At 44.4% G+C, this 288,358-nt stretch overlaps 3 protein-coding genes and 1 long non-coding RNA gene across 23 annotated transcripts; 1 reads left to right on the top strand and 3 right to left on the bottom strand.

The window, feature by feature from the left end:
- Window positions 1–54,464: 54,464 nt before the first annotated feature.
- Window positions 54,465–231,723, top strand: Znf618 (zinc finger protein 618). Of its 17 annotated transcripts, none has more exons than XM_087183333.1 (16): window positions 54,471–54,596; window positions 146,403–146,446; window positions 166,159–166,418; window positions 175,481–175,576; window positions 178,626–178,703; window positions 179,149–179,187; window positions 184,097–184,186; window positions 185,041–185,076; window positions 185,171–185,248; window positions 193,444–193,533; window positions 204,425–204,664; window positions 208,045–208,125; window positions 210,145–210,189; window positions 211,125–211,202; window positions 223,539–223,640; window positions 224,249–231,723. In XM_087183333.1, the coding sequence occupies exons 1-16, from the start codon at window positions 54,564–54,566 to the stop codon at window positions 225,763–225,765; spliced, it is 2,907 nt and encodes a 968-aa protein (XP_087039459.1). In that variant the 5' UTR covers window positions 54,471–54,563; the 3' UTR covers window positions 225,766–231,723. The 17 variants fall into 17 exon arrangements, with proteins under 17 accessions (XP_087039460.1, XP_087039459.1, XP_087039458.1 ...); XM_087183332.1 differs by having other exon boundaries at window positions 208,042–208,125; XM_087183334.1 differs by lacking the exon at window positions 210,145–210,189 and having other exon boundaries at window positions 54,465–54,596.
- LOC101696619 (uncharacterized) lies at window positions 147,606–151,327 on the bottom strand. Its single transcript, XR_002396638.2, has 3 exons — window positions 150,996–151,327; window positions 148,358–148,507; window positions 147,606–147,965 (listed from the first exon to the last, which is right to left on the bottom strand). It is a non-coding gene; the product is annotated as an uncharacterized LOC101696619 (long non-coding RNA).
- A 2,799-nt stretch (window positions 231,724–234,522) lies between the features above and the next one.
- Window positions 234,523–251,690, bottom strand: Ambp (alpha-1-microglobulin/bikunin precursor). Its single transcript, XM_004849512.4, has 10 exons — window positions 251,477–251,690; window positions 250,021–250,163; window positions 249,579–249,655; window positions 249,037–249,153; window positions 248,632–248,733; window positions 247,856–247,902; window positions 236,923–237,004; window positions 235,688–235,855; window positions 235,228–235,401; window positions 234,523–234,635 (listed from the first exon to the last, which is right to left on the bottom strand). Exons 1-10 carry the CDS (start codon window positions 251,591–251,593, stop codon window positions 234,604–234,606), a joined length of 1,059 nt encoding a protein of 352 aa, XP_004849569.2. The 5' UTR covers window positions 251,594–251,690; the 3' UTR covers window positions 234,523–234,603.
- Window positions 251,691–261,710: 10,020 nt separating this feature from the next.
- Window positions 261,711–268,475, bottom strand: Kif12 (kinesin family member 12). 4 transcript variants are annotated; one of them, XM_013073674.3, is made up of 19 exons: window positions 268,290–268,475; window positions 267,922–267,987; window positions 267,753–267,831; window positions 267,474–267,601; window positions 267,320–267,395; window positions 266,885–267,019; window positions 266,604–266,739; window positions 265,803–265,894; window positions 265,536–265,698; window positions 264,786–264,904; window positions 264,595–264,699; window positions 263,947–264,049; window positions 263,771–263,861; window positions 263,489–263,575; window positions 263,070–263,154; window positions 262,893–262,997; window positions 262,497–262,597; window positions 262,291–262,409; window positions 261,711–262,110 (listed from the first exon to the last, which is right to left on the bottom strand). In XM_013073674.3, exons 3-19 carry the CDS (start codon window positions 267,819–267,821, stop codon window positions 261,968–261,970), a joined length of 1,857 nt encoding a protein of 618 aa, XP_012929128.1. In that variant the 5' UTR covers window positions 267,822–267,831; window positions 267,922–267,987; window positions 268,290–268,475; the 3' UTR covers window positions 261,711–261,967. The 4 variants fall into 4 exon arrangements, with proteins under 4 accessions (XP_012929128.1, XP_012929125.3, XP_012929126.3 ...); XM_013073671.3 differs by lacking the exon at window positions 268,290–268,475 and adding an exon at window positions 268,095–268,248; XM_013073672.3 differs by lacking the exons at window positions 262,291–262,409; window positions 268,290–268,475 and adding an exon at window positions 268,095–268,249.
- Window positions 268,476–288,358: the final 19,883 nt, after the last annotated feature.

Below are 288,358 nucleotides of genomic sequence, written 5' to 3'. Positions count from 1 at the left end.
AAGACAGAGAGAGAGAGATATAGAGAAAAATGGTAAATTAATATTTTTGAGTGGTCAAAGCAAAGACTTCCAAAAATTCACTTTTTCATAAAAGCAATGAGAAAATCAAAAGAAGTTATCATAATCAACTTTTTCAGAACTCTGAAGATAAACCAAAGGCTTGCAGTAATGTAGTGTTTATTTAGTTAGAACAGTTGAATCTTGACAAAAGCAGCAGGCTTTGTGGTGTTTGGATTGCTTCAATCCAACCCTCCATTCTTGGGCACTGAAGTAACCTTGAAAACCAACTACCTGCATTACGATGAAAACCGGCAGCAGTCTGATAGCTACCAGAGGGAGCAGAGCAGGGATGGAGCACCTTCAAAGCATTGTTCTGGGTGAGCTTTCATTATTTGACCTATCTGGTGGTCTCTGGAATATCCCATGATCAAGGCCATCTTTATCTGCCTAGCGTCAGTGTTTGCCCAATAGACAAAACTCCTTTCCCAGAGCTGTTTGTCAAAAACAATTGCAGGCAATTGCTTAACTTCCTGGCTTTCTGAGATGGTAGATTACAATTGGACAAAACAATAAACAAAGCAAATAAGCTTACACAAGTGAAACAATGTAATTTTTTTTTTTTGTACCTGGGATCGAACTTGGGACCTTGTGCTTGCTTGCGAGGCAGGTGAAGGAACCACTGAGCTAAATCCCTGGCAACAATGTGATATTTAAACTTGTGCATCTGACTTATTTCACTTAAAATTATGGTCTCAAAATGCATCCATTTACCTAAAAAATGGCTCAATCTTATCCTTACTTGGGGCAGAGTAGTACTTCATTATATATAAATACCATTTTCTTTGTCCGTTAATCTGTTGATGAGCATATGGTCTGTTTCCAAAATTTAGCTATTATGAATTTTGCTGCTATAAACATGGGTATGCATATATCACTGATATGATACTTTTAACTCTTGGAAAGATACCTAGAAGGAGAATAACTGGGTCAAATTGAACCACTAGTTTTAGTTTTTTAAGGAATCTCGGTGCTGATTTCCATAGCGTTGTACTAATGGAGAAAATTTTTTTCCCCCCTACAACCTCTCTAGTATTTGTTGTTGGTTGATTTCTTGATGATAGCCATTCTTTCTGGAGTGAGATGGGATCTCAGTGTTGTTTTAATTTGCAGTGATGTTGATGTTGAACATTTTAAAATATATTTATTTGTTGTTTGTAGTTCATCATCTGAGAAGTGTCTATGCATTTCAAATGCCTATTTTGGGGTCGCATTATTTCTCTTATGTGAGAAACCCAGAGAGTAAAAAAGAAGCAAAATGGAGGATAGAGACTGGGAAGTTGAAGAACATGTTCAAATAGGAAGGGAAACAGGGCATAGGGAGGAGAAAGAGAAGGAAGAGAATGGAAGGAGAAAATGAAAACAAAGCTTTTGTCAATGGGCAAGGCAAGACGGTTCAAAGGGTTGGGAAGGGAATGGGAAAAAAAGAATGAAGATATATTATGTACAGGTACGAACTCCCTATGATAAATGTGATCTTTCTGTATGGCAAACATGTGCTAATAAAAATAAATAAATAAAAACAGGTTTAATAGGAGAAACTGGAGAATAAAATGCACATAGAATTCAACTCTAAAATTCCACCTGCTGCTTTTTCTTCTTCAGAAATTGAAAAGCTGATCTTAAAATTTACACAGGAATATAAGGGACTAAGAATATTAAAAACAACTTTGAAAAAGAAACACAAAGTTGGAGGACTTATATTTCCTACTTTTAAAGCTTAGACTGCAAAGCTAAAGTAATCAAGACAGTGTGGTAATGGCATAAGACATATTGATCAATGGCATAGAATTGAGAGTCCAGAAAGAAATCCATACAAGTATGGTCAACCAATTGCCAAGAAGAGTGCAAAATGTCTTCACCAAATGGTGCAAGAATAACTGACTATCCACATGCAAAAGAACAAAGTTGGATCCCTACCTAATACCATATACAAACAGTAACTCAGAATGGATCAAAGACAAGACATGAAGTCTAAGCCTATAAAACACATAGAAAAAAGTATAAACCTTTATGATTTTCAATTAGGAAGTAGTTTCTTAGATATAATACCTAACATTCAAGCAAGCAAAGAAAAAAAATACATAAGTTAAACATCATCAAAATTTTAAACTTTTGTACTTCAAAAGATAACATCAAGTAGTTGAAAAGACAACCCACAGAATAAAACATTTACAAATGATATATTTACATGATAATCATATATAAGTAATATGTATCCAGAATATATGAAGAACTTTTAAAACTCAGCAATAAAAAGACAAATAACCCAATTTAAAATAACCGAAGAGACCAGGTATATGAATAGCCATTCTCCAGAAAAGATATACATATTGTGAATAAGCACATGAAAAGACATTCAACATTTTTAGTCTTTAGAGAAATGCAAGTAAAATCAACAATTTTATACCATTACTTTCCTGTTATAGGATGATCATAATTAAAAAGACAGATGATAAAGAATATCAAGAAGGAAATTACAACCTTTGTACTTTGCTGAAAGGAATGTCATAATGGTGCAGCCACTTTGTAAAAGTTTGGCAATTTCTCAAAAGATTAAATGTAGAGGTAAAATGTGACCCAGCAGTATCATCCATAGATATATACCAAAGAGCATTGAAAACTTGTTCACACAACTAACTTGGACTTTAATGTTAAGTATTATTTACAATAGCCAAAAACTAAATATTCCAAATGTCCATCTAAGGTAAATACATAGGGAAAAAATGTTACATCCATACACACGGGATTATTTAATCATCAAAAGGAATAACACACTGATGATACTGCTACAGCATGCATGAATCTTGAAAACATGCTAAGTAAAAGAAGCCAGACACAAAATGCCACATATTGTATGATTCCATTTGTCCAGAATGGGCAAGCTCATAGAGACAAAAGTAGATTAGTGGTTATCAGGAGCTGGGAGAAGGGAGGACAGGAAGTGACAAATTAATAAGTAACAAGTTCCTTTTAGGGATGATGAAAACATTCTGGAATTATACAGTGGTGATGATTGTAAAACTTGCAAATATAGCAAAACAACAATGAATTATAAACTTTAAATTTTAATGATAAATGAATTATATCTCAATTTTTAAAATTGCACTCTTCAGAATGAGACAGTTTTAACTGACAATCTAGAGGAAAAATGTTATTTATAGGTGTATATTACACAGAAATTACAAAAATACTATGCACAAAAATTGGAAATTTTAATGAACTAGTTTTTTTTCTTTTTTTTTTTGCCCATACCAGGGATTGAACTCAGGACCTTGCTCTTGCCAGGCAGGCGCGGTGCCATTGAGCTATATCTCCGGCCCTGAACTACATTATTTTGTAAGAACATGGGCTCAAAAAGAAATAGAAGCTGGAAAAAATAGAGACATATGAACTAAAAATCAACAATAAATACATCAATGAGTGGGAGGAAATAGAAAACTGGCTTAAATTAAAAACCACAGTTGAATTTGAGGTGATCACCAAATACCAAAAAGGTATTGAATCCATACTGCTGGTTAGTGGATCATTCCAACCCAAGCTAGATAACGTTTATAGAAATAAATAGAAAACTAATATCGTTATACTTTGGACATGGGTATAAAATTTCTTTCTAAGGAAGAGCAATTGATTCCAGCTGTACATTAAGAACATAACATACCACCATTAAATAAGACTCATGATGAGAGTAGGTCAGTTCAATATTAAAAATCCATTATTACAAACTAACCACATTAATATATCAAAAATAGAAAACCATATTAAACTCCTATATCCCAGAGATAATACTTAGGCAATTTGATTTTTTAAATGCGTCAAATCTGGGCTGGGGACTTGGCTTAGTGGTTTCACCACCTACCTCGCAAGCGCAAGGACCCAAGTTTGATCCCAGGTACCAAAAAAACCCCCAAATACATGAAATCTAATGTTAGTATTTTGTTTGATGGCAGAGTACTAAAAACATTATAATTAAATTCAGGAAAAAAGACAAGGCCCCTAACCATTAGTGTTACTTAATTTCATCATATTACTGCCTACCAATACAATTAAATGATGAACTTTAATGAAAGCATGTACAATATTCAAAATATTTAACAAGGAGTTTGGTAATATAAACTAATACATCATTAAAATATCAAAATTTAGTCCTTTTTACTTTCTAAGGAAGCAAATCTCTATATATCACAAAGTTTCTTGCAATTAATAGAGGTTATAGTTAAAATTGTTCATCAAATTATTTTTGTAACTACCAAACCATTTGTTGACTTTTAGAATGTGTCATTTCAATTTTTTAAATACAGTCATCACTAATTAAATGCTATTTCTCTCTGAGGTATAATTTATCATACACACCACACCCTATTCTTCCAAAACCTTATTAATTGGCTGTCAGTGGGTGACTGGTAAAATGTATGTTTTAAAATCCACAGTATTATCTGGGCATGGTGGTGCACTCCTGTAATTCTAGCACTCAGGAGGCTGAGGCAGGAGGATTGCTGTGAATTCAGAGCCAAACCTGGCTACACAGCAAGACTCTGTCTGGAAAACAAACAAACAAACAGACAGACAAAAATCCACAATATCATTCATATTGCTCATTTATCTCTCAGTTTCTGGTGAATTCACAGCAATTAATCCAAGATTATTCTAAGGTTTAAAATTCTCAGGTTTTTATGTTTTAAAAATCCCTTTTATCAAATAATCAACAAATTGTTTACTATAATGTTGCACAGTCATGTACCACATGACACCATTTCTTTCGAGGACAGACCCCATATGAGATGGCCATTCTATGAGATTACATTGCCTAGCTGGTCTAAGTGTACTCTGTGATGTTTGCACAACAAAATTGCCTGAAGGACACATTACTCAGAATGTATCTCCATAGCTAAGTGATGCATGGCTGTATTTAATTACAAAAATCACTTATCAAACTTAATTTACTTTCAATCCATTTGGAAGGCCAAGCAATGGCCAAAACAATAGTGATTATAAATTAAAGAACACAATTTAGTAAGGAAAAATCAAAAGGAAAATGTTCATTACGGTTTTACTTTTGCAGTTAAGTACATTTCTTATTATTTATCATCGAATATATTTTCCCTTTAAATTGTTGCTTTCTCTTTTTAAGGGTTATGTTATATTTCTTTCTATTAATTCGTCATTGTCATTTAGTTTCATGGATTCAAACATTTTTAATGTTTTCTGCATTAATGTGTCTCCTATAATTTGCAAAACTTTTTATTAAGCTAAAGATATTGATAACGTTACTTTCAAATTAGCTTAAAGGGAAGTCTTTTTTTAAAGGTTAATTTTCTAAATCTGTGCTCCTGTTACACTATTTTTGTTAAATTGATAAATGATATAACTTTCAAGCTACTTTTGCAATTATTGCACCGCATGCTGCTGGACATGGCATAAGTATTCTCAGTTCCATTGTTTCAATTCCCAAATCTTCAGATATATTGCACAATTTTTCTTGATGCTATATGATGCATGAAAATAAATTGAAAGTTCATTGAGAACACATTTGAATGATTTAATTGCTTTATACATTTCATTGCATTCTCAGGGATAATTGACTTCATTGACATGGACAGTGCCTAATTAAAACATTCCAAAAATTTCCCTAAAATTTTGGCTGAAACTGCAGACTTTTTCCTTAGCTTTTCACAGGCACTGTTTGTACAAAATCTAATAAGGTTTTCAGGGAACTATTTCTCATTGAAACCATTTTTCTCATGTGTCAACAATAAATTTTGATTAATTATTTCAGATGTCATTCCTTCCTGCTTCATGAGATCAACAGAAACCATTAAATTATCTTCAAAGTCTTGAATTTCACATTTTAAGTAAATTATTAAAACTATTTTATATGAAACAGTTGAGGCTTCATCAATAATGATTGAAATTTTACTCCCTTGATTTGTACATTTTCCAAAAAGTTGTGTTTTCATATCAGCCGATAAATATTTTTGCAACAAGCAAGTCCATAAATTCAGATTGCTATGGTAAACCCATATTGATATTATTCCTTTTTTGAAGTTTATTAAATATTTTATGTCTGAGAATGCTCAACCATTTTTAAACATACAGATGCTATTTTCTAGGTGTTTTAAATTTGTTTTACCAATATTCTGATACATCTTTTAGAATTTTTGATTATTGCTAATGCTTTTTATATGAAACAGATATATATTTTTATAATTTTTCTCATTGAAATTTTTTACACCATAATTTTAACAAGATATAATTTCTATTCTTGTGAAATATGCAATTTAGCATTTTTCAACTTTTAACTATACAAATTTTGAGCATTCTGATGATCTGATCACCATTTACATGTTAGTGATTCAAAGTCACTCATATTGTTTTTATTGAAATAATCAAGTTGTTTTTCATTCCATTTATACAAATTATTTTTTTACTCTGAACCACTTCTTCAAAAGGTTCTGGTTTCTGCACAATATCAGAAGCTAGTCCCTGCACGGCTCATTGTTAAAATCATTTCTTCTTTGTTCTCTGACAGCAAGAAGATTCATGTTTATAATATTTAAAAAGAACATTAAGAAACGTGTCCAAACTCTTCTGTACCTTCAATGTGGGTTTCATTTTAAATATTTTATTATAATGTGTTGAATTTATAAACATCAAAACACTGCACAATTACTATTTACACAAAGAATTATAGCTTCCTAACAATGAAAGCAAAGTAAAAACTGAACTATTTAGAAGTGGGAGCAATTACATAATTTGGTCATAATACTGAATTGTGGGTTGTCCTAAAGCTGTCTTTCCCAAACTTTTTGGTCTCAGAATACTTTTACAGTGGTAAGAATTACTTAGAACCCCTACAGAGCTTTTGTTTACATGTCTTCTATCTATCACCACTTACCGTATATGACAGTAAGAACTTTGTTTTTTATTTATTTGGTTAAAAATAACAATAATAAACTTATTGAATGTTAGCATAAATAATTTTTAATTTTATGAAAATAGCTATATTTTCCGAAACAAAAACAAAAAAATAGTAAGAAAAATGTCATTGTACCCTTGTAGATCTTTTTAATGTCTGACTTAATAGAAGTCAGCTGGATTCTCTGATCTGTTCTGCATTCAATCTGCTACGATATCACACATCAAGGAGGCTCTGGAAAACTCCACGTACACTCAAGAAAGAATGAGTGTGAAAGAGGTAAACGAGTCTTGGTATTGTTGTTGTTGTTGTAAAAATAGTTTTGTCCCTACAAATCCCTCAAGACCCCAGGGGTCACTGGCCCACATGTGGAGAACCACTGCCCTAAACATATAGGTAGGCACTACATATGTACTGCTTGCTCTGAAGTGGGTCAAACGGGCAGAAGAAATTTCTCAGATGTCACTATTTTGGGAGGTCCATTTTTCAGCAGATGTTATCACAAGCTATAGGCATGAGCTTGAACTAATTTATATTAGAGTTTGTGTCATCAAGCCAGGTATAGTGGAAAATGCCTGTAGTTCCAGATAGGTGGGAGGGTGAAGCAGGAGGATCACAAGTTAAAGGCCAGCCCTGGCAACTTAGTGAAACTTGCCAGAAGATAAAAGGCTAGGTTCAATCCCCAGTATCACCACTACCACAAACAAAAACAAAAGCATCATTAACTGATTTTGCTTTACTTTTCTGTAACTGGAACATTATTTATCAGCTGAGGTAAAAGTATTATGGAATGTAAAGCCTGGTAAGGCATACTGGACAATAGCATGGAATATCAGTTCTGCTGAAAGTTACAAATATTTTTAAAGGAGAGTTACAGCTATCATCCTTGAAAGTGATTCACTGACATATGAAAGTCAAGAACAACAAATGAAAAAAGTATTTAAAATACTTAGGTATTCTTTTGGTCACTATTGGGATTAAACCAAGGGTCTTCACACTGAGCTATATCTCCAGCCCTTCTCTCTTTTTTAAATTTTTTATTTTGAGACAGGTTCTTGCTAAGTTGCAAAGTTTTCCAGGTTGGGCTCAAACTTGCTGCAATCCTCCCACTTTAGGCTCCTGAAGTGATAGGATGACAGACATGCGTCACCTGCCTGGCTACTTAGGTACATGTAGGAATAAAATTATTGCTAGAGTAATCTGTTGCTGAAAAATATGTGTGTGTATTAACATCTATATTTACATTTATGTCTACATCTAGCTTTTCTATATAGCAAGGGCAATTTAAACTTAATAAAATATGCATGACATATATGAAGCGCAGAACTTGATTGAAGAACAAGAAGGCATATTATTATCCTAAATGACAAGGTTCAGTACTGTAACTTTCTCCAAGTTAAACTATATTTTAACACTATTTCTATCAAAATAATGATGTTTTTATACCTGATAAAATTATTTTAAAAGTCTTTATGTAGGTATTAAATTTGATTAAAAGTGCATATGCAAGTGTAGTAGTCAGCTTTCCCATTGCTTGAACCAAATACTTGACATTCACAACTCAAAGGAGGAAATGGTTTATCTGGCTCACTGTTTCAGATTTCAGTCCATAGTCAGCTGGCTTCAAGGCAGGAACATGATGGTGGAAGGGTGTGGTAGAACAAATCATCTTCATTTATGGTATCCAGGAAATAAAGCAGGGGAACAGCATAAGAGAAGAAGGGCAAGGGACCAAGTATGGACTCCAAGGTCATACCTGCATGATGCATCTAGGGCCACCCACAAGTGTGCATTACTAATTCCCTAGGTGGCTCCCAAGACAATCAAGTTGACAATTAAGCTTAACTGTCACATTATAGAAAAAAAAATCGGACTGGAAAAGAACTAGGCAGAAAGTATTGGGTCTGCTTATTAAATGTTAACTGTATTAAACCTTTACAGTATGAAAATAGTGTAGTTCAAACAGTGGGATAGTCATATTAATAAAACAGAATAGGCCCCCAAAGACCCTAAGTGATAGTCATTTATTGCATTATAAGAGCAGCATTTCAAATTTGAAAGGGGAAAAGGATTAATAAATAATGGTAAACCTGGCTATCATGGGGGGAGGATGACCAGCTCACAACATACACCAAAATAAATTCCAGTGACATTGAAGATTTAAATATCAATGAGATCGTTAAAACAATTGCACAAAAATATAGAAGAATATTTATATAACCTTGGAATAGATAAGGTTCTCCTAAGCATTAAGAACTGAGGATTTGAGTACATAAGAAAATAATTGCATGAAGATAATGCATCAAGTAAAAAGAAAAAGAAAAAAATCAGTAACAAAAGTTGAACATTCCAATAGAAAAGTGGACACCAACATAGCAATAAATCAACACAGGCAGCAAGCCACGTGTACCTGCTGATGAAGAGTTGGGCCATTTAAAAAAGAATTTTAAATTCCAAGAAGGAGACTCCCCTCATCCTGTTGTTTTGACTTGAGCTTCCCTGGTCCTTACTAATTCCATCTCTGCCCCGCTGCACACTTCTACCCCCTAAATCCACCCACTAAGAAGAACTGGTGGAGTGGTTTCCCTTCTCCTCATGAAAAAGATGCCTCTTAGCTGGAAGTCTGCCATCAGCCTCTGTAGCTGATGTACCCAGAGCAAGGAGCACTCAGGTATTTAAATGGCGGCAGTGGCTGTTCCCAAAAAAACCACACCACCAGCTGCTAAGGATAGCCACATTTCCCAACCTCTGGGGTTGACAACCAGCACTTCCCTATTCTGTGGAACGGTGGCTCCACAAAAGGCTCTAGAATAGAGGGTGCCATGGTCAGCAATATTTAGGAAGTGGTATGAACCACATTTTCCTTCTAGAGATCCTCTCTGCAAATGGGTATAATGAAACCCCAGAAAAGTATGCAAGGAAGGACTTGCCCTCTCATATTTTTCATTTATTTGATCACAGGATACACTTTTTAAAATGTAAAAGTAACTATTAACATGACTGGTTCTCCTACTTCTTTCTGATCTCTAACACATTATCTTCTCCTCACAGAAGACCTACCCCGTCCTGGGGCTTGGACAGCATCTCTTATCTCTTTGTATCTTCATCCTGCTTTACATTTCCTCACAGAATTTAACATGTAACATGATGGGTTTTTAAAGTATCAATTTCTCTGTTTATCACTTATCTTTCTCTCTAGAAATGTAAACTCCATGGTGAAACATTTTGTCTTTTTCACTATTTTATCATTCATGGAATCACTTAGTTGGGTTTTCTGTTGCTAGTAGGAAATAGAATTTGTTTTTGTGTTCAGCTTGTATCCTCTGACACTTCTAAATTTGTTTCTTAGTTTTAGAAATTCTTTTGTGGCTTCTTTAAGGAATTTGGTTCATAAAGATTCATGTCATCTCTTGAGGTAATTTACCTAATTTGAATCTGTATTTTTTTTGTTGTTGTTATTTGCTTTATTTCACTGGAGGAAGCTGCTGCTCTATGTTAAGTGCAAGTGATGAAAGCAAGTATTTTCCCCTTGTTTCTGATCTTAGTAGTAAAACATTCAGTCTTTCACCTTTACATATGATGATAACCACAGCTATTTTGTACATTCCTCTCTCTTCCTAGTTTGTTGGGGTTTTATCAACAATCTTAGTTGTTAGTCTTTGACTGATGCTTTTTCCGAGTCTACCAAGATGATTGTGTGGGGTTTTTTTGTCTTTATCCTATTAATAACTGTACTACTTTGATTGATTTTCATATGCTAAGCTAATCCTTCATTCCTGGGATAGAATTCTCTTGGTCATGGTGTATAATTATTTTAATATGCTGGATTCATTTTGCTAGTATTTTGTTGAGTATTTTTACATCTAGATTCATGTAGGATAGAAGTCTGTAGCTTTATTTTCTTATATGTTTTGGTCTAGTTTTGGTTTCAGGATTAATATTGGCTTTATAAAATAAGTTAGAAAATGTTCTCTCCTCTTTTTTTTGTTGTAAGAGTGTGGGAAGTATTGGTATTATTTCTTCTTTAAATATATGATAAAATTCAACAGCAAAGCTATCAGGACCTGAGCTATTCTTTGTGTGAAGAATTTAATTGGCAATTAGATGTCTTTGCCATATGTGTGTATATATATGTATATTATATTCTGATTTATATATTATATTTATATGCTGTATATTCTGATTGCATATATTAATATATATTCCATATATTTTATTTCTTCTTAAGTCAGTTTTGATCATCTGTGTTTGATGATCAAGTCGCCTAACGTGCCTAATATGTTGATAGAAAGTGTTCATAATTGTCTTAGTCACCTTCTCCCTGCTGAGACACAATACCCAACACCCAATTTAAAGGAGGAGAGGATTGTTTTGGCTCACGTTTAAGAAATCTCAGGCATTGCATGGTTGGCTGCCTCGAAGGCAGGACAACATGGCACAGGGGTGTGGCAGAAGAATAGCTCCTCACATCATGGAGAAAGGATGCAGAGTGTCAAGGGAGGAGCTGAGACGGGAAGTGTATCCTTGCAGGTCACACCCATAGTGCCCTACCTCTACCACCCAGACTCCACCTCTTAAGAGCAAGTCATCTACACTACCCCCACTCCCCAGTCATGCTCCACACAAATGAGGCTTTGAGGGCCACTTTATACCTAAACCATAACAATCATTTTCCTCCATATTTTTATTTATCTAAAGTCTGTAGTGATAGTCCCTCCTTCATTCTTGATTTTGGTCATTTGGGTTTTTCCTGTTTGTTCTTGGTTGCCTTGCTAAAAGTTTTCAATTTTGTAGATCATTTCAAACACATTTTGGCTTCCTCACATTTTTATATTTTCTCTTTCATTGATTTGTGCTGTAATCTTGGTTATTTTTTCCCTTTCCTGATTGGTTTTGTTTCTTTTGTTTTTTTAGTTTCTTAAGGTCAGAATTTAGGTTATTGATATGACTATAATACAAGGCCTTATAAATGCACTCTTTATCCCCTTCAAATTTCAGCTCTGGCATAAATATTTAAGCTATAAATTTCCCTTTAAACATTTCTTTAGCTGAATCTCGTACATCTTGGTGTATTATATTTTCATTTTCAGTAAAATAAAAAAACATTTTCTAACTTCTTTTGTGGTCTCTTTTTAAACCAATTTGTTACTTAGAAACATTTAATTTCCTAATATTTGTTATATTTCTCAAATTTTCTTCTATTGTTGGATTCTAACTTAATTACATTGTGTTTGAAAAATATATTTCATATTATTTTAATCTTTTGGGCTTGTTGAGAATTGTTTTATAGCCTAACATATGGTTTATCCTGGAAAACGTTCCAAGGGTAATAAAGAAAAGGATGTGTATTATGCTGTTGTTGGGTGGAATATTCCATAGATGTTAGTTAAAAGTAGATTGATAGTACTCTGTAAATCCTGTTATTGTGGCATCTTCAGAATGTATTATACCATATATATATAATTGCTATAATTTTCTGATGTATTTACCCTTATATTATTATTAAATATTTCTCTTTATCTCTAGTAAGATTTCTTGTCTTAGCCTATTTTAAAGATACCATTATAGTCACTCCGGCTCTCTTTTGGTTACTCTTGTATGGAATAACTTTTTCCATTCTCTCTGTTTTGAGGCATCTATGTCTTTGAATCTCAGATGTGTCTTTTATAGATAGCATGTGTCGGGAGCAATGCTACATAATTTTAGGGAAAAATCATTTGGTTAGCCTAGTTCTCCTGTCTACAACCCAGCTATGGAATTCAGGGTCATAATTGCATTTTGGCCTCCAGTCACAACTGAGACCTCAATGATCCGGTGATGCTGTCTGTGATTCTCCAGGACAAGAAACATCCTGGGAGCTGAAAACATCCTGGGAGGAACAAACATCTACTCAGTTCCTCCTTGTTCTTGGATTGTTACATCTTATTTACCCAGGATGTACTGGACTCTCTGCAAGTCATTTGTTAAACTTTGTTTCTCCCGATGTACTGAGTAAAAGGTGCCGTAAACTGGGGCCTTTCTTTTTTGCTGCCCAGAACAGCACTGATGAGACCCAAAGCTCAGCTTCTTCTCAGTCTCATTTTTCTACCTTTCCTGTAATTCGCCTTGTGCTGCTGTGGCTCACAGGAGACTAGGACTTACTGCAGAAGTTCTAGTAACGTCCCCTTTCCCTGTCCCCTACAAGCATGTAGTTGATTATGCTTTTCAATCGACTCTCTTCCTTCTGAATTGGGTAATTAGACCATTAACTTTCATTGTAATTCTTGATAGGTTAAACTTACATTTGCCATTATGAATTTTTTTCCATATATCTATTTTTTGTTCTTTTGTTTCTCATTTACTAACTTATTTTTTAGTAAATAAATAGATTTATGTGCCATTTTAGTCCTTACATATTTCTTAGTTGTTTTCTTATTGTTTGCTCTAAGATTATAATAAACATGTTAATTTACCACTGTGTATTTCAAATTAGTATGAATTTAATTCTGGTAAAATATGGAAAATTTGCTCCTATAGTGTTCCATTTTCTTCCTCCCTATATGTTATCAATCTACCACTATTACAGAATATTAATTTTTTATGTAATCTTAGATCTTTTTTTTTTTTTTTTGAGACAGAATCTCACTATGCAATCCAGGCCTGCCTTGAACTCTCTGTGTAACCTAGTGTTTTAGTCACTTTTTCATTGCTGGAACAAAATATCTGACCAAAGACCTACAACTTAAAGGAAGAGAGGCCTATATTGGCCAGAGAGGGTCATGACGGAGGAAAGTTCCTCATGGCATGGTGGACAGGAAACAGAAAGAGTGAAGGGAGAAGCTAGGGAGGAGATAAACCCTTCCAGGCCACATCCCCAATGACAGCTTCATCTGACCAGACCTTCCTTCGTAACAATAAGTCAGCTATACTGCACTCGTAATCCAGTCACCTTCCAAAGGTCCAACCTATGAGTGCATGAGGCTCTTGGGGGACATGTAGATGTAAACCATAACATTTAGACTGACCTTGAATCCTCCTGCCTCAGCTTCCCAAATGCTGGGCTTAGAGGCGTGAACTATTGCATCCAGTTTATGTCTTTTTCAAAAGTGAAAAAAATAAAATGACGGAGAGTGAGAGAGAGAGAGAGAGAGAGAAAGATGGCCTCATACTACCCTTCATATTTACCATTTCTGGTGGCTTTCATTTGTTCCTGTAGATTCAAATTACCATCTAGTATTAATTCCTTTTGGCCTAAAGGACTTTTTATAGTATCTTGTAAGACAGGTCTTCTTCTCATGAAATCTGTCAGCTCCTTTATTTATTTATTTAAATCTGGAAATTTATTTAGCTTTCAATACCGAATTTGTTGATAGGCTTATTACCTTTTTTTTTTTAAACCAATGCTGTTATGTTCTTCTGGCCTCTCCACTATTGTAGATAAAAAGTCAAGGATTAAAGTTATTGTATTTCCTGTATGTGGTAAACAATTTTTCTCTTCTTCCTTCTAAGATTTTGTTCTTTGTCTTTGATTTTCAGCAGTTTGATGTGTCTAGGTGTGGATCTTTTTGTTTGTATCCTACTCAGGATTTGTTGAGTCACGAAATTATCTAAATTAATGTTTATTTCTTCAAATATTTTTTGCTCTTTTCTTTTCCTTCTCTCATTCTACAGCTACCATTTTATGTAATCTGGCATGCTTGATATCCCACAGGTCCCTGATGTTCTATTCACTTTCCTTCAATTTTTTTCTCTCTGTCCTTTAAAATGGATCATTTATAGTATTCTACTTTTAACTCCACTGATTGTTTTGCCATCTTGAATCTTCTGTAAAAGTCTTAGCGCTCAATTAATTTCAATTATACTTTCAACTCCAAAATTTCCATTTGTTTTCCTCCATAAGTCCTATCTCTGTGTTGAGATTCTTTAGCCCCATACTTTCTTTTAATTTTTAAACACCATCTCTTTCAGTTCTTTGAACATATTTAATGAGGTGCTTTGAAGTCTTTGTCTACTAGACCAAATACCTCAGAGCACTCAGGAAGTTTCTATTGTTTCTTCTTTTACCTGAGTATTACCACAATCCCTTTCCTTGTATGTCTTTTGTTGCTGTGGTTGAAAATTCTCCAGATAATAGATTTTCTGTGCTTTGGATGTGCCCCCAAGTGTTCACATATTAAAAGCTTGGTTCTCATTGTGGTAATGTTGAGAGAGGGTACTGGGCCGGGGATGTAGCGCAGTGGCACTGTGCCTGCATGGCAAGCACAAGGTCCTGAGTTTGATTCTCTGGTACGGGGGTCAGGGTGGGTTGATGGGGATGGAATGAAGGGGATGAATGGTGGGGCCTTTAAGAGGTGGAGTCTAAGGGAAAGTGATTGAGTCATGGGGGCAGCACTGCTTTGTAAGAAATTATAATTTTTGTTGGACTCTGGTTAGTTGTTGAGAGAAGGCTATCATAAAAGAGCAAGCCTGGCCCATTCCCAGTTGCTCAGTCTTCCTGTCACCACCATATGATCTCCTCATACATTACTGCCAGGATGCCATCCTCCATAAGGTCATCACCATAGCCAAGCTGATGCCTGCACCATGCCCTGGAACCTCCAGAAGTTTTTTTAGTATATGTGCCGCCGAAGCAAGCACAATTTTTTTTAAATAAAGCACTCAGGCTCTTGCACTTCATTTTAGTAACAGGAAATGGCTTAAAATTGAATAAGTCCCCTCTGATTTCAGCAGTGCACCTGCCTGGCCTCATGGCCTGCCCCATTTTGGCAGAATCTATAACTTCCATTGTTCTTACCCAAAGTCTAACAGTTTTTCAAACACAAATTCTTCTCAAATCATTGAATGCCTGTACTGTAATTGATTTCCAGAGGTCTGAAAGTGTCGTTTGTTGATTTTGTCTGGCTTTATAGTTGCTCTTTGAGAAGAATATTTGCTAATCTTCTTATTTGGTTATAGCCAGAAGTATTAAATTTCAGGCTATAATTTTAAACCTAGGTCAGCTGTTCCTGAGCATGTGTTCTTTCTGCTATACCCTGTGGCCTCCCTTATCTTGGCTTGGCACTTGAAATTTACAAAAATTTTCCACAAGTGTTACTGTATTTGGGGGTTGGGGGAGCAGAGTCTCACCGTATAGTTTAGGCTGGCCTTGAACTCACTATGTAGCTCAGGCTGGCCTCGAACTCAGCAAGCATGTATTACTCTATTTAGCACCCAGGATAATGCACATTTTTATTTTTGTTTTTCTTGTTTTAGAATTGAGGCAATTGAGGCATGAAAGATATTGGAGCTGAACACTGGCAAATGAGGAGAGAGAAGTTCCCAAGAATGCATTCAGAGACAGTGCTGGAGCTGGAACCTGCGTCTTCTCCCCAGCAGAGGCTCTTTGTGCAGCATCCCCTTGACTTCTTTTGGGGGAGAACTGAGGATAAGAGTACCCTTCCTCTCTCTTCCACCCCACTCCCATCATGGCTATACTGGTGTGAAGAAAAAGCACAGGTCTAAGGGCAATAGAGTGGACCCTTGACTTACAAACTCAATTCATTTGTGAGGGCTGGTTGTAACTCAAGTTGGTCAATTGAAGGCTCAGGCTCCTCTACACAGCCTTCAAAGTCTTTCTCCCGTAAACAGGCAGATCTCAGTATCCTTAGAGAGACATTGGCCCAAGATTTCTCAACCCCATACAGAAAAGGATCTTGAAATGTTCCTTCTGGAACTATTTAAGGGTTAAATTTGTATCTAGACCATCTAGAAGCACAAGTGGCTGGTGTTTGAATCATGACTCAAGACTTTGTTCATTAATTAAAACTAAACTTCTGGTCATAACCCAAGTTGTGTCAGACCAGTTGTAACTCAAGGGACCATTGTAGGTCCCTCAGGCTCCCTAGCTCTAGAGGGCACTAATCTTTTCATAACCTGAGCACAGACTGCTGAGAAAGGTGATTTCCAAAGGAAAGCATTTTGAACTATGGCAATTGCATACTTTCTTTCAGTTTAGCAGAGTTAATCTATCTTTAATGGAAAGTTATTAATTATTTATATTATTATCTTTAACAATATATTTCTGTTTAATATGTCCATTTGCATTGCATTTCTCCATGACTTTCCTTCAATTCTGGAGTTTAGTTGGAGTTTGGAGAGATTATTAAGACATCCATGTCTTAATCAGGCAGTTTTTAGAGACGATGAATTTCCAAAAAAAGAATAGTATTAAATTAAGTAGATATCTGTGCATCTTAGTTACAAAATGAAAAATACCAATCCTAAATAAACTATTCTAAAATTCCTCCTGCCTCGGGAACATGGGCCTTCTGGTTCTTCTGGAGGAAGATCTTTCCATCTTGCTGTTGCTTACCTATCTGGGAAGTTTCATCTTTTTGTTTAAACACAAATATCAAAATGGAAATTGTAGTGGACACTGTCTGGTTACTCCTCTGGATTCTCTACCCTTCTTGATCTTATTCTCTGCTCAAGGAGACTGCCATCTAAGGAGTCTCTTAATTAGTCTTCCATTCCCACCCTCTCATTGGTTTGACCAATGTGAGGTACAGCAGGAAAGCAGTGCAGGAGCAGAAATGAGTGGGTTGATTCCTCCACTCTCTCTTATCTAGTTGTGCTTTGGAAATGATCATGTTCCTCTACTTAAGACACAGCTCTTGCTGGTGGCCTTTGCTGTATTCTCACAGGGCCCGAGTAAGCCTCCTTTGCTTTGCTCCTTAAAGTATAGGGCTGAAAATAGCTTTGCCTTTTTGCTTTCTCTTAACCTTCACCTTACCTTTGTAAACAGACTTGAAGTTTCATTCTTTTCATGTATTTTGAATGCTGGGCCCTACTGGGACTGTGGTACAGAAAGCCAGCGTGCTGAGGAAAAAGGCCAATCGGCAGGTCTTGAGATCTTGGCTGTCATCTCAGGTCTGGTGCTACTTTGCCATGTGACCTTGAGAAAACCCTTTCTGTTCTTTAAATTTTGAATGCCTCATCTATAGAAAGAGCAGTTGGACAGAATCAGTGGCCTTTGTGCAGTTTTTCATTTAGACACATTTGTATCTGTCAACTTTCCCATCATGGGGACAAAATGCTTAAAATCCACAACTTAAAAGAGGAGAAGTTTCATTTAGCTCATGGTTTTAGGGTTTCAGTCCATGGTTGGCTGGCTCCAAGGTAGAAAAGCCATGGGGAAGGGGATGGAGTAGGACAGCTGTTCACCTCATGCAGCCAGGAAGTAAAGAGAGAAGGGACGAGGATATACGTGAATACACTCTTCCAGGTCACATGCCCAGTGATCAATCTCTTCTAATTAAGCCCTACTTCCAAACACATGAGACTTTTGGGAGACGTCTTAGATCTAAGTCATAACATTCTGCCACTGGCCCCCATGTCCATCTCATTATGCAAAATGTATTTAATTCATTTTTAAGAGTCACCAAGGTCTTAACAGTTCCAGCATTGCTGAAATGACCAAGTCAAGAAAAAAGCTGTAAACCCCTGTAAAAATAAAAAAGAAAGTTAAATATTTCCAACGTACATTGGCACAAAATAAACATTCCCATTCCAAAGTGGGGGGTGGGGGTGGGCAGGGGAGTATGGGAATAGAAAGAAATCTGAGCACAGTAAGAACCCAGCAGAACAAATATTAAATCCTCTAGTCCATGTACAGCACCCAGGGAAGGTTGTGGTGAAATATGAAATGTAAGTTTACAAAGGGCTTGTGCAACCCCACCCCTGTGGCCTTGCTGGTTGCAGCCCACATGGTCTTTCTTTTAGGAAGACTGTGCTCACTGTCTGTGGCTTTCCTTGGCAGATGTTCTGTGTTCCTGGAATCTCCAACTTCCTGGAATTTCCACTGTACCTTTAGTTTCATTCTCATAACTTTATGCAACACCTTATGCATCACCAGGGTCACATTGCCTAGCCTCCCAGGACTTCCTCCAAAATTTGGGTGAAACCTTCCATAACCCCAAACTCTTGTATCCTGTATGCCTGAAAAACTAACAACACGTGAATGACACCAATGTTTTCTGCCATCTTCAACTATGGCCTGCCCCCCTTGGATCATGGCTGCAGACACCTCTGAGGGCCAGGATAGCTGACCTCAGGGGCACAGTTCCCTGGACAGCCCTGAATAAGCAAGGAGTCCTGGGTCTCTCTTCTCAAAGCAAAGTCTTTCAAAGGAGTCTCTTCTTTTACATCCTTGAGCTTTCAGTGGTTGGGATCTGGCCATTTCCTGAGATAGCCTAAGCCCATCTTTTCTATTTTCCTGATGTAAAACACTTGGCCTCTTTTTTTTTGGTACCGGGGATCGAACTCGGGTCCTTGCGCTTGTGCAGCAGGCGGCAAAACCACTGAGCTAAATCCCCGGCCCTGACTTGGCCTCTTTTTAATGTTACTCTTTTCAACAACCACATTCTCCTTGGCCCAAGCTTTGCAGGCACTTGTTTTCTGGTGAAACTGCAAACTTCTCAAACCATTAAGCTCTGTTTTTACTCCTGATTCTCTCTGTAGATCTGGCTAAAAGCAGCCAGCAGTACTCATGCCACAGTCTGAACATTAAGCTGCTTTGAAATCTCCTCCATCAGATTAATTTGTCTTTAATTTAGCCTCATAAAAAGTCTTAGGACATGGGTAAAATGTAGACAAGTTCTTTGTGAGAATATAACATATATGGCCTCTAGTCTAGTTTCCAATGTAGTCCTTATTGCCAACTAAAACCTCATGAACATGACCTTTACAATCTGCATTCTCATCAGCACTCTGGTCTTCTAAGCTCCAATCAGAATCTTTAATCAATCTCTGCTTATAGAATTCAAAGGTTTCTCTAGCCAGCATCTCCAGACCTTCCTAAGAACTTCCCCCAAATCAGTTCAAAAGCCTTCTAAACCATATGCTCAGGTACAGTCACAATGAAGACCCCACTCTCAGTACCAATTTTCTGTATGAGTCAGCTTTCCTGTCACTAGGATGAAATGTCCAACACTTCCACTAAATTAGAAGCAGCTTCATTTAGCTCACAGTTTTGAAGTTTTAGTCCATAGTTGGCTTGTTCTAAGGTAAAAAATGGGTGATGGAGGAAAGCTGTTTGTGTGGCAGCCAAGAAGAGAGGGGAGGAACCAGGGACAAGACTATACCCTTCCAGGTCATGATCCTAGTTGAAACTCATCTCTTCTGACCAGACCCTGCCTCTACACACATGAGACTTTTGAGGGACATTTTAGGTCAAACCCATAACAATATCCAAAAGAATCTTGAAAAATAACATATTTAAAATTTTCTTATTGTGTTTTTTTCATATATTTTATTTCTATGTTTTTAATTTTTGTTCTTATTAGTATATGTTTGCAGTACATAAAGATTACCTTCATTCTGGGAGTTGGTACATAGACATAACACATCTTAGTTCTTTTTGTATCCCCTTCTCCTCCCTAATCCCCCTTCCTACCATCACTTGGTCCCTTTTTCATTTGTGAAAGATCTATCTCCTTGTTTCCTATTATCTGTTTTTTATATTTTCTTTTGATTTATTTCTATTTTAGATAAGAGAAACCATGCAATATTTAAGCTTGTCTGATTTATTTCACTTAACATTATGGTCTCAAAGTGCACCCATTTTCCTACAAATGACAATTCAAGTTTATTCTCCTTTATAGCAGAGCAGTATTCCAATATATATGTATATATATATAAATACCACATTTTCTTTATCCATTCACCTATTGATGGACATGTAAAGTGCTTCCAAAATGTAGCTATAGTGAATTGTACTACTATAAACATGGGTACGCATGTCTTAGTTACTTTTCTTGTTGCTGAGACAAAATATTGGACACCCAAAGTTAAAGGAGGAAAAGTTTATTTGACTTACAGTTCATAGAGGTTTCAGTCCATAATCAGCTGACTCCAAGGCAGGGTGGCTTGGCTGAGGAGAAAGTTTATGGAAACCAGAAGGTAACAAAGCAACAAGGGACCTTAAAAGGGTGTTTCTGCCTCTTTTATCTTATCCAGACTACTGGGATGAAGGCAATGCCAAGCCAATCAGTGGACTGGTTTAGTAATCACAGGCACTTAATCCCAGCATCACACACTCTAGATTCAGCTACCTCTGAAAAAAGTCCCACCTATGACTGCATGAGGCTTTGGGAGAAACAACTAGACCCAAACCATAACACACTGTAATATGATGATTTTGACTCTTTCAGGAAGACACATAGAAGGAGAATAATTGGGTCCAATGGGATCTTTATTTTTAGTTTTTGGAGAAATCTCCATACGGCTTTCCATAGAGGTTGTACTAGTCTACATTCCTGCCAACAATGTAGAAGGGTTCCTTTTTCCCTGCAGCCTCATCAGCATTTGTTCATATTTGATTGATGATAGCCATTCTTTCTTGAGTAAGATGCAATCTCATTGTTGTTTTAATTTGTATTTTTCAATTTGACCAGTGATGTTGAACCTTTTTTCATGTGTTTATTAGTAATTTGTAGTTTTTCTGAGAAGTGTCTATTCATTTCAGCTGTGCATTGTTTGATTGGGTCTTTTATTTTGTAAAGTCTAATTTTTTTTAAATTCTTTATATATTCCAGATATTAGTCCTCTTGCTGAAGTGTAGGTGGCAAAATTTTTTCTCATTTGGTAAGTTGCCTCTTCACTTGGTTGTTTTCTTTGCTGTGTAGAAGTTTTAAATTTTGATATAATCCCATTTGATGGGATTTCTTGATGTTATTTCTTGTGTAATTGGGATTTTGTTCAGGAAGTCCTTGCCTATGCTTATGTCTTCAAGAGTTTTACCTGTTTTATTTCCCAGCTGGTTCAGTATTTCTGCTTTAATATTTAGATCTTTGATTGATTTTGATTTTTGTTTAGTATATAGTGAAAGTTAGAGGTGTAGCTTGAATCTTCTACATGTGTATAGCCAATCTTTCTATCACCATTTGCCAACAAGGCTCTTTCCTCCAGCATATGTTTTTGGCCACTTTGTCAAAGATCAGATTGCTGAATATGTTGTTTCTGTGTTCTCTGTTCTGCTCCACTGATCCATATGTCTGTTTTTGTGCTAATACCATGCTGTTTTTATCACTGCAGTTTTGTAGCTTTGTAATATATCCTGAAATTCAGGATTGCAATCCCTCCTGCTCTGCTCCTGTTGCCCAGGATTGCTTTTGCTATTCTGGGTGTCTTCTAATTCGATATGAATTTTAAGTTTTTCTAGTTCTATGAGGAGTCTTATTGTTACTTTGATTGGGATTGCATTTAAATTGATATATCAGCTTTGGAAGTATGGCCATTTTGATGATATTAGTTCTACCTATCTAGACACAGGTATAGCTTTCCATTTTCTGATTACCTCTTTGCCTTCTTCAGAGTACTGTAGTTTTTAATGCAAATGTCTTTCACTTCTTTGGTTAGGGTAATTCCTAAGTATTTAATTTTTCTTGATGCTAATGTGAATGGTATTGTTTTCCCTATTTCTTTCTTGGTAGGTACATTATGGGTGTACAGGAACACTATTGATTTGTGTGTGTGTGTGTTGGTTTTGTGTCCTGCTATTACATTGCTGAATTAAGTTATTAATTCTAGGAGTTACTCGGTAAAATTTTTTGGATCTTCTATGTAAAGGATCATATCATCTGCAAATAATAATATTTTGACTTCTTTCTTTTCTATATATATATCCCTTTTATTTCTTTCTCTTGCCTGATTGCTTTGGCTAATGTTTCAAATACTATTTTGAACAGATATTTTGGGCATCCTTGTCTTATTCCTAATTTTAAAGGAAAAGCCTTTCCTTTTCCCCATTTAACATGATGTTGGCAGTAGGTTTGTCACAAATGGCTTTTATCAAATTGAAACATGGTCCTTTTATACTATTTTCTTCAGAGTTGCTTTTTTTTGTACCAGGGATTGAACTTGGGACCTTGCACTCACAAAGCAGGCGGTGGAACCACTGAGCTAAATCCCTGGCCCCCTTCAGAGTTTTTATCCTGAATGAATGTTGGATTTTTGTGAAAAGCTTTTTCTGTATCTATTGATATGATCATGTGATTTTTGTCCTTGCTTCTGTTTATGTGGTATATTACATTTATTGATTTGCATATGTTGAATCATTCTTGCATTCCTAGAATGAAGCCTACTTGGTCATAATGTATGATCCTTTTGTTGATTTGTTACATCCTATTTGCCAGTATCTAGTTAAGGAAATGGCCTGTAATTTGGCCTGTAGTTGTAGATTGGGCTATAGTTTTCTTTATTATCTGGGTCCTTATCTGGTTTGGGAATCAAGGTAATGATAGCTTTGAGCCATGAGTTTGGAAGTACTCCTTTCCTTTCAATTTGATTATATCTACCCTGAAGGTCATATAGAATTCAGTGGTGAATCCATTAGGTCCAGGGCTTTCTTAGTTTGTAGGTTTTTTTACTATCTCAATTTAATTGCCTATTATTGGGCTGTTCATAGTTGTTATGTCTTCTTGGTTCAGTTTTGGTAATTCATATGTATTTAGGAATCTTTCCATTTCTTTAAGATTCTCTAATTTGTTGGAACATAATTTTTTATAATAATTACTAATGATCTTCGCATTTTGGCAGTATCTGTTGTGATTTCACTTTTTTTGTTTCTAATTGCATGGATGTGGGTCTTTTCTTTCTCTTGGTAAATTTGGCTAAGGGTTTGTCTTTTATTAATTCTTTCAGAGAACTAGTTCTTTGATTCATCAATTCTTTGTAGTTTTTTAGTCTCAATTTCTTTAATTTTTGCTCTTCAATTCATTGATTCTTTGTATTGTATTTTTAGTCTCAATTTTATTAATTTCCACTCTGATATTTATGATTTCCCTCCTTGTGTGGGGTACTACTTCTGATCAGACTCAAAGCCTCAGAAATGTAGGGACACTTGAGGACACATGAGGACACTTAAGGACACAACTCTACTATCAAGGGCATATGAACAATGGGCCACAGTTATCTAAGAGTGACTTAACATACTTAAGCATGCATGAGCAGGATAGACAAGGTCATGCAGCAGGTGTTTATTCTAACCATGTCCCAGTAAACTGATAATGAACAACTATAACTGCTGTGAACTGGAGAACACTGTAACCTTTTAGTGGCTGTGTTTGCTATGTAGCTGTCTTTACAATTTTGCTGAAGAAATAAAGAGATAAGCAATCCTTGAGCATTGGAGCTCTGGCTCTCCTGCTCTGATGCTGCCCTTACTCTGATGTCTCTGCATCTTGTTCTTTATTTGGGGAATTAATTAACTCATTCACGAAAAACTATATGGACTAAACATATAGTTTAGTCTTCAGGTGCCACTGGGGAGGTTTGGTCTTGACACTTTGTAGGTGTGGACTGTTCTTGTTTTTGTTTTTTTATCTTGAGATGCATCATTAGATTATCTGTTTGAACTCATTCTATTTCTAATGTGAGCATTCATAGCAAATTTCCCTCTTAAGGTTTTTTTCATTGTGTTTCATATGTTTTGTTATTTTGTACTGGTGTTACTGTTTACTTTTATGAATTGTTTAATTTTTTTCTTTGATTTCTTCTCTGACCCAAAGAGTGCTCAGTAGTGTGTTGTTGAATGTCCATGTGTTTGTAAAATTTCTGTGGTTTCTTTTGTGATTGATTTCTAGTATCAGTGTAGTATAATCTGATAATATTAACAGGATGGTTTTGGGTATTTTGCATTTATTTCAGCAGGATTTATGGATTAGTATGTGGTCTATTTAGAAGAAAGATCCATATGCTGCTGAGAAGAATGTGTATTCCATTGTAGTAGGTTAGAACATTCTATAGATGTCTATTAAGTCCAGTTCATCAAAGGTGTGGTTCAAATTTGATATTTCTTTGTTAGTTTTTTGTTTAGTTAATCTGTGTAGCCATGAAAATGGGATATTGTGTTCACCCATTATGATTTTATTGCTTTTTATTTGATCCTTTATGTCCCGTAGCATTTGTTTTATGATGTTAGGTGCATAAGTATTTGGTGCATATATTTATAATGGTTACCTCTTCCTGCTGAATTGTTTTCTTAACTAATATATAATGACCTTATTTGCCTCTTCTGACCAGTTTTAGCTTGAAGTTTACTTTGAGAGTAAAATTGCTACCCCTGCTTGCTTTTAGGGTCCTGGTGCATGGAATATTTTTTTATCCTTTGATTTTTTTAATCTATGAACTCCTTTTTATATCATATAGGACTCTTAAATGCAAATTGCATTTTGTTTTTAGATATAGTCTATCAATCTTTTAATTGGGGAGTTGAAGCCATTTACATTGGTACCGTAGTTATCACTGAAAGGGATAGACTTATTCTTGTCATTGCATTCTTTTTCTGTTGTTGACTCTTGTTTTCCCCTTTTTGGCTACTCACCTTACTTGATGTATTCATTCCATCCAAATTTGTGGCTTTTTGGCTTCTTTCTCTCTGTCTAGGATATTCTTGGGTATTTTTTGGAATGCTAGTTTGATGTTCATAAATTTCTTTAGGTGTACGTTTGTCGTAGAATGTCCTTATTTTTCCATCAATTTTGAAAGATAGTTTTGCATGATATGTTAGTATTGGTTGGAAGCTAGTGTTTTTGGTGGAGGAGGCTTAAAACACTTCACTCCAAGTTCACCTCAACTTTTATGTTTGTGTTGAAAAGTCTGCTATAATCCTAATGGGTTTAACCTTTATAAGTAATTTTTTTTGGCTTTTCTTTAATAGCTTTTAAGATTCTGTCAAGAGGCCCACCAACATTCCATCAGTAAGTGGTTGCAAATCCCAGCAAGAAGCCCTCATGGACCAGAGCTGAGCCAGGTCACACAGATCCCAGCCAGGGCCCCACCCTGAAAAGAGCTGCACAGGCACACAAGTAACAGCCAGAGACCTGCCAAGTTTCCATTGGTAAATGCATGCAGATCCCAGTAAGAAGCTGATGTGGACCAGAGCTGAGTGGGTATGTGAAGGTCCTAGGCAGGGCCCTGCCCGGATACCAGCAGCTTGGGCCCACAGGCCCCAGCCAAAGACCCAGCTGGAAAAGAGTTCCACAGGCACACAAGCAACAGCTAGAGGTCTGCCCAGATACCATTGGTAAGTGTATGCATACCACAGCCAGAAGCCTGCTCAAACACCAGTGACCCGGGTGCATGGTCCCCAGCCAAAAGCTCTTCCAGACAATAGCTATGCAGGAAGCAGGCCCCAGCTAGAGGTATGCCCAGATACCATCCCACTTGTGCACAGGCCTCAGCCAGACCCTCTCCACCAGGGATCTAGAAGGCCACCATTCTGAACCCAGGAATTTGCTCAGTGGTGAGCAGTGTAGAAAAGGCCTCTCAGTGGTTTGCTGAGAATTGGACTAATGGGTGAGCAAAAAGCCATCTCAACAAAGGCACAGCAGGCTGCATCTGTTAAAATGAGAAGACATGTAAACAAGTCTCAAAACCACACTTCCAGATCACCTAAAGCAGCCCCAAAGGGCAACAAGATGGAACAATCTGATACTCTATCACATGGAATACCTGAACTGGCAACAAAAGAGGACCTGGAAAAAATGAAATCAGAAATAATTTCTCAGATAATAACAGAGATTGTGCCCATAGTGCAAGATATGATTAATAAGTCTAGAGCAGACACAGATAAAAAAATAGAAGAGCTGAGGAACATGATGAAATCCCAATATAGGAAACAAATGGAATCCATAAAGCAGATGCAAACAGATTTCCAGGAGATTAAAAACTTCATTGATAGTTTACCCAGCAGAATGAGCCAATGTGAGGACAGATATTAACTATAGAAGATAGGATTGTAATTAGTGACCAGGAAAAGAAAAATTTCTTAACAATAATAAGGGACCAAAAGAAATCAATCCAGCAGCTGCTAGACAATGCAAAGAAGAATAACATAAGACTGACCAGAGTTGATGAAGAAACACAAGAGAGTGCAAACAACATTAAAAAAAATATACACAGAAGTGATGGCAGGAAACATTGCAAGCAGGGGAAAAGAACTTGACATACAGATAAGTGAGGTATATAGGATTCCAACTAGCCATGATTAAAAGAAAAAAATCTACACCTAGGCATATAATAGTTAGGATTCCAGAAACCCAAGAGAAGAATAAAATTCTACAAGCAGTTAGAGAAAACAAACAAATCACATACAAAGGAAAGCCCATCAAAATTACAGCAGACTTCTCAACACAAACCCACAAGGCAAGAAGAGCCTGGAGTGAAGTATTTCAAGCCCTAAAAGAAAACAACCTGCAGCCCAGATTGATGTACCCTGCAAAACAAAATTGATGGAGAAATAAGATACTTTCATGACAAAGAGCACTTGAGGAACTTCATGAATACCAAACTAGTACTTCAAAAATTTTTATAAATATCCCAGGAAAAGACAATGAGGATCACAACCCCAGGAAGCCCAGCAGAATAAATCCATCAGGCCCGACAAGAAATTAAATGCAAAAGGGGAGAATCCAACAAAAAGAAAAGGTCATGACAAGAATAAGTCAATATATATTATTTATAACTATCAATGTTAATAGTCTCAATTAACCAATGGAAAGAAGTAGACTGGCAGAATGGGTCAAGAAGCAAGATCCAACATTATGCTGCATACAAGAAACACACAATTCAAACAGAAACTCATAGACTGAAAGTTAAAGGGTTGAAAACAATACTCCATGTGACGGGACCCCTCAAAAAATCAGGAGTAGTATTGTATTTGCATATCAAATGGATTTCAAACCAACATTAATTAAGAGAAACAAAGAAGGAGAGCATATCCTTGTAAAGTGAAAAATCCAAGAGGAAGAGATGAGAATCATAAATACATATGCACCAAACACTAGTGCACCCAACTATATGAAACAAATGCTAATGGACATGAAAAATTAAATAAGCACTTTACAGTATTAGTGGGGAACCTCAATACCCCACTGTCACAAATAGATAGATCAACTAGACAAAAAATAAACAATGAAATATTAGAACTCAATCAAACTCTTGAACAAATGGACTTAACAGATGTTTACAGAGTGTTTCACTCCACAAAATCAAAATACACATTCTTTTCTGCTGCACACATGTTGTTCGCCAAAATAGACCACATACTCACTCATAGAACATGTTTACATAAGTGCAAAGGAATTGAAGTTATCCCCTGTATATTATCAGACCATAGTGTGATGAAATTAGAGATCAATAGCAATAGAAACCACAAGAATTTCATAAACACATCGAAGTTGAACAACACACTTCTGAATAACCAATGAGTCACAGAGGAAATTAAAGAAGAAATCAGACAGTTCCTACAATTAAATGACAATGTCAATACAATATATTGGAATCTATGGGACACAATGAAAGGAGTCTTACAAGGGAAATTCATGCCATGAATACTCATATTAGGAAAGCAGAGCGAGCTCAAATAACCAAACTGATGTTGAACCTCAAGAAAAAGAAGAGCAGGACAAACCCAAAGCCCATACAAGGCAGGAAATTATAAAGATCAGAGCAGAAATCAATGCAATGGAGACTAAGAGAACATACAAAAAAAATCAAAGAAGCAAAGAGTTGGTTCTTCGAAAGAATAAATAAAACTGACAAACCCTTAGCCAATCTTATCCACAAAAAGGGAAAGAAAAGACGCAAATCCATGCAATTAGTAATGAAAAAGGTGAAATTACAACAGACCCAGCAAAAATCCAGTGGATCACCAATACCTACTTTGAGAATCTATATGTCAGTCAGTAAGATGGAAAACACAGAAGAAATGGACAGATTCCTAGATAAGTATGAATTACCAAAGTTGAATGAAGAAGACCTAAAAATTCTGAGCAACCCAATATCAATCAACAAAATTGAAAATGTAATGAAAAACTTACTGATGAAGAAAAGCCCAGGTCCTGATGGCTTCACTGCTGAATTCTATAAGACATTTTGAGAAGAACTATTGCCACTACTGTTTAAACTCTTCAGTGAAATTGAAAGGGAAGCATTAATCCCCAATTCATTCCTGGAAGCAAGCATCACCTTGATCCCCAAAGCAGAGAAAGACTCAACTGAAGAAGAGAACTATAGGCCAATCTTACTAATGAACATAGATGCAAAAGTCCTCAATAAGATACTGGTAAACATAATCCAGAAGATCATCAAGAAGATCATACACCCTGACCAAATGGGATTCATCCCAGGGATGCAGGGATGGTTATGCAAATGGGATGACATATGCAAATCAATAAATGTAATACACTATATTAACAGAGTCAAGGACAAAAACTCTATGATCATCTCAATAGATCCAGAAAAAGCATCTGACAAAATCCAACACACATTCATGATAAAAACCCTACAGAAAATTGGAATAGATGGTCTCTATCTCAACCTGATAAAAGCCATCTATGAAAAACCAACAGCCAATATCATACTAAATGATCAAAATCTGAAATCCTTCACACTAAAATCAGAAACAAGACAAGAATGTCCACTGTCACCACTCCCGTTCAACATACTTTTGGAAGCATTAGCCACAGCAATTAGACAAGAGAAACAAATAAAAGGAATAAAGATAGGGAATGAAGTTAAATTGTCATTATTTGCAGATGACACGATATTCTATATAGATGACCCTAAGAACTCCACCAAAAGTCTTCTAGACTTAACTAAATTCAGTAGTATGGCTGAATACAAGGTCAACACACAAAAATCAGTATCTTTCCTGTACACTAACAACAGCTCACTGAAAGAGGAACTGGAAAAACAACTCCCTTCACAGTAGCATCCAAAAAAAAAGAAATACCTAGGAATCGACCTAATGAAAGAAATCAAAAACCTCTACTCTGAAAACTATAGTGCTCTGAAAAAAGAGATCCAAGAGGATATCAGAAAATGGAAAGACATCCCTTGCTCCTGGATAGGGAATGAATATAGTGAAAATGGCCATACTTCCAAAACTGCTATATAGATTCAATGCAATCCCAGTTGAAATTCAACAGCATACTTCAGAGACCTTGAGAAAACGATCCAAAAATTCATTTGGCATAAGAAGAGACCTAGAATAGCAAAAGCAATTCTAGGCAACAAAGACAAGGTAGGGAGAATCACAATCCCCAACTTGAAACTATACTACAAAGCCACTGTGATTAAAAAAAAAATCAGAGTACTGGCAAAGAAACAGACTCAAGAACCAGTGGAATGGATTAGAAGAGGCAGAAACAACTCCAGACACACTCAGCCACCTCATCTTCAACAAAGGAGTCAAACACAGTCACTGGAGGAAAGATAGTCTCTTTAATAAATGGTGCTGGACAGTTCATAATAGCTAAAGCTTGGAAATAGCCCAAGTGCCCATCAACTGGAAACTGGATAAAGAAGGTGTGGTTTCTTTTGTAAAATGAAGTACTACTCAGCCATGAAAAACAAGAAACTAGAGACATTTATAGCTAAATTGATGCATATTGAGGCCATACTCTTAAGTGAAATAAATAGGACACACATGTGTAAATACCGAATAGTTTCTCTAGTGTAAGAAACTAAAAGTGTAAATAAGGATTAAAATAATTAAAATGAATAACTGATAACTTGAAATAGGAAGAAAAAGTCCGAAGGGGTAGGGGAAGTGCGAGGGGAAGGGAAAAGGAAAGAAGGGAAAGGAAAAATTATGAGAAAAGAAAAAAGTGGAAACAAAGTCTATGTAAATAGGGAAGAGTGGAGGGGATGAAGGGCACACAGGTAATGGGGAAAAAATAAGAACTAAGATACATCATTACAGGTACAAGCACCCAATGATAAATGTAAACTTATTGTATACCTAAAATGTACCAATAAAAGAATTTAAGCAAAAAAATAAAAAAATAAATGGTACTGGAAAAATTGGGTTTCAACTTGCCAAAGATTAACTAGACCTATGTATCTCAACAGAAACACTAAACCAACTGGAACAGAGTTTAGGTAAAACTCTTGAAGACATTGGTATAGGAAAAGATTTCATGAACAATACCTCAGTTGCACGTGAACTAGGACAAAGAATCAACAAGTGGGATGTCTTCTTATTAAAAAGCTTCCCCACCACAATAGAAACCACCAAAGGCGTGAAGAGACAACCCACAATGTGGGAAAATATTTTTAGCAGCTGTATATCTAGAATATATAAAGATCTTTAAAAAATCAGATCTCCCAAATTTAAAGACCCAATCCAAAAATGGGCATCTGAAATGATGAGATGTTTCTCAAAGAAGTAGAAATAGCAAGTAAACATATGAAAAAATGTTCAACCTCAGTGGTCATTTGAGAGATGCAAATGAAAACAATGCTGAGATTCCATCTCACCCCAGAAAGAATGGCTGCTATCATGAAATCAACCAATAACAAATGCTGGTGGGGCTATGGGAAAAAAAAAACCCTGCTCCACTGCTGGTGGGAGTGTAGACTGGTGAAACCACTGTGGAAATCAGTATGCAGATACCTCAAAGAACTAGGACAGGAAGTCCCATTTGACCCAGCTATTCCCCTGCTGGGTATCTTCCCAAAAGAATTAAAAGAATCATACCACAGTGATATATGTGTACTCATGTACATAGCAGCAGTTTGTAATAGGTAAAACTTGGAAGCAGCCCAATTACCTATCAACTGGAGACTGAACAAAGAAAATGTGGGGGTTTTTTTTAGTAAAATGGAGTACTACTCAGCCATAAAGAATGAGAAATTAGAGACATTTATAGTTAAATAGATGCATATTGATGCCATACTCAAGTGAAATAAATAGGACAAACGTGTAAATACTGAATAGTTTCTCTGGTGTGAGAAACTAAAAGTGTAAATAAGGATCTAAATGTGTAACAGATAATGTGAAATAGGAAGAAAAGGTGAAAAGGGGAAGGGGAAGTGGGAGGGGTAGGGGAAAGAAAGAAGGGAATGGAATTAATATGAGAAAAATAAATGGAGACAAAATCTTTGTAGGTAGGGAAGGGTGGAGGGGTTGAAGGTAGGGCAGGGTAATGAGGAAGAAATAAGAACCAAGAAAGATTATGTAAAGGCACGAATTTCCAATGATGAATGTCATTATATTTTATACCTAAAATGTACCAATAAAATTAATTTTTTAAAAAGATTCTGTCATTTGTTAGGTTTCTGGGAGTTTGACTATGATGTGTCATGGAGATCTTTTTCATCATAGTTATTTGCATTCTGTAAGCCTTACCTGTATGTTGAGTTTTTTCCCCATACTTGGAAAGTTTACTGTTATTGTTTCTGTAAACAGATTTTTTATTCTATATGCACTGTCTTCTAATTTCAGTTAGCCTTTGGTTAGTCTTCTTAGAATCATTTAGTAGTTATATGATGAATTTTTCTTGCTCTTTTATCATTTTTAAGGTTTCTCAGAGCATAACATCATGTAATTCCATTTTATAATCAATTTCTGAAACCTTATCTTCACATTGGTCATTTCTGCTGTTTATCAATTTAACAGAATGTTTTAGCTCTAGGATTTTTGATTAGCACCTTTTCATGGAGTTTATTTCTTTGGTAAATTTGTAATTCATGTTTTGAACTATTTTGGTCAGCTCTTTTAATTTTTCACTTGTTTCTCTCATAACCACATTGATCAATTCGTTTGCCCTTTTAATATTTTTTGGGTTATGTTATATTTGAGCTCATTGAGATTCTTTGCTTCCTTGTGAATCATTTTGTGCAGCTCAGTTATCAAGTATTTCATTTCCTTTCTACAGGTGCCCTTTGTATCTGCTTTGGGAGAGTTGGTAGTCTTTGGAGGCATTTTGTTGCATTGTTTTTTTCATGTTCCTGTGTGTGTGTGTGTGTGTGTGTGTGTGTGTGTGTGTGTGTGTTGAGGATTGAGGTCAAATAATGAAGAGAATTTGTTGTTGGTATGAAGATCTCTTTGTTAGGTTCTGTTTTCCAGTGATGTCTTCTTGGTTTTATTTGTCAAGAGGTATTACCACCTAAACCTATTCAATTTAATTGGGTTGGACCCTGTCACTGTCTTATAAGGAGAGAATTTCCATTGGTTATAACCACACACCAATTATATCAATCATAAACATTAAAACTTATCTTGATAATTTCACCCTTTCATCAATACCCCTTACAGGCTATCTTATACTGTTTATTGTGCTTCATCTGGGATGTGGAGGTTGGAAGCAATGACAGAGGAAGGGGAAAAGGAGGGGCGTATGTCAGTTGGAAGAGAGAGATGGGTAAGAGGAACATCCATAGGTAAAGAATAGATGAGAGGTTGCACATTGTAGGAAGTGTTTGTATAGCTAGAGTAAAGGTCAAGTGTTGAGGGGGTTTAAGAAAATATTTATGCAGACAAAAGGAGGTATGTGGATGAGTCGAAGTGTATTTAGAGACTGAGGAAGGTTGTAATATTGTCAGAACCTGTTAATATATTTGTATGTAGTTTTGTTTGGATTTTCTAAGCCCAATTTTTTAAAGGATTACTCGGATATGCTCTTTAATGGTACTGTTTAAGTTATAGCACAGGTTACTTCTTATTTTCCACTGAACTTATACAGGCTTCTATTATATTTATGCCATTAGACAGGTAGAGAGGAAGAGGGGGAAGGCAAGGAAGTGAGATAATGAGGAAGAGAGGAGAAAAAAGAATAGGGAGGAAAGAGGTCCAAAAAATAAAGAGAAGGAGCACTAAAAGAGGGAGCAGGTCCAAGGGGAAAACCTTAAAGAATGAAATGTAATAACAAAACAATACCAATAAGGAAGCAAAAACCAAAGGGAAAAAAATGAAAGCAGAAAAAGAAAACAATTAAGAAGACCCAAATCAAACAAAGAAGCTAGGAAAAATAACTACAATAAGCACAATAAAAATAGAAAGAAAAAGAAAAAGCTTCACATAGTTGTTATAGCATTAACCCAGAGCATCCACACAGCTCTCTACACTGGAGTCACAGTTTGATTGCAAGCAGTAAAGCAGCTTCCCTCTGCGGACCAGTCTACTGTCTCCCCAGAGCCTGAGGGCTGTGGCTCCCTCTGAATCTGTGTCCGGGTTGGAAGCTGTGCTCTGGACGCGACCCACTGCAGGCCTCTGTGAATCCAAATGCTGTAATCAATTTACAGAGTTAATATCATGAATGTCTTCATGTCTTCCCTTCACAGACTTTACTTGCCTAGCATATGGCCAGCAGGCCACCAGCCCAGGTGCCCTTTACATCTCTCTGTCTGCCAACATCTGTCTGTCTCAGCCCCAGCTTTAGAATTTAAAGAAACCCCAGGCTAGTGCAGATCCCCCTTTTCCAGAACAAGGTGAAGGGTAGGGCATAACGCCTTCTCAGGCCTTTCTGTTGTTTGAGGAAACAATGAGAGGGTAACTGCTCTATTCTGGCTTTGCCAAGGGTTGCCTTCTGATTTGGGTGTCAGTCTCCATCTCTCCTCTCACAGATCTTCCCCGCTCCACTCTCTGCCTTCTTCTCACAGTCCCAGGTCTCCCTGCCTCCTGCTGTCCCCCAGCTAGGAGGTGGGATGATATGCTGAATGTCTGTCCTACAAGCACAGCGCTCCAGTTGTATGTGGGGGAATTGGACAAGCATTCTCTGCCCTGATAGTTCCACCACTCATAGGTGCTGGAGGACTATTATTTACAGGTCATGGGTGCATGGCAAGAGTGTGTTCCACCCTATTCTCCTGCTTTCAGCTTCCCTGAGTAGCATATGTCTCACTTGCCATGCCTGGTGGGAAGGTTAGAGTAATTGTGAGTCTATTCCATCACCCACATTGTCACAGAAGAGCCAGCTCCCTCCTTCAGTTCCATCCTCTTGTAAGATGACGTATACAGTGGGGCTGGGGTGGGGGTGGGGATGGGGTTCTGTGATCTAGGAGTGGTCTCATTTCCCCTCAAAACCCTCTAGACACTAGATTTTAGTCTAGTTATATTTTGTTTTTATTTATCCTCCCTTATCAGACTTTATATTTCCCCACTGCTTCAGGGTATCTGCTTTTCTCCAGTATGGATTTGGTCACCTTTGATGTTGACTTCTAGGATGCCATCTTCTTCTAGCTCCTCATCATGATTTTAAACAGTTGTAGAGGAGATTATGGTATGCTCTGCATGTTGTAAATATTAACATTTAAAAATCAAATCATTACATCACTTCCTTAAATACATGCAATGAAATTTCAATATCATAATGACTTTATATCAACCACCATCCATTTAAAAAATACATGAACAAACTCTTCTTTTTAATAGTTAGAACTTTCACAATGTTCCTCTTTCTCCTCTAAATAATTTTTTCCATTCCATTTCTCCCACAGAATTTTATAGGAATGCATTATATTTTTCTGCTGCTAAGTCTCATATGGATCATCTTGGCACAGTATTTAAATCAAAAATATGTTTACAGTTGGAAACTTAAAAGTTTTTATATTTTCAGGGATCATAAGGCTCTAATGGTTAAACATTTTTCTGAATTGAGATATCAACACAATTAATTGCTAGATGCAATGCATCAAACTTTTGATCATTGTTAACCAGAAAAAATATAGCTAATGAAAATTCATCTCTCAGTGAGAAGAATGGAGGAAGTGTTGTGGTATCTTAATTTGAGGAACCTCTGCTCCTTAATTCTTGGAACCAGTCTTCTGCCCCATCCCCAGCTCAGGATTGGGATGGACAAAGGATACACCTTGATTGTGTCAAATGGAAAAAGACAGCTAAGAAAGAGAAGGTAAGAATGGGAATTGGGTTGATGTCTTCCCTTTGAAGTCCTTGGAAAGCAGTGTTTTAGGCTTTTATACACAAAAGTTGGGAATCTAGAAAGGCATTCGTTTAAATTATCTGAGCTGGTTACTCCTTGAAAATTGTACTCTCAATAGATGTGCTCCCTAGTTTGAGGGCCACTGGGCTCAGTGATATCTGAAGGGTACCCTCAATGGGAAATTCTACAGGATCACATCTCAGAAGGCTAGAGTTAGTTCCATGTGCTATAAAACTTGGACAATTTCTATCCCTGAAGTTTTATGCCTCATTTCTCCCTCTGTAAATGGAGATCTATACACACCATCTCATGGGGATTCTCTAATAATTAATTGAAGCATAGCATGGTGGTGCATGCCTGTAATCCCAGCACTGAGAGTCTGAGGCAGGAGGATCGTAAGTTCAAGCTCAGCCTTAGTGATATATCAAGACATCACCTCAAAATTTAAAAAGTGTGAAGATTTAACTCAGTGTGAAGGCCCTGGGTTCAATTCCCAATACTGTTTTTTAAAGAATTAGGTGGGAGGGCCAGGGATTTAGCTCAGTGATTCTGGTGCCTGCCTCACAAGCTCAAGGACCTGAGTTCGATCCCCGGCACCCCCCCCAAATTAATTGGGAAATGTGTATAAAGCACCAGGTATATGACACATGTTCAAAAAGAATTCAAAAGATTCTAAAGTTTTTTCCCAAATTCAGATACACTCTGGGAAGGGATCAAAAATCCCCACACCTCCCACTAAACCCCCAGTAACCTGTTTTATTCCATTGGTTCCCCACACTGAGACAATGAGCTGCCATTGTAACCATCTTGATATCCCCATAATGAAAAGCAGAGCACTCCAGGCTCTTTGGCTCAGATTTGTGTGTTAAATCTTTGTTTTTGCTGTTTTACTAAGCACTGAGGCTTTTTTGATTTTTTTAAAGCATCAGTCAATATTTGTCCACTGGTCTCGACCTTTACCACCAGTGTCTCCCGTGGCAAGACCAATGGGCCATGGATTTGGTTTGGAGACCAATTTGGCTCCTTTCCTAGGACTCCCCCTTTTCTCAGAGAGAGAATTATAATCAGGCTATGTGCAGGGTATGTGAGCCCAGAAAGTGACAGCTCCTGCTTTCCAGGAATGGGAGTGAAATATATATTCACTTGTCCCCTCCTGGAAATACTACAGTTGCCTGGGGGCCAATTTTGAATCAGGCAATCCAATATTTGAGCTTTCTCCTGGAGAAACAAAATGAGACATTGATATGCTAAGAAGTTGCTAACTGAGTCAGTTTTGCCGTCAGCCTGCTCTGATGTGACTTCTGTGCTAACATTATTGCTCAGACATCAGGACTGCACAATGACTACCCTGCTGACTGTCACTTTGCCACCAGAATGTGGGCCTCTCTGGCACATTAGCGGTCTGAGTTCTGAATTCTCAGTTTATTTCCTACTGACACAGAGGAGTGCTGCTATTTTCTTTTGATAAAGAAACCACTTGTGCATATTGCCCCTTTCTTTGGTTTCCTTCTTTGCCATCTCTCAAAGCACAACTTTAAATGATGGAATCTTGGGAAACTTTATCTAAATGATTTCTTTATTTTGAAATTTACTTTTGCTCTGATGATTTTTTGAGAAGGATGAAAATTGGTGATAAGTCTGGTAGACTGAGATTATTCATGACCCCAATTCTTTATCCCTCTGTGATGGTTTAGATCTAAAATGTTCCCCTAAAGTCTCATGTATTCAGAGGTGGGGCTTTTGGAAGGTGATTGGGTTCTAGGGGCTCTGTACTCATCAGTGAACTAATCTATCAATGAGTTCATAGCTGAATGTACTATTAGGAGGCGGGGCCTGTTTGGAGGGACACTGAAGGGCGTGACCTGGAAGAGTGTATTTTTGTCCCTGGCTCCTCCTTTCCCTCTCAGCTTCCTGGCTGCCATGGGTGGCAACCTTTCTTCCACCATGCCCCTCTGCCATGTTGTGTCTGCCTTGGAGCTAACCAACTGTGGACTCAATATTCTGAATATTATGAGTCAATAAACCTCTCCTCATTTAAGTTGTGACTGTTGGGTATTTTGTCCAAGTGATGGGAAAGTGACTAATACCCCCTCCCTGTATCCATGCTTTGTACCATATAACCATGTGGTATCCTGCCAGTCTGACTCTGGGTCCAGCGATATGACTTTCTTTGGCCAATAGGATACTAGTAAATGTGATTTAAACAGAAGTTTGCAGAGTGCTTGCATAACTGGACCCTTCCACTTTTGTTCTTCTGCCTTTGGCAAGTGAATATGCCTGGGGTATACTACTGGAGAATGAGAGACAAGTGACCCACAACCAAATAGCCCTACTTGTCTCAGCCAAGAACTGGTGATCGTACAGATTACCTAAGAGTCAGCCAGCTCCAGACATGTGACCAAGCCCAGCCAGGAACTGGAGAAACTTTCAACTGGCCTGAAGACTCAGGAATAAAACTCATGCTTATTATTTGAAGCCATTGAATTTTGGACATGTTTGTTATACAGCATGGCTTTGGTATTAGTCAGTGGATAGCACACAAATAGTGGCAGCCCTGTACCCCCAGGAGCAGAATCTAAGGCAGTGGTGGCAAATCTATGGCACATGTGCCGCAGCAGGCACGAAGAGTCCTCTCTGTTGGTATGCCAACCAAGTCACCCCAGCAGCCAAGCATCAGGTAACAGTTGTTTTTGTTGAACTAAAACCTCAGTATTCAGGTTTAACTGCAATATTGGCACTTTGTGATAAATAAGTGGGTTTGGGGTTGCAGTTTGGGCACTCAGTCTCTGAAAGATTTGCCATCACTAATGAAGCACTGAGCCCACATAGAACACCTCCCCAGGACTCTGATAATACTGATAATCAGGAAAAGAGGGAACCTTAAAAGGGAGACTCCACTACTTCCACCATGAGACGGGGAATCTGCATTTTATCAGTGAGATTCGGCATAGCTGAGTAAATACAAGCACAAACTCTAGAGTCGGACTCCTGACTTCAAAACTCAGATTCTTTAATGAGCTCTGCATTCTTGGGCAGTTCTTCTATCTCTTTGTGCCTCAGTTTTCTCACTTGTAAAACAGAGAAGATAATAAACCACATCTACCTCATAAAGTTGTTATGAGGATTAATACTTTTAAAAATAGGCATTAACACTTTAAATTGACAAATAAAAATTGTGTCTATTTATGGTGTATAACACAATCTTCTGAAATGTGACTACATTTGATGGCTAAATCAAGGTAATTAGCATGCATTTCCTCACAAGCTCATTGCCCCAACCCAGAAGAACACTTAAAATCACTATACAGAGCATTGTTATTAACTGTAGTCATCATGTAAAATAGGTCTTATTTCTACTGACTGAAATTTTGTATCCTTTGACTAACATCTCCCTAGTTCCCCACTCCCAGCCCCTAGTATCCACCTCTCTACCTTGTTTCTATGGGTTCCTCTTTTGGTAGATTCTACATGTAAATCAGGTCATACAATATTTATTTTTCTGTACATGGCTTATTTCTCTTAGCTTGATGTCCTCCACATTGTCACAAATGACAGCATGACCTTTGTAAGGGCCAAATCATGTTCCTTTTTGGATATGCATCTCATTTTCTTTAGCCATCATCTATTGATAGACACTTGGGTTGAACCTACATCTTGGATATTATGAATAAAGCTGCATTGAGCATGGAAATGCAGATATCTCTTTGACACACTTGTTTTCTTTGGATTTATACCCAGTAGTGAGATTGCTGTATTATATGGTGGTTCTATCTTTAATTTTTAAGGACTCTCCACACTGATTTCCATAAAACCCAGACCAATTTACACTCCTACTAACAGTGTGCAAGAGCTCCCTTTGCTCCATTCTTTTTGGTGGTAATGGGGATTGAACCCAGATCCTCTGGCCTGAGCTATATCTCCAGTCTTTTTTATTTTTTTATTTTGATACAAGGTCTTGTTAATTGACTGAATTGCCTTGGTTGGGCTTGAACTTAAGGTTTTCCTGCCTCAGTCTTCCAGGGTGCTGGAATAATAGATGTGCATTGCCACTCCCAGATCTCTTTTCTACATTATTGTCACCACTTGATATCCTTTGAGTTTTGATAATAGCCATTCAAAGAGGTGTGAAGTGATCTATCTTTATGGTTTTGATTTTTATTTCCCTGGTAATTGATTATATCGAACACCTTATCCTATACCTGTTGACTGTATGTTTTCTCTAGAGTAATGTATATTCAGACTCTATCTCTTTTTTCAAGTGAATTGTTTTCTTGCTATCAAGATGTGTGAGTTCCTTATACATTTGAAGTATTAATCTCTTATCAGAGTATAGTTTGTAGTATTTCCTACCATCCTACAGACTGTCTCTTCACTCTGCTAGTTGTTTTCTTTGCTGTGCGGAACTTTTTAGTTTGATGCAATCCCATTTGTCTATTTTTGCTTTTGTTGTCTGTGTTTTGGAATCTTATCCAAAAAAATCATTACTAGATAAATCTCATGGAGCTTTTTCCCTATTTTCTTCTAGTAGTTTCACAGTTTTCTTTCTATATTTAAGAGTTTGATCAGTTTTGAATTGATTTTTATACATGGTGAGAGATTGGGGGTCTCATTTCTTTCTCCTGCATGTGGATATCTAGTTTTCCCAATACCATTTATTGAAGAGACAGTCCTTTCTCCACTGTGTCCTTGGTATCTTTGTCAAAAATCAAGTGATCTTAATGCAGTTAGCATAGCTCATTGCAAGCCCTTGATAAGTATTTGTTAAATAAATAAATAAATAAATAAATAAGGTACGACCTCATTGAGTGTCAGGGGGGTGTTAGAGCCTGAGGGGCCTGTGGATTACATGTGTCTTTTTGTAGGAAAGATTATATTTGCCTCATGGAAGGGCTGTTTTTCATTTCATAGGGTCAGACCATTGGCTTCTAAAGAACTGATGAACCAGTATACTCCGCTCTCAAAAACCAGCTCTTAAAAATCTGGAGAAAAATATGTTTTCCTTTTGAAAATTCACTCTATGGAATGAATGTTAATGCATCTTAATAGATTTAGAGGCAGGGCTCGATGTGAAATTTCAGGAAGGGCAGGAGGAATTATGTCACCTGTTGTTTTAGAAATATTTCCTATCCAAATTACTAAAATACGAGTTTTGGTGCTTAGAGAGGAAATTCTCAACTACTTGCAAAACTCCACTGAGAGTGTTTCTTTCTCTGAAGACTTTTTAAAGCCATACTTTCACATTATTATTATTACTATTATTATTATTATTATTATTACTACTGTTTACAGTACTTGAACCCAGGGCCTCACATATTTTTGGCAAGTACTCTCTACCACTGATCGGTATTCCCAGCCCTTTTTTAAAAATTTAATTTTGAGACAGGACCTTGCCAAGATGCCCACAGCTTGGCTGCCCAGGAGCTTGTAATCTTCCTGTCTCAGCTATCCAAATAGGTGAGATTACAGGCATGACCACTACCCCTGGCTACTCTACTATGTTTAAGTAAAGCATACAGGTCAATACTTGTGGTCCTGCTATGGTAGGGAAGGCAAAGGAGGGAGTAGGGTGTGTGTGTATGTACATGTGTGTTTACACTTGCATGTGTGTGCACAGGGATCTATTGTCCTGAATAAGAGTCTGTCGAGAAAAATGAAAAGGCACTGTGGTTTGGGGGAGAGCCTCACCTCTTCCTCTTGCTGAGTCCTCCAATCATCCTTTTCCTTCCCCACTCCTCCTCTCCTTCTCCATAGTGTGTGTAGGTCCTTAATCAGAGCCTTTCAGGAGCACATAGATTGGTGTAAACTGCTTGGAGCGAGCAACTCTTAAAGAACAAGAAGGATCTGAGGACCCAGCAGTGACATTAGCAACTGGGGTTTAGTTTCTATCAGGGACCTCGGGAAAGCCATATTTGATGTCTAGTTTTACAATAAGACCTTCTGTTCCATTCTTTATGGCTGTGTTAAAAACTACCCACACACAGAGGCTTTGAAGAACCACCATTTGATTACAGTCTGGATTCTGTGGTCAGGAATTGGGGTCTTGGAGGAGACAGTCATCTTTGCCCCACACTGCCTGGGACCAGCAGGGCTGGAGGTGAGTCTGAAGCTAGGGACTGGAATCATTTAAGGCTCTTCATTCTTCAAGCACAGGGAGGATTCAAAGGCTAGGACTACGAATTAGTCATCTACTGCTGTGTAATAAATTATGACAAACTTAACAGCGAAGAGTAGCACACATGTATGATCTTGCAATTTCTGAGGGTCAGGAATCTGCTCATGAATTCCAATCAAGGGCTAGTGTTTTGTTGAAGACTCAGCTGGTGCAGGCTCTGCCCCTAAGCTCCCTTGCAAGGTTGTCTACCCTCCCATTGTGTTGTTGGACTGAGGTTAAGTTCCCTGGTTGGCTGTTGGCTACAGGCTGTTCTCAGACCCCTGCCATGTAGGACTCCCATACATGTCAACGTGCTTCATCAAAGTTGGCAAGGCAGAGAGAGAGTCCACTACATAAACAGGCATTGTAATCATATGGTATATCATCACAGGTGTACATCCCACCATTATCGCAGTATTCTACTACTGAGGAGCAAGTTATGTTCTCACCCTCACTCAAAAGGAGGGGACTGTGGGAGGGTGTGACACCCAGGGGCCATCTTAGCATTTGTTTCCCCTGACTGTCTATCAGAGCAGCTACATTCAGTCTGTCAGTACAGTTTACCTCCCTCATGACACAGCTGCCTCAGGAAAGTCAGGTTTCTTACAGGATGGGCCAGCATTCCAAGCACGAACATTCTGGTGTACAAAGGGAAAACTCGATTGTCTTTCACGCCTTAGTCCAGGAAGCCACTGCACACCACTTCCACAGTGGTCTGTCGGTGGAAAGAGTCACAAACCCACCCAGGCTTGATGGGAGGAGAGTTAGACTCCAGCTCTTGAGAAGAAGGACAAGGCCACACTGCAGAAGAGAACACAGGATGGAAGATGTCACTTTGGCCATCTGTGAGCTCCACCTACCTGTGCTGTCAGATGTCCCAGACTCTGCAACCTAGGACCACTCCTCAGTTTTATGTGGGAAGGGTGGAGAGTAAAGTGATGTGACAGTAAAGAAAGCATGGCCTGCTAAGGTGATCATATAATTCATTATCCATAGTGAAAGGGAGCACTATTCCCAATCACCCTAGGACAACAGGCATCAACCAGAACTATCCAGGGCAAACTAGGTTATCTGGATGCTCCAGACCTGCCACAGTCCCCCTGCTCCGGGCACCTTCATGGAGAAAGTGTCACACTGTCATGTGGGCTTTGCTTGGGAGTTCCAGGGGTGTCTTTCAGTGTAAAGCACAGTGGTTCTTCACAACAGCAGGGCTAAGGCACTCTGAAAGAGCCTATTATGATAAGGAATATGTAGTCAGGAAGGGGACCCAGTAGGACACAAGCCAAATCTCGTGTTCAGTTCTAAGGGACAAAATCCTTTCCCAATTGCATTAACAAAACAAACCAAACAAAATAATATTTATTGACTCACATAACTAAGAATTCAAGAGAAATACAGCTTCAGGCCTGGCTGGATCTTTTAATCTTGTTATCAGGACTGTTTCTTCCCATTTTACCTCTGTGTTAGCTATATTCTGGCAAGCTTTTTTTCACATGCTACCTTTTGGCTCATCTAGACTTTATATCTTCTCGGTAATCTCAAAGGAAAACTTTTCTTTCAAACTCGAATCTGAACCTCATTGGCTTGGCCTGTCACATAACCCTTGAATCAGTTTGGGGTCAACGGGACAGAATGTACTGATTGACCAGGGCTGGGTGATTGTTGATGGCTTAGGGGTAGAACAACTCCATCCAGAATACATAGAGTGAACATGGCAGAGAGTCTGTTCTTTAAGAAAAATTGAGGTGCAAGTCAGATTGTGATTGTACATGCCTATTATCCAAGCATTTTGTGAGGCTGAAGCAGGAGGATTTCAAGCTCAAGCCCAGCCAGGGCAATTGGTGACTTAGCAAGACTCTGTCTCAAAATGTAAAGAAAAAACAAATAAAATTTTAAAAGAGCAGGGAATGTAGCTCAGTGAGAAGACCCAGGTTCAATCCCTGGTACCGGAAAAAGTAAAAAAGATATTCTGTAACTAAAGTGAGGGGAAATGGAGAACAGATACCTCTTCCAGCCCTTGTTCTCAATAAACTAAAGGAGTGTAGCTTTGGGGCAGAAGAGAGAAATAGGCCTTGAGATTATAACTGCCAATGCTAGAGCTGTCCAACTCTCTCATTTCTCATGACAGCTCTATGAAGTCAGACAAACTGATTGACTCCTTACGCTTTGACAGATGCAGAAACTTCAGCAGATTGAGAGAGAAAGAAGAGTACGTATCAGTTACCTGTTGCCACAGTAATACTGTGTTAACAACCGCCCCCCCAAGAACTAGATCCCCCAAAATGAGTGTTTAGCTCACAACTCTGCATGCTGGAAATTGAATCTGGATGATCGTTCCTGTCTCCTCCAAGTGCTCTCACCCTCTGAGGGCGACTGGCTGTTGGCTGGCTGCTCACACATCTGGAGGGAAGCTGGGGTAACTGATCAATTTAATCTTTTCCCTCTATTTTTCCAGACAACCACCTTGGGAATATTCTCATGGCAAAGTCATGAGTGCAGGAGAATTGCACATTTACGTGCATAAGCACTTTTCAAAGCTCTGTTGGTATGAAATTTGCTGAACCCCTGGCCAAAGCAAGTCTTATGGTTAAGCGCCGACTGCAGGAATAGGGAAACAGACTTCACCATTTTAGTAAGACGAACTATGAAGTCATGTGGCAGAGAGGGAGAGATTTGAGGAAGTATGCAGGATTAGGGCCTTTAATGCTATCAATTTCCCATGGGACAAGTGGAGAGGGTAACTTCTCTTGATCCTCTAAATTTGCTAAATATAGATGTATGGATTTTGTTTCTCAATAGACTCTGGATAAAATTCAGATAAGATTAATCACCATTCTACCTTTATTAAAGCAGCTTTTAAATTTTTTTCCTTCTTTAGCTGGTATATAAAATACTATAGTATGGTGGGTCACCAAAGAAATTAAAGACAGATTTACCACATGGTCTGTAAGGTGGAAAATCCCAAGCATCCATTATTGGATGAATGGAGAAACAACACATGGTATGTCCATACAATAGAATATCGTTCAGTCTTAAGAATGAACGCAATTTTTATGCAGTATGAATGAATCTTGAAGACAATATGCTAGTGAAGTAAGTCAGACACATACACAAAAAAACCATTGTATGATTCCATTTATATGGGTAGTCTGGAATGGTCAAATGTGTAGAAACAGAAAATATAATAGTGCTTATCAGGAGGGGCTGTGTCTTAGTAATTTTCCTGTTGCTGGGGCAAATACCCGACACCTGCAACTTAATAAAGGTTTATTTCACTCACATTTGCAGTCCATGGTTGGCCAGCTCCAAGATAGAAAATGGCACAGCTGAGGGCATAGTGGAGGAAAAGCTGCTCTCATCATGGCAGCCAGGAAGCAGAGAGCTGAGGGCGGAAGCAGGGAGGAAAATGTCAGTGCCTCTCCACTTCCGACCAGGCCCCACTTTCCATCAGCAAGTCAGCTCTAGGTGATAATAATCCAATCACTTTCCAGAAGCCCTGCCTCTGTGCCCAGGAGGTTTTGGGGGGACATTCTTGTCCTATACCATAACAGCTGGTAGGAGGGAATGAGGACTCAGTATTGAATGGGTATCAAGTTTCAGTTTGAGATGATAAAAAAAATTCTAGTGCTGAATAGTGCTGATGGTTACATAATGTGAATGCATTCAGTGTCACTGATCTGTATGTGTAAAATGCTTAAAATGGCAAATTTTATGTTATGTCTATTATATCACAATTTAACAAATGAAATTCCTTCTTTTGATGCTGATATTCAAGGTTTGGGCTGAGCCACTGATTAATCAGCTAATATATTTCCCCTGCTAACTTAATTTATGTAATGGGCTATGCTGGCCATATAGAAATCATTAGTTTGGTCCCTTACCTCAGCGACCTCAATATTAAGCAGGGGAAATAGACTGTTAAAATAGTGAGGATAGCAAGTCCTGAAGGGTTTAAGAAAATCAATAATACAAGACAAGATGGTAACCACCCCAAGTGATGTGCCAGTGTCTGCTGCAGCACTTGGGAGTTGGGGGTTGTTAAAAATGCAGATATCAAAGTTCCACCTGATTCTGACTTGGGAATGGGCAAAGTCAGGGAAACTTGTACTTTCTAAAGCTCTCAGGTCTCAGGGACAAAGATACATGCCTGTAATACTAGTGATGCAGGAGTCTGAGGCAGTAGAATCACAAGTTTGAGACAAGCCTGGGCTACTTAGGAGTCCCTGTCTCAAAATAAAAAATAAAACGGACTGGGAATATGGCTCAGTGGTGGAGCGCCTCTTGGTTCAATCCCCAGTTCCAGGAGACAACAACAAAAAAAGCTCCTAGGTGACTGACATGGCCAACCAGGGCTAGAGAATCTCTCTCAACTACATATGCAAAATTAATTTTAGAGGGCTTAAAAAAAACTGTATGAAGAATTGCATGTTACTGGTAACATTAACAATTGCAAAACTTAAAAAAAATTGTACTTGGTAGAAATAAACAACTTACAAAGACTAACAGTGCACACAGTAAATATTGTTATTGACTAAAAATTGATAGAAAATCCTAAATCTGTGGGATAAAATTGAGATCATCAAATTTACCTAGGAGAAATTGGAGCTGGTAGAAATAATGGCCACAAAAAAAACTCTTGCTGTTAGAAAAAAATAATCAGCAAATTTTGATATGAACAAACCACTAATCAATGAATGAAAAACATTTTTTATTGTTTCCAGGCATAGTGGCACTTGTTTGTAATCTCAGCACTGTGGGAGGCTGAGGCAGGAGGATGGCAAGTTCATGTCCAGCCTGGGCAACTTAGAGACTTGGAGAGATCTTGTCTCAAAATTTTTAAAAACAAAAAAATTTTCAGGGCCAGGAATGTAGCTCAGAATAAAGGCCTTGGATTCAATTCCCAATACCACAGGAAAGAAAAAGAAAAAGAAAAAAGGGAAAAATTTCCCCACACATGCATTAAAGAGTTCATTGGGATGAAAATAGTTTCAATGTGGGATTCTAGCTTTTTCAAACATTTCAGATATTTTATTTGTCTTAACCTTTTATTTTGAAATAATTTCAAAGTTATAGAAGAGTTGCAAGAATAGTACAAAGAATTCTTGTGTAATCTTTATTTAAATTAACTAATTGCTAATATGCAGTTACACATTATTGTTTTATCATTCATATATATGAAGGAAGGAGAGATGTATTTATAGGCATATACACACATAAATACATTTGTATATAGATACGTGCACATACAGTAATTCCTCTGTTTACAAATGTTTCTCTCTGCAAACAATTCAGTTTCTAACTAAAAATGTTTGGCCAAATTTTGCTTCCATTCACAAACTCCACATCAGGTGACAAACACGACCACAGCCATCTTCCCCATACAAACACAAATGCAGCCATCTCCCTCAAAATTGTAAAAGAAATTAAGTTTGTAAACTGAGGTACCATTGTACATATGTGTGCATATAAATTTTGTCTTTTTCCCTAAGCCATGTGCAAATTTCACTGGAAAGTTTGTACTTTCTAGGAGCAAGAACATCATCTTACGCAATGTGAAAACAATGATCAATTTAAAATTTTAACACAGCTATATCTTTTGCAAAAGAGAAAGGGACCAAGATATGGAAAGAGGGGGTGTGTGGGGAGAGGAAGGGGTTGAAAAAAGAATTAAGATGTGTTATGTGCATGTACCAGCTCCCCATGATGAATGTAATCATTATGTGCTACCAACATGTACTAATAAAAATTTAACTTAAATGCATACTATGACTCAGTATCCTACCATCTATACTCAAATTTCACCAATTGTCCTCCAAATGTCTTTTATATCACTTTTCCCACTCTGATACAGGGGCCAAACACAACAACAACAAAAGTGATGCCGATTCACTTTAGCATCCAGAATCATTTAATTGTCTCATGTATTTATTTAGTCCACTTCAATGGGAAACAGAGCTTCAGACTTTCATAACATAGGATATTTTTGAAGACTACAGACCAGTTGTTTTGCAGCTTGTCCCTCCATCTAGGCTTACCTGATATTTGTTATGATTAGGTTTGGGTTACGCATTTCTGGCAGGACTTCTCCGAGTGCTGTCCGTTCTGGGTACATCCCATCAAGGGGCAGATGCTGTTGGTCTGACCAGTCACTGGAAAAAGAACCATACTGTCTTCCCTTTCTGTGCCCACTCTCATCTGCTAACAGACAGAACTGAGGAGCCTAACTGGATGGGGTCACGAATGAGGTATCATTTCTGAGATGCTCCACCCACTGGATAGTTCTGGGGATAAATCCTCTGAGATCATTGTTATTCTTTTTTTTTTTTTTTGGTACCAGGGATCGAACTTGGGTCCTTGCGCTTGCTCAGCAGGTGGCAAAACCACTGAGCTAAATCCCCGGCCTGAGATCATTGTTATTAGTATCATCATTGCTAATGTCTAGGATCCCCACTATGTACTGGCATTCATTGTTTTTTCTAACCCTCATAAAAGTATGCATGTATGTTATTATCCCCATTTAAGAGGTATGAAAAATAGGGCTTGGAGACAATGATGTCATAGGCTTAGGCTCAAACAGCTGGAAAGGGGCAGAGCAGGGGTTTGAGCCCAGTTGAGTCTCTGAGCCCTATACCAAACCACCCTGTCATCTGATTCCAACCACAAGTGCATCTCAGAGCAGAAGCAGTGGACTGAGGCCTTCTTTGGGGCCTCCAGATGGCCCAAGAGAAAACAAAATGGACCAGCTCCTGCCATCTTCATTGCTCTTTCTTCCCTCTCTTGGCCTGGTCCCATCTGCACTATGAGATCCAGCAAAACTAAAGTGGAGATTTTGCCTTAGTGGTAGGGCACTGCTTGCTAGACTTGGGGCAGCTGCCTTCAAAGCTCACCTTCCTCCCTTCTTAGCTGGGAACCCTGCTCAGCCCACAGAAACCTGAATTTCCTAACACAGGTGAAAGTAGAGATGAGCTGGGAATGGTAATCATAACTACCATGAATGCAAAACATGAGTGAAGCCTTAGAGTAACCTTATGTTTTGGGCACCTTAGTTTGCCCATTTTATAGGTGAGAAGACAGGCATTCACAGCGGCAAATGTCACAATCTAGTCAATGTAGGGGGATGGATATTCCTACACAGCTCCAACTGCAGAGACTAGGTGAGATCGTCACTTAGAGACTTTCTCCTGGCTTGCTGGGATGGCAGACTGTAGGGAACAGGTTCCTGAAACACACCATACATTGTAGGCACATGATATATATTTGCTGTTGAATCGAGGGGCAGACTACTCAGAATACTCCTTTCTGATTCCTGGCCTGGGCATCAGCTTGATCTCTTCCTTTCTGCTTGCAAGTCTCCTGTCCTGGGTCTTGGTTCTGACTTTCCCCCTGGACCCTCCCTGTGGACTACCAAGCCCTCATGTACCTGATGCTCTGGAGACTTTGCCATGATTGGCAGGGGTCCCTCTTGAGGACGTAAAGTGCTGTTGGTTGATCCCAGCCCCTTCTCAACACCTCCTTTGTGAGATGAGAGGGAGGATAATGAAAACAAGGAAAAGCAAGATGATGTAAAGAGTCTGCTGATTTCGATTCTGGCCACTGGGAAGTTGCAAGGAGGCAGCCAGGACACCTGGGAAGAGCACTGTGTGGGAGTCAGCTGACTGTCACTTGCTGGTTCTGCCAAGAGACTTCTCCTCGAATTCCTCATCCTTAAAATGCAGGTGATCGTACCTCCTCTGCTCACCTCAGGAAGTAGTTGATCAAATGAAAAAAATGGTGCCTATTTGTTTGACAACTTAGGTTTTTATAAGACTGGATTGTGAGCTTCGCTGCCATGGAGTGAGGCTTGTGAGCCCAGGTCCACCTGGCTGAGCACCTCCTTTACTTTTTAGGCTTAAAAAACGCACTCAGCTCACAGGAGACACTGCTTTTGCAAAGTCCTTGCCTTCCTTCTGTTCCACACTTCACAATCTTCTGTTTTATTTTAAAGGTATCTTCTACCAAGATCCTTTCACTACATTTGAGCCAAGTTCCCAGGCAGTTTGGGATTCAAAGACCTCTTCTGGGACAGCTCCATCTCCCAACCCCTTCTGCTTGTGACACAAGCTTGACATCCATCCCTCCCGCCCCTCAGCATTCTCAACCCAGGTTTCCCGAATGTCACCAGCTGCCAGGAGAAGAGGCAGCTTCAGAGTGCGTCCCCATGTCAGGCCCCAGGCACCTTCAAGTCCCTGTCCTCAGGGAGTCTGCACATCCTCTCCCCTTCCCTCAGGTGTGGCTCCAAGGCTCTGTGTTATGTGACCCTGCCCCCCTTGAGCTCAGATGATCTGCTCTGGTGGCACCAGACTGGCCAATCACGTTCTCTCTCCTGAGAGTTTGGATTGGTGCCCAGAGACGCCATTCAGCACCTGTTGGCACTGGGAGGACTGTGGGCGATCATTTTGACTCTGTGCCCAGAGAGGCGGAGACTACATGTATGGAGAAGGTATGATGAGAAAAAACAAAAGAATTCAGGACCAGATGTCAAGAGACCTGTGGCCCAGAGTGATGGGAAGAACAAGCCCAGCTTCCGAAACTTTTCTGGTTCCTGATTCGAACTTCTTGAGGGCTTCATTTCCTGCCCTTGAGTACCATGATCCATGCCCTAATTTAATGAAATAACACCTTCTTTTTTTAAAAGTATGACTCGTTTCTACTGATAACAACTAAAAGAGGCCTGATAAAACTGGAACACTTTTCAGAGATGAAACTAAAGCTCAGAGATTAAGCCAGGAGTCCATCCCACAGCTAGAGGAAGGCAGAGGTAGGACTCCGCTGGCTGACCATGGAGTGCTCTTTCTACGCTAGGTGCTTTCTAGAAACTTCATGAGTGTCTCTCACTTGTCCGCAGAGCACCTGTGAGGCAGGTAACGCTGGCAGCACCATCTTACAGGTGAGGAAATGGGAGTAAGGAGAAGCTGTCTACTTGAGACCATGCAGGTGAGATCTAGAGCCAGGCTTGAGTGGGGATGACACTATGGGCTGGGCTCTTAATAGTGATGTTGGCCAGTGTTTGAGGGCAGTGGGCTGGGCATGGAAGGGGCAGAAGTTTCTGGAATTTGATCATTCAGGTATATCAGGTTGAATCGTGGGCCCTCAGAAGATGGGAGAGCCTTTGGAGGTCCCTACTGGACTACATGTCCACCAATGTTTAGTGTTGGTCTTTTGTTGGTCATTTGGCCATGCTAAGTACTGGAGGCTGTTTTATCTTTGAGCAGGTCTGGCCCCCTGAGCTCCTACAGAACATGCTGGTTGCTTGCACACCTTCTCCTGCCCCATCCAGAGCTCTTCTGGTGTTTGTCAGAGACTTCCTCTAGAAGTCCTTCTTGTGACATGGATTTGGGTGTCCTCATTATGCTGGTCTTGGCATCATTGCCCTTTGCAAGTGAAGGGCTAAGATTAGGTCACAGTTCATCTGATGGGACCACAGCCATCTTGCACAATAGTCACTTTCTTGGGCAGGTCTTTGGAACATTCTGAATGTTTCATATGACCTCTGCTTGTTGAGAATCTACCCTTAGTTAATCCCTAAATAGGGATGGATCAGCTGTGAGTGATTGCATAGCTTTTGCTGTGGTTTGGGCAATGTGTTTGTTTGTTTATTTGTTTTGAGATAGGGTCTTGCTATGTTGTGCAGGCTGGCCATGAACTCAAGGTAATCCCCTTGCCTCAGTCTTCCAAGTGCTGGGAGTACGGGTATGTGCCACCATGCCCAGATTAGTGGCTTCATTTATAAATTGGATTTTGTCAGAAAGACATCAAGCTGAGCTGCTATCCCCTTAGCATAACTTCCCTGGCCCACCTGGGATAGAGTGAAGAAGCGATGCATTCTTCAGAGCTGGGTCTCTGGGGGAAATGCCTCCTGTGGTGGCGCTGAAAACTCTCAGGATCTCTGTCCAGTTGTTGGCAGAAGGCCCAGTGCCATGGGTGGTGAGGATTTAGAAAGGACTTGCAATGATTCTAAGAAGAGAAGGTTGAGAAGGACTGTGAGACATTACAGGCCAGAGGTCTCTGGAGGTAGGCTGGGGTCACTGAACCCTTTTCGGAAATTGGTGCAAATCAAAGATTTCCTCTTCCAGAATGCACATGTAGATATTAGTTTGCTTAAGGGGCAGTTAATGGATCCACAAACTTATCCAAGGACCTAACCAAGAACCCTAACTAAGAATCCCTGCTGTAGAAAGACTCTGCCATCTGATTAGGGCCCTGGGGGAGAGGATGCTTTGAGCTACCCTCAAGTAGGGCATCATTCCTGTTGGAATCTTCATGTCGCCTGCCATGTGGGGTTAGTTGGTCCTCTTCCTTCTGCTCACCATGCATGTTGCTCTTGACACCGTATTATAATGGCTTTACAAAGGTAGTCCTTAGACCAATAGCATCAGTAGCTCTGGGGAGCTTGCTAGAAACACACACTCGTGGTCCCTAACCCAGACCAAATAAATTGGAAACTCCAGGGTGGGGGCTGGCAGTGTGTGAACAGGCCCTCCTGGTGATTCAAGGCCCACTCAAGTTTGAGACTGGCTGCTGGAAGCCACAGTCTGCCCTCCTAGACACACATTGCCATCTTTATATTTCCATATAGCAAGTGCTCAGTGAATATGTACTCCATCAAATTTTCCTGACTCCTGGGCAGGATTTTTCCTTGGTACCTTCAGCTCTGGGCCACAATGACTAAGACACCATATGGGGACTAGTTCCTTTTTACAGGGCGTGGGGAACTCGAGCTTGGCCTAGGCAGAAGAGGGGACCTGGCCTTGAGACAGATGCTGGGAAACCGTCATTCAGGGATGGAGCCAGAGAGGCAGTGAACCTGGAACATCTCTCCAGGCACCAAGGGCCCCAGCCGCCTGGTGGATGACAGGCTGGCAGGCAGGGGGCTACCTGGCAGCACATATGCCCAGGGCTCCCAGGAGCTCAACTCTGCCAGACTCTGCAGGCTGCTGGCTCCCTCGGTGCCTGATCCATACCAGCCTTGGCAGGGGCTGCCAGACCTCTGCCAGGGACATACTTGCCAGGCTGGTGGGAAGAGAAATGGCCACTTTTATTTTTAATTAATCTCCAACTTTTGGGGGTTTGGAGGAAGTAGTTAGAGGATTCCTTTTAACTTCTTTTGTGTGTGTGTCTGTGCCCATGTTTGTTAGGGAAGGTGAGGCCTATGTTAATTCCATTCCTCCCATGCAGGGCCAAATTCCCACACATTAATTCTTCAGGGAAAGTGGGTACATATTTAAAAAATAATAACTGGGGAGGTTGTAGCGGAAAAATTCCGTAAGCCTTCTTGTCTCACATTGATCCAAGTCTTTAAATATTAAATTTTTATTTTTATTTTTTTTAAGGTGGGGGCAGAGCAAAGACATTTGTCTATTCTTAATTTCCAATGCTTTTATTTTTAAAAGTACCTTTATTGTTTTCTCTTGAGAAGGAGTAAAGAAAGATTTTGGTTCACCTGTCATCTTATAGATGAGCAATTCTTCAACTTTTTTCCCCCAAAAAAGTTTGATTGAGATACAGGAAGGATCCAGTAATCTTCCTTGCCTCTATGCAGGGCAGGGTATTCACACTTTTAATTTTTTTTTAGATCTACTTTTGGGGGACACTGAGGAGACCAGAAAAAAATTCTTTTTATAATTATCCTCTCTAAATCATAAGGAGGCAGTTCAGTTCCTCAAATTTTTTTTAAAATGTGGTTTTTGTTTTAGGATGTTGGAAAGAAATGTCCTCCTTCACCTTTTAATTCTCATAGAAACGTTTCTCAAATTTTTCTTTTTCTGTATCACAGGATTGGGGGCTATGGGAGGAGAAGCTGACCCTTCTTCACCTTTAATCTCTCTTCTACAATAGGACCAGTTTTTCAATTTTTAAAAATTTGGCAGGAGTAGGTAGAAATAGCGCTTCACCGGCATTACACATACGGGCACCGCCGCACATATTTAAAAATCTGTAGCGGGTGGGGCCCTAGAAAGGATCAGCTTAACACTTCTTGTCTGATATGGGGCCAGTTCTTCAAACTTTTATTTCCTAGGAATTTGGTAGGGGTGGCAGGGGCAATGGGAATATTCCCAGTAAGCCTTCCGATGCCTCCATAAGGCCCGCTTTGCAAAACTTTTATGTTAAAAGCCAATTTAATTTTGGGGGGGGGGTGGCGAGGGGGTAAGGAGTTCCCATTAACCCCTTGTGTTCTGCCAAGTGCGGGCTCCCCAAACTTTTTTCTCAACCAGAAAATGCCATTTCTGAGGGGCCAGAGGACCAGGGAGGGCAGCAGGGAGCCTGTGGGGCGGGCGTGGGGGTGCGGGCACGGCACGGGAAAGTTTGGGGGGGCGGGCGGCGGGCGCGCCGGGGCGGCCCGCTTTGTGTGCTGCGCAGAGGCCGAGGCCGAGGCCCGGGGACCGCGGGCCGCGCAGCGAGGCCGGCCGGGGGCGGCGGGGCGCGGGGAGAGGGGGTGGCCCCGCGAGGGCGGCCGGCGGCGGGGGCGGGGGCGGGGGCGGGGGCGGGGGGCGGCGGCGCGGCGGCCGGGCGGGCCGGGGGTGGGGGGCGAGGGCCGGCGCCCCCCCACCCCGCGCGCCCTGCGCCCCCGCCCCCGCCCCCCCCCCCGGGCCGGAGCGGGGCGGGCGGAGGAGGGAGCGGCGGCGGCGGCGGCGGCGGCACTGGCATTGTGCGCGCACCAGCAGCCCGGCCCGGGAGGAGCAGGACGCGCCGGGGCCGCCTCCTCCCGCACGGACCCATGAACCAGCCGGGCGGCGCGGCGGCTCCGCAGGTACGACGGGGGCCGGGGGCAGCACCGCGCGGGGGACCCCGGGGGCCGGCCCGGGGCTGCGCCACTTCAGCGCCGGCTTTGCAGGATGCAAAGTGCCCGGGCGCGTTTGCGGGCTTTTTGTGGGCGCAGACCGGAGGGTTGGGGTCCGGAGAGCACCCCCCCGGGCGCTGCGGGGTGTAGGGAGGGCGGGGGCGGCGAGGGGTGCCTTTCCGAGGTCCCCCCCCCTGCGCCCCCTCCAGCCCCGGGCTCGGACCGGAGCCCAGAAAACAAAGCGGCGAGAGAACAGAGCAGCCATTTCAGTTTGGACAATTCACATTTTGCAAAAATGCAACCCCTTCCAGCTCTCCCCCCTCCCCCCTAAATTTGCAATTTCCCCCTGACCCTCTCTACGCTCCGGCTCTCCGGTGACCCTCCCTCGGGAGATCTTTCCCTCCAGGCCCCCCATCTTTGCAACAATCTTTTTTTTTTTTTAGGCCATATTTCCCTTTCTCAATTTTTTTTTCTAATTTTTCTTCAAACGGTAGTTTTTTCCCATTAAAACGACGCCACCTAGAGGATACTATTTTGTAAATAAAAAAGAAATTAAAATTGAAAAGAAATATTTTTATTTCTTATTTTTTCAAAAGTTTGCTCTACAAGGCAATGGAAGGGAAAAGGATTATTTTTTTTTCTTTCTGGAGGTGAAATTTTTCACTTTAATCTTTGCAGGAGCATGGAGAAAATTTTTATTTCTGAAGCCAAATCCAGATAATATGTAAATGAAAATTAAGATGGAATTTGAATGAATTCAGTTCTTGAAGGAGAGAAACCACTAAACCTCCTAAAAGCAAAGTCAGTGTAGCCACTCAACTCATTTTAGTTTGAGAAAAAAACTAATTGGAATGAGGAAAGGACGGAAATTGTTGAGTTTGGGGAAAACTGGGAGAATTGGCTTTATGAAGCAATTAGAAATTGCACTTCATTGTAATTTGGAACTTGTTTAGCTCAGCGGGCAAAAATGGCAAATTTTACCATTTTGCAATATTTAAAGTTATTCTGTTTCCAAGAAAGAAGGATTTAAAGAGAAAATAGACCTAAAATGTTGGCTTTGGACACACCCAAAAATTGTAGTTTAAAAAAAAAAATTTTGCATTTACATTTTACTGCATTTAAATCCTAACATTCTAAAGAAAAAACAGAAGCTGGAAAAGTTAGAGTGAAATCCTGTCTTTTTTTTTTCTGGATTTGTTGGGGTTCGTGTGTGTGTTTTTTTTGTTTTGATGGAATAATTAAGACTGTTTTCTCATTTTGTTTCCTGAAAGATCTAGGCATTTCTTTTCTGTTGTTGTTTTATCTAGAAAATGTCAGGAACCTTTTTTGAGCAATATTCAGTGGGAAAAATGTAAATTCATATATTATACAAATTGAGTAGCTCACAGATTTGTATGAGAGACCGCCATTAAAATAAAATATGCATAATTAACATTATTATGAAAAAACTAACAGTGGATTCACAGAAGCCCATTTTTTATGACATGCAACTGAATCAATTGATGAAGACAAGGATTGAGGAATCCTTGGTAAGGGAAAAAACAATTCTCTTCTCTATCTTGTTCATTCTTCCAATTTGAAAAATTTATTATTAAAAAATACCCAGATTGGTTTCAGGCCTCTTTGATTATGATGTAGGTTGGTAGTTTATTAACATTTGGTATTTTTCAAAAATTTGATTACTTTCAAAGGGAGAAGAAATCCATTAGCCTCGATCATTTTGGGGAATTTGTGACCAAAAAAAAAAAAAACCCAAACATAAATTTTATCGATTTAAGAAAAAAAGAAAGGGAAGGGGAGAGAGATGAAATTTCTGATTCTTATCCACCTTACTTGGTAGAACACTTTGTTAGAGAAATGGGGTAAACCACCAACTCAGCTGATTCTAGCAGCAAAATTTATTTTTTTAAAGGGAAAAAAAAAAATCAATACAAACAAAAAGCCAAACCCAAAGGTACTTGCCTTTGGAATATGAAAGCATCTGTACAAACAGTGTCTCATGTGGCTCTTTTGGCCTTAAAAATGAATCAAATGAAGGTGAAATAAAAAAAAAATTTTTTTAGGAAGACAAATATTGACTGAATTGAACTTTGACAGATGGAAAAAGGATCCCTATCCAAAGAGGAAGGTTAATTTATGGTACATTAAAATCTAGATTGAACTTGCTGGGGATTTTGAATCAAAAAAATGTTTTTTAGAAAGTTCTGATTTTCCTGTCCAAAAGGAGTATATGGGTAGCCTTGGCAGAGCAAGATTATGTAGGACTTTTAGTAGGGAGCTCATGGTGGGTTGCAGGGCAAGGAAAGGGAATTCTGGACTCCCATGACCAGCTACTAGCTGATTTTGAAAGAATTTGTGGCCCCAGTCCATAGCTTCCCACCCTGTTTTGTGGAAATTGGATTTCTAAGGAGATACTAATTCTGTAAAATATATTTGACAGTGGCACAGGTTTGACATTCCCCATCATCACCATTGCATTTGGGAGGGTTTTTTTTTTTTTTTTTTTGTAATGAAATCCTTCAGGGCTGACTGGCCACATTCTGACATACTTGGAATGAGCTTTTTTTTTTTTTTCTAAGTAGCATAATTAAAATTTTTTTCCTTTGAATTATTTAGGCCGATGCCTGGGACGGTCAAGGAATTTATAATTTCCAAGGGGCTCTGGAGGCCTCATGAGATAGTAGGCCCAATTTAGCTGTGATAGAAGAGGAGTGGGCTGGGGCTGGTGGGATTGGGGTAAGGGCATTGAGAAAAAGTGAGAATTATAAATAACAGATTACTTCTGGTACAAGGAATAGAAATGTTGTAACTCATGCCTTTATGTGGCCTGGAATCTCTTGACATACAATTCAGATTTCTTCATTTTATTCTGCTGAAATTTTGTTCTGTTTTCTATGGCTTAAAAGGAACTGATGGCTTGAAATTGAAAATCATTTCTGTTTGTGTAGACCTGTTTTTTTTTTTTTTTTCCTTCCACAGAATTGGTCATTCTGATCATGTTTGTTGTAAAGGAAATAGAAGTGCATGATGGTCCTGTTGGGGGCGGGGCTAGTTTTCTTTTGTTTCTATTGGTGTCTCTGGATTGAGATCTGACCTGGGCTGTGTGTCTCTCGCCTCTTTTTAGATGGAATTATGACCAGAAATGGATATAAGAGCCAATTTTTATGAGCCTGTGTCTGTTCATCACAGTCTCTCCTATTATGGGGCAAAAGATCTGGTAAATTGGAGTTGAGGAGTGGTAATTTGATGATGTTATCTTATTTTGGTGAAAGATCATTTATGCTCAGTTTCACAGTGGAGACTCATTACTTAATGTTTTGCTTTTTTGCCTAAGGATTTTTTTTTTTCTTTAATAAGGTTGCAGTTTCAAGGGCCTGCTTTATAGCTTGACTTTGGATCAAGCTGGGAAAAAAGATTGGCATATACTTCAAGTCCTACACAGAGATGAACTTGAACAGGGGTTCTTGCTTTTGCAGAAGGAGCGCAACAAGGTGGCCAGTCAGTGTAATGCTCACCTCTCGCTGGTCCTAGAAGATAAACAGCCAATGGCTGTTTCATTTGAGAAAAAATTTAAAACTCCTCTAATATCAGACATAGTTTCTTGCTCACCTTTGGCTCAGCTCTTGGCATACTGTTTCCGCTGACCCCAGAATCCTTAAATCATCTCCTTGGTGGGTGACAAGAACTTCAGGATGCGTATAAAGCTGACTTCTCATGGTTGTATGGAAATTTCAGTCGTTTTATGTTCATGTGATGCTTCCTGTTGGCCGTGTCTCCGCTGTGGTGATTTGAAGTGTCGTTGTGGGCCCTCAGGGGCCCTGGCTCTCAAAAGATCTTGCTGTGTGACCTTGGACAGATCAGTTTTTCCTGAAGAGCTGCAGGAAACATTTCTTGTGTTTGTAAAATGATTACTTAGGGTTACATCAAGAATAGTGATAAATAGGTTTCATCTCTGATTCTCATCTCCAGGGATTGGTTGTAGCTGCCTGGATCACTATGTTGAGGAGGTTCTGAGCCCATGTCTGGACTCTTCCCCTGTTCTGGAGAAAGAGGCACAGTGGTCTAATAGCAGTGAAAATCTAAGTGAACCTCTTAATTACCATACCAGGGCTAGACCTCAGAGCACCATCCGTTGATGGGTTGTGGAGTCAACTTGATGAATCACAATCAGCTTTGATAAAAGAGACCAGAATAGAATACAGGGGAACAAACAAACAAAAAAACAGAGACATAACACGGGGTAGAGGTAAGTATTGTCTCATGAAAGGTATTTTCTGATGCATGTGTATAATGTGAAATACATTTAGTTTTGTGGATCAAATTCGGTTTGAAAGTTATTGTACTAGATGAACCACTGTGATATGCTACAGATATGCTGCACTTTATTGCTTATACTTTCATTATCTTCTGATTCATTACTGAGTTGACTTTCAGTGGCCTGTGTGGATAGGTTCTTGTGCCAGCCTTGGTTGAGGCCACTTCAAGGGCCACCTGTGGAGTCCTGCTGCATGTGTGGTCGGGCGTAAACTGGCCTGGCAGAGTACCGGAGTGGCAGGTGCAGGATGTGAGGTACCAACTTTGCTTGGTCTTCTCACAGGAGAGGTGATGGAAAGTAGTGTGGAGTCCCTATCTTGGTAAGGACAGCTGTCAGAGTTGCTTTTGTTCCTCACTTTTACTTCAGATTGCCAAAGAGTTTTTTTCCTGGAGTTAGTCCATAATGGTGCTGTATTTTTAGTTTTGATCGGCCTCTGTGTGAGTCTTTATTTTTGTGTGAATAAACTTCTTCCAACAGGATACTATCTTAAAGTTCCACATCTTTAAACATGTCAGACCAATGTGGTCCAATGGAAATATAATTCAAACCACAGATTCGAGCCATGCATATAATTTAAAATTTTCTAGTAGTGTATTAAAAGAGTAAAAAGAAACAGGTGATGTTGATTATAGTAAAATAGTTGGTTTAATCCAATATTTGCACAGTATTGTTTCAACATGTCATCAATATAAAAATTATTAATGTGACATTTTACAGTCTTTTTTGGGTAGAGTAATTAAGTCTCTGAGATCCAGTGTGCATTTTACTTTTTTGCCATAGCTCAATTCTGATCAGCCACATTTCCTGTGCTCCGTAGCCACATGAAGCTCATGGCTATCATATTGGCCAGTGCAGGGCCAGACTCATGTTCTATCTAGTAGCAGTTGTGGTTGGCCTCAGAAGTTTACTAACACCTTTCTTCCCTTTTCGTTTTTTGGTGGGACTTCCCATTTGAGTCCCATTTGAGGGTTTATTAGCATTAGTGGCAACGAGGCACATCCTTTTAGCCCCTTCTGGTTAAAGTGGTCCACACCTCCATTTCATTCGTCTCAAAGTGGTCTTCCTCTAGGGTTAGGCCAGAATTATGTAGTTGAAAATGACAAATGGTGGCTAGAAACTGCAGGACTGTGACACAGCATGTGTACTGCTGAAGTTGAGAAGTGCCAGATAGGGGCAGTCATTGGATGTGTTGCCTGAAAGAGGGATAAAGATACAAAAAGATAGCAGGTGGCCAGGACCAAGGTCAGAGTCCCAGGAAAGGGAGAAACTTAGGGGGAAAAGATGACCTGTCGAAACAATCCATTTCCTCACCAAGAACGTGGTACCACCAGGAAATTCCTCCAAGATGGACCTAGGTCATAGACATTGACATTCACTCCATTTGGCAAAATGGAAAGGTGTATTTGAGGTCAGCCAGACCAGGGTTTGAAATCCACCCTCATGGTGTGGTTAGCTTTGTGTTACTTTGAGAAAGTCACTTCTGGCTTTAGAACCACAGCTTCTGCATCTGGAAAGTGGGGCTGACCTTGAAGGTGATTTACGATCAAAGGAAGCAGTGTGTGTGTGTGTGTGTGTGTGTGTGTGTGTGTGTCAAAATTCCCAGCCAGGCTGAGCTCCTTAGGAGGTGGTCAACACTTGTTAATTGATTTTTGGCCCAGTGGCTTGGGGTTCCCCATCTGGGGTGATTGAGTCCCACCAACACTACTTTGGGTAGTTCTGGAAACTTGGTGGCTTCTATTCAGTGGGCAGAGTTAGGCAGCAACAGAATATGTGCACTTTTTTTTTTCTTTCAAAAAGATTGAGAGGAGACTTTTGTGTCAAAGTTATTCTTAGTGCTCACATTCTAAGGATGTTCTAGCTCAGTGGTGGTGAACCTACGGCATGTGTGCCAGGGTGGGCTGTTTGTATCCTTGAAAGCTCTAAAGGGTTCGCCATCGCTGTTCTAGCTCCTGCAAATATTTTTGGATTTGTTTTCAAGCCTGTGGCCCAGTCTTTAAAAGAGGTAAATCTTAATTATGTTGGGCTTCTGCCTAGAATGCCCTTTCCCTCCTTCATCTCTGCCCCATGGGAAATGAGACCCCCCTGGAAGAGTCAACCTCCTTCCCCCTTCCCAAACCCGTGGAGATGAGATCTGGTTGTTTGCATTTTTGTTTCTCCAGCCATCTGGTGACTTCCTTGAGGGTAGAGATCATGGCTTATTCATTTTTTTTTCGTGGCTTATTCATTTTAAGGTCTGGCTCAGAGCAGTAGCTCAGTAAATATTTGATGACTTAATTTGATTTTTGGAAATAGCTCAGTCAGATTTGAGTCCAGTGAAGAGTGGATGGCCAATTTGGATTTGGCCATTTGGTCAAAACTAGTGTCTTAGGGAGCCATAAACAACATTTTCTTTACAGCAGAATCTGAAGCTCATAGTTTCCTTGAAATAGTAAGTCCAGCTGATTTCCTCAGAGAACATTCTCCTTTGACTTTACATGTCTTGGGGGGAATTTTAAAAAAGTTTTTCTGGCCACTTTTACCTTTGTCCTCCTCACTTGTTTTATATATAAAGTTTAAAACTAATAGAAAATTCAGCTGAGGTCACCATCCAGATGGCTCATTCTAGAAAGATGGGAGTGCTTGGCCATGCCCCACGGTTGTGTGAAGAGATGCTCTCCTTAGCCATGTGTCTAGAACTGTATGACAGGGGCTATTTATAGAATACAGGGGCCCCTTAAGCTTGAAGTAGCTAAATGTGTGATTTGATGTTTAACCAGACTCCATCTTTGGGTGGATTCTGGTTTGCAGATGCCAAAGATTCAAGGTGACTTTATAGAAAAACACAGAAAACAGTTTTACTGTGTTTGCTTAATTTTTTTCATGCACATTTCATATGAAACACCATTATTTTTAACACTTTCTGGCCCATTTCAGCATGAGCATGGAATTCCGGTTAAATGTAGACTAAGAGTCCTTAATGTTCACTTTCTCACATTTCATACTGCTGCTAGTGAGAAGGCCCCTTTACGGTAGATGCATACCTTCAGCAGTTTCTCCCTCTTAGTTTTTTCTTTAAAAGCTGTTATAAAGTCCATAATGCATCTCACGGTCTAAGACATCTTGGAGTTGAGGAAGTGGGGTGCACTGTGACTTCAGAGAGTTCCAAACTCTGCTCTTTTTACCTCATTATATCTGGGCTTGGCTTCTCCACCTGTTCAGTGAGGGTCAGAGTTCACTGTGAGAGGAGCAGCAGCAGGAGCCCTGACTCTGCACCCTTTCCTGCCTTCTGTTTGGGTGGGTTTCATCATTTTGCTGTGGCTCTTCCCCTCTAAGAAGTGTAAATGGTCAGTGGAAGAGGGGAAGCCCTGAAAACGAGTAGTCCCTTCTGCACACCTGGATGAGCTGTCCTGCTGGCCGAATATCAGTTTCACATTTCTAAGGCCAGAATGAACAAGAGTGAAGTTGGTGGGACAAGAATTGGCTCTCTTCTTCCTCTGCTACTTAATTGTTAGTGATCTTTGCCGAAGAACTTAATTTCCCTGTACCCTGTTTTCCTTATCTGTAATGTGGCGATGATAATACTGTTACTGATGATGCTGATGATGCTGATGATGGTGATGGTGATGATGCTGTACAGGGTTGTGAGATACACAAGAAAAAAAGCTCTGTAACTGGCAAAGTGCTTTCCATTTGCAGTGTGTTGTCTTTCATCTAGTCCAGGGACAGTAAATAGGTAACATACATGGTGCCATTTCCTGCTTTCAAGCCTATGGCAGACATCACTAATTGATCATGGCATTCTTTTACATTGAGTCTAGCCAGTGGCCTCAGAGCACTTCTTGGTATGATGCTACCAGTCAGTTAAGTTTAGCATGAGACAAGAAGCCAATTTGTTCTCCTGATCTAATGGTTCCTGTTACCACCCCTTCCCCATATACACTGAACTGAGGCCTTCAAAGGAAGGTGGAGTGATTTATTCAGAACCTCAGCAAAGAGGTGGAATTGGGATTAAAAGTCCCAGATTTCCTGACTTGTCAGACAGTGCCTTTCCTGCTATATGCACATACACTGTGTCAAAAGGAATTAAAGTTAATTTGGTCTTGAGAAGTAGGGAGAGAATCCTGGCTCCTCCCTTCCTTGTTATAATTAGATACCCTTGGGGCTGTCATCAAAGGGGGGCTGGCTGACCTGCTTCTCTGGCTGAGGGAGGAGTGATCAGGTTTCAAAGCGGAGATGAAGGAGCCGGGACAGAGGTGGCTGTGGCTGGAGGGGATGTACCACCCTTGCTGTACAGTGTAGATGGTCCAGGAGAGGCAAAGCAGACCCTGGGGTTCCTGAGATGATGACCTGGGGTCGTGGCATGTCTGCTGTTCATACATTCTGCAATTTGCATTTTAGTTTCTGTATCTGGGAAATAAATGGGCTGGAGTGAAACCAGATACATGTCTGAAAAGGTTCTGAAACCCTGTAGGTTGTGTCAGGTTATTATATGTTATAGTTTTTATAATCAGTAGTGATCACTGATAATTAGTGCCCCTTTGGGTAAATTTTGGGTAAATTGTATAAACTGACAGTCACAGACTTGTACTCACAAGATTAATTGGTCTTTTCTTGTATTTTATTTATCTTTTTGCTAGCCTGTGGCTCAAAAGTTTGGAATTCTGGGGTCTTTCCACAGGGTCTGTGTTGTCCTGTTGCCTGGCCTCCAGCCCTTCATGTCATGAGCATGTTCAGTCATGAGCATAGGTGGCCCCACTCTTGGAGGCACTGGGCGTTGAGACCTCTTACACACCTCTGTCTGTCTGTCTATCTGTCTGAGTGGTCCATTCTAACCCCTGCCAGGCTTCCTGCAAGCATCCCTTGAGTCATTGGACTCGAAAGCACTTCATAAACAGCAAAGAACTGGAGAAACATGTTGGCAACAACTCCTTTTCTTAAAAAGGCAAGGAGGGAGGCAGAGGTGAGGGTGGTATTGAGTCGACAGAAAAATGATGTAAATATTTTGGCTGACAAAGCAGAATGGAGCTTCATATAAGCTAAAGAGAATAAATGGAGTCAGATGATGCTCAAGTCTGCTTGAGAAAACACAGGGAGGGAAAACCATTTTCTAGTGAAGCAAGCCTCAGGTCAGGGGTCCAGCTTTTGAGTCTCTGGGGCTAGTCCTGGGCCTGGGTGGGGCCTAGAGAGGAAAGAATCCCACTATCTCCCCCAGGGGTGGAAATGACCCCTGCACTGTGGAGGAGCCCTCTGTGGCTCTCAGTAAGTCCCCAGCTTGTAGTTCGCTGGTAACATTCAAAGTCAGAAGCTGTTTTGGCAGGTGTGCTGGATGTACTGTCCAAGACAGCATGCCTGAGGAGCTAGCCCTGCTGCCCTGGCTTGGAGACCCACAGTACAAATTCTCATCTGCACCAACATTTGCTTTTGGAAAATTGGAGGAGTGAGGGTGGGAATTTTTGGTCAGATGAAATTTTGGGAAGAGAATTAACGTTTTGATTTATTTGGGGCTAAGAGTTTTGTGTGCCAAGTGGATATAATCAGGACACTTGGAATGCCCAGGGAGAGTAAATGAAGATGTTTCATGGATGTCTGGGAATTAAAAATAATTCATCAAATGGGAAAAATAACTATAACTATAAAATAACTGTGTGTGGGTATTTCCTATAATGTAGGCTGGAAAAACAGAAAGTGAAACTGATCTGAAATAAAACTGAAACTGGCCTGAACTGAGGCGGAAGGGAAGGGAAACTTCCCCTGGGTGCTACTAGCCTTAGGTGGAATTTGTTCTGAGGCTGGCCTTCTTTTTATCTGACAAGTCTAGAGCTAAAAAGGCTCATGGAGATTATCTGAGCCTCTGCATCCAATATGTTCTGGGAATCAGTAGCCGCATGTGGCTGTTGAGAAGCTGAAATGTGGCTAGTCAGTCCACATCAGATTTTTAAGGACTTAGGAAAAGACTGCAACAGTTATCAGCTATAATTTTTAAGTATTGGTATTGAAATGATAATATATATGGGGTTAAATAAGATACATTGTTAAAAGGAACTTTAACTAGTTTCTTTGTACTTAAAAAAAAATGTATCCCCTAGGTATCTTGAGATTAACCATGTGGCTCATACTGTATTTCTGTTGAACATTGCTGATCTAAGCCAACCTGTTCCCTCTATAGTTAAGGAAGTGGAACCCCAGAGCGGGAGTGGCTGGCTTCAGCAGGTTCCTGAACAGAGGGCAGGACTCAGAACCTGCCATAAGGCAGAATAATAATGATGATGTAATGATGTAGGCATCAGCATATCTAGGTGGTGAAAGTAGAAGGGGTAATGGAGATTTATGAGCATACACACACACACACACACACACACACACACACACACGGTGGAAGAAAGGTATGGCTTAGTAATTCATGGGAAAAAATTAGTTTCCCACTTTGCTTATCCATTCTCTCAAACATTAGTTAAATACTTGCAAAGAAAGTTAAGTCCAACAAGATGGGCAGAAACAAATCTAAAAGATAACTCCTGACAGTTTCTCTGCTGCCAAAAACTTCCAAAGCCTATTTAGTCCTGGGATTTAAACTGAGGTCTTTTAATCAGAGTGGACATAGAGACCCATGTCAGGTTACATGAGGGGTATGGGCTTCAGGTCCTGGGGGAGTGGGATGGAAGCCATTCTTTTGCTGAGTCTTGTTTGCCCCCCTATAATGATTTGAGGAGAGAGGCTTTTAGAAGATCCCCAGGACACAAACTGTGTGAGTGGCCAGAACTGGGAGCCTGTCTAGCTTCCTGTCTTCCACCTGGTTCAGAGACCTGGAGGGGAGGGACTTGCCCCAGGGGACAACAAATCTCCAACTTTCTAGCCCTGTACTCCTTTGAGTGCTCTGAAAGGAGTGTGAGCTACTTGTTGGAAATTCAGCCTTATACATTTTTGTTCCTTAAATCAGAAACTGCATCAAAAGTCTGAAGTTTAGCATTTGTATCTATCTTACTTTATTTTTACAAAACAGAATTTTTCTGCCTTGAAGTATAATCACTACCCATTTGCCAGATGCTTACTTAGTATATGTCAAGCACTGGGCTAAGTGTGTAACATCGATTATGATTATTTAGTGCAATCACCCTTCCTTCTTTTCCGGGATTTAAAAAAAATACGTGGAAGTGAAGATTCAGAGGTGAAAGAAATTACCCAGGTTATGTAGCTATTTAAGTGACATTTGGATTCAGATTCAGGTGGATGTCACAGTCTAGTCTCAGAATGGCTCTCAGGTGTGGCATCTTGTCGCAGAGAAGGTGCAGTAATATTGAAAGGATGTGAAATTGATGACTGGAGTGGAACTTGACCTGAGGTCCTCAGACATTGAGGCCCATGCCCCTCACTTTGGCTTTGTGGGTCGCTCTGAACCAGCATGTCTGGGGAAGCTGCTCTTCCTGTGTCATGCAAATTTGGCCCAGAACTCCTAGCTCTTATTCCCAGCTCCCTGTGTGCCCCAGCACACCAGTAGGTTATGTGTTCCATGTTCACAAAGCCTTTAATACCACGTTTGAAAACAGTTGCAGAAGGTTTGCTGTAATTAATTACATTTGACATACTTGGAATGGGGGCCTCCTGGATTCAGAATGCAAATTTATGCCCAGACAGATGTAAGGTACACTTGCAGCCAAGAGCTCCGGCATGTCCCAGCCAGGGCTGGCATCGTCGCTTGCTGCCCTAATGGGACTGTGACAGGAAGTGAGAAGTGGAGTCAGGACTCAACCCGGGGGATACCTGGATTCCACAAGCTGCTGAGGGAAAATAGCTCTGGGCTTTCAGGCAGGAACCCTGGTCTCCAGTCTTAAGTAGGTTTTCTCCCTCTTTGGGCCTCAGTTTCTCTTACTGTGCAATAAAGGCTTAGACCTGGTGGTCCCTAAAAGCATATTCTGTTAGTTCCAAGGAAGGAGGGCAGTTAATCAGAGAATTAGAACTTGAAAGGCTGGTATTTGGAAGTGTGAACAACTGAGATGAGAGAGAATTGCAATAGCTAGGTAAGACAAAGAAACGTACGGGACTAGGCTGGCTATCCAGTGCAGAGTGGTGCTGATTTCCTTGGTTCCACCTGCAGATCTCATCTAGTCTAGTCTGTCAGTCCATCCTCCCATCTGCATACATAATACTCACCTCCTCATCTCTATTATTTATTGCTCTATAACAAATGACCCCAAAACTTAGTGACTTAAGACACTAATAATCACTAAGAGTCTTTCATGATTTCTGTGAGTTAGGAACTGGGGAGTAGCTTCATTGGTGGGGGTTCTGTCTCAGGACCTCTGTGGTTGTGGTCATATTATGGCTGGCAGTGGGGTCATCTTAAAGGTTTCTCCACTCTCATTGTTGGCAGGAGTTTGAAGACTCAGTCAGTTGAGGCTCCTTGCTCACCCCTGCCCCATATGGTGATCTCAGGCATGGAGGGCTCATACATAGCATTTTGAGACTGTGAAAGTGTAGGTAGTAAGAGAGAGAGCTAGGCAGGTGTAGCTTCACCTCTTATGACTTAGCCTCCAAAGTCTTTTGGTGTGCTCCTGGCAGTTACAGAGGTGTGGCCAGTTCAATTCCACCTGTCTAAGGGAAGTATTAGGGTTACATTGAGCATGTAGGATGGGATGTATATTGATGTGGCCATCTTGGGGAAACACAAGCTGCTATACCTCCTGTCCATCCGTCAATTGGTCTAGTTATTCACCTCTTCATCCATTTACCTCCCAATCCACCCATCAACCTATTCTGTCCTTCATCCTTCTGAGATCTATCCTTCCATACAACTCTCTGTTTATCCATCTATGTATCCATTTATAGTCACTCCGCACACTTTGAGCACCTAGTATGTGTCAGAGATAGATAAGTGCTTTCAGTAGTGAGCTTGGATGGAGAACAAGACTAGTATTAATTGAGAACTTACTCAATATTAGTCTCTTTAACCTCAAAACAATTCCATGACATAGAATTACAGTGTTATCATCTCTATTTTTCAGGGAGGAAACCAAGGCACAAAGCAACTAAATAGCTTGCCTAAGGATCATTCAGCTACTTAGTGTCAAGAGCAGGAACTCAGGGCTTCTGGACCACACCCTCCTGGGGTGCCTTCACAGAGGAGACAGGCTCTAGTCTGGTTTCTGAGTGTGGAATATCTCTCCTAGAGTTGCTTTCCCATTCCTGTTTTTTCCCAAGTGAAAATAGGTTTTTTCCCCCCCCTCTGGCTATACAAATAACATGTTCATTAGAAAAACATCCAAGCAGTCCTGAAAAATAGGAAGGTTATTTTTTTAAAAAGCTGAATCCTGAGATAACAACTGTTCACATTTGGATGACCATTATTCCAGTCATTTTTACATATTTAAGTATATATAATTATAGTTTTACACAAATAGGATTATATTCTACATGCTGTTCTGTAGCTTGCTTGCTTTTTAAACTCAGAGATATCTTTCATCATTAATGAATACAGATCTTTCTAATTATTTTTCTGATTACAGTGTATTTCCACTATATGTATGCTCCCAAATTCAACGTTCTATTGGATTTTGGTTATTTCTGATTTTTCATTATTATAATCCACCCTACAAGAAACATCTTTTTTCACTCATGTTTCTTACGTGATAATCTCATTAATATCACTCTGCAAAGCTCATTGGTGGACTACAGAGCATTTACATTATACATGTGGACAGAATTTGCCAGATGCCTGCCTAGGAAGGAAGTATAAGACTATATTTCTACTAGAAGATTGTGAGCATTTGTTTTATACACATCACCTTGTATTGCTAATATTTTAAGTCTTTGGCTAGGTAGGCAAAATAAATGAGATTGAATATCTCTTTATTAGCCACTTGACATTTTTTCTTTTGTGAATTGCCTGTTGAATCATTTTGCTTATTTCTCTCTTACAGGTGTTTATCTTTTCTTTATTTTTTAAATCTTTAGCTTTTAGTTATATTGACTTTTTGTTATTTAGGTTGGTTCCAGTTATTTTTTCTCCAGACTTTTTTTTTTTTAAAACCTAGTTATTTAGTAATGGTGGTGGTTAAATAAAATGCTTACCTTTTAAAAATATTTACATTTTTGTATTTTATATTCTTTTTTCCCCTCATACTTTGAAAGACTGCCACATTGAGAATTTATGTGAAAAGGCAACTTACAGAATGGCAGAAAATGTTTGGGAATTGTATATGACTGATAAGGGATTAGTATCTAGACCATATAAAGAACTCCTACAAAATAACAAAAAACATAACTTGACTGAAAAATGGCAAAGGCAGAGCCCTTCTTGAATAGACATTTGTCCAAAAAGGTGCACATATGGCCAACAAATATCTGATTGGTGTTCACCATCACTAATCATTAGAAGAAAAATGCAGTTCCAAACCAAAAGGACAGAGCATTTTTCATCCATTAGTATGGCTACTGTTTTTCAAAAAAGAGAAAATAACAGGTTGGTAATAATATGGAGTACCTGAAACCCAACTGTTGATGCAGCTACTATGGAAAATAGTACAGTGGTTCCTCAAAAAAAAAAAATTAAACACAGAATTGCCAATTGATCTAGCAGTCCCATTTCTAGGTATATATGCAAAAGAATTCAAAGCAATATCTTAAAGAGCTGTTTGTACACCCACATTCACAGCAGTGTTATTTATAATAACCAGAAGGTGGAAGAAGCTGAAGTGCACATTGAGGAAGAATAGATAAAATGTGGCAAAACCATGCCATGGAATATCATTCAGTCTTAAAAAGAAGGAAATCTTATCATGCTCTGAGAGTGATGAACCTTGGAGGACATCAGAAAAAGACACTGTGATTCATTGTCTGCTTACATGAGGTTTCTAAGTCAAATTTAGAAATGCATTCTAGCATGGTTCTTTCCAGAGCCTGGAAGAAGCTGAATGGGAGGTTGGTTAGTAGCTACTGAGTTTCCATTTTGCAAGATGAAAAACTTCTAGAAATTAGTTGCACAACAATATGAATATACTTAACAGTGCTGGGGTGTATTCTTAAAATGGTTAAGATAGTAAAAAACAAAGTTAAACAAATTTACACAACTTAATAAGTTAACACTTTTATTTTCTAGAAACATGCACACAAGAAATACATACATCTGTAGACTTTGCAGTGTGTGTGTTAAGTGTTCATAGTAGGCTTGTTTGTAATAGGAAATACTCGGAAGCATTGTCAAATACTTGACAACAGTTATAAAAATACTCATCTTTGTTTCTACTATTATCTTTTATAGATTTCCTTATATTTAAATCTTATATTTAAATGATTTATTCATCTAGAATATATTTGGTTTAAAGGAGGGACACAGGATCAGGCTCTGGTTTTTCCTAAATGGTGAGCTATGTGCTGTAACACCAATAATTGAATGATTGATCTTTTGTGCCTTGATTTGGAATGCCATCTTTATTTTATATTGAATTTCCATTTACTTAGGTCTATTTCTGAACTCTCTTGCGTTTTCTTGATGTACAGGTGTCACCCTGTTTTAATTTGATGACTTTAACATAAACATCAACACTAGAATCATATCTTAAGAGCAGACTTAGGAGGTAGCATATAAATCACTACCTCTCGTGCTAAGTTGGAGCGCCTTTTCGCTGGGTGACTTGTCTTGTTACCTGGCCTGGAATCAGTGACTTGCCATAGGAAGTGCAGGGTAGAGATGGGAGCCTGGGTGTGTCCAACCCCAAAGCCTCTGGAGTTCCTTTCTCAGCATGCTGTGTCTTCTGGATGCATAGATATCTTTCTCTAAGTATCACATAGCATCCAGAGTGCAGTTATAGGTGCTTATTGAGTTGTATGGGAAACAATAGTTGTGGCTTACCCAAGATATTTCCCTAACTGCAGTTATATGTGCGCTAATATTTGTTTTAATAAGTTAATTTTAAAATAGCTAATATATTGATTTGCAGATAAATCAGAAAATAAGGAAATAAAATGACTGTTTTAAATAAATTTTAGTTCCCTTCATTCACTCTTAAATTTTTGGTGCATTTTCTTCTAGTTATTTTATAAGCATATTTTTGTTATTTAAATAATATATTACCTGCCTTGCAAGTGCAAAGTCCTGAGTTCGATCGCCCAATACCAAAAAAAAAAAAGATAATATATTAGAGTTTTGCTTCTGCATTTTCTTTGCCCTATCTTTTCTCTTTAGCTGCTTTGTCTTCCCTAGTAGCCACTTTTTTTTTTTTTTTGATACTGGGGATCGGACTCGGGACCTTGCCCTTGTGAGGCAGGCGGCAGCCTAATAGCTATTTTTTGAGACTATGTAATACTCATAGAAGAGAATAAACAGTTTAACCCATACATACTTCATTGTTGGACACTTAGGTTCTGATTTTTCATTTCTATAAAATTACATTGTAATGGACATCTATATATAAAATATTTTGATATTTTAAAATTAATCTCCTTTACTTTAACACATTACCTTATACAGTAATGCTTCTTCTTTTCTGACATTTATTGGTACTAGGCTTTGGGAATCTCTGTTGACTTGGAAAAGAAATAAAGTAAGTTTTTAAAAAATGATTTTATTGACTATTATGAAAGGGGTTTGTGTTCAATGAGAAACACTTAGAAAATATATGCAAAAAAGGAGAGACTTGATAATTCTATACCTTTCCAAGATAGTCTCCATTAATTTCATGCTTGTTCTTGAATTAGCTATTTATACAAGTACTGATTTTTCAGCAGATTCTTTTTTTGTGGTAATGGAGATGAACCCAGGGCCCCCCACATGCTAGGTAAGCACTGTGCCACCAAACTGTATGCCTAGTAAATTATTTTCAGTCTCATATTCTAGCCAGAATTCTCTGATAACTGGTGTTTCTGCATTTATGCTGGAAATTCACTTTTGGATGATGATCGTGATTTTGTGCCATCTATGGATGATGACTCTTGATGGGACTCAAGGTGCTGAATCAGTTTGAATTCTGTTCCCAGGCATCTGTAATACATTGCAGGGAGATCAGTGCTGTAAGACTGGTTGCCAAGGGAGGTGGAGGGAAAGATGAATCCTGGTAAAGAGAATCCAAGGCAGCTTCTTGGAGGAAGAAGCATTTGAGCTTGGCTTTGTAATTGTGATTATAATTGTATTAAATTTATCTGCGAGAGGGAGGAAGAAAAGGAGGGAGGAAGGAGGGGAGGACATTCTTAAACATTATATAGGTATTACTGCCCAGTGACAAGTTCTGCCTCTTTACTCATTATTCATTACTCCCTTTTATGAGTCAGTAACATTCTGTAGTTTTGCACCTAAGTTTTAAATATTTATTTTTAAGTGTAGTCTAAGATATTTGATATTTTTGCTTTAATTTTGAATGGTATCCTTCCTTCATTATGTCTTTATAGACGTAGGTGCATTGGAAAGCTATTGTTTTTTTTTTTTCAGTAGATAACATATTATCTTCTTAGTTCCAAGTGGTTTCTTGTGGTTTACAGAATAATAGGTAGGCAATAATATATGCAAATAATGTTGATTTTCCTTATTTTCCCCTTTATATTATGAGTCAACTAGATCTTCAAGAACAATTTGAATAAGTATTCTTGTATTGTCTTATTTCTTATTTTAGTGGGAAGGATTCTAGTGTTTTGTGATCATGTATGATGTTTTACTTTGGTTTCAGAAATATATTCTTTATCACTAAACATCCTTCTGAGTTGCTAGAAGTTATTTTTAAAACTTTATCACGGTTGGGCCGGGGATTTAGCTCAGTGGTTCCAGTGCCTGCCTCGCAAGCGCAAGGTCCTGAGTTCGATCCCCGGTACCAAAAAAAACAAGAAAAAAACCAAAACCTTTATCAAGGTGGTAGCGAGTGGTAAGATATAGGAGTTTTATTTTTATGTATTTGAATTTTTTTCTTTTGCAAGGGAGTGTGAATCATTCCCCTCCCCACTCTAAAGCTATTTAGTAATAAGGGGGGGATGATGATGAATTTTTAACAAATGCCTTTTCATTATGTACCCGGATGGCCATATGGTTTTCTTCCTTTGATCTGCTGATGTGGTGAATTATATTAATAGATTTCATAATATTAAACTCTCCTGAAAGGAACCCATTTTGCTCATGGTGTTTCATTCTTTTAATACATCCTGGGTCCATTTTGCAGTGTTTTGTGTCTATATTCATTAGTGAGATTGCCCTGCAGTTTTATTTTTAGTGCGCCGTTTTTGTCATTTTTTAAAATAGAGGTTATGTTAGCATAGTGAGTTATAAATTGGAAAGTTTTCCATTATTTTCAATGATCTGGAACATGGAGAGTAAAAATGTTTCAGATTGTGTACTTATTAGTAGTGGCTGCAGAGATGGCCATGTTGAGAAGGACTCTGAGGCCTTGTCATGTGTAAACAATTTATTGTCTTTTAAGAGTATAGGAAATGAGAGTTTAAGTGTACATGCCAGATGCTTATTTGTAGTTTCTACCTAGAATGATTTATATTGGAAGGAATTATCTGTCTTTTGAAAGTTTAAAATAACTTGCCATTAAAACTATCGCATTAGGGTTTGGAGGATATTTTCTACTGTCACCCAGTCTTCAGTAACTTTTTTGACTTTGCTCTTCTTGAGACAATTTTAGATTTCTTAGAAACTCACTCATTACATCAGGATTTGAACTATTTTTGTACAGAACAGAATATAATGTTATTTTTAGAATGTCTTCTCTATGGTTATATTTCCTAATCTTATTTTTTGTTTGGCCAAATTTTTTTTCTTTCTTTCTTGGTTGAATGACTAGCATGTGGAACTATTTTATTGTTTTCGTATCCTCTGACTAAATTTTTAAAGTTGTCAATTTTGACTGCTTAAAATATTTCCAATTTGTTATACTTGTATATTAAGTAAATTTACCTATCTGTCTTCAAATTTTTAAAATTCTTGAATGCTTCGCCCTTAATTTTTTCTGTTTAGTAATAAAAATGCTCAATCAATGAATTTTCCTCTGAGTACATGTTTGGTCTCATCTATAAGCCTTATTATGAGATATTATTTTCTTCCCTAAATATACTATAATTTTAATTTTGATGTTTTTCTAGCTTAAAGATTTTTTAAAAATATAATTTAAATTTTTGTGTAATTTCTCTTTTATATGTTTATTTTTAAGTTATTCTATTGTGAGAAAATGTTGCAAGTGGTAGTTTTGCTTTTTGTAACTTAGAGATTTTTGGATTCCTTTTTAAATGTTAATTTATGTAAATATTTAATTGCCTTGCAGAAGAAGTGATTTCTACTATAAGGGTTTATTGTTTGCTATATAGACATATACCTCCTATCATTGGCTTTATTAGTTATATTTTTCAGATTCTCTGTATGGCTCTAATTATATTATTAAATCTTTCCATTTATTATTTAAAAAAAATGAGAGTCTATTAATGTCTTCCAATATTATTTCTTCTGATTGTTACCTTTTCCTTTTATATGTTTTCCTTTATATATTTTATTGCTGGGTTATTTAACAGAAATATACCTGCTTGCAACACTTTATTGTAGATTATACCTTTAATCTGTTAATATAGGCCTTCCTTGACCCATTTTTTACTTTCTCTTTTCAGTTCTAGGTTTTGTAAATTTAGAATTCATTTCCTGTTTTGCCTTTAGTGGTTTTTTTTTTGAGTAGACAAGTTTTATTTTGTTTTAATTGACACATAGTAATTGTGCACTTTTATGGGTTAGCATTAGCCTTTAATTCTAGTGATTTTTTTTTTTCTGCTTAAATTCTTTTATTGGTACATTTTAGGTATACAATATGTTTACATTTATCATTGGGTGCTTGTACCTGTACATGATGTATCTTGGTTCTTATTTTTTCCCCATTCCCTGTGTGCCCTTCACCCCTCCTCCCTTCCCTATTTATATAGACTTCGTTTCCATTTTTTTTTTTCTTTTCTCATAATTTTTCCTTTCCCCATCTCCTCCCACCACCTCTACCCCTTTGGACCTTTTCCTAGTGATTTTTTAATAAAGTACTTCCTGCTTTCTCTTGATAGGATTTACCTAATGTAGTTTTACATACTTATTTTACCTTTCTTCCTACTATGCCCGTTAAACAATAGCTATATTTATTTTGGATAACTTTTTTTATATTTAAAAATTTAGAGTCTGAGAATCTGTTAGTATGGACCTTTTATTATATTTAGTATAATAACTAGTGTGCTTTGCTACTTCTTTCATCTACGTTTTTTTCTAAGTTCTTCTATGAAGAAGATATTTTTGATTCCTTCTCACGTGAGTGGCAATGTGGGTGAATATAACTACTGTGTATTTTATTCCTCAGCACTCTATAGATGTTCTTCTGTATCTTATGTTGTTAAATATTTCTAGAAGATAACTCAGAAGCCACATGATGTTTTGCTTTTGTACTCCCCCCTTCTTGAATGCCTGTGTCATTCATTTTCTTTGAAAATGCTTGGTTATTCCAAGCTATTTGTTTGGTTATCCTTTAGTTTGCTTGGTGCAAACTAATCAGATGTAGCTGTTAATAACAGGAAGATTTTTGTTCCATCTATTCCATTGGTGTCCTCTCTTTGGGATGGCATGTGTCCATGTATGCATGCTGTTTGCTTTCCATAAGGATATTTCTTTTATTTTAATCACTTATTTTTTCCTCCTTTGGGTTTTATAGGTGCTTCTCAAGCTTATCTTTTGCATCACAGAAAACTGCCAGTTTTCTGCACTGGCAGTTTTGCTATTTACTACCTCTGAGGCTGGCTTTAATTCTGGAATGACATTATTTGATTCCTTGAACTGGTCATTTCTTGAGCTTCCTCTTCTACTTCACTTTGTTCTCGTGTTTAATTTTTATTGTGGAAGGGAGAGTGTGTCTAAAATGTAATTCTGCTTCTTGCAGGAAAACTATGCTTTCTCTGATTCTTTCTCCCTCTCTCCTGCCTAACTAGTATTTGGGATTAAACCTAAAGAGCAATGAGCTTCATCTTAAGTTCTTTTTTTAAATTTTGCTTTGAGACAGGTTCCCTAAGTTTCCCAGTCTGGCTTTGAACTTGCAGTCTTCCTGCCTCAGCCTCATGAGTAGGCGGGATTAGAGTCATGTAGTATCGCACCCGTGTTTTTAATCTTGAATGGAATGCATAGTTTCTTTTTTTTTGCTACCCCATTTTATTTCCTTTGCTCTCTCCTATTTTATTTAGTCATTCAAAGTAAGGAAAGTTATATTTAAGCTGTTATATACACTAAAATGACATCAAGCGCTTCTCCTCAGATCTGGAGTTAAAAGAGGAGGGCTAGGTGATCTATATAGACGGATCGTAAACCCAGCAGCCTGGGGTTGAAGAGGTCCTTGGGACTGCAGTTGTCCCAGGGTGGGCTCGTTGCCCAGGTTACACCGCCTGGGCTCATAGGTAAGTTAGAAGTGGCTCAGCTGCCCCTGGGGTTTCTCCAGAGCTGCCCCGTGGGATCCTGTAGGTCCTGGCATCTCCCCTCGCCCTGCTTTGGGTTTTCACCTTACCAACTGTGTCACTGTCTTAGAAGGTGGCTGTGAGGCCCTTGCTCTGTCCCCACCTCTCTGATGGCTAGTGGAAATTCCTTGGTAGGTGGCTTGTGTGAGACTTGTTGGTTTCAGGACTGCCTTTTTTCTCTAGTTTTTAATTTTTAATTGTGATAAAAAACACCCATAAAGTTTACCATCTTAACAGTTTGTAAGTGTGCAGTGCTGTAGTGGTAGGTACCTTCACATGGCTGGTCTGCCAGTCTTTCCATCTTGCAAAACTGAGACTACAGCCATTCAACAACTCCTTGCTCCCCTCCTCCCAGGCCCTGGCACCGACCATTCTGGTTTTCTTTTCTTCCTTTTCTTTCTTTTTGGCAGTGCTGGGTCTTGAACCCAGGTCCTTGTGCTTGCTAGACAGGCACTCTACCACTGAGCTACCACTTGTCATCCCCCCTGCCATTCTACTTTTGTCTCTGTGACATTGGCTTCTCCCAGGTCATGTAAGTGAAATCTAACAGTATGTGTCTTTTTGAGACAGGTTTATTTTCCCTATCATAATGTTCTCAGGATGCATCTGCATTGTCACATAGGACAAGATTTCCTTCCTTTTCAAAGGCCGAATAATATTCCATTGTACAGATGAACCACATATGCTTATTTTCAACACTTTACACAGTAGTTCATTACCTTGAGTGGGCTGTACTGGGATTCTTTCTTCCATTTCACAGAGGAGTAAACTGAGGCACAGAGAGGACGGTTGACTTCTATGAGGTGAGGCAGTGCGAGTCGTAGCGCTGAGGCTGGAAGCCTAGTACCATCCTGTCCCCTCAGAGGAATCCTTCCTTTGCTTCCTCTCAGCCCTCGCCATCAAGCTTCTGGTCTTCCTCTCATTCCCACTCTGTGATCCTCCTATCAGCTCCAGGCTCTCTTGCCCCTTGGGGACTCAGTTTCTTCCTCTTTAAAATGGGCCTTTCCTGTCCCTGCTCCTCCCTAGGTAGCTGTCGCTCTAGCCCAGCTCTCGCAGCTGGCCGCCAGTGCGTCCCCTCACACACACACAGGGAACTGCTAGCATCTGCTTCCCCATCTGGGCCCCGGTTTTTCTTAATTACCCACTCACTGAATTGGCTCTAACAAAATGCTGACAACTTGAATGAGACATTAGCTGATACATCAGTGCCCGTGCCAGGCCCACACAGGCATTTCCAGCACAAGACAAACCAGGACCCACACTAGGCATGGTGGTGCATGCCTGTAGTCTTAGCGCTCTGGGAGGCTGAGCCAGGAGGATGGCGAGTCTGAGCCTAGCCTGGGCTACTTAGTGAGACCCTGTCTCAAAATGAAAATTTAAAAAGGCAGGGATTGTGGCTCAGCACGAAGGCCCCGGGTTCAATCTCTAGCATTTCCCAAACCAAAAAACCAAAAACCAAAACCCAGCAAAAACCTCACAAAACACCAGGGCCCAGGAAAAGCCTTTGTTCCCTGGCCAGAGTCCCGTTCTGCCTGAATGCCGCAGGGAGAGAACACCAGGCTCAGCCTTCCTGGCCATGCATTGCCCCCTGGGTGCCTTTTGGGGATGATTTTTACATTTGCATGAAGGGGTTCTGTGAGGTGTGATACAGCTCTCACTCTGCTGCCTGCGGTTCTGAGAAGAAAGGCCAAGGGTTCTGTGTTCTCATTGTGAGTAGGGTGCGGAGAGCCAGAAGCTCACGAGGTGCAGGTGAAGAGCACAGTCAAGCCTGGGCTCTGCTACTTCCTCCCTGTGTGACCCTAGGGAAGTTGCTGAACCTCTCTTAGTTTCCTCTGTGTAGAGTGCAGAGTGGGGAGTGGTCAGAGAAACCCCGAAGAGAATTATTATGAAGATTGAATGAGCTGTAAAGTGCCAGCGCAGTAAGAACTCAAGTGTTACCTCTTTTCTTTCCCTTTCTAAGCTCCAGTGCAGCAGGGTGGTTACACTCAGCACAGGGCACAGGGAGGCAGCGACTCATCTACAGGCCTCTCTTGCTTTAGTTTTTGTCCCCATGTTCTCCACCTGCTCGGCTCCTCACCTAGCTCTGACATTGATTCTAATGTATTTAAACATCCATCCCTTTGTTTAAATGTGTTCTTAGAAGGGTGTATACTTAAAAAGCCGATATCAGTGGTACATAGTGTTTAAAATTCACTCTGTCTCTTACTTAACTCAAAAGTTTTTGAGATCCATCCACATGACTTCCAGCTTCTGGGTGACCCACCCCATTTTACCCCTCCACCTCTCTCACGTGTGACTTGTGAGCATTTTTTGTCAGCGCCCACTGTTCCACTGAAAGGTTTTCCTGGTTGAACATCTCTAATCCGAAAGCCCATCATCCAAACTGTGCTAAAATCTGAAACTTGGGTGTCGATGGTTTTGAATTTTGGAATGTTTCGGATGTTGGGTTTTTAAATTAGGGATGTTCAATCAGTTGAAGTCTATGGAGGAATTCTAAAATCTGAAAACTCAGAAATCTGACACACTCTGGCCCGAACATTACAGATAAGGGACCTCAGCCTGCGTCACAGTGAGTGTAGCCAGCCCCCTCCTGATGGATATTTCAGTTTTCTGACTATTTTATTTAGGGGCCCAGTGCTTCTTATGGTGTTGGTTTGTTGGTGATGAATCCTTTCAACTTTTGCACTTCTTACTCTTATTTGCCTCAACTTCCTGTCACCTCCGAGAAAACTGCAATGAACAGCTGACCTTGTACAGGTTCCCCCGTGGACAGCTTCGAGACCTTTTATATGATATGTAGCTGGGGTGGAATTTAGGATTAGAAGGAAATACAGAATATTTGAAGAAAGCGAAAGGAGGAATGGATATTTTCTTGCCTTGACTTGAGTACATTATTAGTGGCATTTGGCTAGTCACTCTTGGGTTTGCCTTGAATTCCAGTTAAGGAACTTCTTTGCTTTAAAAAAACTTTTTAAACATGAAACCAGTTCAGATGACAGATAAAGATAGAATAAAAAATAAAAGTGGAAATTGGTCTACCACCTTGCTGCTTTTCCTCCTGAGCCTCATTTCTAGTGGGTGAGCCTGTGGCAGGGGTGTGTGTCACTCTAGGTTTTTCCTTAAACATTTACAAGCACAGATGTGAGCCCTTCATGTTGTTTTACAGCTTAGCTTTTCTCACTTACTGGGATGTCACAAGGTCATTTCCACGTTAGCCCCAATAAATCTGCCTCCAGGGCTTTTTTCCATCAGTGCTCAATATTCCATTGTAAGAATCTACCAAAGTTTGTGCAGCCAGTCCCCTTCTGATGGGTGTTCCTGGCTTTCTGGCTGTTGTCACCGGAGAACTGGTGCTTCAAGTGGTATTGGTTTGCTGGTGATGAATCCCTTTTGTGCTTCATTTTACTTTTTTGTTTTTGAAAGATAATTTTGCTAGTTATAGAATTCTAGGTTGACAGGTTTTTTTTCTTTCAGTACTTTAAAGATGTTGGGTCACTGTCTTCTGGCTTATTTCTTTTTTTCTTTTTTTTGTCTGTTTGTGTTTTTTTTTTTTTTTTTTTGAGACAGAGTCTCACTATGTAGTTCAGTCTAGCCTTGAACTCACTGTGTAGCCCAGGCTGGCCTCAACATGCTGAGATCCTCCTGCATCAGCCTCCTGAGTGCTGAGATTACAGGCATATGCCACCACACCTGACTGGCTTAATTATTTCTAATAAGTTGGCTATACTTTTTATCTTTGTTTCTTGGTGTATAATGTCTTTAAATTTTTTTCTGATGAATTTTAACATTTTGACTTATTTTAAGCCATTTGGTTATGATGTTCCTGAGAGTAGTTTTGTTTTTCTTCTACTTGGGATTCATTGAGCTTCTGAGATTTCTGTGTTTATATTTTGCACCAAGTTGGAAAGATTTGGGCCACTGTTTTTTCAAGTATTTTTTCTGTCCTTACCACCCACCTCTCCCCTTTTTTCAGTGACTCTAATTGCATGTATATTGGGCCTTTGGAATCTGTCCCATAGCTCAGCCATGCCCTCTTTTTCCCATCTTTTTTTTCTATGTTTTATTATTTGTTAATACTTTAGTTTGTATCACTGTCTTTAAGTTTATCAGTCTTTTCTTCTTTTCTCTCTCATCTGTTAGTCACATTGTCCAGTGTTTTATTTTTATCCCAGTGTATTTTTCATCTCTGGAAGTGTGATGTGAGTCTCTTATCTCTTATGTTTCTCTGTAATATTCTTGTTTTCTTCACCTTTTTGAATATTCTTGAAGTATACTTATGATAGCTGTTTAATGTACTTTAAATCTATCATTTATGCCATCCTTGTGTCTCTTCCTATTTTTTAAAGTTCTTTCAGGCCTAATAATTTTTAATTAAGAGATAATGTAAATTTTACATTGTTTGGTGCTGGATGTTTTGGCGGTTCTTTAAATATTTTTGTGTGTGCTTTGTTGTTGGTGTTGCGTTGATTGTATTAATTTCTTATGACCATGTTAACAAATTACCTCAAACTTAGTTACATAAAATACCACAAATTTATTATCTTGCAGAGTCACACACCACTTAATGATGGAAACACTGCTGGGAAATTTGTCTTAAGGTGATTTTGTTGTTGTACAAACATAGAGTGTACTTATACAAGCATAGGCTGAATAGTATAGCCCAGTGATGGCGAACCTTTTAGAACTTTCAGTGACAACAAACAGCCCACTGTGGCACACGTGCCATGGGTTTGCCACCCCGGTAAAGCCTGTCACTTGTAGGCTACACACCGGTAGTGTATTACTGTGTTGAATATTGTAGGCAGTTGTGACACACTGGTACGGATTTGTGTAGTAAATGTGTCTACACATAGAGAAAGTACAGCCAAAGTACAGTATAGAAAAGAGAAAAGTAATGCACCTGTGTGGGGTGCTTACCATGAGTAGAGCTTTCAAGACCGGAAGTTGCTCTGGGTGCGTCCAGTGGGTGAGTGGTAAAGGAGTGTGAGGGTTGAAGATGTTACTGTGCCCCACTGTGGACTATAAATACTGCACACGCAGGCTGTAGTACATTGAGAAAAAATATTTTATTCAGTAGTAAATTAACCTTAGTTTACTGCAACTTTTTTTCTTTACAGACTCTTAAATTTTTTTTAAACTTTTTGACTCTTTGGTGATAATATTTAGCTTAAAACACAAGTACATTGTATAGTTTTATAAAAATATTTTCTTTAAGATCCTCATTCTGTAAGCTTTTTTCTACTGTTTAAAATTTAAAATTTTTATTTTAGCATTAAACTGTTTTGTTAAAAATGAATACACAGACACACACATTAGACAAGGCCTGTACAAGGTCAGGATCATCAGTGTAGCTGTCTTTCATCTCCATATCTTGTCCCACTGGAAGGTTTTCAGGGACATTAACAAGTATGGCGCTGTCACCTCCTGTGACAACAATGCTTTCTTCTGGAAGGACCTGCCTGAGGCCATTTTACTGTTAACTTTTTTTTAATAAGTTGAAGAAACACACTTTAAATTTATGATAAAAGTATAGTATAGTAAATGCATAATCTAATATCAGTCATTTATTAAATGTGTCTGTTGTACAGAGACTAGCAGTGCAGCAGAGCTGTTTACACCTGCACCACAAGCACATGAGTAATATTTTATACTAGATGCTACAGGGGCTGCGAAGTCACTAGGCGATAGGGACTCTTCAGCTCCATGATAACCCTAAGGGGCCATGTCATACACATGGTGGCCTGTCATTAACCAGAGCCTTCCACAGCACATTCCTGTACTTCTGCAGATTGGAAATTGGGAATGGGTCTCACTGGCCTAAGACCAAGGTGCCTGTGCCACTGGCTTGTGTGAGTTCTTAGCCCCACATAAGTTAGAAACCAAGTGTGGGCTGGTTCTTGAGCCTGCTGAGTGTCAACCTTACCTGTCCCCTTCTTCAGAGCCCTCTGAAGAGGATGGTCTTTGTACAGGCTTCCAAGATGTTAGCAGTCAGCTGAAGATTCTTGCTAAATCTGTATAGAAATTACAGGTTGGCAAGGTGTCTCTTTCTTGTGTTAACAGCTCCGGGCTTTTAATGTCAGCAGCTATCAGCTCTTTTAGCATTACCCTTCCTTGCCACTTGGAGCCAACAGCTATTGGTAGGTCTCAGGAAATCATCCACCCACCAGAGATGGTAGCTCTTGGCTATTTTTCTTTGCTTTCTGTCATTCTCTGTTGTTAGCCCCCTTCAGTGTTACCACCCCTGGCTGCTGGCGGTTTTTGAAACCAGCTCCTAGTGTACCAGCTTGGTAAACTCTACTTGGAGTAGAAGTCACAAATAGGCAAAAATATGCCATTTGGAAGGGGCTTTATTAGGACTTAAGCTACAGCATAAGGGAGAATAGTGCACAGGCTGAACCTGCTAAGGGATGGGCTTGTATATGTGTGGTGTCAGACTTTGTTTTTCATTGGTAGGAAAGGGGTCCCTAGCAGACCTGAGTGAGGAGGGCTACAGAGAGGTGGAGTTATCCAGAGAGGTTTCTGGTTGGAGTCATCTGGGATAAGTCTGGATCCAAAGCCTGCTGGAGCCAGGGTAAATTATCTCCCAGAGCAGCTCCAGAGGGACTAATACAGCTGGGCTGGCTGCAAGGCATTTGGGGTAGCCACAGAATAAAAGTATCTTTTGGGGTGTCAGGCCCTTCTCTCCTTCTCACTTGCAGAACTTCCAGAAGCCACAGGAGAGAAGCATTTTCCTTGTGCACCTTGTAGAAGCTGCATGCATTCCTTGGCCTGTGGCCGCATTCCTTCATCTTCACAGCCAGTAATATTGTACAAAGTCCTTCTCAAGCTGCCTGTGCCTTTGGTTCTCTTTCCTGCCTTCCTCATCTATGTAGTGTAGAAGGGCCTTTTCGATGGGCCCACCCAGACAATCCAGGCTAATCTCCCAAATCCCAAGGCCATCTGATTAACAAGCTTAATTCCATAGGCACATGTCCTAACATATTGACAATCCTGGGGATTAGGATGTAGACATCTTTGAAGGACTTTGTTCTGACTATCACAGCAGTCCAGTTACTTGCAAACAGTTTGATCTTTTAGAGGCTTGCTCTTAAGCCTTGTTAGGCATGGCCAGAGCAGCCTTTAGAATCGAGTGCATTTGGCAAACTAGAGCCCTTAGAGCAAAGCTGGCTTGCCATCTGCTTTTGGAAATAAAATTTTATTAGAACACAGCTTGCTCATTTGTGTGTGTACTGTCTGTGGCTGTTGTTATTCTAAATGACCCACAAGGCATAAAACATTTACTTTGTAACCCTTTACAGAGAGAGCGGTCCCACCTGTGGCCCAGGGCTTATTTTTTTCCTCACTGATGAGGTCACACCTTTCTGAGTACATGGCCTGACATCTTGCGTATCATTTAATTTCACCATTTTGCATGTTGGGGATGTGAACATTTCCTAGTCCCGGGTGAGCTCTGAGAATTACTATACCTGGTCCTTTCTGATGGTTCTTTCTCTGGCCCCTTACACCCATGTGCTGAACAGCACTTACCTGACGCCTCTGCAGAGCAGGAGCTCATTCTCTGTGCAGCTCTCTTCTCTGATCCTTTACTCTGCACATTCTCCCTTCCTCCTCGTCCTCCTCAAATTCTTCACTCTGTCTGTTCAATGCAGGAGTCCTCTGGGTGCTGCTTGCTTCCCCTTCCAGCACTGCAGCTTGGATGTCTCCAGGAATACTTGCACATCCCACCTTGTTTGCTTTTACTCTCCTAGAGGATACCGTCGTGTGCTGCCTGTTAGCCAGCCCCTCAGAATCATTGTTTCTTATATTTTGTCGAGTTTCTTAGTTGTTTAAGGTGGCTGATAAGTCCAAACCCTCTACCCTATCATGAGTAAAAGCCACTGGTGGTTCTTATATTGTTTTACATTTTTGAGGACAGTTTTGGAAGATAGCACACTGGAGGAGCCAATACGGGATCACCGACTATATTCTAATGACATTACTAAATTGGCCCATGGAAAGGCTGTGTCATTTTATGCCTTTGAGAATCTCATTTCTAATTGTAGGGGCTGTGGGGCCAGATGATGGATATGACACTGCTTGGAGCTCTGCGAAGTATTGGAAACATGCCAAGGCTATGTGTTCCTGGCTGTTTTTCTTTGACTTGGGGCCTCTCATGATGGCCTTTTGGTCTTCCAAGCAGTTGTTAGGTTGTGTAGTCACTGTAGTCACTTTAGTCATTGTAGGACTGTTATTGCCTTAGCAGATGAAGGCAACATCTGGACTGCTCTTTTCTTCCTGTCTGCTGAGCACCTAAAAATGCCAAATACTGTCCTGGTGCTTCAGGTACTGGTTGTGTTGTAGTTTAATTCCCTGGCACAACATGGGGAACTTGGGATAAAAGGGAAACCAAAAAGTGGCGTGGCTTGCCCAAAGTCACATTGCTAATTTCCAGCAAAATGAGGATTTTTTTCTGCCTTTAAAACTTATCAACTAATCTGTGAGTTCATGTAATAGACTATCCTAGTTGCAGACGACAGAAACTCATGTCAGACTTGCATAAAGCAGCAGGCACATGTATTGGTGTGCACACTGAAAAGTGCAGAGTTAGCTGGGAATGACTGGTCCACCTCTTCAGGTGACATCAGAAAAATGTGGCTCTTGTGTCGACTTCTTCAATCACTGCCTTGAAGCAGTGATTGACATCAGGCAGCAGGCTGGGGACACCTGGTCTGGGACCCCCTGCATTAGAGCCCCAAGGGCAGCTTGCTCCAAATCAGCTTCCCTGTTCTCAGGCTAGTGTTTCTGAATCTCTAGGAGGTGCAGCTCACAATCTTGAGTGCCCCAGACTCCCTGAGCCATGCTTTCCCATGCTGAAGGCTGGGAGCTGCAGTGAGATGATGTCCTCAGTTTAGCTGGGTGTTCCTTAAAAGATCATCCTTTTTTCTGATGGGAGTGTTGGACTAGTTCATCCATTTCCAAGGAGTCCCCTCCTCCTCTCTGTTGCAGCTCTTTCTGGAATAGTCGAGGCGTCAGATTACTATTTTGTATCCAACACTTTCTGTGTTTCAAAACATAATTGACAACATGAAAAGAAAAGACAGGACACCTATGTTACATTAATGACATAGACATCTAAAGCTATTGACACATGGGGATTGGCCATGCGAACCAGGAGGCCCTGGCAGTCCAAGAAATCTTGTTTTGACTCTGTGGCTTGGAAGAGCTCAGTGACCAAAGTAATAACCACACCTAAATTATTTGTAAGTTAACACCCTAACACTTTGTGGAGAAAACTTTTTACACACTACAAGATTTCAAGAACCTTTTAAGCCAAAGATCCTGTGCATAAATGTAGTATTATGTAGGAGCTCATGATGTTAAAGAGATGAAAGCATGTTTTGTAAACTGGGGAAGGGCAGCTATATTAGAACTTATGTGGACCCTAAGCACTTTTGCTTTCATGGGGTCCTTCATAAAATAAAATTTAAAATTATACTTTATGACTGCATTGGTAAAAGATGAAGATACTACATATAAATATTTTCTTTGACTTGAAAGTGCAATTTCTTTATTGTGATTTTAAAAGAAATGAAAGCATTTTTGTGGGCCCCTAAAAGTGTAGGCCCTGTGACTGCTGTGCCTGATCAGGACATTGGCTCTGGGGGAGACCCTCCCCTCCCCATGTTTTACCCTCTGGGTGGCCCTGAGGCCGGCTGGAGGAGTGGATCCCAGTTTGCAGCCCACTGCATAACTCTCCTGTTGTTCTTTATCAGGTGCTGCTTCTGTTTCACCAGGGAGTGTTTGAAGATCACAGAGTCATAAATCACAGTAAAGATGAACTGTCAAAGTCATTCACGCCTTGTTTTGAATATGGTTTTCCAGTCTCCAAAACTCATGTTGAAATTCAGTTGCTGTTGTAGCATTGGGAGGCGGGGCCTTTAAGAGGTGATTCACTTTTAAGAGAGATTGATGTCTTTCTCTCAGGACTGGCTTCATCCTCACTGATAGTGGGTTGTTAGGAAGCCCCTGTTGCTTCCACTCTGCTGTGTGCAGTCAGTTGTCCTTCTGCTCTTCTGCAATGTTATGTCACAGCACAAGGCCCTGGGCAGATGCTGGCAACTTCTCAGACTTACTGGCCTCTGGAACTATGGATGAAAATAAACCTCTGCTCTTTTTTTTTTTTTTTTTGGGTAGTGGTGATGGGGATCGAATCTGGGGCCTGCACATGCTAGGCAGGTACTGTACCACTGAGCAACACTACCAGCCCTTAAGCTTCTATTCCTTATGAAGTCCCCAGTCTCGGGTATTTTATAGCCACCAAAGATGGACTAAGACTGTACTTATCCCACACCCCATCTCCCAGAAATAAAACCTTAGGTCTTACCCTTCAGTTTCTAAAGGATCCTTTCTGCTCAACAGTCATCTTTCCGGTGATTGTTCCAGGATCTTGCTTGAACCCCTTCTAGAAACAGGGCTTGATATTCTGTTGCTGTCCTCCTTTCTGGTCCATTCTGGATGATTTCCTTGTACTCATCAAGTCCCTGGGTCATCACCATTTATTTATGCCTCCAAGTCAGTGAACCTGCAGCGCCCAGGCCACTGCCGAGGCTCCTGGGTTGGTTTGAGGTGCAGCTCCGCCTCTTCATTGCTGGGAGAGCTGAGCACAAATGCTTTCTCCCTCTCCGAACTCAAGGTGCCTCCTGTGGGAAAGGAGTGGGTTGGAAGTGATGTTCTTTTCACCCGTCACAGTTGTGTGATGCTAAGGGGAGACCAAGGCAGGTGCTCCTGGGCCAGGTTATTCTAGGACGTAGCTTGCTGGAGGTCTGGGGCCCAAAGCCCTGTGTGTCCCTGTCCTCCTGAGTCCTGGTGGAGCACTGTGACTAGGAAAGATGTGGGGATCAGGAAAGATGGGGAGGGGGGAGGGCTCTCTGCTCCACTCCTTGTCCCTGGCAGTTTTCCTGAGGTCTTCTTAGGAAACTTGGTCAAAGGAGGGCCCAGTGGGCAGCTATCGGGTGTTCTCACAGTGTTCCTGTGCTTGTGAGTCATGTTGGGGCAGGGGAAGTGAGCGTGGTGACCAGCTTTCCTCCCTGGGGCTTGCTGGCCCAGGTGGCAGGTGTCACTGGCTTGAGGCCTGAGGTTGCTTAGGGGTGGCAGTATCTTGGCAGAGAGGACATATTCACTGCTTCCCATCCTGTCCCATCCTGTTGGAGGCCCTGGAGCTTTGATGAGGGATGCTCTCATCCTGTTCCTGCATGTCCTAGCCTTCATGTTGTCCCTTGTCCCCATCGTGCTAAATGACTCTCTTGCATGTCCCCATGATTCTCACCTCCACGCTTTGCTCATGCCACCTCTGCTGGCTTGGCCGTTGGCATTGTAGCTTCCCAGATCACAGACAGTGGGGTGCAGGGCAACCCCCATCCTGGCCTCCCAGTGGGGGTGCCTCTTGACCAGCCATCTTCTGATCACAGGTCTGGTGTTTGTTCACCTGGCTCCTGCTCCTCCACTTTGTAATTACTGATTCCTGCCAGGGCCACTTAGCATGAACAGATGGGCTGGACCTGCCTCGCCTGCCCAGCTTCTGGGGCTTAGAAGTTCCTGGAAACAGTGACTTATTACTGGCCTACTAATGAGGGGGCCTCTGCCAGCCAGGTGTGTTCAGGTGTGCAAGGCTGCTGTAAAGGATGTGCTCATAGGCACGGGGTGGATTTTCCTTTTACTTGGTCTGGCTCCTTGGAATTATTTTTCCCCCCTCAAATAATCATCTACTTATATACCCAGGGAAAAGTCAGTTCCTTAGAATGTTTCATCAGAGAGCACTTCCCCTCACCCATCTGTCTCTTCCTGCCTCCCTCCTTTCACATCCAAGCAGAGACTAGGGATAGGGGCTGCTGAGCCTGAGAACTGAGGAGCCCAAATGCAGTCCAGGCGAGTGCAGAACTTTCTGCTTTCTAAGCAGTGTCTTCTTGCAGGATCTTTTGGTTTTGTTTAAACCGTAAGGGGCTGCAGACCTAGCTCTGTGATAGAGCACTTGCTCAGCAAGTGTGAGGCCCTAGGTTCAATACCCAGGACTGCAGGCAACAAGAGCAACAATCAAAAAACAAGAAAACCAAGTTTGTTTTTCTTCATTACAAGAAGTAGCCGGTGCTCCTTGTAGAAAAGTTGGAAAACACAGGCAAGTATGAGGAAGAAAGAATACCACCTAGACATCCTTTCCCAGATGCCAACATTTTGGCATTTTGACCTTTTTCTTCTGAATACTGGTTTTTACCAGTAGATGGAATGAATACCAGTTTTCTCCTGATTAAAAAAAATCCCCAATATTGTAAGATTTGAGTTTCCCAATGTTTCTGTAAACCTGTGATATTTTTATTGTTTTTATATGTAATGGTATTTTTAAAAAATTAATTTTGTTGGTATACTTTTGTTATACATAAAATGATCACATTCATCATAGGAAATTTGTACCTGTACCTAATATACCTTGATCCTTTTTCCCCCATTCCCCTCCCCTCCCTTCAACCGTTCTTCCCTTTGTTACAAAAGCTTTGTTTTCATTTTTTTCTTTCTATTCTTTTTTCTTTCCTTTTCCCTTCCTCCCCTCCCCCTCCCCTTTTCCCCTTCCCATTTGAACATTTTCTTCTTACTTCCCAATATCTGTCATCCATTTTGGGCCTTATTTACACTTGCATATTTCCCACACAAGAGAAAGAATGTGACATTTAAACGTATTATGTCCAATTTATTTCACTTAAAAGTATGATCTCAAGGTACATTCATTTACCTAAAAATGTCTCAAGTTTATTCTTCTTTATGGCAGCGTCGGTACTCCACTGTATATAGAAACCACATTTTCTTTATCCATTCATCTGTTGATGGACATCTAGGCTTTTTCTAAGATTTAGCTATTACAAACTGTGTTGCTATAAACATGTGTGCATATATTGCTATGATATGCTTTTTAACTCTTTTGGAAAGATACCAAGGAGAATAGCTGGGTCAAATGGAACTTCTACTTTGAGTTGTTTGAGGAATCTCCACATTGATTTCCACAGTAGTTGCATCTGTCTACACTTCCACCAGCAGTGGAGAAGGGTTCCTTTTTCCCCACAGCCCTACCAGCATTTGTTATTGGTTGATTTCTTGATGATAGCCATTCTTTCAGTGTTGATTTAATTTGCATTTCTTGAATGACCAGTAATGTTGAATATTTTTATTTGCTGTTTGTACTTTTTCATCTGAGAAGTGTCCTCATTTCAGATGTCCATTTTTGGATTGGGTCTTTAAATTTGGGGAGTCTGATTTTTTTTGAGTTCTTTTTATGTTCTAGATATTAGTGCTTTTTCTGAGGAGTAGTTAGTAAAACTTTTCGCATTCTGTGGGTTATCTCTTCATTCTCTTGGTGGTTTATTTTGTTGTGCAAAAGCTTATTAATGTGATGAGATCCCAGTTGTTGTTTCTTTGTAATATTTCCTGTGTGATCAGGTTTTGTTCCTACACCTGTGTCTTTAAGAGTTTTACTTGTTTTATCTTCCAACAGATTAAATGTTTCTGTTTTAATGTTTAGATCTTTGATTCATTTCGAGTTTACTTTAGTGTATGGTGAGAGATAGGGGTCTAGATTTAATCTTCAGCATGTGGAAATCCAGTTTTCCCAGGCCCATTTATTTTAAAAGGCTATCTTTGTTCCAGTGAAGGTGTTTGGCCCCTTTGTGAAAGATAAGGTGGCTGACTGTGTTTGGAGTTGTTTCTGCTTCTTTTGTTCTGTTCCATTGATCTTCAGGTCTGCTTTTTGCCAATACCATGCTGTTTTTATCATGGTAACTTTGTTATATGACTTCAAATTGTGGATTGTGATGCCCCCTGCCTTGCCTTTGTTGCCCAGAAATACTTTTGCTATTTTAGGTCTCTTCTGGTTCCATATGAATTTTAAAATTGTTTTCTCTATTTCTATGAGGTATGCTGTTGGTATTTCAATTGGGATTGCATTAAATCTATGTAACAGTTTTGGAAGTATGGCCATTTTCACCATATTGGTTCTGCCTAACCAAGAACAGGGGATATCTATTTTCTGATATCCTCCTCGAACTCCTTTTTCAGAGTACTGTAGTTTTCAGTGTATAGGTCTTTCACGTCCTCTGTTAGATTGATTTCTAAGTATTTAATTTTTCTTGATGCTTTTGTGAAAGGTGTGGTTTCTCTAATTTCTCTCTCAGTGAGTTGTTTTTCATGTACAGGAATGCTATTGATTTTTAATGTTGAGTTTGTATCCTGCTATGCTGCTAAATTTGGTTATTCTAGGAGTCTTGGTGGAGTTTTTGGGGATCTTATATGTAGAGGATCATGTCATCAGCAAATAATGATAATTTAACTTCTTCCTCTCCTATCTAATATTCCTTTTATTTCTTTCTCTTGTCTAATTGCTCTGGCTAATGTTTCCAGAACTGTATTGAACAGGAGTGGTGATGGTGGGCATTCTTATCTTGTTCCTGATTTTAGAGTGAAAGCTTTCACTTTCTGACCATTTAGTGTGATTTTGGCTGTTTGTCTTAGGTGGCTTTTATCAGATTGAGATAAAGACCTTCTAGTCCAATTTTCTTCACAGTTTTTTTTTTTTTATCATGAATGGGTGTTGAACTTTGTCAGACACTATTTCTGGATCTATTGAGATGATCATATGGTTTTTGTCCTTGCCTCTATTGATACAGTGTATTACATTTATTGATTTGCGTATGTTGAACCATCCCTGCATCCCTGGGATGAATCCTACTTGGTCATGTTGTATGATCTTCTCGATGACTTGCTGCATTGTTTGCCAGGATTTTTGATTATTGAAGATTTTTGCATCTATGTTTATTAGAGAGATTGGCCTGTAGTTCTCTTTTTTGGTTGGATCCTTTTCTGGTTTTGGTATCAGGATAATGCTTGCTTTCAGGAATGAGTTTGGGAGTATTGCTTCCCTTTCAGTTTCATTAAAGAGTTTGAGGAGTAGTGGCATTTGCAGGTATCCCTTGAGGTGGCTGTACCTTGGTTTACTTAACTGTGCCCTGTTGCGGGCATATTCTCTTTTCAGTTTTTCCCTATTAGAAATAATGCTGTGAAGAATATCCAGGGAGTGTGTTACTTTTTGTGATTTGGATTGTTTTTCCAGTCTTTTTAATATAGAAGGAATCTCAGTGAGCACCCAGACCACTTCTCGAACTTTAGCTTGTTCTGGAATCCTCTGCAAGGCTTAATAAGATATAGCTTGCTAGGCCCTACCCCAGAGGTTCTGGTTGAGTAGCTGAGTTTGCATTTGTACCAAGCTCCCAGCTGGTGCTGTTGTTACCGTGGACCACACTTTGAGTGGCATGCACCAGCTTCTCCTTAGAAGGAAGTTGAGGCTAAGGAGATCGGAGAGTTGGGATTCTGTGGGGATCATCTAAGCCAGACCCATGAGTGGCTCCTCTGTTCGGGCCCTACTGCCCCGTCTCCTGGGAAACCCCTGGGAGAAAGCAGCATTCATTCACAAAGGGGAGCCCCTCTCTCCAAGTTTTATTAGGATGGGATTTCAGCAGCTCCAGCCTGGCAGAAGCTGAGTGCAGACAGGAATTTACCCTGGGATCGAGGTAGGGCAGGGTAAGAGCTAGAAGACTGGTGAATTGTCTTATATGAGAGTGAGTGACAGTCTTACTAGGATGCGAGGGGTTAACCAGGCAGCTGGCACAGCCTCCCTGGAGCCAAAGGGGGAACTCAGGAGTAAGTCGTGACTGCCTAATTAATTCAATTAAACTACTTTATAAGCTCCGCTGGTGTCAGTAAATTGTTAAAGTCTATTAAAAAATCAGTGGAACGTGATGAGGGTTTGGGGACGCCTTGCCTTCCAACCCCTAGTGGGATATGCCAACGGAGGGATGGATGGCATTGGAGAGACTCAGTCTGCTGTCGCCACTGACCTGCTGCGTGCACTAAGACTGATCCTGTCCCCTCGGGGCCTCAGTTTCCCCATCTGTTCGGTTTGCACTGGATGGGCATTTGAACTCACCTTCAGCAGTAGTGATTAGGATGAGTAACGTGGTATTAAGTCCCTAAATTAGGTTTTCCTAAAGTCAGTGTTTGTTCTGGGATCCAGAGGCCTGCTGATTCCAGGAGCCTCCCTCCTGTTGGGCAGCCAGGCCCACAGGTCCTGGACAATCTACCCCTGAGGCTCCCCACTGCCCATTTCTTGCAGAATTTTCAGGGAGAGGAACGTGCTCCCCACTGGGCACAGGAGGCAGAGGAGCCCATGGGTGGGGCTCGGGAGTCACCTCCATGTGCACTCCAGAGCCCCAGCCATTCAGAGCTGCCTGCTCAGAATCTGTGACCCACACTTGGCCTTTTCAGAAGATTTGCTAAGAAACGTGCTCGTGTCAACAAGACCTTCAGGGAAAGAGTGCTAAGGTCTGTGAGAAGTCAGTCTATTTTTAAGCTGTTGGAAAACTCCCTGGGAATATAAACACTATGCTAATTATGAAAACACCTTTTCTGTTCAAAACTGGTGTAAACAAGGGAGGGGAGGAGAGCTAAATGGAGGTTAAGTCAGAGGTGAGACACCAGCAGGCCACAGTAGATGATCTAGTTGCCATTTTTTAAAAAAATCCAATTTCCTGCCAGGTACAATGGTGGACATCCTGTAATCCAGCTACTGTACTCAGGAGGCTGGGGCAGAAGTACTGCAAGTTCAAGGCCAGTCTGGGCAACTTAATGAGACTCTGTATCAAAATAAAAATTTTGAAAAAGGGCTGGGATTATAGCTCACTGACCTCTAGGCTCAAACTCTAGTTGCACGAGGGTAGTTAGTTTTCCCCTGGTCTTGACATTCTGGCCACCATGGTGGTGGTGGTGGTGAACTTGCTCATCTGTTGTCCCACTGGCACCGGCAGATGTGAGTGGTGTAGCCTCGTCATCTTCCAGCCCTGGCCCCTGCACAGTGCCTCAGCCATTGAAATCTGCACCCGTGCCTTTCTAAGAACAGTTTTCTGCAGTATTTTCAGAGCAAAGTTAGCATAAAATTGCTCATTTGCTTTCCATTTGACCTTAGAGGAAATCCTTACTTAGCAAAACTTTCAGAGATGAGCAGTTTCACCAACCAGCAACTACTGTCTTTGGAGCACCTACTGTGTATCAGGCTGTGTGCAGGGCACTGGGGATTGAGTAAAACCATCTCCTGGCCTCCATGGAGCAGGCTGCCTGGCACTGTGGGCATCACTGAGAGAGCTTGTGGATGCTTTTCAGTACCAGCCATGTGTCACCAGAGCTTCTGTGTTGGACCTCCGCAGCCATATACTGTGATTCTGAAACAGTGGAAGTAGTCTTTGCTCTGGGAATCTGCTGTTGTCAGAGATGCAGTGAAGAGGGGAGGTGAGGCCTGGAAGTTCAGGCTCTCTGGGGACTTTAGGAATTTGAGGCAGAGAGGATGGATGGGTGGGAAGAGTGCTGAGGGCTGGAGAAGAGTCAGGAACACCTGCAGGAGGAGGTGGGCAACCTCGTGGAGGGTTAATACTGAGTTAGGCACAGGGGAAAGTAGAGACCATCCTGGGCTGTAAGGGAGAAAGTATAATTAGCTGAGGCTTTGTATGCAAATGGCATTTCTGAAGGCTTAAAAATGTCTTCTCAGGGGGGCTGAAAATAGCAGGTGGTCAATTTGAGCAGGGTATTTGGGGAGTGGTGGGATACAAGAGATGTGTATGGGGAACAAGGGCAGGGGGCAGGAAGAGAGGGGTGGATAGAGAGGTAAATAGGTGTTTGGACAGATGCTGGGTGTCCTTGAGGAGGACCCTGAAAATCAGGTGCAGGCGTTTGCTAACCAAGGTAATGAATGTGACCAGGCCCTAAGCCCCATGAGGGCGCAGTGTGTGTTTTATTCATCACTGTGCCCTCAGTTCCCAGACATAGTAGATGCTTATTAAATATTTGTTGAGTAAATGAGTGAAAGTACTTAGCATATTTATTTTTATGACATCCCCATTGAGATATTATCTTTTTGTACTAGTGAAGATGAAGCTGGGCTATTCTTTGTGGAGAGTGTGTATGTGATATTGGAGAGAAACACGAGGATACTAGAAAGCTTTTTTTTGCAACAGCACCATGAAATATTGATCAATTTGATTCCATTGTATGACCCAGAGACAATTTTACTAGCAGAAAATATGACCGTGTTATATGGCTGCAATAAAAAATCACAGCCATGAGCCTAGACCCAGAAAATGAACCAGGCTCCTGAGTAGGCTGGGCTAGCAGATTCCATATCTTTCTGATAGTGTTAGTTTGCTGTTTCTTCCTTCAAGGAAATCATGATGAGCTCAGTTGTGGATAGGAGTGAACAAGTCCCAACAGAAAATTTGTAGAAGAAGAGCCTGAAACAATTTAGCTTGACTTCTAATCAGTTACTTGTGCATTTAGGAACTGTCTGCTCTTGGTGAGCTGCAGATGGAAAGTGCATGGAACTAGCTTGGAAACTGGCCCATGAAGGTGAAGGGCCTTGCAGGTTTTGAAGCAGAGGCCTGACAAGCAAGCATCACACTGCCTTAGCAGATGTGCCACTTCGGAGAGTATGCGTGCTGCAGGTGGCAGATGCCCTGGGGTGACCAGGACCAGGAGCCCAGCACTGTTGTGCTTTTGGTCTCCCAGAGAGAGAGAGAGAGAGAGCATCTTGCCCAGCTTCTATCATTTTTGTGTTAGAAGACGTGTGACTTCCCTGCAGCATGATCCCTCAGTGCAAGCCACATCTTCATCTGATGCTCAGCTAGGAAAGCTTGGCTCTGTTTCAGTTCTGGCTGTTGTACTTTTAGAAAATTAGACTATAGTAATATTATCATCTGAGGGCTAGCTCAATTGATATACTGACTCTAGGACTTCATCCCAAGATGCAACTCTGCCTTGCTTTTGGGTAGCTGATCTTGCAGCTTATTTAGGAGGAATTGGGGCACAAATAGGGTGGAATGGGGTGGCCAGCTCCCTCAGTGGCAAAGTGGAATAGGGAGATTGTCCTGGCTCAATCTGACCATTTTTTCCCCTGTTACGCCAGGCACTGCACCTCAGGATCTTTGTACTTGCTGTTTTGGGTGCCCACATGCTCTGCTCCAGCTGTTTTCTTGGCTCACCTCTCACCTGGTTATGTGTTCTTCTTGACAAGCCTGTTCTTAAGCGCTATTTAAAATTTTACTGGGCCAGGGATTTAGCTTAGTGGTTCTGCCACCTGTCTCGCAAGTGCAAGGTCCTGAGTACAATCCCTGGTACCACAAAAAAAAAAAAAATTTTTTTTTCCCTCTTCCCATGCTTTTTTTGGCTTCATTTTTCTCCATAGTACTATATCTGATAGTATATACAGAATCCACCCAAAAAATTATATACACTTCAGGAAAAGAAAAATTTGTATAAATATTTTAATACTAAGTTTATCGAGACATAAGATTGATGCAAATTACCTTTGGCCTTTACCATTAATTACCAGAGGTGCTCAAAATGATAGCCATTAGTTTCCAGACATTTATTAGTACGGCAAGCTGGTACTTGGGTAACCTTGGTCATTGAGATTGCTGCTCATGCATTTTCAATTTCTTCTCTAAGGGCCGGCAGTGTAGTGGGTTTTCTGTGATACATGGCATCCTCTAGGGTCCCCCATATGAGGGTAATACCATATGTTGAACAAACATCATACTATTTTTCTTTTCCTTAAGTATATATACATTTTTTGGTAGCCTCTGTATTTTTACCTTTAAAAAAAAGGAATTTAGAATATAAGTTTTGTGAAGGTAGGGCTTAAAATTTTAACTTTTTATTTTGAAAGAATTTTAGACTTATAAAATCTTGCAAAAAATAATAGCAAGAGTTTTTTGTTTTTTTTTTTTTTGGTACCGGGGATCGAACTTGGGTCCTTGCACTTGCGCAGCAGGCGGCGAAACCACTGAGCTAAATCCCCGGCCCAATAGCAGCAGTTTTCATACATTTTCATCCAATTTCCTCAATATTAACAACGTATAATGCTTAAATTGCATGTTGAAATTAATATTAATACAGAAAACAACAGATTGAGTATCCCTTATCTGAAATACTTGAGACCAGAAATATTTCAGATTTTATAGGGTTTTTTTGCAATATTTGCATAGACTTTACTGATTGAGCATTTCTAATCCAAAAATCAGAAATCCAAAATGTCCTAAAATCTAGAACTTAACTGATTATGACAGGACATATCCTTAAAAGTTTTGGATTTCACATCATTTTGGATTTTTAATTTTCATATTAGGGATGCCCAATCTGTAATATAGTACTAATAATCGACAGACAGACTTTATTCAGATTTCACCAGTGGCCCTTGTCCGGCCTGAGATCCAATCCAGAAACTCACATTGCACTTAGCACCCCTGTCTCCTTGGTCCCCACTAGTCTGGAGCAGATCTTGGCCTTTCTTTGAGTTCTGTGTACTTGACCCCTATAAGGCGCCCCCGCCAGGTGTTTTGCGGAACATACTTTCAGGTATGTCTGCTGGCAGGGGCTGTGCATGTCTGGCAGGAACCCCAGTTGTGCTGCAGTTAGGAACTGCCCTTCTCAGTGCGTCACATCAGAGGTTCAAATCCTGCTGACTTGTTTATATAGTGTTAACTTGGAACATTTGGTAAAGGTGGTGCCTTCCAGGTTTCGCCTCTTTGAGTAAAGCTAGTCCTTCACCATTTGCAGTAATAAGTGTGTTGTGGGGAGCTATTTTGAGACAATGCCAATATCTTGTTACTTTTGTCCACTAATTTTAGCATCTATTGTTGATTCTTGCCTGCAACAATGATGCCTGTGATGTTTGCCAAATAGTGATTTCCTATTTCCATCATTCCCTCTACATTTACTAAACGGAATTCTACCATAGAAAGAGCTCTCCCTTCTCCCCATTTATTTTTCCTGCACATCAGTTTAGACTCCTAGGTGTTTATTTTATGGGTTAATGGGGTTTGATGGGTTTATAATCCATCACTATCATCATTTTTTCAGTGGCTTAAAGTATTCCAGATTTGGCTAAAGGCAGCCTCTTCATGAGGCTCCTCTGCCTTTTGGACAAGTCCCCATCTCTCATTGGACACTCCCTGCCTTTCTGGGTCTCCTGGATGTTTCAGGCTCATCTTGTACCCCAGCCCTGGAATCAGTCCTTATTTCATGAAGCAAGGCAATGGTGTTTTATCTGCAATGCTTGTTGTTGTACTCCTGGTAACCATGGTGCCAGGTACATAGTAGGCTCATGGAAAATAATCCTGGATGAATGGATGAATGAATGAATCTGGAAAGGAAGATTCCATGGCCAGCTTCCAGGGGCTGTGATTCACACTCTTGCCAGCCTCTATGCACGGCCCGAATGAGCCATTTACAAAGGCAGGGGCCTTTCCCCTATTTCCTCAAGTTTTGTTCTCTGTATTCTCAGCGTCACATGGTCTGAAAGGAGCCTGGACGTCCCTGATCTTGTACAGTAGGAAGAGCCAAGAGCACGGAGAGCAGCCAGGGGACAAGTCTGACAGGAGGGGCTGGTAGGAGCCCCTGCAAATGACTTGAACAGTGGCTGTGGTGGGCACGCTCTCTGGTGGTTGATGGCAGAGGTCCTGGGGCGCCCCCATCACTGTCTGTAACTGGGGGTTGCCTAGAGCCATTCTCAGTCTCCTGAGACATGCAGGCCTTGCTTGAATATTTTATAAGTTTTTCTCTATAAAAGATTAAAACTCAGTCACATTGGGTTTGGAAAAGCCTGTGATAATCAGATTTTTATTTATAAGTTGAACGATGTGCGTGTGTGCGTGTGTGTGTGCATGTGTGTGTGTGTGTGTGTGTGTGTGTGTGTGTGTGTGTGTATGTGTGTCCTGAAGAGGAAAACTGGCTGGGAGGCTTTCTGGCCATCCCCCTTGGCAGACTTGATGCCAGGAGCAAACTTGGCGAGTTGTGGCTGTTCCATAGTGAAGAGAGGCCTGGCTGGCTTCTGGGCCAGCTGCTGCCAGAGTTCCCGGAGCCCCTTTGCAAAGTGGAACCTTCTCTGTGTGGAGAGGACCACACCAGTGCTGCCTTGACTTGCAGCTTGGGTCTGTAGGCCAAGCCTGTGTGTTCTTATTGATTCTCCACAGGGGTCCTGAGAAGCAGGCCAGACAAGGATGGTTGGTCCTATGTTTGGAGAAACTGGGGCCCAGAAAAAGGGAACTGACCAGCTCTTCATAGTGATAAGAGGAGCAGAAATCCTGAGAGTGTAAAAATGTCTGTCAGTCTATAGCAGAACTGGGCCTGCAGCTGTGCATCACCCCAGCCCCCTCTGGTCGTGATCCTTGGGGTGAGGATGCTGCAGGCCATCTGGTCTGGCCTGGCCAACACTGTGCAAGGGGCCCAGTGCCTGGTTGGAGTTGGGGAAAAAGGAGAGCCCTGGGCTGGGCATGAGGGCCTTGGCAGCTGCTGAGTACAGAATGGGCATTTGCTGTTGTAAAAGGTGCCGGGCGCCCCTGAATTCATCCTCCCTCATGTCTCTCTCACCCTCAGCCAGCTGCCATGGCGGTGCAGAAGTCACCTCTGTGGTCTCTGAGACTTTGCAAGAATTTCTCAAGAGCAGCTCTCAGTGTGGAGCCCCTGAGAGGTGAGGGCCCCTTACATGTGATTTAGGGTGGGGAGGGGCCTGCAGCCTGTGTAGGGGACCTGTGCTGGGGAGAAGGCACTGGAAGAGAGCAGTACATCTTCATTTTTCACTCATTCCCAGAGTCTCAAATTACCTGCCTGTGAAGTGGGCATAAACAAGCGTACATGATAGGGTGATGGTGAGGATGTGAATGAGTAGATGTGAAGACCCAAACACAGTGCCTGGCACTTGGGAAGAGCACTGCCAGTGACTGTGATAGTATTCATGGAACTCAGAGTTGGAGAGTTCTGCCATTTGTCATGTTGCTCATTGTAGTTTTGTTTCCCTCCCCAGGTGAGGGTGGAAATACTACTTGTGAAGCCCCTTTCACAGGGGAAGTCAGTTGTGTGGGTAATAGGCATTGTATGATGTGTTTCTCTGCTAGCGTCACATTCTACCAGGGCAGGGACAGTGGCTCTCCCATTGGTGATTTGGGCCTAGCATTTCTGAGAACCTGGCACAGATAAACACTTGATACCTTTGCCAGTTTTGAGTGGCGTGAGCATATGTATGTATTTATTTTGAAGCTTTGGCATTCATCAGATCAAGGATGGAACCTTAATAAGTGGGTGACTGAAGTCCTCCCCTCTCTGGTCTGTTTCCTCATCTGTGCATCTGGGTCAGTGTTACCCCGATTCTCCTCTCAGCCTCAGAATGAGTTCGGAGCACACAGGCAAGCTGATCCCAGGCAGCTTTTGTTGGTGGGGAGGTGCTGTTCTGATCCTGTTGGAGTTTGTGGCTTGAAGGGCTGCATGAAGTCTAAGATTCAGTTCCTCCAGCATTCCACCTTTGAGGCTGGGGCTTCTCCCTCCCTCCAATCGGCTGAGGATTCATTCCTTCCTGGTCATGGCTCTGCAGAGCCCAGTTTGGTTTTCCAGGGTCACAGAACACCCCCGCCTGAAGGAGACAACCCATAGCTGATAAGGTCAGGAGATCTTGGAACCAACCAGCTGGGATCCCCTTTAGGAGAAGAGGAAGAAGGAACATGTTCCCTTCCCCTCAGAAGTGAGCTGTCTGAACTTCACCCCATCCTGAAAAGCTTCCTGAAAAGCAAATCCTTTTTTGATTACTGTCTGCATAGAAAATTTTTATGGTAAGGCTTTTTACAAAACAAAAGATGCCTCCTATAAAGTAAATCATTCTTGGTGTTTCTTTTGTATAAACTTGGCCTTTCTTACATTGTTTTCTCTCTCCCTTCCTTCCTTCCTTCTTTCCTTCCTCTCTCTTTCTTTCTTTCTTTTTGTTGCTGTTGTTACTGTTTTCAAAGCAATGTATGCTCACTGTTGAACAGTTAGAAAGTCCAGATGAGCAAAAAGGAATAAAAACCAAAGATCACAGCTGGATGTGGAGGTGTATACCTGTAATCTCAGCACTCTGGGAAGCTGAGGCAGGAGAATTGTGTGAGCCCACCTGGGCAATTTAGAGACTTAGTGAGATCCTGTCTCAAAAAAAAAAAAAAAATGAAAGAAGGCTGGGGATGTAGCTGAGTGTGAAGGCCCTGGGTATATGTTTGCAATATATAGTGATTACATCCTGCTTGAGGGATGATACATATATATACTAAATCTTGATCATTTTTACCTCCCCTGGATCCCCTTCCCCATATCCCTTTGTTCATTTTTTTGCTAGCACTACACTATCTTATTATTGCATTTCTATAATAAATCTTGAGGTTGGGGAGTATCAATCAGTCCCCTTTATTGTTCTATATTGTTGTCTATTCTGGATCTTTTATCTTCCATATATACTTTAGAATTTTGTTGATAGTCACAGAATAGCTGGGCTTTTTGTGTTGAGTCTGTATAAAGTTAGAAAGAATTGATATCTTAATAATAAGGAGTCTGCCCCTCATGAAGATGGAATATCTCAATGTTTATTTAGATTTTTGATTTCTTTCTTCAGAGTTTTACAGTTTTATTTATATATTCTATATATATTTTTAGTCATTTATGTATGTGTGTGTGTACATTTGTTGTTGTTGTCAAAGTAAGTGATATTGTACTTTTGGTTTCAAGTTTCAGTTCTTCATTTCTGGTATATATAAAAGCAGTTGACTTGTATATATATATATATATATTTTTTTTTTTTGTGGTACCAGGGATCGAACTTGGGTCTTTGCGCCTGCGCAGCAGGCAGCAAAACCACTCAACTAAATCCCCAGCCCAAGTTGACTTGTATATTAACCTTGTATCCTGCAGCTTTCCTATGATTCCTTGTTAGTTCCAATGTTTGTTTGTTTGTTTGTTTGTTTTGATTCTTTGGGATTTTCTGCATAGAGAGTCATTTGTAAATGAGAGTCTGCATAGAGAGTCATTTGTTTTTCCTTCCTTCCCAATATGTATACCTTTTATTTTCCTTTCTGTCTTAACATGTTCCCACTGGCTTCCTGCTGGTATATGCATGACTGTCCCGTTGAGTGGCTTATATCACTGGAGGTACAAATGGAGCTAATCACTTTTATCGGTCTTTTTACTAATAAAATTAATAAAAAGCCACCCATGCATTGGTTCAAGCCGGCTAGCAAGAAGACGTGAATTATGGCCCCTTTGTGAACATGTTAATACACTTATTAGGACTTACAGTTGCAGGGAGTGGTGATGGAAGACATCCTTTCCTTGACCCTGGTCTTGGGGGAATGAAAGACATTTAGTTCTCACCAAGTTAAGTGGGATATTAGCTGTCGGTATTTTGTAGGTAGGGAATTGGTATCATTTTGTCTTCAGTTTGGTAGAATTTACCAGTAGACCTGGTGCTTTCTCTTTTTTTTGGAAGATTTATAATTATAATTTAATTTATTTTATAAATATAGATACATTTAGATGATCTGTTTCTCTCTGAGTTTTGGTGAATTGTGTCTATCAAGGAATTGGTCCATTTAATCTAAATTATCAAATTTGTGGGCAAGGAGTTGTTCATAAAATCCCTTTATTATCCATTTAAGTTCATGGGTTTGCTTTTCCATTTCTGATGTCTTTTTTTTCTGTTTTCATCTTGGCTAGCCTGGGTAGAGGATAATGCTTTTTTGTGATATTTTCAAATAATCAGCTTTTGGTTTCATTAATTTTCTCTATTCATTCAGTTACATATATTTCTCCTCTAATTTTTATGATTTTTTTCTGCCTGCTTTAGATTTACAATACTGTTCTTTCTTTAATTTCCTAAGGTGGAAGATTAGATGATTGATTTCAGATATTTCTTCTTTTCTCATACATGCATTCAGTGCTGTAGAATAACCCACAATTGTTGTTTCCTACAAATTTTAATAATTATATTTTCACTTCACTTAGTTTAAAATAATTTTTATTTTTCAAAATTTCTGCCTTGACCCATTGTGTTATTTAGAATTGTGTTGTTTAATCTCCAAATATTTTAGAATTTTCCAACTATCTTTCTGTTTCTGATTTCTAGTTTTATTTCATTATGGTCTGAGCATATTTTGTATGGTTTCTATTCTCCTAGGCTTGTTAAGGTATATTTTATAACCTAGACTGTGACCTGTCTTGGTGTGTGTTCTATGTGAACTTGAGAAGAATATATATTGTGCTGTTGTTAGATGAAGTACTCTATAAATGTCAATTACATCCAGTTGATTGATGGTGCTGTTCACTTTAACTGTATCTGTACTGATTTTCTGCTTGCAGGATCTGTCAATTATTGATAGAGAATATTAATGATAGGTTTGCCTGTCTTTCGAGTTCTGTCCATTTTTGTCTCATATTTTGTTTGTGTATTGCTAAATGCATACACATTAAAGACTGTTATGTCTTCCTGAAGTGTTTATTCCCTTATCATGTAATGCCCTTCTGATCTGAATTCTGCTTTGTCTGAAGTTAATATAGTTACTCTAGATTTCTTATGATTGGAGTTGACATCATATATCTTTCCCTATACCTTTACTTTTAAGGTAGATATATCTGTATCTTTATATTTAAAGTGAGTTTCTTATAGACAGCATATAGTTGGATCTTGTTTTTTTAAGAAATAAAAGTAATCTGTTCTGATAGTGTCTTTTGTGTATTTAGATTACTCACATTTAAAAATCTCATGGTATAGTTAACATCTGCCATATTTGTAATTGTTTTCTATTTGTTGCCTATGTTCTTTGTTTCTTTTTTGTCTTCCAGTCATTTTCTTCTTCCTCTGGTTGTTTTTTTGTTGTTGCTGTTTTTTGGATACCGGGGATCGAACTTGGGACCCTGGGCTTGCCAGGCAGGCGCTGGAACCACTGAGCTAAATCCCCAGCCCTTTCCTCTGGTTTTAATTGACCATTTGCTCCCTTCTTTTTACATATCTATTTTTAAATGAATCCAGTTGTCCAAGAGTATGCAATATACATTTACAGTTAATCTAAGTCTACTTTCAAATAACACCATGTTATTTCCTGGATAGTGCCAGTTATCTTATAACAAGAGTATAGATGCTTCTCAATTTCTGATAAGGATTATGTTACTATAAATGTATTGTAAGGCAAAAATACTATTAAGATGAAAATATATTTAATATCCCTAAAATCTATTGGAAAATCTAAAAATTACAAGTTAAACCATCGTAAGTCAAGAGAAATATCTCTTGTCCCAATTCTTGTCGCTTGTCCTTTATATGTCGTTCACTTCACTTATCCATAAGCTACCCAGCTACATGCCAATCTATTGTTGATATTATCATCATTATTATTATTAGTAGTAGTACTATTATATTTTGGTTTTTTGAGACAGAGTCTTGCTGTGTAGTTCAGGCTGTCCTTAAACTTACTGTGTAGCCCAAGGTGGCCTCAAACTCACAGCAGTCTTCCTATCTCAGCCTCCTGAGTGCTGGGATTACAGGCATGCACCACCATGCCTAGCTAATATTATTTTTTTAAACCAACTGTTATCTGTTAGCACAATTTAGAATAAATTTTAAAAAATAAAACCTTTTATCTATTCCTTAGCACATTCCCTTTTTTTATGTATATCTGTTTCTGATCTGTATTGTTCCTACTCTCTGAAGTAGTTCTTTTACTATTTCTGTCAACAAATTCCCTTATATTTTTCTTTATTTCCCCTTCACTCTTTCTTTTTTTTGGCACTGAGGATTGACCCAGGGCACATGTTCTACTACTGAGCTCCCCTTACCATCCATCATCAGCACCCCAACCCTCTCCTTTACTTTTAAATATAATTTCTTAGATCATATTTCCAGATTGGTAATTGTTTTCCTTTTAACAATTTAAATACATCACTTAACTATCTTTTTCTTGTATAGTTTCTGGAAAGCAGTCCAATGTAAATTTTATCCACAGTCCTCTTATAGGAAAGGTGGGTTTTTTCACTAATCTGATTTTTTTCAAATTTTCTTTGTCTTTGGTTTTCCACAATTTGAATATAATGTGCAGAAGTGTGATTTGTTTTGGTTTTTATTCTTCTTTATACTCTCTGACTTTCTTGGATCTGTGGCTTTATGTCTGTCATTGATTTTCAAAATTTTTAGCCCTGATTACTTAAAATATTTCTTCTGCTTTCTTTTCTCCTTTATTTCCTTCTGTTATGCCCATTACATATCTATGATACCTTCTGTAATTGTCCTACAGTTCTTGGATATTCAGTTTTGTTTTAAAATTCTTTGTTCTCCTTTTTCAATTTGTGACGTAGGTAAGTCACTTTTCTGTCACTGGGACAAAATATGTGATGCCCACAACTTAAAGGAGGACAGGTTTATTTTTGGCTCATGTTTTAGTGGGTTCATTCCATGATCATTTGGCTTCAAGGCAGAAATGGCATGGTGGAGGGGCACGGCAGAGGAGAGCTGCTTACTCCATACCATCCAGGAAGCACTGAAAGAAGGCAAAAGTCAGGGACAAAAATACATCCTTCTAGGTCACATCCCCAGTGACTTGCTACCATCCAGGTCCAATTCTTCTAATGTCACTTTCAGCCATTGATGAACTCATCAGTAGATTAATCTGCTGATAAGTATAGCGCCCCCATGATCCAGTCATCTTCCAAAAGCCCCCTCTCTGAATACATAAAATTTTGGGGGCACATTTTAAATCTAAACTATAACAGGAACCGTTTATCTTTAGCATTTTCTTTTGACCCTTAGTGTTTGCATTTCTCTGCTTATATTACCATGTGTTCTTGCATGGTGTCCACCTTTCCCCTTAGGACCCCTTAGCATGTTAATCTTAGTTAAACCTAAATCCGGTTTTGATACTTTGGTCTCTTTAGACTTTTTTTTTTGTCTTTTAGAATGCCTTGCAAGTTTTGGTTGCAAGTTGGACACAGTGTATTAGTAATAGGTATATGATATATCTAGGAACAGGTGGTGACATAACCTGCACTTTGGTGTGAGATTGAAAGCTACACATGTTAACCAGGTTAAAGGAACTAAGTATAAGTAAACAGGCCTATACTGTAGTGTGTGGTTTAGTGTTTATCTGTCTAGGAGTTGGAATGTGTTTACAACTGGCTGTATCTGTAAGCTGTCAGGATGAAATTTCCTGTAGTGTCCTTGTTTTTGTGTCCCCTGCTGTCTTTGGGTTTCTCTGGAGACACTTTAAAAGTCTGAAACTCTTGAAGCTCTTTCCACCATGATCCTCTGTTATGCAGGGCCCAGTTGAGTAGTGAAGTCTAGGGAGAGAAGGTACTCTAGAATCTTCTGGTTAGTTCTCAGTTCTTTAGAGGGCCTGTACCAGGGGCTCTGGCCTTCACAAGTGCTTCTCAGGTTCCCCCTCAGGTGAGAGAAGAAGGCTGGAGGAGTCTGGAGCCCATATTCCCTTCCTTCATGGTGAAGGATGTTTCACCATGGTGTCCAGGCCGTAGGGAAGGCCACTTGGGTAGTCTGGTAAATAGTTTCCCTTGATGGTGGACCTTTGTTGAGTAGAGCAGAATGTTCTGAGGTACAGCGGACCCTCGAGTTAGGACTGTCCTGACATATGAACAACTGGGGTCACGATTGCAATTTTAGTTTTAACTGATGACCAAAGTCTTAAGTTATAACCTTATTGCCAGCTGCTTATGCTTCAGTTACAGATTTAACCCTTAAAGAGTTCTGGAAAAACATTACAACATCCTTTCCTGTGTAGAGTTAATTGAGAAATCTCTCTAAGGACACTGAGATCTGCCTGTATACAGGAGAGAGACCCGTGTAGAGAAGCCTGAACCTTCAGCTGACCAACTTGTTACGACCAGCCCTCACGAAATTCAGTTCATAAGTCAAGGGTCCACTGTATTTCAGAGTTGTTACTTGGTATCTGCCCGACTGGAACAGCACCAAGAAGAACTGAGTTTTCTTCTGTCTCAATAGCTGGTGAGGTTCCTGGACTGAGCTCTCCCCCTCCTCTCTTCCTCCTCCTCCTCCCTTCCTCTTTCTCCTTCCCCCTCTTCCCTAGTCTCTTCATTCTTGCGTTTGGGTGGTTTTTATTGAACTGTCTTCCAGCTCTGATTGTTTTCCTCAGCTGTGTTCAGTCTAGTGCAGGGCCCACCATAAAAGGCATTCCTCATTCTTTTTGCAGTATATAACTTCTTGCATTTTCTTAGAATTCTTAGAGTTTCCATGTCTTTGCTTATGCTAACCATCTGTTTTGTATGTTGTATAATTTTTCCATAGCACTCCTTAGATTAAACTATTAAGATTCTAAAATCTGTGTCATGTTTGAGCCTGGATCTGATGCTGCTCTGTCTCTTAGACTGTGTCTTTTCTCTTTTTTTTGTCCCTTGCCTTTTAGAATGCCATATGACTTTTTGTTGAAAGCCAGACTTGATATATCTTGTAATAGGAACTGAGGTCATGAGGATTTCAGTGTGAAGTTTCATGTTACATGGATTGGGACTGAGTTATATTTAATGTTTGCTATAATTGTGGGTTCCAGAAACCTCAATTTCCTTTTTTTTTTAAACTTAGAAGTACTGAAGATTGAACCCAGGGAATGCTGAGGTACATCTCCAGCCCTTTTTATATTTATTCTTTGGGGACAGTGTCTCACTAAGTTGCCCAGGCTGGCCTTGAACTTGGGAATCCTTCTGCTTCAGCCCTCTGAGTAGCTGGTATTGCAGATGTGCACTACTACACCAGGTTACAGTTTCCTTTGTTTGTTGTTTTTCTTTCCTTTTCCTTATTGTCTTTGAGTTTCCCTAAAAGGTCCTTCTTAAATAGAATCTTTATTGCAGCTCTAATTTGTAATCTGCTGTTACTTTGCTAGAGTCCTTTTGATATGGTGGTAAGGTAATAGGGACAGGAAGTGGTGTCTATGCTCATTTAATCTGCTATTATTATTATTGTTGTTATTATTATTGTTATTAGTTTTTTGGTGGTTCTGAGTCCTCGGGCTTCAGAAACTTTTTTTTTAGCTTTTTCTTTTTTCTTTAGGTGAGACTGGAAGACTCAGTAGAGAGGTGAAGTTATCCAGTTGCTCTTCCCCCAGGTCAGATAAGTCTATGGTGAAGTAGTTTCATTAGAAGACAGGCCTTTGTTCTTGCAAACAGAGGGCCCTACCCTGTGCTCTTGCAGAATGGTTACTTTTTCCTTGATGTTTACAAAATGTTTAGTCTCCACTACTACCTCATTAAAGCAGGTCAGGTTTTATTTAATCTCCATCAAGAAAATCTACTGAGGCTCCTGGATTTAAATGCTGTAAAAGTATATGGCTCTTCAGGGATTGGCCATCCATGACCTTTGCACCAAGCTACATCCCCAGCCCTTTTATTTTGAGATAGGGTCTTACTAAGTTGCCCAAGCTGGACTTGAACTTGTAATTCCTCTTGCCTCAGCCTCAGTGTGCTGGGATTGACAGGTATGTGCCACCATGTGTGGTTAACCCCCAGGAGTTTTAACTCTCATCTAGTCCACACTTAGCTTCTGGCATTTAGTTAGTTACTGTTTAAGTTTTCCAGCCTCTGACTTCTGATAAGCTCTTCTATTAGCTTTCCCTTGCTGTGACAAAATACCAGAGATCATCTTAAAAGGAGGAAGGATTTATTGTAACTCATAGTTTCAGAGGTTCATGATCAGTTGGCTCTCTTGTTTTTGGGTTGTGGTGAGACACAAAATCATGGCAGGGAGTGTATAATGAAACAAAGGCCCCATCTCATGGTGGCTGGGAAGCAAAAAACATAGAGAGGAAAGGATAAAGGTCCTAATATCCCATTCAAGGGCACGGCCCAAGTGACTTAACTTCCTTCCGTAAGGCTCTACTCCGAAAAGTTCCACCAGCTCTAAGTAGCACTGCAGATCCAAACCATAACAGCCGTGTTCCTCTGCATTTGCTTGTCTCTGCAGTTTTCACAGTGATAGCTTGTTCTGTGACTCTGCTTCTCCAATGGATCTAAGAAAAGTTGTTGATTTTCACTTTTTCCATCTTTTTTCTTGTTGTGAGGACATGAGTGACTTTGAAGCCCTTTACATGTCAGAGCACAAATTAGAATTCCCATCTGGTGGGTGGGTATAGCTATCTCCTGATTTAATTGTGCTACAGGAGTTGGTGCCCTTAAACTATGAGAGAGACAGGGACTCAGCCAAGGCCTGGGCATGTAATAGTGCCTGTTCCTTCCTGTTCCCTTTTAGCCCTGCCTGGCCTAGCCAGACAGCTCCTGGCTCTGTGATTTGGGTAGCTTTTCTTGACTCTTGTGGGGGACAAATGGTGGATGGACCAGGCTGGTCTGAGAGTCCTGTGTTCCCAGCTCTCAATTGAGACAGAGTTTAAGCCCTTCTAGGCCCCTGTGCTATTAGTTGATGCCTCCTCAAAGATAAGGAAGTGATTTGGTGATGAGTTTATGGTTTATGGAAGTATCTCCAGATGCTACCTTTTTCCTTGCTGTTGCTTTTAAGTAATAACATGGCCTCTTAATAGATACAGTGGAAGCACCAGTCACATGACATTGTAGGAATAACCAGTAAGTCAGAACATGTTTATCTTGGACTTTTCTTCCCATGATGAGTGTGTTTTCAAAAGCATTTCCACTGATAGTAGTACTGGGAGATGATCTGGGTGTGATACACAATGGCCTTTGTTCATTTATCCTTGTTAGAAAGGACACCTAGTGTTAAATATTCTCTGCAGCCAATTTGGGGAAATTGTCTTCCTTCTGGAAAACTGAAATTTGGGATGAAGGTGGCTAAAATGTATGACCAGGTTATCTTTTGCTTATTTTCTTACATATGATGTCACTTAAGTCATTTTAGAGGCAAGAAAAACTTTGCATGTTTTGTTTGGTTATAAAGGTATCACGTTAGATTCATGCATTTTAAACTACAGTTGATTCCAATTCTGCAACTTGAAATTGAGTGTTTAAAATGACATGCACTGAACTTCATCATGGTGAACTTCATAGGTTCAGGGGTCTCCTATTTTTGAAATTTGTCCAAAAGAAGCAGGGGTGTGTGTGTGTGTGTGTGTGTGTGTGTGTATTTGAGATAGGGCCTGGCTTTGTAGTTCAGGCTGCTCTTGAACTCACTGTGTAGCCCAGGCTGGCCTTGAACTTGGGGCAGTCCTCCTGCCTCACGCTCCCAAGTGCTGGGATTATAGGCATGTGCTGCCTGGCAGCAGCAGGTTGATCTTTGAATGATGAGATATTATTGCCATTTTAAGAAGACACAATCAGGTATAATTTCTACCCTTTGAGGTTGTGTCCCAGCATATGACATGGTGCCCTGTAAAGAGGGGGAGTTCATGAAGATTTGTTGAATGAATTAGTGGGTGAAGGAACATGTCCCCATTTCCAACCATCAGAGTGTTGAGATGGTGCCCACAGGCTCAGGGGGCTCTGATCCCTTGCCTCTCTCTCCCTTGTAGCTAATCTTTCTCTTATAATAATGTCTATGTCCCTGCCAGGCAATCAGTGCCTCTGGTGTTGGTATTGAACTCTGCTTCTCTGGGCTCCGGGTTGTGATTATCTAACAAGACCAATTTTTCCATGAAATTATTTCTCTTCCCTGGATTATTTTAGCCTTGTTTTGGATAAGAAAGGGAACCAAATAAGCACATGCAAATATTTTACATTAAATTACATGTTTATTATCCCCCCATTAGACTCCGAGGGAAATAAAGAATTTATATGGAATTTCTCTTTCCTTGAATTCAAGAATGGTTGGGCTTAGAAGGAGAGAGCAGGTTTCAGAGGCAGTGTGTCCTGGCTGTGTTCTGTAGATGGTGCAGTGAGTCAGTGGGTGGAGAGTTACCTCAGTGATCCTGGAGCACTGGCTGTATGCACTCTGAAGAGGAGTGGGGCCCCTCCCTCCAGGAGCACATGCATGCTGCCAAAGAGCTGGGTGTCTGGGGACACGGGAGGCAGAAGGGACAGCAGCCTGGGCCAGGCAGGGCTCAGTGGCAGGAGTAGATGGTCTGGTTTGAAGGTGTGTTTGGTGCAAAGGGCTTGTGGAGGGACAGGGCTCGAGGCCCGTGGGTGACAGGCCATATGCCTGGCTGAGGAGTTAGAGCTTTATCCCGGCAGCCATGAGGTGTCAGGAAAAGGTTCAGGTGAGCGAGTGACATGTTCAGGTTCCTATTTCAAGTCTGGGCAGATAACAGCAGCCACTAGCCACATGGAATCCCTGAGATTAAGTCCAAATTGAGATATGCTAGAAGTGTAAAGTATATGCCAAATTCCAAAGGTTTAGTGCCAAACAGTATAAAATAGTCTCATTAATAATTCTTTCATTCGACATCATGTTGAAATATCATTTTGGATATATTGGGTTAAATAAAGATATGTTACTAAAATTAATTTTACCGTTTCTTTTTAAAATTTTTTTAAAATGTGGCTATTAGAAGATTTAAAATTTCATTGTGGCTCACTTTCTGTTTCTGTCCGGACTGTGCTATTCTTCATTCCCTGGCCTGACAGGAGGCTATTTAGTATGCTGATTGATTCATTCATTTGTGAGTTCATTTATCCAACACGTATTTATGGATCCCCCACTGTGGGCCAAGGACTGCTGTGGGCATTGAGAGCCCAGCAGTGAATAAGACGAGATCCCTAGCCTCACAGAGATGAAACAACTAAATAAGTAATAGAATTCAGATAATGTTAAGTGCCGTGAGGACAAATGAAATGGGGCTGGGATACAGAGGGACTTGGGTGAAAGGCCACTCTCATAGAAGTTGAATGAAATGAGAAAGTAAACCTTATGATTGGTGGGGAAAGCACTGTAAGTGGAGGAACAGCAATGCAAAGGTCCTGAGGTTGGAATGAGATAATGCTGGAGGAACAGCAAGAAGTCCCCTGCGGTGAGGGTAAGACAGGGCAGCTGGGTGGGTGGGGTAACCATAAGGCAGACAGCATTACAGCCACTGAGAAGAGGCTGGGAGGTTTGTAAGGTTAGGGGCTGAGATGTTAGAAGCTCATTTACATTGTGAAAGAATCACTTGGCCACCGTGAGAGGAAGTGGTGGGAATGAGAATGCTGTGAGAGGTGGTGCTGGTTAGCAGAGGGCTGTGGAGAGCTGATGGAGGATTAGGTGTGGGATGAATGTTGGCATTAGGGGCACAGACTTTCTGGCAGGTTGCTTGGGGATGGTGACAGAAAGAGGAATTCATGACTGTCCACCCTAGGTTTGGCCTAAACATGGGAGGACTGGTGGTGCCATCGCTAGATGGGGTGAGACTCAGAGGAGCGGGGACTGGTGGGATGGGGTGGGATATAGGGCCCTTTACATAGGCAGCATTGAGGGTGCCTCTGAGATGCCGAGCATCGAGGGCAAGAAGGCAGCTGGAGATGAGTCCAGAGCCCCCCTTAGAAAACTGGCCAATCAACAGCATGTAGGTGGCATTTGACCGTGGACTTGATGAGCTTCCTAATGGGCTGCAAGTTGTGGAGCCTCTCTTGTGGGAGAGGAGGAACCAGTCCCTGAGGGAGGATGCCAGGAGGGGAGGGGTCCTCAGAGCCAAGAAGACAGTGTAGGGGAGGGAAGGTGAGCGGCCATAGGTTTGGCAGTACTGACCACGGGCGACCTTGGGGAGAATGATCTCAGCGGGTGTGGCAGGGGTGGCTGATCCGGAGTGAATTAAAGCATGGGAGTTGAGGAGAGAGCCAGACCATGGGCTCATTGAGAGGGATTTTGCTCTGCAGGGGTGCAGAGTTAGATGGAGGGACAAGGACAGGGTGCTGGTGTGGCAGCCTCTTTCCTGTGCTGTGAGAGGGACTGGTGGACAAGGAAAGTATGCTATTCGGGGAGGGGAGAGGAAGTTTCTGGTGGGGCCACCTTGGGTTGACAAAAGGGCACAGACCTTCCGTCTCCCGCTGGGAAGGTACAGTTAGTGGCTTCGACAAGCCGGAGGGATTCTGAGCAGATAGATGGAGCGGGTATCAGAGGTGGTGGTGGAACGATGAGTCCTTCTCTTCTGATTGCTTTCGTTTTCCCAGGGAAAGTAGCTGATGGCAGTAGAGAGTGGGTTGGTTGAGGTTTGAGGAGAAAGGTGAGAGGCTCAGATGCTCAACGAGGACCGTGAATGGTGGAGGGAAATCGTTGGCTGTGTTAAGAGTCCACTGGAGGATTGCGGTCACCGTTTAAAGTGGGTCCGGCCCACGTGGCTGTCTGTGTTCTTCCAGTGTGGCGAAGGCAGGAGTTGACTTGAGGTTTTGCCAGGGAGCAAAAGGGTAGAGAGAGGTGAGGCTTGAACAGTTGTGCCTCTATGTGTGCATGCATGTGTGTGTGTGCATGCATGCGTGTGTGTGTGTGTGCGCATGTGCGTGTGTGTGTGTGTGTTGATGGTGGAGTGTTATGAGGCCAGGCCTTGCGTTAACCAAGATGGACATCAGGGAGGGGATGAGAGGTGGGAGGTGGTTGGGGGTGGTTTGCAGGTTTCACTGGGGCCAAGACTAGTGGGAGGCTCTGGGAGTCTGTGCACAGGATTCTTAAAATTGAGATTGTCATGAAGTTGTCCCTGGTGAGCCCAGGGTCGGGAGTGAGTGGTTGAGCAGACGAGAGGAAAGGAAGGCCCCTGGAGGAACGGGATTTGAGAACTGATGGCTAAAGGGTTGTATGAGCAGTTGACATTGCTAAAATTGAGGACAAAAGTCACAGTGGTGGGAAAGAGTGAGCCAGGGGCTAAGCTCATGGGCATGTGGTACCTGTGGGTGACTCCCACAGAGAGCTAGTGGGAGGTTGGAGGACCCTGTGCTTCAGTGTGGTGGCCACCTGTGGCTGACACTGGCCAGATGCTGCTTCCTTTATAAAAGTAGAGATGATAGTTATACCAACCCCTGTCGTCGGTGGTGAGGACAAAGTGAACAAAATGTTTGAGCTGTGCCTGAGCCCAGTGCTTGGTTGTTGGAAAGCATGGCAGGCTGGTCACTCTTGTCACTGAAGCAGAACATCCTTAAATGAAAGTAATTTGTTTTCAGAGACCAATTGCAAATATATTCTCTCACTGGGATCCTTGGAAGGGAACACGGTCTCCAAGGGGACCTTGAAAGGGATGGATCCCCCTTGGTATGCACCTTCTGGGTGGTGGGTTAATAAGCAGGGTCTTCGGGCACTTGATGCAGATGTGGGTAGTGATACATGCTGGATTAAGTGAATTCCTGGGCTGTTGTGATTCGCAGCAGATGGGAGGGGTCTGGGAAGACCTGGTCCTGGTCTGAGCATGGAGGGCCGGGGGGGCTGCCAGGGTATCCTGTTTGTACAGTGCTTTATGCTATGTAAGCTCATTTGCTTTGGCAGCTCCAGGAAGGCACTGTGCAGGATGGAGAGGGGAGTGTGCTCAGAATGGTGGAGTGGAGCTCAGGATCTGGTACAAGCCAGCCCTCCCCCAGTGCAAGCGCAGACCAGGGCCTGATTTAATGAAAAGCCACAAGATCCTTGGCTTGTCAAGGATGAGGGGGACTTCAGGGGATAGTTGGAGCCCCTGTGGCTGGTTGGGGCTGTGACCAGGATCCCCTTGCCCAGCAGGAAGATGCTTTATGGCCCAGAGCCCAGGGTGGTGAGGCACTCACCCTTGGCCACTCGAAGGCTCGGCTCCTGCTGATCTCTGTGGCTAGTGCCTCCCAGATGACATCGTGGTCAACTGTGCCGAGTTCAGCAAGGGGAGCACTGGCCAAGGTGAGCATGTCATTTCAGGAGCTAAAGTGGGAGATGCCAGCCAGGGCCAGGACCAGGAGAGAGCACAGCTGATGCCCTTGGCACTGCCCACAATGCCATTTGGGATGAGTGCTGTTCCCAGGGACAGAAGCACCACCAGCCCTCAACCGGGCTCTGGAACTCTCCAGTACTATGTCCAGAGTATGGGTGTCATGGCCGAGGACACAGCATGGGATGTGGGCTGGAAATGTTGAATTTGAGTCTTGCACTTCTTGTGGATAACTGTACCGGGGATCGAACTTGGGTCCTTGTGCTTTCGAGGCAGGTGGCAGAACCACTGAGCTAAATCCCTGGCCCCTCTTGTGGATAACCTTTGAAGAAACACCTCTCTGGGCCACTGTGCTGCTCCTGGGAAAACGGGTGGCATGGCGAGCCCCCTTACCTCCTCCCTGCCTCCCCAGCCCGTGTCAGTCTTAATTGGTTGACTAAATATTTAACCCTTGGACTACACACTGTTTGATGATGGTGCAAAGCTTTTCTAGCTCCTGGCTGTGTCCCCAGGATTGGCATATCGTAGCTGCTTAACAAGTGTTTGTTGAATGAATCATGTTCGTGCTTCCTTGTCCCTTGAGACTCAGCTAGCTAGTTTAGTGGCTGTCCAAGAAGCAGATTGGGCTTGTTCTTCTCAGTATCTTTGGATTGATGCATTTATCCCAGGGAAGGAGGCAGTTGGCCCAAGGCCACTGGCTGTTGTTGTTTCCTTCTCCAGGGAATTGGAAGGCTGAGATTGGTGGGCCAGGGACCAGGCTCCAGAGGCAAACAGATTTGGCTCCCAATCCCAGTGCTGCCTGACTAACCCTGTTGCCTTTGGCAACTCACTGCCAGCATCGGATCCCCAGTCACCCCAGCTCAAAAAAGAGAACAGCGAAAGCTATCTCATGATGGTAGCGTGAAGTTTAAGTAAAATAAATGAAGTGTCTGCTATGGTGCCAAGAAAAAGAGAGAACTCAAAGAGTAGTAACTATTTGTTGAAAGACTGGGGATCTCCTACAGTCTGCCAGCTCCTGGATTATTTTGCAAAGTTTACTATGTAGCAGTTGGGAAGGACAGGGGAGCTCCTACTGTGAGCAGTGCAGAAGTGTGGAAACGGGTGCAGATTGGGAGCCTGGAAGGTCTCTTGGGCCCCAGAAGGTCTCTGCTCACCTACATCATCCAGATATTAAAAGGATCAGTTGAGAGAGTGTTATTTATTTAGCATTTTTCAGGGGTTTTTTGTTTAGCTATTTAATCTGTCTGAAATTTATTATCATGTATTTTTCCAGGTGTCTCACTCTTATCTGCTCATTTACTCGCCTTATTTGTCTTTACCATGTCTAATTTTAGTTAATAAAACTTTATGGCAAGAGCTGAAGCCTCCTTCTCAGCCTCATTCCCTTCACTCTCCAAAGATAACAACAATCAAGAATTTGGTGTTTGTAACACCCGGAGCTGGTTTATAATAATGGTATTTAAGGATGAAATAATATCAATCCTAAGGGGTCTTGCAACTTTTAATTTCCTTTTAAAATTTTATTTTGATGTAATTTCAGGGTTGCAGAAAAGTCGTTAGCGGAGTACAGAGAATTCCCGTCTCCTCTTCACTCATATTCCCCAAATGGTAACACTTCCCATGTTGACTCCATCGTTGTCCCTCTTTACCTCTTCCCCTCTTCCCTTCTCTCTTTCTCCTGTAAAATTCTAAGGCATTTGAGACTGTATTGCAGGAAGAATGCCCTTTTACCCATTAGTACTTCAGGATGTACAGTATTCATAAAAACAGGGACGTTCACTTATATCACAGCAGTGAGTGATTAAATTAGGAAATTAACACAGAATATTAGCTAATCTACAGATTTTATTCATTTTCCACCATCTATTCCAGCACCCTTTTCAGAATGAGAGAACTCGGGATTACAAGTGGGATTCTGTTTTCCTGTTCTTTAGTGTCTTTCAACCTAGAGGAGATCTTCAGTCTTTGCCTTTCATGACCTTGACATTTCCAAGGCTCTCCATCCAGTTATTTTGTAAAACGTCCCTCAATTTTGATTCTATCTATTTTTTCCTGAGAATTAGATTCAAGTTAAACTTTTTTTTTTTTTGGCAAGAATAGCAGAAGTGATGTTTGGTGTTCTCAGAGCATCACTGGGGGGTAATTTCTGATTAAATAATTGGTCCTTTCCCCATTGATTTGAAATGACACATTCACAGTTTTCTAAATTCTCATATATACATGGGTCTGGATCTGGACTTTTTAATCTTTTAAATTGACCGGTTTACCTAATTCTGCACTATTTTCAACTGTTTTAATTACTGTACCTTCTTAATGTGAGATTATGTGTTATTCTTTTAAGAAGCATACAGCATAGTACAGATTCTTAAAAAATTGTTTTGCACAAGCTTTGTATCATCTCCATAAGATCTCCCAGAAATCCCCTTGGGATTTTGACTGGAGTCACATGGAATTTATAGATTCATTTTTAGAGAAGTGACAAATTTATATTAAATCTTCTCACGCAGAAATGGCTGTCTTCATCATTCAGGTCTTTGATGTTTTTCAGAAAAATTTCACAGTCATCTTGGGGATCACACATATTTCTTAATAGGTTTGCTTCTCAGAGTTTTAAAGCTTGTGTTACTCATAGGAATGGCATTCCGTAGCCCATTATATTTTCTAGTTGATTATTGTTGGTATGTAGGAAACTCACTGACTGTGAATATTTATTCTGTATCTGGTTACTTTACCAAATTATTTTTGTTCTGAAAATAGTTTTTCAGTTGATTCTGTTAGATTTTTGAGATTGTATTGGAAAATAATGGCAAGCTTATCTATTCCTTTGTAATATTTAGCTTGTTTCTCTTTTTTCAGCTTTTTCACATGGGCTGGGATCTCCATAATAATTTTTAATAATACGGTAGAGATATATAGTGTATTTATTCTTGGTTATTTTTGACTTTGATTGGAATAGCTCTGGTATTATACTATTAAGTATTTGCCGGATGCTTTTGAGAAGTACTCTTTAGAAAGATTTTTTAAAAATTCCTAGTGAATTGTATTGATCAGTTTTTTGTTTTGTTTTGTTTTGTTTTCAGATTTCAAACTATCCCAGACCACCTAGGATGGTATTTTTCTGGAGTTGTATTACTTTTGTAATTTAGTGCCATGTTTTATTTGCTAACATGTATATAGGGATTTTGGATCTGTAATGTGTGCTTATCTCACGTGCAGGAGGCACTGGGTTCAATCCCTAGCACTGCCAAAAAAAAAAAAAAAAGTCCCTGGCCCAGTTTTAGTATGAGAATTATGCTGGGTTTGTAGGAAGGATTGGAATACTTCCTTTCATCCCTGCCCAGCAGTTTAGAAAACATTGATATGTTTATTGAGGATTCAATAAAATTTGCCCGTAAAATTATTTGGATATTCCCAGTAATTTTATAATTCACATTTTCCTCTAATTATTGATCTGTTCAAGTTTTCTGTTTCTTCTTGAGTCAGTTTTGGGTAGTGTTTATTTAGAAAATGGTCTATTTCATTTACATTTTAAAATATATTAGTATAAAACCCTCCTGCTCTCCTTCTCTCCATCTCTCCCTGTGATTCAGTAGTTACAGCTATTTTATTTAATATTTTAAAGTTATTTTTTATTTTGTTGGCCAGACACATGGGGAGAGACAGAGATAGGTATTTTACTGGTAATTTCAAGAACCCAACTTCGCTTTTATTATCAAGGCTTTTGTTGTCTATTTCTTTAACTTCTTATTTTTATTCATTTCTACATTCTTTTGGTTTATTTTTATTTTTTCTTCTTAGTTCATTTCTTTTCTTGAGTGACTATTTTGGAAATATCCCATGGGTTTTAGTATATAATGCTGTCATTGTTCATTTTTAAATAATCTGTACTTGAATTTCTTTTTAAAAAAATACTCCTCTAAATAACCTTTGGGTTATATTTCTAAGCGGTTAAAGTTTTAGTGGCTCTCCTTTTGTTTAATTTTTAGTTTTATTGCTTTGTAACCAGAGAATATGGCCTGTGTAATTTCTAATTTAAAAAAAAAATTATTGAGGCTTTCTTTGGGGCCTATCACATGATCAGTTTGTAAATTTTCAGTGGATTTTTTAAAAGATGTGTATTGTTTTATAAGGACATGTAAAAATATATCAAACTGGCTAATTGTGTTTTTCAGGTCCTTGATTGCCTCATTTGGTTTTCTTTTTGTTTTTTGATTTTTGAATCCCGTGTTCTGTCCATTTCTGAGAAGTATGCTGCAGTATCCTATTAGAACAGACCTTTCTTCCCATTTCTTCTTGTATTTTACCAATTTTTGATCTGTGTTTCTTATGGATATATAGGGCTGGGGATTTAGCTCAGTGATTCCATCACCTGCCTCACAAGCAAAAGGACCCAAGTTCAATCCCCGGTACCAAAAAAAAAAAGAGGTTTAAACTTATGGATATATAAAAGGTCATTATTGTATATCCTTTGGTAAATTTGTAAATCTCTTTGTCCTTTGTAGTTATATCCCCTTAGAGCCTGTTAACTATTTCTGCCTTTTATTGACCTAGCTCTTTTCTAACTTTAATTCCTTAATTTTTTAAACAAGTCTTTGTCTTAAAATAAGACTCACAAGGAGCTGCAAATATAATAGAGTGTTCCCTTGCTCTTCTCCTAGCTTTAATCATCAGTGGCATCTTACATCACAATATCTTCTATTTTATTTATCCTTTCTCAGTCTCCTTTAACTCCTGGCCTGCCTACTGCAGTCCCAATTTTTGGTATCCTGTGTTTTTGACAGGGCAATTTATATACTGTCTATATTTATTGTGCTTACTTGTTTAAATTCAACTTCTTACTGCCTCTTTAGTTTGGATGGATTTAGCTTTTCATGATTTTCTCTTTTCTGATTATCATCAAATTGCTAAAATTCTCTTTATTCCATTTTGGGGGGGGGGGGTACTGGGGATCGAACTCGGGACCTTGCGCTTGTAAGGCAGGCGCCAGAACCACTGAGCTAAATCCCCGGCCCCTTATTCCATTTTTTGTTGTTTCCCTTTGGGTTGGAAGGTCATAGTTCAATGTCTCATTTCTGACATATACATGAAATTTTAGCAAACATACTGAATCTTGGGCAAAAATAAATTAGTATCCCTAATTCCCCTTAAAGACTGCTCCCCCACCCCTGCCCCAAAAGTGCATTGACCTTTAAGTTATCCTTCCTCTGTGGTCTGTTCTGGGTTAATGGGATATGGAATTTTATTTCCAGCTTTTAAAGAAAAATGCTCCATTATGTTTTTGGGAATTCTATATGAGTTGCCTTGTGCCTCCTAGCTATGTTTTCCATCACTGTTGAGACAATTCTGTTTTGTTGGGTTTGTTCTCTCTTCTAAAATTCTATGTAGTGCCCTCTTTCTCTCATTCATTTTCCTTGTTCTTTTCAGAAAAAGTGTTGGGGTGGCATCTGAGACTTCGCATGTTTTAAGAGGTCATTATTTTTCCTCAGGCTTGAACTCTGGGTTGTTTGGCTGTTGAGGACTGTGTTGAATGACTTTTTCTCAGAACCTTGTAACCACTATCTAGCCCGTGATCTTGACTTAGACTGTCTTCTTTAAGTTGTTTTTTCCTTTAAGGAAGCATTTAGGATTTTCTCTTTGTTCTCAGCATTGGATAATCTTATCAGGCTGTGTCTAGGTGTCTTGTTTCATTCCTCTTCCTCAATTCTTGGTCCTCCAATCTGAAAACTCATACTTTTTTCCTGTTCTTTTTCTGCTGTAAAGATCCGAGTGAATAGTTAGGTCTTTGAAGTAGAACCACAGTGAGGCCCTGGCAGTGGATTGCCAAGATGAACGTCTCTGAGATGCATTCTCCTCATGTGGAAAAGGCCAGAACAGCTGCTGCCAGAGTGTTGTAAGGAGAGGAAATAGGATATAGCTAGCAGACCTTTAGGACTGTGTCTGGTGTGCAGTGAGCAGTCAGTGATGACACCTGTCCTTTCTGTCCTTCCTGCAGGTCTGAGAGATGGAGGACAGTTGTGGGCTTCTGAGTTGGAATTAGAGGGATAGACAAGCTGAGATCTCTGAGCCTCACAGTCCCTCATAGAAATGGTGGAATTGACAGGTTTTTACTTTATAGTTCTTCTTTTATTATTATTTTTAAAATTTTTACATAGAAGAAAGGCTTCATAAGAGATAATTTTATACTTCTGAATCTTAAGTCTTTCCACCCCTCATCTTCTCTTTTTTTTTTTCCCCTACTGTGTTTGGTCTTTCTGATTAATGGGATTTTGTTGAAGGCAGAATCCAGGGGTTCAAAGGGCTTCAGCTTTACCATAGGGAAAGGACTGTAGATGTGTAGAAAGGGTGTGTAGACACAACCCAGAGCCTGTTTGATATAATAGTTAGATGATTTTGTGCATGATCTGTCACCAGCAGCCCTCCGACCTTCTCCTCTGTGTGTGTGGTCGCTTCCTGGACTATAAGCTCATCTGTGTGTCCCTACATCCTGCATGCAGTAGGTGCTTAGGGAATGCTTATGGAGCAGAAGGGAGATGACTACTTCATTTTTCCTCTGTGGAGAAATGATTGCTTCTCACCTCAGTGGCCAGGTCTCAGTTGCATTTGCTGTTTCATAAAAGATTTTATTTGTAGTTGAATGACAGTCAGTTCTTTCAGAAAAACAAGAAGAACTGGTTCAGAGCCATTGTGAAACTCTGTTTTAATAGCACCAAGATGGAGCTCTGGCAACTTCAAAAAGAGCAATCAAGAAATTCTTGTTTGTTCAACAGAAAGGGCTATTTAGGCGGTTACTGAGCTTCAAAGTCACCCCTAATGCCATATAATTTTTGAGTTCTAATGATTTTTTTAGCCTTGAAGGTAATTGGTGAAAAGTGTACTTTATTTAGAGAGATGCCCTAGGTTGGTTTCACCAAGTGGACAATGTTCTAGGTGATTCTGGAAACACCAGGAAGAGATTCAGCTGGCCATTTGGCTGGGTAGGGTGTGATTTCCAACATTCTTCTCTCCCCTGTGGTTCACCCCACAGACGTTTTTGAGCCTTTATGCTCTGTTTGGCACTGGTGAGTTGGGCAGGGTGCTGTCTTTGCCCTCAGATGCCCCGAGAAGGTGTGGGAATGAATCCTTGCAGTAGAGTGTGCTAAGCGCTAACTCTGCCCCCAGAGTGATGGGGTCAGGGAGGACAGCAGTGGCCAAGGAGGAGCTGTCTGTGTACTGGAGAGGGAAGAGTGTTTTCAGCAGTGCATCCAGAGGCTCGGCAGCACGTGCAGCACACTTGGCAGTCACACGTCCTGGGTTCCGGCAATGTGTCTGGGCAGAGCATGCGCCCATGTGCCATGTTCAGTAGGGATAGGGGCTCCCATGTTCCATCTCAGGAGCGCAGTTGCCACTACCCAGCTGATTATTGCCATGGCAGGACACAGGGCCTGTGTGGCCAGATCTTCTGAGTTCCTGTTTTTCTTCTAAAGAGAAGCTTGGAATCTGGACATTTAGGTACAACTTCTGAAATTTCAAGTCATGACCACTGACTGAAAAAAAATGTAACAGCTGGGTGTGGTGGTGTATGGGTGTGTGTGCTGCTGGGAGGCTGAGGCAGGAGGATCAAAAGTTTGAGCCCAAGTTGGGCAATTTAGTGACTTAATGAGATCTTTTCTGCAAAAAGGGACAGGAGTTTGGGATGGAAGTCCTGGATTCAATCCCCAGGGCAGTAAAAAACAAAGGAAAAAGGTAAGTAAATAATGTAAATAAAAATAACATAACATGCAAAATACACACTCTAGGTCACTAGTTTGTGAAATCTGTTTAGGGGCTGGAGAGAAGTAAGGATGTAGGGGAACCCTGGGCCTGACCTGGCCTTGAGTTTGGCCCAGCCTGCCCTTGGCTGGTGTTAGGAAGGAGGGGACACACAGTCTTCTACTTCAAAAGGGAGCACAGGGATTCCAGAAATCGATGATCTGCTAACCTTACTTTATTAGGAGTTGGGACATAAGAATCAACAGAGTTGTTTTTTGTTTTTTGTCTGTCTCTCTCTCTCTCCCTTCCCTTCCCTTCCCCTTTGCCTTTCCCTTTTCTCTTTTCCCATTTTTTCCTTTTCCCTTTTCCCTTCCCTTCCCATCCCGGGGACATTGACTTTGCACTGACCTATGTCCCCAGCCCTTTTTATTTTTATCTTGAGACAGGATCTCAGGTCGTTAACTTGCCCAGCCTGGGAATGAACCTGAAATCCTCCTGCTTCAGGCTCCTAGAATGCTGGGGTTGTAGCTGTGCACTACCATGGCTAGTGAGTTTTCTTCTTTTACCATCTTTTGCTAAGCCTGACTTGGGAGTCTAATGGGTGATAGTTGAGGCTTGACTGCCTTTTAGAGACTCCAGCCTCCCTTTGGCACCTATTTGGCTTGGAATTTCTCCTGACCTCTTGTGAAATTTCTCCTCTTCTTCATTGATGACGGAGGAGAGGGCTGGGTGAATATATGCTTGGCCAAACTAGCCCTTGGGACGGACTTTCCTGCCCCTGCCCAGTGCATATTCTCCTTCTCCTGGAGCAGATGAAATCTTTTAGAGCTCTTTGTTCTTAACTACGCATCACAGAGCTATCCAGTAGAAACACAATGCAAGTCACATGTGTCACTTCACATTTTCTAGTAGCTACATTAAAAAAGGAAAAAAGATGCAAGTCAAATGAATTTGGGTAACATTTTATATAACCCAGTATCTCCACAGTGTTATCAATTCAACATGTAATCATAGTAAAAGTTCTTATTAAGGTAGTATCCACTTTTTATTTTGTGCAGTGCTTCCTCAGTCAGTATGTATTTTCTACCTGACAGCTGTCTCAGTTTGAATTAGCTCCATTGCAAGAGCTCAATAGACACAAGGGGCTTGTGGCAACTGTATCGGACAGTGTGGCTATAACAGATGCACATAAAAAAGTGATGTTTCCCCAGATGAAAGAGTGTACAAGCCACCAGTTACCCAGTTATTTGAAAGGACATGTTTGATCCTGTGGCTTGCCTGCTTGGGTTTTGGTCAGCTCCCCAGTCTCCTCAAGATGAAGTCTTTCCAGTTCACACCCCTTTCAGGCACCATCTTGCTTCTTCCCTCTTTCTGCACTGGCCCTCTTGATTTAGACATGCCCAGCACCTTCCAGCCTCAGAGCCCTCACACATCCTGCTCCCATGTCTGGATGGTGCCCCACTCCCACCCCACCCTGTGCTTGGCTTCTGCCAAACCATCTTTTATATTAAATGTCTAATTTTCAGGGAAGGCCTGTCTTTATCTCCCTATTGCCAACTCCAGACTAGATTATTATTTCCCTTTTTCTTTTTTTTACAGTCTTGGGAATTGAACCTAGGGCCTTTTACCCTGAGCTACACCCCCAGCCCTTTAAAAAAAGTTTGTTTTAAAACAGAATTTCACTAAATGGCCCAGGCTGGCCTCAAAGTTTCGGTCCTCCTGTCTCAGCCTCCCAGTGGGCTGAGATTACAGGCATGCGCCACCACACTCAGCTGGTTCCTTCTTTGATGCTGTCCTGGAGAAGAGTCTTCCTGTCAGCACCTGCTACGTGATGGTTATCTTCCAGTTGGTGAGATGGTTGCTTAATGTTTCTCTACCCGATTAGATTGTGCACTTCAGGAATGTAAGGGCCCTGGCCCCTTTGCTTGATTTATCCACAGTAGCTAGTGTAGCGGCTGCAGAAAATAGATGATCAATAAATATGAAATGAGTGGTGGAGGACTGAAAGTCATTCTTGTAGATTAATGTTGGTCCCAGGGGACCCCGAGGACCTGGGCCTCTAAGAGGGAGGCCAGGAGCTCAGCCCCTGCAGCCAGTGCTGCCCTTCTGTTTTGTCGTTGGCAGAATCATCCTCTCTGGGTCCCTCTCTTGACTGGCTTTCAGCTGCCTGTAAATTATATTTTTGGTGGCTGTTAATAAAAATATAGGGCTGGGGAAAAAAAAAAAAAAGACTTCTCCTAATAGAATTTTATTAAATGGCACTAGTTTAAAAATGTCTCGTAAAAAGTTAATTAATTTGGGATTTGGGGATGAAAGGCGTGATATAAATGTCAGTTATTATTATTACAATTTCAGCCGCACGCTTATGCTCTGGATCCAGCCCCTGATCTGGAGTCTCTCCTACTCCCACAGACTGGCAGCTCCGCTGACATGCCGGAGGCAGATTGGAGCTTTGGGGTCCATCGGGGACAGAGGACCTGGCCAGGTTAGGCAGTCCTGTCTGTTCATCCAGGATGAGCTGAGGCCTTGAGAACGGGTGGCACCGGCAGGCCAAGAGCCGTTCAGAACAAGGTGGCCTGGACACTCTGGGGAGTTCTCAGCTGCAGCAGTCCAGAATAGCAAGGTCAAGGGCTTTGCCCATCATGGAATCCTGGGATGTTCAAGCTGTCGGGGCTGTAAGATATTGTAGCCTCACTCTCATTTTACAGAGAGGGAAACTGAGTTTGAAGGAGGGCGGTGGCAGGCCTAACCCAAAGTCACATAGCAAGTTAATTAAATTTATGGAGCAAAAGGCAGTGGATGCAATTAGTGAAATGGGGAGAAGCCTTTAAAATAAGAGATTCAGACAATTTATTGGTGACAAGTTCAGAAAGAGTTTTCCGAGGAAACGGGAGTCTTGGGACTTCCTTTGAGTTCACAGAGACAGACAACCCTTTGCTCTTTCAAGATGCCCCACCTTCATTCCCCTAATGGCAGACAGAGTACCTAGAAGGCCGAGCTCAGCCCTGGCCCTATGTGTAATTACCAGTGCGAGGTGGGGGCCACGCTGTGGTATTAATCAACATCCAAGGTGGGAGACCTGTGTGCCTCAATTTCTCCATCTTGAAAGGGGTTGTGAGGATAGATACACCTTGTGGAGCTGTGGTGGGGGATGGTGCACTGGCAGTGGATCTCAGGGTCTTGTAGGCCCTCAGAGCCCAGCAGTGGCAGCCATGGCTGGTTGTCCTGCCACCCTTACTGGATGCCCGTTCACTGTGCAGAATGCCTGGCAGTGTGTGCCTGCTACCAGCAGTGCTCACCACCCCCCTCTTCCCTGCAGCCTGTTCTGACTTGGACGGTTCCAGACTGGCCTGGTTCCTGCTGACTTTTTCTGGTTCTGAAATCCTTGTTCGGTTTTGAGGATGACATGGACAGCGTGTCCCCTTTCCCCTTCTGAGTGACCCCATCGTTCACCAGAGTCACACTCAGACAGCCCAGTTCAGAGGAGGTGCTCAGGGGTGGGATCAGGGAAGCAAGCTCATGTCTTTTTGGTCTCTTGACTAAGAATCTGGCCTGGAGCTTTTCAGGGACTCCTTCTCTACTGGCTAGTTAGGGCTGTCCGGGGACATTGTGGATTCAGAGACAGCCAGATTCTAACTTGGGCTGCTCCATATGAGTGAGCTATTATACTTAATCTCAGTAACCCCATTTCTTCTCCTGGACAGCGGGGATACAGATTGCCTACACCGTAGCTTATTAGATGCAATAAAGGCGATGCTGCCTCCGAAGACCTTAGTTCACAGCACGCAGTACCACAATAAGCACTCGGGTGATGTCAGTAAATAGAGTGCCTTTGTGACCCATGACACCGTGGTGGCCCTCCTGCATGGCAAGTTCTTTGTTATCACCTAAAGGGGTTGGCACACACATCCCTACTAGAACCTTCCATTTCTACAGTCATGTGCCTCCAGTGATCATTGAACTGAACTGAATTGAGAGTTCTGGCTGTGCTTTATCTGGGCCTTGGACCATCTGAGCCTTGGGCCAGGAGAGGCGTGAGGCCAGGCCTGTCCTTGTGTCCCCAGCCTGAACAGCCTGGATGTGAGGCACGTGACCTCCCAGCCTTTTAGAATGTGAAATCAGCAACCTGTTGTGTCAGCTAGAGAAAGGAGGGCCGCACCTCTATTGTTATGCTTTGTTGTAAATAAAATGTTTACTCTTTTCCTCCACCTTCCCCTCCGAGGAAGCCACAGCTGCTTCAGACTTTTAAGTTCTTTAAATGGAAGGCCTAGAAGGATGGCAAAGAGAAGGGAGGGAAGGTCCAGGATGGATGTCCCTGTGGTCATCACCTTGTAACTCTTGACAGACAGCAGCAGCATGGCAGCTTGTTTTTCCCTCAGTGGGTGGCAGAGGCAGGCAGACTGTGTGGCGAGAGATGCTGTGGACCTCTCAGCAACAGAGCAGCTTCCACCCCTCGTCCTTATTGGATTTCAATGAGTCTTTCTGCTCTGGGTCTTACACACAGCGTAGCCTCATCAGTGGAGCAGCAGAATGTTGCTGCCTTGGTACTGAGGGTCTTTGGCTCCCTCCCTGGCCATGGTCACCCAGAATGGGAAAGTGCAGGAAGCACAGTGCGTCTGACTTCTCACAGGAAGCACAGGGCTTTGGAATCCGACAGATCTGTTTATAGGCACAAGCCAGTTGGAAGATGGTGACTGCCTTTCCTGCCACTTGTGTGGCAGGCTTTGCCTGCAAATCTTGAGTCCTTACACCTTCTCTTGAGTATGTCAGGGCCTTAAAGAGAGTTACCTGCTCCTCACAGCCTTGGAGCTGTCAGATCAGAAGAGGCAGACCTATGACTGGGAATGGGAAGGGTCAAGACGGCTCCTGGAAGACCTCTCTTTTGATCCACTTTAGACTTTTAAGATCAAAACTTAGTGCATTAAAAGGTCACGTTATTTCACCAGACCTACCTGGTAGTTCCCAGTGAAAGGCCCATTCTGTACCATTCATCCATTACATACTTGGGTGCCACTGTGCCACCCATGGCGCTAGGAGCCCCTTGTGCTGGGTAAGCTTATGGGAGACTGGTAATATGGGGGAAACTGTGCCTTCTTAAGGGTACAGGGTATGCCCAGGTTCTGATCCACTGATTTAGTTGTCTCTGTACTCTCTGGCATGGTAGGGCAGCTTCTGCTTTTTAAATTTTGGAGGCTGCTGTAAGATCGCTGATCCTCCCCTTGTTCCCCAGGAAGGGAAACTCAGTGGCAGAGAAAAAACTGGAACACAGGCTTCCTGGTCTCCAGTCTGGATGTTGTGACTGGATTAAACCAGGTGATGAGGGAGAAGGCAGTGGAGGAAAGCAGGGCCAGCATGGTGGTGGCCAGCACTGCCCATGAGATTGCTTGGCTTTTGACTTCTGTGTTGGAACGTCACTTCTTCCACACAGAGGCAGCTGCTGGTTATTACAGATTGCTACATGTGTTTGGATGAAAACAGTTAGAGAAGGAGTATTGTTAGTCATTGCAGCTCCCACTGAGGGTTGAGTGTCACTACCCAAGTCCTAAAACTCAAGGGATGGGACAGGGCGGGACTCAAGTGCAGGGATGGTCCTCAGTGGGAAGCGAACCATTTTCTCTCCCAGCATCCCTCCATTGACAGTCATTTTTACAGACCCTCAAAGACATTTGGCTCATCCTTATAGCAGATTCCTTTGCATCCCCATAGCAGGATCATCCAACTCGAATGCCTCTGTTGTCAGGGTGCTCACTACCTATCAGTCAGACTTTTTCCGTGGAGGAGAATTTTCCTCTTCTTCCCAGTCTCAGAACTGCTTCTCTCTGACTTCTGTCCCTCAGAAACCTGTGCCCTCCTCTCTCCTCTCACAGTGAAAGGGCTCCACACAGCCCAGCCCTGTCAGGCTCTATCACCTTGACTCCATCTGGGAAAATACTATACTCCAATGTCTAAGTGTGTCACTGCCAATAATAGTGTGAGGGCTCCAAATCCAAGGGCCTTTCTAGGATCGTTTCCTGATTAATTAGGTCAGCATCTCCAAAATCAATTTCCAGTGAAGTTGCTTTGCCTGGTAGCACCACTCCCGCCCAGTCGGGCCTGGTAGTTGGCACTGGAAGCAATTCCCTGGCCTCTGGCCTGGTTCAGGCCCTGTCTCTACCTGGGAAGAAAGTCACAGAGAGTTGCACATCTCTTCTGTGATTACCCCGACTTTTATTTTATCTGCCCCCCTTCAAATTTTCCATTAAACCCCTGTAGATCCTGCTTCAAACAGGCAATTAGACTAACAACGTAATTATATCCCTCCATGCTAATTGTAACTGGTTTAGGGGAAAAACAAAGAGAAAGAGGCTTCAAAATCTCTGGAAACTAAAAGCTGTGGTTATAATTTCCAGGTATTTCATGTGCCTGATTGCAGCAGTCTGGTGTCTGCCTCAGGACGTAGCTTACCTCTGGCCTAGCCTGTCTCTTCCCTCCCAGGCCTTCTCCCTGCCCCATCTTTCCAGTTTTCTGTTTCTGATGCCCTGGCCCTGCTGGCCCTGGCTTCCATTCTGTGACTCTCTTAACCATGTTCACTCAGATCCTTGGAGAAAAAGAGTGTGGGCGCTGAGGTTGGAGGTGGAGGAAATGGCATTTCATCATGCTTTGTACCGTCATCTCCAGTAGCTTTGGGTTGATGACCATGTGATTTTCCCAGGGAGGTTGGTAGAGGCTCAGGAAGAATGGGCAGAGTTGGATCCGGAACCTGGATTTGAGCGCAGGGTGTGTGACGAGGAAGCTGTCAGGAGACATGTGCCACCCCACCATTCTCCACATTTGCAGAGCCTCTTCTCTGGTGACTGAGTCTCAGTGCCTGCTCTGGGCTGCTCTAGGCCTGGGGAGGGAGGCAGGCAGGTGATGGAGCAGGGGGACCATCAGGAGGAGTAACATGGGACGTAGAGTCATCAGAGAGGGCCAGGACAGGATGACTGAGAGGTTTCCTGGTGTAAGAGCTGTCTAGGGTTAGGCATGGACAATGGGAGGAGAGGTTGGTGGGCAGTGAGCCTGAGAACAGGCCCAGGAGCCCTGACGTGGCCAAGCGGTAGGAGCATGCATAGCTGGGGAAGAAGCCGCGCTGGAGAAGAGCAAGCCTGTGTCCCAGAGGAGGAGGAAGAGTGTAGAGGGAGTGTGTTGATGAAGTAAAGGTTTAAACCAAGGGAATTTATAAGGACAGACTTGTGCATTAGAAAGATGAAACAAGCTGCAGATGGAGGTTGTTGTGTGGGAAGGGTCTTGAATGGAGGTAGGAAAGCCTGCTACAGGAAAAGGGCCCAGATAATTTTCTATGAATAACTATTTGCTGGGATGGAGCTGGCCTAGCTGTGTGACTTTGAGGTGGCCATTTAATGTCTCCGAGCCCCTCTTTCCTCAGGAAATTACAGGTATTCATATTAACCTTTCCTTGTCATGGAGGCCTGTGAAAGATAAGGTCTGTAGAGAGAAGTTTCAGCTCAGACTCACATGGAGTAGGCCTCAAAGTGAGCTTGTACCAGCACGGCCAGGGAAACCTTCCCTGGTGTGCATCCTCTCTCCCATCAGCTCTGACATTTGCAGAGGGGAACTCAGGAAATTATGTGACTTGAGTTCTTGGATACAGAGTGGTTTCTCAGTCATTGTGCCTTTTGCTCTCTTGGCTTCAGACCCTGGAGAACCAGTGTGGAGAACCAGTCTGGTTCGGTGCCATTTTCCTTTTCTCAAAAACAGGGTTTCCCAGTATGATGACTGAATGTGGTTAGTGTTTCCCTTCAACACGTCACTCCTGTTGCCATTCTGAAACTAGGTTGGAGACTGTCATCTAGCAGCGGTAGGGCCACTTGGAACCCCACCTTCCTCAGCTTTTTGATTTGGGCCACTTGGTTGTCAGGTATCTTGGCCCTGGGTTTGCCATCAGTTTTCGGATGGGGCGTTTCATTAAAATTTCCATTAACTATTTTTTTCTTTTTTTAAACCAGTGAGCAGTTTATAAATTCATTAACTTTTTACTACACTTGTGAAACCAGAAAGGGGAATAAAGGAAATGAAATATTTGGTCCATAGCATTTCATTCGGAGATGGTGACCCTTCAATAAGGAGTACAAAAAGCTGTCTGAGATGCATTATTAGGAAGGTCTGCCTTCCAGAAGGATCCAGAACTGAAATATCCACCCTTTTCTCACACTTGGTAGCTAATCCATCCTTTCTTTCAAACCTACTGATTAATTTTTCACCAAGTGGATGTTAGCCCCGCAGGAGCTCCCGCTCTGGGCAAACTCTGTGACTCTGAATGTACTTCCTTATATTGAGGTGCAGTCTGACTCCTAGTCACTCTCGTATTTCGTTGGGGGCATGCGGTTAGTGATGCCAAGAAGGTTGAGTGCGCGGGCTTTCACACAAGCTTGGGTCCAGACTTGCTTTCAAGCTTGCTAGCTGTGTGATTTGAAACAAGGGATTTCTCCAACCCGAGCCTTACTTTCTTTGTAAAAGAGCATTAGTGTCTCTAATGCCGTACCAGAAAAGTGACACTAATAATCTCTACCCCACAGTTAAGTGGTAAGGATAAAATGAAATGGTTGCTAAAGATGACTGAGCCACAGCCGCATTTCAGCCTGAGCCATGTGGCTGGACTGGCCATCCATGACATTGTTATTTGAATCCAGTTTCTTCAGACAGCAGGTCATATCACCTCAGTTTCCCCACTTGTAAAGTAGGTGAATAATCCCTAGTTAATGAGGATGCTGGATAAGATCAGACACATTTAATGAACCTTTTAGAGTCAGTAGCACATAATAGTGTCTTAATCCACACTAGCACGCATCCAGCAGTTGTGGTCACCACTACTTAACAATATAAAAACTTCCCTTCCTGCATCTAATGTGTTAAAAAGGCAGAGGGTTTAAAGATGGTGTCCTCCAAGAGCCCCTCAGAAAGAAGATCTCTCAGCACTTGGCAGTCCTGTAGGGATCACCTTGCCTGGCTCTGGGTGGAGCTTGAGTACTCTGCCTGTGGAACTGCCCATTGGGTGGCCATGTCCCTGGGTCCATCCTCAGGATGGATAGACGCAGGTTTTTGCAGTCACAGGTTTTCAGTCTGGAATAGGGTGGGCCATAGGTAGTATTCTTATCCCAAGTACCTGCCCTTCTAGATATGCATCCTGAGTGTTGTAAAGCACGACAAGCTTTTCCTCAAAAGTAGTAATAATAGAAATCCAAGCAGGAAGGAGGAAAGAAATTGTTCATGTTTTTACCATCCAGGGCCAGTGCCTTTGTGGATATTGTCTCTCTGTGTGTGGAGGGTTTATTTATGTTAACTTTATGTAAAGTTAGGTATACAGTTTGGATTCTGTTCTTGTGACTTAGTATATTTCTTGTAGCTTTCCACCATTGCTGAACACCCGTTTCAACAGCTTTGTAAGCAGGACTTTGCTTACACTGTTGTACTTAGTGGTTGTCCCCAAATTTGCATTATAAATAATGTAGTGAGCATCTTCGTGCATGGCTTTTTCCTGCTTTTGTACAGTATTCATAACTTCATTTCCCAAAGTGAAATTGTGGAGTCAAAGGAGAGGGGAGTTGGTAAGACTGTTGTGACAGTTCCAAGTAAAAACTTGAAAAAAGCAGCAGTGGGTGTGACAGCTGAGACACACAGCTGCTCTGGAGATCTTTTAGAAGGACGTTTGTGGGAAAGTTGGTGTGACAGTCTGGCCACAGTGCTGCCTTCTCGTCCCCTATCCTAGCTTGTGTTGCTGGCTGCTGGCTCATATTGTTTGTTCAAATACTTTGGACCAAACCATGAGCTGGTGGCTGCAGTGTTGATTTCTGTGTGTGACTTTGTGCATTATTACTTCTGTATCCAGGCCTTTTTTTTTCATGCACAGAGCAGGCCCTCTGGCCTAAAGGACCATGTATCAATGACTGTACAGTATTTTGTACAGTAAGTCCCCAACTTACAAACAAGTTCCATTCCGGGAGAATCCTTCATAATTCAGACACCTTCATAAGCCAACAAAGAATGTTCACAACTCAAATGGTTGTTAAGTTGGGGACTTACTGTACACAGAAGGCATTCACTAGTGAAGATGATAGGAAGAAATTGCCAGCCTAGGTTTGAAAGATGTGGTGGTGGATACCCGGTACGGGGAAAGGAAGCTGGTGGTCAGTACTTTGGGTAGATCACCAGTGTCTCCACATGTCTTCAGATGTCTCCTCTGAATTGTGGAGTCATAAAATTTTCTATGATTTCCTGGTTTGAATTGGATGCAAACATTTTCCATAGTCTACTGCTCTGTCTGTGAGGTTTGCTAACAAATGATGTTGTGATAGATAGAATGAGTTCAGTAGTGAGGAAACATAATAAGGATGGTGACAGTGAAGACAATCATAGACAGCACTAGTCTGTGCCAGCTGCCGTTCGAAAATCCTACATTTGTGAACTCTTTTCATTTAATGATTTCATTAAATCAACTCATTTCATGAAAGAGAAGCAAGACATAGGATCTTGGAAAGGGAAGGATGTTGGTATTTGTCTTGGAAGAAGATGTGGATTTGAATCTCAGCCCTGCTAGTAATCATGTGACTTTGGGCAGAGTGACTTAACCTCTGCTCCTTCCTGTCTGAAATGGAAATCATGACTCCTGCCTTGTGAAAAATTAAGTGAAGTAATGGATGGAGAAATCCCCCCCCCCCGATCACTAAGCAAATACATGTGCAGCACTGATAGATTATGTTGTTCCTACCTACCTCACCCAGACTCTGGCTTCCGAGAACCTGAGTCATCTTCCCCTTTAAGGGGAAGCTCTCTGTGTGCTGGGCTGTCTGGTGGGCATCAGGGAATCCAGAGGAATAGTCCCTGCCCGGGGTGGATGGATGGTCCAGCTGGGAAGACAGGTCATAAAAAGATGACTGAGTATACCAGCTGCTTGATCAATACCATTTGAATGGCCCAGGCAATAAGTGCTTTAAGAAAACAGGGGAGGGAGATGGCCTCTGTGGCCCAGGGGAGGTGGGAATAGAGCCTGAAAGGAAAAGGAAAGGCCCTTTCTTTCTTTGCAGAATGTAGCTAAATCAAGCCTTCCGTCCCAGCCATGACATAGAAGTTCACAGGATTGAATCTCTGCCCATGTGGGTTTGGGATGCTTCGGCTTTTTATGGTACTGTTCAAAAAACAATAGAAAATTCTGGTGTGGAGCTGGGATGGCTTTGAAGGTGAAATGCTCTGGGCCCTAGGAGTGGTTTTGCCTCAGTGCAGCTGGCGTCAGAGCCTCTGCCCAGATCCCTGTAAGGGTATTGTTCTAGGTCTGGTCAGAGGATGCTTCCAGAGCACTGGGAGCTGGAGTCTGCTGGGAGATTGACAGCTAGCCTTCCATGTGAGCTTTCTGTCCATAGTCGTTTCTCAGCAAAGGCTGGAAGTGAAAATATGCTAAGGGCCTGTTGGGGCCTGGGACTGCAGGGCCACATTTCCATTTTTCAGACTCAGATTCCTGTAAACCCAGAGCTGTGATTCTGTTGGGTACACAGGAAGAGGTAGCTCAAGATGAGGCAGCCTTGTCTGTGTAGGAGTTAGACCCTGGATTGGGAAGCTGGACCTGGGTACACCCTTGGATAAGCTTGCAAGACAGTGCTCTGTATTGCAAGGGACTATATTTCCTAGGAGCCCTGGCTTTCTGGTTTCAAATAGTTCAGCCCTAGGATGTTCAGCAGGAATATTGGCACGTGAGAGGAAGGAAGAAGCCAGGGGCTCTTTCCCCTCACTCCTTCTGTGCTTCTTTGATGTCTCTGTGTAGCTCCAGCCTGCCTTTTGTGGTCCATTCCCATTGGGCAGCCCTTGCTGTAGTTTTGCCGCTTGCTGGACAGCTCCAACTTTTGGCAACATCATTTCTTCCCTTTATCTCCCCAGGTCTAGGGATGGTAGCAGCTCCCTCATGTACTAATCCCCTGGTCACCATTCAGCCCCGTTTGGCTTCTCAGTTCACTCATCAGAGGCACACTAAAGTCCCTATGTTAAATTGCCTCTATTTAAAAGACCTAGAGTAACCTAGCTGTTTTCCTAGCCCAGAACCTGAAGGACAGTCCCATGTCAGACCCCGTAGAGAGTCTGATTAGCTATTCTACTTTGCATAATCCCATGGAAGGCATTGTGAAATCATGGCTGCCCTTATGAATTCAGAGCACTAATTTTTTTTTTTCTTTTACCTCTGCAAACAAAACAAAATTGTAGAATAATTTCAGAATAACCCTGGCTGCCGAGATTTCTCAGCAGGCACCTATTGGGATGTGTAGAATTACAATCTTTCTTTTCTTCATGGACCTCTCATTTTGTAGGAAAATGAGTGGCTCTTTCCTTTCCAACTGTGAGAGGAACTATTTTGATTTTGAAAAAAATTCATACAGTTGTTCCCCCTCCCTCTGTTTGCCTGGACTGTTGATCTTGTGATATATTTATAAAGATTGTGGTTGGCTGGCCAGAAGTTATTTTGCAATAGGAATTCATAAGATTTCTACTTTGAGCATGTGTTCCAGACTTTCTTTTTTAAAAAAAAACACAACTCAGGAACATCTCTTTTGCCCTTTGGTAATTATTTCTCTTTCACACAAAAAAAGTAAGCCCTTCACTTTACTTATTTTTTTTTCTGTGAGTATTTGTCTCTGGTCTTCTGTCTTTTTTGATGTCACTTTTTACTCTGAATGTGAAGGCGCTACAGCTTCTTTGTATAAAAATGTTTTTGCAGGGCCGGGGATTTAGCTCAGTGGTTCCGCCACCTGCCTCGCAAGTGCAAGGACCCGAGTTCGATCATCGGTACCAAAAAAAAAAAAAATGTTTTTGCAAATGAGAGTGTGGTAACCTGAAATAAGGTGATTTGGGGTTCACTAAACTTCAGTTTCTATCTATAGAAGGAAGGTGTTGGCCTGGATTTGGGGCACAAGCATGTTACCATCCCCATCTTTAGTGTGCTCACTGCAGACATCACTAGGTGATCACAGCAGTCTTTCTAGGTGAGCTCCAGTGTGGCTTCAGACCTTTCTAAGCACAGGCCACGACTAATCGATTAGAATTGGCACTGAAAAGAAAGCCTATACTTCCATTCTTGGACGAGATAATTCCCTAGATCGGTAGTAGTGAACCTTTTAGAGCTTTCAGTGATATAAACAGCCTGCTGTGGCACCGGGGCCCCAGGTTCGCCACTTCTGCCCTAGACCCACTTACTGCCACAGTTCTGTAAATATTGGCAGTACTATTCTTTTACGTTTTAAACCAGTTGACTGATCTTTATGAAGCTCCATCTATGTGCAGCATAGCCCTAGCCTTACGTGCTGGGGAGCCACAGGGAATCTCAACAAAGTTAGCTCTGGGAACCTACAGAGTGGCTGGGAGTAGGGCTGCACAGAGTGGTGGTGTTCGGCATGTCCTTAGCACTCTAGGATCAAGGTGTCCTGTGGTCAGGGATGGCTTCCTGGAAGAGGCTGGAGTGGACTCTAATCCAGGCAGTGAGACCACAGAAGCAAACACAGAAACAGCAGAATCAGCAAGCTTTAGAATAGGAGAATCCTTGGAGACCATCTCATCAAAATTTTCTACTTTATAGTGATGGAAACAGGCTCACAGGGAAAAACGTGACTTTCTGGAACTTTAACAATCATTTTACAGCTAAAAATGGTTGAGAAATAATCGTAATAAAAAGTAATAATAATATTGGTAATATTTTTATCATACTTCATTTACGTTAGGCATATTTAAAGGTTTATATCTCTTAGACTTAGCCCTCGGTACCCTTGTGGGTTAAGTACTGTTACTATCCCCATTGAGGAAACTGAGTCACAGAGGTTATGTGATTTACTCAGTGTCACCAGCTTATGATCTCTGGAGCTTGAACCCAGCCCGTGTGCCTCCAGATTCTGTTCTGGGAGCTACTGTGCCAAATCTTGGCTGTAGTGACCAGAATATTAAAAAAATGTATTAATGTTATTTCCCACTATTCATGTAATCAAAATGCTATCATCTAGGTGTGAGGCTCATTTAGTACTGTTAGTACTGGCTGAGAATATTACAGACTTTGTCATTTCATCCACCCACCAGCCATGCCATTAGGCAATTTTCATGTCTGTTTCACATTAGTGAAAATGGAGGCTCAAAGATGTGGGGACTGGAACAAGGTCATGATGCTACTTAGTGGCCTGGTCAGAATGCAGACCTAGGTCTCCCTGGCTCCAGTGTCAGTTGGGAGGTTTTTGAGAAGCCATCAGTCCAGCACCCCCATTGGGCAGGCAGTGCCTTCCCCAGCAGGTGAGGAGAGGGCCTTTCTGGCATTTGTGGCTCTTGCTCCTGGCTGGTGAGGTTGTCTAGGCACCAGCACTACTGCAGCCGTGTACAGTGGGCTCAAGCCTTGGGTTCCCTTGAAGAGATTGGAAGACATCCTCTTCCCCTCCTGCCTCATTTACAGGTAGATACCTAAGGGGGTGATTTGCAACCTTGTCCCCCAATTCTGGCTTCCTCTAATTTGGAGTTTGCAATTCTTTGTATTTATAATAGGATCCCCCCCTCCCCCGCCGGAAGCAAGAAAGTTTTCTTTTTTAACTCCCCTCCCCCACTTCCTGCTGATGTGAAGTGAATATTTATCACATATTTAATGAGTAATCTGAGACTTGGCTTGGTGAGGCTGTACCAGGACATGGTTTATGGCTGATCTGGTTTTAACTTGCTCCAGGCGGTTTTCCCTGGAGTTTTCTGTAAAATCATAAACCTGGAGAGAGAATTTTTGTGGAATCCAGTCACATGACTTGGTCTTTTATAAATTGAGAGATTAGCTATGTGACTGTAAAGAACTAAGATGCATTCTTGTTTTTCTTTCTTTCTTTCTTTCTTTCTTTTTTTCTTTCTTTTTTTTTTTAAGAAAACAAACAGCAGCATTTATGCACCCAGGAGCATGTCCACTCCGAAACATGGGGAAAGTCACTCTCCAAGGGCATCTACTAGCTCTGAAGGTAGCTTGGGGTTTGAAAAGGTAGACTTGGCCTGGGGTCCTAGGTGGGTCCCTGTACTCCACCTGCTTCTGAGGCCTTACCTGGACACCAGGGCTGGTGACATTCCTGTCTTTCAGAGTAACTGAGGACATTACCTGAAAGGGGATGTTCTGTGCCCAAGCCAGACATCACATGGGAGGTGCTCAGTAGGTGACGGCTGCTCCTGGACAGCAGGCATCATCGTGGTAGAAGCCCTGTGTGCTGAGCTGGTGGTAATGCTGACACTCTCTAGATGTGAAAGTCTATTCCAAGTACATGACTGACCCAATTATTTCATTTGCCCAGCAGCCCTAAGATGTGGGCACAGGTCCCCCCATTCTACAGAGGAGGGACCTTAGGCACTCTGAGTCCTGACTTGGCCAAGGTCTCACTAGTAAGGGGTGGGACCTTGCACCCACCTGACTCCCAGGGACACCACCCCAGCCTAGGCCTCTGGCTTCCCTCTTCCAGTGCAGTCTCAGAGCCTGAGGACTTTGTGCCCTCAGGCCTTCTTAGCCCAGTCCCTGGAGTCACCGGTGAAGATGGAATTCTGGCCACGTTTCTCCGCTAGCAGGGGCCCTCATGTTGGGGAAGGAGCGAGGGAAGCTCCTGTACTAACTCTGAAACTCTTTCGTAAATGCAAAATTCTTTCACTATAAAATGTTTAAAAACCACAGCACCTTCTTCGGCCTGGCCCAGAAGAAGCCCTACTCTATGAAGCAACTTGTAGAATGCTTCGTGATCGACCTAGCCAGGGGAACAGATTGAACATGCGTAACACAGCTGGGAGCCATCATGGAGCCCTTCTGATGTGGACTTGGGGTTCTAACCCTGGTGGCAGCTGGTCCGTTGGGGACCAGCCTTGCACACTGGGTGGTGGGTCTCATGTGGCAGTACCAGGGAGGCTTCTGTCCCCTTCTTTCTAGAGCCAAGGTTTCTCCTCCTTTAAAGACTATAACCCAGGCCTCTGGATTGGGGTGACCTGTTCTACTTCCCTCCCTGTCAGGGGCCCAGGTTTGTGTATGGAGATGTCCTCTGCACACAGCATGAGATTGGCAGTGTTTTTCAACAGTTAATCTTTTAAAATGACAACAACAATCCCCTGCCATTCACTGAGCCACTGTGCATGCCAGCTTTGTGCTAGGTGTTTTCCTCATGTCTTCTCAGTTAGTCCTTACCACTCCCGGAAGCTCCCAGTCCTGGAGCTTTCTCTTCTCCACCACCTTGCAAACCATCATCATCTGTTCTGCACAGGGGCTGGGGGTAAAACTGGCCTCTGTGGTGAGCCCCCTGCTTCCCACTTCCATAATGTGGCCAGCAGATACTTTTGGGGGTACACATGACTTCCAGAGCTGCCCATGAGCCTCAGTCTCCTTAGCTTGACTTCAGGTGCTTGCTAATGACTGTCTGTTGATGAAGAAGAAGGTGATGATGGTGACAGGATCTGGATGCACTCTGTGTGGCTACCCACAGAGAGAAGAACCCACCTATACCTGGAAACTCACAGGAAATAGGCCCGTGCTGCTTCCATTCCCAGAAAACTTGATTTAGTTCTTGACACTTCACACCAGAGACTTAGGGCTTGGGGAAGGGCAAGAGAGCATTGTAACTGGGAGAAATAAAGGAATTGGTCATTTTCTGGGGATTTCCCCTGTAGTTGGAAACTTGGCTAACCCGTCACACTGTCACTGGGGCTTCTGTCAGAGAATCTGCCTGAACTTCACTGAGAGTCTGCACATTTCTATTCTGTGAACCATTGTGACCACTCTGTGGCAAAAGGAAAAAACCAAGGTTCTTTCTGCCAAGTCCAGATGGAGGCCTGGACTCTGTCCTGGAATTCAGTCACAACCTCCTGGTATTAGCCTGTGCATGTTGGGTGGACTTGTTTCCTCCCCAAGAAGTGGAGGCCTGCGTTGCTTGGTGACCCAGGCTTCCTAGCCAGACAAGATGGCGCCCTCTCACTGCCCTGCCCATGGAGGGTGTTGCTCCCCTTACCCCGCCTGTGTGAGCTTTGTCCACGTAGAGATCTCACACTCCTCCACCTTGAGTGTGAGCTCTGCTGCCTCTATACACACCCCCCCTCGGGATGCCCTTGACCCTGCCATCTTGTCAGGTCCTGTTGTTAGAGATGCTCATGGAACCCTGCCCTTTCTCTTCAGAGCGCATGCCTCAGTTGGTAATTATAAGTTGATAGCCCAAAGTCATTAAGTCATCACTGCCTGTCTCCTGAGTATGTTCTATGTCCCCAGGAACTACATAGCACTTAGTAGGAACTTATCATAGTAATGCACAGAAATACTGGTGAATTAATAAGGAACCATGTTGGATTCATCTTGATATCGCTTCTCCTGCCAAGGCCTTGGTCAGAATCACACATCTAATAGGAGCCCTATAAATATTTACTGGAAAACAGCAGGCTTTCAGAATTTCACTTTCTACCCAGAATCATCTTTCCAGCCTCTTCCCACCCCACAGGCTTGGAACCCAAGGCATTCAGTGGCTCTGAACAATCAGGTACAGTTGGGAAAGGAAATACGAAATTAAAAACCAAGTACCACGTGTTAGAAGTGTGTTGCTAAATAGAATCTAAGAGGCCTGGCTTAATTGGAGAACTTAGTTGGGGGGGATGACACAATCTTTCTTATAACTTGCAAAGCCGTTGTTCAGCATTGCATAGTCATCCTTCCTAGGTGTTTTTTTAGGAACACATGATGAATGCAGGTGAGGGCTCTCTGTGCCCAACGTAGGCCTCGAGGTTAGATCATCAGGATTGTTCAGGGTTAGTTTTATTCAGTTGTTCTAGAGATGAAGGGCCAAGTATGTAGCAGACATAGCCTTGGATATGGAGTGAGAAGACCTGGGTGAGCCCCTGCCAAGTCACAGATCACCTGGGTGACCTTGGGCCCAACGGGGTGCTGGGTTAATCCAAAATTAAAGGGGATAGTTAAACTGCAATGTCTCTTCTGCAGGGTCATTGGGAGATCCTGCATGGTCTAGGTCTATACAGTGCTGTACCCATGGTCAATATTCTCATGGACCAGAAAGACCAAATTCCCTTTTGTGGAGCTACTGCCCAAGACTTGGAGTTTTTCCTGACTCCTTCTCATACCCGACATCCAGTTCATCAGGTCCACTGCCTTCCACTGTGCTCAGAGGAAGCCAACCCTTCTAACTCCCTTCACTATGGCCACCCCAGCTCCAGTCACCATCGCTTACAGTCTGCTTTCAACACACCAGCCACACTGATTTTCTACACACAAAATTCAACCACGTACCAAGGCCAAAGCCTTCTAGTGGCTCCCTAGAGTGAAAGCCAAAGCCCTTCAGTGGCCTGCAAGACCTGCATGAGCTGACCTCCATCACCTCTGGTCCACACTCACTTCCCCCCAGGTACACCAGCATCCTTGCTGTTTACCGGCACACCAGCCCCCATTCTGGCCTGTGGCTGGTAGTGGCTGTTCTCTCTTGCCCAGAACCTGTATGGCTGGTCTTTCCCTCCTTTCAGTGTCTGCCCTCCTTCCAGGAGACTGCCCTGACCACTATAATTAAAATTTAGGTGAGAAGACAGAAACTTACATGTTCAATTTTGGGTATCCACTGGCTGTTGGAAAGGAAAGAGATGCATAAACGAGACTTGAGTTGTTTCAGATCCATTGTCCTTTGTAAATATAGGGGATTATAGAATCATCCTCTGGACAGATATAATGCCTCCACAGGTTCTGGGCCAAGTGCATTTTGTTGTAGCCACCTCTGAGGCGCCACATCTTCTGCAGGGTTAGGTATACCTGTTGGTCATTTAGTACCATGCATGTGAAACATATGCATGTTGTAGCATAGCATGCAGTTGGTTCTTCTGATTATAACTTTCACACCAATCATTGAGAATCGATTGGGTACAAGATTTTAAAGGTGTTAGAGCATGCAGAGAGATTCCCTTTCCTCTCCGGGCCCCTGTGCACAGTTATCTTCCCTAAGAGTGTAGATGTCTGATAATTCCTGACCACTGGGGATTTGGAATTGTATCCCAGTGGTTTTCAAGCTGTACATCCAAAGCCCAGCATAGTGGTTGACACGTAGTAGGTTTTCAACAAATACCTGCTGAGTGATTAGAGGAGTGATTGATTATTAAAGATCAATTGATGTGTTTCATCCACATAGAATGGCCAGTGCAGTTCATCATTCATCTAGGCAACCTCATTATCAGTGTTTCCTGAGAATCCCAGTGAACGGATTCAACAATATTTGCTGAATATTTGCTCCATTCTGGGCCATAACCATGTGTCAGATGGGATCTTTGCCCAAGAGAAGTGGCACACAGACTTGGTGGTGGTGGTGGCTGGTGGGGGCCGTTGGTGGGGGCTCTAGGAACTGTGGCCTCAGTCCCATTGGATTGGTGGAAGATGCTGATAGCGATGTGTTACAGTGTTGGGAGAACAATGAACAGGGACAAATTAAATCTCGTCGGGGGAGGGGAATCAGTCAATTCTCCCGAGAGGAAGTGATTTTCAGGTTGCAGTGGGGGAGGGAAAAGGCAAGATCCTAATTATTCTGCTATGGATATATGCTGGGGTGGGTCCGTAGTGGGCTTGGCTGGCTGAGGTGCCATCTTGGACGTGCCTACTCCAAGATGGTGGCCCCAGTGTCCTCATAGAGCTGGGGGCACCACAAGCCCCCATGTTTGTGGTGACACTTCAGCCTCCCTGAGTCTCTGGCTCAGCTCCCTTATCACAGAAAGGCATTTTATTCTTAGAGATCAGGCAGCCAGGACCCAAGGAGCTGTTTTTCCTCCATTGTGCAAGCATGACAAATCATTAATTTTTGATTGATTTGCTTAGAATTATGGGCGCCCCAGCATTCTTTCCGCCGCTGAACAGCTGTATAACAAATGAATATATCAGTGCGCACAAAAGATTGGAGATCTAAGAGAAGCAATTACATTGGCCACCCTCCCCCACCCTTACCCCTTCCCGGGCAATGAAGGGAGGAAATTTTTACCAGAAATTCCTCAAGTGGCTTTTTAAAAAATGCCTTTTTATAATTGAATTAAATCTTTATCTCTTTATCTTTTACAGCAGATTTCCAAACACACACCAGTTTCCCACATGCTTGGGTTCTATCCATCTAGCAGAAATCTTTAATAATGAAATTTCAACTTGTGAATTAAAACCAAAACTGAAAAAAAAAAAAGAGGAAAAAAAAGAGCAAATTCCATCCCTCTTTTTTTTTTTTTTTTTCTTTCTTTTAAAAATTTTTTTGGTTGCTGCTATTCCTTTAAGATTTTGGAACCGTACCAGTGCACTAAATGTGACCTCCATAACTTTTAAATTAAGAATTTATGCTGGCTTGAAATTTATGAAATATTTCAGCATGAAAGAAAGCCTTTTTCCCTCAGGAAAATTGAGCAATAAATCACAGCACTGTGGATTTACTGCCCTAGAGCCAGCGAGAGATAGGATTTTTTTTTTTTTTTGCTTCATTCTGAAAAAAAAAAAAAGTAATCATATAAGACAGCTTAGCTGCTGTCCTCCCACTCTCTAGAATTTTTAATTTCAGCTGTTTCTGCTTGGATTTATTTCCAATATTCCTGCTCGGCTTTTCAATTTCCTCAGTTATTAAATTTTAATTCAGTGCATTAGCATTTAAATTAAAAAAGGGTTTATTTTATCGAAATCGTTGGCCAGCCCCCATCCCATAGCACACGAATTGCCTGTTTCTGCCATTTGCACAAAATGTGAAATGCAGCTAATGTCTTACAACTTACATTTGCACAAATTTAGAAATAAAATTTCTGGGTTTGGAATAATATTTTCTTTCCAAGAAAACCCTTAATAAGAGAATGGAAAAGAACAACTTAGCATTCATTTGGGAGGGAAGAGGAGGGTCTAATGAAACTAAAAATAGCCCTGCCCAGGTCCTGTGGAGAAGCTGGTGAATAAGGAATGGGTGGGGCTAGCAAAGGGGGATGGGCACCCTGGTGGGCTGGAGGCTTGGTTCCCTTTACCCCCAGCCACTAGGTGAGTCCCCCGCCATATTTCATTTTCTTAGAGGGTCTGGTTAAAGTTGACATAAAGTTGTTAGGGAGGAGGGGGTCTGATTTAACCCTCTGCCCTCACCCCCATTTTTACCTATGGAAAACCTCAGGTCCAGAGAAAGAAAAGAGCTTGTGAAGTTCGAAGTGAGCCCTAGACAGAGCCAGGACAAGACATCCTTTGTCACAAGGAAGCACGTGACCCTTTGGTAGAAGATGATGGTGTGACATAGAAGCCGCTGAATTTCCGTTACCTGAGTGGTTACTGCTTACACCAGGCATGGGCTTGGTGCCTTACATTCTGTGTTCAGTGTGGTTCCCACTGAACCTCGGAGTTGTGGTGATCTGTGGACCCTTGTGAGATGGGACTTGCAATGTGGGATTCTGGGCAGTCCAGGGTGGTTGGTGACTTGCTCACCTACTCTGTGATCTTGTATAGCCATTCTATCCTCCTGTGCCTCAGTCTCTTGGACACAATCAATGGTGGCCTCTGTCTCTATGGCTAGAGTTGTTAGTGGTTGATAGAGTTACTGTACAGACCCTAAGAATTTTTGTTTTTTTGGTACTGGCGATCGAACTCGGGTCCTTGCGCTTGCGAGGCAGGCGGCAGAACCACTGAGCTAAATCCCCGGTCCAGCCCTAAGTACGTTTACGCGTTCCCCCTTATTAAAGTTATCATAGGTCTGACACCAGTCCTGTGAAGTAGGTCTTAGGATTCATGCCTGCACAATTTGCAGATGAGGAAACTGAGGCCTTAGCAGCCCAGGTGACTTGCTAAACAACACACAACTAGAAAATGGCAAAAGTAGGACTCCGACCCAGCCTCTACACCCTGTGCTCTTCAACTTTAATTCATTTGGAGAATCAGGTCAGATTATGCTAGATAAAGGAGAGTTTGTCGTTTAGGTTGAATTATATGAATTTGCTCATATTAGACCATTTTGGTCTAAGACAATGGCAGCATCAGAGTTCAGGTTAACTCAAATACAAGGGATAAGCATGATTTATTTTCTTTTTTTTTTTAGCATGATTTATTTTCAAGGGCATGGACAAAGCCAGCCAAGTGTCATATAGGCCTCTACTCTTGAGAGTTGATGTAGTCAGCACCATGGGCTTCAGCTGCAGGGGCCAGGAGGCTGTGCCCTGTCATGATGGTGGGCCATGGTTGCCATGTGCTGTGATGTTGACATATCCCATCTTGGACGTCTAGCACTGCATCCATTGTCCACCGCCATGCCATCCCATACCTGCATCTGCTACTAATGGAAGGACATCCCTCACCCTGCCCAGGTAGGTAGTCCTCCTGCCTCCCGCAGCTCCAGGACCCCAGTGCCACGCAAAAGGATTTGTTTCAACAACTATTGGAATATATCTAGCATTCTGTCTGTTTTATAAAGATGAGTGGAAAATAGAAGTTAGTGTGGCTGCCAGTAATACAGAGTGAAAGAAAAACAAGAGTGGAGATTGTCAGCTGTGCCAGAAGCAGAGCCTCAGATCCTCCCTGCCCTATGACAGTTCACTGCTCTTGACTTGGTCAACCCTAAGTAAAACTGTGATGGCAGAGGACAAAAAAAGGCATCATTAAAAATGCGTGAGCAATGGTAGAAGAGCACACACAGATGGGAAAGGAGAGAGATCATTTGAAGTTTTGGTACCAGGGATCGAACTCAGGACCTTGCACTTGCAAAGCAGGCGGCGGAACCACTGAGCTAAATCCCTGGCCTGAGGTTTTGGTTTCTTAAAGCTCTCTGGGTCAGAACTTCCACCCCCTATCACCCCTGCCTCTTAGGATATGAACATTAAAACAACTTTGTGTACAAGAATGCAAAATGTGAGAAAGAGGCTGCACCTGGTCCTGTTCCATTGGTCCCAGGGAAACGATGCACAAGCCACTTCCCATCTTCTTATTTCTTTCGTGGAAATCGAATACCCACATCCTATTACTTTCTCCTTCCACATCTTATATTTCACCCTCCCTATTCATCCTTTTTCATTTTCCTCATGTGGAATATGGGGCTCTGTGATGTCACCCCATTTCCCATTTGGTTCTCTTGAATGTCATTGGGAGATAAAGTGTTCCAGAGCTGAAGGGGAGGCCTTGGGAGTGACTCAGACCTGACCTGATAGCTGTGGAACTTTCAATAAATGACTTAAAGGCAGTGACCCTCTCTGTCTTTACCTGTGAAGTGGAAATTTTGTGTGTGTTGTGGAGGGCCTGTCGAGAATCAAACGAGATGAGGCATTAATGTCCTTCCAGTAGCACTTGGTGGGAAGTTACCCAGGGGAGGAATGCCACAGCCACAGGGGCCAGGCAGGCACTGGATGTAAGACAGGAAGAAGTGGCGGGAACTATGAAGAAGCAGGTAGGTTAGCTCTGGCTGTCAGTCTGTGGGGCTGTGTGTCACTGGATTTTTTAAAGTGAAGCTGGAAATCTTTGGGACAAAACCCCTTTACTCTATACGTTACTGGTTCTTTTGAATGAAGTCTGCTATCTGGTTTTCCCAGTGTGCAACTTCTTGTCAGCATGTCTCAAAGGTAGCTCTTTTACTATAGAGCCCAAATTCTTCATGCACAGTCCTGAATCTGAAAAGCTTGGAAACAAAAAGATTGTAGCTGATGAGCAGCAGAATTTGATTGGAAGGGCAATGAGGCTGCTTAATGGTCACCAGTCATGTGCCCATGTACGGTTGCTTGTGCTTGTGTCACCACTGAAACATCAGGGTGTGCAGTTACTGGGGCCCTCACAGACCCTGCTGGGGTGTTTCCAAATACAAGGCACGTGCAGTATTACCTTTCTAAACTTGGAAAATTTTTGAGTTTGTGAACATGTGCTTTAGATTTTCAGACCTGCATTACTCTACTGTGATTCCTCTTATTACACGAGTTTTGAGAGAGCGAGGGAGTGCATTTCAGCCACGGTGGTGGAGGCCATTGTTTGTCATCTTTGCCCTCCTTTGGCCCTGCATCCAGGTCTCCTTGAGCACTGGCCTGAGATTCAGGACTCCAGGTATTTGTCATTTGGTCCTCATGAGACTTCAGACATCTCCTTCTGTACCCAGAAGCCTTAGTCTCCTTATCTGAACCAGAATTTTATGATTTCTGAAAATTTCATTTGGTCAGCCCTATCTCTCCATCCTCCACCCCCAAATAAAAGAGATTAAGAACTGGCACTCTCTTGCCTTCCCCTATTCATAGGATTGGGGGGCGGTACAGAATATTTTAACATAATAGGATTTTTCCCCTCCAGTTGGTAGGAATAAATCTGCAGCTACTGTTTTATTGGAAATCCCAGCTGAAAATAAAAATGGTGCAATTCAATCTCAGATTTAACTGGTTACTTACTTTTCACAGAGTCCCCAAGGCTGTGTGGTTGCTAGGTTTGTGTTGGCAATGGGTGCTCGGCGGGATTTAAAGGGCCAAGCAAATGGGATGGGGAGTGTTCTGATTCTTCCTCATCACTTGGGACAGGTTTTTCCAGCCTGGAGGAGTTGGGCAGGGGCTGAGGGCCTGCTCACCCTCTGTCTGAGGCTGGTGTTCAGCAGCGACTGGTGGGGCGGCAGTAGGGAGAATCTCTGCCTTGAGCCTTGGCTGATGGAGGTGTTTGGGTTTCTTTTGCAGGCTGACGGAGCCAGTGCGGCTGGAAGGAAAAGCACCGCAAGCAGGTATGCCCCTCCATGCTATTGGCACCCCTCCCTATCTCTGATCTTTAGCTGCTACTGTGGTTCTTACCTCTCTCCTGGAAGGATGGATGATCAGACCCGAGGAACATCCACACTGCCCCCAGAGGATGTGAAGTTGTGAGCAGTACTTTCCATGTGCCCTCTGTGGCCATCTGTGACCATCTGTGACTAGAATCCAAGCGTGACTCATTCTTGCTCTGGTCTTTGGTCACTCACATTGGGTCAAGCTTAGGAACAAAGCCCAGGTTGGGGAGCCCCAGTGCTGTAGCATGAACTTCAGGGGAGCACGAACTCCTTTTAGTGTTGAATTCCTTGGCTGGAGGGTCAAGTCCAGAGCAGGATAGTGAGATACTCTGATGAGAGTTGGTGGGTTGGTCCCCACCCTGGAAGCTAACAGTAAATGGGAGAAGAATGATCCCCAAAGGTAAGTTGGACCAAAGGAGAGAGAAAGGGATACTAGACCAGCCCAAGATGGGGATGTCACTGCAGGTGTTCCAGGTGGGCACTTGGTAAATGTCAGCACTGATGCTACTGCTGCCTGTTGGGCAGAGCAGAGCTGAAGCAACCATGTGACCTTCATTTGGGGCACTGGAGCTAGGAAGAAGGCAAAGGACAACCAGGAGAGATGGCTCCTAGCTCAAGCATAAAACTCAGAATGAGCTCTGGGGTTACTTGCTGGACTTGAGGGTCAGATTGTGAAGGCCTAGAGAAGAGTCTGCCAGAGTAAAGAGTTTGCACATTAGTCCATAGCCCACAGAGTACCAGTTCCTTAAAATGTCAATAGACTTTGGAAGGGTTCTTTTTGTGGGCATATAAAATTGGAGGGCATAGGGCTGGGGATTTAGCTCAGTGGTTCCACTGCCTGCCTTGCAAGCGCAAGGTCCCGAGTTCAATCCCTGGTACCAAAAAAAAAAAAAAAAAAATCGGAGGGCTATAGGTTAAACAAAGTCAAACAATTTTCTTCGCCATGGGACTTTTCAGAGCCTTTTTTGTGCTAATATGCATGCCTGGGCACATCTAAGAAAGAGATGAGAACATCATATTTCTCAAACTTCACTAACCTTTGGATGTAGGAACCAGACCACGAGCTTGAACCTGACCAAGGAGTGATGAGGATGAAAAGTATAGACACAGAATCGGGTTAAAATGTGGAGGGCCAGGAGGCTCTTGTCCCCCTTCGACAGAGAGCCCTGAGTGGCTTACCTAGGTTTTATTTACTCAGACATGGGTACAAGCAATTAGAGTTACACAGGATTCATCTGCCTCCTACTCTCCATGGTGCTTGTCTGAATAAACAACAGGATCTCAGCTGTTTTTACTTTTCCTTGCAGCATGTCAAATGTTTACATGCCACCTTTTCTCTTAGTACTCACTGAGGGGGCCAGTTAGGCCTCAGTTTTCCTCTCTGGTCTCCCACATTTGGATACTTTTATTGAGCTTCATTCTATGAATGAGTGTTCCTTGGAGCACACTTGGAGAATCCATGGAGAGTGCTGAAGTTCTGTGGGCATAAGAATAATGTGTTTGGCTTTGTTTGCCAGGAAGAACACCCTGGCAGCCTTTTGCAGGGTGGATTGCAGATCATGACACACACAGTTCAGTGTGACCTGGAAATATTTTATGCCTTGCAGGTCTGAATGGCCTCTGACAGTTTCTCAACCACCAGGGTAGTATGAAAGCAACCATAGATAATACATAAATATGTACATAAATGGTAGTAGTTTGCTGACCCCTCCTAAATTGCCTGGAATACGTTTTTCTGTCTTCCTAGGTTAGTGCCCTTCATCTTGCAGGCCTCAATTCAGGTCCCCCCTTGGGGAAGCTTTCCCTGATCCCCTCACTCAAGGCACTGCCGGCCCAGCCCAAGACCCATGTCCTTCATAGCATACTTACACTCCTGAGTTATTCCTTTTGCTTGTGTGCCTTTTTTTGCTTCTGATCTTGGAGTGCTGGCTCTACAGGACAAGAACTGTGTCTGTCCTGTGCACCACCGTGGGCCTGGGCCTTAGTGGGCACTCACTGGATGCTGACGTGATGGATACACTGAAAGAAAGGAGAAGAAGAAGGGTGATGCAGGGACAGGGAATGTACGCTTAAATGGAGGGGCTGGAGCCCAAAAGGGTAAGACATTGTGGCTTGAATCTGTGAACATTGTGGTGATCCGTGGGGCGAGTGACTGTCCAGAGTGCTGTGTGCCCAGGACCCCTGCTGGTAGGTTTGGGTATGAACAGTGTGTGAGACTGTGGCCTCCAGAGCACTGGTAGTCCTTAAGGCTGCTTGCTGGTGCCGGGAAGTGTTCCTTGGATCAGAAGAAGTATTCACTAACTGTTGCTGAAATAAAATACCTTAGATACACAGTTTGAAGAAGGAAGGACTTATTCTGGCTCACAGTTTTAGTCCATGGTTGGCTGGCTCCGAAGCAGAGACAGCGTGACAGAAGGGTGTGGTGGAGGAGAGCTCATGGTGGCCAGACGTAGAGAGTCAGGGAAAGAGCCCAAGAGGAAGGGGCCAGGGATTTGATACAGTCCCAAGGTCACACCCCTGGGACTCAGTGCAGACACACCTCCTGGTTATCTCAAGCCAATCAAGTTGACAGTGAAGAGTAAGTATCACAGCAGTCAGGACTGGAAGGGGCCTGGAGTTTGTCTCATCTGCCCTCTCAGTATACATATAGGGAGAGTCCAGTTTTGGAGGAAAGGTCCTGCTCAGGGTCATATGAACAGTGAGTGGCCGTGTCAGGCCTGGAACCTGCTGTAGCTGAGTTTTCCCCCACACAGTGCTGCTGTGCAGAGCACAGGCCTAGCAAATCATGGCCTTCCACCCACGGTCCTCAGGAGCTGGCTGTGGCGGGCTCAGTGCTGTGTGCTGTGGACTCTAGTGGACCAGAAGCAAGTTCATTCATCCAGAAGACAAGTGAGTGGCTCTGTAGGCTCTGTTCAAAGTGCTGGGTCCACATCAGTGAACCAAGAGATGAAGCTCCATCCACCTCCATGACTCTGGGTCTTCACACTGAGCTACATCCCCAGTGGCCCTCCTCCTTTTAAATTTTGAGATAGGGTCTTGCTAAAATGCTTAGGCTGGGCTCAAACTTGTCATCCTCCTACCTCAGCCTCCCAGAGTGCTAGGATTACAGGCCTGTGTTACCATGCCTGGGCCCTCACATCCTCACTACAAGGATGTGGTCCTTGCCCTCACTGTCTAATGCATGAATTTCTCCCATGCCAGTGGATTGGTGTGAATTGTCAGAGGACAACCGGTGGGTTTTCCCACAGTTGTCATAGCTTCCTGAATCTATGAATTCAGTGCTCTCAGCCCATGGCTGCAGTCAGTGGGGGAAGAATGCAGAGATTCATTAGAGATGTCTGCCCATTCAGCAGAGGGGCAGGGTGGTTCCTGTGTAGTGTCTTTTTCTCTCTGTGACTAGCCTGGGATTTCTACCACATATTCTCTGTGGCCAAGCCCTGTGTTATTACCAGGGCTCTATAGCATACATTAGGAAGGGCCAGCCCAAACCTCTGGGTCATATGTGATTGAGATGTAAACACAGAATTCCTCTTTATAACAACTGCCATGTAGTCAGTGTCTCCCTGTCAGGCTCTGAGCTGCTTTGATGTATTTGTTTATTAATTGTGTGTAATCTCTCTAACAGCCTCATAAGGGAGGTGCTTGTATTATTCCACTTTATAGATGAGGGAGGGGAGGCACAGAGAGATCGACAGGCCTAAGACTGCCTCCTTGGAAGGAAGCTGTAGAACTGCTTGCCCAAGTATCCTTTGCCTGCTATGTGCACTTGCCTGCTGTACCCTCCTGCTTCTGGATGTGAAGTGTCTGGTTAACGTGAGTTCTAGGATCCTGGAATGGCCAGAGACTGTGTCAGAGCTTGGCAGCCCATCAGAGGGCAGGGACTCAGTAAGGTGATACTGATTCTGTGGCTAGAACCAACAGCATCCTGAAAGTTAACCCAGTGTGGCTGGAGAGTGACTTGATATTCTCATAAGTGAATGACACATTCAAGCACCAAGAGAACATTAGCAGTGGCCTTAGCTAGTACCACTGGTGACTTTGACCCTGGCCACATGGGGTTTAGGTCGGTGGCACTTGGTAGGGCATCAGAGCTCATTTAGTTCCTGTTTCCAATGGACTTAATCAAGGTCTTAAAGCTCCTTAAACTTAAAACCAGGCTAGAGTGCCGTGGGGAGGAATGACCGTGAAGGACCCCTGCCCTTCTGACAGGGCCTCTGCTCCCAGCCATGCCACAACGCACTGTTATTACACCAAGCTCTGCTTTCCTCCCCGTGCCTTCCTCTTGGCCCGGAACACACAATTTTGTTATTTCTCCAGAGGGCCTCTGGCTCAACCCCAAAACCAACAGCATGGGCTGCTAAGGAATTAGTGTTAAATTGAGGGGGACAAGAAGAGGTGGTGTTCCTGATCTTAAGAAACAACCGAATGTGGTTTGCTTTACTTCTCTGGAACCCAACCTGAGTCAGTTTTACAAGATAGTGATCCCACTCTTGAGGTTAACACTGACCTGGTGTGCAGGTTACAAATCACGGCGACAGCGGCGGCCAGACCTCACTTGCTCTAAGAGGCAGGGGACCTGCGGGACTTGAACTGTGGAAAACCTAAAGGAGATGCAGCTTTTGTACTCGGGTAAATGCAGTTGCAGGCTAGTTGCAGTGGAGAATTATGCCTTTCTTTTTGGCTGAAGGTTGTCATAGTGGAAGCACTACATAGATCACCTAGTCCAGCCCCTTGTTTTTGAGATCAGGAAGCAGGGATAGAAGGGGTCAAGTGGCTCACTGCTCCTGTGTATCCAGTTGCCTAACAAGTAAACAGGGTCTTTGAGCCAGGAGGTTGGGAGGAGACAAAGGTGAGATGGTGAAACCAAGTCTCATGCATTCACTCCACATATTGTTTCCCGAGTGCCTACCACGTGCTGGGCACTACCCTAGGTGCTGGGCCCACAGCACCGAGCAAAACAGAATTTCCTGCCCACATAGAGGTGGTGTTCTATGGGGAGTGGGTCAGATATGGCAAATACCTAAACTAGTAGCTCTTCAGATGGCACAGTGCTGTGGAAAAAGCAGAGAGGGAGATCGGGAGACCTGGAGCAGGTATTTCTTTTTTAATGTGGGTAGTCAGGCAAGACATCGCTGAGAATGTGACCTGAAGGAGATGAGGGACAGAGCCAGGTAGTCATTGAGGAAGATGCATTCCAGGCAGAGACAACAACAGGTGCAAAGGCCCTGGGGCCAGAGTGTGAACATGCATTAGAGCAACAGGAACAGGCCAGCGGGGTTACTTAGGCCCTTGGAGATAGTTGTGTGGACTTTGGCCATGACTGTAAGATCAGGAGCCACTGGGAATTTTGAGCAGGGAGGTGACATGGTATGTTTTAGTTTTAAAAGGATCATTCTGGCTGCCAAGAGGAGAATAAACAGCAGGGGGCAAGATATTACAAGAGATGTTCCCGAGGGTTCATGACAGACAGGCCCTTAGAAAGTACTTTTAAAGGTGAGTTGCTGAAGGGCTGCTTACTTCCAGGCCAGAAGACGTACAGCCTCCTGCCCCAGAGCGGGGCAGCCTAACCCCCCTGGTGCACCACTCTCCATGACCCCTGCACTTCCCACTGTGCCTTTGGGCACCATCTTTACTCTCTCTCTCTAGTAGTAATGAAGGCCAGGCAATACCCACTGCCTGGTTCTGTGACCTTGGGCTGGTCGCCTAACCTCCTTCTGTTCCAGAGCTCTCATCTGTGAAATGGGCATTGTGTTAGTTGTACCTTCTCAGTATTGTCGTTGAGGTTTCAGTAATGGTGTGTATACCCTTAGCACAATGCCTGGACCATGGTAGGTGTTTTGTACACATTTATTTTTATTTTTGTCGCCATCGTGTTGTCTGAATTCCAGTTCTTAGGAGAAGTTAATAGCGGTGACAGCTGCTTTATTGATGAGTGTCTAGTTACTTTTCTCATTGCTGAGACAAAATAGCCTATACCCATAGTTAAAAGAGGGAAGGTTTCTTGTAGCTCACAGTTTGTAGAGGTTTCATTTCATGGTTGGCTGGCTCCAAGGCAGGGTGGAATGGCGCAGCAGGCAGGAAGCAGGCAGCAAGCAACAAGGAACAACGGGAGCCCTCTTTCTGTCTTTTATATTTTATCCAATTTACCTGCCCTTAACAGGGGTAGCACTCACACCCTTAATCCCAGCATCACATCCTTGATCCCAGCATCACCCACCCTCTGAAAAACCTCACCCTATGACCACATGAGGTTTGGGGGACATCCAGATACAAGCCATAACGGGGCCTGCACAGTGAACAGGGTGGGGGCGGAGTTCGTGTTTGTGGCGCTCCCCCCAGGATCTAGTCACTCTGCCTTGCACTTTACACATACCTCGTTTGCTGCTCCCACCAGCCCTGTGAGGTAGTGACAGGTATCCTTTGTCTCCAGAAGCAACTGATGATAAACTCGCTGGAGGTCACCTAAACAGTGAATGACTTTGGATCTAGGTGAGCCTTATCCTTAAGCCAAGGTCTTTCACCAGTGGACCATTTAATCCTAACCATGTGTATAAGGCTGCATAATTCTTCAAATAATGTCTTCTTGCTGAGTGTTTTGGTTTCAGCAGCCAAATAAAAGTTCTCCTAAACAAATTGCATTTGCACAAAATTTCATAGTAACTGTCTGCCCAGCACTAGTCAGTGGACAGTTACGGCATTAGCAGAGTGAATTATTTGAGAATGGTATATTTTCTCCAGGAGACATCTTCATCTTAACTCTAGGCATCTGTTCCTATTGGTGGAACTCAGATTTGATGCCCAGAAAGGGCCATTCTCACCCTACCAAACTTCGGGCAAAGGTTGTTCACAAAACCATAAACTGCAGTTGCCTCTTGGGGCTCATATGCTTATTCTAAAGAGGCCAGTTACTTGGTGGGCAAAGTTCACTGTACTTAATCAACTACCGTTAAAGCTAGACTCTGTAAACAGGGAAGATTCTGGAAAATTCAGAGGCAGCTTTAGGCTTGACCTCTGGCGACAGCTGTGCAAATGAAGCCACCACTCAGGTACATCAGAGTCCACAAGGTCATTTTTACCAAAGGGCATTTGAGAGTGGCCCTGGAAAGGGAATTGAGTGGAGTCCATAGGGACCCTCTGCTCGGCCCAGCCATGCAGTACAAGTGCTCTTTGTCCCCTGTGAGCAAGTTAAACTCTTCTGGTGAACCCGGGGTTATCAGTTCAGAGCACACAGAATCTGTCCTTGTCCTGAAGAAGCACAGGCTTGAGTGGTCACTGGGAGGGCTGGCCATTTGCTTCTTGGGCCCTCATGACAAAGGCCTTGATCTGAGAAGTTCATGCTGTAACTTCCTGCGACCTCACCATCTGTCTGGCCCTAGTAATGGGAGAGAAAGTCTGACACTCGTCTTGCACTTCCTGCCGCTCTATTTGGAGCGTGACTGGGAAGGTGGGATGCCCCGCGCCCTCCCGCATCCTTCCCGCCTGCCTCTCTGGCAGTGAACCTGGCTGTGGTGTGTCGCCAGTCCTCTTCTCAGCCACGCCTGTCACTCCTTTCGCTCTCATGCAGGCTGAAAATTCTTCTACCTTCATATATGAAGAACTCCATCAGTGGCTTGAGAGCTCATCTTTTTCATAGTTTGACCAAATTTCTCCCCTTTAGTCTGGGGGGTGTTTTGTAGAGATGGGAAAAAAGAACCACCATTTACTTGATCCCTGCTAGGTACAGCTGTCCCTTGGTGTTTGCATGGGTTTGTGTCCAGGTCCCCACTGGATACTGACTCTGAGGAGGCTTAAATCCCTTGTATCAAATGTCACATAATGTGTGCACAGCTTTCCATATACTGGGAATCATCTCCGAGTTACTTATAATACTGACATAGTGTAAATGCTATATAAATGGTTATTCTACTGCATTGTTCAGGGAATCATGATAAGAAAAAAGTCTGTCTGTGTTCAATACAGATGCAGTTTTTCTTCTGAAGATTTTCGATCTGTAGATGGTTGAGTCTATAGATGTGGAGAGCCGACTGTGTATGGTGCCATACTCGGTACCAGATGTGCATCTGTGTTAATCTTCTGAACTAACCTTAGTGGTTAGTTTTAGCATCTCTGATTTACACATGAATCGAAGATTTGGGCAGGTTAGGAGACCTGGCAACAAATCCTACATCAAGTTCCTTGTCCCCAAGCCACTTGTGAGGCTGGACTGTGGGTGAGGGAAGCTTGGGCTGGGTGTCCCTGTGGAGTGCCGTGGTCAGAGCTGCTGGGCATCACACGTCATGGTGTGTTGCACACTGGGAGGACTGGGAGGTGGAGGGGAGGCCAGTTGTAGTGGCAGGAGGATGAAGCACATGGCAGGGACTGCAGACTATCTGCTAGTGGCATGGGTGGGGTGGGGCTGGAGCAGCAGTTACTCAGGAGCTTCTTCACTCTGGCATTCCTAGGAGGAGCTAGACATCAGACAATGGAAAGGGACAGGTGCTAAATGACAGCCTCAGCAGGAAATAAGGTTGGTGGGCAGAATGATGTGCGGATCCTGTTTATATGTCCAGCTTGAAGATGTTGGGACAGCCTCCCTCTTTCGTTGTGGAGCTCCCTGTCCTCTGGGGTCTGAATGGGACCCGTGTGTGCCCTAGAGGGTCTCTGCCCTGGAGAGACCGTGGGCATGGGCCCCTCGTGACCTCCATCCCCCCACCACCTGGGTCTACAAGGTGGACAGATGAGTGAGTGAGGGCCAGTGGGGAGCTTTGCAGAGAACAGTGCTAATGGATCAAAATTATGCCACTGCCAGACCCCTGGAAAACGAAGGCTGGGTGTCTGTTTAAAATGCTGTTAACGCTAATTCCTTTTAATGTCCAACCTCCTAGGTGCCACAGGACCCATGAAAGAAGGTCCTGGCTTTAATCGAAGAGCCCCACCTAGCTGAAATTTGGAGTTTGTCATTTTATGTGTTGCCAGGTCTCACTTTTCTCCACTTTAAGTTTCAATTAGCCAGGGAATTTACTCTTAATATTTAAGTCTTAATGCCATCTTTCTGAACTGCAGTACTACCCAGCATTGTGGCTGACTGACACAGTGCATTGAAGAAAATTAAGTGCCTAAGAATTATCTCAAACTAATGATATATTAATGCATTGTAGGTTATTTTGAGTTTCTAGACTGTTTAGAGTTGTTTAATAGGTTAATAGTTTTAATTTATTTAATCTTTTCTGCTTGACTATTTATTAAAATATATCAGTGATACATGACAGAACAAGAAGCACAGACAATTTGAGGGTTATTAAGGGACAGGTGGTGGCGTGAGGATTTGAAACTTGGGCGACGTAGTCAGGACAGACCCAGGCCCAATCCCAGTACTTCCAGTCTGAGATTTCACTCTAGATCCTCTTCCTCAGCTCTGCCAGGATAGTATTGAAGCTGCCACCATTGCTTCCATTGTGATTTCTGTCCTTGTCAGAGCAAACAGGAGGCTCTTCTTACCTAGAGGACATGCCAGAGCACCCTAGCCCTTTGAGCACATGGCAGGGAGAGCTGGAGGTAACCAGTGGGCACTGAGCCCATGCACTTTTCTCTGTGGAAGAGATAGAGCCCTCTGTTCCTGACTTGCTACTTGTTAGTATCCCGTATATGCCAGTCCTGTCTGGATGCTAAGGAGACAGAGGAGCACCAGCCCCGTTTCTTGGAGTACTTGGTGTTTAGTCATATTTGTTCATTCATGTAATAGGTATGTTTGTTTTTTTCAGAAGAGAAAGCAAAAATTATCCAACTGGTTAAAAGCCCAGGCTCTGGAGTCAGGCAGATCTGGGAGAATCCTGCTTCTGTCATTGGGCAGCTATTTTTCCAATCCTTGCCTTTCTTACTGTAAAATGAAAACTGCCTACAGTGTAAGGCATCATGTAGAACAATGAGGAGGTGCCTATACAACATGCAGTGCTGCACCTGACATGTCGCGAATACTTGATACATCAGAGTACCCGTCACTGTGCTCCATGTTATTTCTGCTGTTTGCAGCATCCCCACATCAACACCAGCCTCACCGCTACCTCATACCCTGACACGTTTAAATCTGGTCATCTTCTGATAGTAGTGTTCAGCAAACCTTGGAAGACGCCTGGCAGAGAGTAGGGTGGCCAGGCACAAGGCTGCTGAAGCAGTGGGGCATGGGGCAAAGCCCTGGCCTCTGGAGGTCTCCCAATCATGAGAAGTCCCTGGGGGAAGGGGAGAATTTGGAGCAGGGCCCATTAAAAGTGGGAGCAGCATTTCTAGAACCTCTAGGGTGACAGCCAGAGGGACAGCCAGCCCATCCCCTGAGCACCTGAGACTGTGCTAATCAGTGCTCATCCTGGTGACCCTGAGTTCTCAAGACAGGATGGTAGGGTATGACCAGGCTCCACTCTCTTGGCATTTCAGAAGGTAGGGAGACTATGTTATGTTTAGGAAAGTCTTCAGCAGAAAGGATGAGACTTTGACACTCAAGGAATAAACTTCACTTATTCAGAGTCAGCTTCCATGAAATACCTCCACCCATGTTATGCTGGGGATCAGACGAAGGTAACACCACCCTGTTCCGTTCACTAAAGTGGTGGAATCATTGACGGTAAAGGTGCTGGTGAGGGACTGACTGCAGAGAGGGTATCACATGGTGCCAGCATTGACCTTCCCTGGCTTACTTGGTAAACAGGCTCTTATTGACCGTCTGGCACATGCCACTGCTCTGGAGGCAGTAAAGAACAAGATCAAGCCCTGCTCTCTTGTAGCCCACATTCTAGACAAGGAAACAGATGATAAAATGAACAGAGAGTTAACAGCGGATGTTGGCTGGGTAAATATTGAGGAGCCACAAATGGCCCAGGAGGGACCTCACCTGGTTTATTATAATAGCATCTCTTTGGCTGCTGGTTCAATGTAGATTTCAGATCAGCGGGAGTGGGGGCTGGATGGGGTGGGGTGGTGTGGGTGGGGAAGAGAAAGAGAGACAGACAGACAGACTGACTCTGACTCTGGACTGGATTGCAGGAGAAAGGGGAAGGTGGCATGAACCAGCTGGTGGCTTGGGGTAGTTAAAAAGGGTCCGGTGTTCTGGACATTTTTATAGGTGGAGTTGATAGGATTTGCTGGTAGGTTCATTAATAGGGGCTGAGAGAGAGGAAAGGGTCATTGAGTCTGATGTAAGGAACTAGAAGGATAGAACTACTATTACCCAAAGCAGAGAAGGCTGTGGTTATCTGATCATGGATCTTAGACTACAAGTTTTGGTAGAAAGAGCATTAGGCTGAGAGGCAGAACTGTTTTCCTGGTGTGTGTGTTGGGGGGATAGCAGTTGCTCTGTTTCGGACATGTTAAATGTCAGGTACCAATTAGGCATCCCAGGAGGAGTTCTCAAGTACATGTTGTGTGTGCAGGTTTAGGGTTCATGGGACAGCTCCAAGCTGAAGGTATAATCTGAGATTCATCATCACATAACTAATACTTATAAAGTAAGTGAGTGCTTTCACCATATCTCTAAGAGGGTCATGGGGGATAAACATAGAACAGGTTACAGAACTGATCCTTGGGCCGTGTCAAGCGAGAAGGATTGGGAGATGAAGAGGCTTCAGCACAAGGCAAGGAGTGGCGGTGAGGTGGGAGGCCCCCAGGTGACTGTAGAGCAGAGTGAGGGAAGAGTTGGTTGGAGGAGGGAGGGGGCCTCTGTCAGAGGCTGCTGATAGAGGATGCATCAGATGAAAGCTGAGAAAGAACCACTGATTCAGCAGCATCACAGGAGACCTCAGAGGAGCAGCTCTGAAGATGCAGTAGAGCAGCAGCCTCAACAGACTTAAGAAAAATTGCCAAGGAGAGGGCCACCAACATCTAAAAGTAGTAGTGATCCTTTGCACTTTGATAATTGGTGCCTGGTAGATGGGTAAAGTTGGAAGATTTGGTCAGTGGGGAGCTTGTACAGCAGGGTAATCATGGACCCTAGAGTTGTGACAGGAGGTGGATTAATTCATCTCATATCTCATGCATCCACGCATTCTTGGAGAGTGTATTTAAACTCAGCTTGAGACTAGTTAACTCTCATTCTAAAGGAGAAGAGTCTTTTAATAAAGTTTTATTGTAGAAGGAGTTAAGCAAGGTGTTACTGCATAGCATGATAAAAGATTTTTTTTCCCCATTCTTAACATCATTTGAGGTGGGTGAGGCACCAGAGTAAAGGTTTCCTTTGGAGAAAGCGAACTCGTCCACAAGCTGAGTCTGGGGGCTTAGATGGATGTGCAGGGAGATGCACACCCCAGCTGGGTAAAGATCTGGTCTCTATAAAGGCTTTAGACATCTCAGATTCCAGCTTGCTCATTGTGTAGATGGGAAAACTCAGTTCCAGGAGCCAAGTGTGGTGGTGCACACCTCTTCTCTCTGTTACTTGGAGGATCATTTGAGCCCAGATGTTTGAGACCAGCCTGGGCAACACTACAAGATCCAGTCCCAAGAGGAAACAAAATTTTAAAAACAGCACCAGGCAGGATGACTGAAGGAATCAGCAGCAGAAGCAGGACTGAAGTCCAGGATGCTGAGGACTTTTCATATTTACTGTAACTTGGTAGAGCTTCTGGTGTCAGGGTTTTGGTGGGACAATGCAGAAATTGTGCCGAGAAACAACATTGACTCTTGGGGACCTAGTATCTCCTGGGACTCTTACTCCAGCTTGCCTGGAAATGGCAGGTCCTTGGTGCTCAGATCCACCGCTAAGTTTCCTGGTTGTACTCTCTTAGGCTGCAGGGCTTAGTGGTAACAGAATAAAAGCCAGAAGGATGTTTTTCAGACTCAATTCATCATTCAGATTGTGACCTTGGACATGCCATTCATCTGTCCTGTGTATTGAGCGGCTGCTGTGTGCTGGGCATTGTGCTATGCCTGGGAATGTGGAAGTGAACAAGCAGATATGGATCCGATCTTTGCTTCGGTTTCCCCATCTGGCCCTAGGGCTCTTGTGAACTCCAGGTGGGATGAGTGGGTATGAATGCTCGAACTGTCAGGTAAGCCTCAGAGGAAGAGGCTTACCTCTGCAACCTCCCTGGCACAGTCTTGGGGCACAGTGTATGGGCCAGACACAGTGTGAGGGATGAATAAGAACAAAGTGAATGAAAACTGGAGCTAGTGGAGAGCTGTGTTTTATAAGCTTAACTGCTTTGGAGCCATTTCTTTAAATTTAGTCTTACATATCAGTTGCCTGTGGCCATGATAACCAACTACAGTAGTTTCCCCTTGTCTACAGTTTTGCTTCTGTGGTTCCAAAATTACAGTCCAAAAGAATTAAAGTAGAAAATTCAAGAAATAAACAATATGTAAGTCTTAAATTACTTGCTATTCTGAGAGGCGTGATGAAATCCTATGCAGTCCTGCTCCATTCTGCTCAGGACCTGAATCATACTTTTCATCAAGGCTATCCATGCCATATATGCTGCCTACCTGCTAGTCACTTAGTAGCTGTCTTGGTTATTAGGGCCACTGTCTCAGTATCACAGTGCTTGTGTTTATATTTTGTTTTTCTTTAACAAAGGCCTCAAGTGCAAGAGTAGCGATGCAAAAGAGGCACCAGGGTATAAAACATGAAAGTACAAATTAGTCTAGTGATGTGTATGTTGAAGAACACAGAAGAAAAAATATATATAAATAAGGCTTGATATTATCCACAGTTTCAGGCATCTGCTAGGGGATCTTGGAAGGCCTCCCCTATAGATAGAAGGGGTCTCTTGTGCCACACAGACTGGGTAGCTTTAAGTCAACAAGAATTTATTTTCTCATGGCCTGAAGTCCAAAGGTGTGGCATGATTGTACTCCCTCTGGAGGCCTTTGGGAAAATTACACCCTGCTTCTGGTAGCTGACAGCATTCCTTGTCTTGTGGCCATACTGCTCCGGTCACGTAGCCACAGCTTGTTCTCTGTGACTTCTCCTCTTCTGTCTGTCACAAGTTTCCCAGTGTCTTACAGTGTCATTTGTTATTGCCTGGAGGGCCCACCCGGGTAATCCAAGATGAGCTCAGTTCCAGCATCTTTAATTAATTACATCTACAAGGACCCTTTTTCCAAATAAGGTCACATTGACAGATTCTGGAATTAGGGCATGAACATATCTTTTACCCTACCACAGGGAGGAAGAAGCCCAGATGCAAATATGTCAGGAAAAAAGAAAAGCTGTGCATATTGAAAGTCAAGGCAATGGGATCTTAGAGCTTAGCGCCTTGTGGGCACTCCTGAGCCATTCCCATGGGGACCCCTAGGCCTTCAAGGAACACACTTTGAGAAGCATTACCTAAGAGAAAGGCCAGGGCTCTCAGGGATTCCGTGGGCAGAGACCCCTCTGGTCTTGGCTTCTCTCCTGGCAGCCGGGCACAAGCAGTAACCAGTGACCACAGACAGCAGATACTCACTGAAAAATACTCTTTAGTGCCCAACTTTGGATTTTATGTTGAAGTGTGACTTGGTTTAAATATAAAATTCATAGCATATCTTGAGCAACTATTTTGTAGTTATCTATATATAAATCTATTTTACAGCGACACAAATAGAATAGATTATGGAGTGTCAGCATGTAGATAGATTCCGAGTGCTTTTTCACTAATATACCTAATGATTCGTGCTGAGAATATCCAAGGACTCCACTGTACATTTAAATGGATATAATTAAAATAATGAGCTCTATTTTAAAAAATGATATGTGAAAAAAATTTTTAAAGAAGTTAGAAGGAGCTGCACCACTAATTCAAAGTGATATAAGTACTTCTGCAATTCCATTGTTATTAGGACACCTAATTAAATGCAAAGCATCCGAGAAAAGCAGTGTTGGGCTTGTAAATCTAAAGTGCCAAAGTCAGGGGAAGAGAGGGAAGTTGCCTGTGTCCTTGGTGCCGTGAAGCCTCAGTGCATCACTGTTAAAGGACTGCATGGCTGTGTGCTCTCCTGCCTGTGGGTGCAAGGGGGCAGCTCCCATGACTTCCGTCCTTCATGGGCTGAGCCAGGGGTCTGACTGGTCACAGAGCTGCAGCTGTATTACACAGCATGGGCTCTGATTGCTTGGGGTGCAGGGTGTAGGCAGAAGAACTGGGGGGAGTCTGCCTTCCCATAGGAGGAGGCCATTTCCCTGCACCTCTCCCCCACCCTGGGTGACTTGAGGCCGGTAGTTCAGTGAAAGGACAAAGGATGGTTTTGCTCAAGTCCCAGCTTTGCTGCATCCCTGTGTCTTAAGAGGAGAGGGCTCTTTTGTGATACATTTGTTCCCAGCTCTGTGGCACGTGTATGACTGTCCATTCTGCAAAGTACCTCTGTCCCAGTGGGCCCTCGGGAGTCACAGCAGGCTTAAGTCCCATTTCCCACTTCCCAGGAGACTGGTCATTAGGCAAGTACAGCATATTTGGAGCACCTACTCTGTGCCCCCTGAATGCCAGGACTATGGCAGTACACAAGACTGCCCCACCCACCATCAGGGTATATATGATTTGGTCAGTCACAGATAGGCTATTTTCAAATGACAGCCAGGGCCACAAAGGAAAAAAATGAGGTGAGAAGCTAGAAGCTGCACCCAGGTGGTCAGCAAGGGGTTGGGTACACCAAGGTGAATCATTAGCATGCTGTGCAAGGACGACTGGGAGAGCCACTTTTGCAAGGTGATGTGACATTCAGGGAGGGCATCAGACTCTTGACTCCAGCAAGCTGGAAGGCTTCCCAGAGGAGAGGAGGACGTCACGAACCCTTGTCCTTATAATGACAGCTGCCATCTGTAGAAATCACTCTCTGTCTCCCACCCCCTGGCTGGGCTCCTCGTGGGCATCATCCTTGCCAGCTGTAACAGATGAAGAAACTGAGCCTCAGAGAGGGGTCTTCTGCCCAAGGTCTCAGCGTATCAGGTGGACAGGTGAGTTACACCCAGCTGTCCGACTCCACAGCTCCTCCCTGCCCAGCAGGTGTTATGATGCTGTGAAGACCTGGGGAGTGGGAAAGGGCATCAGTCTGTCTCAGAACATCAGCAGTGACAAAAGCAGGGGCAATGGTGTTCTGGCTGGGAAGCCTTTCTGTCCCTGCCTGTCCTGTCTTTTTGCCCAGCAAGCCTCAAGGCAGGTAAGACTGGCTGGTCATTAGCACCACATGGACTCAGCCAGTGAATAGAACCCCGTGTCTCTTTCATGTTAATAAACGGGATTTGCCACCATCAGTGGCAGTGGATTTGCCACCATCAGTTTCCATTAGTGTGATCATCTCTACTCCATGAGCAACTGTAAGCAAGGTCCTTGCTTCTTCCCAGGCTGCTGTCCCACTACTCAACGTGGTAGAGCTGGGATATGAACCCCCATCAATGTAATATGGGCTACACACTCAGGTCTGTGCCGTGTAAGCTCCTTCCCTCAAATACCCTGCTCAATCTCTGTATTAGTCCATTTTCTGTTGCTGTAACAAAATATCTGAGGGTGGATACTTTATAAAGGAAAGAAGCTTCTTTAGCTCACAGTTCTCCAGGTTTAAGGGCATGGCACCAGCATGGGCTGGCTCTGGTCAGCCCTTGTGGCAGATGGTGGCCCAGTTGTAAGAGGGAGAGATCACATGGCAAGATGGGAAGCCAGAACAGTTGAGGGGTCAGGCTCACTCTAAAACAATCTGCTCTCATGAGACCAATGTTCATCCTTTGATGGCCACACCCTTGTGCTGTAATCACCTCTCGTGTCACCACACTGGGGACTGCGCTTGGGAGATACACTCGCACTGTGGCCCTCCTCTCCCCTATTCCCCCAGAAAAGAAGAGACACCAATAGAAGGTCTCCGCAGGGGGAGACAGGGGCCACTGTCAGGGGTCCTTCTGGACGTCACAGCACTGTGACAAAGGTACCATGTTTGTCCCCTGTGTGGATGTGAAGACCGAGGCTTGGCCGGGCAGAGGCACCTATGCAGGAACCCACAGTCTGAGGATAGTAGTTGCAAGATTTGCCTCTGGGATGATCCATCTTCAAGCTGGGGACTCTTTCTGTCTCACTTCATGGTCCCTCACTCCCACCAGGCCACTGCCGGCCTCTGCCCAGTGTCTCCATTGACCAGGGCTGTCCCAAGCTGGGCTTCCTTTCTGTTAGCAGGCAGGCTCTCTATCCTCTCCAGAACACACCTCTGCCTGTGACTTCTTAAGAATTTCGAGGCTTCCTTGCCCTTTGCCAACCCTGCAGCCAGGTGGGGCCATGTTCCCCTCCCCAAGGGCTCTGGCTCAGATGTACCCCCTGTAGGCAGCTAGAAAGCCAGGGAGCCACCTGTCCTCGTGTGCCCCATCCCCCCACCCCAGCACCTTGGTTTGACTGCTCCAGATGTGGAATGCCAGGAGAGGGTGACATGAGGGCTGCCAGGGCAGCTGAGGGGGCTTCCTTTTGCAGGGCCTTCGCAGTCCAGGTGCCTTGTGGCTGGGCACCAGGATGCCTGCATCAGGCCCTGACCTCACTTATTTGAACATTTATTCTGTCTCTCAGTGCCTCAGTTTCCTGGACTGTAAATGGAGATAAGCCAGGACTCACCGCCAGGGCTGTGGCTGAGAATGATAGGAATTCTTGTGTTATGGCAGTGTCCAGTACATAGGAAGCCCAATTTAAGTTTCTTAAATAATAAAGGAAATGACTTCTTAGTAAATTGAATCATCCAGTAGAGAAGGGCCAAGGCCCACATGGTGTCTGGTGGCCCCAATGTGGCAGGAACACTGAGGAGAGGCATCCCTGGGCCACAGGATGCTGAAGACAGTCCTGCAGGGTGTTGTTGATAGTTAAGAGAGCAGTTATAGGCCATGCACTCTGCTGAGTGCCTGCTGTGTGTTTATTGATTGAAACCCAAATGACAACTCTTTTGGCTCCATTTTGCAAAAGGGGAAACTGAGGCTGAGCAGTGAGGTGGCTGGTGTAGGCTGCACATGCCTGAGATGGTCTCCCCAGCCAGCCTTGTCACTCCTGCTCTGTCCCACTGAGGCCCTGCCTCCTTCTTAGTCCACTTGGGCTGCTGTAGCAGAACACTGGGACTGGATGCCTTAAGAAAACAGCAGAAATGTCTTTTTTCCCAGTCTGGAGACCAGAGGTTGGAGGTCAGGGTGCCGCCTGGATTGCAATCTTTCTTGCAGGAGGCTACCTTCTCATCATGTCCTTTCTTGGAAGAGAAAGCAGTCTCTCTCTTTCTCTCCTTCCCTCCTCTTATAAAATCACTAATCCCATCACAAGAGCCCATCCTCATTTAACTTTAAGGACCTCCTAACGACCCTGACTCCAGATATAGTCATGGCGGGGCCAGGACACCAGCATATGAATTTAAGGGGGACAGTGTGATCCAGAGCATCTCCCTAATGGCCTTCCTTTGCTACCCTCTCATTAGTTGGGCCCCTCACCCTCTTTGCTCATTTTTGCATCCTTTCTCCAGCCTGGGAGACTGCAGCTGGAAGGGACAGCAGACATGAGATCACTGATACTTCTGCAATAGTTGGAGCTGCTAGAGCCCAGAGAGGAGAAGGATCTTGCCTAGAGCCACATAGCACACCCCCCCGCCCACAGATGAGAATCAGAGCCTAGGCCCTGCTGCCCTGCTCCAGCACCTTGGTGGTTCTCCAGTTGGCTTCCTGGTGGGCCTTGCCTGAGTGTGCATAGAGTGTCAGCCTTGAAATCCAGTCTGAATGCACCCCCAGGCCAGACATATGACTTGACTTCCAGTGTGTGTGTGCCTCAGTTTCCTCTCCTCAGAAAGAGGAGTCATGTGACAGTTTGCCTGCCAAAGGATGTGGTGACATATAATCACACCTAGTGGGGAGTGGCTCAGGAAAGGTTGGCAGGCCTGGCTTCATGCTTTGTCCTGTCGCTGTTTGTGTGGGTGGCCCGAGTGGGTTACAATCCTGCTGTAGGCCTCTGTGTCCTGTAACAAAGTCTCGGTAACACATGTCCTGCCCTGCTCAGTACCAACCTCAGTCTCTTGAGGATATTTTTCAATGTTAAAGGAGCTACCTCCATGCCCAAGTTTGGCCCCATGACATCTCAACCACAGGACCCTTTTGGGGACTGTGGTTTCTACATCTGTAACACAGGAGCAGGGAAGAGCTGAGATGAGCTCTAGCCCTCTTGCCAAGGAACAAGGGGACCAGCCTGGTGGCTGTGCATCAGTTCACTCAAATCCTTGCTGCTCAGAGAAAAGTACAGTTTGAGATCTGCGCAACAGCCTGACCTAGGAGGTTATTAGAACTGCAGAATCTCGGGCTCCAGCCCAGCCCTGCTGAACCAGAACCTGTATTTGTCCAGGTTCCTAGCTGATTCATGTACACATTGAAATTGGAGAACATTTCAGCGAACGAAAGGTGCCCTTTTAAAAGATCGCTTGTAACTCCAGTTGTGATGAGTTTGAACAGGGAGGCAGCTGGGCACATCTGGACCTCTTTAGACCTACCTTCCCCATCTGTGGAATGGATGCAGTTGGAGCTATACTGGCTCAGTGATTTTCAAACTGTTTCATGGAGCCCCAGGGTTCCCTGGAGGAGCCTTGGGTAACCATGGGGGCTATGGGAAGTTAGAGTGGGCCAGGGCCCTACTGTCCACTTTATTCCAAGCTTGGCATGTCTCTGTGGTACCATGGGCCGGGAGCCTCCTGTGTGGGCCCAGGGGCATGTATGGGGTGCAGTCTGAGCAGACTCTCTTCTCTCCCAGGGAACGCTTGAAGCGCAGCCAGAAGAGCGCCAAGGTGGAGGGCCCAGAGCCGGTGCCTGCTGAGGCCTCACTGAGTGCCGAGCAGGGGACGATGACGGAGGTGAAAGTGAAGACCGAGCTGCCTGATGATTACATCCAGGAAGTGATCTGGCAGGGCGAGGCCAAGGAGGAGAAGAAGGCCATCAGTAAGGATGGGACCGGCGATCTGCCTGCTGAGATCTGCGTGGTGATCGGCGGCGTCCGCAACCAGCAGACCCTTGGTGAGTGCCCATCTGTGAGGGTCAGGGCCAGGACCAAGTCCTGGGGAGAAAGGCTAGCATCTCTGCCCTCCCTGACTGAGAGAGCTTCAGTGGCTCCTCTCTAACTTCCCAGGACTTGGTTTTGCTTGGTCAACCCCAGTCTGGAGAGCTCTTCTCTTTCTCCCTGGTGAGGCAAAGCCCTGCCCGTAGATCAAGCCTTTGCTGAAGTCACACACTTGGAACCTCCTGCAGGCTCAATGAGTCCCTCCTGCCTTGAGGTTCCTGTGCTCTTGGTGTGGCCAGTGCAGCTCTTGGCACTCAGAGTCTCAAATGCTGCTCTCCTTTCCTTCTCCCTGGCGTGATGTGGGCAGCTCCCGGCACAGGTCCTGCTCAGAGCAGACACCTGGTTGGGATCAGATCAGTGGCAGACGAGGTCCTTCCCTTACCTAGAGGAGCCCTGGAGAAACTAGCTACAAAGTACTGATTTCTCCTCCTTCAGCTCTCCAGCAGATGCCCTACAAGGGCTCCCTGCACTGTAGTCAGGTTCACAGACTCTAAGGCCCACAAGGCCCAGCAAACGTGCTTCTCTAGCATAAGTATAGAGACAGCAGGGCAGGTGATGGGGACCACATGTCCAGTTTGAGCACCCACACCCTATGTGCAGAGGGCAGCTCCTTCTCAATGCTTGGGGGGATCCGGGCTTGGCATTGCCAGATCCGTGCCCCCATCCTGTACCAGAAATGAAAATTATCATCTACATTCTTTTTAGCGTTCAACATTGGCAACAAATTCAGCTTTTAAAATCAGCCAAATGAAACATGTTGGGCCAAGCTTGCAACCCGTGCTCTGAATTAAAGTCCTTAGTCCTCAGCCTGGCACTGAGGCCCTTCCTGGTCTGATCCTAGACTTCCATTTCTTTCTGCTCCCTCCTCCATATTTCCCATGCTCCGTGTGTTCTTCAGAGTGCTGCTGCCTCCATTGTCACTGCCTGCCCTTCCTGGTCTGGGTCTGACTCATCTCTTTGTGACTTTCAAGCCCCCATCTTCCTGATGCATATCAAGGAACCAGGAACCAAGGGAGGTTCCTGGTATCTGTTTTCATAAGTCTTGTGGGCTTTTCTTCCCAGCTGCATGGCCTCATGCTTCCTTCCAGCTGTTCCTCCGTGGGTTGCAGCCATTATCTGTCCCTGCTGGGTGGTGGCAGCCTCCTGCTAAGTTATGCTTTTGTGTCTCCTTTCCTCAGTATTACCTGCTCTTCGTGTTGGCTGCAAGGAGGGCTTGACAGAAACAAACTACCGACCCGTCTACCTCCTGTTTGTAAACCATAGGACTGACTTCTGCCATCTCTAGGGTCAAGGCCATGGCATTGAGATCCTCCATCACCCATTTATTGCTTTTGATCTTCTCAGACCTCTTATTCCAGGGCAGCCTACTTTTCCTGCACTTTGCTTGTGCTGTTTCCTCTCCTAGGAATGCCTTTGCCCTTTCCCAGATCCAACCCATTCTTCAAGACGGTCCTTCCTTGATCTCCTCTGACCAGAGGAGTCTCTTGCCATGCTATCCTCCTCACTGGGTCACTTTCCACTGTCTCTAGATTAGAGGCCCTGGCAGTGTCTTAACTGCCATGAAATTGGGAGCCCCTAGCACTTGGAGCTCCAGGACCTGCCTGATTTCTGTCTCCATATTCCCTATTCCTACCCTAACTCTAATTCCTAGCAAGGCCTTTGGCTTCTGGTAAGCAGTGTTGACAGTGGTGCTGTAACTGTCAGGACAGGGCTACATTATGAGGCAATAACAAAAGATCCCCAAAGAAAGTAATAAAAGATCTTGGTAGCTTGAAATCCCAAATTTCTTACTCACACTACATGTTCATTGTGGGTCACGTTGGCCTCTGCTGTACCCTAGACCCAGATGAAAGGCAGCCACTATGTGGATCACTGCCAGCCAAATGGCAGAGGGAAAGTAGGCTGTGGGTGGACTCAGGCCAGCAATTAACTACTGCAGCCAGAGTGGAGAGTTGTTAATTCTGTTTGCAGTCCTTGGCCAGAACTAGTCATGTGGCCCTGCCCAACCTCAGGGAGGCTGGCAAGCACCATCCTTCCACATGGCAGCATGGAGGTGAACCAGAAAGACATACCCCATGACAAATGATAAGACAGTCTTTTCAGAGGCTTCGCCTGATCCCTCTTCCGTATTCCCTCTCTGAGGTTGTGGACTGTGTCACCACTGGTGGATTTGTTCATTAATGGAGAAGATGTGCCCTTGCTCTCTAGGGGGTGTGGGTATTAAGACTCATTAGACCAGTAACTGTTTTATGTCCTTCACCAGGAGATGCCTAGTGAAGAGCTGTGGAATCTGAGTCTTGAGATGGGTCCCAGGCCAGAGAATGTTGGAGCTTTCCCTGGGCCAGCTGCCTGCACAGTGAAAGCCCTGATGCTGGTTTCCTTGCTCAGTAGTGGGGTCCTTGACCTCACTGTACCTTAACATCCTCCTCTTTTGACTGAAGCATAGCCCCTGTCCTGGTCACCTCAGAGGTGTGGGAATCTGAAGTAACACTGGAAGGGAGCAGTGTTGTATGATGAGAATGAGCTCAGCTCCTCAAACTGAGAGTGAATCCAGGCTCTCTGACTTCAGGGATCTGGTACCTTGGGCAAGCTGCTTGCTCTCTCTGCACTTCAGTGCCCCACTTGCAAATTCATGGGGTTATGTGAGGATGCAATAAGGTAATGTATGCAGAGAGCTCAACGTGGGGCTTAGGGAACGACGAATGAGCTATTATTAGCAATAGTTCTAGTATTCATGGCATGAAGAACTTCTTCAAGGGGGAGTAATCATTTCTGCTTTTTTTCACCAGTCTAAAAAATAAGCCACTATGATATAGAGAAAAAAATGGGATGGGGAAGAAAGTTGGCACTGGGTAAGACTCAAGTGTTCCTTCTAGTGCTGCATCCCTACAATTGAGGGGCTTGAATAGCTTGTGAAACGTCTGAGTTACTTGCTCTCCACAAAGCTTTGTGGGAAAGGTTGCAGAAGCCCCAGTGATGAGTTGCAGTGGAGCTGCCATATGGAGGCTGTACCAAGGCAGGGCCAGAGTGCTCACTGCCTGCTGGCCATAGTGGCTCAGCTGGGATCCCAAGGCAGGCCCTCCTGCTGGAGCGAGTTGCCTCTGCTGAGGGTCAGGTGCAGAGGAAGCTGGCTTGGCCTCATCACCACCACAGAAAGGCATTTAAAAATATCAACCTGAGGATGGACCCTTTGACCCCATCTCATGTCCAGATGGCAGGTAGATTTCATCTTGTGGGCCAAGTCCAAGCAATTTCTGTTAGGAGTTCTGTGATGAAGACTTTGAACAGTGTCTGCTCTGGGTGTGGAATTATCATTTGGCTACACATGGTATTGATCAGCACCCCTGACCCACTGATTTTGTAGAGGCTAACAAAGGCCTGTGGAAAGGAAGAGTTTCTCAGAGTCAAATGCAAGTTGGTGGCATTTCTTGCCTTGTGAAGGACACACTCACTTCTCAGTACCTGCTTGTACCCACTTCTGAAAGTGAAGCAAGGAGAGAAGATGTTCTGGGTTCCCAAATGTGGTAGGAAGCTGGCTAGAGACAAGCCTTTAAGTGAGCTCGTGGCACCTTGTGTGCTCTGTGTCCTGGCGGCTGGACTTGGGCATTGGCATGTTCCTGAGGCACTTGTGGGGAGTGTGTGTGCTCTACTCTGCTCACCTGGCTGCGCTCTAGGCTCAAGAGACAGGCTCTGTTGCTGATAGACTAGTGTTCCTGTTCAGTCACCCAGTGCTGCAGCATGAGGAGCCTCCCCGAGTCCCCGGTAGCCTTTAATAACCATCAGACAGGCAATGTTGCCAGTGATACAAACATTATCCAGGGCACTTCCCATGGAGCAGTCCATTTCATGGATAGGCAGACGGCATTTGGAAGCTCCTTTGGCTGAGAGAGTCAGGAGAGCCTTGCTGCCCAGGAGGTTGGGTACCAAGTTTGCAGCAGTTGCTGTAACTGCTCTGCCGCCCAGAAAAGCCCTTGTGCTGAGGAGGGCATCTCTCACTCTTAGAACTACTGCCATTGGAACTGGTGTGAGACTGGGAATTGAGAACCTCAAGCTTCTTTTCTTGGCAAAAACAGAGATAATACTGAACTTGACTTCCTCATTGTATAAAACCAGAAGTGAATAGAAGCAAGGTAACGGAAGCTGCAGCCGTACCTCTGCACAGCAGCCCTGTGCATGGCCATCACAGCTGCCCAGTCCCGTGTTCATGGCAGGCATTGCTCCCTGGCCACTGCACACTGTCACTTAGTGGAAAGCTGCTTGCCATTCTTGTCCTATGTCAGCAGTTTCCAACCTTTTTGGCACCAGGGACTGATTTCTTAGAAGACAGTTTTCCTATGGATGGGTTAAAAGGAAGATGGTTTCAGGATGATTCAAGCACATGACATTTATTGTGCACTTTGTTTCTATTATTATTACATTAGATTCTCATAAGGAGCATGTAACCTAGATTCCTCACATGCGCAGTTCACAGTAAGGTTCCTGTTCCGAAGGGTATCTAGTGCCGCAGCTGATCTGACAGGAGATGGAGCTCAGGCAGTAAGAGGAGCAATGGGGAGTGCCTGAAAATACAGATGAAACTGCTCCTTAGCCCACCGCCTACCTCCTTCTGTGTAGCCTGGTTCCTGATAGACTGGTGTTGGTCTTCGACCCTGGGGTTGAGGACCCCTCCCCTAGGTGGTAACAAGGCAAGCTGGGCTTACAGCAATTAGGACATCCTGCCCATGGCCCATTTCCTGGTTCTAAGAGATGAGGATACCTGGAACCCATCATGGTAGTCAGAATGTACCATCAAGTAGTGGCTGCTGTTCTCTATGCTATGGGACCAATGGTCCTTAATCCCAAGGAGGGTCCAGATGAGGAGTCCTGAGAGGGCTTCAGTTCTGTGGAGACCTGAATGGTACCAAGTTTCCTGGTGGTGGTTCAGAGGCCATGAAGGGAGCGAATGGCCCAGCCTCCACTGGGCTCCTCTTCTCATGAGGGATGTGGACCACCCAGGTTATCGCCAGAGGTTTACCTCAGGGTCTGGAAGAGCTCTGTAGAAGAGTCAAAGACTCTACGTTGTAGGGAAGAGGAGGCTGGGGCAGTGGGGTGGTGAGGGGGAAGATGATGGAATCTAAATATTCACAACTTCCAGCATTTGGTAGAATAGCCACATTCCAGGGAGCCCCAACCAATATGGAGAGGTCACCAGGAGATGATTTCAGTTCAAGGGAGGACTCAAAGGCTAGGGTACTGTTGGGTAATTGAATACAGGTCTGTGGAGTGAGTTCCCCTTCTTGGACATGGGTGAGCAGAGGGGGTCATTGGATAGGAAGTAGAGGATCAGATGGGAGACTGCTTTCTGCATGGCAGTCCTGGCAGGGAGCCTTGAGCACCCAGGGAAGGAGGTGTTTGCACACATGGAGGGTGGCCCAGGGAGGGGCAAGGGGAGAAGAGAAGGAAAGGGCTCCAGCCAGGAGGTGGCGGCTGTGCCATGGCTCTGGAAAGAGCAACAGAAGAGCTTGACAGCCACTCAGACACAGCTATGTGGGTTTGGGCCTGTGACAAACCCAGGCAGCGAAGGTGCCAGGTCCTGCTTGCTGGTGCCAGCTGATAGTTAGTTTCCTGTTTCGATGGGTTGTTGGCAGAGCTTTGTGATTAAGCCTGCCAGAACCAACACTCGGCTCTTTGCTGCAGCCACGAGGAAAGGAGGGGTGCTGGCCGTGCTCCCGGGCCTACTTGTCTTTGCTGTGCATTCTCCATCTGGTGGGCTGAAGGGGAAAGGGAGTCCTGTTGGAGGAGCCCTGTTGGGACGGGCTCCTGAGCTGTACTTCAAGAGGTCTGGGGTCCCCCTCTGTGAGGCCTAGATGATCCCCTAACTCGCTGAGCTACAGTATCTTAAATAGTCATGAGTGAAATAAAGTCTGCCCCTCCCAGAAGGGTTTTTTGTTTGTTTGTTTTGGTACCGGAGATTGAACTCGGGTCCTTGTGCTTTCGAGGCAGGCGGCGGAACCGCTGAGCTAAATCACCGGCCCCCCAGAAGGTTTGTTGGGAAAAGAAAATAGGTATAAGAGAGACATAGCTATCTCTGGAGTAACCTTGGGTATGGTAGGAACCTAAAAAGCCAATGTGTCATACATTTTTTGTTCAATACCTCCTAAGAGAAATTTGAGAAACAGTATACTCTCTTTTGCATTTTTGAGTTGACATCTAACATTTTATCCAAAATGTAAGTAATTGGAAAGGATATGATTTCTGGAGTATTGTATTTTCTAAAAAAGGTGACACTTTGGAAATAAAGCTGTGAACCACTATTTCTAAATGTATCCAAGGGAATCCAAACACCACTGCTATTTGATATCCGCCATTGTCACTTAAAAAACATATGAACAAGCTCATCTTTAGCAGTCAGAAATTTTATATCTTTCCTTTTTCTCCTTGAGCTCATATTTCCACTCCACTTCCCCCACAGGGTTTTATCCTAATGTAATATATTTTTTATGCCTGAAAGTCTTTTATTGATCACTGTTTCACACTCATCCACCACAACAAAAGGTACATAAATTGAAATAGAAAATTCAGGGGGGAATTCCTGGGATCATAAAGCTCTACATTTTAAACCCCTTTTTTTTATTTTTCCAGATTGAGTTATTAGCATGCAATTTGTCAGAAATAAATTTAGATAAATAGTAAATGTAAAAGTAAAAAATTGTTGAAAATGTACTTCTTAATGAAATGGATATGGCTTTATTTCTCTCTCAATTGACTCATGTATCTGTGAATTAATATATCTTACTGCTAGAATGAGAGAAGACTCGGCCTTCATTTTATTCCTAATTTTCTGTGTTCACGGGAGTAAGCACTTAAGAAGCTTGAGCTCATAATCAGGAACTGGCGACGATGGGGTTTGTGTCAGTGCTGTCACTCTGTTCTTTGAATTCCTGCCAAGATGTTTGCCAAAAATCACGCCGGGTCTATCATCAGACAGCATTTTTAATGGTTTCTCCACTAACACCTCCATTAGAGCCTTCTTTATCTTAGTTGAAAGCTGAGAATTAGAAGTCCTTGGATTCAGAAAAGGAATTGTCCTCAGTCATGAGATTATCGTTTTTTGAACCTGGCCCTGGTGTTTTGGAGCCCCCCGGTTTTCCTCCCTGTGGGGAAGGCAAGGTGATAGGGTTAGAATAATGAAAGAGTAAGGGAGGAGAAGGGTGAAGGAAGAAGTGGAAGAGAAAAGCAGTGAGTAGGACCCTGGGGAAGAACACGTTTGGAAGATGATGGCTGGGGGATTGATTCTCTTAAAATGGCTGTGCTTATGTGTCCCCAGAAGCCTCTGTAATCCCCAGAAGATCTGTCCAACCTTGGTGACCCTGCTCCACAAGGCACTGGACCTGAGGCCAAGCCCCAGAGAGCCACAGGCAACCCCCTTGTCCACGACTTCCCTCTCCCAAGTCCACTATCCTTGGCAAGCTCTGGCCTAGTTCCTGTCATGTCTTGGAACCAGGAGTGCTGGATACCCTTGAGCATTTGAGCTGTGATCTTCTCTCATTCACCTTCTCTGCACTTCTGTCTTCTTGCATTTTGTGTATCCTGAAAGATATCCAGGCTTCCCTGGAGCTCGCTGGATATATGTGATAGGAATTGACAGTTGACCCTCATGTTCCCTGTCCTTGACAACCACACCCACCCTCCCGCCAACCCTCCCCATGATGCCCTCCCCAGTCTGCTCCCTGGGAAGGAGCTGAGCCAAGGCCTCTGCCAGGTGCTATGACATGCAGGTGGGAGCTATTAACAAGAATTTGTCTTGTGGATTCTTGTAGCACAAGTGACAATGAGAATCGGAAGGGGAAGGCAGGCTCTGGGATGCTAGCAAGCCCTGCCAGCTGTCCCTACCAGCTGTGCTCAGGGTGCTTGGTAGGGGACTCTTGGGAATCTGCTGCCCTGCAGAGAGGGGGCTGGCATTGAGGTACTAGCAGCCCCAGCTCTGATGCCTCTAGAACTTACGCTGTCTTGTGAAACGGAGGTTGGGTCGCCCCAACCCCAGGAGTTGTGGAGAGCTGGGGCAGGGGAGCAAGGGCCAGGTGTGCTCCGTCAGTGCTAACTGCTCACACGCACTGTCTTCCATGACCCAGCAAGGCTGATGGTGCTTGCATGCGTGGGCTCTGGAACAGAGCAGATCTGGGCAACCTGTGGCAGAAGTGCGGCCCCTTCTGTCCTTACTTCACACCAGTGGAAAATGGCGATAAAAATCATTGTGACCTGCTGGAGTTGTGGCAGTGAACCGAGCTGGTATGAGAGGCCCTGGGGCTGGGGCCCCACTCCCACTCACTGCCTATGGGCACTGGGCACGTTGCTGCATGCACCTGTCTGGGCTCTGCTCTCTCATCTGTGCCATGGGGTCAGAGGCCAGATCTGCATGGACATGTTGCAGGCTACATGGGCCACAGCACCTGGCACACCTGGCACACCTGGCACTTAGCAGGCAGGTGGTGATACTGATTACTGAGGTTTATGTAGGAAGAAGAAGAAGCTGGCAAGCCAGCGGACAAGAAAGCATGCAGGACCAGGGGCTCTGCACTGGGGCAGGAGACTGTCTGAGCTGAGAGAATCCAAAAAGGTCCTCTCGTGTCCCCAAGTATCAACGGTGGCCATGGGCCAGGGGGACACAGGCCACAGCACATATGGTGCACATCTCTTTGGGGATCATTTTATTGGAAGGTTTCTGGGGAGAACTTTTATGTTATAACCATGTGATGAAGCAGGATACAGAGAAAACAGAAAGCATGGCCTGTCTCAGCTTTCTACCCTCCCTGGCCTCCCTGGGGAACAGTGGGTGTCCCCTGGCCAGCACGAGGTCTTGAGTGAGGAGCTACATGGTGTGGTCTTGGCCACCCCTCCAGCATGCAGTTGGGAAGACTGAGGCCCTGACCATGCAAGTGACTGGCTGAGCCTAGTCAGCCCCTGGCTACCCTTGCCTCTCCCCCAACTCCCAGGCATTCTCCAATGTTAAGGGCTCTTTCTGATTTTTCACGTGATTCAGATGGAAAAGCGCCCGAAGGCAGCCCCCACGGTGGATCTGTACGAAGCCGGTATTCAGGGACCTGGATTTTTGACCAAGCATTGAGATATGCATCTGGTACGTGATGGCCGAGGGACAGGGCCTGATACGGGTCAGCATGGGGCGGGGTAGGGCTGGACACAGCCTCAGCTACACACCCTGAGAACATAGGCCCCACTACCATCTCAGGGCCCCAGTGGGCCATCTTCCCCAACACCCCATGCCACCTGGTGTGAGCAACTCTGAGCCTCCCTGAAAGTGTGTGGCTGGTAGAGGGACAATAGAGCATTTGGAAGTCTGGAGTCTAGACTGCCTGGGCCATTTCAGCAGCACTTCCTGAGGGCCATGACTACGGATCAAGCCAAGGGACAAGAGGGTCCTGTGCCACGTGTTGAGACCTCGGGTTCAACAATAGTGGCTTTCTTCACTACGGGATCCTCCTAAGCTCCTAAGAAGCTCCTACCTGTGCCTTCCAGGACAGGGCCACCCCAAGAGATCTTCCTCACACTCACGTGGCCATGGTCCTCTTTCCTGGGATGCAACCAGGAAGTTGAGTTCCCAAGAAAAAACTTGGGATGTAATACTGATAGCAGCAGCTATCATCTGTTGAATGCCTTCTATGTACCAGGCACTGTGGTAATAATACAGTCTGTGTATTATCACACACACACACACACACACACACACACACACACACACACTGTAGGCAGTTTCATCAAGAGGAATCATGAGATAGGGATCAGCCTGTGACTTGGTGAGGGTTTCCTTGACTGCTGCATGGTGGGTCAGCATTTGAACCCCAGTTGGCTGGCGTTGCTGAATGGTAGGGCTGCCACTCTGGTGAGCTCTCCTTGTGACTTACCTCCCACATCCCTGATCACCCTGAGTGCAGGCCCTTAGGGTGAGTAAGGGGCAGGCCGAAATGTCCCTCCTGCCAGTACATCTGCTTGGTCCTCACTCTGCCTGGTGTCAAGAAACAGTCAAATGCTGAGGAGCCATTGTGTCCCCTTCCCCCTGTGACTTTCTGAGGCCCAAAACAAGGCTCCTGGGGACCTATGTCTTGTTCTGCAGATTGGGAATGAGGTGTGAATCTCATAAAGCCAGGAAGGACTTGGGTTGGTTATAAACAGTATGGAGTCCATGGACTTCTGCTCCTCACTGCAGCTGAGCTGCCTCAGGTTCTGCTCTGACTGTCACATGCCATTACCCGGTGTTGTTTTCCAGTCTGGTGGCCTGTCTGCTGCCCGTTAGTTGGAGGGCAGGGATTGGATCAGGCTCATTGTCGGAGCCTCAGTACCTGGCCTGTTGCAGATCCTCAGTAAATCCTTGGTTGGTTGAAGGGGAATTGGCAGAAACTGTTGAAGAGTGGGTGGAGACGGCCAGAAGAGAGTCAGAGTCATTATTACTCAGTGACAGATGAGTACAACAGCAAGACACCATGAATTTATTGAGCCCTCGCTGTGTGCCAGTCACAGGGCTAAATACAAAGAAATACGCAGCCTGATCTTTGCCCTCCATATGGTTATATTTTCTGTGTGGCAGGGCTAACACATGTACAACCCGTAAATAACAGACCGTTGAATTCCACATGGATGTTAGGCTGACAGTGTCCCCTGGAGTGACGCCCAGGAGCAGCACTGGTACAGGCCACCCTCCCTCGGTGCCTCCTGTGCGCCAGCCGCCCCACATTGTCTCTTTTGGGCCCTGACCTCACTCACGAGGGGCAGGAATCAGATTTGTTGGCAGGTGAGAAAACTGGGGCTCTGACAGGTAAAGGGATGTATCCGAGGTCAGACAGTAAGGAGTGGCAGAGCTGAACTGACATTCAGTCTCCACACCCAGCGCTCTTCCAACTGCTTGGGTCTACCACCAGTGAAAGGCACAGCCAAAGAGAATCACAATTAGAGCTCGCTGCCACTCCCTGTGAATCCAGGCCTTGCTGGAAACACTGTTCACACCCATTCAGTCTGCACATTAACCCTCTTCATATTCAGTTTTCCAGTGAGGAACCTGAGGCACAGCCAGTAAATGGTAGAACTGAGCACTAGCCCAAGTATCACTCTAAACTAGCAGTTCCTGGATAGCAGAATCCTCTGGGGCTTTTTGGAAAAGGTAGGTTCCTAGGCCCTTTTCCCAGCTACTCTGAAGCACCCAGCCTCGTCCAGGGCCGGGGCCAGGGCCAGGGCTAGGGGCCCTGCATCTGTGCTCAGTCCCTGGATGTTCTGTGTGGAAGATCTGGGTCAGGGCCCAGAGGGTGTCAGGCCTGCCTGAGCGCCCTGATGGGTGGCTTTGGGCAGAGCCTCAGCTCCTGGGGTCCTTGCCATGCTGGGTCCTACGAGCTCTGCTGGCCTCCTGCCATGGGCCTTTGCCCCATAATGCCTGGTGGCTCTTTTCAGACCTCTGGGAGGTCAGCCGTTCCGGTCTGGCTGCTCCTGGGAGGAGGCCAGCAGGGCTGCCGTCAGGTGTTTCCGGTGTTGGTGTCTGTCTGTCTGTCTGAGGGAGCAGGGACGAGTCTTCTCCTTGTCAAGTGAATCAGGACTAGGTTGAGCACTTCCTAAGGGCAGGGGAGTACCTGGAGGCGGGTACTTTGGGCCCATTCTGTAGACGAGCAGGCTGAAGTTTAGTGTTTCTCAGGAAGTTACCAAGACCACAATGCTGCCAAGTAGCAAAATGGGGACAAGGACTGAAGTGCATCTGATCTGAAGTCTGTTCTGACTCTTGGTCCCATTCTGGACAAGGGTAGCTGGGAATTTCTGTATTGCAGTGAAGGAGGGAGTTCTTTCTGTGGGTGCAGTTACTCTTTTCACACCGCTTTTGTGTTCATGTCCTCTCTCCTATTGGGGTGTGAGTATGAGAGTTGGCTGGTGAAGTTACCGTCTCCGTCTTACAGATATGGAGGCTAAGGCTCAGAAATGGGGCACCTCGCCCAGAGTCGTGCAGGATTTGGAGGCAAACCTGGATGTAGACCTCAGGCCCTGTGACATGGGGCTGTGCTGCCTCTGCTTGCCGGGGACGTCTCTGCCCCAGGACAGTTAGCAGTACCTGGAGCTGGCACACATGGGTCCTGGAGCTCGGTGCTCATAGATGTGGGGCTGGCTGACTGCTGCGCTCCTCTTCTCTTTTCCAGGCTCCTATGAATGTGGCATCTGTGGAAAGAAGTACAAGTATTACAACTGTTTCCAGACGCATGTACGGGCACACCGAGGTGAGCGGAGTGTTCCCGGGGCTGCATCTCCCATTCTGTGCCTGTTTTCTCACTTGGACCCCTCACCTGTCCTCAGATGCCTGGAGAGCACCTGTCTTCTCCATCATTCTGCATACAGGGGAGGGGCAGGTGTGGGGCCTGCCGCACAGGATACCAGCTTCTGCCTTCAGGGCCCCAAGATGCCCCCTGCTGCTGGCTCAGCTACACCATAGGCCATGAGTTCATGTCACCTCGCGTGCTCCTCACGACAGCTCAAGTGGGGCCAGCCACTGCTTCCCATTCTGAAGTGAAGGGAACACGGGAACGGCACAGGTTGATAGCAGGGCCAAGAAAGGACCAAGGCTTTGTTCTCTGTGGCTTCCGCCACGCACTCTCTCTCACTTGGCACCAGCTGTGGCTCACTGGGTCACTTGGCTCACCTCCTTCCCCTCTCTTTTTCTCACAGACACCGAAGCCACCTCGGGGGAGGGAGCCTCCCAAAGCAGTGAGTATTTCTCCCCCTTCATGGGTTGGTGGGGGCCAAGAGCTGAGTGCAGAAGGAAGAGAACCTGCCTCCCCAAGACAACCCCAAGTGGGAGCCATGTTGCTGGGGTCCAGGCCTGGGGGCCAGAGGGTCCTTAGGAAATCAGAACACAGTGGCTCAGAGGAGTCTTTCCCAAAATGGGTTCCATGGCATGCTCTTTCTGGGGAGGTTGATAGGTTTTCTCTCAACAAAAGTTCTTTGAGCAAATAGCTTTGAGAAACCTTGAATCATATTGGAAGAAGCAGGTGTCCCTGTCCTCATTGTTACACATGCCCGAGCACCTCCAGGAGCCTAGCCTGTGCTGAGCTTCCTATGTTCTTGGGACACCGACTCATGGGGCTAGGGCTGTGTCACTGACTGGAGAAATGCTGCCTCAGAGAGTTACCTCATGAGCACCCGCGGTGACACCATTGCTTATTGGTGCTGTGTCCTGGGGTGCCCTATGGGACCTTCACATCTTGGGATAATTACTCACAGGCTCTGCCAGCCCTATATCTTGAGGGCCCGGTAGCCAGGCAAGTATAGAGTGGAACCTCTGCCCACCAACACTGAACTTCCAAAGCCAGTGGTTCTGCCCCTTGGTGAATACCCAGCAGAAACAGATGCGCATGTCCACCACCAGACAGGAACTAGAATGTTCTTAGTGCACTGATTCTAGAAGCTGCAAACCAGAAGCCACCCAGCTGCCCAGGTTGTTCACATGGGGGTCTGCTGTCCTTCAGTGAGCGTGAACTCATCACGGATTGTTCTCACACATGTACCATGGAGCCAGAGAAGCCAGACATCAGACAGTGGTCCTCTAAAACCCTACAGAAAGTGCAGATCCCGGCGAAGGGGGCTTGGTGGGGATAGAAGAAGGGTTGTTGCAGGAGGGCCCTTTGGCACTGCTGCATGTGCCAGGCTGGTTCCCAAACTTACATCCCGTGCACTGTCCCATGTCAAGGGTCAGCAGCTGTTTTCTGTGGAGGGCCAGGTGTGGAGTAGCTTAGACCTCAGGGGTCTGACATCTCTGTCCCAAACACTCAGCCCTGCTCATGTATCAGGGCCTCTGCCAGGGACAGTGTGCTGCTGGATCTGTCCCAGGGACCATTGTGTGCCCACCCCCCTTAGGTCTGGTACACCACCCTAAACTTTTTTTATGATAATAAGTAAACATTACTGAAGACAAAACAAACCCAGGACAAAGGTGTCTGAGGTACCTGGCCTCTCTGGACTAGGTCCCTTTACTCTCTGCCACATGAGAGGCAGGCTGAGCCGAGTCCTCTGTGTCAGGGTGGTGGACACCTGCCACGGGCCCCTGACAGGGAAGGGGCTGTCTCTCCCCGGCTCTACCCCACCCAACCCTGGCCCTGACTCCCATCTCCCTCAATAGTTTTCTTCTTTCCCAGCTCCCATGGTCTGCCTGTGATCAGATACACATTTAAAGATTTCCACATTTATCTTTCCTTCCCTGGCTGTTCTGAGCCCCTCAATGAGCCGCTGTGTTCTGTCTGGCTTCTCTTGTGTGCTAGCTCACTGGTGGTTAGGGCTCAGGGCGGCAGGTACTATTTTTAGCCCTTCCCTCACTTTCTCCTTCCTCCTGTGGCGCTTCCTTCCCGCTGGCAGTGTGCTCTGTTGCCTTCTTAGTCTTGCACCCTCACCCTGGCCCCAGCCCCGGCCCTGGCCATGGTGCTGCTTGGAGCACCTGGCAAACCTCACGCCTGCCTCCTGAAGGGGGCCTGGCAGTGCAGTCTTGGAGCCAAAAGGATCCTGTGGAGAACATCATGTCTAGGCTGCCCACTTTGCAGATGAGGACACTGAGTCCCAGAGAGAAGAATCATGCTACGTATTAGCAGTGGAGGTGATAGTTCTCACACACCCTAGTCCAGGGACCTTTTGTTTATTTATTAGGAAAATAGTCCAGTCATGGATAGAGCCATAAAGATTCACCCACTCACCCATCTCTGAACTGAGAGGATAAGGGATTAGGCCCACATGCAGTTCGTTGCTGTCACTCACATTGGTTCTCTGTGTAAGACATTTACCAAGTATTTACCACACATCAGCCTTGTGCTTTATAATCTATGTCTCTGTCTGTCTGTGTGTCTCTCTCAGCACCCACCCCATGCTGGGGATTGAACCCAGGACCTTACACTAAGATAGGCAGTGCTCTACCACTGAGCCAGTCCCAGCTCTTCATCTGTTTTTTCCTTATTACAGCTCTTACTAGTTTACTATTATTTGTAAAGTTCATTTATTCCCTATTACAACTCTGGGAAATAAGGAATTGATTGTTCCCATTTTACAGATGAGAAAATGGAGGCACAGGGGTTAAGGAGCATGCCCAAGGTCCATCATACTTCTAAGTGGTAGAGCAGGGTTTGAACTTGGGTGGCCTCGCTCCAGGACTCACTTCCTAGAAAGGGTCTGCAGAGGCTTTCCTGAGACATGGGCTCCTTGGGTAGTTTCACAGATGAAAACTCCTTTGCCTCCTCCTTTGGGAATGACTCTTGCCTTCATCCACACCTCCATTAGGAGTTGGGAGCATGGTCCCCATCCACACTGAGAAGATGTCATGGTATGAGATTTGGCAGAGCAGGTTAGGGTGCTTCTCGGTGGCAGAAAGCTAGGGGTCTGTGTCTTACTGGGGGCGGCTCTCATGGCTCAAGATGGAAGGGTTGGGCTCACTGGCAAGAACAGCTGAGTGGCAGAGACAAGGAAGTGGGGCAGCAGTGGTCAGTGTGAGAGGGGAATTTCAGAAGTGGGGTCCCATCTGGAACCAGATCCCCTGAATTTCTCCATCTCTATTCCCTGGTGTTCACCAGTGAGGGTGGGACGAGTGGAGAAGCTGGAGATAGGGTCTGAAAGGGACCTTGTGGGTGTGGGGTGTCTAAGCTGGACTGCTGGCCATCTGAAATGATTAAAACCTGAGCCAGCTTGGAATCCTGGAAACATCAGCCTGGGAAAGGCCCTGGGAATCAGTTCATCTGTGGTCTTTCCTCCATCTCAAATTAGCTGATAAATGGGAGAGCAGGACTAGGCCTTTAGTATCCCGCATCCCACTGGCTTTCCCCTGGAAGATTCTGATACCCACGATCTTCAGAACATCTTCAGATGCCAATGCTGCAGGCTCCTCCTTTAGGGATCAGTCCATCTCCATAACCCTGGCATCTGCTAAGGGCCATCCAGAGAGAACCAGTGTGCTGGAGGGAAGAGGGCAGGAGTGGGAGAGGAGATGGCAGATGTCATCTCTGCTCCTGTATTCCAGTTGAGAGAGGCCAGAAACCTTCCCACAGAACTGCCAGGCAAAACAACCTTGGGATAGGCAGTCTCATCAGCTCCTGTGTTTAGGTGCCTAGGAGCAGGAGAAGGGAGAACAGGGAAATGCCCCAGCCAGAAACAAAGAGCACAGACCTGGAAGAGAAGGGCCATGTACTCTTACTCAGCTTTGGCTTGGAGTTGACTGGGTGTTTGAATCCTGGCTCTCCCTTCCCCCCATACAGTTTTGAGCAAGCTGCCAAACCATCCATGCTTGGGGATTCTCCAGGAGATAAGATGGATGGGCCTGCCCGAAGTCAGCCAAAGGGTTACATGGGCCCAGTCTGTGCCAGTACAAACATTAGCAAGTGTTGCCAGCAAAACGAGGGTATCATCTTGTATGATTCCAGTCTCAGATTGGGCAGACTTAGGGCTCATCCAAATTCAGGCCTATGTTATCTACTGCTGTGCAGCTCATTTTCCTGCAGCTTGATAACTTAAAGCGGCAAACACTTGTTACCTCCCAGCTGCCATGGCCAAGGGTTTGAGCCTGGCTTCCAGGGGTCCTTTGACTCCGGGGCTCTCACAGGATTGCAGCCAAAGTTTGGCCAGGGCTGTGGTCTCGTCTCAAGGCTCAACTGGGGAAGGGCTTCTGCTAGGTTCGTTCACGTGCTGGTGAGCAGAATTGGCTCCTGCCCAAGCTGTTGTGTTGAGGGCCTCTGATGCTCATGGGCTGCTCGCCAGAGGCTGCCCTCACTCAGCCCCTTGCTGCCTGCATCACTCCCCAGTGCACTGGACAATATGGCGGCCTGCCAAAAGTGAACAGGAGAGGCTTGGGATGTGCAAGACAAGTGACATAGTCTTTTGTAACCTATTTCAGAAGTGATATCCTGTCATGTTCACTGCATTCTGCTCATTAGCAGTGAGTCACAAGGTCCAGCCCAGACTCACAGGAAAGGAGTCTCCCACAAATGAAGATCACCCAGACCCCATCACTGAAGGTGCCCACCCTCCTAGCTGTAGGACTTGGGACAGGTCTCTTCTGGTCCTTAGTTTCCTCATGTGCAAATGGGAACCTGCTCCCTCCCTGTTTAGAGGACTGAGGAAAGGCAGGGGTGGGCCTGTCCTGGTCCCGTGTATGCAGTAACTTCGTGTGATTATTGTTATTCTTACTACCTCTGTGATGGGAGGGGAGACCTGTTATGAGCCAGGCCCTTAACCAGCTGACATAGAGCAGGTTAGAGGGTTTGGGAGTCACCTAGAGGCTCCCAGTCACCTCATCTGGTCTGAATGACCACAAAGGACCTCTAACACTTCAGCCCCAACCTTGTAGAACCAGAAAGCAACTCGAGCCTGGCCCAAAGTGGAGGGAGGGAGTAGCACTGAGGCTGCACATAGGCAAGGAGCTGCAGAGCATTGCAGGACACAAGCTGGCTGCAGCCTCTTTGGTTCAGAAGATGTGGGCAGTGCCCATGCCCAGGTGGCTCAGGAATACATTCTCCATGTGGCCATCCAGCTGCAGCCAGACTGGACTGGTCCCAGTTTTGGTCCCTGAGGCAATTCACTGGCCAGAAACCTCCACCCCTGGTGACCAAAGTCCTGGTAGGCACATGTGGCTTTCCCTCCCTTGCAGACAACTTCAGGTATACGTGCGACATCTGTGGGAAGAAGTATAAGTACTACAGCTGTTTCCAAGAGCACCGGGACCTGCATGCTGTGGATGGTGAGTCAGACCCGCGCTCCTTTTGTCCTACAGAGAGGTGCCCTTCCTTGGAGACCTGACCCCAACCCACCCTCCTCTTTAGCCAGAGAAAGGTCAAACAGCAGCCAGACCAGGAGGGGAGTGACCAACCCTAGAGGATTCTGGGAGAGACTGCCCTCGTTGTTATCCACATGTGCTTCTATTTAGGTTACCCCAAGTGAAATCGCCATTTTTATAGGTCAAAATCAGTTGAATATTGAATTTGATATCATGTCATTTTATAGTTTTATATTGGGCATTTGCATGCTCTAGTGAAATTAAACCAATTTTTAAAAATGAATGATGGCATTTCAGCATTAGATTATAGAGCTAGAAATTAGAACAATAAATTTAGGTAATTCATTTGTGGAGTCTTGAGAATCCTAGAAAGAAGGTCTTGGACCCAGAGAGGACCTTTGTGGTGTTCCCTCTGTAGCCCCACACCCAGCCCATCTCAAGCAGTGGCACCTGAGCCCACCGCCCGTGGCTGCTGGCTCATCCTTCCTCTCCCTACCTTCTCTTTCCAGCCTCTTCCCCCTTCCCCTTCCTCCTGCTCTGCCCCTGGAGTGCATTCAGGGAATCCACAAACAGGTGCAGGAAGAGGGAGTCTGTCTGCCTCTGGGGTGGGCACCTGCCCATAGGGAGCAGGAGGAGGTGAGCAGCAGGCTGTATCCTGGTGGAGATATGCCCTTTCTGGGTACCACACTGGCCAAGGAAGCCCTCCCAGCTCCAGAGACAAGCTTGCTGGCACAGAGGCTGGGAGCAATGGGCAAGGACTAACAGGGCTCCTGTTTGCTTCTTTCCCTCTGTGGTTGCCGCCTCCCGCCTGGGCGCAGTGTTCAGTGTGGAAGGGGCCCCCGAGAATCGGGCAGGTAAGTCTTTGGTGGCCACCCATCTTCCCTGTCCCTCACTGGGCTCCTGAAACCCCAGTGACCAGAGTGCTAATGGCTGTGTTTTCTCCTCCAGACCCCTTCGACCAAGGTGTCGTGGCCACTGATGAGGTGAAGGAGGAGCCCCCGGAACCGTTCCAGAAAATTGGTCCAAGTATGCAGTGCTCCCTGGGCAGAGGGCTGGGTGGGGCCCAGCTGAGGAGGCAGGGCTCAGTCCTAGTGCTGGCAGAGAGGGTGGCATCTCCCACCTGCAGCAGTGATACCCACCTGTTAGTCAGGCTGGGTAGTCTCAGGATACTGGTTCAAGGAGTTGCAGGCAGTACAGGGTCAAAGTCAGGGCAGGGCAGGTAGTGAGCTTGCTGTGCTGCATGGTGCCCTTAAAGTCTGTTAGCCATCTAACCTCAGCCTTTCCACCAGTGGGTGAGGACATTCCCTGCAGGTTTGTTGGGAGATTAAATGAGATCATGAAGGTAATACTTGTTAGCACAGTGCCTGGTACATAATAGGTGCTTGGGAAGTCATCCAGAGGGGGTTAGCAGGGAACAAAGCTCTGGTGACCAGCTGCATATAGACACTTTGTCCTTGCTGCTGTAAATCTCCTTGAGGACAGGAGCCCTGCATGTGACTCACTTGTTTCCAACCAACTTGTTCTGAGTGTTACTGGAACACAGCAGTGAATGGGACAGATGTGCCCCTGCCCTTGAGTAATTAGAGAGGCAGGGTAGGAGACAGCAGGTAAGTGAGCTGGTAGTTACAATCCAGAGAAATGCAGGGGAGTCCAGCCTTGGGGGATCCAGGAAGCTTCCAGAGTGGGGACAAGGGTAGCCCTTGCACCACACGCACACACACCCACCCAAAGGCTGGAGAAAGCACTGGTTTTGAGAAGGGGAAGGAGAATCTGGGACAGGCTCAGGTCTTAGAACTCTGAATGCTAGGATACAGTGTCTGGACTCTGTCTTCATGGGAACGAACCAGAGTTTACCAAATGGGGAAAGGACTTCATAGGGTTTGCAGTTTAGGCAACTAGTGTATCAGTCACCTTCCAATTGCTGGGACAAAATACCTGGCACCTGCAGTTTAAGCAAGGAAGGATTTATTGTGGCTCATGGTTTTCAGAGAATTTAGTCCATGGTTGGCTGGCTACAATGCAAAAACAGCACAACAGAAGAAAGCTCCTCAACCCATGGCAGCCAGAAAGCAGAGAGAGAGAGAAGGGAAGAGCCAGGGAGAAGAAAATGCCCTTCCAGGTCACAACTCTAATGACCCACCCTCAACCAGGCCCTGCCTCCTCCCAGCACATTCAGCCATGAATTCATCAGTGGATTAATCCACTGAGGAGTATAGGGCCTCCATGATCCAGTGACCTTCCAAAAGCCCCGCCTCTAAATATATGAAACTTTTAGGGGACATTTTGGATGGATGCCATAACATCCAGTATAGCCCCTGGGAGGAGACTGAATTGGGAGGGGTCAGGTGGCCTGGGGAAGGTATGGTGGGACCACAAATGTGGGAGACTCTTTGTTCCAGCTCTTTTGGAAGTTACAGCTCATTCATCTCTTACTACCCAGCAAGAAGAGACCTTTATTGTGTCTGTTGCATTACAATGAAGATCTAAGACTTTTTGCAAAAATATACACAAAAGTATGGAACAAGGGGATGAAGAAATCTGGGTGAAGGAAAATCAAAGGTACTATAACACTGCAGTCCACAGTGCCCTGAAGAGGGGCCTTGGAAGGTACTGGATAGATCCACTGAGGTGGCTTCTTCCTCCTACCTTGTCATGGTCAGAGGATGGATCTTGGCTTTCTTCTTAACTCTTCTTAAAGCATTCAGGAAACTGCAGAGGATATAATGTCTGCAGAGTGGATAGCATAGTGCCTATCCCGTGCATAGTGAACACTCCCTAAGGAGGAACATGGAAATAATCTTACAGATGAAGATGGTGGTGAAATCAACATCCAAACTGCCAGGACTTAACAGGGGAAACAACTGTGAATCAGATAGGTTCACAGCATTTGAGGAATTCATGGTTTGGTGAAAGAGCCGGACATTCATGTTCAGATACAGGATAGAGCCAGAGGGATCCATGGTCTCCTACTTCCTTTTTTGTTCACCGTCTCCCAGCAGCCCCAGAGCAGCCCAGCACTTCTGACTGACTGTGGCACTGCTGTTACGAAGCTAGGCTTCGGAATCAAACCGGTCTGCATGTGAATATTGGCATCACCAGTTTACTGCCTGTTTACTGCTTCTGAATGTCACTTGACTCTGTTCTCCAGGGCTGTTGGAGAATGCACTCAGAAAGTGTTTAGCCCTGGGCTGGGGATGTAGCTCAGTGGTCAAATGCTTGACTACTGTGTGTGAGGCCCTGCTTTCAATCCCCAATACTACTAAAATAAAACAACAGCCAAAAGAAAATGAAGTGTCTAGCTCAGCATGTGGCTCCTACTGGTAGTCAGGGTGTAAGAAATGAAATGTTGCAGAAAGGGGCAGGGGTCAGGGGCAGGAATTCGGGAGCCAGCCCAGACCTGAGTCCTAGCTCCCCACTTGATAGCTGCATGAAGCCCCACAAATTTTCTAATCTCTCTAATCCAGTTTAACTCTAAAGTGGGGTGATGACAATAAGACTCCACGTTCAAGCTTGTCATGGGGATTATGTACAATTATATTTGTAAGGGAATTAGCATAGTCCTTGACACATGCTTGAAAAGCATTAAATAAATGAGACCTGTTCACCACCCATGAAGATTCAGAGCAGGATGAAACTTGTTCTGTGTATCTGTAACTCGGTCTAATAGCCAACCCATGCTAGGACCTGGAGGTATTTTCACAGATGGTAAGAATTATGCATTTGTACTGAGAAAAGCTTGAGGTTGTGGAGCTGAGCTTGCTGGAGCTGTGGAAAGCCACCCCTAGCTGCTGCTCAGGATTTGCCTTGGGAGATGGGACTGCTGCTTCTTGGGTTGCTGCCTGTTCTGTGAGCAGGCCAGTGCCACCCCACCTAAAAACAGTTAGGCATAGGACAAGGGGAGGCAGTAGAGACACCAGACATTCTGAAGGAACTAGTCACCCTAAGTAAAACTGTGTAGGTCAGGGGAAGGGGGAAATCTCTTCCACTTTGGCATCAGCCAAGCAAGTTAGAGTTAAGGAAGAGGAAGCCAGAGCCCCTGGGAAACAGGGACACCAGCTAGAAGGACTGTGTTGGTTGGGTGTCACTCAACCTTCTGATCTGAGAATTACCATCATGATAATGGGCAGAGGGAGGATGGACAACAATTCTTCTGTTGTGTCTTAGAACAGTAAAACTGGATTGTTCATTTATGGCTTACCTGATTTTTATGCCTGGCTGAGGAAGAATAACTTAAAAGATAAACAACCATAGAAAGTATGAAAGTTCTACATAACAAGAAAGAGAATTTAGGAGACTCCAAGGAAGACCACGTCTCTGAAAATGATCTACTACAGATGAGAAAAAACATTTTCAACCTCAGTTGAGTATAAGAAAATATGACCTTAGTCCACTTGGGCTGCCACAACAAAAGACCATAGCCTTGGTGGGTTAACAGAAATTTCTTACAGTTCTGGAGGCTGAAACTCCAAGGTCAGAGTGCCAGCATGGTCAGGTCCTGGGGAAGTTTTACTCTCTGATCCTCATGTGACAGAGCGAGGTGGGAGGGAGGGGAGAGAAAGGGAGAGAAAAAAAAGATATCAAGACAGGGTATATCTTCTAAGGGTGCTAACCCAATCAAGGAGATCCCACCCTCATCACCCCACCTCTGGGAGGCCCAGCCTCCAAATCCCATCACATTAAGGACTCAGTTCAGTTCATGGCATGACCCCTGTGAAAAACAAGCCTGAAGTTGTATGGTGAAAAAGCAACAGGATAAGTTAAAACAGCAAAGAGAGAACAGATGAGAAAGGACTTCGGGGAAGCAGAAAAATGTAAAAATAATTTAAACCTACAGTGTAGATAGTAAACAACAGAATCAGTCTATAGAAATGGAGTTGGTGAGGTAAAGGACAACTTTGAATAGGTGAATAAGAAATACAGACAGAAATAAAGACAACAAGAAACCAATTCCATTTAATAGGTGGTTTAGTTCCATGGGACTGAAGCAGTACTCAAAGATCTAATAGAAGAAAAAAATGTTCAGCAGACAGAGAACCTGTTTGCAAATCTAAAATGCTCATCACTTGTCAGGTAGAGTCAATTTAAAGAAATCGTTACCTGAGTAAATCTTAGTGATTTTTTTTAAACTAAAGCGAAATACTGTCCAGCTATAAAAAATTAAATCTCTATAGATAAATGCAAGATGGACTTCCTTACACTTCTCTGCAGTTCTAAGTGCTAAAAGAAGAAAATAGATGTGTTTTGAAGAAGAGTTTTAATCTTAAGAATTTTATATCTGAATTGTGTTTCATATATATAAAAAAAGCAAAGGCCCAGAAACATACTATTTCTCTTATGTACCCATCTTCAAAAATTCTTTGAATATATACTCCAGTGGACTAAGCGGTAGAGCACATTCAAGGGCCCATTGTGAGGAATTCATTGTTTTAAGAGAACTTTCAACTGTTAAATAAACTAGAAGTTTAAAACATTTCAAATCTAATTATAAAATTGAGTGCCTAAGACAAAGATTATCCTAAAATATGAAAAAGTGAATTTTTTAAAAAAGAAGGAAAGAATGGGTAACGGTTACGATGGATTAGGCTAAACCAGTCCTGTTCATAGTGTGGTCCCAGACTAGGAAGATCAGCATCTCCTAGAAGCTGATTAGCAATGTGAATTCTTAGGCCCAAGCCCAGACCTGTGGGATCTGAATCTCTGGGGTGGAGCCCTGTGAAATAGACTTCCCAGATGATTTTTGCACATCCTAAAGTTTGAGAAGCACTGGGTTAAACTACTTTTCTTCATAATAACAAACCTGAAATTATCATTTTCCACTTGACTAACAATAGCTAGAGAAATAACATACTAGGTAAAATAGCAGTGAGTTGGGCCTGATGGTGAGGCTGAAAGCGAAAGGTTATGAGTTTGAGGCCATACTGTCCTACAAAGAGAGTTCAAGTCTGCCCTAAGCTATTTAGCAAGTCCCTGACTTAACACACACGCGCGCACACATAACCAACAACGAAAACCCAGCCAATATTGGAAAACAATGAAATATTAGAGATGCTGTAATGAAAAAGAGAATTTATATACCAAACAACTGAAAACAAGAGGGACAAGCTAGATAGAGTAGAAGAGGAGGGCTGGGGATGTAGTGCAGTGGTAAAGCACTTGTCCAATGCATGAGGCTCTGAGTCTAATGTGGAGGGAGGGAGAAGAATTTTAAAGTAAGTGCAGGTTAAGTATGCCTTATCTGAAATACTTGGAGCGAGAAGTATTTAGGATCTTGGATTTTTTTCAGATTTTGGGATATCTGCATGTAGATGAAATAGCCTGAAGGTAATTACATGCAATTTTTAAAAACAATTTTATAATGAAAAAAATTATCAAGCAATGGAATTCTCCACTTATGGCATCTTGTGATTGCTCAGAAAGCTTCAGATTTGAGAGCATTTTGGATTTCAGAGTTTTGGATTAGGGATGCTCAACTTGTAAAACTATCCATTATAGTAATAAAAACAAATGGCATGATCTCCTTTGTTGGAAGATAAAATTTTGTCGGGTTAATTTAGAATAATCCAATTCGTAACGGGTTTATTAGAGACATACCTAGTGAATCCCTTATCTTTTATTCTGAGCTTGTGCTGCTTTTTTCCCAGGGAACTCTTTCCTACTCCCTTAAAGAGATTAAAGTCTCCGTCATGAGTTTTCATAGCACTATATTTGTAACCTGTCATTGCAGTTTTAAATTAGTCTGTGCTAGGCATGGTAGCATATACTTGTAATCCCAGCATTCTGGGAAGTTGAGGCTGGAAGACAGAAAGTTTGAGCCTAGCCTAGGCAATCTAGCAAGACCCTGTCTCAAAATTTGAATGAATGAATGAATAAATGAATGAATGAGGTTGGGGATGTAGCTCAGTACAAAAGCCCTGGGTTCAGTCCCCTGTGTTATAAAAATAAATAAACTTGTCTGGGTGATTATTCAATTTTTCTGCCTCCTAGTTCAGACCGTAAACTCCTTGAAGACAGGAATCGTGGTTGATTTGCTCAGCATTTTCTGCCTGCATTCAGCACCTTGATGTTCAGTGAATGAAAGTACAAGGAAATGTAGGGATGTGTCTTTAGGCACATGCAAATAAATAGAAAGCAGGATCTGGCAAATTACAAAAAAATTAATATTAATGCTAGACAGACTAATAAAACTGTAATTAAATGTCAGAGCACTGGTTGTTAAATTTTCCCGTGCATCAGGATTTTCTTGTTAAAACATAAATTGCTGGGTCTTACCCCTAGAATTTTTCCTTCTGTAGGTCTTGGGCAAGTCCTGAGAATTTGCATTTCTCACAGGTTCCCAGGAAGGTTGAGGTTGCTGATCCAGGGGCTAACTTTGAGAAGTACTGTGTTGAAAAATAGTTTTCTGTTGAGAGTTCTTGAAGATTTTGATCTCAAGAGTGTTGGTGCATCAAACAACATTGTATCTAAATATACAAAGTAAATGTAGAGATACTACCAAGTAGAAGGATTTATCACAACATTTAATCTTTGCCAGAGCAAGTAAACAAAGATGCAGGACTTGAATAATGCAATTAGTACAGTTGATTGAACAACTTTGAAGCTTATATATAGTAGATAACATGTATCTTTTCCAGTGTTAATAAGTCAGCTACAATAATTATTTACCTACCAAAAAATCTGAAGCTTTTATATTGGGAAAGGAAGACCATAAGAAGACTAAGAAACGAATTTTTTGTTTTTGGTACCAGGGATTGAACTCGGGACCTTGCGCTTGTGAGGCAGGCAGTGGAACCACTGAGCTAAATCCCCGGCCCGGAAAAGAATTTTTCTTAAATGCTTGTAACATATATAACAAAATGTTGATATTCTTCATCTACAAAAAATTTAATGATTTTTAAAGGAAAATTACAAAAAAGCTAGTTAATTAAATAGGAAAAATATTTTTCTTAGAAATCAAATGGAAAAATTCAGCAGTACAATATAGTTCCTCCATTAAATATGCAAAATAGAGGGAGATAATATTGCTTAATGTTGGCTGCAGTGAATGGAAACAGTCATTTTCACACCTTTCTGATTGGAGTAGTGATGCTGTGGTTATCAAAAGGCTTAAAAGCGCATACTTTGCCCTGCCTCTTGGAATTTATCCTAAGGAAATAATGTCCAAAGAGTCTATTCAGTAATCTCTGTTTTGCAATCATGTGCAAAACTAATGAGCAAATGTGCAAAATTTTCCACAAGAATGTAGATCACGGCATTTTTTTTAATAAGAAAAAAAATCTGAAATAATCTAAATGTCCCTTGGCAGAGAGGACCAGCTCAGCAAATTGCAGAGTCCCATGGGAACCATGCAGCCAATAAAGGCCAGGGAGATCAATACTTATTGATTGGGCAAGAATGTCCACAAAGTATTGTCGATTGAATATACCAGGTTACAAAGAGGATATTGATCAGGGCTGACTAATTCAAGGCCACAGGAGCCAGACAAATGATATCAGCCAGAGAAGCACCCCCAGCTGAGACAGGGTGAAGGCTGGGGACTGGGGCAGATGGCAGGTACATGCTGCCTGCGGAGGGTAGACACTGCTCTTTGTTCGGGGGTTGTAGGTGATTGAAATTTCTCTTTAGTTTTAAAAATGTGTTCCTGTACTTATCAATATTTTATAATTTTCTCCCAGTGAACAATTAAGACATGAGGCATTTTTAAGAAGTTAGGCAGAGCAAAAAGAGGTAAAGTCCAATGGGGCCTGCGAGAGGAAGTGACCCCACTAGTGACCCCTGCTACTGAAGCGTGGGAGATGCTCAGAGACAGGGAGGGTCCCAGAGACAAGGGTCTGGGTGTGGCCACAGAGGACAGGGCTTGCAGAAAGGCTGATGGAAAGGTTAGCGCGGAAAGTCATCTGGGGTCACCACACCTCTCCTGAGCACCAGAATGGGGGTGGAGAGATGCTGTGTGCCAGGTGCTGTTCTAAGCACTTGACATGCACATCTGATCCATCAGCCTTTCTGCAAGCCCTGTCCTCTGTCCCAAGGTAACCTCGGTTTTACAGATGGGGAAATTGAGGCACAGAGAGGTTAAGAAACCTGCCCCAGGTTGCAGAGCAGGAGTTTGAGTCAAACTTGATTCTGATTGGTGGTTCCAGAATGAGGAGTTTGGGGGGTGTCACTGCTGCTTTCGGGTTGGGGCCAGGTGCCTTTTCTCACACGTTCCTCTCCTTCTTGGACAGAAACTGGCAACTACACCTGTGAATTCTGTGGGAAGCAGTACAAGTACTACACACCCTACCAGGAGCATGTGGCCTTACACGCCCCCATCAGTGAGTACCTTTTCCGGTGGGAGATGGGGCATCAGCAGGTGGGGGAGGGGGCCAGCCTGTGGCCAGGGCTTTGGAGCCTCATTGGGACTGGGAGGGGGGTGGGAGCAAGGTGAGCTCAGTCCTGGTCAGTCCAGGTGCCAGGTGTGACCTGGGGCCCCCTGACTGCAGTGCCTAGAAGGCCCCTCCCAAACTAGCAAGGCCAGAGCCCTCCCATGAAGGACTCAGAGGCCTGGTACATTAGAAAGGTGGACATCACTTGTCCAAGTCCTCCAGTGGCCTTGTCCCCTCCGCCTCTGAACGCCTCCAAACCAAGAGCTTCCTAACCCCACTCCCAGAGCCAGGGTTGTGTGATGCAGCTTCAGGCTGAGTTAGTGCAGGGACTGACCCAGGCCAGGGGCATGTTTGGTGAAACAAGACACCTCCCTCTTTGCCCTCCATGGTGCAAAGCAAGGAGGTAGCAGGAGCAGCAGGCTGGTCATCTGGAGCCCTGAGTTTGAAGCCCAGCAGGCTCACAGGCTGCTTCCTGTCTCCACAGTCTCTGACTCTTCCCCTGGCAAGGACACAAGAGGACTCCAAGACCTCTTCCCCCAGAGACCCCTGGCCTTCCATTCTGATGCCTGTGGGCCTCCCTGCTGGTTTCCCAGCTCCTTTTCTGAACATCAGATGGGCTCTATCTTTAGTTTCCTAAGCATCCGAGCTGGGAGTACCCCAGTCCTCCACTCCTGCCTGCACAGGTGGAGGATCCCATGTGCTGACTGAATCTCAGGGTAATAAGCAAGGTGTTTAGGATTGTGTTTGGGGACTTCACTGCTTAGGTTTCTCACAGAAGAGCTGTGGGGATCCCGTCCCCATTCTGTGGTCGGGAAGATGAGGTCTAGGGGCAGCAGCTTCCCCAGATTATGAGTGCCTCCAACCCCCGGTGACCTTACGTGGACCTAAATTTTCCTGAGGTCCAGCACTGGGCTAGGGTTCTCATTCTGGTTGGCCTTTGTTGCATAATGTATGGCTTCCCTTTTTGTGAGCCCACATTTCCTATCTATGAGAGTTCTTAAGGTCTTTCCAGCCCAGGGTCTGGATTCCAAACATCTCTGGTCTAAAGCAACCTTCTGGCAAGCACGTGCTATGATCAAGTGCCTACCATAGTGCCAGGTTGTGTGTGAGGAGAGAAAATACAGAGGTTGTGCTGGGTGAGCATGGACCTATACATGGTTTGATTCACTCATGGTGAAGGTGCCCAGGGATCAGGGCTGTTCATGGGCAGCTGTGAACCTGTGCACTCCAGTGAACCACTGCCTGCCTGCTGCCTGGTATGAGGATGCAGCGTTGCTTATGAGGCCATCCTGCAGCCTTGGACTCAGGCTTTGGAGAGGATCTTCAGTACTGCTTTTTTATTTTCTGGAGTAAGATAAGTAAGGTTGCTAGTTGGTGAGACAGAATGTGGCTGTGAACCCTGCTAGTAAGCTCCAGGCCCATACTCTGCCATGAAGCTGCCTCCACCTGCCAGGATGGTACAGCAGATTGGGGTGTCACTTGTACCCTAATTTTTTTCCCTGTCATCTGATGCGTCTCTCCTGGAAAGTTATCTACTTCACATTCTCTGTTCCTTGTTTTCTTTATCTTTCTGTGCACTCTCTGTTTTTCTGCATCCTCTTGTTGAATGAATCTCTCTGTTACTGAAGGCTAGACCCTCTGGAAGCATCTGTGTTTAAAACACAGCATGGGAGATTTAGGCTAGATTTAGAAAGACTTAGGCTGACTGCAGAACTTCTTATAAATGGACTCAGTATATACTCTTATGCCTGGTTCTTTCTCTCATGAAAATGTTTTTGGGACTCATACATGTTGTATGTATGAGCTCATTCATTTTTACTTCTGAGCAGTATTCCATTGCATCAATTGTGTGTAGTTGTGTACGTTGCCTACACACTGTATACTGTGCTTTGTTTTGTCATTTACCTGCTACTTTGGTTATTTCCAGTTGCAGGCTATTGCAAATAAAGCTACTATGAAAATAGTTGCAGGAAGCTTTTTGTGGAATATGCATTCATTGTTTTTGAATAATTAACAGTAGAATTACTGTGTTATTAACTTTTTAAGAACTGACAATCAAATTTTCTAAAATGGCCATGGCATCTTCCACTCCTACCAGCCCTGGCCAGGAGTTTCATTTGCTCCATGGCCTTGCCGGTGTTTGGTGGCATTGTCTTATTTAGCTCTAGCTATTCTAATGAGTGCACAGTGGTATCTCATTGTGGTTTTTGTTTTACTGATGACTAATGATGTTGAACATCACTACATTTGCTTGTTTTCTATTGTGTATTTTATTTTGGAAATTGTTCATCTGAGTCATTTGCCCATTTTTGGTTGGGTTGTCTTTTTATTAAGTTAAGACATTCTGCGTAGTTTCCAAGAGGTCCAGGTCCTTTGTCAGGTATATGTACTATAGATATTTTCTCCCAGTCTCTGACATTGCTGTTGATTTCCATATAGTACCTCCTGGTGAGCACATGCTTTTCATTTTTAAGAAGTTCAATTTATCATTGATTTCTATGGATAGTACTTCCTGGATTCTATCTCAAGATGGTAAAGGTACTCTCTAATACTATCTTTCAGAAGCTTTATAGAGAAGTTTAGCTTTTGCATTCTGTCATCCATTTGAAGTTAACTTTTGTGATGATGTGAGGTTTGAGTTCAGATGTGTTTTTTTCCAAAGAGATACCTGGTTGTTTCAATACTATTTACCCAAGATTTCTTTTCCTATTGCAATGCATTGGTACCTTTGTTGAAAATCAGTTGAATGTATAAGTGTGAGTTTCTTTTCCATTGATCTGTTTGTCTTTATTTCATTTCCACATTGTTTTAATGTTTCAACTTTTTTAAAAGAAGAGTTCGCTTCTCTAGGAACTTTGTTTTCCCACGTAAATGTTAATCTTGACAATTTCTACCCAAAAAATCCTAGGGGGTGGCTTCCACTGAATCTGTAGGGCAGTTTGAGAAGACTGGACCATGTGGTGATACTGGGTCTACCAACCCATGAACATAGTATATCTCTCCAAGTACTTAGAGCTTGTTTAATTTCTCTCAGTGATAGTTTTTGCTTTTCAGAGTAGAAGTATTTCACATAATACATTAAAGTTTAATTTCTAAGTATTATGTGTTTTATGATACACTGATTTCTAAATTTAATTTTCCAATTTTTGTTGCTATTACATATAAACAATTGATTTTTGTATATTGGATTTCTATGCCGCAAACTTGGCAAAATTTGCTTTTTAGTTCTAATAGGTTTTTGTAGAATATTTAAGGATACTCCTTTGTATATAATGATGTCATTTGCTATTAAAGATAGCTTTACTACTTTTTTATTTACTTTTCTTCCTCACTGTCTTGTTAGGGACCCTTCAATACAGTGTCAGACAGGAGAAATGAGCAGATTCTCTGCCTTCTTCCCAATCATAGGCTTTAGTTTTTCATCTTTAAGGACTATCACTTTCATGATGCAGGTGAAGGTTTTCTTTTTGGTACTGGGTATCGAACTTGGGTCCTTGCACTTGCGCAGCAGGTGGTGAAACCACTGAGCCTAAATCCCAGGCCCTAAGTGAAGGTTTTCATAAGTGCCCTTTTTATCATTTAGGGAGGTTACCTTCTATTCATAGTTTACTGACAATGTATTTGACTGGTTGGGTTTTTTTATTTTGTTAGTATGGTAAATAACATGGAGTTTTAAAAAATAAGTCACCATGCCTATACTTTATTAAAATACACTGAGAATATCAGAAAACCAAACTCTGAAATGAAACTAAGAAGCTTACATTAGGATGTTTCTTCTTTGCCAAAAGAATGATCTCTTTCTTTAAAACTTCTACTTTTTAATAGTATGTATTTAAGGTATGCAATTTTATGATTTGATGTATATGTATGTTGTGAAATAATCAACACAGTAAATAAAGTTCTTGCCTAGGCATCTAAGTTATTTGAAGAACCAGGGTAGTTTGTACCATTAATTTGCTATTAAGAGGATATTTGCTCACCTTCATCTAAAAATTTCCAGCATTTTGCTGATTTTTAATATTCCCAAGACTATCCCAAGGGCAGGGAAATCCAATCTAAGATTATTGGAGTGCCCCTTATTCAGTCAGTGGTGTGTTAATGATGGTGAAAGTCAAGGAAATAAATTTCAAGTCACGTTTTTTTAAACACTATTATCAAGGCATATCATCATTTAATAAAGAGCCTGTTATTTAAAAGGTACACTTTAACCCATCTGTATACCCATGAAACCATATATCTATCACCCTCAACAGTTTCCTTGTACCCTCTTGTAATCCCTTGTTTACCATTTTCCCACCCCTTGGCAAACACTGCTTTATGTTACTGTAGATTAGTTTGCATTTTCTAGAATTTCACATATATAGAATCTTACGGTATGTGTTCTTTTTTGTTTGAGGGAATCTGGCTTCTTTTATTCAGCATAATTGTTTTGGGATCATCCATGTTTGCATGTATCAGTAGTTCATTCCTTTTAATGAATACATTCATTCATTGCTTAATGATGAAGACATATTCTGTCAAGTGGATTGTTAGGCAGTTTTGTTGAGCAGACATCAGAAAATATACTTACACAAACTGGGACAGTGTGACATCATGAGGTGAAATAATCTACTGTTGTCTGTGTAGTCTGTTGTTAGCTGAAGGATTATTAAGTGATGCGTGACCAGTAATATGCCATTGTCTATGTATACCACAGTTCCTTTGTTTGCTCATTTATGGATGGACATTTGGATTGTCTTCCAGTTTCAAACTTAATACAAATCAGAACTACTGTATTTGTATATGGAGTGACATAACTGGATCATATGGAAGATGTATATTTAATTTTAAGAATAGCCCAAATGATTTCCAAGTGGTTATGTCACTTTGCGTTCCAGCCAGTAGGAAACTTTTCTTGTGATGTCCTTGTCTTCATTGCGTATCACAGTAATGCTGCCCTTATAAAATGAGTTGAAAAGAGAATTTCCCTCTTCAGTTTTCTGAAGAGCTTATGTAGGATTGGTAATATTTTCCATAAATGTTCTATAGGCGTTAACAGTGAATCCATCAAGGCTGGAATTTTCTTCTTAAGAAGGACTAGATAATGTATTCCATTTTCAAATATTTGCAAATTTTTCAGTTTTAAAAAATTGATTTCTAATGTAATTCCATTTTGGTCAGAGTACATATTCTCTATGAGTTTTAATCTTTGAAATTTACTGAGATGTGTTTTATGACCTGTCATACTGTCTCTCTTGCTTGTGTGTTCCATGTCCACTTACCAGGTGAAATCAGTTGATAATGTTTAAATCTCCATGCTCTTTCTTGACTTTTCAAAAACAAATGAGTTTGTCTTATCATTTACTGAAAGAAGTATCAAAAGCCTCAACTATATTGTGGATTTGTCTGTTTCCTCTTTTGGGTCTGCTACTTTCTGACTCATCTTGTTTGAAATTACTCTTAGATGCATAGACTTAAAATCATTATGTCTTGACAAAATGGACTCTTTAAAATTGTACAGTACCTTTTATCTCTGGCAGTATCTATCTTCCTGAAATCTTTCTTGACTTATATTACAGCTTTCTTAGGATTGGTGTTCACGTGGTGTATCTCCCTTCATCCTTTTCTTTTAGTCTGTAATTTTATATGTGAAGTGTCTACATACAATTGGTTCTTACTTCTGACAATCCTTGCCTTTTAATTAATGTATTTAATCCATTTACATTTAATATACTTTATTGTTGGATTTAAGTTTACCATCTTGCATTTTTTTGTCTCATTTGTTCTTAATTTTTATTTTTTGTCCTATTTTTTGCCATCTTTAGTATTATGCAAGTATTTTTAGTTTTCTGGTAACTTTTTGCTATTAACTCTTTCACTCTGTAGCTTATAATATACATCTTTAATGTATTACAGTCTACTATGAATTTATATCATAACACATAACATTCATATAAAAACTTTACAACAGTATACTTCCCATTTGCTACCCTCCTGTCTTTTGTGCTATTATCATACTGGTACAACTACGTATGTTATATACCTAACAATTACTATTTTAGCTATAAATCATCAATTACTTGTTAAAGTGTTTAAGACATTAGAAAATGCCGTATGTTTACCTACACATTTACCATTTTCTGTGCTTTGGTTTTCTTTATGTAAGTCTGAATTAAATCTATTAATAAATTTCCTATATTGTTCAAAAACTTTCTTTAGCATTTCTTATATTGTAGGTCCATTGGTACAATACCTCACAACTGAAAAAGCTTTTATTTTACCTTCTCTTTTTTTTTTGGTACCAGGGATCGAACTTGGGTCCTCACACTTGCAAGGCAGGTGGTGGAACCACTGAGCTAAATCCCCAGCCCCTTTTACCTTCTCTTTTGAAGGATATTTTCTCTGAATATGGAATTCTAGGTTGAGAAAATTATCTTTCAGCATTTCAAAAAAATCATTCCTTTATCTTGTGGGTTATGTTGTTTCTGATCAAATGTCGAGATCACTCTGATTGTTTTGCTTCTATATTTAATGTATCTTTTTGTCTAGTTGCTTTTAAATATTTCTCTGTAATACTGGTTTTTAGTAATTTGATTATGGTGTTCATTTCTAAGGTTCATTAAGCATTTCTCTTTCTTCCCCTTTTGATTTTTGTTTTTTTGTGGGGTTTTTTTTGGTACCGGGGATCAATCTTCCCCTTTTGAGATTTTCATTGTATGTCTGTTAGGTACTTGATAATGCTTCCAGGTCAGCTGAAACTGTTCATTTTTCAACCATGTTTTCCCTCTGTGCTTCAGTTTGGAATTTTTCTTTTGCCCTGACTTCAAATTTACTCATCTTTTCTTCTGCAACACCTAATCTATATAAATTCCATTTGGCTACTTTTTTCAAAACTTTCATTTTTGCTCTTCATCTTAATCCTGTTCTCCTTTAAATCTTTGAGCACATTGTCTCCTGATTCCATCAACCCTGTCATTTCTGTGGTTTTGTCTGGTTTTTCTCTTGATCATTAATCCCGGTGTCTCATGTGAAAAATAATTGCTCATCTGTGCTGCACAGTGTGTATACTATGTTGTTGACTGACTGGATTTTGTTTTCTTCCTTTGAAAAGTATTGCTTTTGTTCTTGCCTTTATTCTAGCAGACAGTTAATTTACTTACAGATCAACTTGATACTCTAAAAGCTTATTTTAAGCTGTGTTAGGGCAGGTCTAGAATACTTCTACTTTAGGGTTATGTAGCTCTTCTAGGATCTGGCCTTTCTGGGTTTCAACTGAATATGGGATGTTTTCAGCCATGCTTTTCCTCTCTGGCAGGTAAGAACTCAGACATGTACTCTTGTGCGACCTCTGAATTTTCACTCAGTTCATACCCTCCCCGCCATTAGCCATTTCCTGTTCAGGTTTTCAGATGCTTAATGCAATTTAGTTTTCACCCGAAGGAGTCAAGAGGCCCCCTCTGTACATTTCTGGAATTCTTTTCTTTGCTCGATTCTCTTTTCTTTGCTGTTCTGCCCTGACCTCTGATCACTGTCTTCTCGGTTCATTGAGATGCCTTTCTTTGTGTGGGTGCCACCTCTCTGTGTGCTGACCAAGAGGTCTCTCCAGACAGAGCACTGGCTTGACCATGGAGCCGATGTCATGTCTCTTGGGAATCATAGTTTGGCACCATCTATGACCAAGGCCTAAAAACTGTTAATTCTTTTCCAGTTTAAAGTTCCAAATGGCAGGAGAGCTGAACTTATACCAGTGATTCCGTCTTGGCCAGAAGGGAATGTTCTCCCATTCTTGCTTCACACTAAAACCACAAGAAAGGCATCCCTGGTTGCCTCCTCCACCACGTCTGTCATTCCTTCCCACTTCTACCCTTTAAGCTCTTGATTCCATTGGCCTTGAATTCACCTTCCTCGACCTCAGGAGTTTCAGAGACCCCTGGTCCTCCTGCATCTGAGTTATTTGGATACATTTCTCAAATGTTTATATTCCCTAGATTTTTTTTCTTTTTTGCAGAAAGAAGAGACACGGTGCTGTTACTCATTAAATACCTGAATGAAAATAGCTTGTATGTGTTCCTCACAAAGAAAGACAGCCAGGCTTTCTGGGGGTCTTTCTTTCTTACTATGAGTTTAGGTAGCAGTTCCAGTGTGCACACAAACTACTAAATGACATGAGTTTGGAGCCTGAGTTCATCTCACTCAACCCAGACCCACTGGGTGACCCTGAAGAGGTGCCCAGACCTCTCTGAGCCAGGTCCCATGTGCCTTATTCCCTTGGGGCCTAGAGGAGGATAATATGTCAGGCAGCTTCATCCTCACTTTAGGCGCCCATCCCATCTTTGATAAGCTCTTCAGCATTCTGAGTTTTACTCTCCTGGCCATTTTTGCATCAGTTGAGGGATTCCTCAGTTTCTCCATAGGTAGTGGTTAGAGAATAAACCAGGTACACAGTATATAGGTCACCAAACAAGTGATCCAGGAAAGAGAGATGGGTAAAAGGAAGAATGTTGCAGGTAGAGGGAGTAGAATGTACAAAGCCAGGAGCTTGAAAGAGAACAGGGGTTGTAGGTGAGAAGGTGAAATGTGAGCAGCCTGGGAGGAAGCTGGAGAGTCCAGCAAGTCCCAGTGAGGCAGCTGAAGCCAACAAATGGTGCCCCCAGGTTTTTAAATCAAGTGTTTCATGGGTGTCCCAGATCCCTGCCACGGGAAAAGAAGGGACTCTCTCTCTGAGAGTTCTAGGATTTTTACAGCAGGAATCAACAGTGGAAAGGTCCAAACCTTAGAGCATCCTGGAAATTGTTCTGTGTGTGTGGGGACAGGCCTCAGGGAAAGAACGACTTAGAAATGCTCTGTCCTTGTGCCCAGGTCCCTGGAATGTGTGGGGAGGCCTGGACCAAGGGCAAAGGCTTCCTTAATTAGCTGGCAGACTTGACCCTGTCTCCTGTGTGGCTGAAAGAAACCTGTTAACCTGTCTGGGCGTTGGATTCCTTATCTCCAAACCAATACAAGCAGCAGCTGCTTACATGTGAGGAGCGGTTTCCACTCAGGTGTCTGTGTGGCTTTCTGGGAGTCTCACAGAACCCCTCTCACAGAACTCCTGTGGGGCTGCCTGCTCAGCGAGAAGCCTCCCACTCGCATCAGTAGAGGTGAGACTGAGGAAACTGAGGCCAGGAGAGGGATGTGTGCTGTACAAGACTGAAAGTCAGAGCTCAGTTCAGAGTGGGGCTGGCTTCACTCCAGCCTCAGTTAGGGCTCTGTGACAGTGTGCCTCCAGCCATGGTCCCAAACTATTCCTCACAAAGAGGGACAGTGGAGAAATCAGAGAGGGACTCTAGATGCCAGCAAGGTGTTGAATGTGTAGGTTCATTCTGTGGTTAAAAATAAATGGGATACTGCTAAATAAACCATCCTTCTGGTTGGACTTGAGGGTTACCGAAGTCCTTGGCTGGGAAAGAGAGGGAGGGGAATGGAGGTACCTTCATCCCCCAGACCTCTGCAGGGCCTAGGTCAGAAAGCAAGAGTCCAGCGCACAAGGACTCAGGTGATGAGGGACACCGTGCTCCCCACAGACTGAGCCTGGGTTTCCTTCTGGGCTGGACTGGGCTTGTTTAAGGAAGCTCTGAATGCAGAAGTGCCCGCTCCTGCCTCTTGCTACACCTGTAGTAGGTGGAGGTGTGCTCTTCACATTCCTCAGTGCACATGGTGATGGACACAGGACCCTGATGGCTTCCTGTTTCTGACACTCCCTTCCTGTATGACCTCAGGCAAGGCCCTACATCCTGCTTCTTTGGGCCTGTGCTTCCCTATCAGTGACAGGAATGGTCAGAGGTGGACGGCTAGGGGTCCTCTCACCTCAGGCTCTGAGCAGTGGGTGGCATCTCTGCCATCTAGGACGGGGATTATCCTGGGAGGTCTCACCACCACCCAGAGGCAGGAAGACGGAGCCAGGACCTTTCTGGATAGCTCAGTGCTGTGGCCAGGCCCTGTATACAGATGATGCCATTATTAATAATGGGATGTTAATAACTCCTGTGGGTTCTAGACTCTCCTGGTGAGCAGCACCTGAGAAGTCCCTTCCTTGAACTGGCTGGCCCCTTCCTGCCCCTCCTCTCTCATCTAATGTGGGAGAGGCCAGGTTTAGGAGTTTACTTGCCCCACTGGTTAGGGCTCAGGCCACTGTTGCCTGTCCAGACTGCCAGAGGTCGAAACTGAGTCAGCCCCGTCAGCGACCCCAGCCTCTGCAGAAAATTCAGCTGAGGGAGCCAGGTGCCTTGCCAGGTGCCACAAACTTCCCAGAATACCAGGGACTCCTGCACTTATTTCTGCTACCCTGCCAGCCACCGTCCGCTGTGTGAATGGGAGTTCCACAGAGCCCCTTTCCCTACAATTACAGGTGTGACATCAGGCTCCACCCCCACCTGTCAACCCCATCATGATCCCTGCCTGTCTGCTTTCTCTCACTCCTTCGGAGCCAGCTTTTCTGTGGAGCAAAAGGGCTGGAAGGCAACATTCTAGAAAATGTCCTTGGGCCCAGGGTAATGAAAATGTCCTTGGGTCACAGGCCGAGGTCTTAGACACTGAGAGACTGGGCTGTCGGGTTGACAGGTGACTCACAGGACGGCCTGATCAGTGACCTCCAGGTAACTCTGAGTGTGAGCTGGTGGTCAGGCTTCTTGGAGGAGAAGCCAGAGAAGGTTCTAGACTCCCAGACTGGGTCAGGCTCTGAGTGGGAGTGACAGTCCTCGCTCTGTGGAAGAAGAGGTTGGCTGGAGAAGTCTGTCTCCAGCACCCAGGGACCTGTGGTCTGAGAGGCCGCTTACGCTGCGGCTTCAAGGGCCCTCGGGGACTGAGAGCATGACCCTCTCAGGTACTGCCCCCGGGTGGGAGCCACCGGATGATCCAGACACGGGCTCTGAGTGCTCACATCCAGAGGTCACTCCATCTCCACGCTTCGTGGCAGCGAAGACCCAGGCGAACCAGGCGGGGAAAAAAGCTCCGGCCTCAGTGGTCCGATGCGCCACGCTCTTACATCGCACCCCTCCAGCCACCCAAACCCAGACGTTCCGCACTCCAAACTCGGGATCTCCAGCGAGCAAGGCGACCGCAGGTACCAATGGCCGGCGTTACCCCACATCTCCTCCACCCCTCACCTCCTCTCCACCTGCCACCGCTGTGCCCAGCCATTGTTCCCCTGCAAGAGCGAGAGTGGAGGTCCCATCATGCTCTGGGACAAATCTGGGACCCAGCTCTGCCTCTGGCCAGTTCTGTGACTATGAGCCAGGTTTTCTTGCCTCAAACCAGAGGGTGGTACGAGAGGGTTTGCAAAGTAATAGAATATTTTTCCCCAAAATCATGGCCTTGGGCTTGTTTTATTTGACCTTTACAAGGTCTGAAAACTTTTCAAACTGCCAGCCCTTGAACATTGGGAGATTTTATGTAAAACTTGATTTCTAGCTGACTTTGGAAAGTCAGATCTGGCTCTTGGACCCATTTCCTGCAGGGCAACAATTGGCTGCTCCTTTAATAGGGCATGTGCTGTCCAGTTTTCCCCAGTCCACTTAACTCCCAACTGCCTCTCCACCACAGTGGCCTCGTGGCAGGTGTCATTTCTCATTATGATCACACTGTTGTCTGTTTACATCCAGCTCAGTTCATCCATTCATATCCCCTGCCTGGACCCTGTTAGCATGAGTCTGCACCTTCCACCTTTAAGAAAATCAATCTGAAAACTCATTTCAACATGGAGCTGCTCTCCATGGAGCAGTGGTGGGCCTGGCACTCTGTGTTCTTGGCCTTTCTCGTCTAGCACTCCCTGTTGAATGACTACAGGAGACAGAGCCCCGGCAGGAAGCCAGGGAATGCCAGTTCCTGCATCTTCTAAGTCTATACAGAAAAGGGCTCTGGCTCCAGAAGGGTGAGCAGGCAATAAAATGTCCTCAGTGGTCATTTTCTCCAGGAATACTGATGACACCCATTGTGTGCTGAGTACCAGCTCTCAGGATTCCTTGGATTCACACTTGCATGGAGCAAGCAATGGACCACCTGCCTGGATCTGTGGGATGTAGGTTGGAGTAATGTGGCATCCCTGGCACTTTTGGGTACCCTCAAAGGCCAGAACCATCCATGACACATGCAAGTGATCAAGTCGAGACCTCAAATGGATGAGCTCATTTGGTGACCTGGCTGGGTGGTGAACTATTCTTTTCTTGACTGGGGTTCAGGAGCTGATTGGAGGCAAAGGCACAGTTCTTTATGTTTGTTGCGCTTCAATCTCTCAAAAGAAAAGTCAGCCAGCTTGGAAGGCAATGATGTAGTGACAGTTGTGGTTTTGCAACGGTCGTCATAAGTTAACTAGAAGCAGACTGGTCATCACAGTCTCATGTGGCTGACATTGTCTCACCAGAATTATGGCTTTCAGATCTTGCTCAGACTCTTGAGCTTTGTAGCCGGGAGTTTTTATGCCTGCATCTTCTGCAGAAAGTTGCCCCCAGAGGCAAGTGTGTCATCATGTGGCAGTTATTGGCCCTCCGTGTCTCTGAGTGAGCCTCTAGCAAACTGTGGGGCTGCCTTAATGGGACTTGGAAGGCTCATGATGGGCTTTACATCTAGATTTGCCAGCAGGGCAGATCAGCAGGCACCAGGTTGGGAGCAGGAAGTGGCAGGGGCTGTGAGATGGTGCGTGCTGGAGGCAGAAGTTGTCATGGCCCTCATTATCCTCAAATGTGTGGCTCTCCACATGTGCCTGTGAGCACGCCTGTGTGCAAGACTTCACCTGCCAGGCCACACACTTCTGTGGCAAGGAATTCACATCATCACCTAAGCAATAGCAGACTTATGGTAGGAGTTGGCAGTTTGGTGCTGCCAAGTTCTACCCAGATGTTCATAGGAGCAAAAATCTTGCTCAAGAAGGCACCTGTCCCCCTGCAAACATGGGAATTTAAGGTGGAAAGGGGAATCCCTTCCTACCACAGAGCATGTGTCCCCAGAGTGAATGTCTGTGCCGCCTTAAAGGGCTGGAGTGCACCCAGACCTGGGAACTTGATGGCCTCACTCTGTCATGTTTTTACGCTTGGAAAATGAGAATAACCATATAGGCTAAAGGGGCTTTTGGAAGAATTAAGGGAGCCCAATGCTGTAAAGTGTCTGAACCAGTGCCTGGCGCATAACAGGTGCCCAGGAGTGAGACCCGTCCCTGACAGGGGCCTTCTTTGCTCATAGACAGATGCTGTCTCGAGGCACTCAGCCCAGGCATCCTAGTCACACTTGAAGGGAGTGTCAGCCTTTGATGTCAGCAGCAGCCTCTCCAGGAGGGAGGCTCTGTGGAAGGCCCTGTGGGGTAGGGTGGTGGGGTGGCAGGGTGGGGGGCCACTGAGCAGGCCTGTGGGAGCCACTGCTGGCTTCCTTTCCCATCCATCACCCCTGTGAACATCAGAGCCCCAGATCCTACACCCACACTCACCCTTCTCCGTAGGGCGGACAGGCTCAGAGCAGCATTTCCCAAAGTGAGTTTCAAAGATCACCATTTTTTGTGGAATAGTACAAAGTCAGTCAGTCTTTAAAATGGGACTCTGCCGGACCTCTGATGTGTTTGGGGAAGTTTAGATTCAGTAAAGTTGAAATGGCTCTTTTTCTGGTGGAACTTCTCCGAGCCATGATAATCTCGGGCAAGTCATTTCTCCTTAAGAAAGGGACCGTGTTAGCTGCACATCCTGGGGTCTTCATCTGGATCACCTGGCATCATCCCTGTGGTGCCAGGAGCACCTTGGAAAAGCTGGCTTACCTCCCAACTCGGGTGTTCCGTTTCAGTACTTTCTGCAGGTCATGGGTGGGTGTGGCTTCCCACTTGGCTGGACTCTCTGCATCGCAGGGTTTCCAGAAAGAGGACCGTGCCAGCCTGTGAGCAGACCTGGGGGCGCCAGTCCCTTTGCCTTCCCCTGAGGGAGCTCTGACTGCTTCCCCTGGTCTCTGGTCTTTCCGGGGTGTGAGACTGCCCTCACTCTCCTCTGTGTGCCTTCCGCCTCAGGATGCCCTCCCTGCTACCCTGAGTTCACCCTCCTTATGGAGCTGAAGTCCCCCCTCTACCCCTTTGTGGGGCTGTGACAGCAGAATCTTGATAGAGGGAGCAAAGGATGGCCATGTCACATGACAGTGTAACTCGTGCATCTGCCTAGGAGCCAGAGATGGGACACTGAGGCCCACTTGCTATCTGCTGGATCAGCTGGATTGCATCTCTGGGACCTTGGGCAGGTCACCCCCATACCTGGGCCTCCTGGCTCTGCCAGCAGGGTCTCTGGAGCATTGGCAAGGTGCCAGGCAGTCCATGGAAGCCTGAGGAGCTTGTGAGGCCCATCTTTCAGCCCTGGAGCCCCCTTCCTGTGCTGCTTCCCCAGCAGAGCCTGCAGCATTCACCCAGCCTCAAGGGCCCCAAGACCACATGCTGACCACTCCCCATGGCTTTCTTTCTCTGTCCTGTCTCCCACCCAGCAGAAAGCGCGTTCAGTCGGAGAGTAGAAGGCAAAGCACAAAACCACTTTGAAGAGACCAACAGCAGTTCACAAAACTCCAGCGGTGAGTGTGTCTGTGACAGCCACCCTGCGCTGCTGCCACCACCGCCACCCCATCTGCAGCGTTGGCAGGCGCCCCATGGGCTGGGGTCTTCTGGTACATGGTGGGTCTTGTTGGGAGGAGGCTGGGTACGGAAGCAGGGGGAGAGCAGGGCCAGGCAGAAGCACAAAGGGCCTTTTCCCCAGGGACATCCCTCTCTGGCTTCTCTTTGTCTCTTCCCCATGGAGAGAGGAACTGCTTCCCAAAACCACAGCATCAACTCAGCTAGCCTGCACCGTTGGCCTGATAGAGCCATTGCTGTGCTTTTCAGATAAATAATCACAGCTGATTTCTTTCCAGGAGAGGCAAAGGGGATGCAGCAGGGAAACCTCTAGACCTTTGAGACCTTGAGGCCCTGAGTTCTGCCCCCACTTTGGACTGGGACCATTGGAACAAAGATTCCTTTCCAGTCCTTACAGCTCAGTCACTTTGCCTGAGGTTTCCCGGTGGTGTTTAGCGCCCCCTGATGCTGCCTCGTGCAGAACCCTGGCAGTGCCTTGGAGCCTGCAGACCCTGGCTCAGCCTGGCAGAGCCGTGTCCGAGAAAGGCCAGCAAGCCAGTCTGCATGGTGACAGCCAGGGCAGGAAGGGACACGCATTCTGCCTCTGTGGTTGCCTTAAGATAAGGCACATCCTCACTCTTGTATGGGTGAAATCTCCAAATGTTAGGTGCCGATCTGTGCCAACCACAGTCGTCTGCCTGGGTGTAGACAGGTAGTGAACATGTCTCACTTGTCAGGCTCTTTATAAACTCAGTAGGAGCACAGACTTTTAGGGGTCATTTCTGCCCATTAACAGCAGCCCTGACTTCATCTAAGCCTGGGTTTGAACCCAGCCCTGCCACCTAGAAGCTGTTGACTTAGTCTCTTACTTTAACCTCTGCTGCAAGTGGCGTGAAGGACACCCAGCCCTAAGTGGTTGTGAGCGCGCAGATTACACACTCTGGTGTTAGGGGCCTTGGGTGGTGGTTATTCGGGGATTTTAAATTTGTCTTTGTATTTTGGTAAACTCAGTGATGTTGAGTACCACAGGGAAGGGCTGAGGCTTTTAGACAGTGTGATTCCCACAACCCCTCCAAAGGGTGGGCATCAGATGGAGTGATTGTCTGGGGCTATATGAGAATGAGTAGCAGCAGGGGCACTGGAACTGAAGTGTCCTGATGTGCCCTGGACTCCCAGCCAACCTGTGCTGTAACCCCTGTGCCTCTCCTACCACCAGAGCTGACATTCACAGTCGGGAATGACCCTATCAAGTGCTGCTGCTTCGAGCAGCCATCATTTATTGAGCGCTTACTGTGTGCCTGGCATGTGTTTAGAGCTCTATGTGTCTTACCTGTTTTCATCCTTACCATGACCATATTGAGGGCAGGGTTATTGTTATCCCCACTTTTCAGATGAGGAAACTGAGGTTCAGGGGAGATCAGTTGTAGCCCCAAGTCCCCCAGATCGTAAGTGGTGAAGGTAGTGAAGCCGGGACTTCCCACTTGCTCTGTGTGGCCCCTCTTTGCTGCCTGCTGTGTTTGAGTCTTGCCGACTGGCAGTGCCTGGTGGAGGTGGAAGATGGGGTATGAGCAAACAGCAGCCTTTAGAATCGTGACAGCTCTCCAGGACTGCCCTAGTGGTTAATACCACCTGGAAGCAGCTTCCGGTGCCCTATCCCAAAGTGGGTGGCGAAACGTGGATATTCTCTCTTTAGGACTTCTATGGCCTTGATGTCATTGAGGGCATCCCAGAAGGATGGCCCTGCCTGATCTTGCCCTGCCTGGTGACCCCAGCACCCACAGGAAGCCTACATTCTCTGAAGGGTGTGACCTCCGTGCCAACCTCCCTCAAGCATTCCTGCCCCTCAGACTGTGAGTGGAGCTGGCAGGTGCTCCCCCTTCTGCTGAGAGCCCCAGCTGCCTCACTGGTTAGGAAGAGAAATCATGAGATTCACAGAACAGCAGAACTGGAAGAGACTTAGCTAAACTGTTTCTCTTTTGCAGAAACTGCAAGTCCCCTGATTTCCAATCCTTTCCCTGTCCTGCAGAGTAAGTGGCGGTCCTGTGGGGGGCTGGAGAGGGCGAGGCAGGGCAGGCAGTAGACTCCGCTGGCCTCCCCAGGGCCCAACTTGGCTGTGCAGACCAGGCAGCTGGGGCAATTGGAGGAGGCCAGGGCCGAGGCGGGTGGAGGAGCATGGACAAGGGTAAGGCAGTGCCCTGAGCACGGGTATGTCCTGTCGCCACCCCAGCCCCAGGGGGAGCACAAGTCTTCCCACTCCTTGTCTTCAGGACAGCCTCAGGACACCTCTTCCAATTCCACCTCAGCTGTCCTCCTCTGTCTCCTTCCCTCACTCTTCTCTCCATCCCTCTCTCTTTTCTTCTTCCTTCTTCTCCCCATTCCTCTTCCCCTCCAGGCACTCATGAGAGTGCTGGGGACACAGATCTGGAAATGCAGGCTTGTTCCACCCTGCCTCCGTGCCTCTGTTTGCTTCCCGCCCCTCTTCACTCGGCCATCTATCTTCCTCTCTTCCTGCTTTGCTGTGGCTTTCTTCACCTCTTTCTTTTTTTCCCCTGCTTCCTTTATTGCTTGTATGTTTGTCACATTGTCTTTTGTTCATTCATTCATTTGGCCGTTCAAAGGCGACCTCTTCTGGTCGACATATTCTCTGCCTTCAGAGAGCTCCTGATCCATGGAAGTCGTCCTCCCAAGACCCTGTCTAGTACCCAGCACTCAGTAAGCACTCAATAAATAACTGCTCCATGTAGTTGAACAGCTTCTGTCTGCATATCTTCCTCTCTCCATATCTTCTTCCTCCCCCAGCCTCTCTCTAGCTGGTTTAATGACAGGGGAGCAGACAGGCTGAGCCCAGCGCTCCAAGTGCAGGGACCAGGTGGTTTGGGCTCCCACTTCCAAAGCTGCCTGCAGCCTGGCAGAGAGCCCTAGGACTTGTGCCATTCCTGACCTGCTGCCTTGTTTCTCCCAGAGCCCTACACCTGCGGCGCCTGTGGGATCCAGTTCCAGTTCTACAACAACCTGCTGGAGCACATGCAGTCACACGCAGGTAAGGGGCCAGCAGCTGGGCAGACAGTTCAGGTAAGGGTGCAGCGGCTGGAAATGTGGTGCAAGTGAGAGGCCCAGTGGATGGAAAGATGGGGCAGCAGGGGGCACAGCAGCCAGATGGGCAGGCAGCTTCTCTTCCCTACCCCACCTCAGTTCCTGCAAGTGGAAGAGACAACTAGAGCCCTCAGTGGTGTTCTGGAAATTGTCATGGGATGGGGAGCCTGAGTCAACTATAACATAAGGTGGTCTTAACTCTGGGGGTGCAGCTCAGGCCATTTGGGAGCAGTCAAATGGCTCAGAGTTGAAGAAGATATCCTTGATACTGGAGTACTTGCTTAAAGCTCAAGGATCAAGCAGGAACTGAGTGTGGTTCAAGATCAAGGTGAGCAGAGACAGAAGGTGGGAGCAGAGAGGTCTGCAGCCTGGAGCAGGCTGGGCTTAATGCATTCCAGGACACAGACTTTGTGCACTGTGGAAGGCTTTTCAGGGCAGATTCCTAGGCCCCACACTGAATTTCTGATGGTGCAGCTGTGGGTTGAGCTTGGGGTTCCACTTCTGATCACAGGTTCTTGGCAGTACTGGTACTGCTGGCCTAGGAACCACACTGACAACTACTGCTGCGAGCCCAGGCTCTGCACTAGGTCTAGGAGCCTTCTTGTCGCATGCTTTGAGGCCACATAGTATGGGTCTCTGTCTTCCCTGTCTGGGGCATGTCCCAGCCTCCAGCTGCAGGCTTTGGTCATAGCAGCCCTCACTTCTAGTCTAATTCCTGTTTCTGTCAGGGAGACACTATTTGCTATAAAGATAAAAAGCCCCAGAATCCCAGTGGTTTAACATGCACATCACTCACTTCTTACACTGCAGCCTGATGCAAGCAGCCTCATTAGGACGTTCCCCCACAGTGACTTGGGGATCCATCGCCTTCCTCCCCTGGGTCTTCCTGGGCCTCTCTAGCTCTTGGGGAGAAGGGGAGGCTGTGAGGAGAGCACATTTCTTTACCACCTCAGACCACAAGTGACACCTATCACAGATGCTCACATTCCAATGGGAGGAGTTGGTCTCAGCACCAGCCTCAATCCATGGCTGAAACGTGCCCAGAGCCACAGCTCAGGAACAGGTTAACCCTGTGCCAAATGAAACACACATCTGGGGAGGGTGTAGCTGTGTCCCTCCACCTGTCCCTCACAGTGATCCCTGCATGGGCTTCCAGTCTTTTGGCTTGCCTGGGCCACAGAGTGAAGAGAAATTGTCTTGAGCTGCATATAAAGCACATAATATAGTTAATGTATATTAGTAACAAAAGTTCCTTTTTAAAAATATTTTTATCATTATGTTTTTTAAAAAAGAGGGCAAGTGGTCCCTAGGCTGTGGGTTGAATCTATCTATCTGCACGGTATTAGAAATAGAAATAAAGTGCTTAGAAATAAAATGCTTAGCCCAAAATGGCTCAGTAATACGCAGCTGCTCTTATTTCCTCTTTCACTGTTGTTGTTGTTGTTTGTAAACCTCTCACTCTTCCAGGTCTGTCCTGACAGGCATAAATATTACAGTCCAAAAACTTCTTTAATGTTCACCGCTATTGTATTAGAGTAGCCTTCATTCATTCATTCATTTGTAAGACCTCTGGCCTTACCAAACGCCCTGAGGAGCTGACTGCAGTGAAGAACACGGGAAGGAACACACCAGACAAGTTGGAAAGTAAAACAGACCTTAGTCTGGCCAGACGGCACTCCCAAAGCAAAGTAGCTTAGAGAGGGACTAGCCCAGAGTCTGAGGCTCTTTTTATAGGGGGTTGCAGGGAAGTGAACGGGAAATTTACAGAAGAGGGAACAAAGGTTAGTGGTCTTACATTTGTATATTAATTAGCCTGACATGTACTGATGGTCAGCAGATGTTTTGTAGATTGTTCTATAGATAGCGGTGGAACATCAGTTTTCAAACAGAGTTGAATAATTTACTTTGGGACCTTATGGCTGATACAGATCTTATCTAGTGTCCCAGAACTAACAAGCATCTTTATCTATTTACTCACATTCAATCACAGCTGGGGCTAGGGGAGTTTTATGATTACAGAGTTATGCAGTCCCACACATTCATTCATTCAGCATACACCTATCAGGTACCTGCACTGGACACTAATTCACACAGTCTTTTTAAGGGACTTTTAAAAATTTCTGATGAACTCTAAAGTCAGGGCTGGGCTCCTAGTGGTAGCCAGCACCCTGTTCTAGTTCTGCTCCATTGATGTGCCTTGGTGGCCTCAGGCAGGAAACCTTGTCCCCATCTTTAAAACAGGTGCACACAGACCCCAGATCTCCAGCTGCCCCCCTCACATCAGCTTCCAGGGTCTTAGCCACCCTGTGAGGGGAGCATTGAATTCCCACTCAGGTGTTTAGACTGCCCACATGGGAACCAGTAGCCCTGGACTAGTGACAGTGGCACTGTAGTTGGGGACCACTTCCTGAATGCGTCACTTGATTAAGACCCTCACTGCCTGAAGTCCTCTACTCTGAAGCCTTCTGTACTCCACCTGCCTGCTGCCAGCTTCCGGAAGCTGAACCCTGATTAAGGAAGACGGAGGATGCCAGTGTTTTCCCACCCTGGGCAGGTGGAGGACAGAAGCCATTAAAATGCAAATCGAAGCTGAGCCTTGAAGTGGCCCCACCTCTGCAGGCATCTTGACTCATTTCCCCTGGAGCTGTGGGTTGCTTTGTTCTGGTCCAGCGAGGCCAGAGAATGCTTCGCAGCAATCCAACCAAAAGCCAGGCGGAATCCCAGCCAGGCTGAATCGGGATTAAAGGATTGGCTCCGTAGAGAGAAATTAAGCGTCATGAGCTGCGAAGTTCACAGCACTGCTGATAAGGAGGATCAGCCTCGAATAACACCAATCTCATTAAGAGGCTGCAGAATGGCACAGGCTAATTCATGCTAATAAACTTCCTTTCTGAACTGTAGGAAAAGCTGACTGGCGGCAGTTCGGGAGCGTGCACTGGCAGTCATGATACTAATGATAGCCAACACGTAGTGAGTGCTTGCAACGTGTGAGGCGCAGTGTTTAAGCTTTACATGGGGTATTTCATCAGCTTTTCCTGACAAGCCCATCACGGGTTACATTTTCTTCCCCTTTATACAGGTGAAGAACTGAAGTTCACAGAACATAATCACTGGCCAAAAGTTGCACAGCCCGTGAAAAACAATCCAATATCATTAGAACTTTTACTTGACACCAGGTGCTATTCTAAGAGTTTTACACACAGTCACCATGTAATTCCAAGTAGTCTTTTGGGTTAAATGCCCATATTAACTCCACCTCACAGAAAAAGACAGTAACTTGCCCAGGATTCTGCAATCACAGAGGTAATTAGACCAGGATTCCAACTTGGAGGTGAACTTCAGAGCCTAGGCACTCATGAGCCACCCTGTGAGGCTGTGGGTAACCCAGAGGAAGATTATCAAAGGGGACCCCTTTAAGGTCATCCTTTGCAGCCCCTTATTAAAGTCCAGCCAGGCAGACCACAGCCAAGAGAGGGACATAGGGACTTTCCAGCTAGTGGATGAAGTTGATAGCTTGCTGTTTGAGGTTTAGGGAGGTGAGCAGACCTAGTTTCTAAATTCCTTTGAGCCACCTTGCCGCTCTGGGCTTTGGTTTTCGCATCTGTGAAGTGGCCTCATCAGGACTCTGCAGAGCTGGGTGAGTGTCACAGAGATGGCATGCATGATGTGGAGGACCCAACAAGACCAGGGCCCTGTTTTTCCATTCCCTGTCAGAAGTACAGGTTGAGTAACACTTGTCTCTAATGCTTGGGATCGGAAGCATTTTGGATTTTAGATATTTCAGATTTTGGAATATTTGCATATGTCCCATAATGAGGTGTCTTAGGGACGAGAGTCAAGTCTAAACATGAAATCATTTTTGCTTCTTACATACCTTATATACATCACCTGAAGCCAATTTCATACAGTGCTTTAGTGCATCTGGCTTAAGACTGCAACCTATCACATGAGGTTGGGTGTGGAATTTACCACTTGTGGCAGCATGACAACAGTTTTCCAGATTTTGGATTTCCATTTTCAGGTTGGGGATATATCTACTTTCTCCTCCTTCCTCTTCAGGAAAGCAAGTAGAACTCCAGCTTTGCCTCTGGGCTTTGCAGATGTCCGTTCCTGAGGTGGGAACACACAGGGATAGCTGCACTAAGCAGAGTCATTTCAGCTCAGTCAGGCCTCTTTACAGAGCTTTAACTAAGTGCCTCAGTTTACCAGAAGCAGTGGCTGTAGGATATGGTCAAAAACAATGTTTTAAATCAACCATATGAGACATCGTTACCTAATGCTAGGTTGAATAATCTAACTCCAAGTTCTTTTGAAGAAAAGAGAATTAGAGAATTACCCTGAAGCTAACTCAGCCCCCATCTTTGGGATGACTTGGGAAAACTGAGGTCCAAGAAGTTGAAATGACTCAAGTGTCATACCCCAGAGCCATGGCAAAGCCAGGTTCACATCAGGGAGTTCCAAACCCCTGTACTCTGGTGGGAAAGTTAACCAGAAAGACTGGTGTTTCTCCTGGTAAAATTCTGTCTCCCCTTTGTAAATGTTCAGTCCGTGCATTAAAAGAAATCCATTCTCTGCACTAGAAAAATGCACAGAAGTTAGACTGTGAAAAATCAGCCATAATGTCACTATTGAAAGCTAACTACTGTTACCAATTGAATGGGTTTCTTTACAGTGTATTTGAAATTTAAATCAGATTTGTTGAAATAAAATTTGCATAAATAAAGTTTATTAGTTTTAAGGGTGTAATTTGATGGGTTTTGACAAATGTATACAGTTGTTAACCACAATCACAATCAGAATACATAACATTACCAGCAACCCAGAAAGTTCCCTCGCACCCCTTTGCAACCATTCCCTTTCCCCTACCCCAGCCTCTGGAAACCACTAATTGTTTTCTTTCACTATTGTTCTGCCTGGGACTTTATGTATGTGGAGTTATTCAGTATTTAGTCTTTTGTGTCTGTCTTTGATTTAGCATACTTTTGAAATTCATCTGTTTTTCTATGTTATCTGAAATTCTTTTGTATTGCTGAAAGCATTCCACTGTTTAAATATGTGACAGTGTATTCACCAGTTAATAGATAGGAGTCTCCAGTTTGAGAAGTATTCAGCATGAAGCTATGGACAGTTCCTTATGTCGACCTGTGTGTTTACCTCTCAGGTATATATGAAAGTGTAGAGACGCCAGACCGTATGGGTGTGTTTAACTACTTGAGGAACTGCCAGACTGTTCCTAAAGTGGCTGCACCGTCTTTACACCCCCACCAGCTCGTGAGGGTTCTGATTTCTCCATATTGCTAGCACTTTTTGTTCCCTTACTTCTTGACTATGCCATCCTAATGCATGTGAAATGGTATCTCATTGTGGGTTTTAGTATGCATTTTTCTAACAGCTAATGATGTTGAACAAGTTTCACTATTGACCATTTATATATCTTGTTTGGAGAAATGTCTGTTCAGATCCTTTGGCCATTTTTCAATTGGCTTTTTCTTCTTTTTTATTGACTTATAAGAGTTCTTTGTATATCTTAGATATAAGACCCCTCCACACATATGATTTAGAGGTATTTTTCCAATATTATGGGTTGTCTTTTTACTTTCTTGAAGCTGTCTTTTGATACATAAGTTTTAGTTTTGATAAAGCCCATACATCTATTTTTGCTTTTCATCATTTGTGGTGCTTTTAAAAACTTTTTAAAAAACTGTCTAACCTTGGGTCCCAAAGACTTAACTACTGTGCATTCTTATAAGAGGCTTCCAGTTTTAGCTGTTATGTTCTATATTCTATTTTAAGTTAATTTTTGTGTATGGTATGAGGTAGGAGTCCCACCTCATTCTTTTATTTGAGGGTAGCCAGTTGCCTAAGCATCATTTGATGAAAAGACTGTTCTTTCACCTCTTGTCAGAAATCACTTGGCATTAAATGTTTATTTCTGTATTTTTGAATTGTATTCCATTGATCTGTATGTCATTACTTGTGCCAATATCAGACTGTTTATAAGGGCTTTGTAGTAGTTTTCTAAATGAGCAAGTATGAGCTCTCCAATTTTGTTCTTTTTCAAGATTGTTTGGCCTGTTCTGCCTGTCTTGCATTTCAGTAAGAGTTTTAGAATCAGCTTATCAATTTCTGTTTTTTAAAAATGAGATTTCAAAAAGGACTGTGTTGAATCTATGTCAGTTTAGGAAGTGTTGGCATTTTAACAATATTAAATCTTCTAATCTATGAACATGAAATGCCTTTCCTTTTATTTAAGTCTTCTTTAGGCTTTTTCAACAATATTTTTAGTTTTCAGTTTATAATTCTTATACTTCTTTTGTTAATTTAGTGCTAAGTATTTTATTGGTTTAGAAGTTATTCTAAGTGGAATCACTTTCTTAGTTTAATTTTTGGAATGCCTGTTACTAGTGAAGAAAAAAATAAAGAAAAGAGAAATACAATTGATTGTTTTATATTGATCTTATATCCTACAACCTTGCCAAATGTGTTTATTAGTTCCCATAGTTTTGTGTGTATTTGGATTCTATAGGATTTTCAGTATACATGATTGTGTCATCCATAAATATAATTTTCCTCCTTTTGTTCCAGTCTGGACATTGTTTTCTAATTGCTGTGGTTAGACGTTCTCATACATGTTGAATAGAAAAGAGTGAATATTCTTGTTCCTAATCTTAGGGACGAAATTTTCAGTGTTTTACTATTAAGCTTGATGTTGGCTACAGGTTTTTTATAGATTCCCTTTATCATATTGAAGCAGTTTCTTTCAATTCCTAGCATGTTGAGTGTTCTTATCATGAAAGTGTGCTAGATTTTTTCAGATGCTTTTTCTGCATCAGTGAGGAGATAATAACAGTTTTCATCCTTTGTCCTATTAATATAGTACATTACATTGATTTTTGTATGATGAACCATTTCCTGGAATAAATCTCATTTGGTTTTGGTATAGAATCATATATATATATATATATACATATATATATTTTTCTGGACTTTTCTGCAAATATATTTTGTTGAGGAAGTTTGTATCTATATTATGAAAGGTTATGAAACTGTAGTTTCTTTTCCTTTTATTTCTTTATCTGATTTTAGAATCAGAATAATACTTCATAGAATGAATTGAAAATTTCTTTTTAATGTACGATAGAATTCACAAATGAAGCATCTGAAGCTGAGCATTTTGGGGGTTTTTGTGTATTTTTTGGTGTGAACTTCATTAGAGTCTTTTTTCTATAGGTCTGTCTAGATTTTCCATTTCTTGAGTTAGTTTCTTGGCTTATGTCTTCCTAAGAAAATTTCATCCAGGTTATCTAATCGATTGGAATATCATTGCTCATAGTATTTCCTTATAGTCTCTTATTTGTATAGGATTAGTAAGCCTAAGTGTTTCTTTAGGTGCCCTTTACCAGGTTTATCTCTAGTTTGCTGAGAATTTGAATCATCAATGAGTATTGAATTTTGTCACATTTTAGTATGTCTCAGTGTCTATTAAGTATCTATTTAGTATGTCTCAGTATCTAATAATCTATTATTTTTCTTATTTGTTATTTCAATATAGGAATTATAGTGACAGGTTTTCAAATTAATCCCAACTTGCATTTTAGAATAAACTCCATTTACTATAATGTAGGGATATGCTTTTTTTGGTTTGGTTTGGTTTGGTTTTGCAGTATTGGGGATTGATTGCTGGGCCTTCACACTGAACTACCTCCTCAGCCCATTTTTATTATTTTGTTTTGAGACAGTATCTTGCAAAGTTTCCCAGATTGGGCTTAAACTTGCAGTCCTCTGGGATACAGCTGTGCGCCACTATGGCAGGCTTATGTGTTATATATTGATATATTGCTATATTTAGTTTGCTGTCTTTTTTCTGGTGCTGCAGATTGGACCTAGGCACTAACACATGCTAGGCAAGCACTCTACCACTGAGCTACACCCCCAGTCCCCAGTTTGCTAATATTTTATTAAGGATTTGCACATACCTGTTTATGAGGGATGTTGCTCTAAAGTTTCTTTTTTTCTTTTCTTCTTTTTTGGAATGCTTTCTTTCTCATTTTGAATCAGGGAAAGGGCAAGTTCATAAAACAAATTCAGAGGTGTTCTTACCTCTTCTGTTTTCTGGAAGAATTTGTACTATTTTTTTCTTTAAATATTCATTCAGAATTACTAATAAACCTTAATGAGCCTGTAGGACTCTATTGTATTGTGAATTCAATTTATTTAACAGTTGGATGATTATTTCAGATTATCTGTTTCTTCTAGAATGAACTTTATTTCTTTGTGTCTTTCAAGATATCTCAGCTAACTTGTTTAATTTATTGGCATAAAGTTTATAATCATTTTTAGTCCCTTTAATATCTCTTTGGCCTCTATAAGGATGGCCTTTCTTCCATTCCTGGTACTGATGGTTTGTGTCCTCTGGCTAAAGCTTATCAATTTTATTGATTTTTTGCAAAGAATCAACTTTTACATTCATTGATTTTTTTTTAAATTTTTCTACTTTCTATTTCATTTCTACCTTTATTCATATTGTTTCTTCTTACTTTAGACTTAAATTATTTCTCCCCCCCCTTACTTCTTTCTTCTTTTTTTAATATTTAAGGCTGCAAATAAGCCTTGCTTTATATACGACCCACAAATTTTGAAATGTTAACGTTTTTGTTTTCATTCAGTTCAAAACTTTTTCCCAGTTTCATGTTTTATTCTGTGACCCATGAGTTATTTAAAAGTATGTTATATTCAGTAGTTATAATTTTTCTAAATATCTTTTTGGTGTTGACTTGTTATTTCTCTGATGATCAGAGTCCCTACCTTATATGATTTTGATATTTTCTGCCTCATCTCCTTTTTCTGGAAATCCAGTTATATATATATTAGACTGCTTCACATTCCCTCTCTGTCCATTCATTGTTTGTTTGTTTAACTCACTGTGTAGGCCAGGCTGTCCTCGAACTTGTGACAGTCCTCCTGCCTCTACCTCCCAAGTGCTGGGATTATAGGCATGCAACACCACACCCAGCTGTCTGTCCCAGCTGTCTGTCCATTTATGATCAGGTTTTTTTTTCTCAGTAACAGTTACTGACAGGGTAAAGTTGAGATCTCTAGTTACAATTGTGCATTGTCTCTATTTTTGTCTGACTCTCCATTTTTGCTTAACATGTTTTAAAGCTCTGCATGTACATTTAGGATTATTTTATATTCTTGATAATTTGACTCTTTATCATTATGAAGGGTCCCTTATTATCCTTGGTAATATTTTTTATTCTGAGGTCTAGTTTTACAAAATAATGTGACCCACATAGCCAACTTTCTTTTTATTACTCTGTCCATGGTATACAGTATTTTATTCAGCTTATTACTCTTAACTCATCTCAAAAATATAGTATTGGATCTTGTCTGTTTGTTTTCTCAATGCATCTGAGTTTCCCATTCAATTTTGAGACATTTGCATTTATTGTGAAATCTCAGTATTGTTGCATGTAAATTTTCCATCTTTCTGCTTGTTGGGTATTCATCTGCTTTTTTATTTGTTCCATTTTTCTCTGTTCCACTTTTCTCTAATTCTGCTACCTTATTTTGGACTGAGAATTTTTTTAGGATTCCATTTCTATTTAAACAATTAGCTTATCCTTGCTGTAGTTTGGTTTATTTGGGTTTTTAACTATATATTTTGAATTGATTGTCTCCAGTTAATATTAGTCTACTCTCCGTATTGTGTGAGAATCTTTCAGCAATGTCTTCAAATTTCCCTTCCTGGTCCTGCTGATCTTATTATACAGCATACCTTTACATATAATTGCCATAGTTCTTGAAGCTGTTTTCTAATGAGAAATTATATTTAAAAGTGATTAAAAATGAAGGTAGATGCTGGGTATCTTCCCAAAATAATTAAAAGAATCATACCACAGTGATACATGTGCACCCATGTTTATAGCGGCACAGTTTGTAATAGCAAAAGCTTGGTAACAGCCCAAGTGCCCATCTACTGGAACCTGAATAAAGAAGATGTGGGTTTTTTTTATAAAACAGAGTACCACTCAGCCATAAAGAATGAGAAACTAGAGACATTTATAGCTAAATGGATGCATATTGAGGCCGTACTCTTAAGTGAAATAAATAGGACACACATGTGTAAATACCAAATAGTTTCTGGCCAGGGATTTAGCTCAGTGGTTCTGCTGCCTGCCTCGCAAGCGCAAGGTCCTGAGTTCGACCCCTGGTACCAAATACCAAATAGTTTCTCTGGTGTGAGAAACTGAAGGTTTAAATAAGGATTAAAATGATTAAAATGAATAATTGATAATTTGAAGTAAGAAGAAAAGGTCCAAAAGGGTAGGGGAAGTGGGAGGGGAAGGGGAAAGGAAAGAAGGAAAAGGAAAAATTATAAGAAAAGGAAAAAATGGAAACACAGTCTTTGTGAATAAGGAAGGGTGGAGAGGGTGAAGGGCACACAGGTAATGGGGAAAAAATAAGAACCAAGATACATCATGTACAGGTACAAGCACCCAGTGATAAATGTAAACTTATTGTATATCTAAAATGTACCAATTAAAGAATTTAAGCAAAAAACAAATGAAGGTAGAGTTTTAAAAAATATTTATCTACATATACGGAGTTTTTTCAAACAGTCTACTTTTCTTTCTGAAGTTCCAGATTCTTATTTTATATCATTTTTCTTAGACCTCAAGAACTTCTTTAATATTTCTCAATGCAAGTCCAATATTTGTCTTAAAAGTCTGTTTCATCTTCATGTGTGAAACATACTATCACTGGATGTAGACTTCTAGGCTGACATTTTCTTTCAGTATTTTATTCTCTTGCCTCCAGGTTGCATAGTTTCTGATGAAAAGTCTGTTGTCATTGTTTTCGTTTATAGGTACATAATTTTTCCCCCTTCCTTTAAGATTATTTTTTTCTTTTCATTGGTTTTTAGCAGTTTGATTCTTTAATAGTGTGATGCTGTGTATTAGTGCTGTTTTATTTATGTTTGTTCTGCTTGGGGTACATTGAGCTTTTTGAATCTTTTTTTTGTCCAATTTGAAAATTTTTGACTGTATCTTCAAATATTGTTTTTGCTCCACTCCTTTTTATCAGATTCCCATTTTATGTTTATATTTATGAGTGTATTAAACTACCTGATATGTCCATGCTCTGTTCATTTTTTTCCAGCCTTTTTCATATATATGTGTATGTGTATGTATAAATTTTTTTACACATTAGTTCCACCTGGGTTAGTTAGTTCTGGTTTGAACCGTTTTTGTTTTTTTACATTTTACATTTTTCTCTTTATTTTTTTTTTTTTGGTACTGGGGATCGAACTCAGGTCCTTGTGCTTGTGAGGCGGGTGGAGGAACCACTGAGCTAAATCCCCAGCCCAGCGTTTTTCTCTTTATGATGTTTGTGTTTTCCTTCACATCTTTGAACGTATTTATGATACTTACAACAGCTGTTTTTAAGGTCCTTATTAGCTAATCCATCATCTCTGTCACTTCTGTGTCTAATTCCGTTGATTGGTTGTTCTCCTGGTCATACTTCTCTACTACTTGCACTGTATTTCTTTGTCTGCAGTTTATTTACTTAAGATGCCCTTTGTGTTTTTGAGGCCTGTTCTTAAAAGACTAGAACAAGTATGGAGCAGCCTCCAATCTGTGACAAATGTAGTTTCATAGCTATGAAACCCACTCTGCCTGGCTCCTCATGTTTTTGAAGTCTGTGTCCCAGCTCTGTACCATTTTCTCTCTGATCTTGGAAAATGTTTTCCAATAATTTTCACATCTTACAGAAAAGGGTTTGTTGATTTAGTACTTTGTATCATATAGGCAGAGCTTTGGCTTCATTTTGTTCCTTTCATAAAATTTCTGGTAAATATACTGAAAAGGCAAAAAGCACACTTTAAAGAAGGGGGAGAGTGTGAGGTGCTTTTGGCCACTCCATTTCAGAGCTATAGCTTTATGATGGTGTAGGTGTGGGATGCCAGCCCAGGCTCAGGATATGGTGACTCCCACCAGCTCAGAGCCCCTCTGCCCCAGGCACTGTGCTGAGCCCTTCCTGTGTCATCTCCAGAGTCCTTCCAGGTGTTGTCTGATGGCAGTGTGGTTGTCCCCATTTTCCCAAATGATAAAGATGAGGCTTTGTAAGCACAGAGAGTTATGTAAGGAAAACCCAAGATTTAACACACACTTGAGTCCCAAGGGTCACATTTCACTTGTACCCCCACACTGGTTCTCGTCTTGTTTGTCACCAGCCTTTCTCTCCTCAGAGTAACACACTATTCCTATTGTGCCCACAGCTGACAATGAAAACAACATCACCCCCAACCAGTCCCGATCGCCACCTGCTGTCGTGGAAGAGAAGTGGAAACCTCAGGGCCAGAGGAACAGTGCCAATAACAGTAGGTCTCCTCAGCAGGGCTGGGCGTCACAGAGGTCCTGCCAGTTTTGCTCCAGTTTTTCCTCCCCACCATTCCTACTGCCTGAGACTCCTATGGCAACACATGGTGGTGCACAACAGTTTCCAAAGCGTACTTACACTAAAGACCTCATTTTGAGAAATTCCTAATAGGCAGGATGGGCAGGAAGCCCAGGGAGAGGAGGTAATATTTCTGGTCAGAAAGTACCAGTTAGAATCAGAATAGAATCTACCTTTCCACGATTTCTTTTGGCATTTTCCTAACACTAGCTTCATACATTGTACTAAAGATTCTTTTAGTGCTGATTCCTATACTGTCTTCAAAGGTCTAAATGAATGACACATATGGAAAATATGTTGCATACATATCACTATGCTATTCCCATGCCCCTGGCAGACATTACTAATCAACCATAAAACTTTATCCCTATAAGACCATTTCATGTTAAACATAGCCAGCACCACCAGTTTGTGTGCAAGATAAAATCTGCTTGTCATTCCTAATCTAATCTAGATGTTTAGAGTATTAGGCTGCTGCAAGACCAAGCAGAACAACGAGAATTAATCACATCTCTCTGTGTTCTCTGCCAGCCACGACCAGTGGTTTAACACTCAACAGCATGATCCCTGAAAAGGAGCGGCAGAACATCGCAGAGCGGCTGTTGCGGGTCATGTGTGCTGACCTGGGTGCCCTGAGTGTGGTCAGCGGGAAGGAGTTCCTCAAGTTCGCCCAGACTTTGGTAGACAGTGGTGCCCGCTATGGAGCCTTCTCAGTCACTGAGATCTTGGGCAACTTCAACACGCTGGCACTAAAGCACCTGCCACGTATGTACAACCAGGTGAAGGTGAAGGTGACGTGTGCCTTGGGCAGCAATGCCTGCCTGGGCATTGGTGTCACCTGCCACTCTCAGAGTGTCGGCCCTGACTCCTGCTACATCCTCACAGCCTACCAGGCAGAGGGTAACCACATCAAGAGCTATGTCCTGGGGGTAAAGGGTGCAGACATTCGTGACAGTGGTGACCTGGTGCACCACTGGGTGCAAAACGTGCTGTCAGAGTTTGTGATGTCAGAGATCAGGACAGTGTATGTGACGGATTGCCGGGTGAGTGCATCCGCCTTCTCCAAGGCCGGCATGTGCCTTCGCTGCTCAGCCTGTGCCTTGAACTCAGTGGTGCAGAGTGTGCTGAGCAAGCGGACGCTGCAGGCCCGCAGCATGCACGAGGTCATTGAGCTGCTGAACGTGTGCGAGGACCTAGCAGGCTCCACAGGCCTTGCCAAGGAGACCTTTGGGTCTCTGGAGGAGACATCACCACCACCCTGCTGGAACTCGGTGACAGACTCGCTGCTATTAGTGCATGAGCGCTATGAGCAGATCTGTGAGTTCTACAGCCGAGCCAAGAAGATGAACCTCATCCAGAGCCTCAACAAGCACCTGCTCAGCAACCTGGCGGCCATCCTCACACCTGTGAAGCAGGCTGTCATCGAGCTGAGCAATGAGAGCCAGCCCACCTTGCAGCTGGTACTGCCTACCTATGTCCGGCTGGAGAAGCTCTTCACAGCCAAGGCCAACGATGCGGGCACCGTCAGCAAGTTGTGTCACCTCTTCCTAGAGGCGCTCAAGGAGAACTTCAAGGTGCACCCAGCCCACAAGGTGGCCATGATCCTGGACCCACAGCAGAAGCTTCGGCCTGTGCCACCCTACCAGCACGAGGAGATCATCGGCAAGGTCTGCGAGCTCATCAACGAGGTGAAGGAGTCCTGGGCGGAGGAGGCCGACTTCGAGCCCGCCGCCAAGAAGCCTCGCACTGCCGCCAGCGAGCACCCCACAGCTCAGGACGATGATCGCCTGGGGAAAAGCGAAGTGTACGATTACCTGCAGGAGCCCCTCTTCCAGGCCACCCCAGATCTCTTCCAGTACTGGTCATGCGTGACCCAAAAGCACACAAAACTCGCCAAGCTCGCCTTCTGGCTCCTGGCAGTCCCAGCTGTTGGGGCAAGAAGCGGATGTGTAAATATGTGTGAACAAGCACTTCTCATTAAAAGGAGGCGACTGCTCAGTCCAGAAGACATGAACAAACTCATGTTTCTGAAATCCAACATGCTTTAAGACTTTACTTCGGGAAAGCAGAAAAACAAAGCAAAACAAAAGAAGAACATTAGAAAAAAACACAACACTGTCACAAACAAAGAAAAGGAATTTAAGTTCTAAACACTGTGGACCTCATTCTAAATGCCCCCTGGAAACTTAAGTGCTTTTTTTCAGTGTGTGTGTGCATGTGTGTCTATACCCACATATGTGCACGTGTCTGAACACACATGCCATGGGTGTGGGGGCTTTGTGCTCATCTGTGCAGCCAGAGGACCTTCCACATGCGTGCACACACACACACACGACCCTGGTGCATTGGGCTGGGTGTGTCAGGAAAGCCAAGTGACTGGGAAAGGAGAGAAGTTTCACCTTTTCTCGGGAAGGGGCTCTAAAGACTCCATTTTTCAGGTGTGCAGATTGGGAGAAACTGATGTCGTGAAATGTTCAGGCAGCTGAGATCTGAAGTGACTTGACACGCCCTGCCCTCCACCCCTGCTGCCCCCACCCTCCAGCCCCCCAAGCCCCACAGTGCCCTCCCCCTGCCCCAGCTGCCATGGATTCTCCAAACTGCATCCAATGGACAGTTTCTGCACTGGACTTTGTTTCTTGTTCACCTTCAGGGCATTGAGCTGCTGCCTTTGTGGTCACCCTTGGGTGTCTCCAGGCAGCCGCCTTAGAAACACACCTATCTATCTCCCCAAATCAGGAAAGGAGACTTTAAGAATATAAAGCTGACATTTTGCTTTTTAATATAAGAGAAAAAAAAGACATTTTTCAGAGAAGTATAGATAACTGTCTCCACTCAATAAGTTTTTTCCTAACATTTTAGCAATTTTTACCTTTTTGGGGGTTCATTTTATTTTTTCAAATATGAGTTAGACTCTGCTAGGAGGCACTGAATGTCTTTAAGTTATGTTTTGGAGTGTTTGGGTTTTTTACTTGCCCTTTTTGTTCCTCAAGTCACACTGTAAACTAGCTCATCTCAGTGGTATATTCAGCACCCTAAGGTTTTTATCAGCCTTCCCCATACAGTCCAGTTTTCCTGTATTCAGACAGACAAGACTGTGCTGTCTGGAGACCAAGGGACAGGGAGGGTTTGTGGGTTCCTCAGATGTGGGGTTTGGTGGAAGCCATATGGGCAGCACTTGGGGTTCTCCTGAATGTAAGCAGAAGAGCCACAGCCTGGTTGGCTGTGTCTGGTACAGTACCGTGAGCATCTGGCTTCTGTTCCCAGAGTGCTTTCCGCTCCTCACCACATCCCCCACCCTTCCGGCCCCTCAGGGCTCCCGAGTTGATGGGTATTCACATCCACCAAACCCCAGACCCACTCTCTCCTCCCTTCCCAGGGTTCAGGCAGTTCATAGCCCTCAGGGGTCCCTACAGGCACCTCCAACGTCCAACCAGGACAGCAGTTGAGCTCGGTGCATTGTGGGCTGAATAGTTGATGCTTTGAGGGTGGACTCCCTCCCTCGACTTGATGCTGTGACAGGGGTTTTTAGGCCCCTCTCCTGATCCCCCAGCCATGAGCAACCAAGGTTCTGCTGAGAAAAACCCATTCTCTCCAAGAAGATCAGCTCTCAACCCCACCCCACCCAAGTGAATAAAGAGCTGGTAGTCCCCTGTCCCTTGGTTGTCTATGGCTGTGGGGTAGGGATGGTTGCACTGCAGGCTGAGAATGACCACCATGATTGCAGGGGCATCTTCTGCCATTGTGGGGGTTGGCTAAGTGGGCCCCTCCCCAGTAATAAAGCATTACTCAACTGTGAGATACCTCGACTACAAAAAGCACTGTACCATAGCACTCTGCCCTGGGGCCCTGGCAGGAGGGGAGTAAAGTTGGTTTAAAACTCAAAAAGGCTTAAGCATCATGATCCTGGGCCCAGAACACTGTACACTTTGCCTCATGAAACTAACCCAGCTCTCCCTGCAGTCTTGGACATGTTGAAATGGATCAGAGTGGGCCATTTCCACAATCGCTTCAGCAAGCCATGGTCTCAGGAACCACAGGCTGGCTCCTCTCCTGGAGAAGAAGTTCTAGATATTTATTCTACATTTCCAACTCATTACCACCACTGGAAGAGCCTCCGTCCACAGTGGAGCAGGAACAGGGAGAACCTAGACAGGAACCAAATGTTGCTTCCTAGAGAATATGAAGCATCGGCAGATTTTGATCAGACCTTTGGACATTCTGGAAGGTGGGCTCCGGGTTACTGATGATTGACGGATGCTTCTTACTAATCTTGCTTGACTGCTGGATGGGACAATCACAACTTGGCACTGGAAGGATAGGAGCTGACTATTGGGATGTCAGTGAAAGCAGAGCCAGTTATGCTGACGGGGCTGTTACTAGGCCAATGAATTGCAAAACCATCAGGCACACTTAGATACGCAGTTAGAGCATGAGATGCTTGCCCTCTGGAATGAAAATTAGAGTAAGTCACATTTACTGGAAGTATCTGGAATTAGGTTGTCACCTCCAATAATCCAGTTCTTTTACACCTCAGTTCAATACGTAGGCTCAGCTTGCCTCTGCAGGCTTGGTGTAAATGCTGTTAGGTCCTCAGAAAGCTGTCTCCTGTCCACATAGCTAACAGTGGCAGGCAGTCATTTCTCCCTTGTGACCTTGGTTCCCCAGAAACTGGTGTCACCAACAGAAAAGGCTGTACCAGGTACCTTCTCAGCCTGCTTTCTCATCCAGACCCTTCCCACAGTGCATATCCTGCTATGACATGCAGCTTAACAAAACCCAAAGATCTCACAGGTCAGCCACCTGCCCCATTATTTCCAGCAATATCCACCTTACCAAATTTCCAGCTCATCCAAAGGATTGAGATGGGCTTTTCCAGTTCATCTCCTGGTGCCTAGCTTGGCCTTGACCTTCAGAATTTGTCATCTGCCCCACAGTTCTGACTACCATAGGTCTCCACCACAGGTTATTGGGAGCTAGGAGACCAGGAAGTTGGGCCATTTCTGTCATATCTTTTCAAGTAAAGGTGGCTCTCCCTGCTGACTTGGATACAGCTTGCCTCAGGCTACATGATTCCCAGGACAGAAACAGCCTTTGTTTTGACATCCACAGACCCAAGGGGGAGGTGGAAGAAGTATACTTCCACCCAGCAGAGCTTTTCCCCCTCTGTGATCACCAACAGAGCCCAAGCCAAAGACTGCAGCCTCGTAAGTGGTTCTTTGGACTTTCATTATCCCAGGGCTCTCAGGTCTACCTGATTGTGGATGGATGCAAGCATCCAAGAACAGTTCCCAATGCCTAGGTCAGCCTGTCAAGTCTCCCCCTGGTGGCATTTAGAAACCAGGAACTGGTGCCATCTGAACAAACCTACCTGTTCTTTTCTGTGGGTTCCCAGCACAGAAAGCCACCTGCTACATCACAGGTTAGGACATGTCCCCACCGTCCCACTGGATGGCTTCACGGTTGGCATCAGGGAGAATGCACCGAGGTTTCCTGGCAAAGAGAGAAGGGCACCCCGTGGCATGAATGGGAAGTCATGGATCTCCAGAAGTCCATGAAGGAATTTTGGCTTCTCTGTCAGTTTGAGCTGTTAAGCTCTCGCACTTTCTAGAAACAACAGATTAGCCACTGTGAAGCTAAAACCTCTGCCTTTAGGAGCCCCCTGTTCTTAACACCTCCTTACCTCAGACTTGGGCTTGACTCCTTGAAGAGTGGGCACCTGGAGAGACGTCAGAGGTGTTGCATGTACTATCTAGGGCCACAGGGTAACCAGAAGGTTTGCAGTGGAGCCAGGCCAAACAGAAAACAGAAGCCTGTGAGATGCTCAGCAGGGTCATTATCGTCATGCTGTGCTTGAAGAGGAGGGGCTGAGGGCATGGTGGCTGGGCTCTCTCATAAGCTGCACTGGATGCTGAGCATCGCCCTGGCCTTGGGAGCGTGGCAATGACACTATCTCTGGGATGTATTGGAGGATTCCTGGGAAGGCTGTAGTTTGGACAGAACCGAGAGACTGCGTGAGGCTCAGGCTGTGCCCCAGAGACAGCAGCGGGGGCTCTGGTCCCTGCCCTGCCAGCCCTGCCCCCTGCTGGGTTGTGGTCCATCCAGGAAGGAGCCGTCCCTCTTCACTGTGGCAAATGTTTGCTAGGCCAGTTATGGTGAACCAATGATAACGGTGTTTTCCCTCTTACATTTCCCTCCAGGTCTCCCCTTTGCAGGGTTTGGGGGTGGGGGGGATTTTGTTGTTCTTGTTGTTTTCTTCCTCTCTCATTTGGGTCTAAAGATCGTGGTCGGGAGAGCCCTGGCTTCTACCCAAGGAGCCTTGAGGTTTCTGTATGAAAAGGCGCCTACTCCCACGGGGATGAGGGAGCAGCTCTGAATCACTGTCTGCCACCTTCAGGCACCCGCCCCCACCGCTACCACGGGCGATGCTGTGAAGATTCAGCTCCTGTACCGAGGATTTGCCAGGTTTGCATCCGGGCATTAGCATCATGACCCAGCAGGGTCCTGCCCACCCAAGCGTCCCACTGGGCACCTTGACTCTTCGAACCAAAGTTCCTTAAAAGGGCACAGCCCAGCCTTGTCCTCAACCTCAGGGGCCTGGGATTTCTGTGGCACAGCCTGAAATCCCGGTTGGCCAAGACCATGCGGTCTGAGACCTGCCGGAAGGAAGGGCTCCTCCCACAACCCAGTGCCAGCCGGTCTCTTCCTAGGACCTCCGGCTGCCCAGCCAGGGTGGGTGCCTTCCCAAGGGGCAAGCGAGCTCATGGACCGACATGGGCTGGGCCTCGCCAGCCAGGAGAGAGCAAGAGCCCCGCGGCAGGGCCATCCACATCCCAAGCATCAGGAAATCATTTTGTACAACCACCCAAAGCAGAGATATTTTTTAAGAAGCGTAAATTATTTTCAGTTTTCTGATCCCACCTTTTACTTTGCCCCACAACTTCACGTCGGTGATTTGTTCACATCAGGTAAATCTTGAGAACGCCTTGGTGCCCGCTCCCGCCTGCCCCCAGTCAGTATCCACATGTGTGCTCCCCACCCCTCTTCAGTAGTTAAGACATTCTAGGCAATACCATAGGCACATCTGACTGTGTCTCTCTCTTCGAGTGCAAGAAACTCAAGTCATCTTAAAAAAAAAAACAAAAAACAAAAAAAATTTACAAAAAAACAAACACAAAAAAATATCTTTTTTAGGCCAGAGTTTTCTACAGGTATTAATGAATATTTTTCTTAATCCTTATAAGTTTTATGTGTTTAATATTTCTTAATACCGGTAGCATTAATTTATACTTTTGTAGCAACACAATATTTTTATAAACAGCCAGTGCTTGGCTCAAGTCTTCACGGGGGTTTATGCAGGGCCATCTGGGGACCCTGTGTACCATGTACTGTATTTAAAAAAAAAAGTTACCTAGTGTCACACTCGCTGTGTTAACAAAAGATGTTGTTGGCGGTCTCCTTTCTTGTTGGTGTGGGTCCAACAGTTCACGAGGAGTCACATTGCATGGGGGTTGAGTTGACGGTTCTTGTGATATGTAAACCCCCGAGACCAAACTTGAGGGTTTATTTAGGGTTTCGTGTGTGTCCTTTGGGTTTCTGTTTCATTTTGTTTTGGTACCGTTTCTCCATTTACAACCAAATCAGTTTCATGATGTTTAAAACTTCTACTGATGTCAAATGGAGGAAAGGATTGGAAAAAAATTTTATAAAGTAATAAAATTTAAAACTGAGCTGTTTAAATGTTGCTGTTTTTACCTGTCTGTTCGTGTCCAAAAGTGGGACATTCTCTGGGAGAAGAGGAGAGTTCCACCTGGTTCCTTAAGTCGCCAAAAGCCCCAGCCCAGGATTCTGTATCCCCCTGGCCCCCTTGAATTCTCAGAACATTATTTCCCAGTTGGTTGATGCCAAGGCAAAAAGACATCCTTTTAATGGATAGAGAGGATCAGTTGCTTAAATGAGTTCATGTCAGTGTTGTATTTATGGTTTTACAATAAAATGAACTTTAGGAAGATGCAGTGTGCAGTGTTTTTTTCTTGGGTTTGGGGTTGGGCTCTGCCACCCAGTTAGCAGGGCACCCACAGGAGCTGGATGAGGAGGGGACACTGAGGTCGGGCATGTGGCTCCTTATCTGTGAGTCATCGATCATCTCCAGCAGCAGACCTGCCTCAGCCAGTGTTTGATACATGGGGGGGGCTGTGGCCCAGGAAGATGTGGGCCCTGTGCACCTGCTTGAGGAGTCTGCCTCAGGGCAGAAGGGATGAGCTTAATCTGAGTCCTGCAGGCCCAGTGTCTAAAGGCACGCATCCAAGTATGCCTCGGCCCTGCAGTCATTCAAGTGACTCAAGCCCTGATACCCAGCAGCTTGGACCTCCTGAATGATATGTGTGCTTGACATGACTGCTGTATGTATTGTCCATTTTCCAGGGAAGAGTGTCCATGGCTTTTGCCCAATTCCTAGTGGCATCCAGGACTCTTTAAGAATCAGTGCCCTCCATCATGAGCTATGGGAGACTAGCCCAGGACATTTGCTCAGAGCCCAACACATCACAGACACAGACCAAAGGCCAATGGTAGGACAGGAGACTCCACCAGACACCAGCTGCACCTGGCGCAGGAGAGGAGGCCGACAGTTCCTCAGCCTGCCTGTGGCTCCCAGCCCCCCCCCCCCACCGATGCCCTTACTCCGCCAAAATCTCTGACCACCTAGAGGTAACTTGTCCTTAAGAGGATGTGCTGGTTGGTTCACCTGGAAAAATCCAGTCAAATTGCCCATTGGACAATCTGCCCTCTGCCCTCCAGACCACCCTCCAGATGCACAATTGGTTCTGCATCTAAAACAAAAAGGAGGGGCTGTGGCCCAAAAGACTCCCCCACACTCTTGAACCAAGTAAGGCCAGGGTGGGCATAGCCCGTGAGCTCTAGCTGCTGAAGGGCCAGCCCCTGGGTCTTACAATATTGTGTTCAAATAGAAAAAGAAAGAAGTGTTTCCTTACTAAGCAGCCATGGGTACTTGTTGGGAAATGTGACCTGTACCATTAAAAGAAAATGGAGGTGAGACTATTTGAGAATCAAATGAGAAAAAAAAAGGGTCAGTTGAGTCTTCAGGGTCCCCCCCAGGCAGAGAATGACTCCCAGTGCTTTCTGAGGTGAGAAGTGGGCATTGTGGCTTTCTGCGACAGAGACACAGGTCATGTGAACCCATCCCACCACTGAGGGGTGAAGTCAGGATACATTGTTTGTTTGTTTTTAATTTTAGTGAAAAGTTATAAGTGTCACAGGAGCAAATGCCTCAGGGACCAGACAGGTAGAGGACAAGGCTAGTGAGCCCTCTGGTGAGGTCTCTAAAGGGGCCCTCTTGCCCAACTGGGGCTGCAGGATGCAGCCAAGGCTACCAGATCCTCTTGCTTCTCACGAGAAGAGAAAAGCCCAGATTTTCACATGACAGCTTGGTTTTTAAGTAGGGAACTCAGAACTGTTCAAAAAGGGCGCCCAACATCCCACCCCGGTGAAAGCTGACTGGGCACCTGAAGCTTGCACTTTGTGGTTAACCATTTGTCCTTCAGTCTGGGTCATTTCAAAGTAGCTTCTTCAAACTACCATCGACAGCTGGCCCTGGCGTGGGAGGCCTGTGTGCAGGCGGCAGGATGGATGTGGACTGGGACAATGTTGGTTAGTCCCGGGCTGAGGAACTTTTGCTTCTTTTGGACTGGTTTTCTTTCTCTGCTCCTGTCCCACCCACTTCTGCCCAGGGAGTCCTGACCATGACCACGAATGCTGCCCCAAGGACAGTCCCTGTTGAAAACTGGCGGCCAAGCTCAGGACTCTGGATGAGACCAATGGAGGTCTTCATGTGTCTGACTGAGCTAGAAAGTTTTCTATATCCACATCCAAGAACTATGAAATTCCTTCCTGTCAGGTCTCAAGCCCTTGTCTGAATTGGCCACCTGCTCTTAGGATGCTGGTCACTGCACAGAGTATGGGCCATCCCTGGTTTCAGCTTTCCATCTCCAAACACCCGAAGCTGGGGTTTTGCCCCTCCACTGCAGCAGCAGCAGCCTTGAGGACTCTGGGTAGATGCAGTTAGCCAGAGATATTCACAAATCAGATGCTTATCAATCCAGTGTGTAAATTGGAGGCTCCTGGCATACTCACAAGTCATCTTAGTCCTTTTGTGCCCCTGAACAGCTCACCCACTCTCTTTCCCAGACAGGGAGAAGCCAGCCCAGCCTGGGGACTGCAGCCTCCGTTCTGGGTCCAGCTCCCCATCCTGGACACACTGGAAGGCCAGTGAATAGTCTCCTTCCCAGGCAAGGGGCCAGGGTGCGGATTCCAGGAGGTGGACATCTCAGGACAAGGTAGAGAAAGAGCCAAGGCATTTCATCTCCAGGGTGGGGACATAGATGGGGCAAGGGCCAAAGGAAAACCCTGGAGAGGAAAGGAGAATGAGCAGGCACTGTGAGTGTTCCCTGAGCCTCCTTGCCACACTAGGATACCAGTGTTTGTTCTGACCCTGGGTCGATGATGTCCTGGGTCCAACCTCTCCCAGAAACAAGTGCCCAGAATTTCCTCTTCTTTCTTTTCTAGCTGTATTGAAACAAAGCAGATTAATTCCTACACTACTGTGGAATAACAAACTGATGTGTTTCACACTTCATAGCCAATGTCATGTGCTGCAGGTAGTTCACTTACATTTCCAATCATGCGTTTTTACCTCTGGGGACTCATGCTGGCCCACCCCTTAAGCTTCTTCCTTTCCCATCCCTCACCTTGTTACACTCAGGATGACAATGAATGATAAGGAACTCCAACAATGTACAGTCTGGTTTTATTTGGACCCAGGTCACTTGGCTCAGCCTGCTCCAGCATGAACAGCGGCCACCCTCCAGCCATCAGTTGGAGAATCGAAGCAGTTCTTCATCTCCTGTGGACACAGAGAGGTTCAGGGAGTGGCCTGTGGGTGGGGACGCTTGGGATGGGGGACCTTCTGGAGGAGGGCAGGCCACTTGCTGAATGACTTCTCACCAAAGGGCGGTCCACAAAATAAATACCATTTTCACAGAGTAGATCAAGACACAGAAATCTTAAATGGCTGTTGTTCCCTTGTTGTCATTATTGGGAGAACTGCTATTACCTGAGTACTAACTCTGTGGCCATGGCACTTTGTCTCATTTTACAAAAGAAATGATTGAAGGCAGAAATCGCCCACTGCCCTACATGGCCAGCCTGAAGGTGGCAGCACCAGAATGGGCACCCAGCTCTGCCCAGCTCTTCAGCCTGCCCTGTACACCCTCTGGTGGTGCCCAGCTGGCATCTCAGAAGCCCAATTCCAGCTGGGAGAAGGCTTAGGGCTTGGCCCATTTCAAATGGGAAGCTGAGGCCCAAAGAATGAATGGGCTGCTCACCAGGTGCACAGTCTAGAACTGAGCTCTCCAGACCCCACCCACCAGCTGGGCTCTCCCAGCTGGATCCTGGCAGCCCCATAGGCCAGCCCATGCCCCCCCAGGGCCTCCTACCATCTCCAGGGACACCACAGTACTCCTTGCACTCTTTCTCCGAGTAGAACTTGTTGCCATTGCCTTGGCAGCCCCCATAGGTGAAGAGGACACACTTCCCCTGGACGGCGTCAAATGCCCAGAGCTGGGTCGAGCCTTGGCAGGGGCCATGGACAATGGGGAGATTGCAGGCCGCTGTGGGTAGAGAGAGGCACAGGGGATAGATGATGCATGTAATTACTGAGCCAGGGGACCCTGATCACCTAGAATATCTTTTATAGATTGGGAAACTAAGATCCACAGAAAGGAAGTGGTCGGCCTCAGGTCATCCATATCCATGTCTATGTCTTCTGACATCAAGAAATTTGCCCTGGAATTCTACAGGGGACATGCTCTCTTAACTCTGTCTGTTGGTAGATAGTCTGTTGGGAGAATAGGCCAGTGAGGCCATAGAGTTCACTGAGGCAGGGACTATACTCACCCACAGTTCGGCAGGTCTGCAGGCACTCCTTCTCCGAGATGAAGTTGTTGCCATTACCCAGACAGCCGCCATATTGGAAGATCTCACAGGCCATGGAGGAGCCATTGTAGAAATATCTCTTGAACAACCCCAGGCAGGGACCTGCCGAGTGTCCCAGCTGACAGGAATCTGGAGAAAGGCAGAAGAGTAGCACTTACTAGGTGCTTGGTATATACTTCTTACCAGGCTGGGTACTTAATATGCGTCAACCCTTTTAGTTTTCACCTCCACACATAGAGGAAGGCTTACCAACTCATTTTGTAGATAAAGAAGTGAAGTGACTTGGCCAGGGTCACACTGCTCAGACCCAAAACATGTCTGTTGAACTCTGTAAGCAATGCTAATTCTACTTTACAACGTGGGAACTTAACAGTGAGCCACAGACCTACCACATCCAGTGTTGGATCTATCTGCCCAGAGAATCTGTAGTAATAGCAGTTGATGATACATACATTCCCCAGCCTCATACCAGCCAGCCTGAGCGCGTCACTGAGATGCTACCACCATGCTTTCATCCCATTGTCCCCTGTCCCTGGAATGCCTTCCAGCATAAAACCCAACCTGAACGCCTGGGCACAGCATGGATTCCCTTTGGTCCAGGAGTTCTCTTTGATCTCTTCCATCTCCCCACATCCTCTGAGCTCCTCCAGCCCCTCGTTGACCCTCTCTTGGATTCATCACTTTCTTCCTTGGATGCTTCCCTACTAGACCAGGAGGTCCAAGAAGACAGGGATGGTTTGTCTCTGTGACCCTAGCAGCTGGCACAGGACTGTGGCTGAGCAGGTTTGGCTTTGGCTGAGTGAGTTGGAGAGTGAAGCATTTATGAACACTGTTAACTGCACAAAGTATCCTCACATTCTTTTCCCCCTTACTCCTAGAGGAGCCCTGATCGTCAAGCCCAGCAGGCTATTATCCCATTGTACAGATGAGAAAACCACAGCTTGGAGGCCACACAGTGATATAGACAGGGCAAGAACTCACTTTTCATCACAGAGATGAGAGTTCATAAGCTCAGGACCATGCTTTATGCTCCTCTCTCCCCCTACAATCCTGGCATGGTGCAGAGGCCTTTATTTGCCTTTTCTTGGCCTAGTTCTTAATTCTAGCAACACAGAGACTTCACAGTGATGAGGCATCCAGGGTGATCTCTTCCCTGGGACATGGCAGAACTGGGTGAAGAGGCATGTTCTCATTACCTTCTTTCTTGGTGAAATCAGTTACTGGTTGTCCCGTCCCTGATCCTTCATCTTCTTTGGGCAGCACAGCCCGCCGGGCCCTCTGCAGAGAAAAAACAATAAACTATTGAAGAATCCTTGCCATCACTGTTCACTGTACCCCTGGGACACATGAACAACAGTTATGTGCTCTGGAAATCAGGGTATAGATCAAGCACAGCTACTAGACAAGTGAATGGACTATTTTTACATGAGCATCATCTTGAATTCCAGAACAGGGATCACAGGGTAGATTTCTAACCTGCAATGAAAGTAAAAGCCATGAAGTATAATAATAACTCCATATCTAACTTCCAGGTGAAATGGCTAAAGAAATATAATAATGGGAAAGAATCTATCCAAGATTTAGAAGCCAGGGAAAAACTTCATTCCCAGTCTTATAATGCGAAAGCGTTTTTTACACAGTGGGGTGTGGGTGTGACTGATTTGAGGAAGGAACATCATTAGCTGCTTGCAAAGGAAAACTCCATTTTGAGAGTATTAAGGGACCCCCAAGACTGACCCTAATATTCCGGGCTGTGGTGGTGGGGCCTGCAGAGAGGAGCAGGCTCCAAAGCCGTTAAGAAGGTTTCTAGGTATAGAATCCCCTAAGGCAGAATCCCAGGACAATTAAAGAAAGGATTAGAGAAACTGTTAGCCACCAGGTAGCCTTTCTGTCCACAGATGAGACCTGGAACTTGAAAAGGTAGAATCACAATAAACCTAAACTTTCCCTTCTGCTTCTTGGATGCAACTGAAAATGTTCAGGGACCCCTGATTTCTGTCAGACTCATCTCAAGCTGGCGGCATGTAGGCCTTCTTTGATGAAGATGAAGGAATGGAGAAAAGTCATAGGATAAGTTAAATGATGCAGCTGCTCAGAAAAAAATTGGATTAAACTTGAGAAATAGTCTCACTAAACACAAGATGACAATAGGAAACAGAAGAAAACTTAGGGCATAGATGAAATTAAAAATGATGTACATAAATATAACAGGATCCAGAAATGATGGAAATTAATATGTGAAATTAGAAAACTACTGGAGATGGAAAAGAAACTGAATTTAACTACACAGTAGAGATAAAAGCAGCAGTTTAGATACTACCGAAAATAAATCCACTTGATTAGAACTCCAGGAGAGACAAGCACTATAGAAAAATAGAAGAAAACATTTCTGAGTTGAAGAAAGGCCTGAGTTGCCCAATTATAAGGGAAAAGAAAATCAGGGAAAATTAATGAAGAGCTCTTTCTTAGATATTTCCAGGGACAAAGGGCAAAGCCTGGTGGTCCTCAGAGTAAATGACAGGATTTAATGACAAAATCCCAAGAGTAGTATCTGAGGGTGAAAAGGCAGAAAAGATTATAACCTAAGAATTTTTCACTCATTCACACTCTTGACCATGTGATATAACCACAGAAAAACTTTCTTAGCTAGGCAAGGATCCAGAAACTGCCACCCATGCCTCTTTTCTGAAAAAATTACTTACAGAAATGTTCTCAATTAAGAAGGGAATCTAAATGCCAGAAATTAAAGATATGATAGCAAAGAAGTTATGGTAAGCTATAAGGCCAACAAAATGTAGTTAAAATAAAATAAATACTTGCTAAAGCAGTTATGCAATTTAATGTAAAATTTTTTAATTCTTTTTTTTGAAAAGTGGAAAGATTTAAAAATATCAATCTTTAAGAATATCCATAAAAACAAGAATGTGGGAAATGTAAAAGGATAGAGACAAAAAGTAAGAACAAGGAGAAATAGAAATGTGCTATATTTCTGTCTTTAAAAGAGAGTGTCTTTGGTTACTGTTTCATTCCTACATTGATAGAGAAATAAAGATTCAGCTGACATCTGACCTTAGACTTCTGGAAGCCTCTGGAACTGTAAGACAATAAATATCTGTTATTTAGACCTGCAGCTTGTGGTCTAACTTACCGGGGCAGCCCTGGGAAACTAACACAGAATGTGTGAGGACCAAGATGGTGCACCTCGGGAGAGAGCTTCACCCCTCCCCACCCCTAGTTCTTCAGAAAAATGGATGAACACAAAATACCTAAGGGCTTACACTAAAATAGAATGTGAGGAAATTAGGCTCAAATTATTCTGGGAAGTGGGCAGAGACATAAGGGACATCTCCGCCCCACCTTATCAGGTAAAAGTCTGGATAAAGCTGACTAAGCAGGAGCAAGATAAAGCAAAACAGTACAAAAACTACCCAAATCCACCTTAGAAATGAGTAAATAAATAACTCAAACAAAATTAAGAGCCTGCCTGTGGTGGACACCGTAGCGAACTCCCTAGATTTTCCCTCAGCAATAGACTTGCGGTCAGAGGCCGGGCATGCTACTGTCATGCAGCCTGTAGCTGGCAGCCTATTTAGAGAGAGCCTCAGCTAAAGGGAGCCACCTCACCCGGGGTTATGTTCCTTCCCAGACTGGTGCACATGGGGGTATCATGGTCTTGCACTTCTGTGCCATCTTGAGCCTGCTCTGAAGGGTCATCCCAGCTGCAGAGGTCCCTGTAGGGCTGGCTGGGGCATTATGACTGTGTCACAGCTCAACTTCTCCCTCATTCTAATCCCACCTTCATCCCTTCCCCTTCACAGATACTGACCCTGGAAATCGCAACGTGTGATACTGGAAGAAAACAGAATTAAAGAATGGAGGGCAATTCCCCAATGGCTCCATGCTATAGAATCATTTGATCAGAACATGCATTTATTAAAACAGGGCTTGTTGTGGTTTAGATCTTGAATGTCCCCCCAAAGGCTCATGTGCTCCAGGGTTGGGCTTTTGGAAGGTGATTGTATCATGGGAGTGCTATACACATCAGTGGATTAATCTACTGAATAGGTAAGTGTGTTGTTTGGAGGTGGAGTCTGATCAGAAGAGGTGGGTCTCTGGGGGCATGACCTGGAAGGGTGTGTCTCCTTCATTAGCTCCTCCCTTCACTCTGCTTCCTGGCCACCATGAAGTGAGCAGTTGACCTCCACCAGAATCTTCTACCTTGCCCTTCCTGCCGTAGAGCCAGCTGACCATGGACTGAAAACATGATCCAAATAAGCCTCTCCTTCTTTAAACTGTGGGTGGCATTAATTGTGTCCCAGTGACAAGAATGTGACTAGAACTGGACTCAAAGATGAAATGCCAAAACAACAAAATAAGATGAAAAGTGAACCCAGGCCTACATAGATCAAGAGCTAAAACATTATAAATTTGGAGCTAGCAAATAAATTAGAGATAGAAATAGTAAGAAACAGAATGCAGTGACTTGTCCACAAAGCAGAATGACTAAAAATGGCTATAAACGCAAAGTTAGTGATCCCAACAAATGTGAAGGAGAAATATAAAGAGCTGAAATCAACTAGAGAGAAACTAGTACATGTGAAAGATAAAGGCACCCTAAGTAGAGAGAATGAGTTCCCCATGAGCAAAATGGATTAAAGGGAACAGAAGATGAATTTAATCACACTGTGCAGGAAATTTCCCTGAAATATATAAGAAGTGCATTTGGAGTCTGTATTTGGACATCTATATAGGAAAAGAGTACCCTATGTTCTGGGAAATGTTTACACAGAATCATGAACACCAAGACATGACCTTGACTTCAATGACAAAGTTTTCCCAGGTATCAGAGCAGAAGAAACAAACTGCCTGGAAGGAGAGGAAATCTGTATCACAGTGGTCCCAGCACATTTCACAGCAGTCAGCACTGCTTAAGAAGACAGAGTGGGCCGGGGATTTAGCTCAGTGGTTTCACCACCTGCTGCACAACTGCAAGGACCCGAGTTTGATCCCTTATACAGAAGAAGAAGGAGGAGAAGGAGAAGGAGAAGAGGAGGAGGAGGAGGAGGAGGAAGAAGAGGAAGAGGAAGACAGAATGACATACACAAAGTTCCAGAAGACAGAAAATATGACCCCAGTATGCTACACTCAATCAAAATGAAGTCTGAGTATGCAGGAAGCAGGTAGTTGTTCCAAAACATTCGAGCTTGTTGGGTTAAAACACCCAAGGACTGCCTCAAAAACTCTACTTGGCAAAGAAGTGGCATTAATAGGAATGAATGAGTCAGAAATGGAGAATCTGGTTATGGTCACCAGACTGAAATAGAACTAACATACAGAACGAGGGGAGCCAGTTCTACAGAACTACATAAACTATGGGTATTATGGGGACAGAATGGAATGGGATTGGTGTCAACCTAGACTACACAAAAGAAAAAGCCAAGAGGAAATGAGACAAAGTTTAAGAGCTCTAATGTTATCTTTCAAATCACAGAATCAATAAGTGTTTTTTAAGTTTACAGATAGCAATGTTGACCTCTTAAATGTCTTTTCTTAACCTTCACTTTCCTTTAGGCCATGTGTCTCTTGTGGTGAGGGAGTATTTATTTGAAGTTCAAGAAGTTCACTTTGGTTTGTTTTAAAATTTAAGTAAAATAACAATTAATGCTTTGAAAATGAAATGTAGCACTTGTAACATAAATTTGTTTAATAACAGCCTGAGTACATCCATCCATCTGTACCTCCTTTTGTCTGTCCTGCTAAGATTACTAAAATTAGAACCTTCTGGGCCACTGTACCACTGCCTCCAGCACCAAGGAGCAGAGCTGCCCCCAGGGCAAAGGAGGTGAACATTCCAGGCCACCATACCAGTGCCCCCAGTGCTGAGGAGGTGAGCCACTCAAGCACCAGAATCACACATCACTAACCCACCCTCACAGCTGAAATGAGAAGACACTTAAACAAGTCTCCAAACCAGACTCCCAGATCACCTAAAGCAATCACAAAGGGAAACAAGATGGAGCAATTTGATACTCAATTACCTGGACTCCCTGAACTGGCAACAAAAGAGGATCTGGAAAAAATGAAATCAGAAAGAATTTCTCAGATGACAGCCTATAGTGCAAGACATGATTAATAAGTCTAGAGAGGACACAGATAAAAAAAAATAGAGGAACTGAGGAACATGATGGAATCCCAACATAGGAAACAAATGAAATCCATAAAACAGATGCAGACAGATTTCCAGGAGATTAAAAACTCCATTGAAAGTTTATGCAGCAGAATGAGCCTATGTGAGGACAGAATTTCAGATATAGAAGATAAGATTGCAGTTAGTGACCAAGAAAAGAAAAATTGCTTTAAACAGTAAGGGACCATGAGAAATCAATCCAGCAGCTGCTAGATGAAGCAAGGAAGAATAACATAAGACTGATTAGAGTCAATGAAGAAATAGGAGAGAGTGCAGATGACATTAAAAAAAAACCTGTTCACAGAAGTGATGGCAGAAAACTTCCCAAGCAGGGGAAAAGAACTTGACATACAGATAAGTGAAGCATATAGGACTCCAACTAGCCTTGACCAAAAAAAAAGATCTACACGTAGGCATATAACAGTTAAGATTCCAGAAACACAACAGAAGAACAAAATTCTACAAGCAGTTAGAGAAAAGAAACAAATCACATACAAAGGAAAGCCCATCAGAATCACAGCAGACTTCTCAATACACACCCTCCAGGCAAGACAACCTTGGAGTGACACAATTCAAGCCCTAAAGGAAAACAGCCTCCAACCCAGATTGATGTACCCTGCAAAACTATCTTTCAAAATGGATGGAGAAATAAGATACTTGCATGACAAAAAGCAGCTTAGGAACTTCATGAACACCAAACCAGCACTCCAAAAACTTTTACACAATATTCTAGGAAAAGACAATGAGGATCACATCCCAGGAAGCCCAGCAGAATGAATCCGTTGGGTATGACAAGAAATTAAATGCAAAGAGGGAGAATCAACAGAAAGGAAAAGTCATGACAATGATAAGTCAATACGTATCAGTTATAATCATCAATGTTAATGGTCTCAATTCACCAATCAAAAGAAACAGACTGGCAGAATGGGTCAAGAAGAAAGATCCAACAATATGCTGCATACAAGAAACACACTTAATTCAAAAAGAAACTTACAGACTGAAAGTTAAAGGGTGGAAAACAATACTCCATGTAACAGGAAAATCCAAAAAAGCAGGAGTAGCTATCTGCTTTGCAGATCAAATGGATTTCAAACCAACACCAATTAAGAGAGGCAAAGAAGAACACTACATCCTCTTAAAGGGAACAATCCAAGAGGAAGAGATGACAATTATAAACATGTATGCACCAAACACTACTGTGCCCGACTATAAAAAACAAATACTAAAGGACATGAAAAATCAAATAAGCACTAATACAGTAGTGGTGGGGGACCTCAATACCCCACAGTCACAAATAGATAGATCAACTAGACAAAAAATGAGCAATGAAATACTAGAACTCAATCAAAGACTTGAACAAATGAACTTAATAGATGTTTACAGAGTGTTCCACCCCACCAAATCAGAGTACACATTCTTTTCAGCTGCACACGGCTTCAGCTGCACATTTTGGGTTGTTCCCAAAATAGACCACATACTCGCTCATAGAACATCTTTAAGTAAGTGCAAAGGAATTGAAGTTATCCCCTGTATATTATCAGACCATACTGCAATGAAATTGGAGATCAATAGCAAAAGGAACCATAAGAATTTCATAAACACATGGAAATTGAACAACACACTTCTGAATAACCAGTGGGTCACAGAGGAAATTAAAGAAGAAATCAGACAGTTCTTACAATTAAATGACAATGACAATACAACATATCAGAATCTAAAGGACACAATGAAAGCAGTCTTACAAGGGAAATTCATAGCAGTGAATATGCATATTAGGAAAACAGAGCAAGCCCAATTAAACAACCTGATGCTGAACCTCAAGCTTCTGGAAAAAGAAGAGCAGGACAACCCCAAAGCTCATACAAGGGAGGAAATTATAAAGATCAGAGCAGAAATCAATGCAATGGAGACTAAGAGAACGATATAAAAAACTCAATGAAGCCAACAGTTGGGTCTTGGAAAGAATCAACAAAATTGACAAACCCTTAGCCGACCTTATCAGAAAAAGGAAAGAAAAGGCCTAAATCTATGCAATTAGGAATGAAAAGGATGAAATTACAACTGACCCAGCAGAAATCCAGAGGATCATCAATACCTACTTTGAGAACTTATATGCCAATAAGATGGAAATCACAGAAGAAAAGGACAGATTCCTAGATAAGTATGAATTACCAAAGTTGAACGAAGAAGACCTAAAAATTCTAAACAACCCAATATCAACCAATGAAATTGAAAACGTAATTAAAAACTTACCAACTAAGAAAACTCCGGCTTCACTGCTGAATTCTACAAGACATTTAGAGAGAAACTACTGCCACTACTGTTTAAACTCTTCAGTGAAATTGAAAGGGAAGCAATACTCCTGAATTCATTGCTGGAAGCAAGCATCACCTTGATCCCCAAAGCAGAGAAAGACCCAACCGAAAAAGAGAACTATAGGCCAATCTCACTAATGAACATAGATGCAAAAATCCTTAATAAGATACTGGCAAAGGGCCAGGGATTTAGCTCAGAGGTTCCACCACCTGCTTCACAAGCGCAAGGACCCAAGTTCGATCCCAGGTACCAAAAAAAAAACAAAACAGTGATACTGGCAAATAGAATGCAGAAGATCATTAAGAAGATCATACACCCTGAGCAAGTGGGATTCATCTTGGGGATGCAGGGATGGTTCAACATATGTAAATCAGTCAATGTAATACACTATATCAATAGAGGCAAAGACAAAAACCATATAATCATCTCAATAGATGCAGTAAAAGCATTTGACAAAATCCAACATGCATTTATGATAAAAACCCTAGAAAAAATTGGAATAGATGGTCTCTACCTCAATCTGATAAAAGTCATCTATGAAAAACCAACAGCCAATATCATACTAAATGGTCAAAAACTGAAATCCTTCACACTAAGATAAGGAACAAGACAAGGATGCCCACTATCACCACTCTTGTTCAATATAGTTCTGGAAACATTAGCCATGGCAATTAGACAAGAGAAAGAAATAAAAGGAATGAAGATAGGAAATGAAGAAGCCAAATTGTTATTATTTGCAGATGACATGATACCCTATATAGAAGACCCCAAGAACTCCACCAAAGTCTTCTAGACTTAATAACCAAATTCAGTCAAGTAGCTGGTTACAAGGTCAACACCCAAAAATCAATAGCTTTCCTCTACACAAATGACAGACTCACTGAGAGAGAAATAGGGCAAATAATTCCTTTCACAATAGCATCCAAAACACTGAAATACCTAGGAATCAACCTAATGAAAGAAATCAAAGACCTCTTCTCTGAAAACTATAGCACTCTGAAAAGAGAGATTGAAGATGATATCAGAAAATAGAAAGACATCCCTTGTTCCTGGGTAGAAAGGATCAACATAGTGAAAATGGCCATACTTCCAAAACTGCTGTATAGATTCAATGCAATCCCAATTGAGATCCCAGCAGCATGCTTCACAGACCTGGAGAAAACAATCCAAAAATTCATTTAGAACAAGAAGAGACCTAGTATAGCAAAAGCAATCCTAGGCAACAGAGACATGGCAAGTGTATCACAACCCCCAAGTTGAAACTATACTACAAAGCTACTGTGATAAAAACAGCATGGTACTGGCAAAGAAACAGACCTGAGGACCAGTGGAACAGTGAGAAGATGCAGAAACAACCCCAGACACACTCAGCCACCTCATATTTGACAAAGGACCCAAACATCCTCACTGGAGGAAAGATAGCCTCTTTAATACATGGTGCTGGAAAAATTGGGTTTCAACTTGCCGAAGATTAAAAGTAGACTTATATCTCTCACCATGCACTAAACTAAAATAGAAATGGATTAAAGATCTAAATATTAAAATAGAAATGCTGAACCAGCTGGAACAGAGGTTAGGTACAACTCTTGAAGACATTGGGGTAGGAAAAGATTTTATGAACAAAACCTCAGTTGCCTGTGAACTAGTACAAACAATCAACAAGTGGGATCTCTTCTTACTAAAAAGCTTCTGCATAGCAAGAGAAAGCACCGATAGATTGTGTGAAGAGACAACCCAAAACGTGGGAAAAAAATTTCACCTGCTGTTCCTCAGACAAAGGTCTACTATCTCAAATCTATAAAGAACTTAAAAAAATCAGACCTCCCAAATTTAAAGACCCAATCCAAAAATGGGCGTCTGAAATGAACAGACATTTCTCAGACAAAGAAGTAGAAACAGCAAATAAGCACATGAAAAAATGTTAAACACCACTGGTCATTCGAGAGATGCAAATGAAAACAACACTGAGATTCCACCTCACACCAAAAAGAATGGCTGCTATCAAGGAATCAACCAATAACAAATGCTGGTGGGGCTGTGGGGAAAGAGGAACCCTGCTCGACTGCTGGTGGGAATGTAGACTGGTGCAAGCACTGTGGAAATCAGTATGGGGATACCTCAAAGAACTAGGACTGGAAGTCCCATTTGACCCAACTATTCCCCTGCTGGGGATCTTCCCCAGAGAATTAAAAGAATCATACCACAGTGATATATGTGCACCCATGTTCATAGCAGCGCAGTTTGTAATAGCTAAAACTTGGAAGCAGTCCAATTGCCCAACAACTGGAGACTGGATAAAGAAAATGTGGGATTTTTTAATAAAATGGAGTACTACTCAGCCATAAAAAATGAGAAATTAGAGACATTTATAGCTAAATGGATGTACATTGAGGTGAGACTCTTAAGTGAAATAAATAGGACACACGTGTAAGTGCCAAATAGTTTCTCTAGTGTGAGAAACTGAAAGTGTCGATAAAGACTAAAAGTTATAATTGATAATGTGAAATAGGAAGAAAAGGGGCAAAGGGGAAGGAAGTGGAGGAGTAGGGGAAAGGAAAGAAGGGAATGGAATTAATATGAGAAATGGAAAAATGGAAACAAAGTCTTTGTAGATAGGGAGGGATGGAGGGGTTGAAGGGAGGGCAGGGGAAGGGGAAAAAATAAGAACCAAGAGAGATTATGTAAAGATGCAAATTTCCAATGATGAATGTCATCATATTGTGTACCTTAAATGTACCAAGAAAAATTTTTAAAAGATTACTAAAATTATGTGAATAATGGCAGTTTGGGGCTTTAAAAACTATTTTTATTTATCTTGATATTTTCTGCTTTGGTTTAATTCTTTGTAATGAGCATATGTAAGTCTTATCAGATCGAGAATTTTTTCTTTAAAAATATAGGAGTAAATATGTAATATGTTAACAGTGTTGATTCTATGTCAGAATGACATTCTTATCTCATCTTTTCTTATTCTTTCAATTTTCAAGGATATGTTTTTCAGTAAATACATATATACTTACACAGGCACATCCATACATATACACATTATATGTACACATAGAAACATGTATATACAGACACAAATCAGAACAAATTAAGATACATAATTTCCAAATAATTGAAGAAAGCTTAGTCATTATGGCAAATGGAGGAAAAATAAATGGAGGAGTAAACTCAGGAGGCTGCTGAGGAGAGGAGTTGGTTTGAGAAGTTACTTATTTTCAAATTTCAAGAGAAATCAATTGATTTTATTTTTGTGTATTGAGTACCATTATTCATTACTAAATATTGTCATTTCATATTTGTGTTTTACTTCTTTTAGGCACTTTTAAGGGCTATGTTAAGAGCCTTTCCAATATGCTATTGGATTCTGGCACATATGTAAACATAATTTTTCTTCCATTTCACAGATGACAAAAGTGAGGTCAAGACAGGGCAGCAACCAGCCCTGTGGTGGAAGCAAGATTGAGCCCTGATGGGCCTGACCTCAGAGCTCACGTCCTACACAGCCCTCAGTGATCCGCCTCCACCACGGCAAGGCCTGAGCAAGGCCAGAAACAACCAAGTGTGTAGAGTACTGAGACCAGACTGGCAGGTGGGGAGGGGGCAAGGGAAGAGGTACTCACCGGGGCTGGGGTGGACTCTGGTGCCTGGTCACCAGGGACACATTCCCCTAGGGCAGAGGACAGCAGACAGGAGTGAACAGAGGGACAAGGCCTGGGCGTAACCTGGACCTAGAGTTCTTTTACGACAGCAGATGCTCTCCACCTCGTGAGTGGCCCTGCCCACTCTGCTTGCTCAGGGTCACTCATTGGAAAGACAGCAGGCTGGTGGCCGCACTGTCATCACCACCTGCCCACCCACCCCTCACTACACACATCTCAACATCACCGCGAGAACAGCAATAGCTAATGTTTATCGAGCACTCGCTAGGCACAGTGTTGTTGTACTTAGTGGCTTTATCTCGACTCCTCACAGCAGTAGATAAGGCAGCCATTATTGTCCCCATCTTACAGATGGGTAAAAAGAGGCTCTGAGAGGTTGAGGTTGGCTAGCCAGAAGCCACATAAATTAGAACCTAGAGCCCATGATCCAATCCCAGTACTCTACGGTCTCCTAGGGTCTAAGAGGTTCCTATGGATTCTGGATGTGGCCTCACTGAGACAAATGGCCGTCAAAGGCACATGGAATTGGTTCTCCTCCCAGCTTTGTCAGCGGTGTGCTGTGAGGCTTGGAGCCAACCCAGTGGTTCTCTGATTCTCTATAAAGAGGGAAGGGAAGGGACTGTAGTTCCTGTTTGCCCCCAGGGTTATAGGAAAGACACAGGGGCTGGGTGGTCTCTGGGGGCCATGAAGGAGGAGTAGGGGATAGAAATAGAGGTGGGTTAGGGGGTGCCATTTACCTCTGTTGGCCATTGTGAAGATGGAATCCTCGGGGATGCCTACGCCCAGGGCCATCTCCCTGAATTCCTGCAGGAGGCTGTCTCTCAGCCGCGGCTCTCTCCCTAGAAGTAGGAGGTAGAGGAGACACCTAAAGCCATCAGGCACCTGGCCTGGCCAGGGCAAGACAGTTTGGCCTGGAGATTTTTGTTTGGGCAAAGTTTGAAAACTATTGCCCTGTTCAGTCTCCCCAACTAAGCCCTACCTCCCTCCTCCAGGGAATGCAGACATTTGCCTCTTCCCCTAACTGGAGTTGTGTCAGAAAGAAAAAAGCCGAACTCCCTGTTCTTCCCCAGCCTACCATCCAAAAATCAATGGTGCCCTCCCACCCACAATTCCAATCTGCTCATCTTGTTATTGGGCTTTACCATAGAGCTTGGCAGTAATGGTCGGTCCATGGTGGTGGCTGAACTTCTTAGTTAGAATGATGGCATACTCATCATAGTTGGTGTGGACCACATAGGACTCCATGGTTACATTCCATTCTGTAGAGAGATGAAGGCAAGATTTGTGGTCAGGAGGTTCTTCTGGGTGACCCATCACCCACTCACTCACACATCATGTCTTCAGCCACCCGTCCATCTAGCCACCTGTCCCTGCTGAATATGTCAGTTTACCCTGTCTACCACACATCCATCATTAATTCACCCACCATCACTTTCATCAGTCCTCTCTAAATCCTCCCTCCCCTCCTTCCTTGATGTTGTCCTCAGCATTCAGCACAGTACCCTGTTCTGGATGAGTACTTGGAGTGCGAGAGGGAGGAAGAAAGAGGAGGAGAAGGCATCTGGAGAAAGGTAGGTGACATCTCAACTAAGTGGGAGGAAATAGGGACAGACAGCAAGTGAACTGAGGACACGAAGGTGCTTCTGAGCACAGGAGAGGAGGGTGAGTCTCCTCCCTCACGTACTGGACTTGTGGTAGAGGAACTTCCCAGCCGTGTCTGTTTTCTTGTAAACCCCTGAGGTCTCCTGGCACACCCCTTGCCTAGAATGAACAAACCAAAAAGAAGGTAACTTGTGGTAGAACCCATGGTCTTGACTCCCAACCCTGTTGCAGGACTCTGTATTTAATTTCCTTTTTTAAAATTTGGAAATAACACTTCCAAACATTCTGTTACATGCCGACACCCACCGGGGAGACCCCCATTTTACGTAAGTGGGAACAGAGCAGGAGTCGGTTGTGAAACAGACACAGTGGTGGGACACGGCGCTTGCAGTGTAGACAGGACAAGGAAAGGGCGCCTTCTTGGGGCAGGGGAGGAGGGGCCTGGTGCTCAGGCGCCAGGTCCTGTCACCCTCCAGGAGAAGCCTGGTGCTGGGGTCCTGGTCCCTCTTGCTGCCCCTACTCACCGCCAGTGGGTATGGGTTGTGCTGATCTGTGTCTCCGTGGTCCCCTTGCCCAGCACCATTGTGCTCACACTCAGCCTGTCTTTGATCCTCTTCAGCCACGGGCACGTGGAGCCCGTAGCCAGGTTGAACCATTTCCCATAGATCTAGGAGGCAGCACCAGCTCTAGGTCTGGATTGGCCTCGGACCTCAAAGAAGACTTGGCTGACACCCCCAGCCCCCTTCTCTCAATGACCAGCCTTGTATGGTAGGTGATGGGGTGGGGTTTTTTTACAGCAATGAGGATTGAGCCCAGGGGTGTTCTACCACTGGGTCACATCCCCAGCCACTTACTTACTTATTGTCAGTTTGAGACAGGGTTTCTCTAAGTGGCCCAGGCCGGCTTTGAACTTGTGCCCTTCCAGCCTCAGCCTCCAATAGAGCAGGGATTGCAGGCGTATGCCAGCATGGCTGACCGATAGTGTCTATGGTGAATGGTGGGGCTGTACCCTCAGTGGGAAGGAGGGATTGTGGCAGTGCCCTGGGCTCCGTGGGGCCACGCAGGACGGCACTGTGGCCTCTTCCTCTTCACAGCTGGAGAGCACCCTCATCACCCAGAACAGGCTAAGGAGCCTCAGACCCTCTGCCATCCTGACCCCCAGAAGGCCCTGCTCCCCATGTCCCCTCTGCCCATACCCTCCCTTGTCCCTAAGGTAAAGCGAATGTGCTGTTGCTGCCTCAAGTAGGGTCCAAGAGTCTCACACAGAGGTGGAGACTGAGCTGTGGGCAGGCAAGTTCCTGCTCAAGGTCACTGTGCCATTCAGGGCAGAGCTGGGGCTGCAGGCAGCTTGAGGCCCTGTGCCACACACACACACTCACATGCACACACACGCAAGCACACACACCTGGTGCTGGGTCCCGCCCCAGGCCAGGACATCTCGCCAGCCTTCCATCAACCTCTATCCTGCTTCTCCTCTTCCCATGATCCCTCATGCCCAGCACAAAGGTCATGGGCAGTGAGTCCCCCATGCCACCTAGTTTCCGTGCATGTGAGGCTAGGGACCAGGACGGGCTAACAGAAAGATGCTGCAGCTAGGCTGGATCACTAAAGGATGAAGGTCTGGAGCAGGTGGGCCTCAAGGGTCACTAAACACTGGGCCACGAGAAGGCTGCAGGGCTGGCAGAGGACAAAGCTTTCTCTGCGAGGAGTTCCCATGGGAGGATAGGTTTCCCTGGGACCCATGAGGACAGTGTGTGAGGACGTTTGGCTCAGAGTGTCAGAGGAGAGTCCCACAGAACGAGTTGGCAGACTGTTGTAGCTTCAAAGAACCCCAGGAGGCCGAACAGAGGGGCCCTTCAGGGCTGAGCAGTGGGGTTCCCGTTGGGGACTGAGACCCTGAGACAGGCAGAACTTGGCCAGCCAGGCCCGGGCACTTGGACACTACAGCCCCACAGCCACCCACAGGGAGGCCGGCCTTACCCGGGATTCATCAAAGTTCTCCTGCACTTGGATGTTGTCTGGCGGCATCGGCACAGGATTCACACTCACGGCCAGGTAGGCAGCCAGCAGCAGGAGCAGGGCCCCAACACCCTGCATGGCTCTTGGTTCTTCTGTCTCACCACTCAGACTGGAGACACGGGCGCTGCCACCTCCCTGGCAGAGGCAACTGTGAACTGAGGCTAGGAACGGGGCCCAAGGTTTGTAGGTGACCTTGGTGTTTGCTCTGCTCAGCTAGGACGAATCAGGGCCATGTGGCCACTCTGATTGACCCTGTGGCCTGGTCAGGGTCAATCCCCGAAGCGCAGAGGCCAGGATGGTGGACTTGGAAGAGCTGAGTCCCCAGAAAGTGTCCCTGTGAATGCCCACCTGTTACAGCGGCCACTTGAGGCAACATCCAGCCTTTCCTGCTGTGTTCCCCCACCTGAATGCTGGCAGTTCGAGTCTGAGGAAACTGAGGCCCAGGGACAGGAAGCAACTTATCAGCCATGGCAGGGAGGTCAGGCGGAGCCAAGACTGACACCACAGCACCCTGCCCCCGACCTGCTTTCTCTGACCCTTGGCTTCCTGGTGCCTTAGCAGATCACAGCAGATGACGATGGCGATGATGGTGGTGGTGGTGGTAGCAACAGAACCCACTCACTGAGCACCTGCTACATGCAGATTTGGTCCCCAGCATTTGCACAGGTCACAGGGTTGCATTGAATTCCGAACCTCCTCCGGAAGCGGGTGCTATCTTCCCCTTTATAGACACAGGATTCGAGTCACTAAGAAGTGGGGTGTCTGGCCAGGGATCCCCACGGGGATCTGCTGGGGAAGGGGCCATCTGTCCATGGCTGAGAGTGGGCACTCAGGGTCCAGCAGATGACGTGGGACTCCTGCTACTGTGTGACCCCGGGCAAACCACTCCACCTCTCAGTGCCTTGATTTCTGTATCTGTAGATGGAGACCACAGTCCAGGTTCCTGGAGGCATCGGCACTGGTGATGCACTAGCAGGTTCCTGGCACCACGGTGTCCCCTCCCAAGTTCATACCCACCCACGCTTCCGGATGCGACCTCACTGGCAGACAGGATTTAGTTAGGATGAGTACGGACGGGCCCATTGTGGGTCCTGAATCAATGACCAGCGTCTTTATGTGAGACCCACAGAGACACCCATACAGGGACAACGGCCACGTGCAAACAAGGCAGAGATAGGAGGGATGCGGCTATAGGCTGCCTAGGCTGATGGCAGCCACCGGAAGCTGGCAAGTGGCAAGGGAGTATTCTTTCCGAGAGCTCCCGGGGGAACTGGCCTCTGCCAGCAACTGACTTCCATCACTGTGACGGAGTACACTTTTGGTTTTGCCTGCGTGTGTGTGTGGCACTGGGAGCTGAACTCAGGGGCTCACACCTGCTTATGCAGGTACTCCATCACTGAACTACACAACCCTCCAGCCCTTTTTCTTTTAAGCCAGGGTCTTGCTAAGTCTCCAAGTTGTCCAGCTGGCCTCACAGTTGTGACCCTCCTGCCTCAGCCTCCCAGTGCTAGGATCACAGGTGTGCCCCATTGCTCTCCGCCACTTCTGTCGTTTTAAGCTATCTGGTTTGTGGTTCTAGAGCAGCTCTAGGAAACATATATATTAGTCATTAGGTTTCACATTTTAAACGGGATCTTTAAAAATCCAGATCTGTCTGCCTCCCGAGCTCAAACTCCGTCCAATAATATCGTGGTCTCCTGAAGAAGTTTTCTCCTCCAGAGGTTAAAGCTGCTGTTCTTCCTTCCTCCTGGATCCTAGCAGGGAACGTTCCATCCTGCCAGAGCTGGAGTGTCCTTTTTGTAAGGTGGGTCCAAGGGCCAGCCCCCTGCTATGTGAGAACTGGTGGGGTGGAGATCCCTTACATCGTCAGTGCTTGAACAAGATCCAGTGGATGCATTCTTTACACAGGTACCTGAACAAGCGTGTGTCTATTAATAAGAGAATGTGTTTCCTTTGCTCCATAACAGTCAGCATGGCCACTGATTACATTTCTTTTGGTTTTTTTGCTTTGGCTCCCAGGAAGCTCAAATTCCTGATGCACATTAAATATACTATCTGTCTTGATTTGGCTTTCTGGGACAGTTATCCCTTGTGCTCATAAACTTTCTTGATCTTTTATGGTTTGGTTAGTGGTGGTAGCAGAAAGGTGGTCTGAAGTAAGAACTGGAAACCAGAAATCCTGGCTTCCCTGTGTTCTGAGTCAGGAATGGCTTTCCTGAGGTCCTTGCTAATCGGTAAACTGAAGATAACAGTCCCCGTTCTGACTGCTCAGAGGTCAAGCAAGACTTGTTTGTGAGGCGCTAGTGAATGGTCTACCATCTCCCCTGTGTACCAAGCCCTCCACCTGACCTTCCTGGGGCCTGCAGGGTCACGGTTGTCATCCCCATGGTGCTGCTGGGAAGCCGAGGCCCACGGAGGCAGCCCAGCTCCGACCCTGGCCACTCCAGCGGTGGGGGTGCTGAGCACTCGGGCATAGCCTCCTGCTGCCCAGGGCCGGGATGTTTGTTCTCGGGAGATCATTAACCTGAGCAAACAGCGAGGGAGAGGCTACTGGGCCATCTGGACTTTGAGCTGGTGTGTAAAAATTAACCCTGGCCTGAGGATACCCAGCCAGCTGAGTCCCCTTGTCCCTTCCTGGCTGTCTGGGAGGGAAGACCCTGGGGTCCAAGAGTCCACCGGAAGTGGCCAGTGCCCAGAGCCATTTCAAGGTGGGGGGAAGGCTGTCCCACGCAGGACCCCTCAGAGGCACCCAGCGCCATGGGAAAACCACAGGGCCCCAGGGAGGGAATGGCTCTCCTTCAAGGTCACCTAGCTTGTGGCCCAGTTGGGGCTGGACAGGCCTGACGCCCACCCAGGCTTTGTCCCCATCACTAATCCACGTGCTCACTTATTCAGTCACCAAATTCACACTCTGCACCTGGCGCTGGGGACAGGACAGGGGCACAGTGGGCCTCCGGGCCCTGGCTTGAGGTCTGATCAGAGGGGCAGAAAAGTGAGGAGGAGAGGGGGGTGAGGTGGGATGATCCCCATAGTAACAGGGGAAACAGAGGCAGGGGAGGGAATCAGACCTGGAATGGGAGTCACCCAGACTGCCACAGGGGAGGAGGGTTTCACACACAGAACAGTTACTGCAAAAGTCTTAGAGCAGGAAAATGGACAGAGAAATGCACTGGCAATGCAAAAATAAATTTAAAACTCCAGGCCGGGTGTGGGAGTGCACATCTGCAATCCCAGCACTCTGACTGGGAGGCTGAGGCAGGAGGATTGTGCATTCAAGGCCAGCTTGGGCAACTTTAACAAGACCCTATTGCAAAGAAACCAGAAACAACAGCAACAATAAATCCATAGGTGTGGAGCTCTCCAAGGCGAGCTGGGAAGGTGGCAGGCTTGCTCCTCACCCAGAGTGTGCAGCAGATGCTGGAGGGTTTTCAGAAGTGGGCTGCAATTCCTTAGGTGGCTTTCCAGAGAGAGAAAAGGCCGGGCACTGGGACGGGTAGGCTGAGCCTCGGGTCTCCTCTTGCAGTGGGAGAACAGGGCAGGACCCGGCGTTCTTGCCTCAGGGCTGTCGCTTCAGGGCCACCGAGGTGAAGCTGGAGGTGGACAGCACCAGGTCACACGGGTCACCATGGATGTGAGAGGGATGCTCCCCCTGCTCGGCCGTTTCCAGGCTCTGTTACTCTTTCCTCCACCCCTGACCCAAACAGCAAGGCCACCCAAGACTTGAACTCAGTCCTCATGACTTGCTGGTGACCAGGGGGCAGACGTTCCCTCGCGGGCCTCAGCCCGTACTTCCCGACCTTACCCGACGTGGCGGAAATGAGGACCGAATGATGGACATTTGTGAAAGGGCTCTGCAGCGAGCACTGGAGCGACCCGCGGGCTCCCTGGGTGGCTGGAATAGCAACGCGAAGGCGCGCAATGCTGTGTCCGCCAGGGGGCAGCAGAGAGCTTCGACAAAGACGGCAGGGTTTGTCCTCTACCTCGTTCTGTACGGACAAGGCTGAGTGCCTGGAGCAAAGAAAGACCCATCAAAAAACCAGAGCGAGAGCCCAGCCTTTCTCACCCCAGGCCAGTTTACTGCCCCCTGGTGATTGCAAACGTTCAGCCTCCACCTTGCCCATCTCCACTCAAGCTGGAGAGCTTGAGTCTTGGCTTTTAAAAAAATAAGTCCCTGGAGGATTCCAGAATTGGGTACCATTGCTATAGGCTGCAAGGGCCACTGTAACCTGAATTATCACTTTATTAAGTCCTTACATCTGCTGAGCGCTCTGCAAGGATTCTTGTCTTCTATGGTCCTCTATGAAGGGACTTGCTAGGCCGGTAGCCCCATTTTACAGATAGAGAAACTGAGGCTGAGAGATCTGGAGATCAGGTCTGGAGGTCACCCAGTCAGTGAGTGGCGATGCCAACCCAGATGTATTTCCCTGACACCCAAGACTGCTGGCCTGTCCCAGGCCCTGCCCCCTGGTACCCAGTGGGACCTCTTGCCATGTTCTTTGGGACACCTGGAGTTGAGGTGTCTCCCTTCCTGGGCCTTTTCATGGCCGGAGTGAGGTTTCTGTGTGTCTATTTCTCCTTTCTCCATCCAAGAGTGCACCTGATGCCTGCCATACCGAGTCCAGCCTTCTTCTTCTCTTTGGGGTCTAGCATTGTGCTGGATACATCAGCAAACCATGGAAGTCAAGCATGACTTCGATCCAGGGGAGAAATTTTGGTGAGGCCCCAGAAGGTGGTGAGGGAGACCAGGAGGTGGAAATCAATATGCCAGGGGCCTCTAATACTGACAATGAATGAGGAGCAGATGATGGAGGGGTTGGGAGACTCAAAGGCGCAATTTAAAAATCAAAGAGCCCTCACAGTGAGGTTCTCCTGGATCCTTGGGTTTGGGTTTGTCTGTCTGCTGGGCTGGGAGCCACCTGGTTAAGCAGCAGAACTTTAGACCCACAGAGACCTGGGGTCCAATCACGGCCGTGACCTCTTGCTGCCTGTTTGATCTTAACTAAGCGACTTCACCTTCCGAACATGAGTCTTCTGATGGCGTTGTTCAGAGCTCACAGGCTGAGTGAGACTAAATGATAAGAAGCACACCCTGTGATCGCTCCTTGGAGAGCGCCTAGCTTGGTAGGGGGTGCTTAGATACCACCAATCTGAGTTCCTGATGGAAGGAGCTGATGCTGGAGAAGGAGCTCGGAGAGTGGGACATTCGTTGGAGTTGAGAATGTCCTTGTCATCTGGCTGCCTGGGGACAGAACTTGCAGCCCAGGGCCTGTCTCCCTGAGCACCATGAGGAAAGGGCTCCCAAAGGACCTCTAAGGACCTCGTCTAGGTCCAGAGAAGAGATGCAGGCATATTCCTGCTCTCTCCAACATGGCCATGTCTGTCCACTAAAATAGGGCCTCCTGCCCCAACTCCTGGCTGATCAAGTGGACACAACCCAACACATTAAAAGGTGCTAAAACTGCTCTTCGCTGAAACCATGAGGTGAGCTGGCCTCTTAGGAAAATACTACCAGTCTTTCTTTAATAAAGACAAATGACTTCTCGTGATCAGGCTACCCTGGAAGGGCAGCGGGGACTCGTCCCCGGCTCCTACCGCGACGGCCACTATTCTCCCTGGGAGAATCTGTGGGAGAAGGCTCACCCTTTAGGAAGAAGCCAGCAGAGCCAAAATCGACAACTTCAGGGGTCTGTAAAAGCAAGACACAATCCCTCCTCGTCAACTACAGGAATGGAGGAGTGCACCCATTCCTAATGATAGCGATAACAGCTAATATGTCCTTAGCACTGGCCATGTGCCAGGCTCTGTTTTTAAAGTTTTGAAAGCTTCGTTTTTAGTCCTTATTTTACCCCATGTGCAGTTAGCTCTTCTAAAGTTAAACCAATTTTATTCTCACGTTGTAGAAGAAGAAACTGAGGTTCAGAGAGGTTAACTACCTTATCCAGGACCCCAGAGCCGCTAAGTTGTGCAAGTGGAAGCTGAGCAAGGGGCAGAGTCTGCCTGAACCTCAGTAACCTGGAGATCACCCAGCTCTCCTGCCTCCCCACCCAGGGCCCTGCCCACCAGACAAGGGTGCGCAGAGTCCTGCTTCACTGGGCAATTTGGAAAGAATCCTTTTGCCTTTGGGGTGGTAAAGCTCCCTCCATGGAGGGGAAAGAGCTCAGAAAGTCTCTGCTTAATCCAAGTGCCTGTGCATCCAGCCTTGTGGGATGTGGGAGATTTTGATGGAGGACCCCCTCTCTGCTCAGGGGTTCCCAAGTCTGGGTAAACTGCTCCTCTCCTTGTCCTCCCCCGGGGTTTCACTGGGTGCACTTGGGTGGTGGGTGACCCCTTCCTCAAGAGCCAGACCACTCTAATGTAAATCCTACTCCTGTCACCTCCTGGCTGTGTGGCCACATGCAAGTTCCTTTGGTTTCTTTATTGCAAAATGAAAATATTAACACTACTCACTTCATAGGTTGTTGTGAGAAATACATGAGCTAACACATGGCAAGTGCTTGGCATCAGATAAATTTGTTAATTGTTGCTGCTTTTATTTCTTTTGCACAGTAATTATCGCTTTGCTTTTTTCCCTGCCGGGCTGGAAGCTCTTTGAGAACAGGGCGGCTCAGGGTCAGTCTAGCGCCACTCATACCCAGTGAGAGGAGAGCTGGTCTTTGGGCAGGGGCTTGTCATCTTGCGATGGATGAGAGATAACAGGACCAGAGCTGAGTGGAGGTTCCTGAGGAAGACCCCTCTGCCCAACTGTCAAAGCTCACCCTTGTGGGTGGCCAGGGTGGGCTTCAGGGATTGCCAGGGTGCTTGTCTGATTCACCCAGGTCTGTGGTGGAGCAGGCCTGGAAGCCATGTCTCCTGCCTCCAGTCCTGGTCTCCAACCATAGCATGGACCTGTCTACGCATTCCAGTCACCGCTGGGAAGATGGTGCCTACTTGCCCACCCTTGCCTGCCAAGTTTGTTTGCTTGAAATGAAGGCAGAGGAGTCCTCAAAACCTTAATAAGGAGATGAAAATGGAAAAAGCCATTTCAGAGGACACAAACTATACCACAAGGGGCTCACAGCCTTGTAAACAGAGGAGCACTCCTCCAAAGCATTGGCTCCTTGCAAAACTGCCCACCTCATGCATGCTTTCTGCTGTGCATCTACTGTACTGGCTAATAGCTGGAGTCCCCAAGGGTCTGGAGAACTCAACTAGAGCTCTAGACATCAGGTCACTTGAGATTTGCCAGCATTCTAGAAACTTGCGATGGCCTTCTGAAGTCTGGGAGCGTCCCCTCCCCGGCATGTCCCACTCTGCTGAAGATTCCAGAGAATCTCTTCCAATTTCTAGACAGTGTTTTACAATTCCAGAGAGGTCTAGGCATTTGGAATCCTGGGACATTCTTGATGCTTCCACATTTCTGAGAGCGTCTCTCATTCCAGTGCTCCAAGGTACCAGAGAGCTTCTTTTGACAGTTTTTAAGAGCCATTGGCCCAGTCCCCACATTCCAGCAATCTGCAGAAGGGCTGTGGCTCTCGGGGTTCCAGAAGCACCTGCCTTAGGAGGCAGTTTCTTAGTAAGGGCTGAATGGAGCTGCAGGCTTCAGCCGGTTCTGGAGCCCTGTGGAATCTCCTGGGCTCAGGGACTCTAGAAAGGGGCAGTGCTAGACGGAGGTGCTGATGGACAGATGTGCGGACAGCTTGTGAGACAGGGCAGCGGAGCCCAGTGCCTGTGAGTCCTGTGTCTCTCTCAGGAAAGGAAGTGGCAGTTTTGCTGAACTGGAGCATGGGACTGAGAGCCATGGCCGCTTCCAGGGCTGTCAGGAAGCATCCAAACATGAACGAAGCAGCACTAGCCAGCGACCCTGGGTGGTCCCCGTCCTTACTCCCACTGCAGCTCAGGGAAACTCTCAAGCTCCATTCCAACTGTCTCCCCCATGAGGCTGTGGGCCTCCCAGGCAGCAGGGCCACAGGCAACCAGTCAAGGGTTCTGGGGAGGGGGAGGAGCCTGGGTGGGAACCTGCAGCGCCTCCCAAGCTGACATGGCATCCAAACATTGGCCGAAGGGATGTGTGGTGTAAACTGGTCTCCGCCCTCTTCAGCGCTCTGCACTCACATCCCCTCCCTAGACCTTAGAGCCCCAGGCAGAGCTCAAACCCCCCACTGTTTGCGCTCCGCAACATTCATTAGCATCTCACCTGCCGCAGTCTGGCTGGTCTCTTGTCTATCTTCCATGCACCACCGGGGAAGTCACCTTGTACTTTGCTCAGTGCGGGCTAACAGCCAGCTCTCCATGGATATTTGCTTAATGAGCACATATTTTATTTAAGTCTGTGCTGTGGATTCCCTTCAACTGTCATGTTGGCTAAATTCTCTGCAACAGGCAAAGCCAAATGTAAGACGCTTTCTAAATACCAGGGCATTTCACCCCAGCACAGCTCTGTAAAGGAACCCAACCAATATGCCAATCTGAACATGAGGTGCTCATCCTCAGAGCAGTAAAATGGTCTGCCCAAGGTCACTTGTGGATAAGTGATGACGCCAGGTTTGGAACTTGTGTGGCTTAGTCTGAGGGCTTAACCTCCTCCTGCCCTGCCGGGTCTACCTTTCTGGACCTGGCACCACCCTCTGATCCTGGGCTATGCCTCTCTGGCCTTCCCTGAATACCCTGGTCACTGCTGGGAACCTCTAATGCCCTGCCACAAGTTAAGGTTCTCAATACCTGGGCTGGCCCAGTTGGTCGTGGTTGCATGATTTGGAGACATCTCCAAGGCCACTTTGCAGAATGTTGGGTGAGATGGCACCAAGTCTCCCTGGTGCTGCACTAGGGGGGTGGAGGGCTGATATCCTCAGGCCAGGCTCACCCTACTTCAGAGATGGGGAGACTCCACCCCGCATCTGTGACCTTCCTATCGCAACCCTGGGCTCTGAATGGTCCCCAGCAGCTCCTGGCTGGCTGACCTGCTCCTCATCCTCCTCTGATCCCCAGGCTATGGGGACAGCTGGCCTGCCTGGGGACTTGCCCACCCTGGGTCAGGTACTCCTGGCTGAGAGGTCCCATCTCTCTGTTCTGGTCTCTTCACTGGTCCTCTGCCCCAGCTCACCCTTGAGTCACTCCACTTCCCCCATGATCCAAAGGCAAACCTAACCTGGTGATTCCTCAAGAGTCCTCCATGGCTCCCCTCTGCCCTTTCCACAAGCCCAGACTCCGGATGGGGCCAGCAAGGCCCTGTGATTCCTGGACCTGAAGAGCTGGGCACCTCAGAAGTGTCTGAGGCTTTGCCTGCCAGCCCGCTCCCCTTCCCTGTGCTGATGGATGCCAGTCTCCCAGCCTTTATGGCTTCCTTGGGGCCTCCCTGACCCTTCCAGAATTTCTGTTTGGCTGACTCTCACCTTGTACCTCCTTAAGTGCCCCCCTTCCCCATCAAAGCACTTGTAAATATCTGTTTGTCCCCAGCAGTCTGTGTGTTTCCTGGGCAGTCACCTTGTCTCCTATTGGTCGTATCTGCTCCTTACAGCTTGATTTGCAGTCAGTGCCAGTGGTGTTGTAGGATGGATGGATGGATGAGTGAATGAACAGATAAATGAATCATGGATCTCAGTTTCTCCCAATCACTCTCAGGAGAGTCAGGTTGCCCTTGTGGCTTTCTCTCCTGAGGTCCTCCCTCTGCCAGTCCCAGTTTTTCATGTAGTGTCTGGACTTCTCCATATCATTCTACTGGGGACTCACACCAAGGATCATGATGTTTCTCACATCCTCGACCCTCACAGAACTCAAAGGAACAGGGTCCCCCCACCCCCGCCCCAGTTTAAGGGACTGGAGACCAGAAATCAGCCCGGGACAGTGCAGGGCTTTCCTAGACTCCCAACACAGGCCTGTGGCCCACAAGGGCAGGCCTCCTGAGCCCACCAGGACACACACATTTGGCACACAGTGAGTAGGTCCCTTGATCACTCATCTGCCCCAGCTCAAGCCAAATCAGTGCTGCCCTGACTTCTCCGGAGGTACTCACCATCTGACCTCACCCCTGCCCAATGGCATGTTCAGCAGTGGCACACTGTAGTTGCTCAATTAAAACTTGTCTAATACATCAAAGGAGACGGGTGCCTAGAACGCTGCAGATCAGAAGGGGCCACAGCCCTAGGCTTCTCTCCTGACCTTTTAAGAGTTCCCTCCCCTCTCGGATTTCCCCATGGGGAGGTGACAGGCACCCCAGAACTGTAGTTGACATCTCTCTTTATTCATGTATTCCATCACCTGCTGCCTGTTTTCCCAGTCTTAGTTCCCCAGTCAGGGCAGGCCCACCCTTTCTCCCTCAAACTGCCCCCCACCCAGGCCCCCAGGCCTCAGAAGTGTCCTCTGTCCAGCTCAGCCACAGGGCAATCAGCAGTGGCCAGCTCATTCCCACATGGGGAGACTGAAGCAAGAGCACCGAGTAAGCCCGGGGCACAGGCAGCCCCGGGTCCCACTGTGCCTTCAGTGGGGAGGGAGGACTTGGTCCGGGCCCCGCTGAGGGCCCTCACTGGGTGGTGGCTGGCTCTGGCCACGTCGCAGGGAGCTGCTGATCTGGTGTCTGAGGGCCTCCAGCTTCTGGGCCAGGTTTGCAACCCCGGCTCCACCTGAGGAGCAGAGAGCCCCGAGGTCTGCACCAGGCCCCTCTCCATGCTGGCCACCTGGAGGAGGCTCAGATGCCTCTGCCACCCTCCCCACCTGCAGTGATCTTAGAGACACCACTGAAGCCCACCCTATCCAGAGATGGGGAGCTGGAAGACCGCAGCCCACCAGGGTCCCTCCCTCACCTCTCAGCACAGGTGGGGTGTTTGGGGGCCCCACAGGCAGTGGGGGAGCCGAGGGGACCACCTCCTTCCCAGTCAGCATCTCTGCTAGCACTTCGGTCTGCACCCCGGTGCCGTGGCTCCTGGGCCAGGTGAGTAGGGGTAGCAGGTGAGCCTTTGTGTCCCTAGGCCCTTCTCTCCCTGACCCAGTGCCTCAGGGCTGGGCCCACCTTTCTCTCAGGCACTTGGCAGAGCCAGGGCTGCATGGAGGTGCCCAGGGTGGGGGCCGGGCAGACAGAGGCATGTCGCCTGGGGCCTTGGGATCCAGCACCTGCAGGGAAGACCAGGCCCATAGTCAGGGACCCCAGCCCAGGCTCTGGATATCCCACCTCCCTGGTGTTGGCTAGGCCCTCCATGTCTGCCCCACAGGGTACCAAGAATATCTGGGCAGCAACAAGGCCCAGGGTCTTGGTCACCTTTGGCTGTGGCTCCTTTCATGCCCTCTCCTGAGACTGGGCATCCCACCAGCCCTTCAGCTCATAGCTTCCAGCCTGGACCCCCGGTTTCCATTGCTGAGCCTCAAATCACATCCCCAGATGCCTTCACCTCCACCTTGTCCTTCCTACCTGCGGCAGGTGGCCCTCCCTCCGCGGGCACGCCCCGTGGGCCAGGGGTGCTCGGCACAGGAGGCAGAGGTGGCAGCACAGGCAGGAGCAGAGGGGTGGCGGTGCCTGCAACAGGGCGCCTCAGTGGCTCTGTGACATCCCAGCCCGTCACCCTCCAGGTTGGGTGATGGGACTCACATGGCAGGGGGCAGCTGGCGTTAAGTAGGGACACAGTGGGGCAGCAGCAGGGCCGGGCCAAATGGAGCAGGCAGAGAGGAGGCGCCTGGGAAGAAGAGTGAGTCTGTGGCAGCCCCCCTCAACCCAGGGCGGGTCTCCAGGTCCCCTTCTCAACAGGGACTCCCGAAGCCCAGCCCCGGGCCCATTCTCCACGGGCCACAAACTAACTCATTCCCTCCAGGTTTTAAAGAGCCCCAGAAAGTGGGCAAACCAGGGCCCCATGTTACAGAAGAGGGAAGCCCAAGCAGTGAGGGCCCAAATGACCGGCTGAAGGTGACACTACCAGGAGGTGGCAGAGCTGGGGAATTGGGACCCAGAAGTCAGATCCTTACCCGTGCTGATGACCCCTCGGCCCACAGCCTCGTCCGAGGCCTGCTCACCCCTTCAGCTCCTGGACCTGCTGGGCCAGGACCTGCTGCTCACCCCAGGCCAGGTCCCGGCTGCTCTGCAGCTGACTCATTTCCTTCCTGGGGACAGCAAGCCCGGGGAAGTGACAGGAGGCAGGTCTGCTGGGTACCGGTCGGCCCCTCCTCACTGCAGCAGAGTGCCAGCCACAGGAGGCAGGAGGTGACGAGGAGACCCAGAGAGCAGGAATGTGGGGGCACCTTGGCTCAGGCACCTAGCAGAGAGGGGTGGGGATAGAGTCCCCGGGCTGGCCCTACCTGAGCCTCTCGTTCTCCAGCATGAACTCCCGCAGCATCCCATAGAGGTTCCGCTGGGCCCAGGCCCCCCGAGCCCCGTGGAGCCCTGGGGCTGTGGGGAAGCAGGAGGTGGTTGGATCCACAGAAGCCACAGACCCCACCCTTAGCCCACCTCTGTCCCGGGGGAGCTCACATACCCTTGGGGTCCATTTGGTCCAGCTGGAACCGCAGGCGACAGTTTTCCTCCTGGAGCTGCAGCATTTCATTCTCCAGACGTGGGGGCTGCTTTGCCACAGGGGACTGCAGAAAAGAGGCCCAGGGCGACCCTTTACGGCCACACGAGCTGCACAAGAACTGCCTGGTGCAGTGCTGCAGGGTGCCTGAAACTCAGCCCGTGCTTCAGTGGCCTTGCATCCATCTGGAGTGGCAGCTTATCAGAGCCACACCACGCTGGAGGGTCCCAATCCTTGCTGCATTTGGTTCTAAGTCCAACCCCAAACTCAATTTTGCCCCCAACTTGGCCCAGATCAGAAGAATGACTCCCTATGAGACCCCAACTCAACTCAGACTTATCCATGATCCAAAGTAAGATCACAGTGAAACCCCGAGTCCTATCCCAACCCAGACCCCAGCCCTGAATCTTCCCAAACCCTCACTACTGACCTTGGCTGAGACCATGACCCCTCCTACTCAGCTGCGACCACACCATTTCTAGGGTTCCAACCCAAATTAAACTCAGACGCAGTTCCAGACCCTAACCATGATGGCAGCACAGGCTCTGAAGACAGCCTGACTATGGGAGACCACGTCCCCTTCCTGTCCCTCTGCCTTCTCTCTCTGTTCACCTTGGGGGCCTGTGGCCTCGTGGTTACCCGCTGAGCTCGGCTTGCGTAACGTAGGGTGCTGAGAGTCTCAGGGAGGCACCGGGCAGAGGGGGACACGCAGGCCACCTAGGGAGGACACCCACTCCTGGGGAGTGCTCCTCTCAGGTGCCCCTTCCTCGGACCATGCCCTCCCTGCAGTGCCCCTCAGGTACCATGAGGGTGACCCCATGGCCCCCCAGTGAGTCTGCCAGCAACTTGGTGAGTTTGCTGTCCCGGAAAGGGATGTGGTTGTGCTTCCGCTGTGGGTCCAGCAGTAGGGAGATGCAGTGACCTGAGCGAGGACAGAAAGGTTACAGCACTCGTCCAAAGCCATCTCGCTGGAACACTTCGGGGCTGGGATAGCTACCAGGTCCAGGTGACTAAACCCACCCATCCACAGGATCTCCTTACCCTCCAGACTGGTGTTCACCACCAAACTTGGGACCCTCGGGGGGCACAGGCAGCCCTGTCCACCCCAATCCCCAATGTCCCAGCCTGGCACTCAGCAGGGCCTTAGGAATTTCTAACCAACAGCTGAATGGAAAGGAGTCTCAGGAGCAGCTCCCATGCCTGACACAGATCTCAGGATCTCAGTCTAATGACCTGGGAGGAACCCTGAGCCCTTCCTTCCCCTTACTGGGCCTCAGTCTTGCCAAGGGAAGGAGGGAAAGGCTGAATGTCACTGAGGGGTCACACTGCAGGGGGTCACTTCTACATTAGGACGTAACTCTCAGGCCCTTAGAGCATATGGAGGGATGGCGATGCTCTGGGTGGGGTCAGCAGCTGAGTCAGGGCCAGGTGAGGCCTGTGGCTCCTGGACCATAGCTCTGAGCTGTCATCTGCAATGTCTCTGGGCCCCACCGGGGTCAGCTACAGGTCAGGCAGAGACTCGGGGAACCAGATGTGTTGCTCCCAGGTCTCACCCAGGGCCAGCAGGCTGCGGTTGATGTTGTTGGCCTCAAGCATCAGCTCCCCACGGGATCCTGTGGCTGCCACCTTCTCACTGCCGGCCAGGTCCACAAAGCACAGCTTCCCACTGGCAGGGGGCTCCCCGGGGTCCAAAGGAGGCATCTGCTGGGGCTGGGGCTGGGGCACCAGGGCCTGATGGGGACTTGGGAGGGACTGTCCCCACTGGAGTCACAAGGTCACAAGACCAAGGCTTCCCAGCAGCGGCAGACCTGGGCACTCACCCTGGGGCGGCTGATGTAGAGCGTGAGCAGTGCGTGGCTGCGGCTGGAGGCCTGGTTGAGGGTGTGTGAGGAACTCCTCCTTCGGCTGAGACCTGGTGGGAAATGTCAGGAGCTGCCCGTGACAGCAGGCACAGGCCATGAGATGAGGAAAGAGGAGCAAAGGCATGGGTGGAGGGCGGGCTAGCAGAGCAAAGACACAGGAAGTAGTGTTGGTCCCAGGCAGGTCTGGTCTAGCAGAGTCAGACGGACAGAGGGGAGCACAGGAAAGACAGATTCTCATCTCCTAAACATCTCTCCCGTTGTCAGGTGGAAGGAGAGAGAGAAGAGAAATGGAGGCTGAGAAATCAGCTGAGAGAGTGGCACCACGCTGGGGTCAGGGTCCTTGGTGCCTGCCAGAGGACAGCTGCTCAATAAATCCTGGAGGAATGAATGAGGCTGGATGGGAAGGGCCCCACGGTGGGTAAGAGGTGCGATGGCCTCGAGGCATCAGAAGAGCGGAGATTCTGCAGACAAAAGGTAAGCAGCTTGAAGCAGGAAAGGGGTTGGCAGGGAGGGGCCTGAAGGTGGCAAAGACAGTGGGAGGTGGGGGGTGGCCTGGGGCTGAAAGGAGCTTGCAAGGCACAATCAGCCAGCCCTGGGGACAGGGTGGGTGGGGATTGAGGCCTGCAGCCTTGGGCCATCTCTGAATTACAGGTTTGCCAGTTCCTCTCCAAGACCTTTCTGAAGCCCCAGCTCCATCCTGGGCCCCAGGCGCCACTCAGCAAGGGCACCCACACCCAGGTTCCCCTGAAGGAGCCTCACCCATCTGCAGAAGTTCCATCAGGGCCTCCAGACCCCCGATTTCCACCACCCGCAGCTGCTCCACATAGAAGCCCCGGGTCTTGTTCCAGCGAACCGCGAGGGGCCGGGGAGACCCCACGCTCAGCAAGTCCCGAACCTGGGGGAGGAGGCGGAGGGAAGGGCTGCTCTGAATCCGGGCTCCCTCTGGCTCCAGCCCTTCCGGACAAGTCTCCACCTCCCCTTCTGCCCTCGACCCTGCCCCGCTTCCTCAGGGGCTGCCCTCCTCCTCCTCCACTCCTCACCTGCTCATTGTAGATCTCCAGGTAGGAGGCGCGCAGGGTGACGGGGGCACCCAGGTGCTGCGCGCGGTCCAACAGCCAGGCGAAGGTCCTCTGCATGATGCCAGCCAGGCTGGGGGGTACTGGCGCCCCCTCCCCCTGGGGGCAAAGCTAGCTGAGCCTGCGGCTGGGTGGGCCGCTGCAGCAGCGCGGCGATAAACTATCCTCTTTTTAGGGCACTTATGGCCCGCCAGGAACTGTGCCAGGGGCCGCGCTCATAGCTCATTTATTCCTCACTGTCCGCACAATCATTTCCATTTACAGAGGAAAAATCTAAGAGCTAGCAAGGGGCCAAACCGGCCAAGTCCCTTTCCTCTGGCCCTCAGCTTCCTGGCCTGAAAATGAATGGAGCCCATCCCTCTCGGGGACCCGGGGAAGGGGTGCGGGCGGCCGGCGCACCTGGGGAGGAGGTCCAGTCAGCGTGTAGGTCTTCCCCGAGCCGGTCTGCCCGAAAGTGAAGACGGTGCAGGAGAAGCTAGGGCGGCAGGGGCGCGGTGGGACCACGGCGGAGGCCCGGGCTGGGGGCGACATGGGCGAAGCCCACCCCACTCACCCGCGCAGAGCCAGCTCGCCCAGACGCCGCACGCCGCACGCCCGGAACACGTCCTCCTGCGTGCGCGCCCCGTCCAGCACTGCGCCGAAGCGGAACGCCACGTCGGGGCCGCCGCCCGGGGGGCTCACCTGGGGGGGGGGAGGCACCTGACGAGGCGGGGCACCTGGGGCGGGCGGGCGCTCGGGGAGGGCCGGGCAGCGCGGGGTGGGGCTAAGGGAAAAATGCCCTGCGGTCCGGGCCTCCCAGGGTTAGGTTTTGGGGGGGCTGCGGGTTCCTCACCTGCAGTGTCTGGGTCCCCGAGCAGTGCAGCGCGCTCTGTTCCCCTCGACGCAGCTCGGCCGTGCTCATGGGCCGCACCCTGGGATCCAAGCGAAGGCCAGATGATCCCTCCCGGTGTCTCCATCGGTCCCGTCCTCGCCCGAGGTCCTCCTAGCCACCTTATACCCACCTGAGCACCACTTGGATGGGCGTTTCCTGCCCCTGTGGCCCTTGCTCCAGGCTCCGAGCGGGGTCCCTGTAGTAGCAACACGAGTCACCGTCCCTGCAGTACCCGCTTCCCTGCCCAGCTGTCCACTGGGAGAGACGTTCAGGGCTCCCCAACATCCCTGAAGCTCGGCTTACCCATCGGGAGACCCGCGTTCCTCCATGTCCTGCTCTGAGCACGGCCTTAGCTCCTCCCGCCTCCTTCCTTTTCCTCCCCGATGCCCTCCCTTCTCCAGCACCGCGGGACCGGCCACAGGTCCCAGGCAGCCATCCATCCGGAAAAGCTCCCGCCTGCCCTTGGCTGGTTAGTTAAAGATTTACCCCCATACCCACCCTGCGGTCCTGAAAATCTCAAGCTAGGGCCCCCTAGCTAGGGGGTTCTGGAATCTGAGGCTCCCTTGCTCTTGGCCAGACCTTCAGTCAGTAGGGGACCTACGCGACCACCGAGACCAGCCTTGTCGGAAACAAAGGCGGACAGGAAGCCAGGTCACAGAGCCAGCCAGAGCAGGGCAGGGAGCAGGCTCTCCCTACTCCCTCCACACACTCTCCCTGCCCTCCCAGCACCTCCAGTGCGGTCCCCGCTCAGGGCCCAGCGGGGGGGGGGGGGGGGCTCCAGGGAACTCCTGGTTGCCTGAGAGCAGGTTGCCAGCATCTGGTTAGGCACTGAGGCCCCTGCCTCTGCCACTCCACATCTAATCCCAGGCGGCGCGGTTGGTTATTTATCTCCCTGGTGTGGCTTCTGACAGCAGCAGAGAGGCCCCGGGAGGTGCTGGGTCTCCAGGCTGGGAATCTGTGCAGGCCCACTCCCAGTTCCCAGGCTGGCTGAGGAGGCAGGGACCATCAATCCGGTGGGCGGGGGCCTCAGGCAGAGGGGGCAGAAGACACACACTTCCAGAAGGTGGGGTGGCGAGCAGAGAGGTGGTCTGAGGCTGGACCCAGCTCACTGGAGGACGCTCCAAGGAGTCCAGCCTCACCCCTTAGGGAACCCAGAAACCGTTGAGAGTTGTAAACAGGAAAGTGACACCATCGGACTGACATTATATTTATAATTATTATTCCCCACCTACTTTCTCTCACTTTAAGGTGACAAACGCTAAAAGTCACCCCCACCCCAATGTTACACTGTACCACCACAGACAGGCGCCGGCTACCAAAGCCACCCTTCCTAGGAATGAACTGTCTCGGGTCGCAGTGAGCTGCCCGTAAACTGGAGGTGTGCAAGCAAAGCCCATGGATTTTTTAGCCACAGGACCTTCTGGCTGCATCTACAGGGAGGGTTTTGTAGAGCAAAGAATGATCCTATAGAGAAATGTAAAGCTACAGGAAGAAATAAAGAGCACTAGCAAGAAGGAATATAAAATCATTGTGGTTGCTTGGAAGAAATACTAATGATTTGCTATCATTCTTATATAGAGAGAAATAATTATACATGGTATTAGTATAAAGGCTAGGAGGGGTGAGTGAAGATAACCTGTGGAATTGTGGAATTGGCTCCTCACTTGTTTGGGTCATGATAAAAGCAATTTAAGGTAGACTGTAATAAGTCAGGGATGCGTAGAGAAATCTTTTAAGGTAATTACATTAAAAATAAAAGTTAAAATTAAAAAGTCGATAGTAGAGAAGAATGAATTAAAACTACTTGATTGATTCAAAAGAGGACCAAAAAAGAAGAAACAGAATCACAAAGAACAAATGGAACAAGCAGAAAATAAATAAGAAGGTACAATTAAGTGCATTTATATCAGCAAATACAGCTGGCCCTCTGTATACTCCACTTAGCAAGCAGCAGATCCAACCAAGCATGAATGGAAAATATTTTTTTAAAATGCATCTGCACTGAACATGTACAGATATTTCCTAAAAAACACAGTATAGCAACCATTTAATAGCATTATCTTGTATCAGGTATTTTAAGTTATCTAGAGATGAAGTATGTGCAAGGATTGCACAGGTTATATGCAAATACAAAACCATTTTATGTAAGAGATTTGAGCATAGTGGATTTTTAGTATCCTCAGGTATCCTGGAACCAATTCCCCATAACTTCTAAAGGACAGCTGTATACTGATAGCAGTACATAGGCTAAACACTCCAAATAAAAAAGACAAAGATTTTCACACTGGATACAAAAATTAGAATGTATCTTTGTTTAATAATGTAAAAAGAAGCACCTATTTGGAAAGCTGAAGCAGGAGGATCACAAGATTGAAACCAGCCTGAGCCACTCAGTGAGACCTTGTCTCTAAATAAAATATAAAAAGGACTGGGGGACCTGGGATGTGGCTCAGCAGCACAGTGCCTGCCTGGCAAGTGTGAGGTCGAGTTTGATTCCCAGTACCAAAAAGAAAAAAGAACCGGGGTGTAGCTGAGTGATAGAGTGCCCCTGAGTTCAGTCCCCACATTCAATCCCCAGTACTGCAAAGAAAAAATTTTTTAAAGCAACAACAGCAACAAAAATCACTCAAATATATAAGAAAAGAAATATATTAAAAGTAAAGTTGAAAAAATTATATCACACAAGTCCTAACCAAAAGAACATATATTAATATCACAGTAAGTAGACTCCAAGGTAAGAAGTATCAATAGAGACAATGAGAAGCTTTTTATATGACCCAACAGGAAAGCATAGTAATCTTAGATTGTATTCATTCAATAAGAGAACTGCAAAGGAGAAAGTGAGAAATCCATCAGCGCAGATAGTAACTGTAACACGACTTTCTCAGTAACTAATAGAACAGATAAAAAGTCATTAAAGATTCAGAAGACTTGAACAACACTGCTACTTGACTTGATCAAGACAACCCATACAGAACACTCAACTCAGTAACTGTAGAAAACACATTCTTTTCTACTACACAGGAAACATTCCCTCAAAATAGAGATTGGGCTGGAAAGCCAGTGCCAAAAATTTTAAATGATTAAAATTACACTGAGTATGTTTTCTGGCCATAAAAGAATTAACCTAGAATTAATAAAAGGAAGATAACTAAAATAATCCCCCCAAGTAGTTGGAAGTCAAACAAGAACACTTCTAAATGACCTCTAGATCAAAAAGGAAATCACAAGGTGATTAGAAATATTTTGAAAATGACAGTAACGCAAGTATAATATATATGAGCAGACCTCAGTGTGTAATCTATATGATCATATTGGAAAAGAAAAAAGGTTAAAAAACCAACCATCAAAGTTTCCATCACAGGAAGCTAGAAAAAGTATAGCACACTAAACCCAAAGAAAGAAGGAAAGAAATCACACAGCTAAGAGGAGAGACCATTGAAATACATAGTTGACATATAACAGAATACATCAACAAAGCCAAAAGCTGCTTTTTTAAAAATGAGGTCATTAAGTTAAATAAAGACCTAGCAAACTTCAGAGAAGATCTAACAGCGATATTCCTCAAACACTTTAATGAAATCTAAAGGGAAAGAATACTCCTAAAGTCACTCCTGGAAGCTAGTATTACCCTAATCCAAAATCAGGCAAGGATCCAACTAAAATAGAAGACTACAGGCCCATCTCTTTAATGAACATAGTGGTAAAAATCCTCAACAAGATACTCGCAAACAGAATGCAACAGATCATCAAAAAGATCATATGTCGTGACCAAGTAAGCTTCATCCTAGGATACAAGGATGGTTCAACACATTCAAATCAATAAATGTAATATATCACATAAACAGCAAGGACAAAAATTACATGTTAATCTCAATGGATGCAGAAAAAGCCTTTGACAAATTCAACATTCATACATAATAAAAAATAACTCTGAAGAAAATAGGTATAGAAGGACTTTTCTCAATCTGATAAAAGCCATTTATGACAAACTTTCTGCCAACACCATATTAAATGGGGAAAACCTGAAAGCTTTCTCTCTAAAATCAGGAAGTAGACAAGCATGCCCATTATCACCACTCGTTGTTCAGCTTGAAGCATTAGCCAGAGCAATCAGTCAAGAGAAAGAAATGAAAGGGTTAGTGTAGGAAAGCAAGAAATCAAATTATCCTTATTTGCAGATGAAATGATCCTCTACATAGAAGGATATTCCACCAAAATATTCCACCAAAAGATTCCTAGAATTAATTACCAAATTCAACAATGTAGCAGGATATATCAACACATAAAAATCAATAACATTCCTTTACACAAATAATGAACTCAAAGAGAAACAAATTAGGAAAACCATACCATTTAAAATAGCATCAAGAAAAACTAAATACTTAGGAATTAACCTAACCAAGGAAGTGAAAGACCTCTACAATGGAAACTACAGTACCCTGAAAAAGGAGATTGAAGAGGATATCAGAAAATGGAAATATATCCTTTGTTCCTGGATAGGTCAAAATGGTCATACTTCCCAAGTTGGTATACAGATTTAAAGCACTTTCAATCAAAATAGCAGCAGTACGCCTCTCAGAAATAGAGAAAACACTCCTAAAAATCCATGTGGAACCAGAAGCAATCCAGAAGAGCAAAAGCAATCTTGAGTAACAAGAGCAAAGTAGGAGGAATCACAATCCTCAATTTGAAGTTGTGTTACAAAGCCACTGTGATTAAAACAGCATGGCACTGGCAAAAAAGAAAAATAGTCATGTGGATCAATGGAACAGAATAGAGGATGCAGAACAACCCCAGGCACATTCATCTATTTGATCTTTGATGAAGAGGGTAAATACATACACTGGAAGAAAGTCTCTTAAATAAATAGTGCTAGGAAAACTGACTGTCTATATGCAGAAGACTCACTCTATACCTGAATCTCTCACCATGTGCTAAACTAAAATCAAAGTGGTTCAAAGATCTAAATGTTAACACAGAAAGAATGTGCTGGAAGATAAGATAGGTAAAAACATAGGTGTAGGCAAGGACTTTCTGAACAGAACCCCAATGGCACAAGAAATAGTACCAATAATTTAAAAAACGGGATCATACCAAATCAAAAAGCTTCCCAGCAAAGAAAACAACCAACAGAGTGAAGAGACCACCTATATAATGGGAAAACAATTTTGCCATCTATTCCTCAAACAGAGGCCTAATATCTAGAAGATATTATAAAGAACTCAAAAAATTGACCCCCAAAAGAAACAACCTAATCAAAAGATAAGCAACTGAAATAAGTTTGTACTTCTGCAAAGTACAGGGGAAGTACAAATAGCAGATGAATACATGAAAAAAATATTCAACATAGCCGGCTATTAGAGAGATGCAAATTAAAACAACACTGAGATTCCATTTCACTCCAGAAAGAATGGCCATCATGAAGAAATCAACTAACACATGCTGGTCAGGCTGTGGGGAAAAAGGAACCCTTCTACATTGTTGGTAAGAATGTGAACTAGTACAACCACTATGGAAATCAGTATGGAGATTCTTCAAAAGACTAAAGCTAGAAATTCCATTTGACCCAATTTCTCTTCTTCTAGGTATCTTTCTGAAAGAGTTAAAGACATCATATCACAGTGCTACATGCATATTCATATTTATAGAAGCACAGTTCAAAATAGCTAAATCTTAGAATTAGCCTATATGTCTATCAACAGAGGAATGGGTAATCAAAATGTGATATTCATACACACAATGGAGGACTATTCTGCCATAAAGAAAGATAAACTTGAATCATTCACAGGAAAATGGATGTACCTTGAGACCATAATGTTAAGTGAAATAAATCAGACACACAAGCTTAAGTACCACATGGTTTCTCTTACATGAGAAACCTAAAAATATAAATAAACTGCAAAATAAAAATAGATAATAGGAAGTAGGAAGAGAGATATTTTGCAAATGGGATATTTTGCCAAGAGATGGTAGGAGGGGAAGGGGATGAAAAAAAACCAAGAGTCTTTGCCGCCCAGAGCAGCACTGATCAGACCCAAAGCTCAGCTTCTTCTCAGTCTCGTTTGTCTACCTTTCCTGTAATTCGCCATGTGCTGCCGTGGCTCCCAGGAGACTAGGACTTACTGCAGAGGTTCTGCACTTTGAAATATCTTCTGTCTGTACACCCCATTCTGTGGTCTTCCATTCAGAGCTGATTTGCCTGCTCCCTACACAGCTCATTTCAGGGCGCGACGTGTTCCAGCATGACAAGAAAAGGAATGAGGTTGACAATATGCCAACTAAACAAGTTTGATTTGCAAGGCTTCCTCACAAGTATGTGAGACCATGCGATACAGTTTGTCCAGTGAGTAGAAGCATAAGTCTACTGACAAAGGAGGTCTGCCCACGCCCTACCGAGGTCCCCAGTAGCGCAGAACATGCCGAATGAGCCTGCTGCAGACAGGCAGGTCTGTGCACGCCCTACCGAGGTCCCGAGTCCCGCGGAAGACACCGAATCACCCTGCTGCAGACAGACAGCCACCTGATTCCACACTACAAAGACGCAGAGGACACCAGACCACCAGACCAAGGTACTGAGTCCCACTGCTCCCGGCCCAGAGGTAGGGGCTTCTGAGCCGCCGTCCCACTGCTCCTGGTCCAGAGGAAGGGGATTCCGGGCCACCTTCCCTCCCGCTGCTCCCAGCCCACAGGAAAGGGCTTTTGGGTCACCATCCCTACCGCTGCTCCCGGCCCCTGTCCCACCTCTCCCAGCTCAGAGGAGGTAATCCGTGCAGGCGCTAACAGCCCCCCACCCTCATTTCTCAGTCGAAATGAGAAAACATGTAAATAAGTCTCAAAACCAGACTTCCAGATCACCTACAGCAACCCCAAAGAGAAATGAGATGGAACACTCTGATACTCAACCACCTGGACCCACTGAACTGGCAACAAAGGGGATCTGGAAAAAATGAAATCAGAAATAATTTCTCAGATAACAGGAGAAATTGTGCCCCTAGTGCAAGATATCATTAATAAACCTAGAGAGGAGCTCAGGAACATGATGGAATTCCAACATAGGAAACAAATGGAATCCATAAAACAGATGCAAATAGATTTCCAGGACATGAAAAACTCCACTGAAAGTCTACACAGCAGAATGAGCCAATGTGAGAATAGAATTTCAGATATAGAAGATAAGATTGCAATTAGTGACCAGGAAAAGAAAAATTTGCTTCAAAATTATAAGGGAACATGAGAAATCAATCCAGCAGCTGCTAGATGATGCAAAGAAGAATAACATAAGACTGATTGGGCTCAATGAAGAAACAGGAGAAAGTAGAGATGACATAAAAAATCTCTTCACAGAAATAATGGCAGAAAACTTCCCAAGCAGGCGAAAAGACCTTGACATACAGATAAGTGAAGCATATAAGACTCCAACTAGCCTTGATAAAAAAAAAACTACACATAGGCATATAATTATTAAGATTTCAGAAACACAACAGAAGAACAAAGTTCTCCAAGCAGTCAGAGAAAAGAAACAAATCACATACAAAGGAAAGCCCATCAGAATCACGGCAGACTTCTCAATGCACACCCTCCAGGCAAGACGACCTTGGAGTGACACAATTCAAGCCCTAAAGGAAAACAGCCTCCAACTCAGATTGATGTACCCTGCAAAACTATCTTTCAAAATGGATGGAGAAATAAGATACTTTCATGATAAAGAGAACCTTAGGAACTTCACGAATAGCAAACCAGCACTCCAAAAAATTTTACACACTATCCTAGGAACAGACAACAAGGATCACAACCCCAGGAAGCAAAGCAGAATGAACCCATCTGGCATGACAAGAAATTAAATGGAAAGGGGGAGAACCCAACAAAAAGAAAAAGTCATGGCAATGACAAGTCAATACCTTTCAGTTATAACCATCAATGTTAATGGTCTCAATTCACCAATCAAAAGAAACAGACTGGCAGAATGGGTCAAGAAGCAAAATCCAATAATATGCTGCATACAAGAAACACACTTAATTCAAAAGGAAACTCATAGACTGAAAGTTAAAGGGTGGAAAATAATACTCCATGCAACAGGAACCCGAAACAAAGCAGGAGTAGCTATCCTCTTGGCAGATCAAGTAGATTTCAAACCAACACTGATCAAGAGAGATGAAGAAGGACACTACATCCTTGTAAAGGTAAGAATCCAAGAGGAAGAGATGACAATCATAAATATCTATGCACCAAACACTAGTGCACCCAACTATATAAAACAAATACTAACGGACATGAAAAGTCATATATGCACTAATACAATTGTAGTGGGGGACCTCAACACCCCACTGTCACAAATAGATAGATCAACTAGACTAAAAATAAGTAATGAAATACTAGAACTCAATTGAACTCTTGAACAAATGAACTTAACAGATGTTTACAGAGTCTTCCACCCCACAAAATCACAATACACATTCTTCTCAGCTGCACATGGGTCATTCTCCAAAATAGACCATATACTCACACATAGAACATGTTTAAGTAAGTGCAAAGGAACTGAAGTTATCCCCTGTATATTATCAGACCATAGTGCAATGACATTGGAGATCCATAGCAAAAGAAACTAAAAAAATTTCATAAACATGTGGAAATTGAACAACACACTTCTGAATAACCAATGGGTCACAGAGGAAATTAAAGAAGAAATCAGACAGTTCCTTCGATTAAATGACAATGACAATACAACATATCAGAATCTATGGGACACAATGAAAGCAGTCTTATGAGGGAAATTCATAGCAGTGAATACGCATATTAGGAAAACAGAACAAGCCCAATTAAACAACCTGATGCTGAACCTCAAGCTTCTAGAAAAAGAAGAGCAGGACAACCCCAAAGCTCATATAAGGGAGGAAATTACAAAGACCAAAGCAGAAATCAATTCAATGGAGACTAAGAGAAAGATGCAAAAAAATCAATGAAGCCAAGAGTTGGTTCTTCAAAAGAATCAACAAAATTGACAAACCTTTAGCCAAACTTGTCAGAAAAAGAAAAGAAAAGGCCCAAATCCATGCAATTAGGAAGGAAAAGGGTGAAATTACAACAGACCCAGCAGAAATCCAGAGGATCATCAATACCTACTTCCAGAACCTATATGCCAATAAGATGGACAACACAGAAGAAATGGACAGATTCCTAGATACATATGAATTACCAAAGTTGAACGAAGAAGACCTAAAAATTCTGAACAACCCACTATCAACCAATGAAATTGAAAATGTAATTAAAAACTTATCACCTAAGAAGAGCCCAGGCCCTGATGGCTTCACTGCTGAATTCTACAAGACATTTAGAGAGGAACTGCTGCCACTACTGTTTAAACTCTTCAATGAAATTGAAAGGGAAGCAGTAATCCCAAATTGAAGCAATAATCCCAAATTGAAGCAATAATCCCAAATTCATTCCTGGAAGCAAGCATCACCTTGATCCCCAAAGCAGAGGAAGACCCAACTGAAAAAGAGAACTATAGGTCAGTCTCACTAATGAACATAGATGCAAAAATCCTTAATAAGATAATGGCAAACAGAATGCAGAAGATCATCAAGAAGATCATACCCCCTGATCAAGTGGGATTCATCCCAGGGATGCAGGGATGGTTCAATATATGAAAATCAATCAATGTAATACACTATATCAATAGAGCCAAGGACAAAAACCATATGATTATCTCAATAGACACAGAAAAAGCATTTGACAAAATCCAACATGCATTCATGATAAAAACCCTACAAAAAATTGGAAGAGATGGTCTCTACCTCAAACTGATAGAAGCCATCTATGAAAAACCAACAGCCAATATCATACTAAATGGTCAAAGACTGAAATCCTTCACACTACAATCAGGAACAAGACAAGGATGTCCACTATCACCACTCTTGTTCAATATAGTTGTGGAAACATTAGCCATGGCAATTAGACAAGAGAAAGAAATCAAAGGAATAAAGATAGGTAATGAAGAAGTCAAATTGTCATTATTTGCAGATGACATGATACTCTATATAGAAGACCCCAAGAACTCCACCAAAAGTCTTCTAGGCTTAATAACCAAATTCAGTCAAGTAGCTGGTTACAAGGTCAACACCCAAAAATCAATAGCTTTCCTCTACACGAATGACAGACTCACTGAGAGAGAAATAGGGCAAATAATTCCTTTCACAGTAGCATCCAAAAAACTGAAATACCTAGGAATCAACCTAACGAAAGAAATCAAAGACCTCATCTCTGAAAACTATAGCACTCTGAAAAGAGAGATTGAAGATGATATAAGAAAATGGACAGACATCCCCTGCTCCTGGGTGGGAAGGATTAATATAGTGATAATGGTCATACTTCCAAAACTGCTATATAGATTTAATGCAATTCCAATTGAGATCCCAGCAGCATACTTCATGGACCTTGAGAAAACAATCCAAAAATTCATTTGGAACAAGAAGAGACCCAGAATAGCAAAAGCAATTCTAAGTAACAGAGACATGGCAGGGGGTATCACAATCCCCAACCTGCAACTATACTACAAAGCTACTGTGATAAAAACAGCATGGTACTGGCAAAGAAACAGACTTGAGGACCAGTGGAACAGATTAGAAGATGCAGAAACAATGCCAGACACACTCAGCCATCTCATCTTCGATAAAGGAGCCAAACACCCTCACTGGAGGAAAGATAGCCTCTTTAATAAATGGTGCTGGAAAACTTGGGCTTCAACTTGCCAAAGATTAAAACTAGACCTATATCTCTCACCATGCACTAAACTAAAGTCAAAGTGGATTAAAGATCTAAATATTAAAATAGAAACTCTGAACCAGTTGGAACAGAGGTTAGGTAGAACCCTTGAAGACATCGGTGTAGGAAAAGATTTTATGAACAAAATCTCAGTTGCCTGTGAACTAGCACAAACAATCAACAAGTGGGATGTCTTCTTATTAAAAGGCTTCTGCACAGCAAGAGAAACCACCAGCAGTGTGAGGAGACAACCCACAATGTGGGAAAAAATCTTCACCTGCTCTTCCTCAGACAAAGGTCTACTATCTTGAATCTATAAAGAACTTAAAAAGATCAGACCTCCCAAATTTAAAGACCCAATCCTAAAATGGGCATCTGAAATGAACAGACATTTCTCAGACAAAGAAGTAGAAATAACAAATAAATACATGAAAAAATGTTCAACATCACTGGTCATTCAAGAGATGCAAATGAAAACAACACTGAGATTCCACTTCACTCCAGAAAGAATGGCTGCTATCATGAAATCAACCAATAACAAATGCTGGCGGGGCTGTGGGGAAAGAGGAACCCTGCTCCACTGCTGGTGGGAGTGTAGACTGGTGCAACCACTGTGGAAATCACTATGGAGATACCTCAAAGAACTAGGACTGGAAGTCCCATTTGACCCCACTATTCCACTGCTGGGGATCTTCCCCAAAGAATTACAAGAATCATACCACAGTGATATATGTGCATCCATGTTCATAGCAGCACAGTTTGTAATAGCTAAAACTTGGAAACAGCCCAAATGCCCATCAACTGGAGACTGGATAAAGAAAATGTGGTTATTTTATAAAATGGAGTACTACTCAGCCATAAAAAATGAGAAATTAGAGACATTTATAGCTAAGTGGATGCATATTGAGGCCATACTCTTAAGTGAAATAAATAGGACACACATGTATAAATACTGAATAGTTTCTCTGGTGTGAGAAACTGAAAGTGTAAATAAGGACTAAATGTATAATAGGTAATGTGAAATAGGAAGAAAAAGGGCAAAGGGGAAGGAAGTGGGAGGGATAGAAGGGGAAAGGATAGAAGGGAATGGGATTAATATGAGAAAATGGAAAAATAGGAACAAAATCTTTGTAAATAGGGAGGACTGGAGGGGTTGAAGGGAGGGCTGGGCAAGGGTGGAAAATAAGAACCAAGAGAGATTATGTAAAGGTGCAAATTTCCAATGATGAATGTCATTATATTGTATACGTAAAATGTACCAATGATTAGAATGAATAATCGATAATGTAAAATAGGAGGAAAAGGTCCAAAGGGGTAGGGGTAGTGGGAGGGGCAGGGGAATGGAAAGGAGGGAAAGGAAAAATGATGAGAAATGGAAAAAATGGAAATAAAGTGTTTGTAAATAGGCAAGGATGGAGGGCGTGAAGAGAGGGCTAGGAATGGGGAAAAATAAGAACCAAGATGCATTATGTAAAGGTCCAATTCCCAATGAGAAATGTAATTGTGTTGTATACCTACAATGTACCAATAAAATAATTTAATTAAAAAAAAGGACCAAGATGTGTCGTATACATGTACCAACTCCCCACAAGGAATGGATCATCATGTACTAAAAACACATACTAATAAAAAAATTAAACAAAAAGTAAAGTCTATATAAAAGTGGGAAGAACTAAAATAGCCAAGATAATAATAAGAAAAAAAAATTGGAGGACTTATACTATTAGCTACCAAGACTTAACATGAAAGCTACAATAATCGAGATAATATGGCATTGGTGTAAAGACAGGTGAATGAAACAGAAGAACCCCAGCCATGTACCCATACACATGTGTTACCTGACTATGGCAAAGGAGCCACTACAATTAATGTAGGAGAAAATATTCTCTTCAATAAATTCGCCTGGACCTACTGGATATCCATATAGAGAAAGAACTAACCCTTGACACCATCCTTCACACCATTTACAGTATTAATTTGAAATGAATAGTAGACCCATATTTAGAAGAAAATCTAGATAATGTCCCCATGACATTAGGGATTGACAAAGATTGCCTAAAGTATCACTTTAAAGCACGAATGAAAGGGCCAGGGATTTAGCTCAGTGGTTTTGCCGCCTGCTGCGCAGGCACAAGGACCGAAGTTCGATCCCTGGTACCAAAAAAAACAAAACAAAAAGCACTAATAAAAATATTGATGCATTAGACCACAAAAGTTAGAATATTTTGTTCATCAAAGGACTCCATTGAAAAAGAGTTAAAAGGAAGCCACCACCTGTGAAAAGTTATTTGTAATACATATCTGACAAAAGACTTATATCTACAGTATATATGGTGCTTCTGCAAGCCAACAAGAAAGAAACTAACAAACAAATTTAGAAGTGATGGCAAGATTTAAACTGCCACTTCATGGAAAATGATACCCAAATGTCTGATAAACATATGAAAATGTTCCTACAATAATTATTCACCAGGGAAATGAAATTAAAACTGTAGCAAGATACCACTGCCACACATCAGAATGCACACAGTTAAAAAGACACACAACACTACGTGCTTGTGGTGGTGCACCTGGGGCTCTCATGTTACAGGTTAGAGTGTAAATATCCTCATTTTTCTGCTTGACCATCTCTCCCTAAGCTAAACATATTCCTACCCTTTGACTCAGCCATTCCATGCTAGGTCTATCCCTAAGAGAAGTGAGGCACACAGCCACCAGAAGACAAGTCCAAGAACGTCCATGGTAGCTTTTGATCCATATCAGCTACCATTTCTACCTCCACCCTTGTCACCACCACCACCACCATCATCATCACCCTATCACCATCAGCACCAAAGTTCTACCATCACCACCATTTCTTCCCTAAAACCCACCTGCACCACCATCATCAACATTTCTACCATCCCCACCCACCATCACAATTTCCACTATCACCACAGTGGTGCTTATTCATTTGACGCAATTAAAGGTGCAACATCCAGGCCTCAGGCAGTGGTGCTGTTCCCACAGCTGGAGCTGAGTTCCTCTATATACCTCTTCCCCTTTCCCCTCCCTGTCTTGAGTTTGTCCTCTATTCACAAGCTGCCCCTACTCCCTCTTCCTCGAGAGCAATGGAATCCTCCAATGATGGAGGAATGGAAGAAAAGCATGCTGGGAAACTCCAGGCATCCTTAGCCCCGGGCTGGGCCCTGAAGGATGCATCTCCAGACCTCACTAGAGGGCAGCAGAGCACTGTGCCTCCTCGGCCCCCAGGCATTCCACAAAGGAGACTTTGTCAGGTGTGGCCTTGCTCTTGCCAGACACCTCCTGAGCCTACAAGGGTTGGGGACTGATGGGCAGGGAGGAGCAGGCTCTCAAGATGCACTCTTCATAAACAGAGCAGCCCCTGGGTGCTTCCCCTTCAACCCACTCTCTTCCCTCCAACCCCAGCCATTCTCCTTTGGGAAAACCCCACCCTGACTCTGGCTTTTGAGTAAAGTCTGAGCCCCCCAGCCCTGGACCTAAGGCCATTTGGGCCATATCTCCCCCTAGTTGTCCTTGTTTGCTGCCTCTATCCATCCTTGCATCCTGTATTCCAGTCCCCAAAGCTCTCCTCCTCTTCCCCTGCCCTTGTGCCCTTGCAGTCCCCTCTGCCAGAAGTGCTCTGTCCCACCCAGTCTCCCTCAGTCACCAAGTCAGGTTAGAGCCCCCATCTGTGTCCCCACAGTCCCCTGAGCTTCTCTCTGTCATGGAGCTGATCACACTGGGCTGCTCTTCCTGCCTGCTGGGGGACAGGCATGGTGTCTGCTTTGTCCTGTGGTCTCTCAGAACCAGCATGGGGCCCAGTGCACAGTTGGAGCTCAGCAACTGTGGTGGGAGGAAAGAAAGCAGCCAGGAAGGAGGAACAGAGGCAGGCGAGGAGCTGCTGGATGTGTCCAGTCCTGTCTCCCTCACCAGCCTCCATCTCTCCTCCCTCCTTCCTCCCTCCTCCTCTAACTGAAAACACTCCACTTCATGATGTAGGGATTCACTGAGGGCCCACTTATCAAAGACATCATCAGCTCCTGCTACAAAGTACTCTCAAATACACCCAGAAACTGGGTGACATTCTCCCGCCTGGCCTGAGCTGGCTTCTCAAACCCAACCATCTGCTACAAATTTAGATTTCCCAGAGGGTGAGGACAGGCTCTGCTACATCCAGGATGCTTACGTGCCAACCCTCTCTGCTCTTTCCAGCACCACAGTGACACACAACCAAGAGGGCTTGTCCCCATATGTTGGGGGCAGACCCTGGGGCAGTCTGGGGTTCCCCTACCCAATGGCATCCTGTTGGATGGAGGATTGAGCAAAGACAAGAGAAGATCATGGGTGAAGAAACTTTCCCTTTATCACATAATACTTAATTTTCATTGTTTTGCTTGTGCACTCTAGGTCTGCCTTGAACTTCTCCTATTTGCTGTCATCTTTCATTTTAAATGTGTCATGGGACTCCTTTCACAAAACTTCCCAAAGCCGAGATATTGAGGGATCATTGCATTAACCTCCACATGACCCCTGCCCCATTTTATAAATGTGAAAACTGAAGGAGGGGCCAGTGCAGGCTGGAGCAGAAATTGCAATCCTGGTAAGAGCAGTGACCTTAGGAGAGGTGGGGAAAGTCCCAGCAGCCCTCTGGCACCCTGGCCCTAAATGCCTCACTAGTGGACATCAGCAGCCATGCCAGGCTTCTCACTAGACAGGGGCAGGGACCACATCCCACTGCCCAGAAGGGGCTCTGGATGGGTGATTGTAAGACTGAGGGTCCAGCAGGAGGAAATGAAACGCCCAGCAGCCAAGGATTGTGTTTTGGTAGAGATAAGCTTCTCTGAGTGTGTGTGTGTGTGGGGGGGGGGTTGTGAAACCAAAGGACTCCAGAGTTGTGGAAAGTCCCTGTCATTTCCAGGATTCAGAGCTGTTCCCAGGACCAGAAACAGCTGCCCACTGAGTCAGCATCTGCCCACAGCTTGTCAGAGATCACCTACTTGGAAGCTGGATCTTTCCATCTCAAAATGGGCTTGCTAACGTGTGAGCATATTCAGGGCCATCTGTGTACTCTGATGCCTCGTGGGTCTGCAACCTTCTGGGTCAGAGGGATGAGAGTTCATAGTCACTGAATTATGCATACTTTTCTGACTTCATTTTAACTAATTGTCAAAGCAGCCCTCTGGGACTGGCAGCATGAGAGCCCTCCTGTTACAGATGAGGAATCTGAGCTCAGAGGTATTCAGTGACTTGTCCTAAATCACACAATCACTAAGTGGGAGAGTAGGGGATCTGTCCATCGCCACAACTTTGGTTCTTTCCTCTACTCTCTGCAGAACTCTTTTGCAGAGCTGAGCTTCTGGGATAACTGAAAGTGACCTTTTAAACATACAACATGACCTAGGTCAAGCACCTTCTTGAAATATGTTTCCCTTTCACCTTTCACTACCATGCCTCCTTGGCATAGGGATGCTGTAGAGCGTGGGTCGCAGCCCTGACATCAGAATCACCTGGAAACTCTAGGCCCTGCCCTCAGAGATTCTGATTAATTGGTTTGGGAGGTGAAGTGGGCCCATCAGGATTTTAAAAGCATACCCAGGGTTGACAACCTCAACTTTGTGTTTTTCTTGATGACAAAAGCCATCAGCATGTGTATGGGACTAGATTCTGATATAAGGGTTTCCTGGATCATGGGGGCATTTGAGGACTCTGTATCTGCTTTTTCTAGTCCACTTGCTCTTCTCTTGAAACCTAACTTCCTGTTGAGCATCTCATCAGTTCCCTGGGTTCCTGCTTTTCTTTTCTTCCCTGGAATCTGCTGAGAAATCAGGCCAAGCAGAGCAGAAGTGCCCCCAGCCCCTCTCTGATGAGACCTTGGGTTACTTCAAGAGTTCTCCAGACATTTTCTGACTCCTAGTTCCTCCACACAAGGCACAGGTAGCTGCACATTCGACTTGAGTGTTGACTTGGGTCACAGACTTGGTGCTACCAACCTATGTGGCAATGGGTTGTGAACATAAAGTGGCTACAAAGAGCTAGCAGCCTCTGCCAACCTCACAACCCTTGCTGTTGGTGGGGCTGGGTAAGGATCCATGTTGGTCGGCTTCATGGAGCTCTAAGCCCCATGGGCACAGGCGCCAGTGGGGACTCAGAGTGGATGATCAGGGTATTGTCTGTTACACGTATAATAGCAGCTGGAGCTCAAAGCTGTGGGCACACGGAAGAGGAATACATGTCCTGACCAGAGAGCAAGGACTGGGGAGTCCAGGAGGGCTTCTGCAGGAGATGGCCCTGGGACAGCCTTAAAGAATTGGGTAGAAATTAGGGAGGTAGAAGAGCAAAGAAAGGCATTTAGGGCAAAAGTGATAGCACATGCAAAGGCCCAGAGGCAGGACCAATGATAGAGCAAACTGTTGCCTAGAGGGCACCAGGCCAGGAAGTCTGGCAGGATGAGATTCCAAACTGCCACAGGCTTCATGGGAAGCCTGAGGAACAGTCCTGGCTATAGCTCATCTCCACTCACTCATCTGGATGAGCCTCTCATGGGGATGCCCCCTCTTTGGGCTCTTCCCAGGAATCCCCACCCTTATGAGCATAAAGACACCGAGTTCTCAAGGCCTGGGTGGGTGCCAGGCCCTGCTGCTGACTCATTGCTCTGGCAGCTGAGAAGCTGGGGCTCGGTCATAAACCCAGCAGCCAACCCTCGGGGCGAGTCCCACGGAGCAGCAGGAAGCAGGTCCCGGGAGCCTATTCCCTGCCCTCTTCCCCAAGACAAGGTTGCGTCCTCTTGCCAAGCTTAGGTGGATTTGGGCTCTTGGGCTCTGTGTTCTTCATTTCTTTTTCCCAGCTCCAGCCTCCCTGACCCCTTTCTTTTCCGGTTTCCAGAAGCTGAACCCTCTCTCCTGGCTTGGAGTGTAAGAGCCCGAATGCTCCTAGCCCTGCTTCCCTTTCCTGGAACACAGGCTGCTTTGGCTCTGCTCTGCCCCCGCTGCTGCCATGACCATGCTAGTGCTTCCCCTGCTACTGTTACCTCGATTCCCTGCACCACTGCTGCTCCCACTGTTCCATAGCTAGGACTTCGCCACTACCACCACCGCCACCGTCAGCACTTCCACCATTACTACTTCCATAACTGCTGTTTCTATTAGTGCTCTGGTTACTTCCCCATCAGCATTTCTACAACTGCTAGCAGGGCTTCTGCTATTACTATTATTACCTGTACTTCTACTACTAACTACCATTATAATATGAGGTATGATAAAAAATGTATAGTAAATGTTTAATTTTTTTAAAATTTATTACAGTAAAAAACACATTGCCATTAATCTTCTTAAAATAGCCCACTTCACTTTGAGTACAGTCATCCCATCGTTCTTGCCACTTTCTGAAACAGTTCCGGGAGTCCTCTTTCGTGAGCATCTTTAGTTGTGCTGTTATGGCTGCTTGGATGTCCTCAATCAATCCAAAATGTTTACAGCAATTTCTGTCAAATAAAAACATTACATGTGTTCCCATCTACCCTATTCACTGGATCTGGTATCATGTGACTCCTGGCTCTTCCCTGAAGTCAAGATAACCATGAAAAGTAAATGTTTTGAACCAGTTCAGGACATCAAGGCAGCCACAACAGCACAACTAAAGACACTTCTAAAAGAAGACTTGCAGAAAGCACTGTGGAAATCAGTATGGAGATACCTCAAAGAACTAGGACTGGAAGTCCCATTTGACCCCGCTATTCCACTGCTGGGGATCTTCCCCAAAGAATTAAAAGAATCATACCACAGTGATATATGTGCGCCCATGTTCATAGCAGCACAGTTTGTAATAGCTAAAACTTGGAAACAGCCCAAATGCCCATCAACTGGAGACTGGATCAAGAAAATGTGGTTTTTCTATAAAATGGAGTACTAGTCAGCCATAAAAAATGAGAAATTAGAGACATTTATAGCTAAGTGGATGCACATTGAGGCGATACTCTTAAGTGAAATAAATAGGACACACGTGTAAATACTGAATAGTTTCTCTGGTGTGAGAAACTGAAAGTGTAAATAAGGACTAAATGTATAACAGGTAATGTGAAATAGGAAGAAAAGGGGCAAAGGGGAAGGAGATGAGAGGGCTAGGGGAAAGGATAGAAGAGAATGGGATTAATATGGGAAAATGGAAAAATAGGAACAAAATCTTTGTAAATAGGGAGGAATGGAGGGGTTGAAGGGAGGGCTGGGCAGGGGTGGAAAGTAAGAACCAAGAGAGACTATGTAAAGGTGCAAATTTCCAGTGATGAATGTCATTATATTGTATACCTAAAATGTATCAATGATTAGAATGAATAATCGATAATGTAAAATAGGAAGAAAAGGTCCAAAGGGGTAGGGATAGTGAGAGGAGCAGGGAAAAGGAAAGAAGGGAAAGGAAAAAATGATGAGAAATGGAAATAAAGTCTTTGTAAATAGGGAAGGGTGGAGGGCGTGAAGGGAGAGCTAGGAATGGGGAAAAAATAAGAACCAAGATGCATTATATAAAGGTACAATTCCCAGTGAGAAATGTAATTGTGTTGTATACCTACAATGTACCAATAAAAGAATTCAATACAAAAAAAAAAAAAAGAAGAAGACTTGCAGAACTGCTTGAGAAAGGGGCCTTCACGGTGGGATAAGTGTGTTGGAAACAAGGGGAGTATTTTAGGAAGATTAATGGCAATGCGTCTTTTGTTTTAATAAAATTTTTAAAATGTAAAGATGCACTCTACTTTGTGGTCACACCTGGTATTTACACTACTACTCTCATTGCTGCTACCACCACAGCCAGGCTGACATACTGTTTGCTGCTATTTCCAGAGCAAGACATATCAGTGATCACACACAATGGGACTGGTACTGAGCTGCCCAAGCTATCTCTGTGGATACAACTTGATCATAGTAACAGCTTTCTGTGGCATTCGCATTCAGCCTTCTTTATGGACTGGGAGACTGAGAATTGCAGAAGCTAGGTAACTTGCCCAAGGTCCTAGGGACAAGAGAAGACAGAACCAGGATTGCAATTAGCAAAACCTGACTCCAGGGCTACCACTGAGATGTAGAATTTTCCTTCTCTGTCCTTTGTCTGATTTGCTGAGTTCATCCTTGTCTTATCTTGAGGCCTCTGGAATGAATTCTTTGAAGTTGAAGAAGGGGAGGAAACCTATCTCTATGGATGTCTACAAGCTGTGAGCCAACAACATAGCAGTGGCCAGTGCGTGTGTGCATAACGGAGCTGTAGTAACACCCTTCTGGGTAGGTGGGGACAAACAGATGCCAGAGTGGGCACAACCAAGACCTTCAGAAATGCTGTCATCTGTCCAAGAGCTCAAGAGGAACTGGAAGCTAGAATTTGGTCTTTTCATGACCTTGAACACAATGCAAACTGCCTGCCCCAACCATGAGCTCTTCCGTGTGCCGGGCCCTTCTCAGTCCACAAAGTTCACAATCTTTTATGCTATTGAATTCTCACAAACACCCTCAGAATGGTAATCAACGCCTTTATTATTTTTTTCGGTATTGGGGATGAAACTCAAGGCTTCACACTGAGCTACAACCTTAACCCTTTAAATTTTTTAAATTTTGAGATAGGCTCTTGCTCTGTTGCCTGGGTTGGGCTTGAACTTGTGATCCTCCTGCCTCAGCCTTCTCGAGTGCTGGGATCACAGGTGTGCACCACCACACCCAGCTTCGACTCCACTTTATAGATAAGGAGAAGGAGGCTCAAAATGGTAAGGCAGCTTTCGAAGGACTCATGGGCATCCATGGCAAATCAGCCATCTCTTC

This window comes from Heterocephalus glaber, unplaced genomic scaffold (assembly GCF_053883595.1).
Source record: "Heterocephalus glaber isolate CG9 unplaced genomic scaffold, H.glaber_assembly_v1.0 deba00001479, whole genome shotgun sequence".
NCBI classification, from domain to species: Eukaryota; Metazoa; Chordata; class Mammalia; order Rodentia; family Bathyergidae; genus Heterocephalus; species Heterocephalus glaber.
The sequence above is the reverse complement of the archived record's forward strand: the minus strand, read 5'-3'. Positions and strand labels throughout refer to the sequence as shown.

What these genes read in the sequence shown, in the direction of transcription:
- Znf618 (XM_087183328.1), top strand. Translation starts at nt 54,564, where the DNA reads ATGAACCAGCCGGGCGGCGCGGCGGCTCCGCAG. An exon ending in AGCGAGCAAGGCGACCGCAG is followed by an intron (nt 204,665 to 208,041) that starts GTACCAATGGCC and finishes TCTCCCACCCAG; the next exon opens with CAGAAAGCGCGTTCAGTCGG. An exon ending in GCACATGCAGTCACACGCAG is followed by an intron (nt 211,203 to 223,538) that starts GTAAGGGGCCAG and finishes TTGTGCCCACAG; the next exon opens with CTGACAATGAAAACAACATC.
- Kif12 (XM_013073671.3), bottom strand. Translation starts at nt 268,231, where the DNA reads ATGGATGGCTGCCTGGGACCTGTGGCCGGTCCCGCGGTGCTGGAGAAG. An exon ending in CCGCAGCCTGCTGGCCCTGG is followed by an intron (nt 264,905 to 265,535) that starts GTGAGACCTGGG and finishes GTCCTCGCTCAG; the next exon opens with GTCACTGCATCTCCCTACTG. An exon ending in CTGGAGAACGAGAGGCTCAG is followed by an intron (nt 263,576 to 263,770) that starts GTAGGGCCAGCC and finishes TGCTGTCCCCAG; the next exon opens with GAAGGAAATGAGTCAGCTGC.
- Ambp (XM_004849512.4), bottom strand. Translation starts at nt 251,593, where the DNA reads ATGCAGGGTGTTGGGGCCCTGCTCCTGCTGCTGGCTGCCTACCTGGCC. An exon ending in GCAGACCTGCCGAACTGTGG is followed by an intron (nt 235,402 to 235,687) that starts GTGAGTATAGTC and finishes CTCTACCCACAG; the next exon opens with CGGCCTGCAATCTCCCCATT. An exon ending in CTGTGGTGTCCCTGGAGATG is followed by an intron (nt 234,636 to 235,227) that starts GTAGGAGGCCCT and finishes CTGTGTCCACAG; the next exon opens with GAGATGAAGAACTGCTTCGA.